General features: G+C 43.4%; 3 protein-coding genes across 8 annotated transcripts in view; 1 reads left to right on the top strand and 2 right to left on the bottom strand.

Moving 5' to 3' along the window:
* The first annotated feature begins 43,237 nt into the window (after window positions 1-43,237).
* LOC147428157 (calmodulin-binding transcription activator 2-like) lies at window positions 43,238-154,952 on the top strand. Its single transcript, XM_086497557.1, has 12 exons — window positions 43,238-43,449; window positions 81,359-81,484; window positions 81,735-81,850; window positions 82,280-82,368; window positions 91,871-91,916; window positions 92,012-92,477; window positions 92,619-92,899; window positions 93,042-93,284; window positions 93,367-94,100; window positions 94,369-94,945; window positions 153,785-154,075; window positions 154,473-154,952. Exons 1-12 carry the CDS (start codon window positions 43,398-43,400, stop codon window positions 154,539-154,541), a joined length of 3,090 nt encoding a protein of 1,029 aa, XP_086353683.1. The 5' UTR covers window positions 43,238-43,397; the 3' UTR covers window positions 154,542-154,952.
* Window positions 154,953-175,348: 20,396 nt separating this feature from the next.
* Window positions 175,349-221,914, bottom strand: LOC147428158 (putative mitochondrial adenine nucleotide transporter BTL3). 2 transcript variants are annotated; one of them, XM_086497238.1, is made up of 4 exons: window positions 220,657-221,909; window positions 204,462-204,765; window positions 203,888-204,367; window positions 175,349-175,783 (listed from the first exon to the last, which is right to left on the bottom strand). In XM_086497238.1, exons 1-4 carry the CDS (start codon window positions 221,406-221,408, stop codon window positions 175,715-175,717), a joined length of 1,605 nt encoding a protein of 534 aa, XP_086353364.1. In that variant the 5' UTR covers window positions 221,409-221,909; the 3' UTR covers window positions 175,349-175,714. The 2 variants fall into 2 exon arrangements, with proteins under 2 accessions (XP_086353364.1, XP_086353363.1); XM_086497237.1 differs by lacking the exon at window positions 175,349-175,783 and adding an exon at window positions 179,600-179,754 and having other exon boundaries at window positions 220,657-221,914.
* A 55,676-nt stretch (window positions 221,915-277,590) lies between these two features.
* Window positions 277,591-288,358, bottom strand: part of LOC147428159 (calcium-dependent lipid-binding family protein) — a 176,276-nt gene continuing 165,508 nt past the window's right edge. For 3 of the 5 annotated variants that reach the window (XM_086496602.1, XM_086496601.1, XM_086496599.1), the window contains 15 exons: window positions 287,940-288,358; window positions 287,027-287,857; window positions 286,861-286,937; window positions 285,980-286,439; window positions 285,817-285,903; window positions 285,036-285,191; window positions 284,736-284,920; window positions 284,110-284,655; window positions 280,500-280,677; window positions 280,267-280,415; window positions 279,993-280,119; window positions 279,669-279,890; window positions 279,027-279,545; window positions 278,597-278,911; window positions 277,591-278,519 (listed from right to left, as the gene is read on the bottom strand). The exon at window positions 287,940-288,358 is cut by the window's right edge. In XM_086496602.1, coding sequence (XP_086352728.1) covers window positions 278,388-278,519; window positions 278,597-278,911; window positions 279,027-279,545; window positions 279,669-279,890; window positions 279,993-280,119; window positions 280,267-280,415; window positions 280,500-280,677; window positions 284,110-284,655; window positions 284,736-284,920; window positions 285,036-285,191; window positions 285,817-285,903; window positions 285,980-286,439; window positions 286,861-286,937; window positions 287,027-287,857; window positions 287,940-288,358 — 4,403 coding nt within the window. In that variant the 3' untranslated portion in view covers window positions 277,591-278,387. Of the gene's footprint in view, window positions 278,520-278,596; window positions 278,912-279,026; window positions 279,546-279,668; window positions 279,891-279,992; window positions 280,120-280,266; window positions 280,416-280,499; window positions 280,678-280,810; window positions 281,768-284,109; window positions 284,656-284,735; window positions 284,921-285,035; window positions 285,192-285,816; window positions 285,904-285,979; window positions 286,440-286,860; window positions 286,938-287,026; window positions 287,858-287,939 lie in introns of those variants that run through there. The other 2 variants (XM_086496600.1, XM_086496603.1) reach the window with 2 other exon arrangements.

Consider the following 288,358-nt stretch of genomic DNA (forward strand, 5'->3'; position numbering starts at 1 on the left):
AAATATTATCTGGTGGTGGGTAGTCCTAGCATTGAAATCCCCTAGTATGATAATGTCACCGTCCTTAGAAAACTCCCATATGTCATTATCCAAAATAGCAAAGGGGGATTGTCCTCTAGGTGATGCATATACTGACGTACTAGGAGGAAAGTAATAGATAGCAATGTAGAGGTATCTGCCCATCTTTGCCGTGAGCCTCACCCACATGTACCTAGCATGCTCATCCTTGCGTGCTATATATATCAATGGCTGCAACTCCTCCTTGAATAGAACTGCCACTCCCCCTGAGCCTCGTCCTTGATGCTCCAATCTAGTCTCCTGTCTACAGACTGTCTCCCATCTATATCCGCTCACCTGTGGCATGGATTTCCCAGCGGCTTGATGTGTCTCAGAGTAGAAGATGATGTCTCTCCCTGTGAATCTATCTTCAAAGGCCCCTACATCAAGACGAAGTGATCCGTTACAATTCCAAGTTTCCATCTTTAGTGTGGTCCGATAGGTCTCGCACCGTCATGCGGGACGTCGCTCCAATATCACCACCTTTCCATCCCTGTAAAAAGAAATATTCCCCTTTTTCCTTGCTGCTCTATTTCTGGCATTACTTCTTGCATATGAGCAATCTGCGAGAGGGTGAGGTCATCTCCAAGAAAGATGCCAGTCTTCTTTAGAGTCAGTCTCTTCTTCAGGAAGAGAGAGAGAGAGAGAGAGAGCAGGGGAAAGGGGGGGCGGGGGGGGGGGGGGGGGGGGGGGGGGGGGGGCGCGTGGGAGGAAGGGCAGCAGGGCAGGGATGCGAGAGAGAGAGAGAGAGAGAGAGAGAGAGAGAGAGAGAGAGAGAGAGAGAGAGAGAGAGAGAGTGAACTTAGAGAATCTCGCTGACAATGGAGGAGGCGAGAGAGCACATAGCAACCGTGGAGATGGAGAAGCTTGCACCAAGCAGAAGCAAGATCACATGCAGAGAGAGAGAGAGAGAGAGAGAGAGACAGAGAGAGACAGAGAGATCCAATTGCCATGCTTTTCTTGGCCGCAATAACGTGTGGGTCACATACTAGTTGTATGCAAAGGAACGTAGGTGTTTTCATTGCCACACAGTAGGAAAGAATCTAAAAATGGATCCGCTAGTGCTTCAACTTTTGACCCTACCCCTAAAGTGAATGATATGAGCGTAGTAGAGCAAGAAGTTAAGTAGGAAGGATACTTTCAATGATGACGAACTCATAAAATGTTATGGACATGTTATTGGTCAAGGGTCATTGTGTGTTTTGATTCTAGAAGTTCTTAAGATGTCATTAGTGAGTCTCTTGTGAAACCTTCTCTTATTCCCACCGTTTTGGTGCAGGGGTTTTCTGAAGGCATGGCTGCTTCTATCTTTCAAGAATGTAATGATGTCAGGTTGGTCATTTAACAAAACCAATTCACTCATCATTTTATAGCCTTTAATATCACAGGATGTGAGATCATTTTGGGCATTAGGTAATTTCACAGGTTTAAGCCCGTTGTCGATTGGGAGAAGTTTACTCTTCTTATCAGTGATAATGTGTCGCAACCCGTCCTCATTCAAGGTGAGAGCGGTATTCCCTCCTCCCTCTCATCTCTCACGTCCTGGCAAAAAGAGAGCTATGTTGAGGAGCCCAAGCGGTGATCATCTATGTCAATCCCACATCAAGGAACTTGGGTATTCTTGAAAGGTATGGTGAGTTGTTTGCCAAGTTCGAGCACTTGTTTCTCAAGGATGATCTTTCCCCTACACTTCCTCCCAAGTGACCTGAGGATCATGTAATTAATCTCGTGGACGGAGCACAACCTATAAGTAAGCTTCCATATTGTTTGAACAAGGCTAATGAAGAGGAGCTAGAGCACCAACTAGATGAGTTGTTGGATAGGGGTTTTATACGTCCCAATGTAATTTCTTTTGTTGCTCCAATTTTGTCTGTTTGTAAGAAATATGGCTCATCGCAATTATGTGTAGATTAAAGAGCCCTCTATCACAAAATGATAATGTGGCATGGCCAACTGGTGGATAGAGGGAGGTTCAAACCCTAGTGAAAGATGCATATAAAGTTATAACAATCTACAAAATCAATTCTGAAAGGCCGATGTCCCTGATGGGGCCCAATAGGGACACTTGAACCTTAAAAATAAAACAGGAGACCTAAATTGCATGAGGATGCTGACATGGTAGCCCTGTACGGAACTTCCATGTTTTTTTATGATTGCTGATGTGGCATTGTACGAATTTCCTTGATTTGTGATGGATGCCGTTAGCGCCAGCTTTTAGCCCAGGATGCTTTTGAACTTGCATCTTTTCATGTAACTGCATTTAGAAGGCCATAGGCCTATAAAATAACTGCCAAGGCCTCACTTTGGCCATGTGAAGCTGTGAGAGCTTGGCAAAGTTGAGGACCCTCGGACATTGTACTTTGTGAAGCATCAATGATATAGAAATACAGAAAGGGGCCCCAGTCTTTGGGGTCAATGTCTCTGGGTGCAAAACTTCGTCGTGGCGTCTCTCTCATGTGTGTTGCATCAGAGTCTCAACTTGGGCTGCCCAAGTCTATTACAGTTGTGTCAGAGCTCGATCGATTTTTCCTTCTACGGAGAATCCGATCCCTTTTATTGCAATACACATGGATTCAGTTGTAAGAATCCCGCCAAGAGAAAAGCGTTGCACACCTGACCACTGAGATTTGGGGGAAAACATTGAAGATTCAAACGGATGTCCGCTACCTTCTGTAGACTAGGAAGGGAAGTACGGGCCACTTCCAACTACGAAGTATAAAACAAATAGAGATGCAACGTCAACAGCAGGTATCAGCCTATGCCCATCAGATCCTCAATATGCAAATTCTTTTATCAAGCACTCGATTGACAAAATGCATTTTTGATGGCGTACATCCATTCACCTCTGAAGTCAGCTCTGAAGAAGACACCTATGTCGGCCACACCTACTCAGAGGGTGTACTCGAAGGATGAATTTGGTGAAGCAGTAGAAAGGCGAGTCGGTCCACTCATGAAGACCAAGAAGAAATCGAGGAGACAGAGTCAAGCAACAGACAATCTTGGCTACTTGGGTCGGGAATCTACTTTTGAGAATTCACGAAAGACAAAGAAGAGTGTGCGCTTTGAGAGTGTTTTCAGTTCATCCTCATCCTCTTCTAAGAGCTCAAATAGTTCTTCCTCCTCTGACTGCAGTGATGAGGACAAAAAGTGCAGGAAGAGGAGACAGACTTAGAGGCATAGCAAAATCAAGAAGAAGGCAAGGACTCATCTTCCTCTGATAGTTCGGACAAGGACTCATCTTCCTCTGATAGTTCGGACAAGGATGAGCAAATGTTTTCTACAAAGGAAGTGTTTTTACAGAGCCAATTAATACGATTTTCTTGAGCAATAGTTCGACATAGCCTACTCTGGAGAACGCTACTAAGAGCACTCCAAGGTCAGGCGAGGAGCATCTTATCTTAAGGGAAATGTGCAAACATGGTGATCTAATCTACTATTATGAAGGGAAGCACCAGTGAAGTGGCTACAATTCAAGTAAATGTTTACCTCTTCCTGGTGGGGGGGGGGGGGGGGGGGGCAAAGAAAAAGGGAGATAGAGAGAGAGGGTGGCATAAAGATTTTATTAACACCCCTAAAAGACCAAACTTGGCCTATGAGACAAATCAATGTACATGTGTGGTATATCCTCTCTTACCTCAAAAAAGAAAAAGTTGAACTAAAAATGTAAGATTATAACTAATTGATAAGTTGATGCTATGACTCAATTTGGAGTATACAATCTGTGGGGATTAGTAGTACGGGTAATGACCATGATGGATGAAGGATGGGTCTCTACTACTAGGGGTTCATAATGCAAGACTATGTGCATAGGGTATACAAGCAACATATACAATCTAGCTAGCTTCATCTTGTACTATTCTAGGGGTGTAGTATGGTGTACATCAATGAGGTAGGTGTGAGCATCTCCATGAAGAATATGCCTCATATTGATCTACGATGGGTCATGTGCTTTGCAGTCTCTTGTTGGCACTGGTTTTTGATCTCTATCATATCTCACAGGTTATCCCAAAACCAAATGCTCTTTATCTACTATGAGCCTTGAGTGTCTCTATACTCTAGGGCGGACCATGTAGGGGTTGGAGTTGTTACCATATACACGTGGTAGTGATGTGTGTGAACATACTAGGACCGCTGGGGCATTTTTTCCCTCTGTAGGAGGTTTATTCCCCCGTGCATTGTATATACGCCCATCACCCTAGGGCTATCTATCTTTCCATTGCACACTAAGTAACACTCTCTCTATTGTGTGCCTTGAGTTTCCTTCGTCTTCTCCAAGATGTGTGTGTTTCTCTGCAACCCTAATTCCAACAATTGGTATCAGAGCATGTTGCGTCCTCCCAAGCTTAGTCGCCAGCTGCTCTAGCACACGCCTGCTCACTTTCTCCGATTACAGTGAGGTTTGGCGAGCGTTCGCAGGTCGACAAAGATTTCTAATTCGGGCTCATTTCGGCCTCCGTTTTCACTATAGGTAGGTCTGCACATGCAATTTTGTCATTTTGTACAGAATTTCTGTGAGTGCCATTCTCTGCATAACAGGTGCCTTGCAGTCTTCTACAGTTTGTGCTATATAGCACGTGTTGTTCCCACTCTGTTTCTCCTCTTTTCGAGCAGTTTTTACATGAGGTGCAGCATTTACCATGGCTGACAACAACACAAATGTGTTCAAGATGTTTGCTGCTGAGGACAGGTTGGATGGGGACAATTACCCTATGTGGGCTTATATGATGCAACACGTTCTTGTGTCAAAGGGCGTATGGAATATTGTGCAGGGCATTGATGTATGTCCTGGTTCTGAGGATGTAGGCAATGTTGAGGATGTTCCAGGCCTTGTTGCAAGAATTGCTGCTATTAGAGTTGTTTTGCCTACGACAGAACAAGCTCGTTGGGATGTAAAGGATGCGCAGGCTCATTCATTGATTGCGTTGTCTGTGAAACGCACCATTGTTCCTCACATTTGTTCAGCAAAATCTGCAAAACAGGCTTGGGATATTTTGGTTGGTCTTTATGCAAGTCGCAATGAGGCTAAAATTGCTTTGCTGCGTAAAGAGCTGGAGTTGAAGATTATGCATGAGAAGGATGATATGGACACTTTTCTTGCTGGTGTCAAGGATATCAATAAGCAAATTATTTCTCCAGCTGAAGTCATTTCAGACAGTTTCTTTGTGCAGACTGTTCTTGATGCATTACCAGATTCTTACCAGACTTTTGCTAGTACTTGGAGACTTATGACCCAAAGAAATCCAGAAGTTGTCAAGTTTGATGCATTATGCACATTGCTGTTGCAAGAGTCACTTTCCAGAAAAAACAAAACTAGACAACGTGCAGTTGAACAAGCTTTTATTGATTCTCAAAGAAAGGGTGGTAAGAGCAATGCAACCACTTCTTATGGTTTTGTTGCAAGTGGAAAAACTTCTGTTCCCAATGCTTCTGCTAACAGAACTTCGTCTGGCAATTCTGGTGATAAGGGCAAAAAGAAGATAAGTTGCCATTATTGTAAAGCTAATGATCACTTGATCAAGCCGTGTTCTAAGTTGAAGGCAAAAGAGGCTAAGAAGAAAGAGGGTGGTTCCACTACAAATGCAGCCATTGTTGAGTCTTCTGTAAAAGGAGACTGTAATGCTGATATTGATGCAGAATGGGATTTTAGTGCAGAGTGCACTTACAATCTTGTTGTCCATGATGCATGCATGTCAGTTGCTGCAGATTCACATCTGTGGTATTCCGATAGTGGTACTACAAAGCACATTACCTCACATCATGAATTGTTCACCTCTCTCGAGTCTGTCCCTCATGGGAATTAAGTCACTTGTGCCAACAATGCCTCTTATCCAGTTCAGGGAGTTGGAAAGATTGTGCTCACTGTTGCAAATGGCAGTTTCTTCACACTTTTTGATGCACTGTATGTACCTGGGATCAAGAAGAATCTCTTGTCTGTATCCGCACTTGCTAGACTTGGACTTGTAGTCAAATTTGTGGATGACAAATGTACAGTTCATGATCTTAGTTTTGGTGATGAAATTGTTGCATCTGGCCTTTTGTGTCGTGGACTGTATAATGTCACTTTGTATGATAAGTGTGGACAAAATTTTTCAAATGCAGTTGTAGATTCAAGGGCTATTTCAGATGCAAAACTTTGGCATGCACGTTTTGGTCATCTAAATTTTGTCAGTTTGCTGTGTTTGCAGAAATCTGATATGGTTGCTTCTTTGTTGCCTCTTGAAGCACCTGTCAAACATGTTTGTGAAGGTTGTATTTTGGGTAAAATGCAGCATTCTAAGTTTCCAAAGGATGGTTCAGTTAGGGCCACATGCAGGTTGCAGCTTGTCCATAGTGACGTTTGTGGGCCCATGCAAACTCCGTCCTTGGGCAATTACCTTTACTTCATGACTTTCATTGATGAATACTCCAGGCATGCATGGGTATTTCCGCTTAAAGCGAAGTCCAAAGTTTTTATGTGCTTCAAACAATTTCTGGCTATGGCTGAAAATGTCTCGAAAGGTACTATGGGCACCCTCCATTCCGATCGAGGAGGGGAGTACATGTCTCATGAATTTAATGCATTTCTAGTTAGTCATGGGATAAAACACCGCCTTATACGCCTCAACAAAATGGTGTTACTGAGAGGAAAAACAAGTCAGAAATGGCAGGATGTATGGTCAAAAGTCAAGCTTTGCCGCATTCTTTTTGGCTTGAGGCCATCATGTGTGCCACTTATGTACTAACTCGGTGTCCTACAAAAGCTTTGCAGTCTATCACTCCATATGAAGCATGGCATGATAGAAAGCCTTCTATTGAGCACATGCGTCTTTTTGGTTGTTTGAAATATGCTTTGGTGCCACAAACACAGCGCAGAAAATTGGATGATATGGCTGTCAAATGTATTTTTGTTGGTTATAGTGTTGAAAGCAAAGGTTACAGGTTGTATCATCCGCAAACAAAGCGTATTCTGGTTTCATGGGATGTAATGTTTGTGGAAGATTGTGTTCAGCCCTTGCTGTCGTGTACTAGAGACAGTAATGTAAGCTCACGGGACATTTATGACACTTTATTGCCTCTTTTTACTGGTGGAAATACGAATGTAAATTCCAATGAGGCAAATGTACAGTCTATGGGGGTTTTCAAAAATGTTACAGATCATCCTATCACTGATATAGATGTACATGATGTACTTGATGACAAAAGGGCTGAAAATGAGCAGGCTAGAGGTATGCCAAAATGGCTGGTGCATACATTTCGTGACAGTAAATTAAATGCACCTTTGTCTAGTCGTACTCGTTCAGGCTCTCACCATGCATCTTATGCATCAGATTGTTATGCTTTGGCTGTGTCTAGTTTACATGATGTTGAGGAGCCTCTATCTTTTGATGAAGCACAGAATTATGAAAATTGGATGGCTGCCATGCAATCAGAATATGATGCACTTATAGAAAATGAAACATAGACTTTATGCGATTTTCCTCCTGGCAAAAAGGCCATTGGTACGAAGTGGGTTTACAAGTTGAAACGCAAGCCAGATGGTGAGATCGATCGCCATAAATCTCGACTTGTTGCAAAGGGTTATGCACAGCAAAAAGGTATAGATTATGAAGAGACTTTTGCTCCCACTTGTCGTATGACTGTTGTGCGTTTTCTATGTGCATTGGCAGCTCATTTTGGTTGGGATGTACATCAATCAGACATTGTTACTGCTTTCTTGAATGGTGACATATTTGAGGTAGTTTATGTAACGTAGCCTCGCGGTTTTGTCAAGAAAGGACAAGAGGACAAAGTGTGCAGATGTAAAAAGGCTTTGTATGGGTTGAAGCAATCTCCTCGTGCTTGGTATGAGAAAGCTGACACTCATTTGGTCAAACGAGGCTTTCATAATAGTCCAACAGAAAGCACATTGTATGTAAAGCGTGAGGGTGATGTACTTCTCATTGTAGTTCTTTATGTAGACGATTTGCTAATCACTGGACCAAATGAGAGACATATTGCTGAATTTAAGGCTGATTCGAATGTTGCTTTCAAGATGAAAGATTTGTGGCTGTTGCATCATTACTTGGGTATACAGTTTAAACAATGTGATGGTGGTATTGCCTTGTGTCAGAAAAGTTACATAGAGACATTGCTATGTAAGTTTGGACTTGAGGATTGAAAACCTATTGCCACTTCCATGGAGACAGGTTTGAAATTGAGTCTTCATGACGCTGGTGATCCTGCTGATGTCACTCTTTACCAAATTGTTGTTGGATGCCTCATTTATGTGTAAAGAATGAGGATGCAAGAGAGCTACACAAGACAAGCACAAAGCACACAGAGATGGAAAGCTTCTTCTTCTTCTTCTACACTTAGCAAAGAGAGTACAAAATGACTAAGTGCTAAAGCTGAAAAGTAGCACATATGTACATGCGGTCACTAAGTGTGAACTCACTAGAAGCGTACTAGGCTGGCACTATAAGTGTAGTCTAGCTGTAGAATCACTGGCAGAGATCCTCTATGTCAGTCACCTAACGCGCCAGTGAGTAAATGTCGTAAGCGGCCAAGACCCGTAGTGGATGCCAGCTCAAGATGTAGAGCTCGGCATCTCAACATTATGTATGCAACACGAGGCCAAATATTCAGTTTGCAGTCTCACAAGTCAGTAGATTTATGCATAGCCCAGGGTCTAAGCATTGGCAGGCTGTCAAAAGGATTTTTTGCTACCTTAGTGGCACTTTACATCTTGGCTTGTTTTATCCCAAGGGGGATCATTGCCGCCAAACCTACATGCTTTTTTGGACTCAGATTGGGCTGATTGTTTTGACACACGACTGTCTACAAGTGGTTTTTGTTTCATGTTTGTCAGTTCATATATATTATGGTTGAGCAAGAAGCAACCTACTATGGCCACTTCGAGTTGTGAGGCTAAGTACAGGCAGTCTTCACAGCTATGGTTGAGTGTGTATGGCGCATACGCCTTATGGCTGATTTGGGTGTTGGATAGGACACTGCCAACACTATCTACATTGACAGTCAGAGCACATTGGCAGTTGCGAGAAACCTAGTTTTTCATGCTCGCACAAAGCACATTGAGGTGCATTACCACAATGTCAGGGAGAGGCTCTTAGCAGGAGAGATTAGCTTGGCTTATGTGCCAACACAGGACAACCTTGCAGATCCTTTCACAAAGGCATTGTCTCATGAGAAGCTCAAAGCTTTTCGCAAAGCTTTGGGCTTACTCCCCTTTGTGGACTGATCATGTCCTCAGGGCATGGCACTTCTGTTTACTCATGTGCTAGCTCTCGTTCATCGCATCACTCCAGGGGGGATTTGTTACCATATACATGTGGTAGTGATGTGTGTGAGCACACTAGGACCGCCGAGGCATTTTTTCCCTCTTTAGGAGGTTTTTTCCCCTGTGCATTGTATATATGTTCATCACTCTAGGGCTATCTATCTTTCCATTGCACACTAAGTAACACTCTCTCTATTGTGTGCCTTGAGCTTCCTTCATCTCCTCCAACCTGTGTGCGTTTCTCTGCAACCCTAATTCCAATAGGAGTGGGGTGGTGGATCTCAAAAATAGTTACATGATCTATGCTGACACCCCCCAATTGGTGCTATTGATGCCTATGAAGTGCTCACCATGTCGCTCAATGTCTAGTATAAACGTCCCCAGTGACGTGTTGACTCTAAAAGATATGGAGGGAGTGGTGCTCTCTGAATAGGGTCAGGTATCTATGCCTAATGGAAACGTTGGTCCTGCAACCACACACAAAATGCTCCTCAATATCCACTGCCCTCACCATACACCTCCTCCCTACATCGTCAACATACCCTCCTATCTCTATGGGTTTGAGGTCCTCTCCCAGTCTTTATGTTAAGGTGATGTGATGAAACCTTGAGCTCACCAATATCCACCCTAGCACCATGTCATAAGAATCGATCCATGTATTTGGGTCTCTCTATGAATATCCACCAAAATGTCATGATGTTCTCTCTATAATATACCATCTTTGAAAGTAGTGGTTTCCTGAATGATATCCAAAGTCTCTCATATATAGATATTATCCAAAGGTCCTGAGTCAAGCCTTATCCTCTTGCTATGTGAGAAGTAGATGTGTGGTTCATCTCTATCATACGAGAATGGTTGGAGGTAGTCCATTCCTATTCTGTACAATGATAACCATTCTCTGACTTAGGGTCTACCATCATTCTCTGTTGGCTACCTCAGCCACTTGTCTAGAAGCCTCAAAAGCCTTGTATGATAAATAGCTAAGTGGCATTTTTCTAAATCTTTTAGAAGGCATATGGTTTAAAATAAGGCCTCCACCAACATGGATGGTGCAACAAACTTGGCTTGAACAATATCATGAGGTCTAGCTATCTCTTAAGAGAATCCCCATCCCCCCCAGCCCACAAAAACCCATATTTTTGGTATAGTTTTGGACCCAAATGGGATACAAATCCTAGCATGACAGCAACCAAAGCTCAAAGTCTCATCAAGGGATCCATAAAGAGATTTCAAAGCTACTATATAGGCAAAACCCCCACCAACATTAAGCCAAAAATTCCACAAGGATTTCTTGCGTGGTACCTTTGTTGACAGCTGTAGATTTCACATTGTTGTCTTGGGTGGCCAGCCAGTGGCTCTTGGCCCTTTCCCTTAGGGGGTTTTCTATTGCAATTTTCACAAATCATAATATGATGTTGTGGCTTTGGAATGAAAGTGCCTTTTGGTGTGAATTAGATTGATGAGGGTGGTCAAGCAAGCTCGAGGTTGGCTATAAACAAGAAAATAAATTTTTCTATTTCTGGGATATATTTTTTGACAAAATGGCAATGCATGCAAGAGGAGAATGTAGAGTGAGTGAAGGAAGGAAAAGAGAGTTTTCTTTTTGGCATATGTGTGTGGAGAAGAGAAGGAAGAGGGGAGATATATCTTCATGGTTGGTATCTTCTTATCATTGGCTTCTCTTTAAAGGACATAGAGAAGCTTTTGTGGTATGGGACTGCTCTCTAGAAGGGAAGATTATTGATTTCTTGGATTTTTAATTACTATTAGTCATATCTACATGGAATATCTATCTGCTACTTCTCTTGTGTCTGTTTCAATTTATCTACCTCGATACTTCTCAGAACCAAAAGCTCAGTGCCTTCATGGCCCCTCATCAAGCTATTTTTTTTCCAACAATGTGCCATCACCAATGCCTATTGTAGCTCTATCTATGTTCACTAGTGGGTGTTTAGACATGGTGCTAAAAGGGCGGTGGTAATGCGTGTGCTAGTCTCCACCCAACCGTGCTATCTTATAGCCTCCCCCTAGCGTACACACTGTCCGGTCATGCCCGGTGGCCTTGCCCATAGGACCCATGTCCTTACATTACCCCCCGCCCCCCTTGGAGAATCGTTTTCGTCCTCAAAAATGAACGTAGGAAAACATTTCTTAAGTGCGGAGACATTCTCCCATGTAGAACCTTCTTTAGGTCTATCTAGCCATTTTACCAACACCTGTCGTCTGACATGATATCTGGTGCGAAGCCCATCAGAATCCAAAATCTTTTCGGGCTCATGAGGAATGCTTGGCAGTTCGATAAGGTCAACTAACACACCTGTGTCAATAACATTATCATTCTGTCCTAGATGTTTTCGTAAACGGCTAACATGAAAAACAGGATGAACTCGTGAGTGCTCTGGGAGAGCTAACTTATAGGCCATTTGACCTATACGTTTGAGAATGGTAAATGGTCCACAATAGCGTGGTGAAAATTTAGCAACATTTTCCATCCTCGGACTTTTTAAATGCTTCGAAACTTTGAGGAAAACCTTGTCTCCTTCTTCAAAAGTAGCAAGACGATGATGCTCATCTGCATACTTCGTATATCGATCTTGAGCTTGCTTAACATTCTGTCGAGCAACTCGAAGCATGTCAAAATGGTCTTGGAGAAAATCCTTCGCTTGTTGTATCTTCTCCTTAGCCAACCCCATCGTAATGGGTGATCTAGGTTGAAATCCATATAAAATCATAAATGGACTAAACCCTATAGTCACATGCTTTGAACTATTCTAAGCAAATTCCAATATAGGTAAGTAGTCTTCCCAATTGGTTTGCTTCTTGCTAACGTATGCTCGTAGCATATCCTCTAGCACTTGATTAACTCTTTCGGTTTGACTATCCGTTTTTGGATGATCAGCCGTACTTAGATTAAGTTTAGTTTCCAACTTTTGGAACATAACTCTCCATAAGTGATTATCAAACTTTCGATCTCTGTCACTAATGATATTAGCTGGGAGACCGTAGAGTTTATATATATGCTCTATAAATAGCCGTGCTAATTCCGTTGTCTTAGCCATAGTCTTAGTGGGAATGAATCGACCCATCTTTGTGAGACGGGTCTACAATTACCCAAATGGCATCATGGCCATGATTTGTAGCAGGTAGTCCTACTAAAAAATACATAGAGATACTCTCCCACTTACCTTGTGGAATCTCTAAAGGATGTAAAAGGCCACCTACCTTGAGGCGCTCTGCCTTATTAACTTGGCACTGTTGGCAGTTTAGTACGTACTCTTGAACATCATGATGTAAGCCCGACCAATAAAATTGCCTCAAACTAAGGCATACGTCTTATGAATACCTGGATGACTAGCACTTGGACTATCATGACACTCAAATAAGATTTGGCACCTAGTGTATGAGTCCTTTGGCACACATACTCTACCTTTGTGGAGTAAGTAGCCATCATCAATGGAAAAATTCTTCCATCGCTTAAGCTCTTTCTGAGTAGGGGTGGAGCTCTGTGTGTTGGAGTTTCTATCTGCGCTTGTAGAGACATGTTGATCTGGATGTTCAGAGATATGTAAGTGTGAGGGATCCCTTTTTAAAATTGCACTCCACACTTTAGCATATGATTGATCTTGTGCACACTTTCCATGTAATAACTCTAAAAATCCACTCTTTATTTCCGTGAAAGCAAGTGAATTAATATGAGGCATTTGACTTAGTGCATCCGCTACTACATTATGTCGCCCCTTGTGATATCGTAGCTTACAATCATAATCTTGAAGGATTTTGGCCCATCTAGCTAGCTTTACGGCCCTTCAAGTCCGTTTGAGTAGTAAACCATTTGATACTCTCATGGTCAAAAACTACTTCAAACTCGGCACCATATAAATAGTGTCGCCACTTTCGTAAAGCGTGAATTATGGCATAGAGCTCTCTCTCATAGACATAATAATTCTGTTGAGCTCTATCTAACTTTTTACTTTCAAAGGCTATAGGTCTTCCCTCTTGGAGAAGTTCCGCACCAATTGCTTTATCACTAGCATCAGTCTCTACCACAAACAGCTTAAGTGGGTCGACGGTTGCTAGGATGGGAGCAGTGGCTATAGCTACCTTGAGCTGTTGGAAACTGCGTTTTTGGGCTTCTTCCCAAGAAAAGGTCTTACCTTTTGCTTTAAGTTGATCCGTCATAGGAATAGCAATTTTGGCATAATCACGGATATATTGTCGATAAAATCCAGCCATGCCTAAAAAACTTTGAAGCTCCTCAACCGTGTTGGGATGTGGTCATCGAAGAATGGCAACGACCTTGTCAGTGTCCATTTTGATGCCAGAATAAGAGATCACATGACCAAGGTAATGTATCTCTATTTTAAAGAAATCGCACTTGCTTTGCTTAGCGTACAGCACGTGAGCTCATAGCTGTTCGAATACTAGTCGTAAGTGTTTTATGTGTTTATCTTCAATCTTATTGTAAATGAGAATGTCATCAAGGAAAACCACAACAAATTTTCCCAGATAGGGACGTAAGACACTATCCATGAGTGTCATAAATGTAGTTGGAGAATTGGTTAGACCAAAAGGCATAACCAAAAATTCAAAATGCACGAACCGTGTTCTAAAGGCAATTTTGGAGATATCTTGAAGTAGAATACGCACCTGGTGGTATCCTAAATGAAGACTATCTTTGTATAGTATCTTGTTCCATGGAGTTGATCAAACAACTCATCCACTCGAGGTAGAGGATACTTGTTCTTGATGGTTATCGCATTTAATCCGCGATAATCTACGCACATGCGTATAGTACCATCTTTCTTTTACCAATACAATTGGTGATGCCTAAGGCGAAGTGCTAGGTCTAATGAAACCATGAGCGAGGTAGTCAGCCAATTGACTCTCAACCTCCTTGGCTTCTTAGCACTCATATGATAAGGTGGTTTACTCACTGGTTTAGTGCCTGGCAAGACATCTATGCCATGCTACACATCACGTGTAGGGGGTAAACCTGGTGGTAAATCACTTGAGAACACATCACTATACTCCGTGAGTAAGTGAGTTAGCTTTTGCCGTGCAAAAGGAGAAAGTAAACTAGAGTTATGCTGGATGGAGAATCTTGTAATTCCTGTAATGTTTGTTTTACAATAATTGCACATTGCTCCATAGAATTAAAATTGAGAGAACTTTGCTCTTTAGATTTGTTAACACTTTGTTTATCAGTAGAATTCATTGCACTTTGCATACCATTACTAGAATTCACCGCACTTTGCTCTTGAGAATTCACAAGACTTGGAGACAAGCAGTAACACAAAAAGACTTCATCTATTAAATCTGCTTTCTGCAAAATAGAAAGCTCGGCTCTAATATAAGAGGTGCAGATGGTATATTTTTCTCACCAAGCAAAAGCACATGTTTAACATTGGCCATAAAGGATAAGGAGTTGTGTTCATAACTAGTGTGCAATGTGTTTCCTTAACCATGCAGCCACTCCCCTCCTAACACTACATCAGCACGTTCCATGTTCATAACTTGGAAATCAAGGGTCATCGTACGATCTTGAACAATAAGCCAACCCCTTGAACTACCATGTCCTATACTTCTTTATCATTCCCAGACATCTGCTCCACCACATACTTGTGAGAGCAGGGAGTCTATGTAAGCTTCAATTTCTTGACTAGCTTATAGTTCAAGAAGTTATAAGTTGCATTATCATCAACTAAAATACAAATATGTTGTCTGTTAATAGTGCCATGCATGCGAATCAAATCATGGGGGCCAAAGGTGGGCTGCCACATTGAAGCAGGCACACAACACTTGTGCTTTTCTTCCATATGAAGAACCTCTACAGCACAATATTTAGGAGATGAATCTAATGTGAGGCGTTGCACCGTGTGCATGGCCTTTTCTTTGCCTTGCAAAAGAGGACGATCTTTCTTGTTATGTTCGTCCAAAAGACATCTAAAACACAAATTGTGTTTCTTTGCACACTCAAAATCAGTAGTTTTGAGAGACCCACGTGGAGTATCTCGTGATTGATTAGGCTTCTTAGCCTCTTGTGGGCGTGGAGAGGTAGATTGTCTTTTATTCCTCTTGGAACGTGTAGGAGATCTACCTCGCCATTGGCTCTTAGCCACATTGCTCTTAGAAAAGATATTCTTAGAGTAGGGAACATTTCCTTTCCTCTCTTAGTCATCATCATATCTTTGGGCATGACTGATGGCTTCTTCCAAAGTTTTGGGAATTTGGGTCTTGACATGAAGATGATAGTATTTGTCAAGACCCCTATTAAAACCCCGTATCTTTTGGAATTCATCTAGACCTTCTAGTTTTAATATGATTTCCCGATACTTCGAAAGGTACTGTGTGAGAGAGAGGCCAGACATGCGACATGCATCCCATGGATGCTAACCAATTCTTCTCTTCTTCATTGGATTCCAAAAACTCTTTGGAGAAAGAAGCTTGAACTGCAGCCCAAGATGGAGGACGAGCATCTATTGGAAATGTCATCCACCACTTATAGGCCTTGCCTTTAAGAGATATACTTGTTTCCACAGCCATCTTTATATCCGGGGTGTGTCTCAATCTATGAATATCACTCCATTTGTGTAAGAACGTAATGACAGCATCCTTGTTGAGATCACGCTCTTCCCCATGAAACTCATGAATGATGATATTCTTAAGTAATGCATTGCTACCTTCTGCATCACTTATCTCTTGGACTCCTTGAGTCGTGCGAGATTGGTTCCCTTGAACCGTGCTCAAAATCAAAAGTGTGTGTAGGTAGGATATCCTCACTGTGTAGAAGGAAGTGAAAAGGAAGGGTGAAACTACTTCCTTGAAGTTTGAAACTTTCCCTTTCCTTCTAACTTTACTTTCAACACAAGTATGTTATCTTTCCTTGGCCCACAACAAGGGTCAATAGCTTGATGGTAAAGTGTTGGCTTTTTACCCTCATGGGGTGGGTTCAACCCTCCTTCATGCCTCCCTACGCGCGCTTCCAACGGAAGCCTCGGTGCCGTCGAGTTGCCGGTCGACTTTGCCTTGGTGGAGGACGTAGGTGGAGCGTCCGCAATCAGTTGTCGCTGTCTGTCCGTGACGCTTGGCACAGGAAACTGTGCCTGTCTCTTTTTTGCTGCGCAGTAGAGAGGTCGCTGTCTGTGGAACGTGGGAGAGAAGCAGAACGTCGCACGCACATGCAACCCACTTTTTGCCTCCTCCCAAAATAGCTTTGATACCAGTGAAAGGGTGGTGGTAATGCATGTGCTAGTCTCCACCCAACCGTGCTATCTTATAGCCTCCCCCTAGCGTACACATTGTCTGGCCTTGCCAGTGGCCTTGCCCATAAGACCCATGTCCTTACAGGTGCCCATACTATGGCTCCGTACACATATGAGGTGACTCCAATATACGCATATGAAGTGACCACCTCCACTTGACCTCCTGCAAGAGTAAATGTAGCATGGCTCCTCCCCTTACCGGAGGTGTGAAAAACTACAACCTTGGTCTTTCCAACGTTCACTAAATGGCCTCTCTATGTAGAAAAATGATCTAATGCATACAAGAGTTGGTGTAGACCTTGTGGAAACCTAAAAACCAATATAATATCATCAACATATATCATAAGATGGACTTGAGTACTTGCCAAGTTGACTTCACCTCCACCCTCTTGTGTGTTGGAGTTTGCTACCTCATCTATGTGTAGTGTGGGAGAGAGACAGAGAGTGGAAATCCTTTCTTCACACCAATGTGATAGTAGTGGTCTTGGCATACCTCTTGGGAATTGGACTCTAGCAAATACCTTCTCCTACAAAGTATAGATAGCCCATGTCATGTCAGATGGGACACCAAGGGACCATGTCATGTCAGATAAAACTCACATACCGTTTGGCTAATATACATAATTTTTTGGACTACATAAAGAGTCCTTAGTGAAGGGTGGATTTTTGGTGCAAACCTGGACCATTGGAAAAAGCTTGTCGATTAAAGCCACATGACAAGCTAATGATAATTTTAAATTACTTGTTATAGAGCCTTATGAGAGGGTGTTGACATTTGTGTACCTCTATCTTTAAAGAGGGGCATTGAGTTTTGTGTCAACATTATTTTTTATGCCCTTGGAATATATTGTAATGTAAATAGTTCATTGTCAAAAAAAACGTAATATTATTTTGTGACACATGTGTTTAAAAACAAGGTGAAGACTTCACGATGGCCTCAAGAAGGCATCATTTTTTCCTCTAATAAATAATTATTAGAACACATTTGACATGTTAATGGACCTTGTGTTCATGAAAAATGTGTCTCAGCTTAATATTGTGTCGTTTTCAATTTCAAAAATGTTAATTGAGAGTAAGGGAAAAAGAGAATTTTTGCCCCAAAATAGGGAAAAATAATCTAATTTTTTTAAAATTCCTCTTCGTTAATTCAAGAAAAAGAGTTTTATATGTCTGAAAAATGATATTTCTCGAACACTTTAATGGAGAGAGATTAGAGAGTAGAGAGAGAGAGAGAGAGAGAGAGAGAGAGAGATGCACGTGTACACACACATGCTCATTTTCATAATGAAAATATTCAAATGAATATAGTAAGGCATGAAATGACTTGAAATGTCACCTAGAAAAGTTAATGTGAGGGTGACCATTTGATGGTGAAAGAATTGTCAAGGAAAAGGAGAATTTTTTGCCCCAAAATAGAGAAAAATAATATAAAAACCCAAAAAATAAATCTAATTTTTTCCTCTTAGTAAATTCAAGAAAAAGAGTTTTATATGTCTGAAACAATGATATTTCTCGAACACTTTAATAGAGAGAGAGAGAGAGAGAGAGAGAGAGAGAGAGAGAGAGAGATACACGTGTACACACACACATGCTTATTTTCATAATGAAATATTCAAATAAATATAGTAAGGCATGAAATGACTTGAAATGTCACCTAAAAAAATTAATGTGAAAGTGACCATTTGATGGTGAAAGAATTGCAGGTTTTTCTCTACCACTTCTCTATGGCCTTCTTGGACAATAATAGTGTCACTTTCTATTTTTCTCAAAGAAGCTTTTTATTAGGAAATTCTTATCAATGTAGGCCATAGTGAATTTTCACCTTGTTTTCTACAATTACAAATCAAGAAGCAATTTTGACCTCCAACTAATGCCCTTTCCAACCATGCTAATCTCACTAATGAACACTAACTTTATTTTCTACAAACCTAGCCACACGACTATGTGAAATGGAAGAAACCCTTTTATCACAATAAATAAATATGCAAACCTAGCCACATGCCTTGCTTTACTTCTCTTGACTTGAAACGCCCCTTTGGTACCAATAGGCTTCTTACATCTCTAGCAAGTCCATTCGACAAGATTGATGTTCCTTGTGAATCAAATCATTCTCTTGTTACATACATTCTTTGTAGTGGTCGTAATCGTACATCCCTCTGAAGAATGAATCTCCTTTGCAGTTTTCATGCAAACTTCAAAGTAAACAAAGGTAAGATCCAGTGTTAGGAAAAAATCGGGGTCTAGTGTATTTTAACCGCTTGAAATTATAAAATCCCGATTAGATTTTGAGCTTGCCTTTAAGAAAACTGATAAACTTACACAAGTTTTAGTGTAATTACCGGCAAAAGCTTCAAATTTTGACCTGAAAACCGGGAGAATTTCAAGGTTCCCCTTATTTTGATGGGCTAGGAGCAATGTTTTTTTCTAGCCCTGGTAAGATCCATAGAGATGAAGAGTTTTATTGGGAAAGGAATGCATAGGACGGTCTTATTGCATATCAAGTAATACGGGTAGTTTCTAAACCTTAAAAACTATATAAGGTTATAAGCACACAAAAATTCATAGTGGGTAAAGGTTATTTGTGAGAGCAGTTAAGAGTGTTTTTTATCCATGCGCTTGATCAAAATTTTCAAGCATATTTCACCCGAAGAGGTCGTGGGTGAAGATTTATTATTCCAAGAGTTTTCCCAATACATGACCAGTGTTAGAAAAAAACAGGGGTACAATAACCGGCTAAAATCATAAAATCCCAGTTAGATTTTGAGCTTGCCTTGAAGAAAACAGGCAAATTTACACAAGTTTTAGTGTAGATACTGGCAAAAGCTTCAAATTTTGACCTAAAAACCGATAGAATTTCAAGTTTACCCTTATTTTCTTCAGGTAGAAAAAATGTATTTTTCTCGCCCTGTGTAACATGACCTAAAGTTTTACCCCCCTTCTAGAGTTGTTCATGCCCTCCAAATCTCTTCTAAGCACCGTATCATAAAGCACTTTGCAAATACTTTTGGATTTTTCTACTATGGACAAGGACCTCTCAAAAACCTGCATGTACTAATTTAATCGGTAGCTAGAGTTTCATGCTCTCATATTTTGTAATTTTGTAAAGTAACAATGTTTGTGCATTGAAAAGTTCAATAAATCCCACATTGTGACTTACCTCAACATCATGAGCTTCTATGAGAGAGGCACCGCATACCTAGCTAGGTACAATTGGGGGCAGGGGACCGCAGGCCCGTGCATTGTATGAAAAACATCGAAAAAGACTCCGTTTTCCTACATTAGAAAATTTCTAAATCTTCTTGTGGTGTGTGGAATATAAGGAGGATTAACTTTATCCATTCCCTTGTCAAGGTGTAGCAAACACTCATGGTTGTTGATGCATGTATGTTTGCATGTGAAACAAATTTCAATAAACAAGCAAGGCCAAAGGTGGTTGATATGTCATGAATGATGCATATATGATCGATTTTGCTAGGAATGAGGACATTTCATGTCAATTGACATGAAAAGTCCCCTCTTTTTTTTTTTGGCAAAACTCACAATCAGTGTTAGAAAAAAACCGGAGTGTATTTTAACCGGCTAAAATCATAAAATCTCGATTAGATTTTGAGCTTGCCTTGAAGAAAACCAACAAATTTACACAAGTCTTAGCGTAAGTACCGGCAAAAGATTCAAATTTTGACCTAAAATCGATAGAATTTCAAGTTTGCCCTTATTTTCTTCGGTTAGGAAAAATGTATTTTTCTAGCCCTGCTCACAATTGTGAGTGATTGTATTTGAATGTCACCAAGAAATATACAAATCAGTCTCAAGCTCACGCCAAGCCTTGAGGGTCAGATGGTTACATCACTATTACAATAAGGAGACATAAGAGAAAAGTCTTATATGAGGGAAGTTTTCCTTGGAACAATGCTTTCCAATTTAGTTGACCAAGCAAGGCTTGATAAGCTTGAAATGAGAATCCAAGGTTGTTCGAGATCTCTGTACCAAGCTTGAAATGAGAATCCAAGGTTGTTCGAGATCTCTGTACGTTTATGTTGAACACGGCTAGAAAAATACATTTCCCTAAACAAAGAAAATAAGGGAAAACTTAAAGTTCTCCTCAAAATTTTCAAGCTTTTGCTGGTATTTACACTAAAACTTGTGTAAATTTCCTTGTTTCCTTGAGTGCAAGCTCAAAATCTAATCGGGATTTTATGATTTTAGCCGATTAAAATACATAGGACTCCTGTTTTTTTCTAACATTGATGTTGAATACATACATGATGACATCCATGTGAAGTGTTTTTAGTTTCGATATTTGAGTAAGGCTTGAAAGTGAGTTATAATCTTGGAGATTACCAAAGAAACATATGATGATTTTTTTATGATTTTGCTACTTGTTGCCATGTATATGGTAGAGACGTGTGTAAACACACTTACGCCCGTTGAGGCATTTTTTTCCCTCACTAGGAGAGAACCCACCACCCACCCACCCCCCCCCCCCCCCCCCCCCCCCCTTGCTTTGTTTATACATCCATCACTCTAGGGGGCTAACTTATCTGTATTTGCACACTTAGTAGTACATTCTTTGTTGTGTACCTTGAGCTTTCTCTCCATCTCAAAGTTGTGTGTGCATTTCTACAATCTTAACTCCAATAATCAATATAAGAGCAGGTTGCGTTCCCATGGGTGCCAACGTCGCCATCACCCCCTTGCTCGCTTTCTCTAATTTGGGTGAGGTTTTGTGAGCATTAGCAAGTCGATAACTACTATGGGGCTACTTGTATAGGTAGGTCTGCTTAGAATCTTGATTCGGGCTCATTTTAGCCTCCGTTCTCACTATTGCAAGTACTACACATGCATTTTCATCCTTTCATGCAACATTTCTTCAACTAAATTTTTTTGCATAACAAGTCTTCAACAATCTACTATGATTTTTGCAATACATCACAAACAATTTTTGCTCAGTTTAGGCATTTTATACATCATCTCCACTCTTTCACAATGGCCGAGAGCAATGATGTTTTCAATGACATTCTTCTAGAAGAATTTGTTGTCTGTTTCTATATTAGCAAAACTTGGTCTTGTTTGTAAAGTTTGTGGATGACAAATGCACTATTAATGATCTTACTGCATGTGATATTATTGTGGCATTAGGTACCTTGTCTCGTGGGCTTACCAGCCCAATTCTTATGAAAAGTGTGTGGACAACTTTGCAAATGCAGTTGTAGATTCTATAGCTATTTCAGATGTAAAACTATAGCATGCACATTTTGAGCATCCGATTTTTCAATTTGATGCGTTTGCAAAAATATGATATCGTTGCCTCATTGCCCCCTTTGAAGGCACCGTCTAAGCATGTTTGTGAAGGTTGTATTTTAGGAAAAATGCAACATTCTAAGTTTTTAGAAGATGGTTCGGTGCGGACTACTCACAAGTTTTCAAAAGATGGTTCAGTGCGGATTGCTCACAAGTTTCAGCTTAGTGCATATAGTGATGTTTGCGGCTCAAAGCACGCTCCTTCTTTTAGTAATAATTTGTACTTTGTGACTTTCATTAATGATAACTCAAGGCATACTTGGGTATATGTGCTTAAGGCTAAGTCTGGAGTGTTTATGTGCTTCAGATAGTTTTTGCAGTTGGCTGAAAATGTATCCGGTTGTATTGCGGGTGCCCTTCGTGTTGACCAAGGGGGGTGGTATATGTGAAAAGAATTTGGTGCATTTCTGGCTAGTCGTGGGATAAAACACCAATGTACAGTGTCTTATACACCTCAACAAAATGGTGTTGATGAGAGGAAAAATAGGTCATAGCGATGGCATGATGTATGAATAAAATCCAAGCTTTGCCACATGTTTTTGGTTAGAGACTGTCATGTAAGCTGCCTACATTCTTAACAGGTGTCCCATCAAAGCTTTCTAGTCTATGTACATTTGATGCAGCAAATATGTTCAAAATGTGCCAAGATCCCGAAAATGAATTTGTGGGTAGTGTAAAATGGTGTTTGATCAAAAAAGTTATGAAAAAAAAAGATTTCGTGTTATTGTTCCTTTCAAAAAGCCATTGTGAGCAGCATAATATCTCAAAATTTATGTAGAATTTTAAAAAAAAAGTTTCTTATGCAAAGTTGTAAACTACATCAAAAAGGGCAAGAATTGCAAGAAATTTTTTCAAAAATGTTTTTTCCAGTGAGATATGGCTTCGCAAAAAAAAAGGTTGTGTATGTGTGTGCCTACATACACTTCCCTCTTCTCTCACTCTACACCTATTCTTCCACCTTGAGTTGAAGACATTGCTCTAAGCTCTCAATGCTCAGGTCTTGCCTCCCATCATGAGCTTCTAAATCAAGCTTCAACTCTCAATCACAAAGCCGCAACAATGAAGAGCACCGAAGATGCTGCCAAGATCAAGCCACCATTGGCTCTGATACCACTTGAAAAAGATGCGTGCATAGAGAGAACTAGAAGAGAGCAGGACAGAGAACATGTGATGTAAATGGATATCTATGAGAAATGTTGCAACTCCTTATTCTCTATTTTATGAAATAAAATAATGTAAATGTTAATAAGGTTAGCATGGGTGGCCAATCGTGTCTAGCTAGGGCACATTGGCCCCTTTACCCAACAAGCTAAAGAACAATCAAGAAATATCTCCCTACATATGCTTGGGCTAGTTCTCATGAAGTGTACCTAGTTGGTTATTTCCTCTATATTTAAAAGAAGGTGAAGAGTCACTTTGGTATTTTACAACAAAAGAGGTAAAAAAGAAGGTGTAGGTTGACTATGCAGTAGTATGGCCTACATAAGGCTATTGAAAGGACTCTAGTAATAAGAGGCTCGATCGGAGTCGAGCAGTGTTCGAGAAAAATCATTTTCACAAACATACAAAAATCTCTCCAAGACAAATCTGAACTGGAAATTTTACAATACTAACCAGTATTTTTGCAAAATTACACTATTTTCCATGTATTTTAAGCGGAATTTTCTCCTTCTTACCCTCCCCTCAACCGGCTACTTTGATTTTGCAACCGGCTCAAGGCTAAGCTGAGGCACACTTTTCTCGAACACTGGAGTCGAGAGAGAACAAGAAAGTGACATTAATATGTTAAAACATTTTTTTAGGGACACCCTAGCCTTGTCACATCTATTGAAAAACTTATTCAATTACAAACGTAGGAAGTCATTTCAAGAAGAACAATTTCCACTCAATCAACGCATTCGATCCCACTTGAAGATCTTAAGTAATAGTGGCAAATTGACTAATGAGCAATTGTCCCTTCTGTAGTTTAATACTTGAATGATTGTTGGAGGAGATTTCTAGGTGGAACAAGGTGAGGGATCATGAGGGCCTACCAATGGAAGGATTTGTGGAGGTGCTTTTAAGAAGTAGGAAGAGGGGAGCATTGGAATGTGTTTTTGGAGTTTAGTGGGAGCAACAAGTAAATAATGGAGTGGTCTGACCAGAACGAGAAGTTAGTGTCTGTTGTTATGTTAGTGAAGGAAATTGTAGTCCAAATGTGATCCAAAGTTGAGTCGTAGATTGTTGTGGTTTGGGTTATATGTTGTGTCATGTTGTGTGTGGAGAGAAGGTTAGAAAGTGCAAGGTATTCAGGTGTTTGTTATTTAGCATTGATGTTGAAGTCACCGAGTAAAATGGTAGGGGTGTGTTGGAGGTGAGGTGTGAGTAGTGTGGTCAATGTTTGCAAGAGTAAGGGAAGTGGAGTTGAGGGTCTGCGGTACAGTGTTATCAGGGTTATTGGTGGATTATGTGGTGTGCTGAGGAGTGCTGCAATGCATTCTATTTCATTCGTGGAAATGATGTTGTGGTGTTGTAGATGTATGTTTTTGTTTCATGTGAAGAGGGATACTCCCATAGGGCCATTTGTTTGAGTGTCTGTGTAACCGTTTATGGCCACTGTGTTAGGATGTTGTAGTTTTGTTTCTTGGAGACAAAGAACGTGGGAGGCCATTAAGCTATTATCATGAATGAGGTTGTTGTGGTGTTTCTTTAGAGACACAATAATAAGAGATTGTATTATCAAGTGATTTCCGGGAAAAGAGTGGAGGTCAAGCTGTGTAGGTTGCCAAGTGGCATGTGTTTTGAGGCGGTCTAACTCAGCTAGAACTGTTTGGTCTACTTTAATATGGTTGAGAGTTAATTCTGCCAGGAGGTAAAGGTTGTTGGGATCTCTTACGCGAGAGAGGGCAGTGTACACAAGGCCGTGACTTTGAATGCTGGTTGGATCGAAAGCCAAGGTGTCTAGTGTCAAGCCTTGTACACGGTGTATGGTTCTAGCAGCTGCTGGTTGAATTGGGAATTGTGTTCTAATAATAGTGTTTAGGAAGTTCTTTCCTATTTGAAACTCACGTGTAATTTTTTGGATTGGTGTCCATTGTCTATCTATTGATGCAATGTATAGTTGTTGGTTTTCATACCTAGTTCTTTGGCCTACTTTAGTGGTTTGAAAGTGAATCCAGATTGTTTGTGTCATGGATTTTTGTGTTATCGCTTTGAATATACCGTCGGCTCCATTGACTAGGCCATCTAGAATGTCAATATTTCCAGCACAAAGTTCTACAATTAGGCCTGGTTTTAAGTGAAGTTTTTTGTGAAGACCTGCTGTCAATTTTGGATCTATTGGTATTTGAATAGTTTTGCTGCAATTTTTTGCCCTTGTGTCTTGTGCTTCAATAAATAGTGGTGTCCCTATGGTAGTGTTGAAAATATGTTGGTTGTGTAGGTCTTTATCTTTGTTTGCATAGTAAAGGTGGGAGACGATGGCTGGATGAGGTACTGTGCGCATGTAATGTGTATTGAGGTACAAAATGTCTTCGTTGGTGTGTTTTGAAATGCGTATCCTGTTGAGTATGTCGATGAATGTCTTATTAGTTTGTCTCATGGTGCTTGTTAACTCATAAGACTTTATGTGGTCATACCAAAAAGAGGGTGAGATAGCTTCGAGCAATTGATGTTTCCTGGAGAAAATCCAAGAGTCACGCACAGGACTCGCTTGGCAAAGATCGCCGCACAAGACAACATCAACACCATCAAATGGAAGGTCGTAGTTGTTTTTTATTGCACGCAGGCGAGAGTCTTCCATAGCGAAGACGCTGGTTCCAATCAAGGAGACTTCATCGAAAACAGCTAGTTGCAGGTCGCGATAAAGCAGTCGTAGTTCATTCAGTCTCTCAGGTGATAGGGAAGTGTTAGATGATGTGAGCACTGGCAAGTGGAGGGCTAAGTGGGTAGTGGTTCCACAGATGTTAAAGGCAGCCTTGCCCGTGTATGCCATTAGCAAAGCTTTTGTCAATGTTGGGTTGGAATGTGATCTGTGGTTATAGAAACGTAGAAGTCCTTGGACAATCAAAAGGAGGGTGAAAGTTTTCCATGTGCCAGTGCCTCCAGTCAGGAAAATATGGATTGGTTCTGTAGGAAATATACGTTTTCTTAGCATAATATCATCAAATATTAGCCTTTGTTGTGTGTTAAGTAGTAGAATGCTCTTGTAATATATATCGTTTGGCTGCAGTAGTATTTTTATGGTTGGTATGGTGTGTGTATGCAGCTAGTGGTGTGGATATTTAGGTCTTGTGTGATGTCGACGCGAATATGGGAGGAAATATTAGATAGTGTTGTAGATGTCGAAGGTGTATTGGTGGCTAGTGAGGCAGTGTTAAGGTTGTCGTTTAATATTGTGGTTTTGTTATATTTGGATTCGTTTGTATCGATGGTGGGTTTGTTTTGATTGTATACATCTATCCATGTGAGTCCATCTGTTAGATGTTGAGTTTCATTATTTATCCATGGTAGAAATAAAAGACATTGTTCTCTATAATAATTATCTGGGTTTTTTGCGGCAATACATTTGACATATCGTATAATCTTTGGTTTGGTACGTTTTTTGTATGTGTTGTTTGTTGTATTGTATGTGGAGGCAAATTCTGCCAATGATATGGCATTGAGTTGGGCAGGACGTGTACAGTATTTGTCTATGGTTGTCTCATAGAAGATGTTTGTGCTAGTCGGGTCTATGTTTTGTAGGAGGTGTTTTCGCTTGAGAAGCATTGTTCTCTAGTGGGGAGGGTTTGTGTTTATGAACATAAATTCTCGAGTTGCGTTGTAGAGAGGTAGGGAAAGTGCAATATATATTGCTTGTTGTGAGCTTAATTGTTGTGTGTCTAGTATTGTGTTTCCGATTTTTCGAAGTCTGTCGTATGTAGTTGCATTGTTTTCAATGCAAGAGTCAAATTGTTCTTTGATTGCTTTGATGAGTGTGTTATCAAATTTCGTTATATATGAGGTGCAATAGGTAGCTGCTCCGCGTGCATTTAAAATGTATTGTATATCTGAATTCGCATCCCATAGCTTTGAAATGGTTGGATTGAAGTTATTTATGTAAATATCTTTGATATTTCTTTTCAACAAAAGTGTTGGGCATGAGATTGTGGATGATATAGCTTCGATGTAATCGTCAAATCGAAGGTCCATAGACAGGAGCCAATGTTCGAATGTAATATTTTCTTTATAATCTAGTAGTAGCAGATTATCTTTGATTTGTTTGTGTTTCTTTCTTTTGTATTGGACATTGTTATCTGCAGAACGGCAGGGTTCTAAAATCATAGTAAAAGGCATTGGGTAGCGAGGAAAGTCAAAGCGGCATCCCTTGCGTTTTCTGAAGCAAGTCTTCCTATGCTTGTGTGTTTGAATTTCTTGTAAATCTACAGGAAGGAGCATGGAGTCAATTGTTATGTACTCATCAATGAAATCCACAACATCTTCATTGGGATCTTTCCCATAGATAGGAGCATTTTCTATCCATAGGAGCCCATGATCATGTTGGCTACCTCGGCTCTGAAACTCGGTTACAAAAAAGTAATCTTTGAGTTTTTCCAATATGGTTATATCCTTGGTTAGCAATTTCTTCATCCCGTTAAATCGGTTCAAGTAAAAGCAGGCTGTTGTTTACAGGGTCGGCTCGTACCAAATCTCGTATGTGTGATGCTTCTGTCTGTGTGCTTGCACGCATGATGGGGTTGAGCTTAGTAAGTGCTCTAATAAAGGGCTTCCAACGTTTCTCAGCTGTGCAGAAAATGTGATGAAGAATGTTGGTGGTCCAAATTGTCTAATCATAGCGAAGGCGTTTTTGTTTAGTTTCTCTTTGTAGTCAGGTGATGTTCGCAATGCCTCGAAGTCACGATATCCAAGTTGGGAAGACAAGACCTTCTCAATGTTAGTATCTCCAAGAACCTGTGCGGCCACTAGTGTATTGTGGTTTAGCTTGCCTTTGCGCATACCTATCCAAATGGATCCCATGATTTTTTGAGTCATGGCTTTGACTGTTTTGAAAAAAAGATTCTCTAAATTTAGTGAGAACCTTCTATCACTATGCATAAGCTCCCATTGAGCCACGTGTTGATATTTATGCTTAGCAAGTGTATGGTATTTACGGGGCTCACCATAGAAAATAGTAGGGAAATTAAGTTCTTCACAGTGTTCATCTTTGAAAATACTCAAAGGATTATTTCCCTCGGCAGGAGCCACAAAGAAGATTTTGTCGTTGTGATCTACTACTTGTTGCGATGACTCAATTCCATGGAGCATGACATCTGTAGCTAGATCATCTTCTTCTGGTGGTTGATTGTCGTCGGCAAAATCATCAGGTAAAGGACAATGAATACTATGGAAATGGCTTACCCACTCGTTGTTCAGAGAAATATTTTCGTTCTTGTATAAAGATGTTTGCAATAGTTGAATAGTGGCTTTCATTGTAAGCAATGGTTGAACAACCCCGGAAAGGTAGCAATGATTGTACTGTAGATGACGCTTAATACCCACTATTATCGAGGCTTCATCATGAATAAACCTTGGGAATATTTGTTGTGTTTTCCCCAAGGATGCCAAAACATTAACAACGCTACCTCGCAAGCCAAATTGACCATCGTATGTAAGCTCCCTAATTTTGGCAAAAGGTAGCCTAGGACTTACAAGGCGGCTTTCTAAATGATTTAGCTTCTCTACTGTAGCCAAGGGGAGGTTAAATCCTATGGAATTTGTTTCCTTCTACGACTGCATGAAGTGCAAACATAGTTTTCGTGCATCTCATTGTTTCTAGATCTTCCAAGTGTCGATCTACGTCCTTTTTGAGCTAATTGTGAAAAAAATATTAAACATCCACATTTATAACATCGATATATAGGAACATCGTTTGCTGTTTTTATGTATTGTTGTATAGCTTTGTTTGATGGGGAGGCTTGTTCAATGTTTATGCTAGACGAAGCTGTGGGGTGTATTTTTTTTTAAAGTTTTTTAATTTTTGATGTTATTGCACCTATTTCTCGAATGGTTCCGTCACCTAAGGAAGCAAATTGCCTCGCGATCGATATAGAGAGTTCATTCGGTTGCTGGAGAATCAAAGCTGTCAATGACTCTGTCTCATTTTTGTCCCAGGTACGAGGCTTGCGTTTGTGTGGGGATCGGTTGTCCCCCAAGTAAAAAAATAGGTTACCACTTCTATCAACAATGATGATTTTGTGAAATGTTGTTGGGTCAGCTCCACTATTGAATGTTGTGTTTTTGAGTGAAGTTATTGGCACACCGTAAATATAAACATCACATGCAATACTAAATCTCAAGGAGAACACATGGATAATATCAAGTGCAATACTAATAGATGATGTGTGACTATTTAATACTCGGGTCAAAATGGAGGAATGATGTTCACTGGAAGCCAAATGCGCTAAAGAAGGTGTGATGGTTGGTGTTTGCTCCAATGATACTCTGACTGCCTCTATCATAATGTTGGTGATTTTTTGTAATGACGAGCGCGACTTTATTATTTTATTGAGCACGAGGAAATCATTATTATTCCATGGGTGATCAGTAAGGAAAGCACTATCAATCTGATTTCGAATGAGTTGTTCAAAAGATGGATTATGGTTGGTTGAGGAAGCCATGTACATACAGTTTTTCCTCCCCTTACGCTATGCGGTGGAAGGGAGATAAGTAAATGAAATGCGCACACTAAGAGAGAGAGAGAGAGAGAGAGAGAGAGAGAGAGAGGGAGGGAGAGAGAGAGATGGGAATTTACAAGATGAGCGATGGATGAAAGCAATATAATACAAAGGGTGTTCTTTAGCGTGGAGGTGATAGAGCTTCAATGTTGTAGAGGAGCACTATTTTGTCTCTTTGACAAAAGATGTGATGAGGCCTAATTTGTTGACAGTGAATTTTCTAGTGCGAACAAGGGAGGCTAGTAGCTCATGTGCGTCTAGCACATCAAAAGCATATAATTCAACAAAGTTTGGCAAGGTGTAATACTTTGTCGACTATGCCACTTGTTAACGAAACATCAATTGGGGAAGCTTTGTTGGCCAAATTTTTTTCTTCAAGCTTGGGCACCAAAACAATAGTTGTAGATTTTGAGCAAATAGAGCAAAAGTCCATTTTTTGTTGGTGGTGAAACTTAGTAGATTTGCATTGATCGGGAAAACACTCCCCCAAAATTGAGTTCACATTCACAAAGTGCGGTGTCCCAGCTACCTATGTATAGGCACTTGACGAGTTAGAGGTTTCTTGAGTTATTGCGATGAAATAGGAAAAGCAATATCAATACTTACTTCTTGATTGTGAGCAACATCAAGAATATGGGGCTTATATGGTTCCTTCACGGTGCTTGAGGCGAGGACTTGTGATGTGTGCTAGTATAGTAATAGCTTCAATGTTGTAGAGGAGCACTACTTTGTCTCTTCCAAAAAAGATGTGATGAGGCCTGATTCGTTGATAGTGAATTTGCTAGTGCGAACAAGGGAGGCTAGTAGCTCATGTGTGTCTAGCACATCAGAAGCATATAATTCAACAAAGTTTGCCAAGGTGCAATACTTTGTCGACTATGTCACTCGTTAACGAAACATCAATTGGGGAAGCTTTGTTGGCCAAAATTTTTCCTTCAAGCTTGGGCACCAAAACAATAGTTGTAGATTATGAGCAAATAGATCAAAAGTCCAGGTCTTGTTGGTGGTGAAACTTAGTAGGTTTGCATTGATCGTGAAAACACTCCACCAAATTGAGTTCACATTCACAAAGTATAGTGTGGCAGTTACCTATGAATAGGTAGTTAGAGGTTTCTCAAGTTATTGCGATGAAACAGGAAAAGCAAGATCAATACTTACTTCTTGATTGTGACCAACATCAAGAATATGGGGCTTATATGCTTCCTCCACGGTGCTTGAGGCGAGGACTTGTGATGTGTGCTAGTATAGTAATATCCAAGATTAAGAGTGTATTGCTTTGACCTGTGAAGGAACCTATGTTTTGTGCAACAAACGTAGGATGCACATCGGTTTCTAGAGCATGAAAAAAAGCGTGGTAATCGTCTTTACGTGCATTCACGAAGCTAAGCTGCGATGGCAAGAGAGAGAAAATATTAGGAAGCTGCAAATATGTAGAAGGGCGAAGATAAGTAAGCCTTATAGTGGTACGATCCTCAGCTGTTGGACAATCTACAACAACAAGATCATCTTGGGAAAGACTAGCTTTTGAAGTGTTAGCATGGCCCTGTATAACAACAAAAGCTATAGTTCCAAAGTGTATATGGGTGTCTTGTGTATGCAAGGACTATGTGTCATCCAGAAATTGATGCACTTTGCTCTCTGGGTAGAAACTAAGGCTGACTTCAAAAGGCTTTGTCTTTTCTACAACCGTGGAAGCATTGAAAAATAGTACATAAGGAGATGTGCAAGCGTCTGACTTAGTTTGTGTTAATATCGTGCCGTTTCCAATTTAAAAAGTGCTGATTGAGGGCATGGGAAAAGGAGAAATGCCACTCCAAAATAAACAAAATAGTGTAAAAATTTGGAAAAACAGCGTAATTTTTTGAACTTTTCTCTTGAAATATTGAGATGGAAATTTACAAGATCAGCATGGATGAAAACAATATAATACAAAGGGTGTTCTTCGGCATGGAGGTGATGGAGCTTCAATGTTGTAGAGGAGCACTACTTTGTCTCTTCGACAAAAGATGTGATGAGGCCTAATTTGTTGACAGTGAATTTCCCAGTGCGGCTAATAGCTCACGTGCATCTAGCACATCAGAAGCATATAAGTCAACAAAGTTTTTGTCAAGGTGCAATACTTTGTCGACTATGTCACCCGATAAGGAAACATCAATTGGGGAAGCTTTGTTGGCCAAAATCTTTCCTTCAAGCTTGGGCACCAAAACAATAGTTGTAGATTTTGAGCAAACAGAGCAAAAGTCCACTTCTTGTTGGTGGTGAATCTTAGTAGATTTGCATTGACCGCAGAAACGTTTCACCAAAATTAAGTTCACATTCACAAAGTGCAGTGTGCTAGTTACCTATGTAGAGGCACCTGACGAGTTAGAGCTTTCTTGAGTTATTACGACGAAAAAGGAAAAGCAAGATCAATACTTACTTCTTGGTTGTGACCATCATCAAGAATATGGGCCTTATATGCTTCCTCCAAACGGTGCTTGAGACGAGGACTTTTGACATGCGCTAGGATATTAATATCCAAGACTGAGAGTGTATTGCTTCGACCTGTGAAGGAACCTATGTTTCGTGCAACAAACATAGGATGCACATCGGTCTCCAGAGCACGAAAAATAGCGTGGTAATCATCTTTGCGTGCATTGACGAAGCTAAGTTGTGATAGCAAGAGAGCAAAAATATTAGAAAGGTGCAAATCTATAAGAGGGTGAACATAAGTAAGCCTTACAGTTGCACGGTCCTCAGCTGCTGGCCCATCTGCAACAACAAGATCACCTTGGGAAAGACCAGCTTTTGAAGTGCTAGCATGGCCCTGTATAACAACAAAAGCTATAATTCCAAAGTGTGTACGAGTGCCTTGTGCATGCAAGGACTGTGCCTCATCCAAAAATTGACGCACTTTGCTCTCTTGGTAGAAACTAAGGCTGACTTCAAAAGGCTTTGTTTTTTCAACAACTGTGGAAGCATTGAAAAATAGTACATGAGGAGATGTGCAACCATCTGACTTAGTTTTTTTTTTTTACAGTTACATTCTCAATATGGACAAAGTCTCCTATAGTAAGGGTGTCAATGAATTGCTCAATAAATTGATCGCTAACAGCACAAGTGACGGTGTCAGTGTTGACTGGATCAACTAGGTCTGCCTTAAGGTAACGCATATACTTAGCGACTTCTGGGCTTTGTTTGTAGGTTCCATAACGGTTAAGTATGCACCCCTCGAATGCGAAACGAGGGCAAGTTTCAGTGATGTCAACGGCGCGCAATAGAGGGATCTTAGTGGGAATATAAGGCACAAGAGAAGATGAACCAGCGGGAATTACATTCTCATGGCAACACTCAGTACCAATATGTGCTTCTAGTTTGGCACCCTTCGCAACGCTCTCTTTTTTTGCAACTATAGGCGGTGGTCCCCCCAGTAAAGGTTTGGCTGCCACAACAAAAAATAAAACTCGTAAGGGTTGGATACAACAGTAGAATATCTATGCGGTGCAAGCAAATCTTACTTAGTTCCGTTGTCGCCTCGCATATCTTGGAAAGTGTACATGCTATTGCACCACTTTGCTCCACACGCTTGAGGGATTTGGGCCCAACGCCAAGAGAAGAAGAAACATCAACCTTAGGTAGGCTCCAAGCGCCCCTTGTGCGGAGTGGGGACACACGATCAAGAACGAGGGCACTATCGGGTCCCAAAAAAGATGCAGTTGTATCATTGTGCACTATCTTGTGTAACTCTGTAAAAACAAAAAGGAAAGTCACATTATTGCCAAGCATATATCAATCATTTTCTATAAGTTAGCAAGCTATTGAGTCACCATTTTCAAACTCCATCGAGCGCATCACTAGATTCATCAGACATGGATTCGATGTTGTCATCGTAGCCATCGTAATGTCCATCGAGTGGATTTCGCGAGAAAGAAGAGGCAACCATATTAAGAGAGGATGGTAAATAATATTCACAGAATTATTACTTGATGTGTTCAAAACAAGCAAAGGGTAAAGAACATGCTTTAGCTAAAGGATGAACAAGTTCATAGAAATAATACTTCACACAGTCACAAGCATCTTAGGATCAATAAGGGAGAGGGATGTTTTTGAACTAATTTTTGAAGCAGCAGGACCCCTTATATACTACAATCTCCCTTGCCTTTCTCAACGGTTCACTATGTCTTAAAGCTAAGCTACTATCACATCTATCAAATGGATGTGACACATAAATAGATTTGACACATTTAGACACATGCAACAAGTGACATCAAATTCAAAGGCATTAATGAACTAGTGGACAAGTGTGTGTTGGTGGTCTAGAGTTCCCACCATGCTCATGTGTTGAACACCATAGAAATAGCGAGTGAACGAGCCTAAAATTTTCTCTAGACAAACTCAGCGAAAAGAAATTTGCATGTTCGAGAAAATGATTTTTCCTGAGGACTTGGTGGGAAAACGATATTCCGAAAACCAGTGGTCATCGTAAATAGTGTGTCATTTTAATAGTGTGCTGGTTTTGATTTCAAAAATGCCGCTCGAGGGCACGATAGTGTTTGGCAAAAGGGAGGAACGTTGCCCTAGAATAGGAAAAAAGTAGTGTTGAATTTTTGTAAAGCAGCCTAATTTTTGAAATTCCTCTCTAGTGTTCGGGGAAAATGTGGCTCGTCTTAATATCGTGCCGTTTTCAATGTTAAAAGTTCCGATTGAGGGCATGGAAAAAGGAGAAATGCCACCCCAAAATAGACAAAAATAGTGTAAAAATTTTAAAAAATAGCCTAATTTTCTTAAGTTTCCTCTTGAAATATGTTCGTACCATAGCCTCAATATTGCTGAGCAGTATTCGGGGAAAATGTGCCTCGGCTTAACACCATACCATTTTGAATGTCTAAAATGGCGAGAAATTTTAAAACCCATGCTAATTTTTTGATGGCTTTTTGCACTGTTTTTCTCTGTTTTCGAGTTGAGAGCATTTTCAAAATTGAATACGGTATGCTATTAGGTCGAGGCACATTTCTCCCTGACAAAATTTTTCGAGAGGAAATTTTGGAAAATTAGGTACTTTTTTTGCGTTTTAACACTTTTTTTCTCTCTTTTGAAGTTGACAATATTCTCAAAATAAAAAATGGCATCGTATTCAGTCGGGACACATTTTCTCGTATCACTACCTACAGCGAAACATTTTCTCTCTTTCGAGGTTCACAGCATTTTCGAAATCGAAAACGGTATGCAATGCTCGGGAAAAAACATTTTCCCAAACATGCAAAATGCCTTTCCTTATTTTTGCCAAGAGGAGAATTTAGAAAATTAGCTTACTTTTTTAGGTTTTTGCACTATGTTTCTCTATTTTGGGGCAGAATTTCTCCTTTTCCCCTTGCGCTCAACCGACATTTTGGAAATTATAGAGATTGACAGCATTTTCGAAATCGAAAACAGCATGCAATGTTTAGGAAAAAACATTTTCTCAAACATACAAAATGTCTTTCCTTATTTTTGCCAAGACGAAAACTTAGAAAATTAGGTTACTTTTTTAGCTTTTCTCTATTTTGGGGCGGAGTTTCTCCTTTTCGCCTTGCGCTCAACCGGCATTTTGAAAATTGAAGACGGCACGATATTAAGCTACGACACATTTTCCCGGGATACTGACGGCATGTTATTAAATCGAGAGAAACGAGACCATCCCTATTATTCTTTAATGTTGGAAATGATGGCGACATAATCCATTTCACCTTGAGTTGTGTACTTCACCACGAGCCACTAACACAAAGAGCTCTCAAAGGCCTAAGCCTTAAATAGGCTACAAGCATGATACGTATTCTCTTAAGGCTCTGAGATTGACAGCCTCCTCAAAATTGAAAACGCAATGGTGAGATAACACCTCTGCAATCGTACTCACCACCTCCCTCGCCCTCCGCAACCGCGCAAAGACCACCTCGTGCAGTGCCTCAAGACTATCAAAGCTTCGCCGGCTGCAGTGGATTGCCTTAGGCATGCGGGTGATGGAAACCCATACTGCCTTTAAGGCTCTACAAAGGGCACGTGGGTGATGGAAACTGGCCGTGGCGGGTGGCAGCCCCTGGGTGCTCCTCGCACACAATGAACTCCTATCCTGAAGGCGACCCCTTGACAGGCTTGACCTCCTCGTGCAATGGAATTGTGCTTGGACTGCCTTCGACGCAGTCGTCGCTTGTAAACCTTTAAGGCTCTGCAAAGCCTCACACGTCTCGAATGTCCACGTGGACGCCATACAATGAAGGACGCCCAAATGGGCCCAACACTAAGGCCAATGCTTTAGCAGGCCAAAAATGATGGCTAGTGTTGTAAAATTTCCGGTTCAAATTTCTCTTGGAGGGATTTTTGTATGTTTATGAAAATGAATCTTCTCGAACACTGAAGGGAACTGAACTCCCACTAATTTTGTTAAAATTTTGTAGGTTTTCACACTTTCAATATAAAATTTAGAGGTAAATTGACGCGACAGCAGAGCTATGAAGAGTTCTCTTTGAGATGATCTCTCTCTCTCTCTCTCTCTCTCTCTCTCTCTCTCTCTCTCTCTCTCTCTCTCTCTCACACACACACACACACACACACAGGCATTCTATTGAAGTGCTGTGGACACCCGAACTAGCTATCGCGTACTCTGACTGCATTGGCATTCAAGCGCTGGACATGCAGAAGACGGCTCTAAACGCAGTCAAACTCGCGAGTCACGAGGAGTGAGGGGACAACGGTGGCAACTATGGACAGATGCCTCTTTGAGATGATCTCTCTCTCTCTCTCTCTCTCTCTCTCTCTCTCTCTCTCTCTCTCTCAGGCAACCAAGGCCTAGTCGGTTTCGAGCACTTGGTCATTGACTGTAGCTATTGGAGCACACGTCACCTGTGGACAGCTGCAAAAAACCGATCACGTGGAGCTCGCGAGTCGCAAGACCCTGGACAGTCGCAACGTGCTCAAACTTGAAGCTTGGACGCACGTGAAGGCTCGCATCTAAGGACAGCTGCAATTGCAGGAGTTGCGTGCGAAACTTTTAGAGCTTTAAAAGCTTGTACTTCACTATGCTCCACGTGGAGTCCATACACAGTAACACGCCCAAGCCAACCCAACACTAAGGCCATTGCTTTCGCAGGCCAAAAATGAATGAGGTTTAAGCAATTTTCTAAATAGAAAAATGACCATGTTAGGCAATTCTCCTTCTTGTCTTTCAATACTTGAATGCTTGCTGTATCAAGTACCCTTCTCTTAAGGTACCCTCCATATGAGCAAAAAGATGGCACTGTGGCACTCAACTTGTTCTTCCTAAAAGAAAGGGGGACGTAAAAGATGTATAACAAGCTAAAGGTTTGAGTTGGCGTTCTAAAACAATAAAAATGAAAAGGAATCATATGAAGTTCTTTTTTGGCTTTTTAAAAGAAACCCTTAGTGTTGTGCTGGGTTAGGGAGACTTTCATTGATTCCAATGCATAATAGAGACTTACCTTTGATTTCATATCTCACATGTCTTTACTTTTTGCTTTCTAAAAGAAAGCTTAGTGTTGTGTTGGGTTAGGGAGACTTTCATTGTTTTCAGTGCATGATGGAAACTTACTTTAAATGTTTATTTCACTTTCATTTCATATCCTGAAATGTCTTGACTTTTTTTTGCATTCTATTGTTTTAGAATGTTAAAATGAAACTTCACTTGTATAAATCTAGTAAATTCTATGGATACACACACACACACATATATATTAATGAGTTTTCTTAATTTTCACATTTCATTTCACAGCCTCACATGGCTTGAGTTTTCTTGCATTCTATAACTTAATTCTAGTCAATATTCAAAAAAGTTTCTTTTATTAAGCGACCGTCGATTGAATTTACTTCCCACAAAAAAGGGAATCGAAAATACTAGCATAAATTTAAAATTTGCAGGATTTTTGAACTATTTTCTCACATATTTCACCGGTTTTTCTTCCCTTTACTATGGTTTGCAACCAGGTAGTCTCCATTTTCAACCGGCTCAAGGTTAATCTGAGGCAATCTTTTTTTGAACATTGATTCTACTTAAACTCGACCTAATGATTTTATCACGTTTTAATTATTTTAGAAAACCACCGTGATTCTTTCACTTGTTTACTTTTGTACTTCTTTTTTTTGCATTCTATTGTTTTAGAATGTTAAAGCTTCAAAGCTTCACCTTGCATTATTTTAATAAATTTTACACACACACACACACACACACACACACTCATATGTTTTTTTTTGCATTCTATTGTTTCAGAATGCTAAAGTGAAGCTTGACCTTCCATAATCCTAATAAATTCTATACACACACACATATTAATTAGCTCTTTTTATTTCACATTTCATTTCACAACTTCACATGGTTTTACATTTCTTGCATTCTATAGCTTGATTCCAGTCAGTGTTAACGTTCAAGAAAGTCTCTTTTATTAAGTGGTTGTTGGCCGAGTTTCCTCCTTACAAAGAAGAAAACCGAAAATATTAGCAGAAATTTTGAGATTTACAGAATTTTTGGACGACTTTCTCACATATTTTATCGGTTTTCTTTTGTTTACCATAGTTTGCAGCTAGCTAGTCTTGATTTTCAATCGGCTCAAGACTAAGCTGAGGCAATCCTTTCCCAAACACTGATACCAGTTTAATTCAACCTAACAATATTATCACTTTCTTATTGTCTTTGAAAGTCGTCGTGACCCTTTCACCTATTGTACTTCATAAGTAGTAGTCTTTAGTAAATGATTAAATTTGGATGCATCTTTGGACTATTGGATAAAGCTTGCTATTAGTGACACACGGCAAACTATTGATAATAAACTTTCTTTTGCCTCTGGAAGGCCATAGGGTTCATTGTGCAAGGTTGTTGCAACACCAAGGCCGTTGGATTCTTTGGTCGGATGAGTGTCACATGAAAAGGGTCCTTGTAAATTAACTTTGTTGTTCCTTCAATTGTTTCATTACATCACCTTTTCATGGACATTATGCAAGTTTATTGTTTCTTTATAGTAATTAGATCTACCTTTTTTAGCTTTTTAAAAGAAACCCTTAGTGTTGTGTTGCATTAGGGAGACTTTCATTGTTTTCAGTGCCACAAAGAAGAAAACCGGAAATATTAGCAATTTTTTTGAGATTTGTAAAATTTTTGAACGACTTTCTCACATATTTCATCGATTTTTCTTCCGTTTACCATGGTTTGTAGCTAGCTAGTCTCGATTTTCAATCGGCTCAAGACTAAGCTGATGCAATCCTTTCCCAAACACTGATACCAGTTTAATTCAACCTAACAATTTTATCACTTTCTTATTGTTTTTGAAAGCCGTCGTGACCCTTTCACTTGTTGTACAAACAATTATAAAATTCTCTTGTTTTTGACCAAGAAGGCCATAGAGGAGTGGTGGAGAAAACGTGCAAACCTCTCACTATCAAAAATTTCACCAACACATTAAAATGTGATATAACTTTTATTTGCACTTTAGTGTTTTTAATCACCATTGGATTAGATACAATATGACATTTTCTTCATTTTAGTGTTTTTAAAAGGTCTCTCCATATTGGTACTAATGTGAGGCATTAAAATCATAAAATGTAGGAAAAGTTGAACCTTTCGGGTAACAATCACATCGTTTTCTATTTTTGTATGATGTTCTCTCTCTCTCTCTCTCTCTCAAGAATGTCTTATAAACGAACTGCATTCTTAAGCACAAGTTATTCCAAAATCTCTCTCTCTCTTTCATAAACACGTGCACACACACACACACACACACAATTTATTACATCTAAATATCATATTTATAAATCTTTTCTCCCCCCTTACCTTCAACAGGCCATCGTGAGTCCTTACCTTGTTTTATTAGTTCTTTTAGGCCCTTGTGAGAGGGTGTTGACATTGTGTGCCTCTCTCTTTAAAGATGGGCATTGAGTATTGTGTTAAACATAATATTTCTCATCCTTTTTCACTTTGTTTTTTTTTAAATTTTTAATAATGCTTTTAAGTGTTTTTTCAATCATTGTTTTTTATACTTTTGAAATTTATTGTAATTTAAATAGTTCATTATTAAACTTTTTTTAAAAAACATAATATTTTATTGTGATACCATATGTTTTAAAAGACTAGTGTCACTTTATATTTTTCTCTCTCACAAAGAACCTCTTATTACGAAATTCTTCTCATCAATAGCCTTATGTAGGCCATGGTGAATTTTCATCTTGTTTTATTGGCAATGCTCACCCAAAAGAGAGGAAGTAGGAATCACATGAGGCTCTTGAAAGAAAGGACCCATTTTCAACAAAATACCACAAGAAGATTTCAAACATTCAAAGATTTGCATGTAAAATTCAAATGTACGTTTAATTCCTTTTTGGCTTTCTAATAACAGCTTAGAGAAGAGTTGGGTTAGTTGGGTTAGGCATACTTTCAATGTTTTTAGTGATGATTGGGACTTGTCTTAGTTGTCTTTTTGAATTTACTATATTAAATTAGTTTTTTTGCTTGCTCAAAAAGACTTTAAAGTACAAAAAATTAAGGAGTGCGTTTGTAGGAGTTTGATCTCATTGAATCTTGATGTTAAGTATCGACTCGATGAATTTTTTTGATATTTTTGTTTGTGAAAAAGTGCATTCATTTAAAGGCCTCATAAAAATCTTTTCCATTAAATTATTTTATTATTTTGTATTCTTGTAGACTTACCTTTTCTTATGCCAATGCCAATGTGCACATTTTTTGTTGTTTAAGTGGGACTCTTCGTAATATATAAGAATTTTATGATTATGTGTATATAATGGACATTATGATTTTATATAAACCATAACAAAAATGACATGTGATTGTAGGCATTGATTTTAATATACTTCCGAATCCCCATAAAACTCTCCTCCCCTCTTAAATTCAACAGCCTTCATGACTCTCATAACCTTGTTATTTTACCTTTCATTTTACAACTTGATATGGCTTACCTTTCTTGCATTCTATTATTTTAGAATGTCAAAGTGAAGCTTCACCTTGTTCACTAAGGTGATGTCCACGGACATTTACAAAAGGGTGCAATTTCATTTCTCAAACATACTAAAATCTCTTTAAGGTAGATTCAAAGAGGAAATATCGCAAAATAATCGGCATTTTTTGTAGTTTAACTCTCTTTTTTTTTCCCAAGCGAATTGTCTCCTTCTCCTTCTCGCTTCAACCGACTGATTTGGTTTGCCAACCGGGCTCAAGGCTAAGTTGAGGCACACTTTTCCCCAACAGTGGTGGGCTTCTTCATGAGGTTTGACACCTTGCCTAACTAGTCATTTGCTGAATTGACCAAAGGCTCTCACTTTTTGAAGTGAAGTGTAAGCTTTAACTGCAAAAGCATCATGCAAGCCTAAAAACACAAATGACCTAATCTTCATGCCAGATTCATAACATAGCAGATTCAAAGGTGAACAATTTTTAACTCTGCAAATGTCTTTCCAAACCTTCCAAATGTGAAAGCTAGTGTTTTTGGCCTACACAAGGCCTTGGTGAAGCATTGTACTCTTGGGACCAATTCTGGACCATTGGATCAAGCTTGTTGATTAGAGCCACATGGCAAGTTAATGATGTCAGAAAAAAATTCTTCCTAATTCTTATAAGAGAGGCATTGAGTAAGCATTGTTTGTTGTATATGGAGATGGTTGACCCGGAAAAAGTTTCAAGTTGGAAGTGTGGGTCTTCACTTTAAGAGCTACCACGAAAGGTTACATTTAACTTTTGGAGCTTTGTGGTCAAATTTTTTTCCCAGCTTTAGCCTCAACCCTTGTGAAATACATTTTCTTTAAACATGCACACTCACCTTTAGGGCTTCATAAAACAAGAATTCCAAATTTCAATCATGCTCTTTGTAACTTTATTCTTTTGACAAAATAATCAAGGAGCATTTTATTCCTATTCTAGGACTCCCTTTCCTCATATCCACAAGTAAAACACATTGGAGGTTTGTAAGTTTTCACATGCTGTGTGATCTTGTAAGATCACCTTGTTTTAATGAGCTTTTGCTACAAGATTTTGTTTCCTTTCATCAATATTCTTTCCCAATTTTGGTCTCAAATGTAGATATCACTCACAAAAGTTTTTGTAGCAACAAACAAATGTTTTTTTTTTCCAAACTCACAATAGTGAGTGTATAAATTGTATTCATCAAGAAAATGTACAAAAGAACCTCAAGCTCGTATCGAGCCTCGAGGGAACACAAATTACATTCAATAGCCCCAGGGTTCCTCAAAGAGGCAACCCACCAACCCTAATAGAACAACTCTATCCTGAAAACACTGAGTTGATGGCCCAATACCATTTGTCCGAGGTCTTTCTCCTACTATTGGCGACATCAGTTCCTTGCTCTCTTGTACCATTTCACAGAAGCTTGCAATTGTCAGAGTCTTCTTAACACCCTACGATTCCTAGCCTTCCAACTTTCTTTAAAGAAAGAAAACCTAACGACTTGCGTGCAAATCAGGAGCGCTTGGTTTCCATCCTCGTCCCTCCAAGGAGGTCATTCTTGAAAAAAACTATCCTCCATGTCCATTGTACCCACTTGCAATTTTTTCTTGTTAGGCCACTAATAGTCAGGCAATCTCTGAATAGGTAAGGAAGGTTTTCACAAGCTATTTTGTAGCCACTACATCTATCCAGGCAAATCCTTCTGGAGTGAATTTTCATACCCGTCGATAATGCCCCCCGTGAAACTTTCCAAATGAACCACTTCATTGCCAAGGGCCATTATGGGGTCCAAATGTCCACCAAAAACAAAATATTTTGTGGGGTACATTTGTGTGCATGCACGCAGGTGCGTGCGTGTGCGCGCACACACACACACATGCAGATTGCAATTCTTTTTTTAATATTGAATAGACACGTTGCTATATGATCAAGCTTGTGGGCATGTTATCATAAAAAGAACTTTAACCGAACAAATAAGAGGGAGGATAGGAAGGCCATAGGTTTTTTGGATTGTTGGAGTCTAGCTTTTGAGTGAGTGATATCAAATACCACACTAAGTTTTTTTGAGTGAGTGATATCAAATACCACACTAAGTTTTCATGCACCCAGAAGGCAAATCCAACAACCTCTTTAAAGCTCTCACGAAGACCGACTTGTCTTTGGATGGTGCCAACGAACACATAGACAAATAGGGAAGCTACCGGATTTCAAGAGCAATACATGTAATCTTTTCACTATAGCAAGCCTTGTCACTAAGGATGGAGATGTAAAAGAGCTTTCGGTAATGATCAAGTGGACATGAAGGTGGATTATGTTCATAAAATTGACCATACAAGGAGAGCTAGTCTAAATGCATGCATGCCACATTTATATCTTCAAATATATGCTCTTAGTCTAATTAATCTTCACTCTACAAAAAGCGACAAGTACATAATCCAAGAGAGCAAGAGACTGGACTATTGGCTCCTCCACCCTATGAGTGCCATTATTCTCGAAATTTCAAGTAGTAAGGAAATATAAGTAGCGAAAGAGCTTAAGTCACCTAAAAAATACTACGATTTTCGTTCAATTTCAACATGTGCTTTACAGATTTCTAGTGGACAATAAATGTGGGAAGCAAAGTGGACCAAACACACTACTTATGATGTTGAGGTGTGTTCAAACCCCACCTTAGCACTTCTTTTTTGGAATGCCTTTTTTGAGTTGTCGAGGCCAGGTTCAAACCCCATCGCAGCACTTTAGAAGGAAAAAAGCTTAAATTTGCTCGCACGTGCCAAATGCGCGACTTGTGCTATCGAGCTGATGCTGTCGATTGACTGCTTCGCTCACCCCATTCCTCGCCTCTCCAACCAACCCACAAACCCCAATTCGCAGAAACGCACCCTCTTTTCTGCACAGCTATGGCAGGCTTTTCCAGAAATGGTGACCAGCGTGGTTCTTCAGCTCCTGCAGGTAGTATGAAAGCTTAATTACGTGTGCAATTTTCAAACAATAAGGCTTAAATCAGGATTTTGAAATATTTTGTAGCTGCCTGCTTTTTTCTTGAGTTCCTAAATTGTCCTCCCAATGAGATTATCCTCAATTGCTGGTAAGAAATGGTAATTACAAGGGTTTGTAAATGCAAATGCTAATGCAACCAGGTCTGGTTCAGCAAGACTGAGTTCTACGCTGTATTCATCATTCTGCAGGCTTGGGTTTCCGTCTGAAGTGTTCACACACACACACACACACACACAGAGAGAGAGAGAGAGAGAGAGAGAGAGAGAGAGAGAGAGAGAGAGAGAGAGAGAGAGAGAGCATTATCGATGGAAGGCATTTATCCACGTTTCATACATTCCATTATGGAAATTGGTAATTTAAATTTTAATCAGCTGAAATTTTGTTTAATCACAAAAGTAGAGAGGGGGTTTTTCATAAAATATCCACACACACACACACACACACACACACACACACACACACACAGAGAGAGAGAGAGAGAGAGAGAGAGAGAGAGAGAGAGAGAGAGAGAGAGAGAGAGAGAGAGAGAGAGAGAGAGAGAGAGAGAGAGAGAGAGAGAGAGCATTATCGATGGAAGGCATTTATCCACGTTTCATACATTCCATTATGGAAATTGGTAATTTAAATTTTAATCAGCTGAAATTTTGTTTAATCACAAAAGTAGAGAGGGGGTTTTTCATAAAATATCCTCCTATGTAGTCCATTGTACTACCCCCTTTGACATTCATGTCAATTTGACTTTGAGAATTGAGATACTTGTTAGTCCTTCTGAGTTGGGCCACTTGGCCATCTTGTTATAAATAACGTAACGGTGCTGCGACCCTAGCCAAAGTAGGTGACGGCTTTCACAACTGAGCAACATGGCATGACTCTATGGGCCAGAAGAGGAAGAGGAAGAGCCTGTTGCACTGGAAGAGTGGAGCCAAACCTGCATCAGAGGGCAGCCCGAAATGCAGCGCAAATCGTGGCATGAAACGCGGCGCAAAGTGTCGGCTGCTGACAAGGCAGGTCGGCACTGGAGCTTTTGGTGACAACAGTTGACTTTTTGGCTTTGGAGTGCCAGCTATGAAAAGCGTTGAGCTTTTGGAAGTCAGTTTTTGAAAGCAGCTGCTTTTGACGGCTGAGGACCTATAAGCTCAAGCCTTGTGTGGGCTTTGGGCTTTCAGTCGTAGATTGGAGCTCACACCAGCAGTGGTAAGTTTTGTAAATTGGAGCTCACACTCAACTCCAATTAGTAAAAAGAAGTGGCTGCAAGGAGTGCCTACATCTTGGGGTTAATGCATCGGAGTTGGGAACTTCGCCTCAATGAGCCTTGTCTCAAGTGTTAAGTTTTCTTTCAGTTCAAGTCATTGAAGTGTTTGCAGCTTTGTTCCGGTTGTATTACCATCTGTTCCCGTCGCCACGTGGTGCCCACCGTACAATTGTATTAGAGGTTACAGTTTTCTTTCCTTGCAAGCAACTCGTCCTGCATACATACCTACAATCGGAAGTATGGGTTTTGAAGATATTACAAGGATCCTCGTCAACAAGTTGCCAGCATCACCGTGAAACGTGTTTCAGCAAGCCTGCAACGTGAAATGGCTGAAATGGCCAAAACGTTTCAACTTGTTGGTGAAACGCCTGAAAAAATAAAATCTCTCCGTAAAAACCAGGCCATTAAAAATTATGTTTTTTCTTTTAATGTTTATGGATTATTAGGTTGAAAAATGGATGTGCCTTTTGTCTACTACAAGCAACAATATGTTCAACCTACTGAGCGACTATCCCCACAAGACCTTGTTGGTCCTCTCTCTTTTCTGCACATCTCAACACCCATTCACTATACATAGAGGGTGAATAAGTACTGTCTCTCATCACTTGTAGGCTATAGATGCTCCTCTTTCTTCTTCTCTCCTTCTTCTTCTTCTTCTCTCTCTCTCTCTCTGGTTCCTGGGACTGAACCTTTGAACACATTCTCTACAAGCCTCCCAAGGCCGCAAAAGCTCTAGTCAGTCTAGTCTCTGTTGCTCTCCCCAAAGAAAACCTCGGACAAAGTTATGGCTCTTTGATACTTTAGTAGCCTTAGCCATGTTGTATGGGGTGCAGATATTGGGACCTTCTGTAGGCCAGGATGGTTGACGTATGGAGAGGACCTTGGTATCTATGATCCCTCGACTGATGAGAGCCAAAGCCTCCGTACCCCACGCTATCATTCGAGCAGAGCTAGCTGCCCCTCCTATGGAGATTGAGGCGCTTACCAGATTAGTCTCCTTTGTGCACAGCTTGTGGGATACTACTAGAGGCAGATATGCTAGACTAGCCCTTGAGTCTTCCAGACAGTCAGCTCTTCAGGGGGACACTTCATGCTGGTATGCACAGGGTGACATCATGGTTTCAAACGCATGGCTTCACCATGGACAGGCTTGCCTGTCTCACAAGACGGGCACCACGTGCCAATAGAAAAGAACAGACTGAACAGACTTTTAGCACTTCTTTAACAATTGAACTGAGAGAGAGAGACGACACGCGACACGGAGTGGCGGAATTCCACCCCAGAGAGTATTGGCCCCAAACCTTGGCGCCCCTTTCGGTATTTCTTTATATTGCATCAACACAGTACAAGCCGGTACTCCAGACTCTGCACCTTCTCCAGGAAGCATCCAAAGAATGAGCCCTAACCTCATATTTAAAGGCCCTTGGCCTGAAAAGCAGTTACAGTGAAAAGCCTTCAAAACTCAAAAGCTTTTGGTCCAAAAAGCAATGCCAAAAGCTGCCAGCGTAAATCACGGAAATCAGTACAGCCTGCCACATCATCAGCCAATGCAAAACGTGGAAATCCGTATAGCATGCCACGTCATCAGCCAGCGCGATTTTCGGAAATTTGCCACATCATCAGTCTTTTTTGTGTGTGTGCGGGTCCTCCTTTATTTTAATCCTTTATGTCACTTGGGGCCCCATCGAACGGGGTCCCCATATAAGTTGGTAGGACTTCTTCTTTTGTTACTTGTTCTTCTTAGGGTTTAGGCCCCTCGGCTGACATTTGCAAGTTGGCCCCCTTCTTCAAGGCTTTGACACGTCAGCAGTTTGTTACATCTCCCCTTCTTGAAAGAGAGTAATCGTCCGCGATTACAGCATATCTGCAAAACAACTCAAGTTAGCTCAAAAATTTCCGAGGGACATTCCGAGGGACAATCAGTTTTCTCTTTTTATTAAGGAGTTAGCTTCTCCTTTCGGCTCTTTTGATCAAGGAGTTATCTTCTCCTTTCGTCCAGATCGGAACTCTTGATATTCCGGCGTCGTAAAATTAGCCATCACACCCAGACCGTATTGATCTTCCACGGGTGTCTTGATGCACTAAAATTACATACCCAGGCAATCTCATCTAATTAGGAATATTCAGTGGTTGGCACATCACAATGCAACACAAATGCTCACATATGCATGTTACAAGACATAGAAACATAAAGCCACCGATGAACACTCCTCCCGCATAACCTAACAAGGTCCGGGTCGGGAGATATTCAACGACTCCCTCATCACTCCTCCCGCATAACCTAAAAAGGTCCGGGCCAGGAGATATAGAGGCCTTTTACAACCAAACGTCCCCCAGATTGTAGCCTGCGTCGTTTGGAGATACTGAGAGTAACCACTGCTCAGACTTCTTAATACTCCTCCCGCATAACCATCCAGGCCCGGGCCGGGAGTCACAACAACAATTATATTACAAGCATACAACCAAACGCTCCCCAGACATCCCGTCTGCGTTGTTCGGAGGTTCAAACAATAGCAAAATGACATTTCTCACTACTCCACCCGGGAGTAAAATCACCAATCATTGAAACCAGTATTAAAACCAGAGTCAAACATCTCAAATCGGCACCAAAACAAGTTCAAAACAGATACTTTCCATTTCAAACAAATTTCAAATAAATTTTCAAACATTACTTTCTAGCTATAGAGAAAAACAAATAGAGAGAGTTCATTCGAGGTTTTGTTCGGACAACCTAACTTTGAAGACGATTGGCTTGTCCTTCTGCATCACGGTGATGGTTTGGTTTCGAACCTGGAGAGTTGCATCATTCTTGTCATGCCAAGGCATGCCCAACAGAACGTCGCAATTGCCCAACTTCATGATGTCGCAATTGCCCAACTTCATGATGTGGAAATCCGCTTTTCCATGATAATCTTGAATAGTCACTGGAAGAGAACCAATGAGCGGTACTACTTTCTGAGTTTGCCCCGTGGCTAGCTCAGCTTCAATTTCTCCACCCTCTGCATCATAATCAAAGTGCGTCTGCTTTAAAAATTATGGATGGATGTTCTCTGTAGCTCCGGGATCAAAGAAAATAAGGGCTTTGTAGCCATTGACTTTGCCATATGCTCGACACAATTCATTTGTACTCTCAAGGCGTATGCCATAAATATCAGGAACTAGTCCAATAGCGGGTCTAGCTCTCTTAGCAGGAGGTGGCGTTGGGGTTCTGTCGACCGTTGGTGCGGGCGTTGGCTCCTCTGGTCTATTAGTGCGTTTGGGACAATTAGAATGATTATGCCCTGTTTGAAAGCATCCAAAGCATCGGCCTTCTTGTAGTAAGGTGCCTCGTTGTTGAGGTGTCAAACGAGGCCTTTGCGGTTCATTTTCATGAGACTCTTGAGAATTTGTTCGTTGTTGCCGAGAATTGTGGTTAGCGGCTGGAGATTCTTCTGTGGTAAACTCTAGCTTTCCCTTCATTAGTTTGTAGCCGACCGCGGCATGGTCCATAAGTTCTTGCATGGTAGAGACTTGCTTGGATAGACAATATTCCTGCAATGGTGATGGTAGTCAAATGGTGTATCGCTCGCACTGGGCCTCCAAGGGAACAGATCTAAAGAAGATTACTCGGAAGGAACACGTTGAGAAACCTTCGGTTATATTCGTCCATGGTTTCGGTGGCAAGCATTTTCAAGTTGCCCCACTTTGCCAAAATCCGGACTTCAAACATTGAAGTCATGTAAGTACGTGCAAAAACTGTCTTGAAAGCTTGCCAGGTCCTTGGAGCATGTTGTTGTGTCGCGATTGAACTCCACCATTGCATAGCATTATCTTTAAGAAATTCTGCTGCTCAACAAATCTTGGATTCTTCTGCATAGTTCCCCAAAGCATAGATGTTGTCGAATTGCTGTAGGAACCGCAATGCTTTCTTGCGATCTTTCACCTCGGAAGAAGTGAAAAATTTGACTGTCGTGCCACCATCTTTGAAATCTTTGGGTTGGTTAGGTGCATATTCCGGGTATGGATAATAAGGGTATCCATATGGGCTCCAACCATTGTAGCGTGGTGGCGGGGGTGGTGGAGGTGGGGGCAATGGCGGTTGCATTTGATCAAGGTCAGATGGCTGCACCATATTCTTGAAGATTCCCCCGATTGGAACAGACGGCTGAGAAGGTTGCCGGTTGGAAGCTCTCGTACTTTCTGGTGCCGGAGGAGGAGGTACCACCTGGGGCATCAGAGGGGGTAACATGTAGTTCAAAAATTGTTGAAAACTTTGCAGCATTGGAAGATTTTGCTGAGGATGCCGCGAAAGAATGTCGTGAAGCTCATTGAGCAGAAAGTGCAAATATTCTGCTGAATCCATGACTTCAAAGTATTGGGTTCTTTATGGCTTATGCCCTGTAAGACACTGTGATGAAGACGGGAGCGCGCCTGATGCGCGATGAAGTAAGGGTGGGAGTGGCTAATAAGTCCGGGGTAATAATATGTCAAGCGTGCGTAGCACTTAAATTTAAGCACAAGGTAAAGGGATTAAGGATGGGGCTAGGTTAAGGGTTGAGAGAGGAACCAAATGCGTTTCGCTCCGTGAGGAGCTCATCAGTGGTAGGAGGTAGTAGTATGATTTAAAAAGAGTTCTAAAGAGGGAGGGGGAGTTTATATAGGAGGTGGGTTGGGGAATAACAAGGAATGGGGGGGGAGGGGGGAGGTTTGTATGGGAAATTGTGCCTAAAGGGGATTGCAATTTTGAAGATTTCAAGAAAGGCTAAGGGGAAGGGGGTGAGGACAGAGGCTAGTTTAAGGGAGAGGTTTCTCCCAAAAAAGAGGGGGGGGGGGGGGGGGGGGGGGGGGGGGTTATCAAGGGGTGTAAAGGGGAAGGAGAGGATTTTTAGACTAAGCTTAGTTAAAGGCAGCCTAGTTTTAAAAGGTTTGAGGATAAATACTGCCTGGTGAAAAGGGGGGGGGGGGGGGGGGGGGGGGGGAGGGAAGGGGAGAAGTTGGCTTGGTGTATTGTAGCGGGTGTGTAGTAACGGGAGCAAGTGTATTGCAACTAGAGCGAGTGAGAGAGAGGGAAACCGCGAGGGTGGGGGTTAGCGTGTGTAATATATGGAGGATGGGGGTTTGCGAGTGAAGTAAAGCGCGCGGGCGAGAGAGAGAGAGAGAGAGAGAGGGAGAGAGGGAGAGGGATAATTTATCCATAACAAATGCTTGGGCAAGAAAAACTTTTAGTGGAATATAGGTAGGTGGTAAGGATATCAACATCAAGAGAGGGTTAGGGGGTTTTTCTTACATCAACAAGTTAAGGCAAAACTTTTTTAATGGTAAACGGTAAAGGGTAGGTGGTAGGGGGGTTTTCTTTACACCATGAGATCCATGCAAAGAAGGGAGTACAATGAGCCGAGCCAAAAAAGGAGAAAAAGAAGGAAGCCAAGGTATGTCGAGGTATCTTGTCAGGGCAGGCGGGTGGCCCTAGTATGTGGAGCTGTGGGCGTATTCTGCAAAACACAAAAATGGGTGTTATGGTAGGGAAAAAAATAAAGGGAAAGAGGTGTCCTTTAATGTGGTTCTAAGGCTCTAGTTAGGATAGAGCTTAAATTAGGGCCATTAGTCCAACAAAGGGTGGGTTTGTCTAGAAGTGCAATGGTGGGGGAAAGGCTGCAAGATAGATGGAGAGGTTTACCAATGGTTAGGGGTAGGATTAAGTTTCCGAGTTTCTGGTGAAAAAGGAAGTTTAAAGATAGTTGGGAGAACGTTTTTGGGTTTTGAAGTTTTGCTTAAAAGAGAAGGTCTCTCCTGGTAAGAGATTGAGCAAAAGATTTTCATTAAAAATCCTGTAAGATATCCCCTGCAAAGGAGCCTTTGGAAGAAGAGGTTTCTTAGGCTCGAAAATCCCATGGAGGTGCTCTCTCTAAGGGTGCGATGAAGTAAGGGTGGGAGTTTCTAATAAGTCCGGGGTCGGAGCACGGAGCTAAAATTTCCAATGAACTTTTGAAAGTGCAATCTTGCTCTGTTTGCTCTTTGGTCTCCTTGGTAGGACCGGTATGCTTTCAGAAAAGCACACGCTTGATGCTTTGATACCACTATCACAAGACGGGCACCACGTGCCAATAGAAAGAACAGACTGAACAGACTTTTAGCACTTTATTAACAATTGAATTGAGAGAGAGAGACGACACACGACACGGAGTGGCGGAATTCCACCCCAGAGAGTATTGGCCCCAAACCTTGGCGCCCCTTTTGGTATTTCTTTATATTGCATCAACACAGTACAAGCCGGTACTTTAGACTCTGCACCTTCTCTAGGAAGCATCCAGAGAATGAGTCCTAACCTCATATTCAAAGGCCCTTGGCCTGAAAAGCAGTTATAGTGAAAAGCCTTCAAAACTCAAAAGCTTCTGGTCCAAAAAGCAATGCCAAAAGCTGCCAGCGTAAATCACGGAAATCCTTACAGCCTGCCACGTCATCAGCCGGCGCAAAACGCGGAAATCCGTATAGCATGCCACGTCATCAGCCAACGTGATTTTCAAAAATCTGCCACGTCATCAGTTTTTTTTTTTTTTTTTGTTTTTTTTTTTGGCTGCTTTATTTTAATCCTTTATGTCACTCGGGGCCCCATCGAACGGGGTCCCTATAAGTTGGTAGGACTTCATCTTCTGTTACTTGTTGGTTTAGGCCCCTTGACCGACATCTGCAAGTTGGCCCCCTTCTTCAGGGCTTTGACACGTTAGCAGTTTGTTACACTGTCCCTATCCAGTACTCTCTTCAGGCACCCTCGATGTCTCTTACACGGGTAGAGATTACTAGACTCATTTGTCAGGACCTGATCCAGCTGGATACCAGAAGGACATGGATAGAGCCACCACAGGAGTTGGGCACGAAGACGGCTTTCTATAGAGAGCATCTTCTCCACCTCACAGGAGGTGGGTTTGTGATTCGACCCAGCTACATGGACACACGTATGTCTCATGGTTTGCGGTGTGCCATTGGTCAGATACGCACATCCTCACATTAGCTGGAGGTAGAGACTGGTAGATTCAGAGGGATACCAATAGACAATAGGATATGCCGCTTATGCCAGCTAGAGCTAGAGCTAGAGCCAGAGCCAGAGCTACATTACATATGTCACTGCACAGTGTACTATGAGATACGGGGCCGTTTCTATTGCTTATTTAGAGAGGGTTTCGGTCCGTTCTCTAGGGCCATGAGTTTTGAGGATCAGAGATGTGTTGGCTATATCTACTTGATTTACATAGATATGGAGATACTTTACTGGGGAGAGATAGTGAGAGACAGTCCCAGAGACAGATTACAAATTTCTTTTCACTAGATATGGGACAGCCAGAGGAGCAGCCATCACTGCAAAGCTCGGCCCACACTCATTCGACCACTATTGGCACTCTCAGCGACCGAGCACTAGAGCTACAGAGATCCAGATGACCACGATTGAGAAGAGGGGCTATACGACGTCGACGGAGACTACAACAGAGGATTCGAGCCATACTCTCTTGACATCCAGAGTGCAGATGAGAATGGAAAGTAGTATCTTTGTTCTAGTTCTTTTGTATCCAGACATGGTATTAGATTCACCATTTTGTAACAGATTGGTCTCATAGGTCATTTTGGCCTTTTGAAGACGTTTTATCTCTCTCTCTCTCTCTCTCTCTCTCTCTCTTCGTACAATATGCAGTAATGGTTGTAGTTCCTCTCTGAATAGCACTGCTACTCCTCCTGAACCTCTACTCCCATGCTCAGATCTCGCATTTGTTCTGTGAGCTGTCTCCCATCTGTATCGCACCACATGTGGCATCGCCTGTCCAGGGGCCGGATGCGTCTCTGAGAAGAATACAAGATCCTTGTCTTTGAAACTGTCCTCAAATGCATCCACGTCCAACCTCATAGACCCATTACAATTCCAGGTAGCCATCTTCAGTGTGCTCCCATAGGTCTCGCACCGTCATGCAGTGCGCCGCTCCAAAATCACCACCCGTCCAACTCTGTAGAAGGCTATCTTTCCTTTCTCCCTTGCCGCTGTAATCTCTGACATTACCTCTTATATGTGTGAGCTGTGAGAGAGTCAGGTCTTCACCGAGGAAAATACTTGTCTTTTTGAGAGTAGGCCTCTTCCTCAAGAATTCCTTCTTCCCTTCCAACGAGGGGAAGCGTAGTATGAGAGCTCTCCCCTTTGAAGACTCTCCCGATGTCGTGTTGTGACACGTACATAGTGGGAACGCATCCTACAAGAGTTATCTTGTAATTTTTTAGATACATAATTATCTTTCCTATAATGTACATATGCATATTTAAGTATAATAATAAGCTTTCTATCTCATCCTATTATTTATCTCAAAGGTAACCTATTCTTACTTTACCATCAGAAAATACTGTGGAAAAAGCGTCAATAGCTCCGCCTCTTTAACTTGGGCAAAAAGCATTGATTCTTTATTTCTACTATCTCATTATCATCTCACATCCTAGCTAGATCTTATATCTAGGGTAAACTCCAATATATATATATTCTATGTATTTTTCATATTTTTCGTATATTTCTTTTTAAATAGCTACTAGGAGAGAATCAAATCCTAGTGGGACACTAGGTGGCATGATTTCAAAGATACACTTATTTTAATGCATTATTGCAAGCATGATTACAAAACTTTGTCAAGGAGCAATGTCATGCTTTCATATGGCATGAGGTGTCCTTTGGAATTAAATGAAAGTCTAAGCTAAGGGGACCACGGGAAGACTTTTGCTGCCAGAAATGGACCTTATTTTGATGAATTTTTTACACAAGGTTTCAATCCGAATTGGAAAATGATTTTAAAATGAAAATCGTAGCTAATGAGCTGAAGTTTCTGCCCATATTTTTACTTTTTTATTTGGAGCCACGGTTGAGGAGATATGATCAAAATACTGGACCCCAGTCTGCCCACATCATGCAGGGACAACTCATTTCCAACTTTTCCAATTCCTATTCACACTGGCTCCTCTCTTCTTGTGTAAACCCTTGGGGGTTCCCTTCACCTATAAAAGGGGACCTCTTCTTCTTTGAAAAAAAACTCAAGCATTCAAGCCATTGACGAGAGGAATTCTTGAGGGAGTGAGTAGTAATGCCTAATTGTACTTAACCATTAACATAAGCCCAAGCCTACACTTTCTCCTAGAGGAAGACTAGCCATTCTTGTACGCTATCCTTGGAAGATCAACTCTAATCAAAGAAGGTCTTGCACTTTGCGTATCAATCAAAGTGGAGTTCTCCCCTCTTCTTCTCTCTCCATCAATAATGGTGTCAAAGGGTTTGTCAAGTAAGATGTGTTCTACATTGATGTTTTCTTGATTTCTTGTTGTTTTCTTTTTCATCTCTAATCCAACATATATATATATATATATATATATATATATATATATATATATATATATATATATATCTAATATTATCTCCTTAACCAAATCTATCTCTCTCACTCTTAGTAATTCATCCTCTCTATAAATTTTAGGTTCTCTTTGCTACAGGTATATCTCTCCCCGCAGTATTCTTATTGCCTACGGGCAAGAATAAGGCTTGGGAGGGAAACTTCTCATCTCTTCACTTCTCTCATATCTACATTTCTCACATACTATCCTAGATGAATAATCCACATGATGATAATTTCTATCGCTTTCACTCTGTACAACCTATTAGAATTAACGTTGGGATTAGCCGTAAAATACACTTTCAACAACGTATATTGTTTCTCTTTGGCCCAGAAAGGCTCAATGAAATACTTCTATCACCGGATCCCATCATACTACCTCTCATAGACTATAATTTTTCTTTTGATGTAAGGGTAGTTATCTTGCTATGAACCAAGAGGATTTGTACACACAATTAATCCCAATCACTAGACAAAATATATATACTACGGTAAGCACAAAGCTACAATTCCAAAGAACAATTCGTAGCCTATTTGGTCAGCCAAGATTGAATGCCATTAACTCATCTATTAACCCTTTAATACTACCCATGATACGATATGACCATAGCCTTGATGTTTTCATCTTTGTGTTGTTTTGACATTCTCTTTTGTGTTCTTTCTTTGTGTGTGTGAGTGCAAGAGAGAAAGAGTGGGTCTTCTTTGATTGCACTTCTTTCCAAACCCTAGTCTTCATGGCATCTATGGTTTAATTCCTTCATATAGTTTTTGTTGAGTTCTCTCACAAACTCTCACAGCCATAAGCCCGGTGCTTCCCCGGCAAGACCGCTAATTTCTCGACATATTTTTGGTGAACCCGACGTGAACAAGCCGGGGTGAGAGTACATAAAGATGGCTAGCAAAGTGGAGCAGCTATATGCTGAAATGAAAGAGCTTGCAGACAGATGCAAATGGCTTGAAGAAGAAGACCGGATTCAAAAAGCGATTGAAAGCGCTATGCAATCCGTATATAATGAGCTTAATATATTCGAAGGCTATGATCCAGAAGGATATCTTGAGTGCTATGTGACAGAGATGAGGCTTCAAGCAATTCCAGAATCTCGGATGATTGCAGCATTTGTTGAACTTGTGAGTGATGATTTCAAGCACCAAGTTCAAGACTATGCAAATGTATATGCAAGCAACTAGGGTAAGTTTTCTACAGCTATAACACAGGTATGCTTGGAACATCAAGACCAAGAGATGGAGCAGAGTGGAAGTGGATGTGACCAGCTAGAGTTGGTGTCTCCTGTAAGCCATGCAAGTGTCAACACATCCATACAGGCTAATTTAGAAGCAGTAATAGATGCATATCTTTTGCAAGATACAAATTTATTGTATGCAGATGAAGCAGACATAGTGGAAGCTATTTATGCACGTTTGGGTCTTGTAACCTTTGTATCTCAAGATAATGACTCTCATGATGCTATCCAAGCGCTTGAAATGGCTCAAAGCGACTTAGAGGATGATGCAAACTCGTCGGCTATGATAGATGATTTGGACGCTCCTTTTGATTTGTTTGAAGATGCACATGAGTGTATATACAAGGATGAGGATGCTATGGTTTTGACAGAGGATGTGAAGGGAAAACAGGTGGAAGACGGCTATATTAGTGATGTGCTACAATCTACTTTTGAGCAGATCCAGGAACTTTTACCAAGTTTAGAAGAGCTGGATGCCTATGCTGAAGACATATACCAGGATGAAGAAGTCATTATCAATGCTTTCCTATGCGAGTTTGATGCATGTGGTACTACCCAAATGGATATGCCTAGCTGCGAAAGTGCTAATTTAGAGGGGGTGACTGAAAATATCTTCCTTTGTGAGTATAGCTCTGCTAGTAGCATTGCGGATTGTGAAGTACCTCAGCTAGACGAGGTGGAAGAAGAGGAGTGCATTGACAGAGTAATATGTATGTCTTGTATATATGGGGTAGCAGATGTGATGCAGATGAATCATGAAATTGTGCCTTATTTAGAGCTAGATGCAGCAAGCTTTCACAATTCCATGGTAGAGGAAGGAATGACAGATGTAGATTCTCTGCATGAGGATTGGGGTTCTGCGGATGAAGCTATGAATCTTCAAGATTCACAAATCAAAGATAGAGAAGTGTTTGGTTATGCTATACAGGTTGACGTGACATCAGAGGATAGAGTAGAAGAGCAAGAAATCTCTTGGGATATAGTCTGTGATTGGGCTGATATCTGACTCACTAGAAGGTATGCAACTACATTTGGATGCACTACGCAGTTTTGCAGAGGATAGTGGATTGTGTGTAAACCTAGGTAAAACCAAGGTTATGGTGTTTAACACCACACCGCAATGGGTCAGGAGATCAGTACCTACTTTCACATTTGGATAGATATTTAAGGTCTGCTGGGATAGTTTCCTACGACGTTAAAATACTCTTCTTCTTCTTCTCTCTCTCTCTCTCTCTCTCTCTCTCTCTCTCTCTCTCTCTTCACATGTGACATGGAGATTGTATCAAGTTGTAACTTTAACATATGAATCCTACAATTCATCTAGAATACACATGTGATGTTTAACATATCATACAACTAGCATATAATGTAAAGTGGCGTTTTAGTTAGAAGCTTCACTAAGGCCTTCATGGAGGCTGAAACATTTGGGGGCGAAACACCCCATTTCGCTCATGAAATGTTTTGGGGCTGAAACGTGCTGTGGTGACGTTGCAAGTTACTAGAGCATCCACAATGCAATCTACCAGAGCCAAATACTTCTTAGGATGGTGGTTGCACTCAAGTTTTTTACTTTCTCTGGATATCAAGACACAAAGAAGTTCGTAGTTTCTACAACAGTTGATAACATCTACTATCTTGGACGTTACACAGTGAAGGCATAGCAACGTGTACACAGAGAGAAGAAAGGGAGGAGAGAAAACTTAGCATTGGGGTGGAGCTACTTGTAGCAATATGTGCAGTGCCTTATTACTCTTGTGGCAATGCAACGAATGTGAGTTAGTAAGGCTAGAAGTGGGTGGCAGGCCATTCCGGCCGGCCCTTTACCCAACAACCTCCCAGTTAAAGACCAATGTGTCCTTCAGCAAGCTATGGACATGTATACAAGGTATGTAGAGTGTGCAGTTCTACCTAATGCCCATAAGCACTTGACAATGTGCAAACTTTTCGAAGGGTAGACCTTTGGTTGGTAGATCAACAGGGATATCATCTATGTGAATTTTGACAAGCTATATACGCTTGTCCTCAAGCACCTCAAGAATGAAGTGATACCTCACATCAATTTGCTTCGTCATCGCATGCAACATTGGATTTCGTGATAGCTGGATAGCACTCTTACTATCGAATTGTAAATGGGAACCTTTGCAATGATGCCTAAATCTCCCACTAGACTACTATGCTGGCATTTGACGGAGCAACATACTCTGTGTCTGTGGTAGAGTGAGACGTACAATCCTGCAAACAAGATCGCCATGAAACTGCAATACTAGTGAATGTAAAGACATAACGTGTTGTAGACCTTCTGTCGTTCACATTCCCTGCATTATTTGCAATTGCGTATCCAACTACACATGCATCTTTGTCTCCACAACACTCTTTTTGTGACAAGTAAAGAGCCTTCTTTGATCTTTTTCGCATTATGCGCATGCCAAGAATATAGTTTGCTTCACCCCAATCCTTCATATCAAAGTTCTCATACAAGTTCGACTTCAATGCATCTACCTCAAGGTCTGTCTTCCGAGCGATGAGTATATTAGCTACCTAAAGGATCAAGATAAGAAGACTACCATCTATAGCTTTCTTCATGTAGAGGTAATGATCAATTTCACTCTAGTATATCTTTGAGACTAGTCTGGCTGTCCCATTTAAATGTCCTCATGAAAATCACCATAGAAAATACTCTCTTAACATCCATTAGTCTCTCACTTCACATTTATTTTAACTACATGTCCTCTTTGGCACCCAAATCAAGTAGTGTCTGCAAGGTAGTCATTTTGACAACTAGCGAATAAACGTGAGAAAATACGCAGCACCACCTAGTGATTTGGTAAGGCATACACCCACACACTTGACTTCACAATCTTTTCTTGTTTGACAGATTAGAACGGAATGATCTAGCATGCTTTTCAACATACAATCGTCACACAATTCAAAGTGTGAAAAGTTTTAAGTAATCCAGATGAGATAGAGCTTTCGTTTCATTATGGCTCAAACGGCTTAATTGGCTATGCCACAAAGAGATATCTGGTTGCTCGGTTATGTTTACAACATTATCGTGGGTTGCAGACACATATAAAGCGCAAAGAGTACCACGCTTGTCTCCTCTTGCCAAGACCAAAGATCCTCTTTGAATCATCCAAGTGCCATTGCTAAAACATGTATGATAGCTACAATCATTTAATTGCCCAATGGAGATCAAACTCTTGGTGAGTGTCTCACATACTTGAGCACAAATGGGGAACCATTGGCAAGCCTAAAGTGGATGTTTTCTGCACCAATGATATCACAAGCAAACTTGTTGGCCGAATGTATGCGTCTATGTGTTCTATCATCATAGGGAGTGAACCATTCTCTATGCAATGAGCGGTTAAAATTCAAGATCCATTCTTGGGTGAATCAGCCATCCTTGCTCATCAAGGAACATGTAGATAGAGACGAGGCAAATAGATTATATTCCTTATCAACTAGTGACATCATTCATTTGCTCTATCTTGGCCTTGCTCTTATCCTCTCTCTTGCCACCCTCATGCTTTTCTTCCTCCTCTTCTTTCCACTTACAGCAGTTCTTCTTGATGCGACCCTTTTTCTTACAGTTAAGCATTCAATATCCTTCTTAGCCGGAGACTCACTACGGTGTCTACGACATTTAGTGTGCTCATGGGATTGCCCCATGAACTGCTTTCTCTCCCTATCAACATCGAGGGCGGCACTTTACTTGCCTTGATCCATAGACTTCTGTCTAATCTCTTCCGAAAGAAAGGTGCCAACAACGTCATGAAACCTTAGGGTACCATTAGCTGGTGTAGAATTACTGACAGTAGTAACATATGTGCCCCGTGCAGATGGTAATGAGCATAATAGAAATATAGCTTTCACTTCCTCATGCAAGTTCAACTTTTGAGCTTGTACCTGGTTGAAAATGATATTGATTTCATTCAATTGAGAAGCAACCATGCCACCTTCTTTCATCCTCGAGTGAAAGACTTTTTCATAAGATAGACCTTATTCGTAGGAGTATCCTTCTCATAGGTGCTACGGAGCTTTGTCCATAAGGATGGAGTGGTCTTTTCATTAATCACAGTTGAATAAAGAGATTTTTCCAAATGGAGTCGAATGGTAGACTTCGCCAATGCATCTAAGCGAGTCCTCGCTAGACTTAGTAGCAAGCTTAGATGACGAGTCAAACAACCTAACTGCTTCATTTGGACAAGAACATTTTGGATTTTCTCTTTCCACAAAGGAAAATTGTTACCGTCGATCTTACGTTATTGTAAAGCTCTTTATCTGATGCAAATGTTGTCATATTCAAGCATGAGATTATGGCGAACACACGAAAAAATTTGATGGAGTGTCGGTAGTAGATGAACAATCTCTTAACCAAAAATTGCTAGAGAAAACCTAGAAATCAATAGTTTAAATTATGGCACAATTTCAGTAGAGTTTTGACACTACATAGATATTGTGTCAAATCAAAAAGTTGCGATAGAGAGGCGCATAAACCAGCTAGGGGGGGCCTAATCTTTTTTAATGCTTTAGTACAGAGAATTCTGGGAGATGCTTTCTTTAAAAATGAAGGTTGAGTAGCTTTGTGAGTGCCTATGAGGGCGGCGAAGGAGGGCCGTAGAATGCAATCGTTTTGTTTTGGCAAATAATATCTTATGCGTATTTGTCATGCCTGAAGGAGAGGAAGTGCTTGTCTGAAAGACCAGAAAGGGAAGTTGGCTATGGACTTAGCCACACCCACACCTTCAATCCTAGGAGATTTTCTTGCTCTGTCCTTAGGTCTATGTATGTGTGTGCTCATCTTGTGCATGCAGTCCTTGCGTACTCATCTCTACGCAGGGTGATGAGATGCAAACTGGAGGAGGGAGAAAAGGGTGAGGAGAGGAGGAGGTAGGAGGATCAGGGTAGGAGGGGGACATATGGCGGGCTGAGGGCGTGACCAGGTTTATATGCCACAACTATGAGCTCCTTGAGTTTAGTGCTGTGCTACTGAATGCATGAGCGTATAGGGTGTCGTGAACGGGCAACAAGGGAGATGGTGGCACTCAAAGAGGAAGCACTCACACACGGTGGGTAAGCAACATTGTGGGCTAAGCAAAAGCTCTAGGGTGTGAAGGTAGGTAGATGCCCGCGCAAGTTGTGTACGAAGGCTAGGTAGGAGGCTTTCAACAAGATGATAGTGTAGAACCCCAATTCTATAGAAGCCCTCCACATCGGGCTATAGGGGAATCTCGAAACTATTAGAAGTATTTGTTTTAAAGTTGAGCTAATAGGTAGTAGCATTTGTTTTAACAAGTAGAAAACGATGGCAAAGATTTTACCAAATTTTGGCAGTATTTCGGTATAAAACTCAAACTATAACAGCCATAAATAGTGACTTGACAATGCATCAAAATCTGAGCATAAATTGAATCAACCGACTCAAGATAGTGCCTAGCCATCTCGGCTATCGAGCCCATCTATATATTTCATATGGAAAAGCTATGACAAGGGGAGGTCTAGCGACTTACTCCACCTCACATTAGGTAACCGGTCCCTTGTGCTTGACTTCAAAACCAGACCACTATCCTCACAAAAGGCTATGCAGACACGACTCAAGACAACTGCCATAAAATGCCAAAAAAACGGCATTACACGAGCGTATTGTCACAAGTTTGTGATGTGGCAATGTGCAGATATGGCCTCTCGGGTTAGGGGTTATTGAATCCCTTTAATACCCTAACCCCTATCAACTTGTGGAGTACAGCCGAGGGATAGGTCCGCAAATCGCGGAATTTTGGTGATGTAGTAGCAGTGCAAGGACAGCCAGCTTTGGGCACCAACTTTTGGGGTTAGAGCTTTTGAGTATGGGTGCTTTTAGATGTGATGTTTTTGGGGCATCCCTTGTATTGTTTATAAGGACCCTTGGGCCATTCTTTGAGAGAGCATCTGGATGGAGAGTTGGACCCTCGGAAGTTGTATTTTTGTGATAGTCAAGTTTGGATCTTCGTACTTCTTTGGTTATTTTCAGCCTCTTTTTCGCAAGTTTGTAGTAGTATTCATTTCTAGTATTTAGCTTACATTAGAACTTAGGAATTTGTTCCTTTAGAAGTTGTTGTGTGGAGTCTTATTTCTAGGATTAAGTCTTTGAAATGTCTTATCTTTTTAGTTTAAAGTTGAGTACTTGTTTCAACTTTAGCCAAGTAAGCTGCTTCAACTTATTTTGCATATGCCTTTTTAAAAAATATTCTCAAGTAAATAATGGTTTGTTTTATCTAGTTTTGTTTAGTAGCAAATAAAGTGATTTTCTTTTTTCTTTTTTGTTTTGTTTTGTTTTGTGTTTTGTTTTGTTTTTTTTTTTGTTTTCTTGTGTTCCTTGCTTTTGTAGTTTTATGAGTGTTTTATCCCCTCTTATAATTCATATATATATATTCAAGTTCAGTTCAGTTATTTACAGTTTTTGTTCGTGTGTTACTATTGATTTCTCGCTTGGAATGTCCAAGCCTGAAACATGTACAAGACAACATCCCCAAACTTCTTATAGAAAATGGAAGAGAGAGACCAAAATTTGCTAACGTAGCAGACTCTGCGCTCAAATAGGCACCAAATCAAGCAAGCAATTCGAAATCTGTCGATCTCCCACCTCCACAAAAACCCACCTCAATCACACATGAGCAATCAAGAGAAAGACTCTTGCCTAAAGTGTGTAAGATCTGCTGTATAAAGACCATGAGCAAAATTTGTCTTAGAATGACATCGGCATCATGCCAAGCAATGCATAAACTAGGAAGCATAGTTTGTATATATAAACTAGCACCTCACGTGTCACCAGCGTGTGACTACTATCTATCCTTTTTGTTGATTTCTTTCTTATTATTTATTTACTTTCACTTTTTGGAAACACCCCTCGGGAAATCTAACTGCCATGCATTGCATAGCTAGTGTGGAACTGTCCAGAGAGTCCAGGCTTGAGGGCAAGAGAGCACTGAGGTTGGACAAGGACTATGGTTAGCCAAAGTGGGGTCATTGACTAGCCAAAGTGGAATCCTTTGCTACAGAGGCTATATTTCAGTTCTGGGTGTGGCTGCAGTGTACAAAGGGGTCAGATGACCTAGAAAGATACAATGGCAGCATCTCCTAAAATTTAGGGAACTGCTATTTTGGGACCCGAAAATGTGTTTGTGTCATTACCTCCGGAATGACAAGGGAAACATTTTCTTACTCTGCCGTGAAATCAACTGGGCAATCGGTTGGGAGATTTTAGGCGGCAACCCCGAAACAGGAAATAGGGCGGAAATGTGCCAAGTGGCATATTTTCGTGCACTTTCCTCATGCATGAAGAAGTGGAGCTGAATTTGAAGGGAGGAGGAGCTCATTTGCAAATTTTTGTCACAGGTTAAGAGCTATGGAGTGCTTCCTTTCCCTCCTATGTACAGTGCGGTGCCAGGAGTGATGCCCTGCACGCTACGCCACTGCCCTGTCTCTCCCTTATGGCAGTATGTTATGCCCCTCTAGTGGGCTTTTCAATTGACCAATGTACAGTTGTGTGGGTTCATGCGCGATTGCCGAGGCAAGAGCCGCTTACACAGGTACTGGATTAGCTAGCAGCTAATCCCCTGTAGGTACAGGTGATTCGGAGAGGTTTCACGTCCGAAATCTCGTCCGATTCAAAGGGCAAGTAGCCCTACAGGTGCGGGAGCTCGAGGACTTGCTACAGATGCGACCGGCACGCGAAACGGAGCCCGAAACAGTAAATTACAGCCTGCTGTGTATTTTTGCAGGTTTAGGGTTTTGCCCCTAAACGGTCCCTAATACCCCTAGGACGTTCGGGGACGCGAGGGGACCGCTGTACAGGTGATCTGGCGCATTTTCGGGGCTGAAAACAGAGAATTCAGCGTGCTGCAGATTCTCGCCAGGTTTTGCAAAGTGCCCGTATGCGTCGGGAAAGTCATTCAATGCGTGGGAATACTGACTGTGAAGGGTCCTAGTACAGTTATGCTGCCGAAATCGGGCCGGAACAGTTGAAATTCAGCCAAGCTTGTGCGGGGTAGCTTGTAGGGAACCACAACGTTTATTCCCTCTTTTAAACAATAAAGAAATACCGAAAGGGGCGCCTAAGTTAGGGGCCAATTTGGTGTCGGTCTACTCATACAGGTGCAATCTAGCAGCGTGTATCCCTCTCCCCTTTGTTGTGTCTTGAAAGTACAGGTAAAGTGGGCGACAAATTAAATGGGTGAAAGCAAATAAGGTTGAAGTCCAAGGTCTACCGCCCTTTTTGAAGTTAACAGGCCGGTTTCATCACGAGCATAACCCTTGGTTTCCTATCTAGATCTAGTGAGAGCGCGCTTCTTGTGGCTATGCCTAGCCTTGTGAGGTTCACTTGTTCCTAGACATGGCTGTGCCCAGCCTTGTAAGGTTCTACTAGTTCCTAGGCATGAGGGGTATTCCCCATATTTGGTCCAGTTCAGACACTTGTGGGCCTTTCTTGTGGGCGCCCTAGTTTTTTGCATTGTACTCTTTATTTTCCCACATTTATGGGTCTTGTGGTATTTGAAGGAGAGCTGGGCACCCCTATACAGGGCATAATAACCCGAATATTCATTTCGTGCCCTTTAGACGAAGCAAAACTCGTAACAGCTATTTAAGGTTTTATAGGAAATCTTAGGTCTAGTTTTAAAATGTCATATTTGCCCATGTTTCTAGCAACAAGCAAGTGTTTCTTCTCCGTTCACATGTGAGAGCTACAACACAAAGGCATCAAGCCTCTCTCTCTCTCTCTGCCTGCATACATGTATACACACTTATCTCATGGGATAAGATGCGTTATTGGACAGATACGCACATCCTCACATCAGCTCCAGATCGAGACCGGCCGATTTCGAGGGGTGCCGTTAGGAGCCAGGATATGTCACCTATGTAACTTAGAGCCAGAGACAGAGCTGCACTACACGTCACTGTCCGACATACTATGAGATACGCGGCCACTTTCACTGCTTGTTCAGAGAAGGGTTCGGACCTTTTTCTAGAGTCATGAGATACAAGGATCAGAGGTGTCTCGGATTGTTTCTGCTAGAGTTGCGTAGACTTAGGGAGAGCTTGCTGAGGACATCAGGGGAAAGACAGCCTCAGAGACGAATCACAGATTTCTTTACACTAGCCAGAGGAGAGCCAACGGAGCAGTCATTATAACCGGCTTGTACAACGTAGAGGGCGGTACTATTTCAATTTCCTGTTAACTTTACACAGAGCACTGAGAAGGGAAGAGAACACAGTTGCGTCCAGCGACTAGAATGTCACTGCGCACACGAGACCGACACCGTGTAGGCCCCAAAGACTGGCGCCCCTTTCGGTATTTCTTTATTCAAGTTAAGGTAGACGATCCGACCACTTAGCACAAGCTTTCACAAAGCTGTCCAAACCTGGTGAGGGCTGAAAACGCAGGTTTTCGACCTGATTTTGGCAGCATAACGGCGCAAAAACTCCAGTAGGTCAAAAGCACCTGTTTAGGACGGATTCCCTCACTATCTGGAAGCTTTCTGGTGAGCTGTCACATAAATTCAGCGGGCTGTAATTCCCTGTTTTTCACTGCTGGGTGCTCAAAAGCCTGTACACGCATCCCAAGGCTCTCACGAGGCTCCCCCGGGGTTCCCTTGCAGTTTAGGTGCGAAACCCTAAACCTGCAGAAAAACACAGCAGGCTGTCATTCGCTGTTTCGGATCGTTTTTAGCGGAGCGAACACGCCTACGCGTGCCCCAAGGGCTCCCGCACGCAATGGGACAGTTCCCCTGTGAATTGGACGAGTTTTCACGTGAGAAAACTCTCCGAATTCACAATCTTTCGCGATGGAACTGTGCGTACCTGTGGGGGATTAGCAATTAGCTAATCCTGTTCCTGTTCAAAAGGCTCTTGCCTTGGCAAACACGCATAAACCCCCAGAACTGCACATGTTCATCTGAGTAGCCCATCTAGTGGGGCATTACCATATGTGCCAAAGGGGAGAGAGAGATGCACGAGAGCAAGTCATCGCGCTACATGAGACAGAGGAGAAGGCAAGCTTTCCATTAAAGCTGTAGACCTACACCCACTACTCACACACACACTGTAGGTCACTTGTGTTCAAAAATAAGCCTCCTCTCTCAAATTGGGCGCCCCCTCTTCATGCTCGAAGTGGCAAAACTGCTCGGAGCCGCCATGTGTCCAGTTTGCCCCTTTTGAGTTAATTCTCTAGTTCCCACTGACTTATAAAGTTATAAGTGACTTTTCGAGTGGCCCAGACTTCATTTGGCGCACACAGGCTTCCATACTCATCAGAATTCAGTGCTAACTAGCTCGACCAGTCCCAGACTGACCTACCCAGACTCCCGCTGTGAGAAACCTATTCGGCCGCAGCCGTTTCACACTGGCCATGCAATGTCCACTTGCACCTTTTCAAGGGTTCCGGGGAAAACAAGTAAAAATACAAATAAATAAAAATTTCTAGTTCTTATTTACGAAAGGCAACAGGAAAAATACACCTCCTGGTGACACACCCCACCCTTGAAATACTGCAAGCGACCTCGCTTGCATGCCCATAATACATGCGGTATCTGTTGATATCACACATATTCTATGATGGGAATCCAAGATATACATGCTTCCGAAATTGTAGCGTTGGACGATTAAACAATCCCACCAACGTGGCTACGACACATATATCAATCATAGAAGCCTTCTAGTGTACTCTGAAGCACAAACTTCTCTAGCTAAATTCTGTATGGAAAGAGTAGATACAATTGCTTAACTACTCTCTTGAGCATCATGAACCATGCTCTTGCCTTGCTCCAAAAAGGCCACATCAAGTCACTGTGGGTTCCATCTGAAAGGCTTCAAGATACAATTGCAATAGCTGAGGTGAATCAAGCAATTCAGACTCTTCCATCCATTTGGCATCCAACGATGGATAGTTCTTGAACTTCACCAAATAGCGTCTTGCAACCTTTCCTCTAACCTTTCTTTCTTTATGTGCCAATATTTGTTCAGGAACAAGGATTTCATTCAATTCTTCCACTTCGGGTTGTTCCTCATTAAGCATATTCTTTGGCACATCACCAACAAAGGGTCTTAGAAGGCTGACATGAAAAGCATTATGTATTTTCCAGCCTTCTGGTAGCTTTAACCTGTAAGCTACATCGCTGATCTTTTTTGAAATCTGAAAAGAACCATAATATCGCATACTGAGCTTAGGAAACAAGAGTTCCTTGCCTTTCCTTTTCCTTAACCTGGCCTTTTCAAAGCGCAAAAGCACCCAATCACCAAGTGAAAATACAAGTTCACGACGGTGACGATCAACAGCTTTCTTTTGTTTAGCCTGAGTCTTCTCAAGAGCAATCTTTATCTTCCTGTATGTTTCATCCATATCTTGCACATACTTGTCTGCCTCAAAAATCTTGTCCTTAGTCTGCAAAATGGGCGGGACTTTCTTCCCTCCTTCCACTATCTCAAATGGTGCCTTACCTGTTGACGTATGCACAGTGTTATTGTAAGCATATTCAACCAATGGAAGATGGTGTTCCCAAGTTGCCTTGTGCTCTGACACATAACATTTGAGTAGGTCCAGAACAGTAGAATTTGCCTCTTCTGACTGTCCATTAGTTTGCTGATGAAACGAAGAAGAGAACTTTAGCGTAGTGCCCATGTTCTCAAACAATGCCTTCCAGAAAAGACTCGTCATACGTGGATCCCTGTCACTGACAATTGACTGAGGCATCCCGTGATATTTAAAGATATTGCTCATGAATATCTTGACCATGTGTGCTGGCTTTATCCTCTTCCTCACAGGAATGAAATGGGCCTGCTTACTAAACCTACAAATGATAGTCCAAATCCCATCATTGCCTGTTTGCGTCCTTGGAAGATCAAAGATAAAGTCCATTGCTATGCTTTCCCATGGCCTATCTGGGATCGGCAATGGTTGCAACAATCCCGGTTACTTTTGTCTGTCAAATTTGACTTTTTGGCATACTAAGCATGATCTTACAAATGTGTCAACATCTTGACGCAAAGCTGGCCAATAGAAGAATGCCTCAACCCCTTTCACTGTCGCATCAATTCCACGATGCCCAGCATAAGGTGGAGCATGACTTTCCATCAAAATCTTTGGCCGTAACTGTTTAGTAACGCATAACTTTCCATGCATCATGAGAAAGTCATTCTTATAGTGCTCATGATGTTGCCCATCCACAAGCTGGTCATAGATCCTTGCAAAATCTGAATCTTCAGCATATTGTGTCTTCATTTCGTCTAGTTCACAATGGTACGGAATGGACACTGCTGAAATTTGGGGCTTTCTGACAACGCATCAGCCACCACGTTCTTTTTCCCTTGCACATGCACAATCTGAAAATGGAATATTGACAACATGTTTGCCCATCGCATGTGCTTCTCAGACAACTTCGTCTGTGTGAGAAAATATCGCAAGGTTTGATGATCCGTTTGGACAACAAAATCAGCCCCTAGCAAATAGTGTTTCCAACTAGTGAGAGCATGAATTACTGCCAGCAATTCTTTGTCATAGACTTGCAAGTTCCTTTCAGTCTTCAAAAGAATTATGCTCTCATATGCGACTACTCGGCCATTCTGCATTAGAACTGCACCAAGACTATGGCCACACGCATCACACTGAACGACAAAAGGTTTCGAAAGATCTGGCAAAATGATTACCGGATTTGAAGTCAGCTTCTCTTTCAAGTGTTTGAACGCTAAAATTTCCTTGGCTGTCCACTTGAAAGTAACTCCTTTTCCTTGTAGTGCATGGAGTGGAGAAGCAATCTCAGCAAAATTTCGGATGAACCTCTTGTAGTAGGAACATAAGCCTAGAAAGCTTCGAATGTCATGTACGGACTTCAAGTCTGGCCATGACCTAATTGCTTCCACTTTAGCGAGATCCATGCGTACCCCATCCTTTGAAACAATGTGCCTAAGGAAGTGAATCTCTTGCAAAAAGAATTCACTCTTCTTCGCATTAGTGAGTAGCCTGTTTGTACGTAACTCATTGAAAACTGCAGTCAAGTGATCCCTATGCTCCTCTTCAGACTTCGAATAGACAATCATGTCATCAAAGAAGGTACCCGCGAAGTTTCTATGTGGTCTAAAAATTCTGTCCATCATTCTATTAAACGTGGCAGGAGCATTTGTGAGACCAAATGGCATAACAAGAAACTCATAGAGACCAAATGTTGTCCTAAACGCAGTCTTATGGACATCTTCTGGCCTAATGCGTATCTGATGATACCCACTCTTTAGGTCTATTCTTGTAAACAATGATGCTCCCTCAAGCCGATCAAGAATGTCATCTATCCTTGGTATGGGGAACATGTTCTTGATGGTATTCTTATTCAAGGCGTGATAGTCAATGCACATGCGCCATGAACCATCCTTCTTCTGCACTAAGAGTACAGGTGAACAAAAAGGGGATGAACTGGGCTGAATCAGCCCCTTCTCTAAAAGCTCGTTGACCTGACTCATAATCTCTTTCTGCTGGGCTACACTAACCCTGTATGGTGGTCTATTCGGTGGACTAGAACCTAGCACAAGATCTATGGTATGATCCTCAGGTCTCTCAGGAGGTAACTCCCCTGGCAAAGAGTCCGAAAAACAATCACTGAAACCACTCAAAAAAGTTGACCTGTCTTTATCTAAGGTAGACAAATTAGATACAACTTGAGGTACTTCTTTTGCAAAGATCAAGTACGCAAAAAGATGATTCTTTATTACAGATGAAATAGCAGAAGCAGAAACAACTGGAACAGACTCGCCTTTAAGCTTTACATCAAGGACATGAGTCTTTCCTCTATGTACAAGGGTAATCTTTTTGTTGTAAGTATCCACCGTAGCATGCAACCTGTAACACACCATGGGATACCTAGTAACACATCACAACCCTCAAGTGGCATAATATGAAACTCTTCCGCATCCACATAACTCTGAATGTGCAGACGAAGCTTCCCCAAAATGGGAGTAACAGGCTCTGAATGACCTGGGCGCGCCAAGTCTGCTTCCCCTGTCATACCCATCTCCTCTGCACGAATGCCCAACTTTGATGATGCCAATTCTGGTGATATGAAATTTGCACGGGCTCCTGGATCAAAGAAAACCAGCACTGTTTGGTCTCTAACTTTGCCCCAAGCTCTGCACAGCTCCGTGGCATCTGTGTTTGGCTGGTCTCCAACCAAATCTGGAACAAGTCCTGCACTTGGCTTTGGCTTCTTCCCTTTATGGTCTGACTTGTCATCCTTATCCTGTGACTTCTTCTGTGGGCATTCATTTGCAAAATGTCCTTCCTGTTCACAAATGTAGCATTTCTTGGCCTCCCTAAGAGCTTTCCGTTCTTCAAAAGTTTTGCCAGAAAAATGCCTCTTTTGTCCTTGTCCTCGTCCTGAAGAAGACTTAGATTGCTTCTTGGATGTATCACCTTCTTCAGTGGAGGGCTTCTTTGTGGGAGGCTTAGAAGGCTTTACTGCAACATTGCCCTTGGCTGAAAACTGTTTGCCCTGGGACCCTTTCTTGTGGCTATTAAATCCATCGGAATCTCCCTTCGACAGATTGCTGGCCACTCTTGCATTCTCTATCAACTGAAACATATTCATGACAGTAGTCTTTGTGCAGTAGTCCCTGATTTTCTTGGGCAATCCGCAACAGTACTTCTCAATCTGTTCTGACAATGGCACAAACCTGTAAGAGGTGACTGGCAACAGTGCGGCCCAAAACTGTTTATTGTACTCTTCCAAGTTCGCACACTTTTGAAGTGGATGTGATGACAGAATGGCACGAGTTGAATGCTAAACAGTGTGCGAACTTGGAAGAGTACAATAAACAGTTTTGGGCCGCACTGTTGCCAGTCACCTCTTACAGGTTTGTGCCATTGTCAGAACAGATTGAGAAGTACTGTTGCGGATTGTGTTTGTCAACCATGCAGGCGCAAAAAGCTGCTTGAATTGGACCCACGTTGTTGGGGCTTGACCCTGGTTCAACAATGCGGTCCACCATTGAAGCGCATTCCCTTTCAAGAAAGTGGCATCCTTACGTATCTTTGAAGATTCCGTGAAGTTTCCTCCAGCATAAGCTGCATCGAATTGCTGTATGAAGGTCAAAGCCTTCAATTGATCCTCAGTTCCTCTGAAAGTTTCAAACTTCACTCCCTACCCACCTTCCTTGTAATCCTTCAGCTGACTCAAAGGAGCCACATTATCATAAACAGGTGCCTATAACACTGGTGCTCCATGATTGTTCATTCCAGCACTCGCATCAATAGTTTTACCTATCATATCAGCATTTTGTACGTATGGCTGCGAAAAACCAGCCATACCAAATTGTGTTCTAGGCACTCGAAACTGGCCATACGCCTGAAAACCTGGTTGGACACCCATGTTCGCGTACATAGGGTTACCCATGTCTGTTTGCATTGTCCCAAACACAATCCCTGGCATATAACCTGTGGAAGGTCCAGCCATAGCTTGAAACACTGAACCACCTCCAAAATAACCAGGATGAGTGTTAGGTAATGGAAGGGTCTGACGCATAGCATGTTCATTACTCCCTTGACCATTCACAAACGGTTCTTGTCCAGCTAAAGCAAGTTGCTTTGGATCATTGGACACCGCTAGTTGCTCAACCACATGGGCTTTCCCTCGAGCATCATGAGTCCTCTGCGCATTGGAAATCTCCTTTTCCTGCAACGGCTCAGTCATGCCCTGTGTAGGAGGCTGAAAACCCTGTGTCGGAGCCTGTAAGAACTCCTGCATCCTTGGGTTGTTAGCCAACTGCTGAAACATGTCCATGCAGCAACGCAGTTGAGTTCTAAACAATCTGTCCTCTTCTTGAAGAGTTGAAGGAACTTTCTCCGTGCCATGTGAGGAAGATCCCTCTTCAGGTACTTGATCTCTCTTCTCTGCCATAACGACAAGCTCTGTGTTGCTTTCACCCACAACAATCCACGCTGCACTTTTTGAAGAAAAAGTGACTATCCCGTCGATGGAACCATATAACCGGCCTGTACAACGTAGAGGGCGGTACTATTTCAATTTCCTGTTAACTTTACACAGAGCACTGAGAAGGGAAGAGAACACAGTTGCATCCAGCGACTAGAATGTCACTGCGCACACGAGACTGACACCCTGTAGGCCCCAAAGACTGGCGCCCCTTTCGGTATTTCTTTATTCAAATTAAGGTAGACGATCCGACCACTAAGCACAAGCTTTCACAAAGCTGTCCAAACCTGGCGAGGGCTGAAAACGCAGGTTTTCGACCTGATTTTGGCAGCATAACGGCGCAAAAATCCTTGTAGGTCAAAAGCACCTGTCTAGGACGGATTCCCTCGCTATCTGGAAGCTTTCTGGTGAGCTGTCACATAAATTCAGCGGGCTGTAATTCCCTGTTTTTCACTGTCGGGTGCCCAAAAGCCTGTGCACGCATCCCAAGGCTCTCACGAGGCTCCCCCGGGGTTCCCTTGCAGTTTAGGTGCGAAACCCTAAACCTGCAGAAAAACACAGCAGGCTGTAATTCGCTGTTTCGGATCGTTTTTAGCGGAGCGAACATGCCTACACGTGTCCCGAGGGCTCCCGCACGCAATGGGACAGTTCCCCTGTGAATTGGACGAGTTTTCACGTGAGAAAACTCTCCGAATTCGCAATCTTTCGCGATGGAACTGTGCGTACCTGTGGGGGATTAGCAATTAGCTAATCCGGTTCCTGTTCAGAAGGCTCTTGCCTTGGCAAACGCGCATAAACCCCGAGAACTGTACATGTTCATCTGAGTAGCCCAACTAGTGGGGCATTACCATATGTGCCAAAGGGGAGAGAGATGCACGAGAGCAAGTCATCGCGCTACATGAGACAGAGGAGAAGGCAAGCTTTCCATTAAAGCTGTAGACCTGCACCCACTACTCACACACACACTGTAGGTCACTTGTGTTCAAAAATCAGCCTCCTCTCTCAAATTGGGCGCCCCCTCTTCATGCTGGAAGTGGCAAAACTGCCCGGAGCCGCCATGTGTCCAGTTTGCCCCTTTTGAGCTAATTCTCTAGTTCCCACTGACTTATAAAGTTATAAGTGACTTTTCGAGTGGCCCAGACTTCATTTGGCGCACACAGGCTTCCATACTCATCAGAATTCAGTGCTAACTAGCTCGACCAGTCCCAGACTGACCGACCCAGACTCCCGCTGTGAGAAACCTATTCGGCCGCAGCCGTTTCACACTGTCCATGCAATGTCCACTTGCACCTTTTCAAGGGTTCCGGGGAAAACAAGTAAAAATAAAAATAAATAAAAATTTATAGTACTTATTTACGGAAGGCAACAGGAAAAATACACCTCCTGGTGACAGTCATTACAGCAGATCTCAGAGCCTACTCATACTAGAGGTACACTGCTTGACCGAGCCACTGAGCTTGGCAGATCCAGACGTTCACGACCTCAGGGGGTCTCCCACTACCGACGAAGGCTGCAACAGAAGATACAGATCACTCTAGCTCGACATGCAAGACGCCCAACCAGAGTAGTGACCATGGAGGAGGTCGATGAGATCCGACAACAACCGATGAGAGATTTCATCTAAACCCATAACAACCCCCCTCCCCATTTCCTTTCTCCTTAGTGCTTTAGTGTCTTAGTGATAGTTCTTTGTAACTTTATAATTTCCGTACTCAGACATGGTATCAGATTCACCAATTGTAACTTTTTGGTCTCATAGGTCATTTTGGCCTCTTGAAGATGTTAATATAACATTTCATTTCTCTCTCTTTCATTTCACTTTCTACACCGGTTCACTCCACTATTGGGGTGAAGCAGGGCTGCCCGCTCTCTCCCACTCTTTTCGGTATGTATGTGGATGAGGTCTCTGACTACATTGACAGCGATGGGGATAAAGGTGCTTAGTTGGCAGGGACATGGATTCCACTTTTGTTATATGTTGATGACATAGTGTTGATCTCCGAATCCCCAGAAGGAATGCAACGTCAATTGGATGCTTTGCATACGTTTGCCCACGAAAGTGGTTTGTCTGTCAACCTGAGTAAAACCAAGGTTATGGTGTTTAATACCACCCCACAGTGGATCAGGAGGTCAACACCTACATTCACATACGGCCAGGAGACTGTGGAGTACACAGACACTTACACTTACCTTGGAGTGGTTTTTAGCGGACCTGCATTCTCACTCAGAAGAGCAGCAGAGACTAGACTTACTAGAGCCCACGCAGCATTGGGTAGATTGGAGAGGATGTGTTCGCAGGTTCAGTTTCAGGAGCCCCGGACAAAGCTCTGGCTCTTTGACACCTTGGTGGCTCTTCAGCATTGCTCTATGGGGCTGAGATATGGGGACCTTCACTGGATCACCACGGGAGGCCGGGTCGCTCAGACGGATGGGGGAACATGGAGAAACCTCTCGTCTCTATGATCTCGCGGCTCATTAGAGCCAAGGCATCAGTACAACGGGCCATTATCGGAGCAGAGCTAGCGGCCCCCTCACTAGTGATAGAGGCGCTCACCAGATCAGTCTCCTTCATAAACCGCACATGGGAACTTCCCAAAGACAGATATGCCTGCATAGCACTTGAGTCCTCCCAACAATTACCCATACAAGGAGATATAACATGCTGGTATGGGGAGATGACATCATAGTTTCAGGCGCATGGGTTCAGCATAGACAAGTTGCCACCATTCCAGTACTCATTGGATGCACCATCTCTCATTCTTACACAGTCGGAGATCACCAAGCTCATCCGCCAAGACCTGACCCAGCTAGACACCAAGAGGACATGGATACAACCAGCACAAGAACTGGGCACGAAGATGGCTTTCTACAGAGACCACCTTCTCCAGCTTATGGAAGATGGTTTTGTGATGAGACCCAGATACATGGATACCCACCTGTCTCATGGGATACGGTGTGCTATTGGCCAGTTACGCACATCGTCTCACCAGCTACGGATTGAAACTGGGAGATATAGCGGAGTACCAGCAGAGGCCAGGACATGCCCCTTGTGTGACATGGAACCTGAGACAGAGCTGCATTATACATGCTGCTGCCCCATCTACTACGAGATACGAGGCCGCTTCCATTGCTTGTTCAGAGAGGGTTTTGGACCACTCTCAAGAGTAATGGGATATGAAGATCAAAGATGCCTGGGTTCGTTCTTGCTCGAGCTGCGCAGGCACAAAGAGAGCCTGATGAATGGCTAGGCTAACCAGTCTCAAAGACGGATTACAGACTTCTTCAGAGCAGACACGGGACATCCGCAAGAGCCACTCCCACAGCAGAGCTCCCCCCCGTCTCACACCAGAGGCACACTGATTGACCGAGCGATTGAACTGGGGAAATCCAGGCGCCCACGACTGTGCAGGACTACACAGCATCGACGGAGGCTACGTCAAAAGATTCAGAGCACACTGGCCATGTATGCACGACGCCCGGTCAAACTACTAACCATGGAGGAAATTGATGAGATTCGCCAACGACCGATGCTAGATCTTTTGTGATTCGGCTATCTCAACTAGCCGCCCTTTTTTGCTTAGTTATCGGCTTAGCTCACATCGACCAATCTAGAATCCCATAATATATATCTTTGTTTTGTATTGTTGTTAGGTTATTTTGTTACTCTGACTTTGTATCAGATCCACCACCTTGTAACTTTCTGGTCTCATAGGTCACTATGGCCTTTTGAAGACGTTAATATAACATTTCATTTCATTTCATTTCACTCTCTCTCTCTCTCTCTCTAAATTTTATGGGCTAGAAAGGACCTATGACAAGTTACCTATTGCTTGCTATTGACCTTGATGGTTCAAAGTTGAGCATTATTTATAATGCAGTGCCCTTGAATGCAAAAATAAAGTGCTCAACTCTCGGTATTATGTATCCTTTAGCCCCCTAAACCAATTTGTTTCTTCTTGGCAACTTTGAAACGAAAAAACATTGAAATACCCTAAACGTTGCTTGTTACTAGGAGGGGGGCCCGCCCCCATTTTTGACAGAATGTGGAGAGCACTTTTACTCTTGTGTTTGCAAAGTTGTCCCATAGGGCTTGAGCCCCCCCCCCCCCCCCGTCTCTCTCTCTCTCTCTCTCTCTCTCTCTCTCTTCCCCCCATCTTCTCTTTTATTTCTCTCCTCCTTTGATACAGTGCCCAGAGCTAGATTGATGTGCAGATTGCAAGAGATGGGGGTGCCCAAAGAGTTGATTTGGGGGATCAGGGCTCTATACAAAGTCAGTAGTGGGGCATGTACGTAGTCCAAAGGGGATTTCTGATTTGGTTTACTTCATGGCGAGACGATGCAAGGATACATGCTCAAGGACAATTGATGCACAATACCAAGTTGTGTGTGACACTGACTTTGCGGCTGAATGCATTGAGGGAGTGTCATAATCCACCTTACCTTGGGCATCTAGGCATTGATGCGGCCCTCAAGTCAGTAGAGACCTACTTTAAATTGGCCTTAGCGCAAGTCAGAAGTTGCATGTGTGCGATCTTACATGGTATGCTTGAGATGAAGCATGACAAGCACAAAGTCCTAGGACTCCTACAACCTTTATCTATTCTAGGTTGACCGAGGGAGAGTATTGCTATGGATTTTGTCTCTGACCTCCTTTCGAAGATTCAAAGTGGCCATGATAGCATCTGGATTATCGTGGAAAGTATGCTCAGTTTGTTCGAGTGAAGGAAACAATAAAAGCCAATCATATTGCTAGGTTGTTCATTGCACATATCTTGAAATATCATGGGAGACGAGAGTCTACTGTGTCAGACCCAGACCTTAGGATGACTAGTTTGTTTTGGAAGGAGTGAAGGAAACAATCAAAGCCGACCATATTGCTAGGTTGTTCATTGCACATATCTTAAAATATCATGGGATACGAGAGTCTACTGTGTCATAGAGAGACCTTAGGATGACTAGTTTGTTTTGGCAGGCATTGTGTGAGAATTTGGGTAGAAAACTAGTCAGAGATTACCAAATGAGTGGTTTGGACTTATTGAAGTGCTATGTCTTTGCATTAGAGTTTACACACCAGGACATGGTTCCCTTCTCTTCTGGAAAGGCATCTTTTGAGATTGTCCAGGGTGACAAGAAGGTTCTGCCTATCTTGTGCACCAAGGACGAGAACGTCTAGTCAGATCATTTTGTTGAGGATCTTGCCACATCTTTTGCCAAGGTCAAGTAGGCTTAGAAGCTTCGGGACACACATAAGGGAGTAGCGGATATGCATAAACGTGACTTGTGGATAGTTTGAGAAGGGCAAACTTTGAAAGATAAAGGGAAAGGAGAGGCTTTATTCAAAGCTTATTATGCTATACTATTCACCTTCCTGGATGTATCCTTCGGAGAAGGACATGAAGTTGCTAGATCATGGGAGGATTCACAATGAATTTCATGTGTTTTCTATGACCTTTCAAGGGACAAGTGCCAAAGAATACGGTGCTTGAGGAGCAAACAAAGGTAGCAGAGAGAGTAAATCCGTTAATTTGAGAAGATCTTGGCACATAGGAATGAAAAGTAAAGGGAAAGTGGTCCAGATATACTTGGTCAAGTTTTGGAGTCATCCAGCCTTGAATGCCAAGTAAACGGAGGAGGATGACTTGGAAGATACGACTTAGTTGTTAGAGCTATACCTTGAGGCTTTTCGCACCTACCGTGCCAAAGGTAAGGTGGGTCATCTGTTGAGTTTGGTACAATGCTGACTGCCTACTCTATTCCCTCTCTTCAAGTTCGGTTCAAGGTCATGCCACGTCCGAATTGTGGCAACAAGAGTGCAATCGCTCTCCCCAATGCAGTAAGGGGCGCCTTATTAGGGGCGAGTGCATCTGGAAGTGGAACTCTGCCACTCCGTGTCGAAGTGTGAAGTTCTCTTTCCGTCCATAAGTGTGAAGTGTTCACAGGTTTGTTCCAATTGTGTTAAAGTTTGGTTCCACTTGTTATTTTTGGATGGTGCCCTTGTGGTTATAGTAGTATCAGAGAGTCAACTGTTTGCTTTTCCGACAAGAAAACCGGTCCTATAACATCTATCAATTGGAACCACCTACAAAGCAACCTAGAAGGCTATGACTTCGGTTGGATTAGTTTCAAATGTTTGTGCTTTAACTTTTCTAGACTCTCCAAGAGTTAAGTTGGGGCATTGCTCATCGGGCATGCATGGCATCATCAAACCGATGCTAAGATTTCCATTTGATAACATTGTAGTAGGAGGGATGTTCAATAGCCCTTAGAGTTAGTTTGAAGGAGGACTCATCTGAATATTTTAATTGTAGACCCTGTTTGGGTATTGTTTGAATTTGTTTGATCTTGTTTGTTCCTATTTGAACCTTGCTTTGGTGCTTTTTGATATTTGTTTTGATATGATTGATATTTGTTTGAACCTTTTTGACTTATTTGAACTTGTTTGGATTCGAAATCTTTAAGATCCCTACGGGTGGTTTAGACCTGGTGCAACGGCTCGACAAAGTTGAGGATTGGTGTTTAGTGGGAATGGTCATCAGCATGTATGAATGAAGTCGGTGTGTGCTCAAGAATCGGATTTATTTTCGCAGGTGTAATGGGGGGGCGATTACCTTTATTAAGGGGGGGGGGTATATCACAAGTCGATGATGTGGCATGATCCCATACGGGAGAAGGAATAGAGTCGACCCGAACAGGCACAAGATCAAGGGACCAAAAACTAATGTGGAAGCCACATAAAAGGCGGCAGAATTTGTGTCATGAATTGTGGTGGAAATAGCTTTTTCTTTGGTTTTCGAGAGCATTGACTTCTGAGCTGTAGGCTTTTACAATTTTTGTAAAGAAGCAGGCTATGGGCCGTTAAATAGAAGCCTAAGGGGAGTCACTTGCACTTGAAGAGTTTGAGTGAGTGCTCCTTTCGGCTGTTGTATCTGTGAAGAGCAGTTAATAAGTAAATACTGTCAGGGGCTGGTGCATCAAATTCTAATGTGTGATTGAGTGCATGTGAGGTAGCATGTCTGTGGCATTTTATCCCTGCTCACCATCCTGATGGTGATGATGATTTTAGTGCATTGAAGACATCTGCGCAGAAGTTAGTGCGGCCATGGATGTGATGATCGGATAGATCTAGCGCAGATCAATGAGACATTTGAAGTGCAATGTGAACAAGGATGTGAATTTGATTAATGAATGTTAAGACATATGAAATCTAATGCAAGCAAGGACGTGAATGTAATTAATGAATGTTAACTGAAATCCAATGTGGACTAAAATATGGTTAAGTGCATATTTAGGGGTGGAAATGCCATGCGTGTATTGACTTGTGTGGATGGTCGTGAACATGGCTGTATGAAGTCAGTGTCTACGGTTCTTTGGTGCTATGTCGGTTTTGACAGGTGTAATCTAGGGCAATTACTCTTCTTTCACGGGGGGATATGTCACTGATTGCCGAGACCAGAGAGAGTAAACAGCCAGAAGAGAGTGCGCAGGACTATTGATGTGGCATCTGTATGGCCCCTGCAATTTGCAGCACAGATTGCGACAGTCTGTACAGCTGACATGGCATGTGTATGGTTGCTAACATGGCAGGTCGTATGGATTGCTGATGCAGCATTTTTTTCTTGTGCAACTTTTATTTGCAGGTCCTCTACGTGGGTCAATAGCCCGCTTTTTGGTCAGTTGTAAATAGCAGATGCTTTAAATTGGTAGTTTACGTATAAGGCCAGGGTTGCCAATTGTTGCAGATTGATGTGAGTGGGCTCACAAAGTATTTTTGTAACTGCGATTGTTCACCAATATAGAAAGAAATACTGCAAGGAGAGCCTCTTAAGGGGCCAATAACTACGAGAGTGGAATTTGCCTTTGTGCGTGTCTTGACTCTAGTGCTATTTCAAGTTCAGTCTTTTGTTTTCAGTCCAGTTGTGGTGTTGTTCCGGTGACTCTATGCAAGGTCAATGACCAACTTTTGGGTCAGTTGTAAATAGCACATGCTTATGGGTAGCTTTTGGGCTGTGTGCCTATAAGTATGAGGCCAGGGGTGCCAGTTGCTGGCAGATTGATGTCAGTAAATTGGCTCATGCTAGGATTCAAATAATTCGAGCATAACATTTGTATATAAGAGAAAAACTTCATGAAACTTCTTGAGCATGCATGGACTTGAGATGTGAAGAAGAAATTGAGTGTCAGTTTTGAGTTCAAAAGTCCAAAAATAAAAAATTCACTTTTTGTAAGAATAAAACTGCAATTACTACTTAACTTAAATGAGTATCAAGTATTGTTAGTCTTTATGTAGGTATCATAGAAGCTTGATAGCTTTATTACATACATATAGAGGGATTTTTCAAAGGATTTTGAGCCTGCTCAAGAATTATTTGATCTTTGACATAACTCAATAGAATTGTGTGTCTTGACAAATTAGTCCTTGAAGTAGGTAATCGAAAGACATCTTCAACCGTTGATTTGTATCCTTTCTATTTTTATCAACTCATACTGTGTGTTGGGTGTATTTTTTAAAAAAGAAGTTTTGTCTAGACGTCATGAGAAAGATCGGCATATTTTTTACAAAAGTCCCTTTAAAGCTGCAAAAGTGGTCTTTTTTTTTACAGGACTAGTGTTAAGGCGTTTATGAAGTCCTACCGCTTGTGGCAGAAATTGGGGCACTAGCAGCACCTTCCAGTATGTGGGAAACTAGAGCCCCATTTAGGCGGTGACAAACTCTAACACCCCTTTGGCTTCTCTCTGAGTCTTCTTTGTGGCTTCTTCTTTGTCACCTTTGCAAAGGTTGCATAGTTACGTTTCCCTTGGCAAGGAATCGTTTTGCTGATCCTAGAGTGGGTCTTCTTTGGGTAGATTTTCTTTGGCTTCTCTCCAAGTCTTCTAGGTGGCTTCTTCTTTGTCACCTTAGCAACGGTGTCGAATAGTCACGTTTCCCGTGGCTGGCATTGTTTTGCTGATCTTGGAGTGGGTCTTCTTGGAGTCGGTTCATGTTTGCTGCAATGGCACATTTGTTTGTGATCATCTTACTGATCGCTTATGATTGGTGGCGAGTGCCCTACGCTGCCATCCTTTGTGATACCTCCCATGCTCTATATGTGATCTGAGCCATGGATCCATTTCCCTAATTGTTCAAAAAGGACCTTAATCTCCATAGCTATAAACTTTGCCTTCAAGATGTCATGGGGGACAGATCACTTGCAATTGATCGTTTGTGACAGTACCACATAAGGGTTCTCTACCTATCTCCAATCATCCATAGTAACCCCGACTCTGATGCCCACATTGCTACTGAGTGCATCAAGGCTATAGTAGCCGATGTCAAATTATTTGGTTCACTGGAGCATAGTTTTTCCATACAACTAACATACGGCAAATGCATACAAGTATAAAAATATGATTTAAGTATGTTTCGGAGAGATTATCCCAAACATACATGAACTTTTTTTCACATATGAAAATAAAGTATTTTCGTAGTCAAAGATGATAGAGGCATATATGATATCACAATGAGCTTGAAAAATGCACTCAAAAAAATGTACGAGGTGATATATTATGTAAGTTTTCTAAGCCAAATCTAACTTATTCCACACAATGAATGGGTCTAAATATGTTTAAAGTTTACATATGCTATCCCAACTATACTTGCATACGATTATGAAAAGATAATTTTTCGAAACATACGAGTATTTAATTTTTTTGCATCGGAGTGTGGACCTAGGTAACAACGAATTCTGAAAGTGTCAATAATAGCCACTAGGGGCATATAAAAACGAAAGCTTATCCTGTATGCTCAGAGATATTGGTGTGCTTGGGCCTGCTAGGCAACCTTAGGGTGTAGGCAGATGCATGAGATAGCTATTGACAACCGAACATAGGCAAATTCGTGAGCTAGCAAGTAGAGAACCGCGCCCCCCCCCCCCCCTCTTGCCTCTTTTCTTTTCCATAGATGTTTTCCTTTTCCAGTCATTTATTGCTGCATTATTTTGTTCTTTAGGACAAGAATGTAGCTTGAACTCCTAAAACTTATGCATTCCTTTTCTTTTGTAGAGTACAATCTAAAGCAGTTGCTACTTGATGCATCGACAAGATGGTTGAAGCCTGCTGAAATTTGTGAAATCCTGAACAATCATCACCAGCTTACCCTTTCAGAAGCTTCACCAGTAAAGCCTTCAAGTGAGGAAGCCCATATTTCTGAGGACTACTTGTGCTTGTGTTCATAGCATCTTGATTTTATCCCCATTGTCAGGCAGTATTCATACCTTCCATTGTTCATGTGTTTTTTAAGAGGAAATTTCATGTCTATGTTCCACCTCTTCCCCCCTTGATCTGCTCTTCCGATCACTCAATCAGAAGGAGAGCATTCTGGAGGGAGTAAGAATTTTGTAGATGTAAGGCTAAACTAAAATTTGTGTACATTTGGAAGGTGGTTCGCTGTTCTTGTTTGATCGCAACAAGCTTCGTTACTTCCGAAAGGATGGCCACAATTGGAGGAAAAAGAGGGATGGAAGAACAGTTCGTGAAGCTCATGAGAAATTGAAAGTGAGTAACCAAGGACATTTTTTAATTCCTCCTCTGCAGTCAGTGAGTGGCGGGCCCTACACGTAATCTTGTAGTGAGTTTAGTCCAGGTTTTTAGAGCCCCTTATTGTATGCATTTGTGTTTATCTTTTCTGAATAAAGATCAGGGAAAATGAACAGGCTGAGAATTAAGGTTACATTGTTGTTTTGTGAAAATTAAAAAATAAAAGCAAGGGCTGCGTTTTCGTTTTCTCAAAAGTTTGAGTTAGGATTCTATGCACTATAATGTTAAAAGTCGCGAATTTGATTTTCTTCTACACTTACCATTTTAACGGGAAATACAGCGACGTCTGTTTCCTTTTGCAAAGTTCTTGTGGATAAGCAAGTGTGTGTTAGTGGTGCTGTGTAGTGAATATTGAACTCATCTTCCGTTTTTGCTTCTATTTTCAAGGCTGGAAACAAGGATGCTATCCATTGTTATTACGCACATGGGGAGGATAATCCAAGTTTTCAGCGTCGAAGCTATTGGCTGCTTGAGGGGTATAAATTTTGGATTCTCCAGAACCTTAAAACTAAGATTTGAGTATGTGCTTAGAGGTTGGGAATAAATTTAGAGTTGTGTATTTGTTCAAGAACATAGATTTTACACAACTGAGGCAAAATACCAGGCATTTGTGAGTAAAATATGGAGTTTTTTTAACGCGGAGAACCTGTGGATTGGACGAGCTCGCTGCTGCTGTACTCTCCCGCTGCGCCATCGCCATCGCCTCCTCCCCCCCCCCCCCCCCCCCCCCCCCCCCCTCCCTCCCTGCCCCCCCCCGTGCTGCCCCAGCCCCCGCTGCCCCCCGCCTGCTGTCCCTCCCGCTGCCCTCTGCCCCCGCTGCCCCCCCCCGCTGCCCCCCGCCTGCCCGCCTGTTCTGCCCGCCCTGCAGCCGCCCTCAGCCCCCTGCTGCCGCCACCCGCCCTCAGCCTCATCCCATGCTGCCGCCTCACGCCCTCATCCCTTAGCCCAAACCCGCTTTATCCCCCCCCCCCCCCGTCTCGGCCCGTTCACCCATCAGTTTGGGCCCCCCGCCTCGGTTGCTCCCTGCAGTTTCGGCACTCTCGGCATCTGTTCCAACTCCTTGGAGCAGTGTTTGCGCGCCCTTCTGCAGCATCCTCCCGTCGTCCTCTTCTTATGCCACAGCAGTAGACACAGATGGAGGCTCCAGCTTCGCCACAGAGGGACTCGCCTGAAGCCCCCTCGCCCGACCCCGCTGAGCCCACCATTCGACTTGCTCTTTCGCCGACAGAGCAAGCGAGCCTTGCCGCAGAGGTAAAGCGCTTGCAGGCGACTTCGGTCATCTGCAAGGTTCTCGGCACTCGACCTAGCAGAGGAGAGCTGCGAGACCTTCTCCAGGCCCGCCTTCTCGCAGAGGTGGGCAAGATCTTGGATGTCCAGATTCTCGGACGGGGGTACTACCAGATTGAGTTCGAGACTTCCGAGATGGCCTCCAAGGTCATTGCTATGAGTCCACTGGCCATCCGAGCATCACGCGCCCACTTTCGACAGTGGCGACATGGTTTTGACCCGACTTCGGATGTGCTAGTAGAGGAGGCAGACATTCCCATCTCAGTCTGCTTTCCGGGTTTACGGAGGGAGTACCTTCCACTTCTCTCCAGGATTGGCTCCGCCATCGGGACAGTCCTGGAGACACCTCGTACGGCAGCATCAGTAGCTGCCAAGGCGGCTGGCATCCCTTTAGTTCGAGTTTTGGTCAGAGATACCCACACGCTCCCGAAGGTCATCCTTCTGCCTCGGGTGAGTGGGGGTTGGTTTCGACAGAGTGTGGAGTACTCGGGTCTCCCGAACCAGTGCTTCATTTGCAGACAGATGGGCCACCTAGCGAAGGCCTGTCCACGGAGGAGACCACGACCCGCACCCCAGCCTCAGTCCCAACCTGCCAAGGCTGGGCCGCAGCCACAGCGAGCGACACAGAGCACAGATTCAGCGCCACCCTCCGAGCCTGGGGCTCCAGCGGAGGAGGGGTGGCAGCAGGCCCGTGGCCGTCGACGTCAGGGGCCACAGCGACAGCCTGGCACTCAGAGTGGCCCCCAGGTGCCTACTCAGCAGCAGTGGGTTCCCACGGGGAACCGCTTTGGGCCTCTTGAGCAGGAGGAGCCTCCTTTGCCAGCCTCCACCTCCGCTTCACCCTCGCCAGCCGCTCCGCCTTCCGATCTCCCCTCCTCATCCTCATGCCCTCCCCCGCCCTCTGCTACCGCTCACCCCCCACCTCGCCCCCCCCCATGTCTCTACCGCCCCACCCCTCTTCTCCTCTCCCCCCCCCCCCCCCCCCCCCCCCCCCCCCCCCCCCCCCCCCCCCCCTCGCTTCAGGTCGGCTCAGGAGATCTCTTGGCAGCGCCTTTGCCACGAGTCGCCTAGCGAGAGAGGGTCAGCCCTACATGCGGCCCCCTGTGCAGATTCAAACATCTTCTCTTACAGCTATCCCGCGTGGTTTGACGAGCATTGACCTCCGACGCCGCTGGGATTTCTTCGATTACGGGTTTACTCGTTTTCTTGGCGACTCCGCAGCAGACCACGAGGCAGCCTGCTTCAGAGTCCACGCTTTGTTCCTCGCCGCTACTCAGCAGTTGGTTTCTCCTTCCCCCTCTGTGGCAGGACTGAGACAGAGTGGTCCCTCGACTCAGTGGTGGGATGGTTGCATACACAGGTTCTCGAGTTCTCTCACCACATGGGAGAACTTGGCGTTACAGATTTGCTGCAGACGTTGTGGCCACTGGCCAAGTTTGCGGTGACACCCCCAGACGCAGCAGGATGTAGACACATTGTGGTGTACTTTTTTGCTGATACGCAGTGTTTGCCTTGTTATGTATTCATTCATGAGGACTCCTGGATAGAGGAGGTTGCTTTACGCACGGCTCGCTCTGCTTGGGCTTGGACCAGGCACTCACTGCAGTCTCGCCTATCTAGAGGACGCTCGGATGCGGATTACTCCCCATCCAAGCCTGCTACGAAGATAGCTCGTCTTGCTGTTGCGGCAGCATCTGTTCTCTCTCGCTCCCCATGAGGATCGTCTCGTGGAACGTGCAGGGACTAGGTGGGCCCCAGTTTCAGCGACAGCGGGGCCGATTGCGTCAGGAGCTTCAGCGTTGCCTTGTGGGAGGAGAGATTGATCTCCTTATGCTTCAGGAGCACCATTTGTCTGAGAGCCGCATTCGGCGATGTGGTCAGATTTTGCGTGGACGCTATGATACCTTTTGGTCAGCTGCTTTTGGACCTGGAGGCATCCAGGGTGGGGTATGCATGACGATTGCGGACTCACTACAGCAGGCCATTGTGGGCAGAGGGATTATTGTACCAGGCAGGGCTCAGTGGATTACTATGCAGGTTCAGGGTAGCCTTGTGGGTTTCCTGAACATCTATGCGTCCAATGTGGCGAGTGCTCGTGCAGAGTTTTGGTCACAGATTGTTGAGTCTTTGCCACAGGTTGACCAGTGGTGTGTAGGAGGGGACTTCAACATGTTGGAGGACCCTTCTGACAGGATCGGAGGCAGCCATGCTACTGTGCATGGAGTCGAGTTAGCAGCTTGGGAGAGGTTTTGTATGACGCTGAGGGTCTCGGATACATGGCAGCATTCTGGCTTTGTGAGGCCTCCAGAGAGTCTTGCCTTCTCTAGATCGGACCGCAGAGTGGGAGGAGTGAATCTATCGCGCATAGATCGCTTCTACACTAGTGACCACTTCAGTGACTTGGGGGATCAGTGGGCATCCTGGCAGGGACATCCTTCTCGGACCATGCACCAGTGATTCTCACAGTGGCAGATAGGCAGAGGAGTGGGAGCACGATGCTTCGCATCCCAGAGCGGGTCTTGTTGGACTCAGCACTCAGAGAGAGGGTCGAGGCTCTATGGACAGAGGGCATGGACAGAGGGCATGGACAGCCAGGCTCCACCTGCAGACAGAGTGGCCTCAGGCCTAGCTCAGCTTAGCCACTTCTTTCTCCAGGAGTCTCTGGCTCGACGGACTGCAGCGAGAGAGGAGGAGCAGCGTCTCAGACGAGGCATTGCTTCACTACAGAGGATGCAGGAGCAGCATCCAGACAGTCCATGGTTGGAGGAGCAGTTACAACAGGCTCGACAGGAGCTTGCTTGCACAGAGGAGAGGCGCCATGAGTTTGCCTTTCATCGACAGGCATCTCAGTGGACTCAGGTGGGTGACAGGGTGACAGGTGGTTTTTTTGAGACAGTGGGACCTCGGCACTCGCATGCCAAGGTCAATCAGTTGAGGAGACCCGATGGGTCAGTTGTTTGTGAGCCTGAGGATATGCGTGCAGTCGCTACTGACTTTTACCGTGAGCTACTGTCGGCTGAGCCCGAGTCAGAGAGACAGGATGCATGCAGGGAGCAGGTTTGGGCACAGATGCCCTGTCTTGTGACTAAGGAGATGCGGCAGAGGCTTGAGTTACCTCTTCAGCTTGAGGAGCTGCACATGGCTCTTAGGGCCCTCCCTCGTGGTAGCTGTCCAGGTGAGGATGGGCTGACTCCCAGCTTCTTCTTGGAGTACTGGGACCTGCTTGGCCTAGATCTTTGTAGTGCCTTTCAGTACATTCTGCACACAGAAGTGATGCCGGATAGCATGAGTGAGGGCCTGATTTACCTCATTCCAAAGGAGGGTGGCTCCTTGGATGAGATTCGACAGTGGCGTCCCATCACCATTCTCAACTCAGCCTACAAAATTCTTGCCAAGGCTTTGAGTTTGAGGATTCAGCCACTTTTGGAGAGCCTTATACATGGGACTCAGACAGGTTTTGTCAAGGAACGCAGTATCCTTGACAACATCTTCACTTTTTGGGAGGCTTATACATGGGACTCAGACAGGTTTTGTCAAGGAACGCAGTATCCTTGACAACATCTTCACTTTTTGGGAGGCTTCTGCCCTTGCACGGCTCCGTGGGGAGGACCTTGTGATTCTTCTTCTCGATTTTGAGAAGGCATACGACAGAGTCGATTGGGACTTTCTAGAGGGCACGCTACGCAGGATGGGCTTCTCAGAGGCTTGGATCAGAGGGGTGTCAGCTTTGTACAGACAGGCTCACAGTCAGGTGCTTTTGGCAGGAGGTAGAGGTGAGCGCTTCATGCTCACACGATCGGTCAGACAGGGTTGTCCTCTTGCCCCCTTTCTCTTTCTGTTCTATGCGGAGGCGATGAGCAGATTTTTGGTGTCACAGCAGGTTGGTTTGAGGGGCTTAGCACTCCCTCTACGGGGAGATGAGCTTCTGGACGCTGAGTTTGCCGACGACTCAGCCTTGTACTTAGAGGGCCATGAGGCCAATTTACACAGATGTGGGCAGGCTTTGGAGACCTTCTGCTGTGCATCGGGCGCATTGATCAACTGGAGAAAGACAGTAGCTTTCTCGGTTGGTAGTGCTCCTGTGCCAGATTGGATGCCAGGAGAGGGTTTCAGGTGGATTCCTCCAGGGACTGCAGTTCGGTACTTGGGTTGTCAGGTTGGTTTGGATTTGTCCCCCGAGCAGCAGATTGCTCCTCTTCTCCTGTCCATCAGGAGAAAGCTGTTACATTGGAGCTCAGCCCGACTTTCGCTGGCTGGTAGAGTAGTAGTTGCCAACCAGGTGTTGTTGGCGACTATGTGGTACATCACTTCTTGCTGGATCTTCTCGAGTTCTTGCATCAGCCAGGTAGAGAGGCTGATCAGGAACTTCCTTTGGTCAGGTCGCGACACTCAGATTGCCCGAGCCAAGGTGGCTTGGTCGGTCATCACACTTCCTTGTTCTCAGGGAGGGCTTGGGATCATTGATCCAGCACAGCAGAGCAGAGCCCTTCTTGGGAAGTTTGTCGTCAGAGGACTTCTTCCAGGCGAGGAGCCCTGGAAGGAGTTCTTGTTGCAGAGGCTTCGTGCCAGGGTGCCTCAGTCAGGAGGCCCTTGGCAACCTTCGACCAGATGGATCTTTACAGAGTTGCGTCGAGTTGGTTTGAGCAGGAGACTGGAGGACCGATTCGCTATGAGTCTGCTTCGTTCTTGGGAGCTATTACGGCGTGGCCTAGAGCAGAGACAGCCGACGTGCACGGAGGAGCGCCTACGGCAGCCCCTCGTCTGGAACCCCATGGTTAGCACTCAGCGAGGCCACTTGGTTGGGAGTAGGCCTCATGTTTCTTGGGGTCCCATGCCAGCAGGTCCAGCGCACTCTCTAGGTGACTGGCTAGAGTTCACAGGTTTGTCAGAGGAGGTGCAGGTTGTCCAGCTACAGGGCATGAGAGGGGTTCAGAGCATGTGTCAGGACATCTCAGAGTCAGTTCCAGCTGACTGGCTCACGCCTCTCGAGCCAGTAGCACCCCGGTGGATGGGAGCCTCCACACGACTGGAGGTTCTCATTTCAGTCAGGGCTTGCTCAGAGACTGTCCCAGCCCTATTCTTCGAGCTTCAGGGTGAGGGACGACTACAGAGAGTTGCAGTAGAGGCCCCGCAGGTAGCAGAGTGTTGTTTCCAGAGGATCCGAGTTGTGGGCATCTGTGGGAGGACTTGCGTCATAGACCCTGACCCAGCAGCTCTTGAGACAGGACACTGGAGGCTATGGACTTGGGAGTGCTGTCCACTGGCACGAGTACAGTGGGATCCTGGTGAGTGGCTATGGAGGGACCCATTCTCTTCTGCAGACCGCCCAGGAGTCCCTTTCTTTCAGTACACTGTTCGGCTTGGACGTCATATACTTGCAGCACAGAGTGAGGCCCGCCCCGCTGCAGCACGTCATTGGCAGGAGGAGGGTCTCACAGTTGAGTTCTTGGCAGCTTTTTGGCAGAGGCTGTGGGACTCCAGACAGCCGAGGCGCGTCACCTTGTTCCAGTGGTTGGTTGCACACAGAGCCACAGTAGTAGGGAGCTGGCTTGTACATAGTGGTCTCTCGGCCGCATGTACAGCCTGTGACCAGTTGGTGGAGAGTCAGCGTCACTGTCTTTGGGACTGTCCCTCGGCCCAGCAGGTGTGGCTACGAGTTCTTCGGCTGATGCCTGCCCTCTCCACGGCTCGACAGTACACTTGGGGGGCAGCGGCTTGGTCCACCCTCACGGGCCCGGCACTTCAGTTTGAGCTATCTTCCACCAGCAGGATGATAGTGATACAGGGGGGTCGACCTACACTCCAGCCTGCTACGGACCTTATTCCACAGGAGTGGAGCAGTGAGAGAGCGGAGTGTTGGGAGCTCATCAGCGGCCTAGCTCTCTGGTTCATCTGGCGGGCCCGTTGTTTCCGCATCTTTGAGGCTCGCCTTGTACCACCAGCAGAGACTGTTCGTGACTTTTGGCTAGAGCTGATCCATACTCTCAGAGGACAGCTTGAGGGACTACAGGGCAGCTCCGACCGCATGCGGGAGCGCCGCGAGGCTTTCCTTCGACTCTGGCGCCCTGGGCTGTTCTACTCCATGGTCCAGGGGGTGCTTAGATGGCACTACTGTCCACCTGTGTGGCTTTTCCCTCCTCCCATCTCTTGATTTAGCCCCATTGTACATATGCTGTTTTCTCATTGGGAGAGTCTCCCCACCATGCTTGTTGTAGCCCTCTCTTGCAGAGGTGGATGTAGTAGCCCAATGGGCAGTTTTCATTAACTAATAGAAGGATCTTTTTCTCAAAAAAAAAAAATAAAAAAAAAATATGGAGTTTTGTTTTCCCTTGATTGTGTTTGGAAATTGTGCACCTTTTAAATCATAAAATGCTTAAAGTGAGAAATTCATGCAAGCCGGGCAGCTAACTTTTGCTGTTTTGCAATGCTGTCAATCCCTAGCAGGAACAGTTGAACAATAATTATAGTGATAAACCATAAAGCATACATAGTGTGTATGTAAGATTGATAGCTAAAGACAAAATGATTGCCATATCACTAGCAGAGTCTAAATCATACATAGGCTGCAAAAGGAAACTGCAATATGTCCAGCAAAGATGACAATCTATGGCTCGAAGATGCAGGAATTTTTAGGGTTTCAGACTGAACCTTGACAATGAACCTTGACAATGTAGTAAGAAGTCCTGGTCATGGGATGTGCTCCGACCGTGAAGCCGGGGTGAGCGCAACCGTCGTAACAATCTGGGTACTCCATCCAATCGTTACAACAGGTTTGGTGTGCAGATCCTGCACATAAGACAACTCTAGTCCATCAAACACATCTTTAGAAAGGCCAGTGCGTCCTTGGATGTGATGACTAGATAGGTGTTGTGCAAGTCAAGACGCACATCTGAGATCACATGGGGATAACGATATTGATGATTCATGAATGTTATCCAAAATCTACTGTGGACTAGGATATGTGCTATTGCATCATAATCATTCCATCTGTGAATATTCATGGGCATGATTGCATGCTAACAGTGTCTAATGAGATTTAGCGCTTTGTTAGTTTCATAGGTGTACTTGAGGGCGATTATTCTTTTTTATGGTTGCATCCTTTTGCTTGCCTAACCCCTTGTTTCCATACCATATGTACGGGACGCACAAGACGTATTCTACTGATCGGTTTGTCTCACAAATGACATTTTCAATTAGCATAGATGTGGTAGTCGAGCGATACTTCGTGCTTTCAAGTTCTTTCTTATATTTTGATAGCATCATTGTAGACTCACTTGAAATTTCAGTTTTATATGTGTAAGTTATATGAACTTTTATCTTTGATCAACAATGCTAGTAATAAAATAAGTTTCTGTATTCTTTTAAGACATTGCGTACCTTACATATCTTATCCAAGGGGACAAACAATGCGCGTATCGTATACGTACCTAACGTATGGGTCCTAATGTACCTAACTACCTGGCTCTTTTTTTTTTGGGGGGGGGGGGGGGGGGGGGGGGCACGGGGTTCACAAAATGATGACATCTCATAGCCGTGGCCAACTAGAGCAAAGTAGGTATCGAATCTGATAGCAATAAAAGACCCACTGAAGCAACAATATGGACATCCATGATTTTTGCGATTGAGTTCACCACAATTAAGGGTATGGCTTTCTTCCTGTCTACTCTCAAAGCTACCATCATCATGGGGAACATTCATGGACATAATCACTTTGCAGAAGGTTTCATCCTTTGTTTGATCCATCGGTGACTCTCATATTTGACTAGGGTGATTGGGAAGCCTCGGAAGGATAGAGATTCCGGAGGAGTGTCTGTCCAAAGGTGAACATGCAAAGGAGGAGGACAAGGGATCCTCTATTGCTTCTTCTGCCACCACACACTCTTCAAGTGAGAAGTCTGAATCCTGTGCAATGCTAATCTTGTCATTATCATGCAGGAAGGAGCATATAGCTCCTAAAGGCCTCAAGAAGAAGAGGAACTTGCAACACGAGTGTGGGCAAAGGTAGGGCTTTCACTGTGGGGAAAATTGTGTTTCCAGCAAAGGTGCATGTATCCCTCCCCCTCAGTGGAGTGGATATGTGGACAATGGACTCAGAACTAACTATATACGAGCATGCACCTATTCTTGAGCCCAAACAACGTGACTAGGGATGTTGTAGGTATTATCCAAGCTATGCATAATAAAGATAATGATCTGTCAATTTTTGTGTGGATATGCAGCCTAGTTAAGGCCGCATGCTGTCAAGTTTTTAAGATAATGTTTAAATTGGTTGTGTATCGCTTCATTAAAGGTCTGTTTGCTGTAGAAATACGTCCCAGTTTGTATCTTATTTACCAAAGAAGAATGTGCTCTATTGTTTAATATATCTGTGTTATATTCTGAGTGTGACATTAAGGAATCAAGTCTTTGCACTCTATTGTACTTGATGTAAAGGACTTTCAAGTGGTGTTTCTGTTGTAAATTCAAGTATTAAATTTTATATAATCTTGTTTCAACCTCTCTTTTCTGTTAAGTTTTGTTGTGTCTTGATTGTGTGTTGCATAAATTCACAATTTTGGAATCTACGGTTTTTACGCTCTGTTGGTATTTTGGGCATTAGGCATGCCTTTTTCTATAATGTGGACATTCTAGTCAAGCACAAAAATATTCATATCTAATTTCGTACTGCTGTTTTTTGTGCTTCCTCTTCAGCGGCTATGAGAACATAGTTCTGGTGCATTACCGCGAAGTAACTGAGGTTGTGCTTCTTACAATCTTGTGTTAGTTTTTTTAGATTGCTTCTTAGCTAGATCTGGTTCTAGGTACTAAAAGATTTGTCGTTTCTCATAACAGGGAAGCAGACTTGAGGCTTCGCCCCCTACATTCGAAGAAAACTTTGGGCAAGCTTATTCACAGATACAATCCCCAAACATGATGTATGGAAATACAAATTATTTAACATCAAGCTTCATTTCAAGCCCATCTGAGGTGGTCAGTTCAAGTCACAACTCACAAGAGGGCCTTCTTGACGTAGATTCCGGAGATGAATTTGGAGAAAATCAGAGGCTCAGAGAGACAATATCTCCAGAATCTGTGCTTGAAAATTCAATGGGTTTGGATTCATCAGCTTGCACTGATTATGCTCCAAGTTCAGTAGCTCCAGGTGCATTTACCATGGCGCATGCTTCAAGACCCATAGGTTCCACATTATCAAATCCAGTAGTCAATAATATTTCCCAATGTCGACATGAGCTTCAGTTTCAAACAGCAACTAGCCGAGACCCATATGGACAAGGGGCTTTAAATAAGGATTTGGAAGGTAGGTGCAACATAATTTTATAGGTGCTTGGTTTTTTGGGTTAGCTGTTGAACCATCACTATCTGTGCACATTAAATTAAAGCGTAGTTAAGTCAGCACAAGTTTGTCTCCTGACTCTTTATTTATGTCTATGCTATGCAGATAGTTTAGCAGCCATACAGTGGTCTAATATACTTGAGAGCCCTTTCTCAGCTGGGGACAACTCTGGTGGTAACTGGAGAGGGTTTCAACCATCTCAACAGTCAGCAGTTGTGAAGAATCCTGATTTTGCAGCAGGCTCTTATAATGACCAACTGGCCTTGAGAGACTCGGAAGTATATTTGGGGCAAGGTGTGGCCTCTAATGAGGCCTGGTCATTGGACCTAGAAAACAAATCAGATGCAGAGTATCCAACAGCTGTGAGACAACAGTCAAAACCTGGGGTAAATATTTGTCATGATCCGTTTTGAGTGCTCTATGAATCTCTGAAATTTGGGATGTGTTTTATACTGCTCTCTCCAGTTTTCAAATCAAACTTCCAATAGTTGCTAAGCTTTAATAACTGACCACAGTTCTTCTGGCCAGGAAATACAAGCAACAAACGATGGTCTTTTGTCACCAACGGTTTCTCTTTTTATGCAATCTATCTCTACAGACTTAACAATTCCCACTGTGGGGACTTCTTGGGGAAACATCTCAAAAATACAGTATGCAGTTCCCAATGCCTCAAGCTTGCCACAGCAAACTCGTTTTCACACTGCCCCAGAAATATTGCTGGACATTGTAGATTTTGCACCAGAATGGTCGTATGCTTTTGGAAAGACAAAGGTTTTTTTTCTATTATGTTTTTCTTGAAATCTAAAGGAAGTGCTGAGGCATATCATCTTTAAGTTGGCCTTGATATTTTCAGGTTCTGGTAATTGGTGTTTTCTTGGATTCTACAAGGAACTATTCAGGTGCAAGGTGGTCTTGTAAGTTTGGGGATGTTGAAGTACCGGCAGATGTTTTACAACCTGGCATCTTGCGATGTACAACTCCTCCTCTTGAACCAGGAAGATTCTCATTTTGTGTAACATGTGGTGATGGAGTTTCCTGTAGTAATGTGAAGGAGTTTGAATTTCGAGTCAAGTCCTTTGTTGAGTCTTCAGAAAAGCCGCTGATTAGTGACAGAAAGTTAGAGACAGACAAACAAGTAAGACAAAAAGAACAAGCTATGCTTCATCAAACAAGACTTGCCAAATATCTTCTAACAACAGAAGACAAAGCATCTACTCAAGAACAAGAACAATCCAGCAATACTGCTCCTACTCAGCAACGGAATGAAAAACTAGACCTTTTGTTGGTTGATGACATTAGTTGGAGTCAGATTGAGTCTCTGATTAGAAGGGACCAACACCCCTACGAGGATGCGAAGGTAATGCTGGGACAAACATTTTTCAAATATGCACTTCATCAATGGCTACAGAGAAAGTCCAATGGAGAAAGTATTACTGCGCTTGATGAGCATGGTCTCGGGGTTTTACACATGGTAGCTGCATTGGGGTATGAGTGGGCCATTCCTCCTCTGTTAGCAGCTGGTGTCGGAGTCAATTCTCGTGATGAACGTGGATGGACGGCTTTACACTGGGCTGCTTTTTGTGGCAGGTAAGATCTATCTACCATCTGATTGGTGTGCATGCACTACAGGACATCCACTGCTGGTTGCGGATATTTCTTCAGCTTCACTAGTCATTCTAGTTATTCTGCTTTTAGCTAGGAATCTAACACATAGTACCTTTATAGGGAGAAGGTTATTGCATGCCTACTTGGACTACATGACATCCACTGCTGGTTGCGGATTTTTCTTCAGTTTCAGTAGTCATTCTAGTTATCCTGCTTTTAGCTAGGAGTCTAACACATATTACCTTTGTAGGGAGAAGGTTATTGCACTATTACTTGCTGCAGGTGCTTCTGCTGGTGCTCTTACTGATCCTACGCCTAGTGATCCAACTGGAAGAACTGCATCTGATTTGGCAGCAAGTCATGGGCATGATGGAATAGCTGCTTATCTGGGCGAGGCAATTGTAACGAGTCATTTTACATCTTTAAATTTAAGTGAAATGAGTAAGCTATCAGTGGCAGTGGCATGTGACCAAGCTATTGGAGTCATGTCAGAGAGAAGTACAGTAGTGGGTGCAAATTTGGGTGTTGATGACCTTTCTTTAAGTCTTGCTGCAGTTCGAAATGCATCTCAAGCAGAAGCATGCATAACAGCAACTTTTCGTGCATATTCATTTCAAAGAAAGAAAGAAAAGGAAGAGTCTGTTCTGGATGAGTATGGAATGCTAGAGGAGGAGGCTCGAGCCTTTGCTGCTGCACAGTCAACCTCTCGGGGTTATTTGCCCCTCGAGAAGTCAAACCTGGCAGCGACACAAATACAATGCAAATATCGAGGGTGGAAAGTTCGAAGCGATTTCCTATCTTTGAAGAAACATGTTGTGAGAATTCAGGTAATCGTCACAACCCACCCCAACAAACCCCCCCCCCCCCCCCCAACACCACAAACCCCCTGCCCCCGCTTGCCCACTCAAACAAAAAAAAAGGATCATCAACTCACACAAGCATGAAAACAAAGCAAAGCGCACGGAGGTGTATGCGCAAGCACGTGTGCACACACAAGTAACTGAAGATGGAAAAGATTCTCCTGGTAGGAGATATTATTTAGATATTATTTTGACGGCAGGAAGCATTGTGGTATTGTTTTTACTTTGGAGGTGGATGCCGGTTCCCTTTGGGCATGCTCTCCTCTGGATCTTGGTGAGAGATTGATCTTCCTAGCTCCGCAGGAAGAAGACGATAATAATGCTAGCTCAGAAAACAGATTTCTTTTTCGGGGCTTCCGACGCAGTTCACGTGGCCATAGTACTACAGCCTTTTGTATCTATTTAATTATCTCTGTCAAGCTTGAGTCAAAAGTCCCATCTATCAGAGTGGCAATGGCTCCCTCCATGGATTTTCCTTAGTGTGCCTTTCAAATGAAAGGGGGCTATTCGCTTCGCAAAGATCACAGGAGAAAATTGCGATCATGGTTGTGTCATTCAATTTGTGAATCCATGGCTGGAGTCTCAGAAGATTCCACTGGTATACCAAATCAATGTTTGAGATGCAATATGATGGAACATCTTGTGAAAGATTGTAACAAGGAGCTACAGAGATAACCCCATTTAAGGGCAGCCAGATTTTCGAGACATCAGTCACACAATATATCTATAGAAAGAAAGAAAGCCTATAAAAAGTTTCAAAGAGGCCAATGTGGCCTATGACACCAAAACAGAAAATCAGAAATGTATCTTTCATCTAATGGAATAGAAAACCCAGCCTAAAGCTAGAAAGGCTGAAAAACTGCCTTAAAAAAGTACATCTTTCGTCCAAAAAAACTTGATATCATTAAGAATCTCTCTCTCAGGGCATGGAGAATTGTATATCTGCACGATTGAGATGCCTTGGCTTCTTCCTCTTGTAATGCTCACTAATAGCTCTGATCTACCGTCTATAGAGAGCCCAAATAGTGTAGGTGAAAGTGGGCATTCCCTATTTTACACTTATGGTACTACTATCTGCACCTGACATACCTGCAGGGGCTTGCACTTCGTCTGTCACTCTCTCATATAGGGCAAAAACACTCCATCGTATCTCCACAGGAACTCAAATTTCATGTGGTCTCCTCATGAGTCTCCGATGTGAAACCATATCAAATGCTTTCCAGGTATCTACGAAACAGCAATAGATCTTTTTTTGACCTCGACCTACCCTCAATGATTGTTCTCAATGTGAAATAGCGATCTAGAGTAGTGCATCCTTATCAGAACCCAGCTGTCTGCCCAGCTGCTCAAGGCCTGCTCTACAATATATCCTAGATCTTGGCCAACTATAATGCTATTAAGTAGGTGAGCTGATGCTGGTGCGAGTATTTCACAAGCATGTGTATACTGTTTTGCTGCCAAACCATCATGATCATGGGTTTAATCTCAATATAGCATGTTTCACCTTCTTTTTTTTTCCGAGAAAAAGATCCTTCTATTAGTTAATGAAACTGCCCACAGGGCTACAGCCACCTCTTCGAGAGAGGGCTACAACAACCATGAAGGGGAGACTCTCCCAATGAAAAAACAGCATATGTACAATGGGGCTAAATCAAGAAATGGGAGGAGGGAAAAGCCACACAGGTGGACGGTAGTGCGATATGAGTACCCCCTGGACCATGGTGAAAAAAGGCCCAGGACGCTAGAGTCGAAGGAAGGCCTCTCTACGCTCCCGCATGCGGTCGGAGCTGCCCTGGAGTCTCTCTATCTGTCCTCTAAGAGTGTGGATCAGCTGTAGCCAAAGATCGCGAAAAGTCTCTACTGGTGGTACAGGGCGAGCCTCAAAGATGCGGAAACAGCGGGCCCGCCAGATGAACCAGAGTGTCAGGCCACTGATGAGCTCCCAACACTCCTCTCTCTCACTGCACCACTCCTGTGGAGTAAGCTCTGTGGCAGGCTGGAGTGTAGGCCGCCCCTGCATCACTATCATCCTGCTGGTGGAAGATAGCTCAAACTGAAGTGCCGGGCCCGTGAGAGTGGACCAAGCTGCTGGCCCCCAAGTGTACTGCCGAGCCGTGGAAAGAGCAGGCATTAGCCAAAGAACACGAAGCCACACCTGCTGTGCCAAAGGGCAGTCCCAAAGACAATGACGCTGACTCTCTACAAGGTGGCCACAAGCTGTACATGCGGCCGAGAGACCACTATGCACCAGCCAACTCCCAACTGCTGTAGCTCTGTGTGCGACCAGCCACTGAAACAAAGTGACTCGCCTTGGCTGTCTGGAGTCCCACAACCTCTCCCAAAAAGCTGCCAAAAACTCAGCTGTGAGACCCTCCTCCTGCCAATGAGGTGCTGCAACGGGGCGAGCCTCTCTCTGTGCTGCCAGTATGTGACGTCCCAGTCGAACAGTGTACTGAAAGAAAGGGACACCTGGGTGGTCTGCAGAAGAGCAAGGGTCCCTCCAGAGCCACTCTCCAGGGTCCCACTGTACTCGTGCCAGTGGACAACACTCCCAAGCCCACAGCCTCCAATGTCCAGTCTCAAGAGCTACTGGGTCAGGATCGATGACACAAGTCCTCCCACAAATGCCCATCACTCAGATCCTCTGAAAGCAGCACTCTGCCACCTGGGGGGCCTCTACTGCAACTCCCTGTAAGCATCCCTCTCCCTGTAGCTCGAAAAACAGGGAGGGAACAATCTCTGAGCAAGCTCGAACATAGATGAGAACCTCCGGTCGCGTGAAGGCTCCCATCCATCTGGGCGCTGTTGACTCGAGAGGCGTGAGCCACTCAGCTGGTACTGCCTCTGAAATGTCCTGACACATGCTCTGCACCCCTCTCATGCCCTGTAGCTGAAAGCCCTACAGCTCCTCTGACAAGCCTGAAAACTGTAACGAGTCACCTAAAGAGCGTGCTGGACCCGTTGCCATGGAAGCCAGGGAAACATGAGGTCGACTACCAACCAAGTGCCCTCTTTGAGTGCTAACCATGGGGTTCCAAACAAGTGGCTGTCTCGCAGGCGCTCCTCCGTGCAAGTAGGCTGGCGCTGCTCCAGGCCTCGCTGCAAGTGCTCCCAAGATCGAAGCAACCCCACAGCAAAGCGATCCTCGAGTCTCCTGCTCAAACCAACTCTACGCATCTCTGTGAAGATCCATCTGGTCGAAGGTTGCCAGGGGCCTCCTGGCTGAGGCACCCTAGCACGAAGCCGGTGTAATAAGAACTCCTTCCAGGGCTCCTCACCTGGCATCCAGTTGGGCACAGAAGACCTCGGACGATGAACTTCCCAAGAAGGGCTCTGCTCTGCTGTGCTGGGTCAATGATCCCAAGCCCTCCCTGAGAACAAGGAAGAATGATGACCTGCCAAGCCACTTTGGCTCAGGTAGTCAAAGTGTCTCGCCCTGACCAAAGGAAATTCCTGATCAGCCGCTCTACCTGGCTGATATAAGAACTCGAGAAGATCCAGCAAGAAGTGATGTACCACATAGTAGCCAACAGCACCTGGTTGGCCACTACAACTTTGCCAGCCAAAGAAAGTCGTGCGGAGCTCCAATGTAACAACTTCCTCCTGATGGACAGGAGGAGGGGAGCAATCTGCTGCTCGAGAGACAAGTCCAAACCAACCTGACAGCCCAAGTATCGATTTGCAGTCCCCGGGGGAATCCACCTGAAACCCTCACCTGGCATCCAGTTGGGCACAGAAGCACTACCAACCGAGAAAGCCACAGTCTTTCTCCAGTTGATCAGTGCGCCAGATGCACAACAAAAGGTCTCAAGAGCCTGCTCACACCTGTGAAGGTTGGCCTCCTGGCCATCTAAGTACAAGGCTGAGTCGTCAGCAAACTCAGCGTCCAATAGCTCTATCTCCCCGAATAGGGAGTGCTAAGCCCTGTAGACCAACCTGCTGCGACACCAAAAACCTGCTCATCGCCTTAGCATAGAGCCCGAGCGTGTGAGCATGAAACGATCACCTCTACTTCCTGCCAAAAGAACCTGTTTGTGTGCCTGTCTGTACAAAGCGGACACCCCTCTGATCCAAGCATCTGAGAAGCCCATCCTGCATAGAGTGCCCTCTAGAAAGTTCCAGTCAACTCTGTCGTAAGCCTCTCAAAATCGAGAAGAAGAATCACCAGGTCCTCACCACGGAGCCGCGCTAGGGCAGAAGCCTCCCAAAAAGTAAAGATGTTGTCAAGGATACTGCGCTCCTTGACAAAAACTGTCTAAGTCCCATGTATAAGGCTCTCTAGAAGTGGCTGGATCCTCAAACTTAGAGCCTTGGCAAGAATTTTGTAGGCTGAGTTGAGGATGGTGATGGGGCGCCACTGTCGAATCTCATCCAAGGAGCCACCCTCCTTGGGAATGAGGTAGATCAGACCCTCACTCATGCTGTCAGGCATCACTTCAGTGTGCAAGATGTACTGAAAAGCACTACAGAGATTTGGGCCAAGCAAGTCCCAGTACTCCAAGAAAAAACTGGGAGTCAATCCATCCTCACCTGGACAGCTACCACGGGGGAGTGCACTAAGAGCCGTGTGCACCTCCTCAAGCTGAAGTGGCAGCTTAAGCCTCTGACGCATCTCCTCAGTCACAAGGCAAGGCATCTGTGCCCACACCTGCTCCCTGCATGCATCCTGACGCTCTGACTAAGGCTCTGCAGACAGTAACTCACGGTCAAAGTCAGTAGCAACTGCACGCATATCCTCTGGCTCAAAAGCAACTGACCCGTCGGGCCTCCTCAACTGACTGACCTTGGCATGCAAGTGCTGAGGTTCCACTGCCTTGAAGAAAGCACCAGTCACTCTTTCGCCCTCTTGTGTCCACTGAGATGCCTGTCGATGGAAAGCAAACTTATGTCGCCGCTCCTCTGTGCTAACAAGCTCCTGGCGAGCCTGCTGTAGCTGCTCTTCCAACCAAGGACTCTCTGGATGCTGCTCCTGCATCCTCTGCAACGAAGCAATGCCCTGTCTGAGACGTTGCTCCTCCTCTCTCGCTGCAGCCAGGCGAGCCAAAGACTCCTGGAGAAAGAAACGACTAATCTGAGCTAGTCCTGAGGCCACTCTGTCAGCAGGAGAATCCTGCATGGCCAAGCTCTCTGTCCAGAGAGCCTCAACTCTCTCTCTGAGTGCAAAGTCCAGCAAGACCCTCTCTGGGATGCGAAGCATCGTGCTCCCCCTCCTCTGCCTGTCTGCCACCCATTGTGAGGATCACTGGTGCCTGGTCCAAGAAGGGAGTCCCTGCCAGAATGCCAACTGTCCCACCCAAGTCACTGAAATGGTCACTAGTGTAGAAGCGATCTATCCGCGATAGATTCACTCCTACCACTGTCACGAGGACATGGCAATTGCTAACCTTAATTATTGGTTTCTTTCCAATGATTTTTGTTTTAATTTTTGAGACACTCTTTTTGAAGTTGCAAATGGTCGGACATTGTATGGCCAATGTGAACTGTAGTTTCACCCGCAGACGGGAAGTTGGTCGGCATTGGAATTCGTAAAGTAAAAGGATGTCTAGGCTCAGTTGAAGGTCATGTAGGTCCCCCCGTCGCACTTAGCAAGTTGGTGGATACGAGGATGTGAACTCAATAAAGGCATAAAGTCAAGGTGGGACTACCAGCAGAAAGTATCCTACAGTTGGGCCACATTGCAGTTTTGGATGCGGTCCCAATGAGGATAGATGGTTAGATGACGAGTGGGAGCCTAACGGAAGCATCTTCTAAAATTTAGGGAACTGATATTTTAGGCCATGAAATCTGCTCACGTCATTAGCTTCAGAATGACAAGGGGAACATTTTATTACTCTGCTGCAAAGTCAACTAATGCACCATTTGAGAGATTTTTAAGCAGGAAGCCCAATGCGGGAAATTGCATGTATGAGTGCCAAGTGGCACTTTTTGGCCAATTTACGAAGTTTGAGACAACAGAACTCGTAACTGACTTTTTGGAGCAGTTTTGGAGGTTGATAACTGTGATTTTCAGCCATTTCTCTCCTTTTTTGAGCTTCCCATGACTTTACCTTGGGCCAAGGAGCTCATTTTTAGCATTGGAAGGCATCAAATGTGTGTTTACAAGGCTGTTTTGCTGTGTTTTCAGCGATACGCAAGTTTTGGCAGCCATGGAAAACTTCCCCTTTTCTCATCTATTTGTTCACAGATGCATTACAGGTCAAGGGCAGCAGAGGGGGCACTCGATTTATGTTGGGGGATGCTTCATTGAGAACCTGTCACAGGTTAAGAGCTATGGAGTGCTTTCTTTCCCTCTCATGTACAGTGCGGTGCTAGGAGTGATGCCCTGCACACTACACACTGCTCTCTCTCTCTCTCCCCTACGTGCAGTTATGTGATGCCCCACAAGAGGGCTTTTCATTTGATTGATGTACAATTGTGTGGTTTCATGCTTTTGTGTTGAGGCAAGAGCCTCCTTGAGCAGGAACAAGAATAGCTTACTACTACTCCAAAGCAGACACCGGTGAGGGTCATAACCTCACCTTACAGGTGCGTTTTCAGTGTTGTGTATGCGCAGAAAATTGACTGTTTTTCAGCTATATGGACACCAAGACCATTGGAAATCGTGCCCACCGGATGATGAACAGGATTTTTCGAGAGTACAGACTATTTGTTGGCACTTTCTTTGACGACATCATTGTTTTCTCCAAGGATGAGGCAGAACATAGAGAACATCTGCTTCAGGTCTTTCAGGCATTACGAGATCACAAGTTGGTGATTAATGCGAAGAAAAGTGAATTTTTCCCACCAAAGATACACTTTTTGGGACACATTGTCTCAGCAGTCTCAGCAGGAGTGCAGATGGACCCTGCCAAGATAGAGACTATCCGTGATTGGCCTGATTTGAAGAATGTCCATGAAGTTAAAAGCTTCTTGGGCTTGTGTTCGTACTACAGGCGGTTCATTAGAAAGTTTGCAGAGGTTGCTTCCCCTTTGCATATCTTGACACAGAAAGGAGTCCCTTTCTCGTGGGGACCCACAGAGGTGACTTCCATTCAGACACTGAAAGAGAAATTGACTACAGGACCAGTTTTGACTTTGTCGGACTTGCAGAAGTCATTTGAAGTATATTGTGATGCTTGTGGTCGTAGTCTGGGTGCGGTCTTAATGCAAGAAGGCTATGTCATTGCCTACGAGAGCCGACTGTTCTCAAGGCCGGAATTGACAGCACAGATTTATGAGAAAGAGCTTTTGGCGGTTATCCATGCTCTTACTCAGTGGCGACATTACCTACTCGGAGCGGATTTTACTGTCTTCACAGACCATCAGAGTTTACGTTACTTCTTGTCACAGAAGCAGCTATCGGAAAAGCAGATGCGGTGGACGAATATCTTGTCAGAATTTCACTTCTAGATTTTCCATGTGCAGGGACAAAAGAATTTGCTGGCAGATGCTTTGTCTCCGAAGACGTTGGTTCTGGCTATTTCCACGATACATCATAGGAGCTTCGAGGATATGGTCGATCAGTATGCCACAGATACAGATTTTGCAGATATTTTCACACGGATACGAGATGGGGAGACAATAGCGGGATATTCCTTCGGGATGGCTACTTGATGAGGAAAACCATGTTGTGCGTTACACAGCCGTTGAGGGAAAAGGTTATGACCGAATGCCACTGTCCACCTTTTACGGGTCACCGCGGCATTGCTACCACGTTGAAAGGGGTAGAGAGATACTTTTTTTGGCCGAGACTCAAGAAGGATGTAGATGAGTTTATGCGTAGTTGCTTGGTATGCCAGAAGGTTAAGTTTGACAGACATAAAGCACATGGATTGTTACAGCCTTTGCCCATACCCACCCGCCCCTGGGAAAGTATTGCAATGGATTTCATTTTTGATCTCCCGGAAACACAGAGTGGTCACGATGGTATCTGGACTGTTATTGACAGATTTAGCAAGCAAGCTCATTTCATTCCAGTGAAGAAAACAATCAATCCGGATCACTTAGCGAGACTGTTTGTGGCCCAGATCTTCAGATTACATGGCATGCCCGAGACGATTGTCTCTGACAGGGACCCAGATTCACGAGTTTGTTTTGGAAGGCTATTTGGGAGAACATTGGCCGCGGTTGCAGTTCTCGTCATCTTTCCACCCGCAGACTGACGGGCAATTTGAGATTGCCAATTCAGTGGTACTAGATTTATTGAAGTCTTACATCTTGGATCAGAAGACTCAATGGGAAAAGCACTTACCTTTGGTGGAATTTGCCTACAACAACACGATACACTCTTTGACGGGGAAGGTGCCATTTGAGATTATTGAAGGTGCTACGAAGGGTCCGCCTTTCCTAAGCACGAAAGATAAGATTTTTGAAGCCGATGAGTACACGCGAGACTTGGACACAACTTTTGCCAAGGTCCGCGAGGCTTTGCAGAAATCTCAAGAAAGACAGAAAAAGGCAGCAGATCGCCATCGTCGCGATTTGAAATTGAAGGAGAACGATTGGGTGCTCTTACGTTTTGAGAAGGCACGCCTAAGAAAGAAAAAGGAAAAGGAGAGGCTTTTTCCAAAGCTTAGTATGCGATACTACGGACCTTTCAGAATCTCCGAAAAGATAAATGATGTCTCCTTTAGATTGAAGCTGCCCGATACTTGGAGGATTCACAATCCTTTTCATGTGAGTCTCATGAAGGCTTTTTAAAGGCGACGCACCCAATGATGGGGAGCTTGATGAGCAACCCGAAGTGGAAGAAACCGAGGAGATCCTTGTTCCAGAACAAATATTGGCACATAAGGACAGAAAGATTAAGGGTAAAGTGAGAAGGTGGTTCTTGGTTAAATTCAAGAACTCCTGCATTGGATGCGAAGTGGATGGAGGAGGAGGACCTAGCAGATACTCCTCAGATTGTGAAACTTTACCTTGAAGCTTTTGGTTTAACATAGTCTATTCCAAATGGAACCCTGAATTCAGCTTGGCCGGATATCTGGTGCAGTGGGTATGCACAAGAGGGGAGTTACTCCGCTCCTTTGTTAACAGATGCCTCGATTTTTGATACTAGAGTCACTGATGTCTCTTTGAGCTTCAGGGATACTGAGAGCTGACAATATTCTGTTGTATGACTTTATGAAATGGAATTCCCGATAATATGATACTGATTTGTTCTTGACTTGTTTAAGTGCAGGAATTGATAGACGAAATGACTGCAGCATTTTGGTCTAAATGATCTCGATAGACATGGTTGCAATAGGGATTAGTCAATCGGGCATCTTTCAGGTCCTAAGTGGATCTAGATGCGATTGCTAATTGCATTGCCGATAAATCACGGTCTGAGATCCGAATGAATGTTGAATGTGATTTGTCATGTGATGTCCTGTGATGTGACTGTCGATTGGTACATGTGCTAGATGTGTGTTCCTAGTGAGTCGGTACTAACAATCAGTGTCTGTTAAGACAGTTTATGGCTTCTGTCTGTTTTTGCAGGCGTAATTGAGGGCTATTACAATGCTTTCAAGAGGGGTGTATGTCACAAATTGGTGACGTGGTTGCTGGCTGCCCAATACACACACACACACACACACACACACTCCTTCTGGCAGCAGTCCGCGTGGCGAGTTCGGACAGAATTGATGACGTGGTTGCAGCGTACGGACAGGCCTGCAAAAAGCGGTGCGTTTTGTGGCGGGAAAAACGGACAGGCAGCCACGTGGCAGGGTGCTGTTTACGGCAGCCTTTGGCCTACTTTTGGATACGCAACCTTGCCTTGCTTTATTCTACAAAAGAGAATGAGAGAGAGAGAGAGAGAGAGAGAGAGAGAGAGAGAGAGAGAGAGAGAGAGAGAGAGAGAGAGATAAATGATATATTAACGTCTACAAAAGGCCAAAATGACCTATGAGACCAACTGATTACAATGATGAGTCTAGTACCAAGTCTGGGTACAAACAAAGAAAACTACAAACTAAAAACTGAGATAGGGGTGCTACCGACTCCTATGGGTGGCTGGTAGGCTGAGCAACGGTATTATGCCACAAAGGTACAAAGTGGGGATAAGTGTCACCATGATACAATATAGCAGTAGCATGAAGCCTATCCTGATGGACACTCTGGGTGTCGTGCTAGAATCCTGTGGATCCTCTTCCGCAATCTCCGCCGGTGCTGCATGGTTCCCCTCCTCAGTCGCGGTCATCTCGATCTCCCCAACTTTATAGCTCGGTCAATTAGAGTACCGCTGGTGTGTGTATGGGTGGGAACGAGCTCTGTGATGGTGGTGTCCCCTCTGCCTCTGTGGTACTCGGACTGAAGAAATCTGAGATGCGTCTCTGGGACTGTCTCTATCTATGCCCTCTCAATAGAGTCTCTATGTCTTTGTATCTCAAGTAGAAATAATCCGAGACATCTCTGATCTTGATATCTCATGTATCTATCTAACGAGTCAAACTATCCCACATGACACGGTTGAATAACCGTGCATGAATCTCTGCCAACAAGTCCCCAGCATGTATAATGTGCTCTGCTACCAAACCCTCATGATCCTGTGCCTGTCTGGTCTTCATCCTGTCAATGGCCTCCTTTACCATCTGAGTGGTAAAGAAGGTGCTCGTAGCTGGACATGGCTGTGGTGGAGCTGGTAATGGTGGCTGTCCAGGTACAGTGTATAAAGATGCTGCATACTGTCCCCATATCTCTGTAGAAGTAATCACTGGTGGGGGAGATTGCTTATGGAATAGACGCCAAGCCTCTCCTGAATCTCTACTAAGGAAGAGCTGATATAAATCCTGCTCCATCTGGACCAAGAAAGCTCGCTTCTTCCGTTGCACTAGTCGTCGTGTAGCAATACGAGACTGTCCATAGGTGATCACTCCCAATGCAAGCTCCCGCTGTATCTGAGCTCTCCTCTGTCGACACTCCTCATCATACCAGTTGTTCCGAGGCATGTGCCCAGAACGACATCTCTGACTAGGCTGAGTGTGTGGGTATGCCTCTGTCGCTGCCCCATGTAATGTCACTATCAGCATAGATGTGATCTCCTCCACTGTGTATACTGGCTCTGATGTGCATAAAAGCCTACGTATCTCCTCTGCATAGACTGAGTCAGTCTCTGGTGTAAAAGTATAGCGTGGATGTCTACCACCCCGTGAGGCCTGAGATGTACTGTACTCAAAGGAGACTGATCTCCTTTGACTCTAGCTCTCTGAGCATCTCCTCTGAGGTGTCATAGAAAACCGTCTGTGAACTGCCTGTACGGGCATTGAAATCTCCCAAAAGTATGATGTCTCCATCCGTGGAGAACTCCTAGATATCTTCATCAAGTACAGAATAAGGAGACTGTCCTCTTGGTGAAGCATATACTAAAGTGTTGGGAGGAAAAAAGCATATGGCGATGTACAAGAAACGTCCAGTCTCTGCCCTCAGCCTCACCCACAAGTATCTAGCCTGATCATCTCTCCGAAATAATATGTGCAATAGTGGCCGGAGCTCCTCTTTGAAAAGAACTGCTACACCTCCTGATCCTCTAGTCCCATGCTCAGATCTGGTGCATGTCCGGCAAGCTGTCTCCCATCTGTATCCCGATATATGCAGCATCAACTGTCTTGGAGCTTGATGAGTCTCTGAGTAGAAAACAATGTCTCTGTCTCTGAAGTTGTCCTCAAAGGTCTATACGAACCAATACAGTTCCAAACCGCCATCCTGAGAGTGGTCCCATAGGTCTTGCACCATCATGTAGAGCAGTGTTCTGCAATCATTACTCGCCCATTTCTGTAGAAGGCTAACTTTCCCTTCTCCCTTGCTGCTATAATCTCCGGCATGACCCCTCTCATATGTGCAAGCTGTGAGAGTGAGAGGGTAAGGTCGTCTCCTAAAAAGATACCTGTTTTCTTGAGGGTTGGCCTCTTCTTTAAAAAGTCTTTCTTTTCTTCCATGGAGGGAAAGCACAAAATGAGAGCTCGTTCTTTTGAATTCTCCCCATTACCTTCATTCTTCTTGCCCACTCTCCAAGCTTGTGTGTGCAAGGGGTTCTCCACCCCCATCATTGACATGAGGCTCTTCACCTCTTGGTCCACCTTATTTGAATCTTTTAGGCCGGTCACTCTTACGTGTAGAGCGCGTACCCTTCTTCGTTGTTCCTCTGCAAGTGTCTTGTTGATGATGTTAGGTGTAGCCGGAATGTCCCTGCCCTTCCCCTTCTTGACAACCTCAATCCACTTTTCAGCCTCTTCCACCTTCTTTTGCGTTTTGGAGAGAACCTCCACCCATGAGGTCTTCTTTCCTCCTTCTTCCTTTATTTCTTTGACTTGTGCTCATATACTATTCAGCTCACCTATCATTGATGGCTGAATTTCTCCATCTTCAAGGCGTCCTCTCTCTTTAGTTTCAACGAGTTCCTTCCGAAGGGCTGAGATGCTACCTTTTAGAGCTTGAATTTCAGCCCGGAACTCCTTGCGCTCTAGTTCCCTAGCCTGTTCCTCCCTCTTTTTCCATTCAAGAGAGACCTCTTTTGCTTTATTTTCAAAAAGGTCTTTTGATTTTGAAGCTTTTGGACTCTGCTTTTAGCATCCCTTGTAAATCTATTTAATAGTAGCCTGGGCTCTCACTTCTTAGAGCATCTGGACGCACAATCTGAGAGTGAGTCCCGACCACTCACTTGTACTTTGAGTTGCAGATCAATACAAAAAGAAATACCAGTCTTTTGGGGCCAATATCTCTAGGCACGGAACTCCGCCGGGGACCAGTGTCGAATCAATTGTGAACTGTGAACTGTTTGAAGTGAATTCTTGTGGTGTCGCGGTAGAATCTCGACTTGCAGTGTCCAAGTCTGCTACAACAGCTTAGAGACTTCTCCTAGAGGACCACAACCAGAGAGGGTTCACCCTACAGCAGGCCGAGACGGTCATAGCTAGGAGATGCCCCCTAGCTCCAAGATACAGAGCTCCGAGACTCCATCACATACAGATTCAGACTCGCCACCACCAGGTAGCCCATGAGAGATTTATTCATATGCTGGCAGACCCAGCTGCGATCATACGTGTAGCCCTTACACCACATCCACTGAAACCGGCCTGTACTTTCAAAAAGGGCGGTAGACCTTAGACTTAAACCTTATTTGCTTTCACCCATTTAATTTGTCGCCCACTTTACCTGTACTTTCAAGACACAACAAAGGGGAAAGGGATACAAGCTGCTAGATTGCACCTGTATGAGAAGACCGACACCAAACTGGCCCCTAAATTAGGCACCCCTTTCGGTATTTCTTTATTCTTTAACAGAGGGAATAAAAGCTATGGTTCCCTACAAACTGCCCTGCACAATCTTGGCTGAATTTCAACTGTTCTGGCTTGATTTCGGTAGCATAACCGTACTAGGACCCTTCACAGTCAGTATTCCCACACATTGGATAACTTTCCTGACGCATACGGACACTTTGCAAAACCTGACGAGAATCTGCAGCACGCTGAATTCTCTGTTTTCTGCCCCGAAAATGCGCCAGATCACTTGTACAGCGGTTTCCTCGCGTCCCTGAACCTCCTGGGGGTATTAGGGTCCGTTTAGGGCCAAAACCCTAAACCTGCAAAAATACACAGCAGGCTGTAATTCATGTTTCGGGCTCCGTTTTGCATGCCGGTCGCATCCGTAGCAAGTCCTTCAGCTCCCACACCTATAGGGCTACTTGCCCTTTGAATTGGACAAGATTTCACATGTGAAACCTCTCCGAGTCACCTGTACCTGCGGGAGATTAGCCGCTAGCTAATCCAGTACCTGTGCAAGAGGCTCTTGCCTCGGCAATCGCGCATGAACCCACACAACTGTACATTGGTCAATTGAAAAGCCCACTAGAGGGGCATAACATACTGCCATAGGGGAGAGAGAGGGCAGTGCGTAGCGTGCACGGCATCACTCTTGGCACCGCACTATACATAAGAGGGAAAGGAAGCACTCCATAGCTCTCAACTTGTGACAAAAACTGAAAATGAGCCTCCCTTCTCCTAAAATCAGCACCACTTCTTCCTGCATGAGGAAAGTGCACAATAATGTGCCACTTGACACATTTACAGGCTATTTCCCGTTTCGGGGTTTCTGCCTAAAAATCTCCCGACCGGTTGCCCAGTTGACTTCACGGCAGAGTAATAAAATGTTCCCCTTGTCATTCCGGAGGTAATGACGCTAACACATTTTCAGGTCCCAAAATAGCAGTTGCCTAAATTTTAGGAGATGCTGCCATCGTATCTTTCTAGGTCATCTGACCCTCTTTGTACACTGCGGCCACACCAAGAACTGAAATGTAGCCTCTGTAGCAAAGGATTCCACTTTGGCTAGTCAATGACCCCACTTTGGCTAACCATAGTCCTTGTCCAACCTTAGTGCTCTCTTGCCCTCAGGCCTGGACTCCCTCTGAACAGTTGCACCCTAGCTATGCAATGCAGGGCAGTTAGATTTCCCGAGGGGTGTTTCCAAAAAGTGAAAATGAATAAATAATAAGAAAGAAATCAACAAAAAGGATAGATAGTAGTCACACGTTGGTGACATACCCCCCTCTTGAAATCTCAAACGTCCTCGTTTGCATCTATGTTGTACATGCTCACAGTCAACACTGGTGTATTCGACACCTGTCGACGCATGTACGACACATACATGCTCATTGTCAACCCTGGTGTATTCAACACCTCATCGACACATGTATTGCCTGCGTGTGAAGCCTGTCCCAATGACATAGTGGTAGCTTCGCACTCTGCCATTGCTTTGAGTCATTAACTTTCCAATGACAAAATGGTAGCTATGCATTTTGCCAGTGTCTTTTAGTACACGTTGGATCCTGTAACACTTTTGAGCATATCCAAACCGAAAGTTTAAGAATGCAGTTACACATGTACTCTTTAATAGAAGCAATTACAGTATTCTTGACAAACTGACAAGAAATACTCACTTCTATAGCACTAACCAAACTTTTGGACATTCCATAAGAGCAATTGCCAAACTGACAATCTGTACAGCTCTAGCATTCATGTAAGATGTATTTCATTTGAGCTCACTTTAAATACCATGTACATCATTTCTTTCAGAAGCCATTGTCACACTGACAATCCATGTAGCTTTGAAACTCAAGGGGTCAAGGTAGGTTGCAAATCGAAGGCTTCAAGGTAAAGTGATAACACAGTTGGTGACTCTGCAAGTTCACCTTCTTCCATCCACTTAGCATCCATTGGTGGATAGTTTCTGAACTTCACCAAGTAAGGCCTAGCAACCTTGCCTTTCACTTTTCTTTCTTTATGTGCCAAGATCTGTTCCGGGACCAAGATCTCGTCAAGTTCCTCAACTTCCGACTGATCTTCAGCTGGCATATTCTCTGGCACATCACCCACATAGGGTCTGAGAAGACTCACATGAAACGCATTGTGAATCTTCCAACTGTCAGGCAATTTCAGCCTATATGCAACATCATTGATTATGTCGCATACTTGAAAAGGCCCATAGTAACTCATGCTGAGCTTTGGAAACAGTCTTTCCTTGCCCTTCATCTTCTTTAACCTTGCCTTTTCAAAGCGTAGAAGCACCCAATCACCAAGTGAAAATACCACTTCACGACGGTGATGATCAGCTGCTTTCTTTTGCTTTGCCTGAGTCTTTTCTAAGGCCACTTTGACCTTCTTGTACATTTCATCCATGTCCTGAACATACTTGTCTGCTTCAAATATCTTGTCCTTTGTATGCAGTATGGGAGGAACTTTCTTGCCACCTTCAACCATCTCAAAAGGTGCCTTGCCAGTTGATGAATGCACTGTATTATTGTATGCATACTCCACCAATGGCAAATACTGCTCCCACTTTCCTTTATGTTGTGACACATAGCACTTCTGCAGATCTAGGAGAGTAGAATTTGCCTCTTCTGACTGCCCATCTGTTTGAGGATGAAATGACGAAGAGAATTTGAGCGTGGTGTCCATATTCTCAAACAAGCCTCTCCAGAACAAACTTGTCATGCGTGGATCACGGTCGCTAACAATCGACTGTGGCATGCCATGATACTTGAAAATATTGCTCATAAACAAGCATGCCATCTGATCTGGCTTTATCTTCTTCCTGACAGGAATAAAATGAGCCTGCTTGCTGAATCTGCAAATGATGGTCCAAATACCATCGTTTCCTGTCTGCGTTCTCGGAAGATCAAAGATAAAATCCATAGCTATACTTTCCCATGGTTTATCTGGAATAGGTAGTGGTTGCAATAACCGTGGTGCCTTTTGCCTGTCAAACTTGACCTTCTGGCATATTAGGCATTCTCGCACAAAGGCATCCACATCTCTTCTCAATGTAGGCCAGTAGAAGAATGTTTTAACCGCTTTAACTGTAGCATCGATACCACGATGCCCTGCATACGGTGGGACATGACTCTCTTCCATAACTTTACGTCGCAATGGCTTTGTGACACAATCTGCCATGCATCATCATGAACCCATCTCTGAGAAGATAGTGTTCATGACGTTGTCCATCCATTAGCTGCTCGAAGACTCTTGCAAAATCTTCTCATTTGCATACTGTTCCCTCATATCATCAAGTTCATGATGATAAGCAATTGACACAGCTGAAATTTGTGGCTTCCTTGACAAGGCATCAGCCACAACGTTCTTCTTGCCTTCCACATGCACAATTTGAAAATGAAACATGGACAAGATATTTGCCCATCGCATATGCTTCTCAGATAACTTTGCCTGTGTCAAGAAGTATCGCAAGGTCTGATGATCCATTTGGACAACGAAATCTGCACCTAGCAGGTAGTGTTTCCAACTTAAGAGCACATGAATCACGGCGTGCAGTTCTTTTTCATAGACTTGCATAGTCTTTTCTGGCCCTTGCAAGATTCTACTCTCATAGGCTACTACCCTGCCATCTTGCATTAGCACTGCACCAATGCTACTACCGAAGGCGTCGCACTGGACCACAAATGACTGCCTAAGATCTGGCAACACAATGACTGGATCTGAAGGCATCTTTTCCTTTAAGAGACTAAAAGCTGAAATCTCTTTCTGTGTCCATCTAAAGGTGACTGCCTTCTTTTGAAGAGCATGTAAAGGTGAAGCAATCTCAACGAAATTTTAGATAAACCTTCTGTAATAGGAGCATAGTCCCAAGAAGCTTCGGACATCGTGCACCGTCTTCAAATCTGGCCATGACTTGATCGCTTCAACTTTAGCAGGATCCATTCTGACACCATCCAATGTGTCCGAGAAAGTGAATCTCTTCCAGAAAAAATTCACTTTTCTTTGCCTTGATGAGCAACCTATGGCTGCGTAGCTCTTTGAATACAATGGCCAAGTGATGCCTATGCTCCTCTTCATTCTTTGAGTAGACTATCATGTCGTCAAAGAATGTACGAACAAACTGCTGGTGTGGACAGAAAATTCTATCCATCATCCTATTGAACATAGCAGGAGCATTTGTGAGACCAAAGGGCATCACTAAAAATTCGTAAAGGCCAAACGTCGTTCTAAAAGCAGTCTTGTGCACATCCTCTGATCTAATGCGGATCTGATGGTACCCACTCTTTAGATCTATCCTGCTAAACATAGCTGCTCCTTCTAATTTGTCCAGAATATCCAGAATATCATCAATTCTAGGTATAGGGAACCTATTCTTAATGGTATTCTTGTTCAGTGCACGGTAGTCGATGCACATACGCCATGAGCCATCCTTTTTCTGCACCAACAGCACTGGAGAACAGAATGGAGATGAAGTGGGCTGAATCAGCCCCTTTTCTAACAGCTCCTGTACTTGGCTCATTATCTCTTTTTGCTGTGCCGCACTAACCCTGTACGGAGGCTTATTTGGTGGGCTACTGCCTGGTACTAAATCTATCATATGGTCCTCGGGTCTCTGTGGCGGTAATTGAGACGGTAATGAATCGGAAAAACAGTCACTATACTGTTGTAAAAACATTGACCTTTCTTTATCTAACATAGATTGATTCATCACAATTCAACACTTCACGTGCAAAAACCAAGTATGCAGAAAGATGCTTTTTCATTAGAGAAGTAATAGCAGAAGCTGATACAGTGGGAATAGACTCCCCTTTAAGCTTTACATCCAGAATGTGAGTCTTTCCCCTGCTTTGTACAGTGATCTTGCATCCATGATTCCCTGTACATGAAACAACCAAGGAATACCTAGCAACACATCACATCCGTCCAGTGGCATGATGTAAAATTCTTCAGCATCTACATAGGACTGGATATGTAGGCGCAACTTTCCGATGATAGGTGTCACAGCCTCTGTATGGCCAGGACATGCCAAACCTGCCTCTGCTGTATACCCCATCTCTTCAGGTCTGATTCCCAACTTTGAAGCCAATTCTGGGGAAATGAAGTTGGCTTTGGCACCTGGATCAAAGAAGATAAGCACTGTTTGATCCCTGACCTTTCCCCATGCTTTGCAAAGCTCACTTGCATCTGAATTTGGCTTGTCGCCCACCATATCTGGCACTAGACTAGCCATGGGCCTCTTTTCTTTCTTGTCCTCCTTGTCTTCAGAATCAACTGGCCTTTTCTTTTGAGGACAATTGTAAGCAATGTGGCCAGGCTGCTCACAGATAAAGCATTTGTTCTCTGACCTCAGGACCTTCTTTTGCTCTTCCGACTTGCGAGAAAACGTCTTTTCCATTTCTTTGCTGGTCCCTTTTCTGATTCAGCCGTAGCTTTGCCTTTCCTTGCGTTGGCTGGCTCCTGAGTCCCTTTAGGAACCTCATTCGGAACGTACTTCTTCGCTGAATTTTTCTTGGCTGATCCTTCCTTGACGCAAGTATTAAATTCACAATCTTCTTCCTTGAGCAAACCATTGCCAGTGTTTTCTACCTCAATGAGCTGCGTCAAAGTAGTGACTTTGGTCTTCGTGCAGTACTTTCTCAATCCTTTGGGTAGGCCACAACAGTATTTTTCAATTTGTTTTGTCAATGGCACAAACCTATAGGAAGTTACTAGAAGTAGAGCTTTCCAAAACTTCCGATTGTAGTCATCCAAATTCTTGCAAGTGGCAGCATTAAGCTGGTGCCATTCTTTCATGACATCTGCTTCAAAGTCATCAGATAACCATGCTGCTGCAAAAATCTGCTTGAAGTAAATCCATGTGGACGGAGCTTGCCCTTGAAGCAATAAAGTTGTCCACCATTGTCCCGCATTCCCTGTCAAGAAAGTGGCTGCTTTGCGGACCTTTGAAGCCTCTGTAAAGTTTCCCCCTGCATAGGCCTTGTCAAACTGCTGGAGGAATGAGAGAGCCTTCTTCCTATCATCAAACCCTGTAAAGGTTGTGAATGCCACACCTTTGCCACCTTCTTTGTATGGAGTTGGCTTCTCCAGCGGGGCTAAGTTGTCATATGGAAGTGACTGAAACATGGGAACACTGTTAGGGTTCATCTGTGTTCCTTGGCCGCTATTAAGTTGACCTGGAAATGCCATATTTGGCTGTTGATTTGTAATTCCAGCCATACCAAAATTTGCCTGTGGCATCCCAAATTGGCCCTGAGTGCTTTGAAACCCTGAGCATGCCCGTGACACCATACATGGGGTTAGGCATCATTGTTTGAGCACCCGGGAACACTGTTCCTGGCGTGTAAAACTGATTTCCAGGTGCATGACCAGCCATGCTCTGGAATACCGATCCACCTCCAAAATAGCCAGGATGTACTGAAGATGGTGGGAAGACTTGTTGCATAGCCTGAAGGTTGCTTCCCTGCCTACTAGAACAAGCTATAGGCTGCTGAAAGGTGGCTGGCTGAACTGGTACAGCTTGAAAGACTCGCATTTCAGCCACCTCTTCTTGCACCTTAGGCACAGGTTGTGGAGACTGCATATTCTCCGTCAAGTGTACAAGTGTTTCCATTGACTCTGCAGTATGAATCACCTGTGCTTGAGCCTTAACAGGCTTTTGAATATGATCCAGTGACCCAACTTGCTGAGACGGAAGAGAAGGTTGCAGAAAGGCTAAAAACCTCGGGTTCTGCATTACTTGTGTGAACATAGCCACAGCAGTAGCCAACTGGGTCCTGAACATATCATCATCCGTCTGTGGTGGTCTTGAAGACTCACCCACTTCATGTGTCTGTTGACGCTGCGAAGAGGAAACCTCTTCAGTCACATCATCTGGTCTGTCAGCCATAATTGCAATTCCCTGTGTCTGGTCTATGATCCTTTGTGTCTTCAAGCCCAAACTGACCAAGGCTCACTTCTATAGGAAAAAGTGATTTAATCCCGGCGATGGAACCATGAAACTGGTCTGTACTTTCAAAAAGGGCTGTAGACCTTAGACTTAAACCTTATTTGCTTTCACCCATTTAATTTGTCGCCCACTTTACCTATACTTTCAAGACACAACAAAGGGGAAAGGGATACAGGCTGCTAGATTGCACCTGTATGAGAAGACCGACACCAGACTGGCCCCTAAATTAGGCGCCCCTTTCGGTATTTCTTTATTCTTTAACAGAGGGAATAAAAGCTGTGGTTCCCTACAAGCTGCCCCGCACAATCTTGGCTGAATTTCAACTGCTCTGGCCTGATTTCGGCAGCATAATTGTACTAGGACCCTTCACAGTCAGTATTCCCACGCATTGGATAACTTTCCCGACGCATACGGACACTTTGCAAAACCTGGCGAGAATCTGCAGCACGCTGAATTCTCTGTTTTCTGCCCCGAAAATGCGCCAGCGGTCCCCTCGCGTCCCCGAACCTCTTGGGGGTATTAGGGTCCGTTTAGGGCCAAAACCCTAAACCTGCAAAAATACACAGCAGGCTGTAATTCACTGTTTCGGGCTCCGTTTTGCGTGCCGGTCGAGTCCGTAGCAAGTCCTCGAGCTCCCACACTTGTAGGGCTACTTGCCCTTTGAATTGGACGAGATTTCACACGTGAAACCTCTCCGAGTCACATGTACCTGCGGGAGATTAGCCGCTAGCTAATCCAATACTTGTGCATGAGGCTCTTGCCTCGGCAATCGCGCATGAACCCACACAACTGTACATTGGTCGATTGAAAAGCCCACTAGAGGGGCATAACATACTGCCATAGGGGAGAGAGAGGGCAGTGCGTAGCGTGCAGGGCATCACTCCTGGCACCGCACTGTACATAAGAGGGAAAGGAAGCACTCCATAGCTCTCAACCTGTGACAAAAACTGAAAATGAGCCTCCCTTCTCCTAAAATCAGCGCCACTTCTTCCTGCATGAGGAAAGTGCACAATAATGTGCCACTGGGCACATTTACAGGCTATTTCCCGTTTCGGGGTTTCCGCCTAAAAATCTCCCGACCGGTTGCCCAGTTGACTTCACGGCAAAGTAATAAAATGTTCCCCTTGTCATTCCGGAGGTAATGACGCTAATACATTTTCAGGTCCCAAAATAGCAGTTCCCTAAATTTTAGGAGATGCTGCCATTGTATCTTTTTAGGTCATCTGACCCTCTTTGTACACTGCAGCCACACAAAGAACTGAAATGTAGCCTCTGTAGCAAAGGATTCCACTTTGGCTAGTCAATGACCCCACTTTGGCTAACCATAGTCCTTGTCCAACCTTAGTGCTCTCTTGCCCTCGGGCCTGGACTCCCTCTGAACAGTTCCACCCTAGCTATGCAATGCAGGGCAGTTAGATTTCCCGAGGGGTGTTTCCAAAAAGTGAAAATGAATAAATAATAAGAAAGAAATCAACAAAAAGGATAGATAGTTGTCACACGCTGGTGACATCCATCCATTTACAAGATCTTACACTCCCAGTTTGACATAGGATGGAGCTAGTCAGCTTGATGCACTTGATGATTCTACTTTCCTGAGTATATAGATGTGCACCTAGAGATAGAGTTCCATCCCCACTCCCCCAAATATATCTTGTATCTTATATCCTAGCCTTGCATGAATCACACCCTCCCCCCCTACCAGAGGACCACATTTTGTTACTTTGTACTTTGTCCTTTCCTGATAGATGGAGAGCACACATGTCTATTTTGATTTGTCTCATAGGTTGGCTTTGGCCTTTAATAGATGTAAAAAGATCTCTCTATGACGTTAAAAATTCTCTTCTTCACATGAGTTGGGCACGAAGATGGCTTTCTACAGAGAGCATCTTCTCCAGCTTATGGAGGACGGTTTTGTGACAAGACCCAGATACATGGACACCCACATGTCTCATGGGATACGATGTGCTATTGGCCAGATACACACATCTTCACACCAGCTGCAGATTGAGATTGGGGGACACAGCGGAGTGCCAGCAGAGGCCACGACATACCCCGTGTGTGACATGGAGCCTGAGACAGAGTTGCACTACACATGCTGGTGCCCCGTCTACTACGAGATACGAGGTCGCTTCCATTGCTTGTTCAGAGAGGGTTTTGGACCACTCTTCAGTGTCATGGGGTACGAAGATTAGAGATACCTGGGTTTGTTTTGGTTGGAGCTGCGCAGACACAGGGAGAGCCTGATGAGAGGAGAGGCTAGCCACTCTCAGAGACGGATCATAGATTTCTTTAGAACAAATATCAGACAGCCAAAGGAGTTACTACCACAACAGAGCTCACATTTGTCTCACACCAGAGGCACACTGATCAACCGAGCGTTTGAGCTGGGGAGATCCAGACGCCCACGACTGCGGAGGACCACACAACATCGACGGAGGTTGCATCAGAAGATTCGAATCACTTTGGCCAGGCATGCACAACGCCCAGTCAGACTAGTGACCATGGAGGAGATTGATGAGATCCACCAGCGACCGATGCTGGATCTCCTGTGATTTAGCTATTTAGCTATTGCAGCCGGCTGCTTAGTTCACATCAAGTGGCCTAGGTTTCCATAGTATTTTTAGCTTGTTTTGTTTTGTTGTTATTGTTGTTATTTTTGTTACTCTAACTTTGTATCAGATCCACCACATTGTAACTTTCTGGTCTCATAGGTCACTTTGGCCTTTTGAAGACGTTAATATAACATTTCATTTCTCTCTCTCTCTCTCTCTTCTCTCTCTCTCTCTCTCTCTCTCTCTCTCCACTCATATCCTGCACAATCTCAGCTAGCTGCTTAGTTCACTTCTAGCAACTTAGGATACCATAGTATTTTTATTTTGTTACTCAGACTTTGTATCAGATCCACCACATTGTAACTTTCTGGTCTCATAGGTCACTATGGCCTTTTGAAGACGTTAATATAACATTTCCTCTCTCTCTCTCTCTCTCTCTCCCTCTCTCTCTCTCTCTCTCTCTCTCTCTCTCTCTCTGTGTGTGTGTGTGTGTGTGTGTGTGTGGTGTGTGTGTGTGGTGTGTGTGTGTGTGTGCGCGTGCGCGCCCTTGCTTGCTGCCCCCGCTTGCACTGCTGCGCCCTCTCCCTGGTCGCCCCTGCTCACTGCTCCCGCTCCCTGCTCACCCCTGCTCACCCCTGCTCTCTCCCGCTCATGCTCCCCTACTGCTCCCGCGCCCCTGCTCCCTCTCTCTCTATTGCTCCCGCCCGTTGCCCCTGCTCCCGCCGCTGCCCTTGCCTTCGCACCCCCTGCCCTAGCCCCCCCCCCCCCCCCCCCCCCCCCCGGGCCCCCCCCCCCCCCCCGCCCCCCCCCGCCCCCCCTGCTCCCCGCCCCCCCTTGCCTTCGCACCCCTTGCCTGCCGCCCCCCCCCCCCCGGCCCCCCCGCGCTCCCTGCTCCCTCCCGCTGCCCCTAATACTCCCTCGTGATCTCCCTGCAACCCCCCCAACCTAGTGCGTAGAAAGAGAAAGAGGGGGGAAGAAATTGCGTAGAGAGAGAAAGAGGGAAAAAAGAAACTGCGTAGAGAGAGAAAGAGGGGGAAAAAATCGCGTAGAGAGAAAAATAAAAAGAGATGAATAGCGTAGAGAGAGAAAGGGTAGAGAGAGAGAGAGAGAGAGAGAGAGAGAGAGAGAGAGAGAGAGAGAGAGAGAGAGAGAGAGAGAGAGAGAGAGAGAGAGAGAGAGGGGAAAAAAAGAAAAAAAAAGAGAAAAGGAAGTTGGTGCGCATAGTGTGGGTCCCTTTGGCGGCAACTAAGCATGAGGAGCCGACCCCTTAGAGGATGCCATTCAAAAGTGCAAAGAAGAGATGACGGAAACCATTACCAAGATGAACCGCAACGTGCTGGGCACAATAAAAATGCTCGAAGGATGCATGTTGATCCAAGAAAGTAAAATAAATGCATTGGAAGATCGTGTGACGGCCCAAGATGAAGAGATTGCGTCACTCAAGAAAAATCTCGCTGAAGCACGATCAAGAAACACACTTGAAGAAGGAGAATTGCAACCCTCAGTGATAGAAGAACTAAACACAATCAAGGAGCAAGTACAGGCCATCAAAGAAGGAGAAGAGAAGCACAAAGAAATGACGACCTCTTGGGTGGATGTTATTACCAAGACTCAACAGAAGGCTGATGAAGCCGCTACAGAGATTTCCCGTTGCGGGAGGCTTCACATGCTTTCCACACAGACATGGAGCGAGCACAATGGATTATGTCATGGCACAACCAAGCCTCATCTCTAGTATCCAAGATCTCATAGTTGGGCCCAGACCTGTTGGGGTGGCAGTGGATCATGCTATTGTGTCGTTGACCCATAGTCACAAGGGACGCATTCCGAGACGGGGGACGGGGCTCAAATCGATTTTTAGTGTAAAAAAGAGGACGGGACGGCAAGTGGGGACGGGAAGCCCGAAAAAGGGCGTTCCCTGTGATTAAGAGTTGGTCTTCTCTTTCCAGTTCAGTGTAGCACACAGTCCACGGGTGGCAGCTCCTACTCGCTATACCTTCACGCAGGAGACGGATTTTGTATACGTAGACGGGATCTACAGACGCCTAAGCACTGAGGAGCCAGGGCGACCTCTAGTGGAGCTTACTACTATACTGACACATACATTACATGATGCAGCAGCAGAGGCGTACCCACACACCCAGCCCGAGCATAGACGCCGTTCTGGGAGTATGCCTCAAAACAGCTGGTATGATGAGGAATGCCGCGAAACCGAGCTAGACTTCAGAGTGAAGTGCTTTTGGGGGACACCACTCACAGATAGTCATAGATTGACTTCCGACGCCTGGTGCGGCGGGAAAAAAGGGCATTTTTGGCTCAACTAGAGCAAGATCTCTACTAGCTATTCTTGAGTCAGGACTCACGTGAGGCATGGTGGCTCTTTCATGAGCTGTCCCCCCCCCCCCCCCCCCCCCGCGCCATTACCTCTACAAAGACTTGGGGTCAGTACGCATCAGCTCTGTACACAGTTTCTGGACAGCCACCCCTTCCCGACCCATGCCCACACACATGTGCTTTTTTCACCGCCGAGATGGTGAAGAAGTCTATTGACAGGATGAGTACTGGGAGAGCATATGATCATGATGGCTTGGTGGTTGAGCATTTCATGCATGCCAAAGATCTACTAGCGGAGCTTCTAGCAATCATGTTTAACCGTGCCATGTGCGAGGGCTAGCCTCATACCTGGAGCCTATCTATGATTGTACCTATTTTCAAATCAAGAGACCCTATGGAGCCTAGGAATTATCGCACTATCATGATTGAACACACATTGGCACAATTGTACGCATCCATTCTTATGCAGCAGCTGAGTAGATGGGCAGAGAGAGGGAATGCGTGCAACTGGACAGGCAGGGTTTAGAAGAGGTTTTTCTACCCTTGACCATATCTTGACACTCAAGACCATCATCGAGGAGGGCAGATCCCGTGGGAGACGGATCTATTGTAGCTTTGTGGATTTCCACAAAGCATTTGACACAGTACCCAGAGCTAGATACGCAGATTACAGGAGATGGGAGTACCCACAAAGCTAATTTAGGGGATCATGGCATTATATAGATCAGTAGTAGGGCATGTACGCACTTTAGAGGGTCTTTCTACACCGGTTCACTCCACTATTGGGGTGAAGCAGGCCTGCCCGCTCTCTCCTACTCTATTTGGTATGTATGTGGATGAGGTTTCTAACTACATTGAGAGAGATGGGGATAGAGGTGCACCGCTGGCGGGGACATGGATCCCGCTATTGTTATACGCTAATGATATTGCGTTGATCTCCGACTCTCCGGAAGGGATGCAACGTCATTTGGATGCTTTACATAGGTTTGCCTATGAAAGTGGTTTGTCTATCAACCTTGGAAAAACCAAGGTCATGATATTTAATACCACCCCACAGTGGATCAGGAGGTCAGCGCCCGCATTCACATACGGCCAAGAGAAGGTGGAGTATACAGATGCTTACACTTACCTTGGAGTGGTTTTTAGTGGACCAACATTCTCGTTAAGGAGAGCAGCAGAGACTAGATTGATCAGAGCCCATTCAGCATTGGGTAGATTGGAGAGGATGTGTTCATTGGCTCAGTTTCAGGAGCCTCGGACGAAGCTCTGGCTCTTTGACACGCTAGTGGCTTCTGCATTGCTCTATGGAGCTGAGATATGGGGGCCTTCATTGGATCGTCACGGGAGGACAGGTCGCACTGATGGATGGGGGGACATGGAGAAGCCCCTGTTCTCTATGATCTCGCGGCTCATTCGAGCCAAGGCCTCAGTACCACGTGCCATTATCCGAGCAGAGCTAGCTGCCCCCCCACTAGTAGTTGCGGCGATCACTAGATCTGTCTCCTTCATACACCGCATGTGGGAACTTCCCAAAGATAGATACTCCCCCCGCCTTGCACTTGAGTCCTCTCGACAGTTAGCCATGTGGCATGCAGGGAGATACCCATGTTTGGATGGGCAGATGAACCCACTAGTAGTTGCGGCGATCACTAGATCTGTCTCCTTCATACACCGCATGTGGGAACTTCCCAAAGATAGATACGCCCGCCTTGCACTTGAGTCCTCTCGACAGTTAGCCATGTGGCATGCAGGGAGATACGCCATGTTGGTATGGGCAGATGACATCATGGTTCCAGGCGCAGGACCTGATTCATCTAGGGAGACATGGATACAGCTAACATATTGTGGCTTACGCAAATATGAGGAGAATCTGTCGTGGATGGTTTTGTGACGAGGCCCAGATACATGGACACCTATTTGTCTCATGGGATACGGTGCGCTATTGGCCAGATACACACATCTTCACACCAGCTGCGGATCGAGACTCGGAGATACAACGGAGTACTAGCAGAGGCCAGGACATGCCCCCTGTGTGACATGGAGCGTGAGACAGAGTTACACTACACATGCCAGTGCCCCGTCTACTACGAGATACGAGGCCGCTTCCACTACTTGTTCAGAGAGGGCTTTGGACCACTCTCCAAAGTCATGAGGTGCGAGGATCAGAGATGCCTAGGTTTGTTTCTGCTCGAGCTGCGTAGACACAGAGAGAGCTTGCTGAGAGGAGAGGTCAGCCAGTCCCAGAGACACATCACAGACTTCTTGAGAGCAGACACTGGACACCTGGAGGAGCTACTACCACAGCAGATCTTGTTGCCTCACACCGAAGGCACACTAATCGACCGAGCGACTGAATTGGGGAGATCCAGACGCCCACAAATGTGGAAGACTCACAGCATCGACGGAAGCTACATCAGAGGATCTGGATCACTTTCGCTCGACATGCATGACGCCCGGTCATACTGCTGACCATGGAAGAGATTAATGAGATCCGCCAGCAACCAATGTTGGATCTCTTATGACTTGTGGTTTAGCTATCCCGGCTAGCTGCTTATTTCACACCTACAAGCTTAGGATTTCATAGTATTTATATCTCATCCTTTTGTCATTTCATTTTGCTACTTTGACTTTGTATCAGATCCACCACATTGTAACGCTCTGGTCTCATAGGTCATTTTGGCCTTTTGAAGACGTTAATATAACGTTTCATTTCATTTCATTTCATCTCTCTCTCTCTCTCTCTCTCTCTCTCTCTCTCTCTCTCTCTCTCTCTCTCTCTCTCTCTCTCTCTCTCTCTCTCTCTCTCTCTCTCTCTCTCTCTCGGCAGCGAGACACTCCCACAGAGGGGGCCGCGTTCAGGTTGCAGTCAGCGCCCTGAGAGGGCCTATCAGAACCACATGCCGATCCCGTTGGGGGCTGCCTGTGTTCGTTCCATTACAGGAGCTGAATCGGGAGCAGACCCCCGCTGGGGCTACATCTCAGGTCTTTGGCGTGGCATATGCCCTGCACCCTGCGGGGTAGCCTTTTTGTTGCAAGCTTCCCCAATCCAGGGGCTGCGGGTTGTACACTGGACAGTTTTGGGCAGGTTCACATTCAGGACAGCGGGCGCAAGGCCCTCCATCACTTCTTGTTCTATTGTTGATGCCCACAATGGGCTGAGGTTGTGTATTTACCCGCATCGGGTTGTGGGTGTTCCATTGCCGCCTGGTCTCTCAGCTCTGTTTAGTGTGGACGTCTTGTGGTGGAGGTCATGAGCGCAAACCCAACACTTCCCGAGAGCTCTAGCCCCTCCCCCTTGAGTGGTTTGCATGCAATGGCATCACCAGCAATGAAGAAATCCGCTTTTATGACTACCAGCAGGAGGTTAGCAAACATGGAAAAGGAGATGAAGGCGTACAAGACAAAGATGGAAGAGTGGAAGATGGAGAAGGCGGTCTTTCTTCAGTAGAAAATCAACGAGGCCAAGCTTCGAACTGTGGTGAAAATGGAGCATCGGGCCGAAATTGAAGACCTCAAGGAGAGACCTAGCCGAGGCAAGAGCCAATGGTGGACTAGAAGAGGGAGAAATCCAACCCTCAGTGATAGAACTTCTTAAGGTAATCAAAGAGCAAATGCAAGCCATTAAGGAAGAGGAGAAATAACAGGAAGCAGAAACGTCTTCATGGACAGATATGATTACCAAAACCCATAAGAAAGTGGAGGAAGCGGAGAAGTGGATTTCGGTCGCAAAGAAGGGCAAAGGCAAGGAGGTATCAATCCTCACTCCCACCATCATCAACATGACACTTGAGGAGGAACAACGAAGACGTATGAGGGCCTTGCATGTGAGGGTTACCGGCCTCAACGATCGGGACAAAATTGATGAGGAAGTACAGGAGCTCATGGTACTAATGGGGATGCAAAAAGAAACACACACAAGAGCATGGAGAGTTGGTAAGAAAAGTGGAGGGACGGTGGAAAGATCAAGAGGAAGAGCTCTCATACTGCGCTTCCCCTCTATTGAGGAGAAGAAGGAATTTTCGAGGAGGCCCACTCTCAAAAAGACCGGTATCTTTCTTGGTGACGATCTCACCCTCTCATAGATTGCCCACATGCAGGAAGTCATGCCAGAGATTAGGGCCGCAAGAGAAAAAGGGAAGACAGCTTTTTACAGAGAAGGAAGAGTGGTCATTATGGAGAGACGCCCTACATGATGGTGCGAGACCTATCGGACACACTTAGGATGGCGGTTTGGAACTGTAATGGTTCGTATAGACTTGATGTGGGGGATCTTTGAGGACAGCTTCAGAGACAGAGATATTGTTTTCTACTCAGAGACTCATCAGGCTCCAGGATAGTTGATGCCGTATATATCAGGATACATATGGGAGACAGCTTGCCGGACATGCACCAAATCTGAGCATGGGACCAGAGTATTAGGAGGTGTAGCAGTTCTTTTCAGAGAGGAGCTCCAGCCACTACTGCACATAGTTCGGAGAGATGATCATACCAGATAGATGTGGATGAGGCTGAGGGCAGAGAGTGGACGTTTCTTGTACATCGCCATATGTTGTTTTCCTCCCAGCACTTCAGTATATGCTTCACCCAGAGGACAGTCTCCTTACTCTGTACTTGATGATGATATTTGGGAGTTCTCCAAGGATGGAGACATCATACTATTGGGGGATTTCAATGCCCGTACAGGCAGTTCACAGACGGTTTTCTATGACACCTCAGAGGAGATGCTCAGAGAGCTAGAGCCAGAGGAGATGGGGCTTGAGAGATGCTCACACGACAGAGAGCATACAGAGTATGGGAGATACCTCAGGGAGATGACGACTACTCACAGTTTAGCCATACTGAATGGCTTACCGACATTCCCATCATCTACAGGTTTTACTTGTTTTCCACACAGACATGGGGCCAGTACTATAGACTATGTTCTGATACATCCGAGCTTTATCTCACATTCAGGACTTTACAGTGGGGCCCAGGCCTATTGGGATAGGAGTAGATCATGCACTTTTGACATTATCAATCTCCTTTGAGTACAATACATCTCAGGCCTCACGGGGTGGTAGACATCCACGCTATACTTTTACACCAGAGACTGACTCAGTCTATGCAGAGGAGATACATAGACTTTTATGCACATCAGAGCCAGTATACACAGTGGAGGAGATCCCATCTATGTTGACAGTGACATTACATAGGGCAGGAACAGAGGCATACCCACACACTCAGCCTGGTCAGAGACGTCGTTCTGGGCACATGCCTCAGAACAGCTGGTATGATGAGGAGTGCCGACAGAGGAGAGCTCAGATCCAGCGGGAGCTTGCATTGGGAGTGATCACCTATAGACAGTCTCGTATTGCTACACGACGACTAGTATGACGGAAGAAGCGAGCTTTCTTGGTCCAGATGGAGCAGGATATATATCAGCTCTTCCTTAGTAGAGATTCAGGAGAGGCTTGGCATCTATTCCATGAGCAGTCTCCCCCACCAGTGATTACTTCTACGGAGATATGGGGGCAATATGCAACATCATTATACACTGTAACTGGATAGCCACGACTACCAGATCCACCACAGCTATGTCCGGCTACGAGCACCTTCTTTACCACTGAGATGGTAAAGGAGGCCATTGACAGGATGAGGACCAGATGGGCACAGGATCATGAGGGTTTGGTAGCAGAGAACATTATACATGCTGGGGACTTGTTGGCAGAGATGCTTGCACGGTTGTTCAACCGTGTCATGTGCGAGGGCTTTCCTGAGTCTTGGAGATTGTCTACTATTGTACCTATCTTCAAGACAGGAGACGCCACAGTGCCGGGTAATTACCGTAGTATCATGGTAGGACACACATTGGCACGGTTGTATGCATCCATCCTTGAGCATAGGCTGAGCAGTTGGGTAGAGATTATGGGCATACGGGCACCTAGACAGGCTGGTTTCAGGAGGGGTTTCTCCACACTGGATCATGTCTTTACACTCAGAGCTATCATTGAGGAGGGTCGAGCACATGGTAGACGGACTTCTGCAAAGCTTTTTACACAGTACCGAGGGCCAGATTGATGAGCCGATTTATGGAATTGGGGGTACCCACAGAATTGATATGGGGGATTATTGCATTGTACAGTTCAGTGATGGGTCATGTACGCACACCAGAGGGGATATCTGACATAGTTCACTCCATTATCGAATTGAAACAGGGATGCCCATTGTCCTCTACTTTATTTGGTATGTATGTTGATGAGGTCTCTGATTATATTGACAGAGGAGGAGATAGAGGTGCTCAACTTGCAAGGACATGGATCCCTCTTTTATTGTATGCTGACGATATTGTGTTGATATCAGACTCACCAGAGGGTATGCAGAGACATTTGGACGCATTGCATAGTTTTGCAGGGGATAGTGGATTGTCTGTCAACCTTGGTAAAACCAAGGTCATGGTATTTAATACCACGCCACAGTGGGTCAGGAGATCAGCACCTACATTCACATATGGTCAGGACAGTATCGAGTACACTGATGCATACACATATCTTGGGGTGGTCTTTAGTGGACCGAGGTTTACACTGAAAGTGGCAACAGACACTAGATTGACTCGTGCCTATGCAGCCCTAGGCGGTTTAGAGAGGATTTGTTCGCAGGCTCAGTTCCAAGAACCTCGAACAAAGCTCTGGCTCTTCAACACTTTGGTCGCTTCAGTTATGCACTATGGAGTTCAGGTTTGGGGACCATCTGTTGACAGTGCTGGATGGAGTAATATGGAGAGGCCCTTGGTATCTATGATTTCTAGGCTCATTAGAGCCAAGACCTCAGTTCCACATGACATCGTACGAGCGGAGCTGGCTGCCCCACCTATGGATATTGAGGCACTTACCAGATCAGTATCATTTGTACACAGCTTATGGGACACCACCAGGGACAGATATGCTAGGCTTACTCTTGAGTCATCCAGACAGCTGGTGTTACAGGGAGATACATCATGTTGGTATGCACAAATGAGCTCATGGTTTCAGAGGCATGGTTTTAGCATGGACAAGCTGCCCCCTTTCCAGTATTCTCTTGATGCACCATCTTTGGCTCTTACGCGGATGGAGATTACTAGACTCATTCGGCAGGATCTTATCCAGCTTGATACCAGGAGGACATGGATAGAACCATCACGGGAGTTGGGTACGAAGAGGGCTTTCTATAGAGAGCATCTTCTCCAACTCACGACAGACGGTTTTGTCACACGGCCCAGCTACATGGACACACATCTATCTCATGGGTTACGATGTGCCATAGGCCAGATACGCACATCTTCACACCAGCTTGGGATTGAGACAGGTAGATTTAGAGGCATACCAGCAGACAAGAGGATATGTCAGTTATGCCATGCAGAACCAGAGACAAAGTTTCACTTCATATGTCAATGCACAGTCTACTATGAGATTCGGGGACACTTTCACTGTTTATTCTGAGATGGTTTTGACTCATTAGATAGAGTCATGAGATATCAGGATCAGAGATGTCTCTGATTATTTCTACTTGAGATACAGAGACATAGAGACTCTCTATTGAGAGTGCATAGATAGAGACAGTTCTCAAATTTCTTCAGTCCGAGTACCACAGAGGCAGAGGGGCCACCACCACCACCGAGCTCGGTTGCCACCCATACACACACTAGTGGCACTCTCATTGACCAAGCTATAGAGTTGGGGAGATCGAGACGACCACGACTGAGGGGAGCCACGCAACACCGACGGAGATTGCAGTAGAGGATCCACAGGATTCTAGCACGACACCCAGAGTGTCGATCAGGATAGGCTTCATGCTACTGCTACATTGTATCATGGTGACACTTATCCCCACTTTGTACCTTTGTGGCATTATACCATTGCTCAGCTTACCAGCCACTCATAGGAGTCGGTAGCTCTCCTATCTCAGTTTCTAGTTTGTAGTTTTCTTTGTTTGTACCCAGACTTGTTACTAGACTCACCATTGTAATCGTTTTGGTCTCATAGGTCATTTTGGCCTTTTGTAGACGTTAATATTTCGTTTCATTTCATCTCTGTGTGTGTGTGTGTGTGTGTGTGTGTGTGTGTGTGTCTGTGCCCTGCACCCATTTGCCTGTCTCTCCCTTTGCCCGTCTGCCTACGCCCGTCTCTTTCTCTCTCCCTTTGCCCGTCTGCCTACGCCCGTCTCTTTCTCTCTCCCTACGCGCGTCTCTCCCTGCTCCCATTTGCCCTACGCTCGTCTTCCCATCCTGGCGCGCGAGATCTCCTTCTCTGTTGTGTCCGTCTGCCCTGCCTGTGCACTTCATGCTACTTGCTAGTGCTGACCCTGCGCATAGTTGACTCCACAGCAAAACCCTAATCCCCCCCCCCCCCCAAAAAAAAAAAAAAAACAAAACAAAACAACACAAAATTACGAACATTTCTAAAAACGCGAAGGAGGAGGTGGCCAAGCCCGAAGATAAGGCGACATCCTACTTGGCGGACACCCTCAACGTCCTCACCAACCGACCACACAAGTTGGAGAAAGAGGTCGAAGGTTTGACCAAGGAAAAGGAAGCATGGAAGAAGGAGAAGGTGAAGTAGGAGGAGAAGAGAGAGAAAGAGAAATAGGAATGGAAGAAAGAAAAGGAAGAGCTGAAGAAGGAAGTCGAACTTCTCCACGCTTCTTTTGAATTTTTCACCCCCGAAGAAGGAGAGACCAAAGCAGAAGCCAAGGAATCCCTCAAGGAGGAGATAACCAAAGCTACACGGCGAGCATCGACGACAAATTGGAGGCCACCAAGGAAGGATGGGTCGAAGTAGTCAAGAAGAATATAAAAAAAGAGGCGAGAGTGGAAGCCCAAATAGATGAGGCGCTCAACATTTACACAACCATTGAGGAAGAGATGCGACAAGCCCGCCGCCTCAATGTACGAGTGACAGACATCAAAGAAGGGGAGGGGTGCACACCCGAGAGCGATGGGAAAGCTCTATGTATGAAGGTCTGTTACAAGGAAGACGAGGAACTACCCTTATCCAAAGCTTGGAGAGCTCGCAAAGACCTACAGAAAAGAGCCCTCATCCTCCAATTCTTTTCCGAGGAGTCCCGAACCTCATTCATCCGAAAGAGGACCATCTTGAGAGGGCTAGAAGGCCCACCTATCTACCTTGACGACGACCTCACCAAGATGCAACAAGACCACTGCCGTGCATGCATGCCTAGAGACAAAAAGGCTCGCAAAGAAGGGAAGAAGGCGGTATACCGAGGTGGTCGGGTGACGGGTCATCATCGATGGCAAGACCATTGCATAGGGACTCGCGGCCTATGAGACACATGAGGAGATCCACATTCTGGTTTGGAACTGCAACGGGGATCTATGGACACACCCAGAGAGGCTTGAGGAGATGATAAAAGGACGGGATTTTATTCTCTTGACAGAGACATGAGAGTCCAAAGCGGAGTCTACCAAGGATCCACGACTTTCAGTTGGAGTCCTCACATGGAGAGAATAATTGCCAACACGCTACAAGAGGGTCGGGCGGGGTGGCTATACTCTTTAGACAAGCACTCCAGAGCAGGATACGGATTGTTTCATGGGACCTTCAGGCCGCTACCTTTGGATTCCCTTTGAACTTTCACGGGAGAGGGTCATTTACATTGCCCTCTGCTACTTCCCTCCCTCTGGCTCTAGATTTGCTACTACATAGATGGAGAGGCATGGGAAGGACAGACCATCCCCATACGCATGCCTATCATATGAGATCATGGAGTACTCTACATTGGTGGAAGTTTTCCTTATGGTGCCAAGATAGGTTGCAACCAATGCGAGAAATACGACAGAGGACCCGGTGGCACTACCCGCCGCACAAGAGGAGACTACCATGAGAGATTCAGCAGACGCTACCCGTATCACAGAGTACGGCCACCATTTGCTCAGATTAGGCTCTCAACTGTCTCATTATTTATAACAGGATGGCCCAGTGGCCCACTTCAGCAGGGTTGACATGTATACCACATGGTGCTATAGCCGGGGGGGAGGGGGGGGGGGGGGGGAGGGGGGTACCATGGATTACATCATCGGATCCAGAGAGGCCACTGTAACAAACTTGGACACCCCAAGTCAAGATTCTACCGTGACACAACAGAGATTCACTTCAAAACACTTCACAAATCAAAAGAGAGTCGACACGGTCCAACGTAGTTCCGTGCCAAGAGATACTGGCCCCAAGAGTGGCGCCCCCTTCGGTATTTCTTTTATATTAATCTTTGAGCAAAGTACAAACTGACCCTTGGGTGCTCACTCTCAGACTCTACGTCTAGATGCCCTGCAGAGTGAGCCCTTTGGGTCACTTATAAAGATTTACAAGGGTTGCTAAAAGCAGAGCCCCAAAAGCATTAAACTTAAAAGCAATGGCTTCAAAAAGCCTCTTTGCCCACAAAAGCAATCAGCGTAAGCTGTGGAAATCCGTACTACTAGCCAGATTAAAAAGTGACAATCCGTACACACTGCCACACTAGCAGCCAGTTAGCACTTTTTCCTATCGTCTGTATTGTTAGCGCGAATTACGGGATTCCGTACAGCTGCCATGTCAACCCACGTCAATGTGTGTGTGTGTGTGTCCGGGCATTGCCACGTCATCAATTTGTGACAAAACCCCTCTTGAAAGAATTGTAACCATTCTCGATTACGCCTGCAAAGCAGACAGAGGCCATAAGCTATCTTAGTAGACATTGATTGTTAGTACCGACGCACTAGACAGGACACATCTAGCACTTGTACAAATCTACAGTCACATCCCAGGACATCACAGGAAAATTCATTCCAAATCTCAGACCATGACTGCCAGCAACGTATTTAGTAATCGCAATCTCACTGATCGGCGATTAACTAATCCTTATTGCGATAATGTCTATAGAGATTTATGAGACCGAAATGCTGCAGTCATTTCGTCTTTCAGTTCCTGCACTCAAACAAGTCAAATGAGAGTACAAATCAATCATATTCAATTTCGGGAATTCCGTGTTATGAAGTCATACAAGAGAATATTGGTCAGCCCATTAGTATTCCTGAAAACCAAAGGGGACATCAGTGACCTTATTCAAAAATCGGGGTAATCTGATGACAAAGGAGCGGAGTAACTCTTCTCTTGTGCAAACCCGCTGCACTAGATTCACCCTTGTTGAATTCGGGGTTCCATCAGAGTAGACTATGCTAAACCGAATGCTTCAAGGTAAAATTCCAAATTCTGAGGAGTATCTGCTAGGTCCTCCTCTATCCACTTCGCATCCAATGCAGGATAGTTCTTGAATTTAACCAAGAACCGCCGAATCACTTTACCTTTCGTCTTTCTTTCCTTGTGTCCAAAATCTGTTCTGGAACGAGTAATGAGTATATCTTCTCACTTTCGTCCACTTTGGGTTGCTCGCCAGGCTCCCCATCAACTGGCACATCACCTTTAAAAGGCTTCAATTGTAAGTTGCAGCGGATGTGAATGTTGAACTTTGCTCAAGATGAGTGCTCCGAACTGTGCTCAAAGGTTCCTTTTACTTGCAGAAGGGAGAGCCTTTCGTTCCTTTAGTGAGAGAGTGCAATGGACACAAACAAAGTGATGAACACTGTGAATGAAGGCATTGAGACTGAGAGATAGAGAGAGAAGAGAATACGACACCAGAATGTTGTTAGAACCCTCCTCCGAAGGCCCCACTCTCTATGGCGAGAGTGGTCTACTATTGATTGCACAAAACACTACAATGCTTTAGACTTGCCGACGATGTTGACGACAATGAGGACGACGCCGAGACGGGCTGAAATCTGAAAACGCTAATGGCTGAAATCTGCAAATCGTTATCTGCTGAATTCTCACTCTATGTCGTTGACGATGTCTATGACGACGATGCGATGACGACGCGCTGAAAACGCAGATGCTGAAATCTGCGTTTTCCGGGCTGAAACTACAAACTACGCAGGATCTGACCGTGCGGCGAGGATCTGCTACGGGAAGGTGAGATCTGCGAGGTTTGGGACTTCTTCTGCGGTGTCTAGGTGCTGAAAACTGAAAACGCTGGTGCCCTTCTGGGATCTGTCGCGGTGAATCTGCAAAATGCTGGTTTATTAGGCTGATGCAAAAACGCTAGGGCTGATTTGGGCTCTGCTGCAAAGGCGCTATGGATCTGGTGCTTCCGCTAATACCGGGGCTGATCTGCAATGCAAAACGCCAAGGCTGGTTCTGCAATGCAAAACTCCAAGGCTGGTTCTGCCATCCAAAAACGCTAGCATCAACTAAATCATTATCCTTGTGAACAATCACATCTTTTTCCTACAAATCATCATGCTCGTGAATAATCACATCTTGATCATGCAAATCATCATGCTTATCATTATCATGCAAATCATGTGTGTTGTGCTTTGGGAAAGAAGAGACTGAGAGAGTCTCTGTTTCCGGTTTCTTTGCAATCTTCGCCTGCACATTAGAAACGAGAGATGAAGAATGAACGACTTGCTCTCCACGAATGACAATGGGAGAGTCACTTTTGGCATTGAAAGTGAAGGTATTGTCCGCCCGATCAATGAGAGGGTTATGCTCAGAAAACCATCGAATGCCCAAAAGCATATCACATCCTGAAAGAGGAGAGACTACAAATTTTCTGCAGAAGGACACTTGTTGAACAGTGAACAAAACATCAAGGCACTCTTGCGTGATGAGAGAGTCCATACCGTGAGAGAAGCCTAACACCTCGAAAGAAGATGTCTTGCGAACTTCCAAGCGGGCTCTTTCAACAAGAGAGTCACTAATCAAATCATGCATACTACCTGGGTCAAATAATATGACAAAATGTTGACCCTTCACATGACCATAATACTTAATGAGAGACTCATCAATGGGAGGATCATGAGAGACTTGGGTCACACTCGTGTTCTCATTTATTGCATTGACAGAGGAAGTGGGTTCTGTGGGTTCTTTCGAGTCATTAGATTCAAGCTTAGGACATGTTCTTTTTATGTGACCGTTGATGTGACAATGAAAAGAACGACCTTCCTTAGAATAAATGCTTTGTTCTTCCGACGTGATGTATCCTCCTAAAATACCTTGTTCTGCTTTTTCATCTGGAGTGAGCTTAGGTTTAGCAATTGTGTTAGCTTTACCCTTAGGTTCGTTTGGAGAGTTCTTTTCTGAGAGACTATTGAAAGATTGGTTAGAAGAGTTACCGTTCTTACCATTCTTACCGTTCTGAGGGTTCTCAGAAGTCTGAGAGGTACTTGTGGACGTCTTGTTTTTCTTAGGCTTTCCCTTGTTGTGCTTCATCTCCTGTGGGAGAGCAATCACTACCGACTTGTTGAGATCGATTGGGTCGAGGACTTCGACATCAAACCTGATATAGTCGTCCAACCCAAAAAATGAAAGCCTCCTTCCACTCATCATCCGATTTGCGTAATTGGGTGCCGAGCTACAAAACACGATTAGAGAAAAATATAATTGGCATACCATTTTGCTTGAGACTGCGCCAATCGTCTTTCAACCGTGCTAGGTACTCTGGGGGCATAAACCGCGCCTTGAGCTTGTCTTGGAAGTCGACCCAATTGAAGGAAAGGGGCGTGCCTTCCTCGGCTTCCTCTAGGTGCGCGGTCAATTGTGCCTCTTGCCCAGCGTGGTACCAATCAATGGCATCACCGGCAAGGTACATAGCTGCCGTCAAAACCTTGCTATTTCCTGTCTTCTTAGTTGTCGCAAAATAAGCATTAAATTGATGCAACCAAGAATGAATAATCGTAGCATCCATCTTACCATCATACTTATTGAACTGGATCTAATCTGTGACGGGGTTGTTAGAGTCCGAATCTCGGCTTGTGCGACTTGATGAACTATCAATATCTTTGGCCGGCTCGTACTTCGAGGTGAGAACCTGTCGGACCAACTCTTCCATGCGTATGTCTCTCTGTATCTCACGCTCGGCCTCCAAGGCCACTCGTCTTTCTTCGGCCGCCAAGCACGCTTGCTCACGCTCACGATCAATAGTTGCCTGGCCGCCAAGCGCGCTTGATCGCGCTCACGCCCAAAGCTGCCTTTCTTTCTACTTTTCTTTCTTTTCGTTCCTTGTCCGCCAAGCGCGCTTCTTCACACTCGCGAACCATCCGTTCCTCTGAGGATGCCTGTCTTTCTTGGCGCTCACGCTCCAAGGTAACGCATTACGCTTCTTGGCATGCCATCTTGTCCATCATCGACTTGACCGAAGCCTCCATAGGATTTGGTGCAATCCTTGGCGTAGATGGGGAAGGGGGAGGGTCAGAAAAACCTCTTGGTGCGGAAAATTTTTCTTCGCCACTACCCTGCTCATCACCTCCATGCGAAGTATCCATTCTGTTTCGGGTAATGACCATACATTGAAGTCTTGGGTTCTTAAGTTCACGAGGAACTTGGATTCTCGTGGTTCTGGGTTCTTGGGTTCTTGAGGGTCTTGAGGTTCTTGAGTTCTTTGAGGTTCTTGAGGTTCTTCTTTTGCTTGCAATCTGTGTTAGAGAAGGATCTTCTCTTCACCCGAGCTCTACTCTTTTCCACGGGCGCACCCCTTGGCGGCCTTGCGCTCACACCAAGGTTGCTTTTTCCCACCTCACGTCGATTGGCCGGCCGCTAAGTGCACAGTCCGCTCATAATGAGTGAAAAGAGAGACAAGGGGAGGCTGGACAAGCCCTTCTTTCTTGGGTTTTCTGTCACTCTTCAAAAACACGATTAGGAACCGACACGCCCAAGAGGTCTTGGGTTACGTGTGACCGCAACAAGCAAAAAAAATTATGTGGTTCTTTCCTTGAGTGATACAGAACACTGCCAAAGCCCTGATACCAGTGTAAGTTGCAGCGTATGTGAATGTTGAACTTTGCTCAAGATGAGTGCTCCAAATTGTGCTCAAGGGTTCCTTTTACTTGTGGAAGGGAGAGCCTTTCGTTCCTTTAGTGAGAGAGTGCAATGGACACAAACAAAGTAATGAACACTGTGAATGAAGGTATTGAGACTGAGACATAGAGAGAGAAGAGAATACGACACCAGAATGTTGTCAGAACCCTCCTCCGAAGGCCCCACTCTCTATGGCGAGAGCGGTCTACTATTGATTGCACAAAACTCTACAATGCTTTGGACTTGCCGATGATGTCGACGACAATGAGACGGGCTGAAATCTGAAGACGCTAATGGCTGAAATCTGCAAATCTTTATTTGCTGAATTCTGACTCTATGTCGGTGGACGATGTCGATGACGACGAGGCGATGATGACGCGCTGAAAACGCAGATGCTGAAATCTGCGTTTTCCGGGCTGAAACTGCAAACTACGTGGGATTTGACTGTGCGACGAGGATCTGCTGCGGGAAGGTAAGATATGCGAGGTTTGGGACTTCTTCTATAGTGTCTAGGTGCTGAAAACTGAAAACGCTGGTGCTCTTCTGGGATCTGTCGCGGTGAATCTGCAAAACGCTGGTTTATCAGGCTGATGCAAAAACGCTAGGGCTAATTTGGGCTCTGTTGCAAAAACGCTATGGATCTGCTGCTTCTGCTAATGCCGGGGCTGATCTGCAATGCAAAACGCCAAGGCTGGTTCTGCCATGCAAAATCGCTAGGCTTGGTTGCTGATGAAAACGCTAGGGGAGTCTGTGGGGGAGTCTTGCTGAGAGAAGGTGCCTGTTGGATGTCTGGTCCCTGCTGCCTCTTCTGCCAGAAATGCTAGCTCTAGGTTTTCTTTTATATATGCTTGTCAAATGTGCCCTACGTAGTTCCCAACAAAAGTCGCTTAAAAATAATAAGTGAAAATTGGCTAAAATAGGGAAAATAGGTCTATGCACTGTAAAAATGCTCCTGACGGGTTCTGATGGAAATCTGATGGTCATGCTGTGTGCAACCAGAGGATATGCATCTACTCTAAGTGTCTGGACATGCACGGTCTGCGAACAGACTCACATAAGTGCCAGAACACTTCCTTATCTATCCTAATCTAACTGAACTGAATTGAACTCATGTCATGAAGTAGCTTATCCACGTACACATAGGGTTAGATGTGTACGTGACATCAATAGACTCACATGGAATGCATTGTGAATCTTCCAAGTATCGGGCAGCTTGAGTCGAAAGCAGACATCATTTATCTTTTCTTTTATTTGGAAAGGGCCATAATACCTCATGCTAAGCTTTGGAAAAAGCCGCTCCTTTCCCTTTCGTTTTCTTAGGCGTGCCTTTTCGAAACGTAAGAGCACCCAATCGTCTTCCTTTAATTTCAAATCTCGTCGATGTCGATCTCCTACCTTTTTATATTGTTCTTGAGATTTCGCTAAAGCCTCCCGGACCTTGGCAAAAGCAGTGTCCAAGTCCCTCGTGTACCAGTCGGCTTCAAACATCTTATCTTTAGTGCTAAGGAAGGGTGGAACCTTCGGAGCACCTTTAATCATCTCAAATGGCACCTTCCCCGTCGAGGAATGAACCTTGTTGTTGTATGCAAATTCCACGAAAGGCAAAAAAAATTCTCATCGAGTCTACTTATCAGAGATGGAAGACTTCAATAAATCCAGAACAACTGAATTTGCAATCTCAGATTGCCCATCTGTCTGCGGGTGGAATGATGACGAGAATTGGAACCGTGTGCCAATGTTCTCGGGTATCTCTATCGGAGACTATTGTCTCAGGCATGCCATGTAATCGAAATATCTGTGCAATGAACAGTGTCGCTAGATGATCCGGCTTGACTGTTTTCTTCGATGGAATGAAGTGAGCTTGCTTGCTAAATCTGTCGATGACAGTCCAAATGCCATCGTGCTCACTTTGTGTCTTCGGGAGATCAAAAATGAAATCCATTGCAATACTTTGCCAGGGGCGGGTGGGAATGGGTAAAGGCTGTAGTAATCCCTGTGCCTTATGCCTGTCAAACTTGACCTTCTGGCATACTAAACAACTGCGAACAAAGTCGTCTACATCCTTCTTGAGTCTTGGCCAAAAGAAATAACGCTCCACTCCTTTCAAAGTGGTGTCGATGCCGCGATGACCGGTAAAAGGTGGACAATGGCATTCAGTCAAAACCTTTTCGCTCAACTGCTGTGTGACCCACAACATCGTTTTCTTCATCAAGTAGCCATCCCGTATGGAATATCCCGCTACTACCTCCCCATTCTGTATTCGATTGAATACATCGGAAAAATCCGGATCGACGGCGTACTGATCAACCATATCCTTGAAGCTTCTATGATGAATCGCGGAAATAGCCAAGACTAGGGGCTTCCGAGACAATGCATTTGCCACCAAGTTTTTTTGTCCCTGAACATGGACAATCTGGAAGTGAAACTGTGACAAGTTGATACAAAGGGGGATACAAGGGGGGGTGGGCTGATACAATGGAGCTCTCTGACAGTAGAGACATCAGTATCCAAAAGGCTGTAGAGGTTCAATGTCCTCCACGGTAACAACTGTGTCGTGATGGCTTCTATGTCGCGCCAGTATGGTATGGATCCTTGTCGCAATGTGTGTCGATGTCGAGAGAGCCCCTCATCCATGGGCGACGGGACCGCCCCAACTCTATTGCCCAATCAAGCAGTATGCCTCAGGTGTTGCTATGTTGTGGGGACTGCTCGAACTCCTCTGTCTGTGACTGAAAGAAATCTGTAATCTGCCGATATCGTTGGTTCTCTCTCATTGTGCCCCTCTTCAAGAGGTCCTCTCTGTGTCTGCGAATCTCCACTAAGTATAATCCGAGGCACTTGTGTTTTGGTATCTCATGACTCTAGAAAGTGGTCCAAAACCCCCTCTGAATAGACAGTGAAAGCGGCCTCGGATCTCATAGTATACTGGGCGGTGACATATGTAATGTAGCTTTGTCTCGGGCTCTATCTGGCACACCTGACAAATCCTGGACTCGGCGGGTACTCCTCGAAATCTACCTGTCTCTATCTCTAGCTGATGTGAGGATGTACGTATATGACCGATAGCACATCGTATCCGTATCCACACACAGAGAGAGAGAGAGAGAGAGAGAGAGAGAGAGAGAGAGAGAGAGAGAGAGAGAGAGAGAAAGAGAGAGAGAGAGAGAGAGAACCACTACTTATATTTGTTCGTTTCTTTCCTTTGATTTTTTATTTAATTTTTGGGACCCTCTTTTTGAATTCACAAATGTCCGGACATTGCATGGCTAGTGTGAAACGGCCGTTGGCCGAGAGTTTCACCCACAAGAGTCAAGGCTAGGCAACCACGAGATGGTTGGGCCGATGGGCATTGGAATCCGACTAGTAAAGAAGTGGCTAGGCTTAGTTCAAGTCATTTAGACCCCACAACAGGACTTTATAAGTTGGTGGGTACTAGGAATTAACCAAAAGGAGCAAACTCGACACATGGCAGTAGGAGATCTACTTGCAGGCCAACACACACTGCCAGAAGAGCTCATCCCAAGAGGCGGTGCCCAAAACTGAGAGAGGAAGCTGATTTTTGCATAAGTGAACACGGTGTGTGTATGAGTAGTGGGTGCAGGTGATCACAGCTTTAATGGAAAGCTTGCCTTCTCCCTTGTTTCATGTGGTGCAATGATTTGCTCTCGTGCATCTCTCTCCCCCTGAAACCGGCCCAAGGGGCGGTGGACTTTGGCTTTCACCCGAAATTCTTTACTTTAGACTTTACAACACAAAGGAACTTCACGAATAAGCCTGTGACTGGAATTCAACACTTCAAGACAAACCACGGCCTGGCAGCTAGAGCGCTACCAAGCAGACAACGACACCCTGTTGGCCCCAAAGACTGGCGCTCCTTTCGGTATTTCTTTATTCTTATTATACTTGAGAAAAACCTGTAAACTTCCACAAGATGTCCCACTTTTATTGGGCTGAATTCCTCTACTCCAACCCGATTTCGGCAACATAACCACAGTAGAAGTCTCTACGGACAAAATCCCAAGCAAACACAGACTTTCCACGCACTTTAGAGCTCTTTGCAAAACCTGGCGAGAAATTGCAGCTCGCTGAATTCTCTGTTTTTGCGCTCCATTCTGCGTGCCAATCACTTTTTTGGGTAGCCCTCGAGCTCTCGCACCTGTAGGGTCACTTGCCCCTTGAATTAGACGAGATTCCTCGTGGGAAATCTCTCCAAAATGGCCTGTACAAGCACCCAATTCTTTCCCGAGACTCCCCTGACAAATAAATGATCCGAATCCTTGCATCTAGCCCTCACCAAGCTGTCCAAACCTGTCCATGGCTGTAATTGCAGGTTTTTGATCCAATTTCGCAAGCATAACGGCGCAAATATCCCTGAAGGTCAAAAGTACACGTCAAGGACACTTTCCCTTGCGGTATGGAAGCTTTCCAGTGAGCTGCAGGTCAATTTCAGCATGCTATAATTTTTTGTTTTGCCACTTTTAGGTACCTACTGCCCTGTACACGCATCCCAAGGCCTTTCCGAGGCTCCCTTGGCGATTCCTTGCAGTTTAGGTGCGAAACCCTAAACCTGCAGAAAAACACAGCAAGTTGTAATTCTCTGTTTTGGACCGTTTCGAGCGGAGCGAGCACGTCTACGCGTGTCTCAGGTGCTCCCGCACGCAATGGGACAGTTCCCTTTCAAATCGAACGAGTTTTCACGCAAGAAAACTCTCCGTTTTCGCATTCCTTTGCGATGGAACTGTGCGTACCTGAAGGGGATTAGCAATTAGCTAATCCGGTTCCTATACAAAAGGCTCTTGCCTTGGCAAACGTGCATAAAACCCCCATAGCTGTACATGGTCATCTGAGAAGCCCAACTAGTGGGGCATTACCATATGTGGAAAGGGGAGAGAGAGATGCACGGGAGCAAATCATCGCGCTACATAGAGCAAGGGAGAAGGCAAGCTTTCCATTAAAGCTGTGATCACCTGCACCCACTACTCACACACACTGTCTTAATGGGCTGAAATCAGCCCCCTCTCTCAAATTGGGCGCCCCCTCTTCATGCAGATCTAGCAAATCAGCTTGGAGCCGCCATGTGTCCAGTTTGCCTCTTTTGAGTTAATTCCCTAGTACCCACCAACTTATAAGTGTCGCAAGGGGCCTAAATGACTTTGAACTGAGCCTAGACACCCTTTTATTGCTCGGATTCCGGTGCCGATTAGCCCGACCAACTCGTGGTGACCTGCCCTTCCTGACTGCGGGTGAAACTCTTAGCCGTCGACCGTTTCACACTGGCCTCGCAATGTCCGGTCATTTTCAACTTCAAAAAGAGGGTTCCAAAAATTAAATAAGAATCATCGGAAAGAAACCAACAACTCAAGTTAGCAATTGCCACGTCCTTGTGACACCCCCCTTTGCACGTATGGTACTGCCCCACTAGTTGGGCTTCTCAGATGACCATGTACAATTTTGGGGGTTTTATCCGTGTTTGCCAAGGCAAGAGCCTTTTGAAAAGACCGGATTAGCTAATTGCTAATCCCCCATATGTATGCACAGTTCCATCTCGAAGAATTGCGAAAACAGAGAGTTTTCTTGCGTGAAAACTCGTCCAAACTAAAGGGGAACTGTCCCATTGAACGTTGGAGCTTTTGAGTCACACTTAGACGTGTTTTCTCCGCTCAAAATGATGCAAAACAGAGAATTACAGTCTGCTGCGTTTATTTACAGGTTTAGGGTTTGGCATCTAAACTGCAAGGTAACGCCAGGGGACCCTCAGGAAAGCCTTGGGTGCTTATACAGGACGAATTAGAGAGATTTCTCATGAGAACTCTCGTCTAAATCAAAGGGCAAGTAACCCTACAGGTGCAGGAGCTCGTGGGTTGCCCACAGAAGTAATCGGCACGCGAATCAGAGCGCAAAACAGAGAATTACATCTTGCTGTAATTTTTTGCAGGTTAAGGGTTTTGACAAGTTGTGATGTTTACAGGTCGAGGAGCTTCGGGGAAGCTAGGGAATCACCAAACAGGTGTTTTGGTACAAATTGGAGGCCCAAAATAGAGAATTCAGCGTACTGTAATTTCTCACCAGGTTTTGTTAAGTGCTCTGAAGTTTGTGGGAAAGCACCATTTACTTGGGATTTTGTCCATGGAGACTTTTACTGCGGTTATGCTACCAAAATTGGGCAAGAGTATGGGAATTTGAGCCCGATAAAAGTGGGACATCTTGTAGGAGTTTACAAGTTTTTCTCAAGTGCAATAAGAATAAAGAAACACTGAAAGGGGCGCCAACCTTTGGGGCCAACAGGGTGTCCTTGTCTACTTGGGAGCGCTCTAGCTACCAAGTCGTGCTTTGTTTTGAAGTGTCGAATCCAAGTACCAGGTTTATCTGTGAAGTTACTTTGTGTCGTATAGGTATAGTTAACCAACGTATAGATCTGGTGAAAGCCAAAGTTACCATCCTTTAGTGAGGCTACAGGCTGGTTTCATGGTTCCATTGCCGGGATAGCATCACTTTTTCCTCAAGGACAAAGGTGGTTCCAAACTTATTGTATGTGGCGGATCTGTACGTATTGTACGTTGTCCCGTACGAAAATACGTAAAAATACGTACTCTTGTAAAAAAACCTTAATTCACTAAACTTTCTAGGATATATCCAATAAAAAACAAGAGAAAAGGCAACAACTTCTAGAGACATTTAAAGACATGTTTTACAAGATATCTACATGCTGTGTAACTACTGCAAGAGACTTCAAATGACATTGATGATGGAATAGGCATGTCAAAGCTCAAATGAGATCTAAAATAACACACCAATACGAAAAACACCAATTTGCTCTTTGGTTGTGTGCCCAAAAGTGTACGGAATGGTTCAAAAACCATCACGCTACAATTCAGTGGCCTTATCTCCCAAAAAAAAAAAATAAAAAAAATTGTCGTGTACAGATCAACCTGTACCGTACGGATCCGTACAATACAACCATATGGTACGGATCAGGTCCGTACGTACGTGTTGAAACAACCTTGCTCAAGAAGTGAACCTTGGTATGTTTTGGGCGAAGATAAAAGCATAGGTATTTGGAATTCCACTATGGCTGACAGTACGAATGACACAAGAGAAGAGGGTTCCTCTCCAGAGGACAAACAGGCTGTTCCTCTAGTTTATGAGGTTGGGGAGAGTTCACGGCCACCATTGTGTGTACCTTTTATTGATGAGTTCAAGGGTTAATGACTGGGCAACTAGACGAGGATGCGTTCAAGACACAATTTGTAGCAAGGTTGCATCCGTACGTACGTACGTATTCTATCCGTACAGTACGGTTATACAGTACTGATCCGTACATACAGATAGGATCCGTACGGATGTTTTCTTATGATAAAAAGTATGTCTGCCCTATTTCATTCGATTAGGCCTCTTTTCGAAAACCGCCTTGCTGCGGCTGAGAGCGACTGGTATTAGCAAAGAAACAGGTACTGTGCAGTGTGTGCTCCTCTCTTGTAGGTGCCAGGTAAAATGACTCAAACCCAACCCAGTGTGGGACACGCACACCCACGTGGCAGTGCAAGGATTGTGGGGAAAGCAAGACGAGTACTATTACTCGTGTTCTCAAGCATCTTATAGGGATAGGTACTACAAATCATTGCGATGGTTGTGAGAAGATCCCACCTAAATTAGGGAAAACCTTATTTGAGAGCATTTCTCTACAGCATCTAGTGCACCTCCGAGGGGGTCATCGATTTCACAGAATGCCTTGCAAGATGCATTACGTGGGGACCTTGGTGACATTCCAGGAGATGGAGGGATGGGTTTTGGCTCTCAGACTACTGTGCCCTCCAGTGCCGACACTAGTAGGAAAGGGCTTGTGTAGCTGGACATGATGAGGAGGAGAGTGGGGATGACTGGTCTACAGCTCCCACCGGTGCACCGAGGTAGGCCATGTTGCCTTCACGCGTGAACTCTTAGTCTTGGGCAGGGTAGTTTTCGTACGACGTACGGAACGTCTCGTTCCGTACTGCGGGTCACGTACCGTCCCGTACGTTTCGTACGTTTTGTACGTTTTTTTTATTTATTTAATAAATAAAAGCAAAATTCACAATTGTGAATGGATTACATTGAGCAGCCCAACTCTCTCTCTCTCATGCTCTAGCCTCTTCCTATTTAAGCAATGCCTCTCCATCTTGTTCTCCAACACTTCCAAGCTCTCAATGCTCATTGCTCTCAAGCTCTCAATGCTCTCAATGTTCTCACTGCTCAATGCTCCCATGTTCTAGCTCTCAAGTGACAAGCTCTAGAGACTAGAGTCTTGCCTCTCCATCTTCTCTCCATTGGGTCTCTCCCTCTCAAGCTCCCATTGAAGATCTCATAACGTCAAGTTTCTTTAAGTGTAAAGTTTAAACCCAAGGGCCTGAGCCTTAGACGTAAGAATTCTTTGTTTTTTTATTTTGAACGCACGTAACGTCATCGTACATCTTAATATTTTTTAGTTCGTTTAGTACCGCACATCATTGTACGTGTACAAAACGTACGGGACCGTACGAGACCACTATGGTCTTGGGTGAGAGAGAAATAGAAGATAGCAGAGACGGAGATAGCTCGCACTCTTGTAGAGTGCAATATTGCGTTCAATGTGCTTCGAACAGATCAATGGAAGAGGATGGTCAGAGCCATTTCTCAGGTTGGCCTCACGGAGTGGTGGACTAGCTTGGATTACATAGTAACAGGGAACGGGTAGAACGGACCCTAAATGGTCCAAAACGGAGTCGGGAACGGAACACCATTCTGGAACGGAGTGTAACCGGAACGGTGACCCGGAACCGAGGGGGACGGGACGGAACGGCACCCGGAATGGGAATCCGGAACAGACATGCAAAAAAGTCAAGTTTTTTTTACTAGCCATTTGGGGGCATGTTTAGGGCTGTTTGGGGGCTATTTGGGGACAGGTTTGGGGCTATTTGGGGCTGTTTGGGGGCTATTTGGAGGGCTGATTTGGCGCTATTTGGAGGCTCGTCTCACCTCCTTCTCAAGCTCTCAACATCTCTACTGAGCAACTCTCCTTGCTAAAGCTTTAAGCTTGGACATGGAGCTCTAGCTTCTACCTGTTCTTTTTTGGCGGAAAGCACAACACCCTCAAAGAACAAATGTGGCTTCTACCTCTCTTTCTCAAGCTCCATTCCCCCCCCCCCCCCCCCCCCCCCCCTCTCTCTCTCTCTCTCTCTCTCTCTCTCAATCTCAAGAGTCAAACACCATCCTTGTCTCAAGCTCCGTCATCGTAAAACATGTCTAAATATGGCTCTAATTAGGATGGTTGAATTCAAAAGCTTAGCTTATAGATTTTCACTAACATATGGGCCTATAATACATATAATATATATAGTTTCTTTGGTCTACCGTTCCCGTTCCCGTTCTGGCCCCCCTCCTCCCTCCCGTTCCGGTCCCGTTCCCGTTCCAAGTAACTATGTTTGGATTACAACAAGATGCGTAGTAGTATGCTAAATGAGTAGAAAGCAGTCTTTATTTGAAGTCTTGGTGAATGCATATTTAAATGTATGAAGTACTCTCAGTTTCATGCTTTGTTAAAAAAAGTACGAATTTTTACGTACCTAAAAACTCAATCCATTCTGTACTACGTATCTTACGAACCGAATTTGTACCGAACACTACGTACCTAACTACCTTGGAACTTGGTAGCTGCTGTGAATGTGTTTACTTGGCTGGTGTAGAATCCCAAGTTTATGGAGTTTCTGCAAGCTCCACGAGTGTCACAGGAGGCAAGGCAACTTTCTCATCCAATAGAGCCCGCTGAGGCTCAAGCTCAGGTCCCAAATGCAATCTAGCAGGAGAGGGAGCATTCGCATGTTGTGGAGTCAATTGGGGCTCTAAGGCAAACCTTTTCTGGCCATGAACGGGTGGCTAGGATGCCGATTCTTGAGGCTATTCCAGTTCAGCCAGCCACCTTTGAGCGTCTCTAAATGGACAAGGAACTACTTTCCAGGCTATGCATCAGATATTTCCACCACCCATAGTACAATCCTGGAGGTGGATATGTGTTTCAGAGCATGGCTAATTATGTGCGTGGAAATCAGCAGTACATGCCAGGAACAGCCTTTGGGGGTATGCAAGGCATGATGCCAAACCCCATGTATAATAATATCGACTTACAGCCAGAGTTTCAGAGTACTCAGGGCCAGTTTGGGATGCCACAGGACAATTTTGGTATGGCTGGTTTTCCCAATCAGCAGGCAAATATGGCATTAGGAAGCCGGAATGCTATTGGCCAAGGAGCACGAATCATCCCTATCATTGTACCCATGTTGCAGACACTTCCCTATGCCAATTTGACAGTGCTTGAGAAGCCAAAACCATATAAAGAAGGTGGTGCAGTTGCGAAGTTTGATACTTTCAGTGGTTTCAAAGACAAGACGAAGACTATTACTTCCATCCAACAGTTTGATACTGCTTATGTAGGGGGGAATTTTATAGAGGCTTTGAAGGTTTGGTAAGCTGCCACTTTTGTAAAAGGAAATGCGCGTTTATGGTAGACGACATTAGTGATGCAAGGACAGACACCCGCCACATGGACATACTTCAAACAAATGTTTACATCTGTTGTCACGTGACACATGCAACCCTATGTGTTCGTGGACAAAAGCTACAGCATGACCAGGGTTCAGTTCAGTCAAGTCAGTCTAGAATAGGAAGTGATCTGGCACTTTTGTGAGTCTGTTCGCAGACTATGCATGTCCAGACACTTAGATTAGATGCATATCCTCCGGTTGCACACATCATGATCATCAGCATTCCCATCAGAATCTATCAAGGGAATTTTACAGTGCATTAAACCTATTTTCCCTATTTTTGACATTTTTCACTTATTATTTTTAAGTGACTTTTGTTGGGAACTAGGTAGGGCAATTTTGCTAAGATAATATATAAGCAAACCAAAGCTAGCACTTTTTGGCAGAAGAGGCAGCAGGAACCAGTGTGTTCAACAGGCACCTTCTCAGCAAGACCCCCCACATCAGCAAGGCTAGTGTTTTTGCATCTGCAAGGACCTAGCGTTTTCATCCACAGGCAGCCTGGCGTTTTGTGCACAACAGATCAGCCCCGGCAGCAGCAAGACAGAACAAGAAGCCTAGCGTTTTGCATTTGCAAGACATCCGGCAGCAGTACGATGATTTTCAGCCCTAGCGTTTTTGCATTTGCAAGGCCCTTCAGCGTTTTTGCAGATCTTCGCGACGGAATCTCCAGAAGCACCAGTGTTTTCAGTTTTCAGCAGTCAGACTCCGCAGTAGAAGTCCCGAACCTCGCAGATCTCACCTTCCCGTAGCAGATCCTCGCCACACGGTCAGATCCCGCGAAGTTTGCAGTTTCAGCCCGGAAAACACAGATTTCAGCATCTGCGTTTTCAGCGCATCGTCGTCGCATCGTCGCCATCAACATCGTCACCGACATAGAGTCAGAATTCAGCAAATAAAGATTTGCAGATCTCAGCCCTTAGCATTTTCAGATTTCAGCCCATCTCGTCGTCGTCCTCATTGTCGGCAAGTCCAAGCATTGTAGAGATTTGTGCAATCAATAGTAGACTACTCTCTCCATAGAGAGTGGGGCCCTTGGAGGAGGGTTTGACAACATCTCTGGTGTCGTATTCTCTTCTCTCTCTATCTCTCAGTCTCATGCACCTTCATTCACAGTGTCCACCACTTTGTTTGTGTCCATTGCACTCTCTCACTAAAGGAACGGAAGGCTCTCCCTTCCGTAAGTAAAAGGAACCTTGAGCACAGTTCGGAGCACTCATCTTGAGCAAAGTTCAACATTCACTTCCGTTGCACCTTACATTGGTATCAGAGCTTTGGCAGTGTTCCCTATCACTCAAGGAAAGAACCACAAGAACCATATAATTTTTTTTTGCTTGTTGAGGTCGCACGAACCCAAGTTCACTTGGGCGTGTCGATTTCTAATCGTGTTTTTGAAGAGTGACAGGAAACCCAAGAAAGAAGGGCTTGTCCAACCTCCCCTTGTGCCTCTTTTCACTCATTGAGAGCGGATCATGCACTTAGCGGCCGGCCAATCGACGTGAGGTGGGAAAAAGCAACCTTGGTGTGAGCGCAAGGCCGCCAAGGGGTGCGCCCGCAGGAAAGAGAAGAACTCAGGTGAAGAGAAGATCCTTCTCTAACACACATTGCAAGCGAAAGAAGAACCTCAAGACCCTCAAGAACCCAAGAACCACAAGAACCCAAGTTCCTCGTGAACTTAAGAGAACCAAAGCTCACAGTGGATGGTCATCACTCGAAATGGAATGGATACTTCGCTTGGAGGTGATGAGCATGAGAGAGGCGAAGAAGAATTTTCCCCACTAAGACATTTTTCCGACCCTCCCCTTTCCCATCTACGCCAAGGATTGCACTAACTCCTATGGAGGCTTTGGACCAGATGTTTATGGAAAGGAAGTTAGAACGCGAAGCAAGACAAGCAGAAAGAATGGCAGAATTTGATCGTGAATGCAAAGAAAGAAAAGCAGAAATGGATCGCAGACACGCAGAAAGAAAAGCAGAAAGAAAGGCAACCATAGAGCGTGAGCATGAGCAAGCCCGACACATGCAAGAGTTGTTGGGACTCTTTTCTCAAGTGTAGGCACAGATGCAAGAGATTCGGGAAAAGGAGACTCTCTCAGTCTCTTCTTCTCCAAAGCATGACACACAGGATTTGCATGATGAATCGCATGATAATGATGAGCATGATGATTTGAATGATAATGATAAGCATGATGATTTGGATGACAATGACAAGCATGATGATTTGCATGATGATCAAGATGTGATTTCTCACAAGCATGATGATTTGCATGAAGATGATGTGATTGTTCACAAGGATGATGTGTTAGTTGATACTTTCTCTAGTGAAGCTAACCTCATTGCAGATTCAATCAATCACGACAAATAGATCTTGGCTCTCGAGCCTAGGTCCAAAGAACCCCCTCAGAAAGAACCAATCTTGGCTCTCGAGCCTAGGTCCAATGAACCCTTACAGGAAGTACTATGTGTTCGAATGATTACTCAGCACGCATTGCTCGAGTGTTTCATTCGTGACCGTTTCCTGTATTTTAGTCAGCGTCTCTATGTGATCCCTTTTCCTAGGCATGACATATTGTACGTTGAGCACGTTTCACTCATGAATGAGCACGGATGTATGCGGATTATTCATGAAAAGCTGAAAAGTATGCATTCAAGAAAGTCACATTTCATGTCTCTTCCTTGGCACGACACAGTGGTAGAAACAGCACATGAAAGTATGAGCACCAAGCATAGGCATTTCCGTTGTGAATTGCCACAGTTGATTGATTTAGATAAGAAAAACAAGATTCGATCTCATTGTTTGCGTGTGTGTGGTGAACGGTTTGGCAGTCTGTCTATTTGTTCATCTATGTTGCATACAGTCTTTAGCGAAGATGAGATTTTTTCCAGTCACTTTACATAAAATGGATATGTTCATGTTTTTGTGTTGGAATTGGTTTCAAGAATTTTTGGCCTCGGAGATTCTTGAAGAAGATGGGACCTACGTCCATGGACAACGTTGACGCATTGAAGGAGACTCAGAAGACTTTGTGTCGCTTTCGGCGCGTTTCAAAGAAGCAAGCATTGCATACCTTTATGAAGTTCGAGTATCGCACGACCCACATATCAGAGTGGCGAAGAGTCCTTTCAAGGATTCCGGATGTTGTTGCCGATCTCCCTCGACGCCATACAGTTCGGTACCAGTACCTCACTTTGAAAAGGAGGGGATGTCACGTGACACATCCAACCCTATGTGTCCGTGGACAAACTACAGCATGACCAGGGTTTAGTTCAGTCAAGTCAGTATAGAATAGGAAGTGATCTGGCACTTTTGTGAGTCTGTTCGCAGACCATGCATGTCCTGACACTTAGATTAGATGCATATCCTCCGGTTGCACACATCATTCCCATTAGAATACATCAAGGGAATTTTATAGTGCATTAAACCTATTTTCCCTATTTTTGACATTTTTCACTTATTATTTTTAAGTGACTTTTGTTGGGAACTAGGTAGGGCAATTTTGCTAAGATAATATATAAGCAAACCAAAGCTAGTACTTTTTGGCAGAAGAGGCAGGAGGAACCAGTGTGTTCAACAGGCACCTTCTCAACAAGACCCCCCACATCAGCAGGGCTAGCGTTTTTGCATCTGCAAGGACCTACCGTTTTCATCCACAGGCAGCCTGGCGTTTTGTGCACAGCAGATCAGCCCCGGCAGCCGCAAGACAGAACAAGAAGCCTAGCGTTTTGCATTTGCAGGACATCCGGCAGCAGTAGGAGGATTTTCAGCCCTAGCGTTTTTGCATTTGCAAGGCACTTCAGCGTTTTTGCAAATCTTCGCAATGGAATCTCCAGAAGCACCAGTGTTTTCAGTTTTCAGCAGTCAGACTCCGCAGTAGAAGTCCCGAACCTCGCAGATCTCACCTTCCCGCAGCAGATCCTCGCCGCACGGTCAGATCCCGCGAAGTTTGCAGTTTCAGCCCGGAAAACGCAGATTTCAGCATCTGCGTTTTCAGCACATCGTCGTCGTATCGTCGCCATCGACATCGTCACCGACATGGAGTCAGAATTCAGCAAATAAAGATTTGCAGATTTCAACCCTTAGCATTTTCAGATTTCAGCCCGTCTCGTCGTCCTCCTCATTGTCGGCAAGTGCAAGCATTGTAGAGATTTGTGCAATCAATAGTAGACTGCTCTCGCCATAGAGAGTGGGGCCCTTGGAGGAGGGTTTGACAACATCTCTGGTGTCATATTCTCTTCTTTCTCTATCTCTCAGTCTCATGCACCTTCATTCACAGTGTTCATCACTTTGTTTGTGTCCATTGCACTCTCTCACTAAAGGAACGGAAGGTTCTCCCTTCCGTAAGTAAAAGGAACCTTGAGCATAGTTCGGAGCACTCATCTTGAGCAAAGTTCAACATTCACTTCCGCTGCACCTTACATCTATATGGCTGTCAAATGAGTTTGAAGTTGATGTCATGACAGATTGGCACCAACTCAATGCGGCTACCTGCAAAAACTTAGAGGAGTACAATCGGAAGTTTTATAAAGCGTTGCTTTCAGTATTTTCCTTTAGATTTGTGCCATTGACAGAGCAGATTGAGAAGTATTGTTGTGGTTTGCCTAAAGGGCTCAAGAATCATCGTATAAAGAACAGAGTGGCCACCCTTACTCAACTAATGGAGGTTGCCAACATTGGTCATGCCTTCTTGAAAGGAGAAGAGAGTGGATTCTAGGACAACATGAAAGGGGGTCAGTCAAAGGAAAATTCAACAAAGAGGTCCTTTGCAAAAGTGACTCCTGAAGTTCCCATGGGTTAGGAAAGACAGAGAAAGCTAAAGACTCATCCGAGTCTTCTGGAGGATAAGCCAAAAGAAAGAAAAGTTAAGGGAAAAGTTGCAAGACGTTATTTGGTGAAGTTCAAGAACTATCCACCTATGGATGTAAAGTGGATGGAAGAAAGTTAACTGATAGAGTCACCAAAGGTATTGCAGCTCCACCTTGAAGCCTCGTATTCCCCAACTCAGATCACTTCATTAGAGCAAAGGTGAAAGATTTTGACGCATGCTTAAAAGAGGGGTACATAAGGATTCAGTGCAATAGAAGTGTACATTGCTTGACAAAAGTATGAAGGTTTCATTAAGTCGTTTGATTTTTGACAATCTTTCTTGCGAATACATATAATGATAAAAGGATGCGAATTACACTAAACATCTGTGGCATGTATAGGATGCACACAATTGCGGACATTTGCGATTTAAGAGGGGGGTATGTCACAAGACTATGACAATCACTATCTATATTTGTTGGTTTCTTTCCCTTAATTTTTAATTTAATTTTTGGGACCCTCTTTTTGAAATCACAAATGCTCGGACATTGCATGACTAGTGTGAAATGGCCGTTGGCCGAGAGTTTCACCCGCAGGAGTCAAGGCTAGGCAACCATCTCGATCGACCAGTAAAGAACTGGCGAGGCTCAGTTCAAGTCATTTAGGCCCCGCAGCAAGACTTTATAAGTTGGTGGATACTAGAAATTAAACCAAAAGAAGCAAACTCGACACATGGTAGTAGGAGAGCAACGTGCAAGCCAACACACACTTCCAGAAGAGCTCATCCCAAGAGGGGGGCGCCCAAAACTGAGAGGGGGCCGATTTTTGCATAAGTGAACACTGTGTGTGTATGTGAGAGTAGTGGGTGCTGGTGATCACAGCTTTAATGAAAAGCTTGCCTTCTCCCTTGTCTCATGTAGTGCAATGATTCGCTCTTGTGCATCTCTCTCTCTCCTTTGCACATATGGTAATGCCCCACTAGTTGGGCTTCTCATATGGCCATGTACAATTTTGGGGGTTTTATCCGCGTTTGCCAAGGCAACAACCTTTTGTACAGAAAGCGGATTAGCTAATTGCTAATCCCCCATAGGTCTACACAGTTCCATCACGAAGAATTGCGAAAACGGAGAGTTTTCTTTCATGAAAGCTCATCCAAACCAAAGGGGAACTATCCCATTGCGTGCGGGAGCTTTTGAGACGCGCAGACGTGTTTGCTCAGCTCAAAAGGATGCAAAACAGGGAATTTCAGCCTGCTCGTTTATTTGCAGGTTCAGGGTTTCGCACCTAAACTGCAAGGTAACGCTACAACACGATTGAGAGAGATTTCTCGCAAGAAATCTCGTCTAAATCAAAGGGCAAGTAACCCTACATGTGCAGGAGCTCAAGAGCTACCCATAGAAGTGATCGACACACGAATCGAAGCGTAAAACAGAGAATTACAGCTTGCTGTATTTGCAGGTTTAGGGTTTTGGCCAGTTTTGATGCCTATAGGTCCCAAGAGCTTCGGGATGTGATTTCTCGCCAGGTTTTGTAAAGTGCTCTAAAGTACATGGGAAATCACCGTTTACTTTGGATTTTGTCCGTGGAGACTTCTATTGCGGTTATGATGCCGAAATTGGGCGAGAGTAGGGGAATTTGAGCCGGATAAAAGTGGGACAACTTGTAGAAATTCATAGTTTTTTCTCAAGTGCAATAAGAAAAAAAAAAACAGAAAGGGGCGCCAACCTTTGGGGCCAATAGGGTGTCGTTGTCTACTTGGGAGCGCTCTAGCTACCAAGTTGTGAGTTGTTTTGAAGTGTCAAATCCAGCACTAGGTTTATCTGTGAAGTTACTTTGTGTTGTAAAGTACAAGTAAAGTTAAGCAACGTACAGATTGAGTGAAAGCTAAAGTTACCGCCCTTTAGTGAGGCTAAAGTATGTGTGTGTGTGTGTGTGTGTGTGTGTGTGTGTGTGTACATATATATATATATATATATATATATATATATATATATATATATATATATATATATATATATATATATATATATATATATAGAGAGAGAGAGAGAGAGAGAGAGAGAGAGAGAGAGAGAGATATGAAATGAAATGAAATGTTATATTAATGTCTTCAAAAGGCCAAATGACCTATGAGACAAATCTGTTACAAAATGGTGAATCTAATACCATGTTTGGGTACAAAAGAACTAGAACAAAGATACTACTATTAGAGAGAGAGAGAGAGAGAGAGAGAGAGAGAGAGAGAGAGAGAAATGAAATGTTATATTCACGTCTTCAAAAGGCCAAAATGACCTATGAGACAAATCTGTTACAAAATGGTGAATCTAATACCATGTTTGGGTACAAAAGAACTAGAACAAAGATACTACTACTAGAATCCATCCTCATCTGCACTCTGGATGTCAAGAGAGTATGGCTGGAATCCTTTGCTGTAGTCTCCGTCAATGTTGTGTAGCCCCTCTCCTCAATCGTGGCCGTCTGGATCTCCGTAGCTTCAGTGCTCGGTCGATGAGAGTGCCGGTAGTGGTCGAATGAGTGTGGGTCGAGCTCTGCAGTGATGGCTGCTGCTCTGGCTGTCCCATATCTAGTGAAAAGAAATCTGTAATCTGTCTCTGGGACTCTCTCTATCTCTCCCCAGTAAAGTGTCTCTATATCTGTGTAACTCAAGTAGATATAGCCCAAGACATCTCTGATCCTCATAACTCATGACCCTAGAGAAAGGACCGAAACCCTCTCTAAATAAGCAGTGGAGAGAGAGAGAGAGAGAGAGAGAGAGAGAGAGAGAGAGAGAGTCTTTACCACTTCTTGATTCGAGTATCTCATCCCTTTATGTATCTTGTGGTTTGTATGGGCTTTTCCCCTATGATAAGGTTTTTCCGATATTTCTTGTATACAGATCTGTGGTCAATTTTATGTTATGTGAAGGGTCACAAGCCCCACTTTCTGTGTTTGAAGTGTCGAATCCAGTACCAGGTTTATCTGTGAAGTTACTTTGTGTCGTAAAGTACAGGTAAGTTAAGCAACGTACAGGTCCCGCAGGTGAAAGCCAAAGTTACTGCCCTTTAGTGACGCTACAGTACACACACACACACACACACACGGTATCTCATCCCTTGATGTATCCTGTGGTTTGTATGGGCTTTTCCCCTATGATTGCATTGTATATTTTTCAAGGTTTTTCCGATATTTCTTGTATACAGTCTGTGGTCAATTTTATGTTATGTGAAGGGTCACAAGCCCCACTTTCTGTGTGTGTGTGTGTGTGTGTGTGTGTGTGTGAAATGAAATGTTATATTAACGTCTTCAAAAGGCCAAAATGACCTATGAGACCAATCTGTAACAAAATAGTGAATCTAATACCATGTCTGGGTACAAAAGAACTAGAACAAAGATACTACTACTAGAATCTATCCTCATCTGCACTCTGGATGTCGAGAGAGTATGGCTCGAATCCTCTGCCGTAGTCTCCGTTGATGCTCTGAGAGAGAGAGAGAGAGAGAGAGAGAGAGAGAGTTTTAACTTTTCCACAGGCTCATGTACGAGGTCATCAAGCTCGCAAAAAGTACAAGAAGATACTGTGGACTGTGAGTGTCTTGGATAAAGTAATTTTGAGATGGCGTCGTAAAGGATCAGGGCTACGCGGATATAAAGCTGACGGAATAGAGGATGAGGACAGCGATTATGATACTTGTTTGAAAGACTTCAGAGATAAAAAGGAGGCAGCCTTTGGAGAGGCAGTTGGCCGTGTAAAACAGATGATACAGAATCCGGAGGCACGCAGTCAATACAGACGAATGCTGGAGATGTACCAGAAAGAGAAGGTCAGTTTCATTTACCTTGTGGTATAACTAAAGTTTTCATTTCCTTGGTTTTTAGAATGGTTTCTGGTTGATACATATCAAGAAGAAAAACTATTTGTTAAATGTCTCTTGATTTTTCGTGACCCACAGACCTCTGTATGTGTCACTCTTGCACGCATGCACGGACGTGTGTGTGTGTGTGTGTGTGTGTGTGTGTGTGTGTGTGTGTGTGTGTGTGTTTTTTCCATCAAATAGTAAAATAAATATTTACTAAAATAGAGTAAAAAGTGTGTGTGTGTGTGTGTGTGTGTCCCCATCAATAGTAAAGTACGTTTTTACTCAAATTTAAAATAAAGAGTGTGTACGCGCACGCATGTTTTCTCGTTTCTCCTTGGCCAAATCGTTCAAGTTTGTGTAGGGAGCTCAACTGGATGAAGAAGATTTGGTCATTTTTGATGATGATGAATTGATGGGTCTTCTGGGGTAATAGTTACCCCAGTCACAAAGGATGCCAACCATTAAGTATAATAATTGCTCTTGAGATAGCAATCCGTCATGTTATTGTAGTGAAAGGATGATCGTACCTAACAAGCCTTGTGTATGTATATGAAGAAGCCTCCATTCTATTAGGTTACCCGGTCAGTGTACATTATTTTGTATGCCTCACGGCATAGTTGCGAGTTGGGAGCACCGCTGCTTGCAATCATGCTCTTTGTACTTATTTTACCTATGGTGTCTACACTTGAACAAAGCTAACATTCTGCTGACACAGAGAACCACACTTAAGAAGTATGCTAATTCATTAGTCTTTAGTAGCCTGTAGCCAGAGAAATAGCTAACCATAATGTACAAACATTCCTCAAAAATTGAATGAATCGAGGTATGTTAGTCTCAAAAAGTATATACTCGACGTGTTTATTGATAAGTCTCACTTTTGGCTCCTAAGCCACTCTGATACATGTTTTGGCTGTCATCGTTTTGCTAATAATTGATTTTCGTAAGTCCAATGCCAACAAGAAAGATTTGTATTGGAGTCCGATTGCGACGAAACTTTGTAGAGGCAGGGTGAATGGTGCATTCCAAGGAAAGGCAATAGCCTGGTTATAGCATGGAAATGACATTAAGCATTAAGGATAAGATTGCCCTGTTAGAGCATAACGCAAAACTACTGAATCATTTCAGTTTGATGCAAACTCTTTGTATGCTCATTACTGGAGGCTCCATCGATTGCAAGAATTCACTCTTTAAGAGTTGGTACCTGACTGACTAAGTTCTTCAATTGAATGCTTGTTCTACAGTTTTTCACACACATATTGCTTATGCATGCAAGTAGGAAAGTATGATTTAGACATGTAGTAAATACCATACGTCGAATTTCATGCACCATAAAGAAAATAGGGGGAAATATGACAAGATATGCATGAATACATTATCTTCAAACAAGAACACTTCTGAACATAAAAATACTACACCTTAGAAGGTAGAGGTTAGCAACTTAAAGGCTAGAGCACATGTGCATGCTGCGAAATTGCCAGACATTTTGGGGCAAAAAAAAACTGGTGCCCCAATTTTCAAGCCTGAAGTACGAATATAATTACACTCCAGTAATACTCCCATGGTTGCCAATGCATGATTGGTCAATCTACATCTTCAATTTTTCAAGTTTGAAGTACGAAATATAATCACACCAATAATGCTCCCATGGTTGCCAACGCATGATTGGTCAATCATACATGTAAGAGAAAAAACTATGGCCAGTATTATGTTGTGGATGGTAAAAGCTCATAGCAGAACATTTAATGGGTTTGATCATTATTATTATGATGTGTGGCATGCATGCTACATGTAAGTGCATAACTTCTATAAATTGTAGTGATGTGCCGCAATGTGTGTAAAATTATAGATTGCCCAAGATAGGTATTTGACTCAATTACACCGTCTGACGGATGGTGCCGAGGCTGATGGTCCCATGAATGAGTTTTTGAAGCTCTAAAAGATCATTGTTGCATCAAAGATTCAACGATGCAAAGAATGCAAGTCTAAAAAATGCTATGAAATTTTCTTTCAACAAGGCAACATTGGATTGCCAATCTTTTTGCAACTCTCTCTCTCTCTCTCTCTCTCTCTTTGCATTATGAGGGCCAAAACACTCTTAGGCATGCCTTCTTGTTGGCTCACCTAATCTAGGCATCATTCATGACTAGGCAAGATTGTGAACAAGAGAAATGAAATGAAATGAAATGTAATATTAACGTCTTCAAAAGGCCAAAAGGTTACATGTGGTGAATCTAATACGAGGTCTGGGTTCAAGAAGTATAAAGAATTGAAAAGAAAATAGTGGGTAGGGGTGGGGTGAAAGTTGATACAAAGGGTGAGCTGGTACAATGGAGCTCTCTGACAGTCGAGGCATCATATACATGTACATCAATATCCAAAAGGCTATAGAGGTTCAATGTCCTCCAAGGTAGGCACTCTATCGGGACGGCTCCTATGTCGTGCCAGTATGGTATGGATCCTCTTTCGCAATCTACGTTGATGTCGAGAGGGCCCCCTCATCCATGGGGGACGGGACCGCCCCAACTCTATCGCCTGATCAAGCAGTATGCCTCTAGTGTTGTTATGTTGTGGAGGCTGCTCAAACTCCTCTGTCTGTGACTAAAAGAAATCTGTAATCTTCCGCTATCGCTGGATCTCTCTCATTGTGCCCCTCTTCAAGAGATCCTCTCTGTGTTTGCGAATCTCCAATAAGTATAATCCAAAGCATCTCTGATCCTGGTATCTCATGACTCTAGAAAGTGGCCCAAAACTCTCTTTGAATAGACAATGAAAGCGGCCTCGTATCTCATAGTATATTGGGGAGTGACATATGTAATGTAGCTTTGTCTGTGGCTCTATCTGGCACACCTGACAAATCTTGGACTTGGGTACTCCTCTAAATCTGCTTGTCTCGTAGGTAGTGATGTGAGGATGTGTGTATCTGACCAATAGCACATTGTATCCCGTGAGATAGATGAGTATCCATGTATCTTGGTCTGATCACAAAACCATCCTCTGTGAGTTGGAGAAGATGCTCTCTATAGAAATTCACCTCATACCTAGCTCATGTGAAGGTTGTATCCATGTCCTCTTCGTATCCAACTGAATCAAGTCCTGTCTGATGAGCCTGGTAATCTCTGCCCTAGTGAGGGAGATGGAGGGTGCATCTAGAGAGTACTGAAATGGGGGTAGTTGATCCATACTAAAGCCATGTAACTGAAACCAAGATGCCATCTCTGCATACCAACATGATCTATCTCCTTGCAATGTCAGCTGTCGCGAAGACACCAATTGAGGAGCAGCAAGCTCCGCTCTAACAATGTCATGTGGTACTGAGGCCTTGGCCCTAATCATCCAAGAAATCATAGACACCAAGGGCTTCTCCATACATCTCTATCCATCAATATTGCCAGCTCCGTTACGATGATCAACTGAGGGGCCCCATATCTCCACTCTGTACAGCATGGAACTAAACCTCCGAACATATCCTCTCAAGTTTCCCCAATGCTGCATAGGCTTTGGTCAATCGCGTATTTGTTGCACGCCTCTGGGAAAATAATGGACCACTGAAAACCGCCCCAAGATAAGTGTATGTATCTGCATACTCCACAGTCTCTCGACCATATGTAAAAGTGGGGGCGGACCTCCTTACCCACTGCGCCGTGGTGTTAAACACCATTACCTTGGTTTTACCAAGGTTCACGGACAATCCATTGTCCCGTGCAAATACATGCAATGCATCCAAATGACGCTACATCCCCTCTGGAGAATTTGAGATCAATATCATCAACATATAATAGCAACGGAATCCATGTCCCTACGGAATCCATGTCCCTGCAAGCTGAGCACCTCTATCACCCTCTGTCTGTACATAATCTGAAAACTCATCTACATATATCCCAAAGAGAGTCGGAGATAGGGGACAACCATGCTTCACCCCAATGGCGGAGTGAACCATGTCGGACATGCCTTGAGTAGTGCGTACTTGTCCTACCACTGTCTTGTATAAAGCTAAGATCCCCCAGATCGGCTCTGTGGGCACCCCCATGTCTTGCAATCTGCGTATGAGTCTGGCTCGTGGCACTGTATCAAAGGCTTTGCGGAAATCCACAAAGCTACAATATATCCTCCTGCCATGGTGTCTACCCTCCTCAATAATGGCTCTAAATGTCAAAATCTGGTCAAGGGTGGAGAAACCTCTCCTGTACCCTGCCTGTCCTGCTGCCCGTATACCCTCTCTCTCTGCCCATCCACTCAACTCATGCTCAAGAATTGATGCATATAGCCTAGCAAGAGTGTGACCAACCATGATGGTTCGGTAATTCCCAAGAAGCATAGGATCTCCCGACTTGAAGATAGGCACAATAGTGGACATACTCCAAGTCTCAGGGAAACCCTCATACATGGCTCTATTAAACATCATAGCATGAGGCTCTGCAAGCATATCTCTGGTCAATCGTGTATCTGTTGCACGCCTCAGGGAAAATACTGGACCACTGAAAACAGCCCCAGTATAAGTGTATGTATCTGCATACTCCACAGTCTCTCGACCATATGTAAAAGTGGGGGCGGACCTCCTTACCCACTGCACCGTGGTGTTAAACACCATGACCTTGGTCTTACCAAGGTTCAAATACATGCAATGCATCCAAATGACACTGCATATCCTCTGGAGAATCTGAGATCAGCACAATATCATCAGCATATAATAGCAACGGAATCCATGTCGCTGCAAGCTGAGCACCCCTATCACGCTCTGTTTGTACATAATCCGAAAACTCATCTACATATATCCCAAAGAGAGTCGGAGATAGGAGTCAACCCTGCTTCACCCCAATCGTGGAGTGAACCATGTCGGACATACCTTGAGTAGTGCGTACATGTCCTACCACTGTCTTGTATAAAGCTAAGATCCCCCAGATCAGCTCTGTGGGCACCCCCATGTCTTGCAATCTGCGTATGAGTCTCGCTCGTGGCACTGTATCAAAGACTTTGCGGAAATCCACAAAGCTACAATATATCCTCCTGCTATGGTGTCTACCCTCCTCAATAATGGCTCTAAATATCAAAATCTGGTCAAGAGTGGAGAAACCTCTCCTGAGCCCTGCCTGTCCTGCTGCCCGTATGCCCTCTCTCTCTGCCCATCCACTCAACTCATGCTCAAGAATTGATGCATATAGCCTAGCCAAAGTGTGACCAACCATGAAGGTTCGGTAATTCCTAGGAAGCATAGGATCTCTCGACTTGAAGATAGGCACAATAGTGGACATACTCCAAGTCTCAGGGAAACTCTGATACATGGCTCTATTAAACATCATAGCAAGAGGCTCTGCAAGCATATCTCTGGTCAATTGTGTATCTGTTGCACACCTCAGGGAAAATACTGGACCACTGAAAATAACCCCAATATAAGTATATGTATCTGCATACTCCACAGTCTCTCGACCATATGTAAAAGTGGGGGTAGACCTCCTTTGTGGATTTCCGCAAAGCCTTTGATACAGTGCCACGAGCCAGACTCATACGCAGATTGTAAGACATGGGGGTGCCCACAGAGCTGATCTGGGGGATCTTAGCTTTATACAAGACAGTGGTAGGACATGTACGCACTACTCAAGGCATGTTCGACACGGTTCACTCCACCATTGGGATGAAGCAGGGTTGTCCCCTATCTCCGACTCTCTTTGGGATATATGTAGATGAGTTTTCAGATTATGTACAGACAGAGGGTGATAGAGGTTCTCAGCTTGCACGGACATGGATTCCGTTGCTATTATATGTTGATGATATTGTGCTAATCTCATATTCTCCAAAGGGTATGCAACGTCATTTGGATGCATTGCATGTATTTGCACGGGACAATGGATTGTCTGTGAACCTTGGTAAGACCAAGGTCATGGTGCTTAACACCACGCTACAATATATCCTCCTGCCATGGTGTCTACCCTCCTCAATAATGGCTCTGAATGTCAAAATCTGGTCAAGAGTGGAGAAACCTCTCCTGAACCCTACCTGTCTTGCTGCCCGTATGCCCTCTCTCTCTGCCCATCCACTCAACTCATGCTCAAGAATTGATGCATATAGCCTAGCCAGAGTGTGACCAACCATGATGGTTCGGTAATTCCCAGGAAGCATAGGATTTCCCGACTTGAAGATAGGTACAATAGTGGACATACTCCAAGTCTCAGGGAAACCCTCATACATGGCTCTATTAAACATCATAGCAAGAGTCTCTGCAAGCATATCTCTGGCATGGATAAAGTGCTCTGCTACCATACCATCATGATCCTGTGCTCTTCCTGTCTTCATCTTGTCAATGGATTTCCTTACCCTCTCAGCAGTAAAGAAAGTACATGTTTCTGGGCATGCCTCTGGAGGGTCAGGCAAAGGTGGTTGTCCCAATTCCGTATAGAGAGATGTAGCATATTTCCCCCATGTCTCTGTGGAAGTGATGGCTGGCGATGGAGAGTGCTCATTGAAAAGCCTCCATGCCTCACTAGAGTCCTGACTCATAAACAATTGATACAGATCACGCTCTAATTGAGATAGGTAAGCCCTTTTCTTTCGCCGCACTAGGCGGCGAAAGATAATCCGTGATTGTCTATGTGTAGTAGTACCAATGAGCACCTCTCTCTATAATCTGATCCTCGTCTCTCTACACTCCTCATCATACCAACTGTTCTAAGGCATGCTCCCAGATCGTCTGCGTGTAGGCTGGCTGTGGGGATATGCCTCTGATGTTGCATCATGGAGTGTCTCTACCAGAATCTAGGTGAGCTCATCTAGTGGTCGTCCTGGCTCTTGAGTGCATAGCTGCCTGTATATCTCATCAGTGTACACGGGATCCGTCTCCCTCGTGAAGGTATATCGAGTATGTGGAGGCCTCTCCTTATGGAGTTGTGTTGAACTGGAACAATAGAGTGAAAGACAAGATAGCATGATCAATTGCTACCCCAACCGGCCTAGTTCCCACCATGAAATCTTGAAAGGAAGGATTGAGTCCTGGCGGAGCCATAACATAATCCATTGTATTAGCGCCATGTCGATGTGGAAAGCATGTAAAACCACCTGCTCTACAGGGAATCTCTATAGGCCATTCAAAATGGCCAATCCATGTGCAGTCCCCATATCAATCAAGTATCTGCCATACTCAGTGCGCTCCTCATCCCGTGATAATCTAGACGGGACCATTTCTATAATATCGAGAGAGAGAGAGAGAGAGAGAGAGAGAGAGAGTTTTTTGGCACTGCCTTTAAGGAGAGGTTTGATGTGGAGGTTCTCTCTCTCTCTCTCTCTCTCTCTCTCTCTCTCTCTCTCTCTCTCTCTCTCTCTCTCTCTCTCTCTCTCTCTCTCTCTCTCTCTCATGCATCGAATTTCGAAAGGTAGTGCCATAGTTTGTAGAGGTAGATGACTTGCTCCTATATAAATGCAAAATCCTTACAGCTTATTAGTTGATAGTGCAATGTTTTTTAAATCATTTTGAATCATAAGTTTTCTTTTGGCATCATCTATCAAAATTATGAAATGATAACACAATTCTTTAAATATGTCATTGTCAGTCTTAAAAAAACGCTTCAAGAAAAGACACGTCTAGATTTATATTTGCATTGGATAGAAAATTACCCTCAAAATTACTTAATTCGTGTTACACATCCTTAGACCGGTAATATTAGTTCTAGAAGTGTAGATATTTATAAGAAAAGAAAAAGATTTTGGTGTGCATTTAACAATCTATTAAAGATTAGTCATCATAAATATGTGGTTTGATGCTCGAGGAAAGATAAGGTTTGAAGGTTAGGACAAAATGGCCAATTCAATATTCGATGAGATCAAACTAGTTTTATTTCCAGGTCTTTGCTCCTTACTCATCTTGTTGAATTAGCACTTTGTGATGAAAACAACAAATTGCCAACCCGTGGAGTTCTAATGTGGTTATGGCATGCAAACAAAGTATTGGCATGTTGTGGAAAAAACAATAAATCACCACCCCGTGGAGCTCTAGTGTGGCTAGGGCATACTTCAATATGGGCATGCGCACACATGTGGTACATATAATAGCTAATACAAAAAGAACATTTAGGCTCGAAATACCTCTTCATGGTCTCACATTCAGCAAAATACACAACCTATGATGTTATTATCAACTCGAGTGCACTATTAGCAGCATGTGTATAGAAGTGAAGCAAAGTTAAGGACATTCTCACACTATTGTGTGCATACTTGTCACTCATACAAGATTGTGCTTACTAATTTATTGTCATTCAAACATTCGACGAGTGTATACATCCCTAGAGAGAGAGAGAGAGAGAGAGAGAGAGAGAGAGAGAGAGAGAGCGCTTGTGCTTTTGTTCCCACAAAGCATGTTACCTTGTTTTGACTTGGTATGCCTAGAAGAAGGGGAGTCCCATTACCATTGACAAAACATGGTGCAAGAGGTTGGCAATTTGTTGTTTTCATCATTACACTAAGCGGTATATGTGGTCTCTAGCGAGGCTAATTGAGGGCATGTTCCAGTACCTAATCCACCTTACCAAGGTACCAAAGCTTCCAAGGCATTCACTTGACCCTTACAAAAGTGGTTGTTTTGCAAAATACACAAGTCGCATAACCTCACATAAACCAAAAAAAAACCAAATATGGCAATGAGACCAAATATGTAAAACACATAAGTCGCATAACCTCACATAAGTCTACCTTACATTGGTGACTGTCCATAAAGACCCACAATCACCCTCAAGACATACTTTGTGAGTGCAATGAACATCATATAAGAGACATGTGCTGCTCTATAAAGCTTATGTAAGATTTCAAAAACTCCATGTGTAAAAAACCTGATGTTGATGCCTCTTAGTGTTTGAGCGTACAGAAATAAGATGTCATAGAGTATTTGTAGCAATAGAAAAAGAAACACACATAATTTGCAAAATCTACACTTGTATGCCTTGACAAGCTATCTAAGCGCTACAAAAACTTCTTGGTGCAGGTAAATTTGTTAGCATTAATGCGTTTGAAATTTCAAGAAAACCCACAAAATGATTGCTTGGTTGTATTTTGGTATAGTTGGTATGCTTAAAAGATCAAGGTACACACACGTACACACACACACACACACACACACACACACACACACACAGAGCCCCCTTGGAGAAGCGCTTTCGTCCTCATGAACTTCTTAAGAATGCCAATGTTTTCCCAAGTGGCACCTTGTGTAAGTCATTTAATCAAGGTACACACACACACACACACACACACACACACAGAGCCCCCTTGGAGAAGCGCTTTCGTCCTCATGAACTTCTTAAGAATGCCAATGTTTTCCCAAGTGGCACCTTGTGTAAGTCATTTAACCAATGCTTGGCGACGTTTATCATGAAGAGTACATAAGTCATGATAGTCAAGAATGCGATAGGGTTCATGCGGCCACGTGGGAGGTTCAATGAAATTGATCAAAAGCTATTGATCAACTACATTGTCATCCCTATGCAAGCATTCACGTAAGCATCCTTATGCACATTGGAGATATGGCCCACAAACTTTCTTTACCTGCGAGCTTTCGTATGTTCGTAGAATATCCCTTAGCAGCTCTAGTTAAGTCATTCAGTTTGACCATCCATCTTTGGATGATCTATAGTATTAAGATTAAATTATGTTCGTGGCCATTTAAAGATAGCCCTCTACAAGTGATTGTTAAACTTGGGATCATGAATCACTAACAATATTGCTAAGCAATCTATATAGTCTATAAAGATGATCAACAAATAACATAGCAGTTTAAATGGTGGACTTAATTGGAATAAACTTACAAAGTTTAGTCAACCTATTTACAATCATATATACCAAGTCATTACCTTGTACATTGATTGATTAACCCACAATAAAATCCATAGAGATACTTTTCCATTTACCATTAGGAATCTCCAAAGGATGCAAGAGATATCTTGACTTCGAGTGCTCTGCTTTTTCAACTTAATATTTTTGAAAGTGTAAGACATAGTTGAGAACATGCTCAGGTAAACATGACAAGTTAAACTGTTCTTGTAGGAATGCATAAGTCTTCTTTATGTTGGAGTGTCCTGCACTTGGATTGGCATGACATTCATAAAGAATTTGACGCCCAATGTCTCGGCACCCCATGGAAACACAAACTCTCCCCTTGTGGAGGGACCCATCATCAATGGAAAAGGTTTTTCATTTAATCAGCAGTTCATCATTCAAAAGAGAAGAAGCATGTTTGGAGGAAATAGATATACTACTAGGCTTGGAGTGAGAAGGATACTTCTTTTTGACATGACTCCACACCTTGAAGTACACATCATTACAATCATACTTTTCCATAAGATATTCCAAAAACTCACTTTTTTCGTGAGTAGAAGAGAGTTTATCACAGGCATACTACTAAGAGCATTAGCTACCACAGTGTATTGTTCTTTACGATACCTGAGCTTTGCATCATAATCTTGACAAATCTCATTCCACTTGACCTTTTGACCCTTGAAATCAAAATGTTGTGTAAACCATTTTATACTTTCATGGTCAAAAACTATTTCAAATTGAGCACCATATAAATAATGTTGTTACTTTTTTTAAGCGTAGACTATTGCATATAGCTCCCTTTCATAAGAAAAATAATTATGTTGTGTGAATCGAGTTTTTTGCTTTTAAAAGAAATTGACCTTTCTTTTTGCAGGAGAACTGCTTCAATAGTTTGATTTGTCTCCAGCACAAAACATTTAATTGGATCCACAATAGCTAATATGGGTGCAGTAGCTAGAGTGACCTTAAGTGCTTCAAAACTTTGATGTTGCTCCTCACCTCAATGAAATGATTTGCCCTTGGCTTTTGATTGGTCCATCATACAAACAACTTCACATAGTTTTTAACAAACTTGGGATAAAAATCTACAAATCCTAAGCATTTCAACTCTTCAAATCTTAAGGAGGCCCTTTATTGATGATTTTCACTTTGCATTGATCCAAATGAAGATTGTAGCCAAAATTATATATCTCAAATAGTGAATTTTTGTCTTCAAAAAATCAGAGTTGGAGTCTTTGGCATATAATTTGTGTTCCTTGAGGAGATCAAACACCTCTTTCAGATATTGTAAGTGCTCTTCCTTAAATATCTAATAAACTAAAATTTCATTGAGGAAAAAAATGATCAATTTTTTCATATATGGTTTTAAAACACTTTCCATGAGCGTCATGAAAGTAATTAAAGCATTGGTTAAACCAAAAGGCATAACCAAAAAAACATAATATTCAAAATTTTGTTCGATAATAGGAGAATCCCATGGTGAGCAGGTAAGTTGAATAAAACCACAAATGAGGTAGTTAACAAGCTAAGGTTTCATCTTAATAGTCTCAAAATGACTTAATTTGTAAGGCGATCTACTAAAGAGCTTACTACCTACAACCACATATATGCCGTGTTGCAAAAAATGTGTTGGTGGTAACCCAGGTTGTAAGTTTGTGAAAAAAAACATCATTGTATTCCATTAAGAGTTCAATTTATTTGCAACATTTGTTGGTTGTGGTGATTGAAACATAGTAAGAGAAGTGGAAGAGAAAAGAGAAGCATGCAGCATTGAGGAATTCTGAGATATAATAGCATTATTATCAACATTTGATAACAAATGACACAAAGAGTAACACAAAAAGAGTTTCATTTTCAGAGGGCTTCATAATTCAACTACAAAATTAGTTCTGAGAGAGTTACTAAAAAGAGAAGCGTATGGCATTGATGAATTCTCAGATACATCAAAATCATTATCAACGTTTCATAGCAAATGACACAAATCATTATCAACATTTGATAGCAAATGACACAAACAATAACATAAAAAGAGATTTGTTGGAAGAGAGCTTTCACAAGCTCGATTGCAAATTACTGGTGAGGGAGGTACATCTTTTTTTCCTAGCAACAACACATGTATACCATTGGATTCAAATATAATATTGTTATGTTCATTACTACGATGTAATGATGAATCTAATCCACGCAACCACTCTTGAATGAACACCACATCTTCTCCATTCATGTTCATCACCAAAAGTTTAATACCCTTGGATCTCAAGAGGTACACCTTTGACCGTAGTATCCCACTGTTCAGCGTCATGGCCATTCATTGTAGCTACTGTGTAGCGTGGGAACTAGGTGTCCAAGCAAATTGAAATGTTTCACTAACGGATAGTTAATGAATTGTGAGAAGCTCCATCATTTACAAAGATTCTCACCTTGTGACTTTAAATGTAGATTTACATTCTCACAAGCTCATGTGGATCAAATGTCCATTGTTTGTACCATGTGCACCATTTTCTTACCTTGGACAACTGACTTTTTCTTGGGACAATCTTTTTTGCCTTGACCATTTTCCATACAATTAACACACAATTTTTCTTTCTTGGTCTTTTTAAATTCCTCAGTTGATAGATGACCTCTTGGGTTTCATGGATGCATAAGAGCAAATTTTCTTTTTTTATTTGCTTGATTGTTACTTTGAGATGCACATGTATGTGAACTATCAAGCATATTTGTGTTATGCAATTATTTAACATCAGGATAATCATGAATATGTGCTTGCACTATAGCTTCCTCAAATGTTTTGGGGTCCTGGGTTTTAACATGCTTTTTAAGATTAGGGTTTAACCCACGGATAAACCCTAGTATATGTTGTTGGAAGTCATCTTAACACTCCAATTTAAGGATAACATTTTTGTAATGCGAGCTATATTTAAAAAGTATCCCATGTTGTTTAATTCATATCCTTCTCATTAGTAGGAAGAAATTCCTTATGGAGCATATTTTTGAAAGCATCCCATGTGTGCAATACCATGCCCTTCTGTTTGAGAGACATCCATCCTTTATACGCTTTGCCTTCCAGTGTCAAGCTAGTTTGGAGTACCTTGACCGCATCCGAAGTACAACGAAGTTGATGAATACATTCCATTTAGTAAGAAAAATATTTATCGTGTTTTTGTTGCTTTTTTTCTCCTCACCCCAAAAGACTGGTGGTTTTATGTTTCTCAACAACTCATCCACCTCTTTTTGAGTAAGATTGCCTTGCTCTATCGTACCATGGTTAGAATTTTTATGTCCTAAACTGAAAATATCCTTGGATGGCTCATTTGTAGTGCCCTTAGCTTGCTGGTTCATGAAATGCACTACAACTAGATAATTTGGTGACATTCTCATTCAGATGCACACTTTCAAAGAACTTACACGTGATTGCAATGCCCTAAATTCTTGAATATCAAGAAACTCAATTTGGTCATCCATGCCAATTGCCATGTGAGTATTCTCTATCTTGATGTAGAGAAAAACTAGGCCAATTTGGTAATATATGCTCAAAATCAAAAGTATGATGCATATTAGCATTTGAATCCATTGCGCAAGTGCCACTATTAATGAAAAAGAATTACCTCGTAAAAGTAATTTGATGATTCACCAATCAAGATAGCCCTTGGTAGAATAATCTCTCAAAGAGTACGCCTTGCAAAACAATAAGCTCCTTGTTGAAGGTTTATGAATCCGCTACCACTTCATCTTGTTTTCTTTGAATGTCCGAATTGGTGAGTTCGCTTGCAACCAAAGCCTTGGAATGCTTCTGAATTTTGAGCTTTGGAATTCCTTGAGAGTTTGAGGCTTTAGCTTATAACCATTTGAGCATTAAAGGCTCCAATCAAGAATCTTTGCACTTGCATGCACTTCTTTGAGCGAAAGGGCCTTGGCCACACTTGCTTTCAATCGTTGAAGCTCATTACATTAGTAGTGCATCCCGATATCAGATGCAACACCAGCCACCCATAGCAAGAAAATGACACATATAGTACGTCAATTCCCTACACTTAGAAAACCCAAAGTATATGTGATTGACGGCTTTTGTGCCAAGAGTATCCAAAGATGCCTATACAGTAGTTTAGGCTCGCAAAAAACAAGGGTCTAACCAAACACTCCTCTCTTACCAACTCAGACAACATGTTTTTTAACCCAAGCCAAATTCTATGTCGTAACTACTTATCATATCGAGCCAACACTTGTCAAAAAACGGCTTATTTATAGAGTTTTAAGATAGTAATTTTGCAAGAGCCCCAAAAGCTAACCAGAGGCTTTTTACCCCATCTAAATAGCCAAGCCCATTGTCTGGCGTACGGCTCAGTATATTGAAGTCATTTAATACAATAAAAAGTCAGAGAGAACGAAAATAACGTGAGTTGAACGGGTTGGTCTATTGTTTGTAGCCAATAAAAACCCCAAACCAAGGACCTGAGAAGTATCCCCATGTTCCACCAATTCCGTAGCTATACAGCAGTTAGTCGAGCAAAGGAAGCCCTAAAAAAAACTCCCTTTCACATACACACACAGTACACAAAGGACAAGGCTAAGTGAGGGGCATAGAGCATCCCTCACCTTGTTTAAATAGTGGAGCACCTTCGATGGATGCACTCAGTAGCGCCAGTAGCAAGGAGAATTTCTTCCACGTTCGTTCATCAGCACACCAAAATCCAGAGGTATTATGATACAGGCAGCAGTCACCATGGTAACCTCAATGGGAGAGAGGAGGAGCACTGCACTCAGTCGGTGCGCATGTATAGCAGAGAAAAAGTTTCTTGAGAGCGAGGCAGGGAGTGGGACATGAAGAGTGCACACACGCCAGTAATGATGTGTCACATAAATGAGCCAGGCTCCCCATTTGGGGAAATGTTTTACTATAGATTTTACCAGGGGAGGCCAAGCGCTTAGTGAAGGGCCCCATCATATGGGGATTTAGAGTTTAAGCTCTTCAAGTGAAGGGGTTTATCCCACCAAGATTAAGCGGATGCCTTTTAAAGGGTCGTGGATTGCTATGCATGAATAGTAATTGCACATTCTTTTTTTTTTGGGGGGGGGGGGGGGGGGGGGGGGGTTGGAAAAAATCCTCGATTTTGTTAGGCAGTGAGACTTAGTTTGTAAGCTGGTCTTGGTCCAATATAGAGCTACAACAATATCATTACTTAAAAAAAGTGTGTTTGTGTGTGTGTGTGTGTGTGTGTGTGTGTGTGTGTGTGTGTGTGTGTGTGTGTGTGTGTGTGTGTGTGTGTGTGTGTGTGTTAGGGAGCTTGCCCACACAGCATGTCGAGCTTCTTCTTCTTCGCCATCACCTCCACAACTTTGTATGAGCACTCGTCGAGGGAAAAGAGAAGAGAGGGGGCCGGGGGCCCGGGGGGGGGGCTTGGAAGAATTTGAACTCTTGACAAGAAACATCCATATCTCAGAAAAATGACCAACCAAAGGCAGCAAATTCTCTTTGCACAAACCCCTCTATGAACCCATAATCTCAACATATATTCCTATGTTTGATCATTGAAACTTGATAAGAGAACTTTGAGGCACAACCATTCATAGATGTTACCCATGTATATTGAAAGACATTAACCCTGATAAACATGGTCCGGTCCTCAGTGACCCAACAATCAAGGAAGGAACTTTAGAGCAATAGGGTCAATACATAATGTTTAGATCCAAGTTACAAATTTGACTTGCCAATTGATTTGCAGTCTACTTTCTAGACCAAAAAATGTGAAAAGTCATCATAAGGCCTACATAAGAAAAGAGTGTGATTGATCCACCACTCAATGGTCCTATTTATAGAAATAGGAAAACAAATGTCAACTATCTCTCACAATGGCCTCTCTTACAAGAAATAGGATATTAAAAAGTTTATCATCATTAACTTGCCATACGTCGACTGCTCCCTAAGAGTTCAATGTTTTGTTAAGGCCCTATGTAGGTCAAAAATACCATTTTTCTATGCTATTTCAAGACAGTTGAGTGCGTACAATCCACAAGGATCTATAATCTTGACTGGGAAAAAGAAACCAAACCCTGAGGCAGCTCAAATTGCTTTAAAGACACTAGGTATACTACACAATATGAGACATGTTATTTCCATTGATATTTCCATCAAAATGATGTTTGCTTACATGCAAACTTCAAGATTAAGTGGAACCTCTTGCTAAATTTGCTTTCATTTTTTATTTCTAAAGAAAATGGATCAACCATAAAAGCATTGTTTATTTTTATTGAAAAAAACCACAAATTATGCAAGAAAATGCCCAGAGCTATGTTTTTAAATCCAAGGACATTACATTATATTGTGTTGTTAACAACCCTCCACCTCCATAGCAATCTTCTGAGCACAATTAGTGAAAAGAGAAATTTACTAGTAGCACAACATCAAAAAGACACACCAAAACGAGGGAGTTTTCATCTTTTCTATGGTGGCAAATGTGCAACCATATAAGAATTTTTGAGAGAAAATCATTTAAGGCTTCAAACTTCAAGGAAAATCATCTCTTTCTTTGATTATCATCCACCACACTTGACACTTTTCAGTGTATGTAGTTTACTTTTGTGATAGAGGATTAGACACTACCCCTACATCCATGTAAGACCTTTCCCTCACTCACATAGGGGTGCACAATTGTGGGGGAAGACAAAGGAAATTTATAAAGATACTAGCCAAGGATTCCATACTCGGCAAAGAAAATTCAATGGGTACCTTATGATGAAGAAATTGTGGGCAAGACATTGAAGTAATGTGAGAGAACAGAAACTAGGGCCACTCGAGCACATTTCCAAGCCAAAGATAAGCAAACTCTTGGAGTCCTACTCACCTCATTGGATAACTACATCTTACTGCTTAAACAATTGTACCACACCCTATAAACTTTGATGACACTTTATAGCCATACCGAAACATAGATTGCATTAAAGAATACAAATTTAGGGATTGACTAGGATCCAAGAGAGAGTGTATCCTCTCTTTTCAATAGGCTCAAAAGCACATGCACACAATCTAAAGCCTTGTACAGAATGAAGACCATGTTGCTACGTCACTCAAGGCTACACCTGCTAAAGATTCTAGGCAAATTGTGACAATTCTCAAGAAAAAGACCCAATACCACATCTAGAGGATATGACCAACTCTTTGCAAGACCTCAAGAAGAATCTTAAAGGAAACATCAAAGAAATGTGAGGAGCTTTAGTCATGAAAACTAATCGCTACAATAGCAACAAAAAGAACTTGAAGTTCATACCCAAAGCTTGCTATGAAGTGAACCCATGTAGAATTTTTGGTAAGAATAATTATGCTACAAAATATTAATAGACTCAAAGACAACCACCACACAGGTTAAAAAATCACAAAGAAGACCACAAAGATAATGGGAAAGCCAAAATCAACTTAGCCATTGAAGATTCTAGTGATGAAGAAAACATTGTTGGCTTAGTCTATGACAACGATGTATTGGGAAAAAAGGTACTCTATTGGGTACCTACCCTCTATGTTTAGGAGAGGAGTGTGCCCATTACACCATATATGTTCAAAGGGAGGCTTGTGTATTATGTGCCATACCCCTAGTGTGTTTTGAAGGGACGATTATGTGAGTGCAACAAAACCCACAAGGGGAGCGTTGTTGGATGTAGGATTTATTCCACCTTACATATATGAACACCCTTTCCACTTCATCAATCTATGTGGAAAAAGGCCATGTGGCTATCACATGTATAGCTTTGTGTGGCACACTTAGTCATTAGTCCTAGTTAGCTATCAAGCTTTACCCCATGTCTATCTAGTCACCTTCCCTGTGATGTCACCCATTCAATGTGCCCTAATGCTTAGATCAATGTTATAAAGGAGATTGTGTGCACAATTCTCGATAAGCCAATAAACTTGTGTGCATGTCAAGTTTGTACCTCTCTTGCATTGAGTCATTAGTGAGCAATTAGTCTCTCTAATACGTTATTTGCATACATATTATGAATGGTATAATGGCTTATCCACCATAGACATTGATACCAATAAAAGGGTCTTATGTGACCAAGCCACCTAACCTAAGAGACATTGATACCACCATAGACATTAATCCCAATAAAAGGGTCTTATGTGCCCAAGCCACCTAACCTAAGAGACATTGATACCACCATAGACATTAATCCCAAAACAAAAGGGTCTTATGTGCCCAAGCCACCTAACCTAAGAGACATTGATACCACCATAGACATTAATACCAGCAAAAGGGTCTTATGTGCCCAAGCCACCTAACCTCCATAGACATTGATACCATTGAAAGGGTCTTATGCGCCCAAGACACCCTAACCTAAGAGCATCAGAATATGAAGTCTTGTTGTTCCCTCGTCTTATGAGAACACTGGTGGGAAACCTCCCCCCATTGATGGAAGTGGAGAAGACACAGTGTGCACAAAATACCCTGTTAAAAAGGCATACCTCCTACGATGGTTCAAAGTTATCGATTACGAGCATACGTGTTTTTTCACAACACCGGCATGTAGATACAATTGAGGTCCGAACACGGCTATGTTTTCACCATCAAGAGCTTTAAAGTGGCACTAATTGTCAGAGGCATTTCCGAACAAAGTTGTTTGTGCGTGCATGTGAAAACAATATGTGCACCCGTGATCGACAGCTTTAAGGTGTAGCAGAGGAATGCCCTTTAATTGTGTCTTTGTGCCCCCACCTATCGGCTTCTGCACTGCCATTGTTAGGCGGGAGCTTGCTGTCAACTGGTAGCAAGCCTTCACATCCTAGCACGTTAAGGTTGGGAGACCCTCTTTGTCTTGTAACCAATGGGCAGATCTTATAGTGCACACTAGAAGTTTTGGACAAATTCTCACATTATGACTTACCTCAACATCATGAGCTTCTGTGAGGAATGCCTAGCTAGGTACGATTCGGGGGCAGGGGACCGCCGGCCCCCCCACCGGGCCGGCGGTCCCCTGCCCCCGAATCGTACCTAGCTAGGTATGTGGTGCCTCTCGAGCAGAAGCTCAAGATGTTATGCATTGTATGAAAAACACTGAAAAAGACTCCAATTTCCTACATGAGAAAATTTATAAATCTTCTTGTGGTGAACTAGGTGAGCTAGTAGGGTAAAACACCCAAGTGTGCCACTTAAGAGAGGCAACCAATTGCCGCCACTGTGCTGCACAATTTTGAGTGTGGGAGGGCGCATTCAAGAGATGAGCGCAAGGGCTATCACGGATAGAAGCAGCATCGCAAGACGACTAGGTACACACGACGCACGACGTTGAACAAAATTCTACGCGTAGCAAAATTGACCATGACTAGGAAGACAACGAGAGGTGTAAGTGGAGCCACAGAGCCAACGAGGCTTGAACACAAGATCCAACGGCTAGAAGCGAATCGTCGTCTGCGTTATACACGCTTCTATGTCCCAATTTCGGAGCCTAACGGCTTTACTTTAGGGGGGCGACAAGTCCCAAGACAAGGACCCTGTATTTTATTGGGTGTTTTACCCTAGATCAAATTTGCACGCATATTGTCCATTTGGACGGATACAAATCAATCTTCTTTTCCAAGACGACACCCCACATTAGTGGCGTGCATCACAATCTCAACTCTAGTCTTGTCCTCGCCAAAGGCCAACCTCCTCACTAGCAACTAGTCTCTCCAAGCGTTCTTTTACTTACGGAGCTTCACATTGATTTGTCTTTACAAAATTTTGCTTTTATGTAGACAAATAGGATCAAAGACCAAAGGCAGTCTGACATATGAAGCAAGCCCAAGCAACTCAATGAGTGAACTCCTTCATCAGCAGTTTTGCAATACTCAAGTGATGACATTGGCATGCAACCTTCTGATTTTGATATTGAAGAGACACCCAAAGACGCAAAACCACACGACATAAACTATTGAAGGTGATCCCAAAAACTTGAGCTAGAAAATATGTCCACCATGATCACCCATGTACATTGTAAGAGACATGGACATGAATCTTGCTAAACATGGTCCTCAATTACCCAACTCAGGGCGATCAGTCATTACATAACCTTAATTTCCACGCTACAATCACTTGTTAATTGAGTTGCATCAAGGTTTGGCCTCTTTTGCCCAACCAGGTCTATTTGGATTGTATGCATGCGGTCGTCTTGAAGGAGTGCAAGAAATCTAGTTTTGGTTTGAAAGTAAACAATTTAAAATCACTGCTTTGAAGACACTATGTATACTAAATGATATGAGAGATATAACTGGCATGAGTAGTTTTTAAACTACAAGGTTCTTGAAGCTTTGGATGACAAAAGGCCATGTCTTCCAAAAGTACAAATGTTTGTATTTCGATGTCAGCGATTGATTAAGTTGATGAGCAACAGCGAATGGGCAGATGTGTTGGCTTTGATAGCATGTTTGAGAGCTAATAGTCACCTACTTCACAATCATAATCTTGTTGGAACGTGCTGGCACATCATGGGGCTTTATTGAATGGATAGGTGATTGCATCCTTGTACACACTAAGGAGGCTAAACATAGATATCAACTCACCCAACATTGATATTGACTCCCCAACAAATCCGTTAAACAATTAGAATATGTTTAATATCTAACAGTTTCCCTCTCAACCATTAGTGCAATATCTTCGGTTCACATGCTTCCCCCTTGCTTGAGCAATGGGCATTGTGGGCTAAATGCTAGATACGATTGACTTCAACCCACAGAGATGTGGCACAAGGGCCCCATGTTTGCATGAACCATGGAAGCCTTGTAGACTTTCAACCTTGCTTCCATAATTTCAACATCTTTGACGCAGTTTGTGCAAGCCTTAATAATTTTTCTCGTCTTTTGCAAAATACATTTTTATGTTGGGCTCAGATAGCTATTAGTTGTACAACACATACTACTTTGCTAGCTTACAGATGCCTAAAGGCATGCCCACAAATAATTGGTATGCGAGAGAGAGAGAGAGAGAGAGAGAGAGAGAGAGAGAGAGAGAGAGAGAGAGAGACTTCACGACCAAAGTCCCGATTGCACAAACCTCTACAGACCCACAATCAACACTTACACCTATGTTTAGCCCTGAAACTTGACAAGAGAATTACGAGGCACAACCATTCAAAGGATCATGAACCTTACTAAATATGATATGAGACATTACTGACATCGACTTAATTTGAGCCATATTACTGCCATCGATATGATGTCCACTTACATGCAGACTTCAAGAATCAGCTTCCATTCTTTTTCACAAACAAAAAGGATCAACCAGAAAGAAAAAAAAAATCCTTCTTCGATTAACTACAAAAATTATGCAAAGCTATGCCCATGGCTATGTCTCTAGTCCTATTTGTATTGTTTACAACCCTCCAACCACATAACCATTTCTAAGCACAACTAGTGAAAAAGGTAATTCACAACTCAAAAGCACAACGTTGTCAAGACCACATCAAAACAAGGGAGTTCACAGCTTTTCGGAGTGCATAATTTTCTACTGTGATCACATAAATGAGACTTTGTTAACTGTCACATCATTGAATGAACTAGTGCTTTACATCTTTGGGAACAGCCTATCCACTGAAAAAAGGCCTCCGCACGTCTATGACAAAACATTACAGCAACAATCTCAGCCATATGAACCCAACCGTCAATACCTGGTGAGCACACTGGTAGACAACTCACCATCTGAAGAGATCTTCTCTGTACATAACTGGGAAGGAGAAGTGCGTGTATACACGGAGATGACAATACCGTTGTATGAGACAAGGCAATTCTTGGCATGAAAAGAGCCTTGCACCCCCAAGTCAATTCGGTTTTGCGGAGGAACGCTGCAATATCTAGGATATTTTCAGCGCGGATTTCATAAATTCATAAACGAGGTAGCTCAAAGCAGCTGATGGTAGAACCTGCATAAAAATAAACCCCACATTGCAACCCTCTCTAAATCAATAAAAACATGTGAACATCTGCAGAATTCAAGTCCAGAAATGCCAATTACGCACGCACGCATGCACACACACTTTTTTTTGTAAATCTGCTTTGATTAATTTACAAGTGGGAAACCTCAAAGCGAGGAAAACCCACGAAAAGAAAGGGATACAGCCAAGCACTATGAGGCTCTGAAGGCTAGAAACAGTCAAAGTAAATCCTGTAGGTATCAATAGTGATGTCTCCAACGTCATAGGCAAAATGCAGCGCTTGACCAAAAGATAATTTGAAATAGGAAAAGGGGTCAACAAAAGTGCCCCTTGGAACGTTAAGGAGTTCCTATGGTGCCAGATGGCCCACAGAGTCCAAAATCTGACCCAAGTGAAGAACACCGCAAACTGAGATTGCGGCAAACTGAGATTGCGGTGACTGTAGCACCCTAAAAAGCCAAAGCATCTATGAAAAGAGCCGGAAGGAAAACGCAGCCGAAGAGCAGTCGACACTTGCCGAATGAAGGCTCTGGAGTGACGACAACGCCACAATAAGTGTGGTACAGTCTCCTCAGCTTCAAGGCATCTGGGGCAGCGGGAAGGCGCAATATGCCGAGCATGTAACACACTGCCAACAGGTAGAGCTCCCACCAAGCAGCAAGAAAACACGTTCCTTCAAAGGCAGATGACTCTGCCAAATGCGAGACAATGTGTGTTGCCACCACAAGAATGCCTCAGAAAGCGACCACAGCTGATTACCCTCATACCTAATCCATACATCAGACTGAAGGACGGCACTGCCAGCTGAGATGCAGTCCAATCTAGCAGTAGCCAGATTCCAATCAGAGAAGCGAGAGTCCACATCCAATGGACTCGGGAGGAATGGGTGAGTGAGCAGCAAGCATCCTTTGAATCTCCCGCCAGAAAGGAGAATAGTGAAGACCCAACCGAAAGCAGGACATTGCATCAGCGAACAAAAGAACATAACCCGAGTCATCAACGACCTGATGCACCTGACAAATTCCTTTTTGGGAAAGAAAATACGCTTGGCCAGGAGACTGTTGAACCAAAGTCGAAGCGAAGGCCCTGCTCCAATGCAGACTCTCCAAGCGAAGAGAGTTACCCACAGAGGATTGTCGACCATTCCAAGCCAAATGCGAAGTGACAACCTTCCAATCAACAACTAGAGAAGAAGTAAAGGGACATCCAAGAATGTGTCCTTCAAGCTTCCCAAAAACAACATCCCAATAAGTCCGTTCCCAATGACCAAAATATGGGGTGACAATGTGCGTACACAAATGCGTGACCATGAGAGCCCAGGGTTGCTGCTGCTCCACCAGGGTGGTCTCGTACGGTCACGTACGTTTTGTCCACGTACGAAGACGTACGGTACTCATCGAACTAGAAAATTTTATGTCGTACGACATGGTTACGTACGTTCAAAAATAAAAACACGCAATTCTTAACCCTAGATTTTACACTTAGGACAAATAGACAATTGATTATCACATTGGACAAGAATGCAACTTGCAAATGCCAAGTGCCAACACTCAAGAGTTGAGAATCAAGACAATGAGACACAATGGGTATGAACTGCGATTCGCATTACATATGTCATAAATCAAAAAGCTAAGTTGAGATTTGATAATCGAGATGATACAAAGAAGTAAGCCTTTTAAGCCTCAATCGTGCAAAAAGTAAAAGTAGGGTCAAAAAAGATATGAGAGAGCGGGAGCGGGAGAGAGAGGAGCTAATGGAATCCAAAGCAATGTGAGAGGGAGAGGGAGAGAGAGGAGCTAATGGAATCCAAAGCAATGCTCAAGGCATGTGGGAGGTGAGAGGGGGGATCCTAGGAGGGATCCTATGCCAAAAAGTCACGTAAATTCCTTGCAGTCAACAGCGCAGTCAACGTTTTTTAAGCCGGTTTAACGGACTATTCAAAAAAAAAAAAAGGCCGGACGGAACGGACGGGACGACACCGGACGGGACGGGACGGGACGGGACGGGACGAGCCGTACGACGGACGAGAGCAACCCTGTGCAGCTCCACCAAAATGGGCAACAGCATAGTTTTCCGAGCCAGAAGATGTCGTCTCAAGTCCAAAATATTTAACCCTCCAAGCTGCTTGGGAGAACACAGCTTGTCCATAGATAGAAGCCGAAGACCCTTCTTGCTAGACGAGGTGCACCAAAAATGTTCTAAAATATTGGACATGAGGGATTGCAAGCGCAACCGAGGCCAAGATAACAAAGGTAGTAAAACTGCACATAAGCCACAAGGATGCATTGGACAATCCTGAGACGCACATGAAGTGGCCACGTGGACAGTTTCCAATAATTCAACTTGGAATGCAGACGTTGGAGCACCCAATCCAGTTTTTGCATAGCCGATACATTCCAACCAAGCGGATAACCCAAATGGCGAACTAGAACATGTGGAGGAACAATCTCCCTAGGCCACAATATCTTATGACTGTCACAGTCTTTCAGAGGCAATAGCTTGGATTTACAAAAGTTAACTTTGAGACCTGCTGCCAATCCAAACAAGTGAAGAGTATGCATAATACTTGAAGAGTATACCTAGATGAATCCAAGATAAGCCCAGATTCACCCTTGAAGGAAAGTGCCAAGTATAGACCCATGGTAGTCACCCACAAGACGATATAACCATCAGCTCCATCATGCATAGTATTGACTAAATACCACGACATCCCCACTAAATACTTGAAGAGTATGCATAATTTGTTGTACATCATCATAGTTATTGTGAGGCATGAACAAAGAGTCATCCGCATAAGCCTGACCAGCAAACTGCCGTCCAGAAGGTAAAGTCAGGCCATGTAGCCTACCAGTGGAAGTCAAGAAATCCAAATACATAAACAAGGGGTGAGTAGCGATTGCATAAAGCAAAGCACTCAGAGGGCAGCCTTGCCTTACCGATCGTCCAAAAGGCCAAGATTTTGTGAGAGATCCATCCAACAAGCATGCAGAAGTGTTGTGTGCATACAAGAAAAGCACGACATGGGATAGCCTAGGCCCAAAGCCCAAGTGTTGCATGGTATCCGCAATATAATCCCAAAGAACGGTATCAAATGCCTTTTCAATGTCGACCTGCATCACCAAGACATCTTGCCGAGTATATTTTGCATATTCCATTCCAATGATGACATTCACGAGGTTATCAATAATTTGAATGGAATGAAGACGTATTGAGATTGATGCAAGCCTTCATGCAAAAAGCACTTGAGTCAGTTAGCAAGCATTTTTGCCATTAATTTATACACCACATGCATGAATGTAGTAGGCCGCCAATGAGAGAATTCTTCACACAATGCACCACGGGCATGAGTGTAATAGGCTGCCAATGAGAGAATTCTTCACACAATGCACCACAAGCATGAGTGTAATAGACCGCCAATGAGAAAATTCTTCACACAATGCATGCTTAGGTATCAGCTTGAGCAAACCTTCTTTCGAAAAGGAGGGCAATTCCTACTGTTCCCAAGCTGTATTCATCATGAACAATAGAGGCAACTTCAAATAATCACAAAAAGACGAGAAGAATTCCACAGATAGACCATCCCAACCAAGAGCTCTCCATCAACCCAAATCAAGCAAGCTGGCATACAATTCCGACTCAGTAAAAATGGCTTCCAAGTCTTGAGCCTGCCGCATCGAAAGAATGGGAGTAACATGCGATAGAAACATGTGACCCGCTTGGCGAGCTTCTCTCGTGGGAGAAGAAGGGGCCTCAAAAATCTTGCCATAATGAGAGTGTAGGGCGAGCTCTCGTAAAGAGAAGGTCCACTCCCCTGACGGTAATTTAACTCTCCGTATAGCTTGAGACTACCTGGAGTGATGCAAATGCTGGAAAAAAAATTTAGAAGCACATCCTTTATCTGCAAAAGCCTGTTGACGAGCTCGAGTCTGCCATTTGGCCAATTTCCTCTCATCATTGTGCTGTAACATAATGCGAGCAAAAAGCAATTTAATCATTTGAGTGGCAGTACGAGAAGAATGATTAGCCAAGTGTATTAATCTGCTACAAGCATCCTTTGCCTAATTAACATGTTCCCTTAATTGTGACAAATAATCCCTGCCATAATCATGGATAACACATTTGAACACGCATAACAAAGCGGAACCAGACTATGTCCATATCAACATACATCTAGGAGATCAAAGGTGGGATAATATCCACAATCATAGCGCGAAAAGGCTCGTGCTTGAGATAAGCATTATTGAGATGCAAAAGTCTCTTCTTGGGTAGGCGGTCATTGACATCAAAAGAGCCAAAACGAAGTTTCAAGCATACGAGAAAGTGATCCGAGAGACACATAGCATAATCAATCCTCATCTCGCATACAAAGCCATCATATTATTGCATGCGAAAAAGATACCATCCAACCGAGCACGATACATAGATTGAGCATTATGTTGAAAAGTGAATCGTGGATCAGTCGATGCAAAAAGGATCACAAATCAAGCCCATTACATGTCGACATAAATTGGTCCCATGATTGCCGTTCCATATGAAGCATGTGAGAATGGCCAGTAGTATTATCCGCAAGGTTTGGTGCATTATTAAAATCGCCGCAAAGAAAGGCATTGAAACGCCAAGAATAAGAGGAGATAGTACTCCACAACCGTGCGCTATCTGCAGAAGCTATGTATGCATATAATCCTCCAAATTCGAAAATTTCCCCATTAAAAATACATTGGATGACCATCCCTCTTCCAGCCGGGTCATTGAAAACCAAGGTCGGGAAGAGTTCATGTCGAACAAGTATAAGCACTCCAGAATAGCCAGTTGATCCTGCATAAGCTATCCAGTAGCCCGCAAAGTAAGAAGTTTGTCCTGCAAATTGATGTTGGTTATACTCTTGAAGAACACCAATGTCCGCTTTACATGTATGCACATAGTGCCAGGTAAGCCGCCACTCGCATAACCCACGCACATTATAGGAGATGCAAATCAAAGAACTATGCATTCTATATGGTATATACAGTGGGCGAGGAAGTGGGAAAAAGGGGAGAAAACTCAAGTACCACTGCCCATCGACACATCCTCCCCAACTGTAGGTACCTTAGGAGGTGGGTCAAGACCTGGACCCGGATGATTGAAAATAAAGGCACCTTGCGATGAAGAGGCTTCTCTTGTAACAACTTCCTTGTAAGAGCGAACAACCTTGTCCAAAGCTTCAGCCAAAGAAGTGTTGTCATTACAAGGGAGTTTTTTCTGAGCAACATTCTTCAAAGGGGGCACATAATTACGAGAAGATGCTGGAACACGGACTGTAGCAGCTTTAGTGGGTTTCTTGGACATTATCCAAGTTTGAGAGATCGAAACCTGTTCTTTTCCTTTGTCTTTAATATTTGGAGAAGCAGGAAGTGCAGACAATTGTAATTGTTTTCCTTTGCCTTTATTCGCCCCAGCTGTCTGGGAGGAGGTTGAAGCACCTTTGGTTTGAACCTCAGTAGAAGATTTCGGAGGTGAGCGAGGTTGAGTAGGGACGGCTGAAGGAGGTGGTTGCAGATTTGGTTCCGGACATTCAGACTGCATATGACCAAATTTGCCACAACGCAAGCAAGAATTTGCAAACTTGCCCCATTTAAGCTTAAATGGACGCTTTCCAACCATTGCATCCCCAAAATCGAATCAAAATACCCACTGGTGTGGGGATATCTGTGTCCCTCAAAATACAGAAACAGTTTGTGTTTGCGTCCAGCTTAGGAGGGCAAACCACTTTGCCCAACTGAGCAGCCAACAAAGGAAGAAAGTGACGCCAAGTGCGAGGAAAATCGACCACCACAACCTAGATGGGACACTTGTGACGAAAGAGACTCTGATAGCCCTTGTTGAGAGCCCAAGGCAGTACATGAGTCATCTACGTATTGAAAAAAAGAGGAGACATTTCAAGCAGAGCATCCCGAGCATCCATGTTGGCCAGCAAAACTTCGTAGAGCCCTCGCGCGCCAAAGTAAACCCCTCGGATTGCTTGCCGTTTGAGTAGGAAATCAACCCATTGGCCTACATCCTGAGCCATATGCATTCTACTAGGGACAAAAAGAAACACCGCGTTAAGTGCATATTGAGCAACAGGATCCATAAGCTCCTCTATAGGGATACGCACTTCCATGACAAGAGCGGATCCTTCGCAGGCTTGACGTGCATCTTCGAAGTCCTCATGCAAACATTATTTGATAAGGCTTAAAGTATCCATATCCAAAGATTCCATGGCTTTCCGGCGCTTGTATATACATCGATTAGTCGAATCCATGTGAGCTCACACACACACACACACACACACACACACACACTCTTTTTTTTGAGGTTTTTGATATTTGACTGCTATTGACACAGATAGACACACACATGCTGGCTGTACAAAAACCTGTTGATGCACGCACACACACGTACGTACGTACGTATGTATGTACGTACATAAAAAAACAATCACTGGGGAGGCAGCTTGGGATTCTCTTTCAAGAGTGAGACTGATGCTACCGATTTTTCCAATTAGAAAAATGCATTAAACATGTTAAATACATCTTAACAGCCTTGCAAACCCTGATATGCAAACACATATGTACGTACGTATGTATGTACGTACATTAAAAAAACAACCACTGGGGGGCAGCTTGGGATTCTCTTTCAAGAGTGAGACTGATGCTACCGATTAGAAAAATGCATTAAACATGTTAAATACATCTTAGCAGCCTTGCAAACCCTGATATGCAGAGAAGATATGTGTTGGCTAGTACTTCTTGGCTAATGCATTTGATGTGCTAGATCTGCGTTGCTCTTTAGAAAAGACAATTGCAACTCCCACGACATTTGATTGACTCTTTGCTTTCTTCCACCCATCCAGAAGCATGAAACTACATAGTCGGATTCTCTAAAGAGTAAAACTCTGCAGTGCACACGTGCGTGTAGTATTGTGAGGGTCTCTCTCTCCCCCCTGCCTCCTCTTCCGCCCATGTTTTCCCCCCTCCTCTCATCGTTCCTTGTTGTTTTTGTTGTTTGTTCTTTCCTGTTTTTTTTTGTGTTTGTTTGTGGCTGCTTGCTTGTGGGTGTGGGGCTCCTCTTTGCTCTATGCCAAGTTCCCCTCACAGCTTCTCCACTCGAGTCGACTTTGGATCTGTTGCTAAATGGACTATTTTCTTATTTTTCTGAGTAATTTCTTTTTATTGAAATTAGGATATTTAATTGTCTGCACTTAAACCGTAAGGTTAAAAACTATAGTTCTATTAGAATTATTAAAAGCCATCGGGAACAGAAAACTCTGATGTGTCATATAATGGGTGACATGAAGCATCGTGAAGAGGTTGTACCGTCACTTCGGTAGGAGAGACCGGGAAACGGATATTCTCGATGCGTCACGTGATGGGTGATGGGAGTATCGAAAGAGGAATATTCCATTGATCTGGCAAGAAACCCAAACTGGAAAAAGGAATGCGCGTAAAGACGCAAGCACAAGAATAAAGATGGGTTCTGAAAAGCTTTTTCTAGAAAAAGGAATTTTGAAGTGTTTTCCAGGAAAAGTAGATGCTTTCCCGCGAAGAATCTGTGTTTGCATTGCATCAGTGCCTAAGAACTGCATCCGGGGACGCTTGGAATGTGATTGTATAGCATCAATTTTCAACTCACTCAGTTTTATTGAGTTTTTGTCCAGATTGACATTTATTTTAAAAGTGATCAGCCCCTATAGTCACATGGGGACGAGGACGGGTCTCGGGGACATGACAAGTCCCAAGAACGAGGACGTGGCAAAACAGGGGACAGGGGGCGGGCTAGGGGACGTGTGTGAAAAACACTTGTTCTATCCTAGACAACCCAAAGAGCACAAGATTGCAAAGAGAAAGTGTGTTTTGCACTCATAGATACAAAATATGACATGCGGTAAGAACGCGGTGAGAGCACGCCCCGCACACGTTGACATCATACTCAAAGGTGAAAAAGTAAGGATGTACAAGTGAAGAGTGGATTAGTAGAGTCTAGTGCGCAACATTGGCATATAGCTCAAGACTCTGAAAAGCCTAGAGAAAAGGTGTAAGGTCCCCTGTTTACGTCCCGCCTGCGTGTGTCACCAGGCACCTGCGTCTTGGGATGTGTCCCCTCTGCGTCCCATGTCAGGGACCCCTCTGCGTCGCGTCCCCTCGTCCCGCATCCCCCGTTCCATCCCTGCCAAAAAGGGCCACGTCCTTGGTCCCTTGTTTCTATGCATGCCACCCACTCATGAAGTGAGCAGCCCACTTAAAATAAACCATGCTTTAAATTAAAAAAACCAGCGTTGGCTGAAATATAGAAAAGCATGCGATGCCTCTCTCTCTATCACCAAGTGTAGTAGATTGGTTATGCCATTTCCCTCTTCAATAACACGTCTTGAGTTCAACTCTCCTCGTCAGATAGATCTTTAAGGTCTCTAGGGATAGTTTCCTATGACGTTAAAACTCTCTTCTTCTTCTTCTTCTCTCTCTCTCTCTCTCTCTCTCTCTCTCTCTCTCTCTCTCTCTCTCTCTCTCTCTCTCTCTCTCTCTCTCTCTCTCTCTCTCTCTCTCTCTCTCTCTCTCTCTCTCTCTCTCTCTCTCTCTCTCTCTCCTCTCGTCGATTCTGCCGCCAACCCCTCCCCCATTCTAGTGCTACCAATTGCCCCTATTCCGGCCAGCTCGCCGGCATTTTCTTGCTAGGAGCGGGAGCCTACAAAAGCAACCCACGCTCTCTCATTCTCCCAAAAGCACAAGTGCTAGCAGCAAGGAACACCTCCAAATGACTCTGCAAGTGATCAAGGGAAGCCAATACTCGGTGTTCGCTTTCCCGCACTCAGAGCAACAGGTACCAATTGTGAATTTGCAATACGAGTTGTTGTCGCGTTTGTGTTCTTGCAGAAACTCCATCCCAAAGAAGGGGCAAAGAGCCCTCGACCTATGCTCGAGGATTCTGAGAACGGTCTGTAGGGCTTCACGCTCTAGGTACAAACAGAAACAGAATTGAGAGCTCGTTTCTCGGGAATTTCCCGCCAGAAACGGAATTGACCATCGAGTCTTATGATTTAGAACAAAGGTGTCACTCCGGTTCTTGTGCTTGTAAGAAGATTCTCCCTAATAAAGATTCTCTTTTAGGGGGGGGGGGGGGGGGGCCGGGGCCATCTTCTGGTCCCAAATATTGTGTCGAACTTCTCTCTCATCTCTTTTTATCTAGCTGCCAGCTGTCCAAAAAGTTTTGGACAGAATCAAAAAGCCGCAAGGAACAAATGCCGATGGGCATCAGAAAAATCCTACCAGTGGTAGCAACCCGCAGGAGGAAGATGCGGAAAGAGTGCCAAAGCGCACAAGGGATCTCTGGATCGTGACAACGGCCTTCTAAGAGCAAGGGCTTAACGAAAGCAAGGATATCTCTATCTCTTCTCCATCATACTCTCCTAATTATACTACTACATCAACTTCTCATATAGTATCTAAATCTTCTCCAAAGAAGAAAACTCCTACTACTTCCCTACGTAGTACTGAAGAGAAGCCAAGTTCAAGAGGGATAATTGCAAGCATCACCGCAAGATGCGGATTTTCAAATCCAGTGACAAGGACATCAAGTTTGACCACTACACAAGACGGAAAGACATCTCCAAGGCATCGTCTTTCATCATGCAGTTTGAAGTTGCTTTTGCAAGCGCGAACTTCACCGAAAAATCCAAGTTGCGTCATGTTGGGACACATCTCAAAGAGACAGCAAGCAACTGGTTAGCCAAGATTCTAGAAGGTACACAAGCGAATCTTGGTTAGCCAAGATTCTAGAAGGTACACAAGCGAGAACATGGGCTCAATTCAAACTGAATTTTATGAACAATTTCTTGCGCCCGACTTCGAAAAGAATATTTGGAAGAAATGGGACTCGCTTGCCCAAAAGGAGCGTCAGAAAGTCACGGCTTATGTTGACAAGTATTGGTCGGTTCTTTTGAAAGTTACGCCTTTCATGAAGATTTCCGACGAGGAAAAGCTACGGAAGTTCAAGGCAGGCCTTCAACCACCAATTCGGAAGAGCATGAAGGTTACCCCGCACCGTTCAGCAGATGATAGAGTCGGCAATCATTGCCAAAGATCTACATTCCATTTGGTTCCCCCAAACGGATGTAACATAGCACATATTGTGCAAGGCAAAGAGCAGTTTATGATGACCATGGTGACCAAGGCAAAAAGTGTCTCCAGGGGACCCAAATCAGCCCAAGAACCCATAGGGTACCAGCCAACGGCCCGAGTATCTCCCGCCAAATCAAGTTCAAACCTTCAAAGAGCAAGGAAGGTGCTTCTACTGTGGTGAGAAAGAACACATGAAGACCGAATACCCTATTTGGTAGCAACGGCAGGAACAAGCATCTTCGAAGAAGGAACCCGCTCCACCGAGTTCGAATTCCATTCCTGATGTACAGGGGAATACAGAAACAGAAAAAGGAAAGTGTCAGCTACTTAAAGGCTTGGAATCCGTGAATAATTAGCGGGTATTGATCCTATATAGATGCTTGGTCCTCACACTGGCTCTCCACTCACTTCCGGATCGGCATTCGAGGGGTTGACCACCAGCGCAACTCCCGTGTGGCGAGCACAAGGACCGCGAATTCTTTTTTATGGCACCCATCGAGGGATGTGATATCATCTTGGGTATGCCATGGCACTTACAAGAGTATTCTTTGATGACATACTCGTCTTTTTGAAGACTCAGGAGGGACATCGAAAGCACTTGGACATAGTGTTTCAAGAATTGCGAAAGCATGAGTTACATGTAAATGCAAAGAGAAGTGAGTTCTTTCTTATTGCTATATACTATCTCGGCCATATAGTCTCACACAACCAAATGAGTATGGATCCCACAAAGATCCAGGAGATAAAAGATTGGCCAACTTCCACTACGGTACATGATGTACATAGCTTTTTGGGATTGTATTCCTATTATCGGAGGTTTAGTAAGTACCAAGACCACTCCATGACCTAACAAGGAAGAAGATACCTTTCAAATGGGAATCGAGACAAGAAGGTGCCTTTGACAGGCTGAAGTATTTATTAACCCATGGACCTATTTTGATAGTGTCAAACTTAAGGAAACCATTCGAGGTTCACTGTGATGCTTCAGGTGATTGCATCAATGCAATCCTTAACTAAGAAGCCCATGCAATGGCTTTTGAAAGTAGACAGCTTAAGGATGCAGAATTGCATGCCTGGATCTACAAGCAGGAACTTACGGCTATGATTCACGCCTTGTCTACCTAGGGGCACTATCTTCTAGGAGCAGATTTTGTGATAAAAAACGATCATCAAAGTTTGCGGTATTTTCTTACACAACGGAAACTATTTGAGAAGCAAATAAGATGGACCACCTTTTTGTCCATGTTTCACTTTTAGATCCCTCATACAATTGGGAGTAAGAATGTGGCTGCGGATGCATTGTCCAGACGGCCTAGGGTGAATGCAATTACTTCTTTACATCACCAAGAACTGGAATCAGTTCCAGATTTGTATGCAAACGGCCCAGACTTCTCCTCCATTGGGAGCAAAGTTACACAACGGAGAGAATGAATATCCCTATTCCATTCGGGATGGTTACCTCTACCACCACCAAGCAATTTGAATGGCGGTACCTCTGACGAAGAATATCATGGAAGAAGCACATGCTTCGCCTTAGGTGGGTCATCGAGGTATCCTCCCTACGACTTTAGCACTGGAAAGATATTTCTTTTGGCCAAGCCTTAAAGTAGACATTGACCAATATGTCAGAGAATGTTTGGTTTGCCAATAGGTAAAGTACGATCGGCATAAGACGCCTCGGTTACTCCAACCTTTGCCTGTGCCTGATCAACCTTGGGAGAATATTGCTATGAATTTTATTGTGGATCTCCCAAAGACTCAAATTGGAAATGATGCGATCTGGACCATTGTCAACAGATTTGGCAAGCAAGCTCACTTTATTCCAATCAAAAAAAACGATCAAAGCAGATCATATGGCTAGGATTTTTCTAGCACAGATCTTTAAGCATTATGGAAAGCCCAAATCTATTGTGAGTGATCGAGATTCATTTGAATTTTTCTTCTGCATATCATTCTCAAACGGAAGGGCAGAGTGAGATCGCCAATTCTATAATAGTGGATATGTTGAAATCCTACGTGCCAGGCAGACAGTCTGATTGGGAGAAGTATTTGCCCCTTGTCAAGTACGCGTATAACAATACCATACATTCATCTATGAAGAAAGCACCCTTTGAGATTCTTTATTGTAAGCCTTTGCTTCCACCTATCCTTGTAACTAAGGATAAGATTTTTGCAATAGATGAGTTTGTTCGGAATTTGGACACGGCCTACGAGCAAGTTCGCGCTCTTAGGAAAAACATAAGAAAGATGCGGACAAGCACAAAAGGAATATGGACTTCACAATCAGTCAATTGGTCTTACTCAAGTTTGAGAAGGCAACTGCGGGAAGGTGAGATCTGCGAGGTTCGGGACTTGTTCTACGATGTCTAAGTGCTGAAAACTGAAAACACTGGTGCTTGTGTGGGTTCCGTCGCGGTAGATCTGCAAAACGCTGAAATGCTTGGCAGATGCAAAAAACGCTAGGCTGAAAATGGTCCTGTTGCAGTGAATTTGCTAACGCTAGGGCTCCTGCTTCTTGCTATCGCCAAGAATCTGCAAGTCCAAAAACGCTAGCTGATCTAGTCCAAAAACGCTAGGTTTATGCTATGGAGCACAAACGCTAGGCCTCTTGGGGGTTCTGCTGAGAAGTTGTCTATTGAGCGTGTGCTCCTGCTGCCTCTTCTGGAAGAAAGTGCTAGCGCTAGGTTTGTTTATATACAAACTTAGCAAAATTGCCCTACTTAGTTCCCAACAAAAGTCACTTAATAAATAAGTGAAAAATGTCAAAAATAGTCTAATGCACTTGGAGACCATCGCTCTTGAGCTAGCAAGGGCAATTTGGAATCTCTCTCTCTCTCTCTCTCTCTCTCTCTCTCTCTCTCTCTCTCTCTCTCTCTCTCTCTCTCTCTCTCTCTCTCTCTCTCTCTCTCTCTCTCTCTCTCTCTCTTTTTTGAAAAATCAGGGCTGTATATTAATGAGTACAATATAATCCCCAATGGATGCCAAAATAGCCTATCACGTGGGGTGTACAAGCTGAATGTAAGGTTGAGAGCCACTATAGTGACAACTTGACTAGAACAATGTCATGGTGGTCTGTATGATGAGTGGAGGAGAAACCACTGAGGAGGTGCATAATGCCATGTAGAGTGGAGATAAGGCCCAACGTCGAAGAAAGGCAAATCGACGAGCCTCAGCTGCTCTAGATGTACCTGAGGAAGAATCCCACTGCCAAATGAGGGTGTGAATGATGTCCAGCCAAATGGCAGTGAGGGTATCCGGTAGGAGCTGTGGAGCCGCACTGAGAATGTGAAGACAACGAGCTCTCCAAACATTCCATAGTGCAATGCTAGTGATGACTGAGAAGATTTCATCACATGTCTGAGGATCCCCCTGCCAAGCAATCTGTGGTAACATAGCCAAAGTCCCTCGCCGATAACCAGTCGAGGTAAGCATAAGAGTTGGATCGGTGTCTGAGCCCTCGTAGAAAAGATGCGGTCCGGGCATCGGCATCAACCAGGAGACAGATCCCCAAGTGAGAAATCCATGCTGAACACCAGCTCTGCTAAGTAAAAAGTAAACTGCAAGCCACACTACCTGAGAAGACGAGCATGACCAAAGACAGTGTGCAGGTAACTCAGGTAGGTGCAAAGAACAGCGAGTACATAACGGGTCATGACCCATAGAAGCTAACCAAGTCCCAACTGGAAGTCCTGCATGTGCAATCATCCACAGGAAAAAGGAAATATGACGAGCCACATGTAGATCCCAGATAGCTGACCAAAACTGCTGTAGATAGGCATGGGAGAGACCTGAATGTAACCAAAAACGCATACGAGTGGGCTGCTCTGGGTGCTGTCTCATCAATGCAAATCGTCCAATTCTGACTGTGTACTCAAAGAATGATACATGTGCACCGGTGGGGTTAGAGTGAGGCCAATGCCACTCTCCTGGGTCCCAATAAAGCTGAGATAGGGCACGACCCTCCCACACCCAAAGCCTCCAAAGTGCAGCATCAGTGGAAGCGAAACGGGGGTCAACACAACGACGCTTCCCGCGGGAGCCAACTACGCGTATGGCCTCCCATCGAGCGCCGGGGTAGACAAGATGCGAAGAGGTGGTAGCATATGTCAATCTAGCATGCATCCCCGGAGAGTAGTCAGGATCAACTGTGAACAGCATGGTGTCTAAACGAACTACTAAGAGAGTGCTCTGAGCAAAGAGTCCTTCCCAGCCACAATGTGGAGGCATCTGAACCGTGCCTCGCATGACTGCGTCCCAGTGTGAAGGAATGGCAAAGTCAATCTCAAGCGGTCTGTCTGTTACCCCGCGACCAATGTCATAATGTTCTGCCACAAAATCTGCATCCAGCATACGTGTCTCATGAAACAACCGCATAGAGGCAGCAGGGCCAGTGTCCCAAGCAGCCCAATCAATGTGAGTCCTCTCTCCAAGCTGACGAGGTGGATTAACCGAAGAATCAAGGACTGCATCATTCCAAATGAGTGGCTGTCGCTCACGGCATGAGGGAGGTGAGTGTATGATAGCTCGTCGCATGGATACCAAAATCTGAAGGAGCGATCGGATGAAGGGTGAGAGAGTGTTGGTGCACAAGGGGGCATCCGTAAAGAGAAAACGATGCCCTGTTTGCCAAGTATGGCCATCTCTAGTGCCGAGGCGTGGAGTCGTTGTGGAAAGAGTGGCTTGAAGAAGCATTTTCCAAGGTTCTTGGCCGCGAAAAAGACCCCGAACAATAAGCTTGGTAAGAAGGGCGCGGCTCTATAATTCTGGATCAATAATGCCAAGTCCACCTGTTGACCTAGGACGAATAATCGTGGACCAACGAACTCGAGCACGAGTATCAGTAGTCCCATCTGTGCCACTCCATAAAAAGTTCCGCACGAGTCTGCGGAGCTGAGCTATCACACCAGCATGTAGCATCCAACAAGAGGCCGTATACCATACTGTAGCCAGAATGACCTGGTTTGCGACCAATGCACGGCCAGCCAACGACAGATGACGAGAAGACCAATGGCATAGCTTCCTGCGAATAGACTGTAGTACGGGTGCAAACTGCTGCTGTGAGGAAACGTCAAATCCAACCTGAAAGCCCAGATATCTGCATGTATGACCTGGCTGCAGCCATGTGAAACCATCAGTTACCCCCCAAGTAGGTATGTCATCACTGCCAACCAGTAACCCATAGGATTTATGCCAGTTAATGCGTGCACCACTGGCAATGCAAAAAACCTCCAAGGCCTCCCGCATGGCATCAAGAGCTGCAAGCAAATAACGCAAGATCAGCATAGTGTCATCAGCAAACTCCTGATCGATAAGGTCCGGAGCTGAAGGTACTGGCATGGTCAAGCCACGAAATGCATGACTCTGAGCACGAAGAAAGTCGGACATAGTCTCTCCTACAAACAGATACACATATGCTGCTAAAGGACATCCTTGACGGACACATCGAGAGACCTCAAAACTGCGACTGACACGACCACCAATAGTAATAGCACTACTGGCAGTCCTGAAGAGAGCGGAAATGCCTGAGATCCATCTCGAAGGGAAACCCATCCTGGCTAATGATCCTTCGAGAAACTCCCACGCAACACGATCGTATGCTTTCTCGAAGTCAAGGATGAAAAACGCGAGAGGTTCAGAAGATGATCTGGCCCACTCTACTGCCTCATAAAAAGTGAAGATATTATCCAGTATGCATCGATCCATGACAAAGCCTGTCTGGTAAGAACGGTCGCAAGCGATGGCTGATCAGTAACGCTAATATCTTATAGACCGAAGGGAGTAGGGTAATAGGTCTCCACTGGCGGAGCTAAGTGGTGTCACCCCCTTTCGGAATAAGAGATATGAGACCTGAACAAAGATCCGGATGCATATATCCTGATGCAAAATATCCTGACAACCACGAAGCATTGGTATATGCAATACATCCCAATAGGTCAAAAAGAAAGCTCTAGTGAGGCCATCCTCGCCTGGACAGGAAGATGGATCTAGACTCTCAATAGCAACATAAAGCTCTTCAAGTGTGAATGGAGCCAACAAGATCTCTGCCATAGTGTCTGTACAACGACGTCGGGTGTGATGCCAGATCTGCTCACGTGCAAGTAAAACCTCAGTAGTGCATACATCAGCAGTGAACAATGCCTCAAAATAATCTGCAGACATATCAAGGATAACATTAGGATGCATATGAAGTGTTCCCTGAGCATCGCACAAAGTCCGGAGGGTGGTGCCAGGAGGGCGCTCTTTATGCGCAGCGAAGAAGTCCTTATTCATTCGATCAGCTTTAGCTATCCAATGAGATACTGAAGCATGATGAGTGAACTCAGACCTAGCCTCCTGTACGCGACGAATTTCCTCTGTAAGCTCTGTCTGTCTAGCAGCGAAATAAGCATCCTGAGGCCACTCCTCAAGCAAGCATTGTGTTGAACCAAGAGGAATGTGGAGGTCAGACTCACGTACTCTCAACTGACGATGAATATTAGCAGTCTGATCATGGCAGTAAATACTAGACTGAGTAATGCAATGGGCAAGGAACTCTCCAGGGGGACCACAATAAGAAGCACCCGTGGACCACAAGTCACGAAAATGCTGCTGCAAAACTTCAGTGGTGAGAACACTGTCGGGGATCCGGCAGCCTCGTCTCTATGCAGAGGATCTAGTGAAAGAGATAAACAATGAGATGGGTAAATGATCTAAGAGGCTGGTCCCTCGCCAAATAGTAGTAAATCCACCTAGAGCTGCTGCCCAAGGGCCAATGTAAAAACGATCAAGTCGCTCTAATAATCTTCCCTGCTGTCGCTGAAACCCCCACGAGTAATGAAGTGTAGCAGGGTGGTGACCAAAAGAGGGTATGTGCCAGGCGTCAACACCTTGAATAGCTAGAAGAAATCGATCCCAAGCTGGCTGCTCATCGGGAGAAATGGATGATAGAGCTGGAGGAGTGATCGAGCGCCAGTCAGAGTCGCTCTTGACGTTGTTGAAGTCGCCTCCAACAACCCAAGAGTCTACAGTAGCTCTCTCCCGAGGAGTAGTGGGTGCATATACTGACATAAAACCAATGATAGAGTCCCGAATCCGGATAGAAACATAGACTGCTCTGCCAGTGACAAGGGTGCCATGCTGCTGAACTGATGCCAAGTATCGTGGCCCCACTGAAATGCATACACCGCAACTCTGTCCATGAATGCCCAGCGCATGCTCCCAAAAAGTGTGAGCGCCCGAGGGCATGAGATTACCAAAGAGAGTGGCAATCTTATGCTCCTGTACTAGTAATATATCCACAGTGCCTACTACATGAGCGTGTAAATCTCTGCGAAGTAAAAGCTTACGTGAACCTCTTACCCGAGAAGTCTGTAAACCATTAGCATTCCAAGAAACTACATGTAAATCCATAGTCTGCATGAAAGAATTGGTAAAGCATCTGACTAACTGTGCATCTTCTTGGAGGCAGCTGGGCCATCCAAGGGATGAGTTTCGGGCGGGAGGAAAGCAACCCGCAAGCCCTCTCTAAAATATGGTGTCTCATTGCACCAACTGCGAACCTCAGCTTGTTTACATTGCATTACCGATGCTGCAGCTTTGACACCCCAAATGCGCATAGACATAGGAAGCACCACATCTGAGGATACATGAATGATCATAGGCAATGAATAGCAAGCATAAACATCACTCCATTCCATAGCACCAATACATGAAGGGAAGTGTGGAGACAATACATCTGGAGCGGAAGTAGACAACCATAAATGAAGCTGAGCCATAGTTTGTGCATGCACAAAATGCAGAACCTGATCCTCTGACCATTCCTGAGCTGCATAGAATGGAAGGAAAAAGGAATGGGTAGGCTGAGAGCGACTGCCTATTAAAGAGGGAACACAACCTGGCTTGTGATGCATAAGGTAGAGCTGCACCCGCAATGGTCCTTCTGAGTCACCGCACATTTCAGCCCGATGAGTGCCCCAGGAAAGAGGGCAAGAGCTGAGAAAACTGCATGGGACGTAAGTATGAGCGGTTGAGGGAGGGGGTGGACCAGAAGGTGGAGGGGGGGGAGTAACAGCGAGAGGGAGAGGAGGAAAAGGGAGAGGTAGTAGCGGTGAATGATCCATCTGCATGGAAATAGGGACCTCGGGAAGAGGGGAAGGAGCGTGCATGGGAATGGCAAGTGAAAGAGGAGCTGGTAGCAGAGGTAAGTGATCCTGGGCTGAAGAAGAAGAATGGCGAGGAGAAGCTGGGAATAAGGGAGTGGCAGAAACTTGGGAGGGAGCAGGAGAGTTAACACTAGGGGCTGCATGTGGGATGGGTTGCTGACAAGGACGGAAGGAATGGTTACGACCTACTGTGTGCCAAGCAGTCTCAGTAGGAACTGAAGCAGAGGGAGGAACTTGGAGGGTTGAAGCTCTGGGAACACCCGTAGGCTGCTGAGGTGCTTGAGTAGTAGTAGTAGGGACCGGCTGTGGTCGCTGACCACGTGGCTGAGCATGGGTGCCACAAGCCGACTGTTGTTGTCGCCGATGGCGTGGCTGAGTGGGACAATCGCGTGCCAAGTGTCCCATCTCGTGACAACGTAAACACTGTCCTGGGCGACCAGTGACTACCATTCGGCAAGAGTAGTCTCGATCACGCACAGCCACAGTAACTGTATCTGGTAATGAGGTATCCCCAAACACCAGGACCTGAATGCAAGGTGGACCAGATGAGAAGATGCACGATCCTGGAACCACTGTGCCAAAATGAGCAACAATCATCTGAAGGAGATGCTCATCAATAAAATGGAGACGCATATCCGGGAAGGAGAGCATCAGAGGGAATCTGGGAATAAGATGTCGACTATCAAACTCCTCAGTGGTAAACTCGGGATACCACCTCGTCAAGTAAATCATTCTGCATCAGAGAGTATCGAAGAGCGAGCCAGGAGAGCTGAGGCAGTGGCGGGATCTGAAAGACGTACCATGAATATACCTCTGCCAAGGAATGAAAGCTCCGAGACCCGTCCCTGAGTAGTGCCCAATGCAGTCTGACACCAATCACGGATAGAAGAGCAAGGTGGAGACTGTCCAATCATCCAGCCAACCAAGGCATGCTGTGCCAAGTGTTGAATTTTGGAGTCAATGCGTGTCAACACGTCACCAGTACAATCCACGCGAAAGACAAGTGGTGATGGAGCGCCATGTGTAGCACTCAAGACCGGCAAAGCCACCATGAAGAATGGGCAAGACTGGCAAACGGGAATAGCACGACCCGAAGTGAAGCTGGAGCTCTTTCTCTCTCTCGCTCTTTCTCTCTTTCTTTCCTTCCCTTGCAAGCAGTAGAAATATGCTCACAAGGAAGGTTTGCGGGCTATTAGGGTTTCGGGGAATTGGGGAATCAGAGTTCCACGGGATTAGGGTTTTGCGAAATTAGGGTTTGCAGGTGGGGGGCTGTTAGGGTAAGGATTTCGCGGTAGAGGCTGTGACGCGCAGGTGCTCGAAGGCTGTGAGGGCTGTGACGCGCAGGGCAGGCAGACTGCAGGCTGTGGCGCGCAGGGTCGGCAGGCTGCAGGCAGTAGATCGCGCGGCGCCAGGCAGGCTGCAGGCAAGAACGCCGCGGCAGACTGCAGGCCAGGCAAGAGGGTACGCGAGCGGCAGCAGGTTGCAGGCCAAGCAGGAGGGAACGGCGCGACAGGCTACAGCTAGGGCTCTCTCTCTCTCTCTCTCTCTCTCTCTCTCTCTCTCTCTCTCTCTCTCTCTCTCTCTCTCTCTCTCTCTCTCTCTCTCTCTCTCTCTCTCTCTCTCTCTCTCTCTCTCTCTCTCTCTCTCTCTCTCTCTCTCTCTCTCTCTCTCTCTCTCTCCTCTCTCTCTCTCTCTCTCTCTCTCTCTCTCTCTCTCTCTCTCTCGCTCGCTCTCATACACCGCATCTGGGAGCTTCCCAGAAACAAATATGCACGCCTTGCTCTTGAGTCCTCGCGACAGTTAGCCACGCAGAGAGATAAAGCATGCTGGTATGGGGAGATGACATTATGGTTTCAAGCGCATGGGTTCAGCATAGACAGACTACCACCCTTCCAATACTCACTGGATGCACCCTCTCTAACTCTCACACAGTCCGAGATTACCAGGCTCATACGCCAGGACCTGACTCAGCTAGACATCAGGAGGACATGGATACAACCAGCACAGGAGCTGGGCACGAAGATGGCTTTCTACAGAGAGCATCTTCTCCAGCTTACGGAGGACGGTTTTGTGACGAGACCTAGATACATGGACACCCACTTGTCTCATGGGATACAATGTGCTATTGGCTAGATACGCACATCTTCACACCAGCTGCGCATTGAGACTGGGAGATACAACAGAGTACCAACAGAGGCCAGAACATGTCTCCTATGTGACCTGGAGCCTGAGACAGAGTTGTACTACGCATGCCACTGCCCCGTCTACTACGAGATACGCGGCCGCTTCCACTACTTGTTCAGAGAGGGCTTCGGACCACTCTCCAGAGTCATGCGGTACGAGGATCACAGATGCTTGGGTTTGTTTTTGCTCGAGCTACGCAGACACATAGAGAGCCTGATGGGAGGAGAGGTCAGCCAGTCTCAGAGACGGATCACAGACAGAGCAGCTGAGGAGCTACTACCACAGGAGAGCTCGCCGCCTCACACTGGAGGCACATTGATCGACCGAGCGACTAAGCTAGGGAGATCCAAACGCCCACGACTACGGGGGACCACACAGCATCGACGGAGGTTGCATCAGAGGATTCGGATCTCTTTGGCCCAGCATGCACGACGCCCGGTCAGGCTATTGACCATGGAGGAGATTGCTGAGATCCGCCAGCGACCAATGTTGGATCTTTTGTGATATGTGATTTAGCTATCCCACCTATCTGCTTAGATCACACCTAGCTGTTTCAGATTCCATAGCATTTTATTCTGTCATTTTTGTTACTCTGACTTTGTATCAGATCCACCACATTGTAACTGTCTGGTCTCATAGGTCATTTTGGCCTTCTGAAGACGTTAATATAACATTTCATTTTCATTCTCTCTCTCTCTCTCTCTCTCTCTCTCTCTCTCTCTCTCTCTCTCTCTCTCTCTCTCTCTCTCTCTCTCTCTCTCTCTCTCTCTCTCTCTCTCTCTCTCTCTCTCTCTCTCTCTCTCTCTCTCTCTCTCTCTCTCTCTCTCTCTCTCTCTCTCTCTCTCTCTCTCTCTCTCTCTCTCTCTCTCTCTCTCTCTCTCTCTCTCTCTCTCTCTCTCTCTCTCTCTCTCTCTCTCTCTCTCCGCAAAGGTGGACGATGCGAATCAGTCCAGCAGTCGGCCGGTGCAAGGTTGTGTAGACACAAGGAAGCACAAGTTGCACAAGGCTAAAGGGGCGTAGAGGCCCGCAAGTGCACATGATAGCACAAGTCACGCAGGTGCAAAAGTCCATCTTTCATGTGAGAAGATAGAAGCAAAAGGTAATGGCTTCTCCACACAATAAAAGACCCCCCAGGACGTTGAAGGCGACTTTCATGATCACACACAAACGGCTCATAGAGATGGAAAAAGAGATGGAGTGGAAAGAGGAGATGGAAGGTTGGAGGGAGGAAAAGGCAGTTTTCCTCCAAAAGCAAGCTAGCAAAGAGGAACAATGGAAAGCGGAGAAAGAGGACATGCGGTGATGGCTTCTCCACACAATAAAACACCCCCCACGACGTTGAAGGCGACTTTCATGATCACACACAAACGGCTCATAGAGATGGAAAAAGAGATGAAGGAGTGGAAAGCGGAGATGGAAGGTTGGAGGAAGGAAAAGGCAGTTTTCCTCCAAAAGCAAGCTAGCAAAGAGGAACAATGGAAAGCAGAGAAAGAGGACATGCGGGCTGAAATCGACGCGCTCAAAGGGGAGGTATCGGCCCTTAAAAAAGAGATGGCTGAAGTTAAGACAAAAGGGGAACTCGAAGAAAGAGAAATTCAGCCCTCAGTGATCCAAGAGCTCAAAGTCATCAAGGAGCAAGTGTAGGCGATCAAGGAGGATGAGAAGCAACATGAAGCAAAGACGTCTACATGGGTGGAGGTGATCACCAAGACGCAGAAGAAGATAGATGAAGTAGAGAAGTGGATAGAGGTCACCAAGAAAGGAAAAGGGAAGGAGACATCAACCCCTACACCAACCATCATCAACATGACACTAGAGGAGGAACAACGGAGACGCTGACCCGGACACACAACCCCCCCCCCCCCCCCCCCCCCCCCCCCCCAAGTGATGACGTGGCTGCTTGTACGGAATCCTGCAATACACGTTGATTGGCTGACGTGGCAGCTGTACGGAATCTCGTAATTCACGCTGACTGTACGGACTGCCGGCTAATTTTGGGAGAATTTGCTTTTGAAGTTTAATGCTTTTGGGGCTCTGCTTTTAACATCCCTTGTAACCGTTATATTGAACCCAAGGGGCTCACTTCTCAGGGCATCTGGACGCAGAGTCTGAGAGCGAGCACCCGCGGGTGGTTGTACTTTGCTCAAAGATTAATATAAAAAGAAATACCGAGAGGGGCGCCAGTCTTTGGGGCCAATCTCTCTTGGCACGGAACTACGCCGGGCCGTGTCGACTGTTAAATTTGTGAAGTATTTTGAAGTGAATCTCTACTGTGTCGCGACAGAATCTTGACTTGGGGTGTCCTAGTTTGTTAGAGTGGTATAAGAGACGGCCGATTTCTCCTCTACCGGGAAATCCGATCCCTTTTCTCGCGACACTTGTGGATTCCGAAAAGAATCAATCGACCTCTTTTGCAACGCAAAAAATTCGAACGACTTAACAGAAGATGAGTATGGGTCACCTCGACCTACACATTATGAACTTTTAAAAATGCAACGTCGACAACAAGTTGACGAGCGCACAAAGCAGATGCTTTAGTTTGCTAAAGATCCCCAATTTGCAAAATTTTTGACTTAGCACTTCATGGCTAAAGTGCATACTTAGTGGCAGAAAGCCACCGAACCACCAATCAAACCGGCAATCAAGAAACCTCCTATTCCGAAGATGTTTACAGAAGAACTTCAAGAGGTGACTCAGACCCAGATCAGTGAGCTTTTGGACACGAAAAATCAATCGAAAAAACAATTGAAGAAGCACAAGAAGGAGACTGACTACCCTCATTACTTGGGCCATCAATCTTCTTTTGCATCTGCAACAAAGCAGAAGAAGCATGTGCGTTTTGAAGGACTCTTATTCTGACAATTCTTCTAGCTCTTCCGACTCAAGTGAGGAGGACAGAAAGGGCAAGAAGCGAAGCAAAAAGCAAAGCTTCGGAAAGAACAAGAAAAAGGCAAAGAAACTCAGATTCGGACTAGTTTCTGATAGCTCTTTGGAGGAGTAATCCTCTAATAGTTCGGATTTCGATGACGACATCGACTTCCTCAAAGACAAGAGCAAGAAGACAAAGGAACTAAAAGAAGGTGGACAATCGATAAAATTTGAATCCTTTTTTGGATTTTGAGATGCTCCGAGGACTTTGGCCTTCATCTAGCAATTTGACATAGCCTTCTCTAGAGAGCATTACTCAGAGCACTCCCAGATCAGGAGGGCTACATCTTTTCTAAAAGGAAATGCTCGAACAAGGTGGTCCACTCTTCTTCTGAGGAAAGAAGCTCCGGTCAAGTGGTTGAAATTCAAACGGCTCTTTATTTCTTCTTGGCTGATCCGGGAGTACAAATTGTAAGAATAGCTTGGAACCATCTTCGGATGACCAAGGGAGATTCTTTAAACGCATATTGCGAGAGGTTTTGGGACTCTTTTCTACCGACCTCTTCATTTAGGAAGGTCACTTTAAGGAACAGATTGAGCGGTTTTGCTGCGGACTCCCTACAGAGATACGAGACTACTGCCTTGAACAAAAGTCGGACTCTATTCAAGAATTAATGGGTCATGCAAGAAAGGGTTTTATCGATACATTCGGGGAATTTGACTTACCCCACTGATGAAATCTTGACTCAAAGGACCAGACAGACCTCCAACAATGGAAGTAGAAAGAAAAAGAGTCCCCAAGAAAAGAAGGATACACGACCCCAACTGACTCTTAGAGAAAGGGCTAACTATCTCAACGAGGGGAAGTTCGCAAAGTGTCCCAAAAAGGCACAACAAGGACAGACTGAAGACACGCCAAAGAGTTCTAGAGCAGCAGAGAAACATGGCAAAAAGGCAAGATGAAAGCAGGACTGGTACCGGATTGCATGGGAACCGGCCCAAGCCAGATAGATATAAGTACATAACTTTGTCGAGCTTGCGGCAAAGTGAAAGATCAGTTTTTGATGGAGGAGCCAAGGCCAACTTCATTTCAGCTGAATTGGCGGCGCGGCTCGAGATTACGCTCGACACGATGGGGCCATCGGTGGAGGCAGTTCTAGAGGCGCCCGGACGGGATGTAGCCATTAAGTATGCCATTGGCAAACTTCCTTTGCGTTGTCAGGGGTATTTAGGACACGAGGACTTTTACATCATGCCTTTGGAAGGGTGTGACATCCTCCTAGGAGTCCCTTGGTACCATAAGAACAACGCCGTGGTCGTCTGTCGGGCCAAGAAAGCGACTTAAAAAAACGAGAAGGATAGAAAAATTGTACTAGATGTAAAATTGAAGGGCGAGTCCGTCCCTACTATATCGGCTTCGACCATTTCAAAATTAATGAAACCCAATCTTTTTGTTTACTCGATCTATTTGAAAGAGTTGAATAATGAACATCGAACAAACATGTATGAACTAGACAAAGAACGCCAAGATTTTCTCCCGACACGTTGATTGTTTTTATGAAGACCTGCCAGGCAAGTTACCCCCATCTCGTCCTGAGGATCATACGATTGATTTGATTCCTGGAAGCACACCACCGACTCGGCCACCTTACCGAGTTAGCCGAGCCCAGAATGAAGAAATCATGAACCAAGTGAAGGACCTTCTTGAAAAGGGTCTTATCCAACCGAGTACTTCACCCTACTACTCCGGTTTTGTTGGTATTAAAGAAAGACGGATCTCGAAGAATGTGCATTGATTATAGAGCTCTCAATAAAATCAATATCAAGAACAAATTTCCGATTCCAAGGATCAATGATATTCTTGACCAACTTCAGGGATCCTCTTTTTTCAGCAGGATTGATTTGAAAAGCGGATATCACCAGATCAGAATCGCTCCGGGAAATGTCTACAAGACAGCCTTTCAATCAAGCTTTGGTTTATACGAATTTTTGGTGATGCCTTTTGGACTTACCAATGCTCCAACAACTTTCAACCGAATGATGGATAGAATCCTCCAAGAGCATCGATCTTTTGTGGGCACTTTCTTTGATGATATTATAGTTTTCTCCAAGGATGAAGCAGAACATCGACACCATCTGCTACCGGTCTTTCACATGTTGCGTGATCACAAGTTAGTTATCAATGTCAAAAAGAGTGAATTTTTCTTCACGTAGATACACTTTCTAGGACACATCGTCTCAGCAGCAGCACGAGTACAAATGGTCCCAGCCAAGATTGAGACTATCCGAAATTGGCCAGATTTGAAGAATGTTTATGAAATTAGAAGCTTCTTGGGCTTGTGTTCTTACTATCGACGGCTCATTCGGAAGTTAGCTTCCCCTTTGCATATATTGACTCAGAAAGGAGTCCCTTTCTCCTGGGGACCGACAGAGGTGACTGCCTTTCAGACACTTGAGAGAAAACTCACTACGAGACCAATGTTGGCTTTGCCAGACTTGCAAAAGCCATTCGAAGTTTATTGTGATGCTTGTGGTTGTAGTCTGGGAGCGGTCTTAATGCAAGAAGGCCATATGATTGCTTATGAAAGCAGATTGTTTTCAAGACCCGAATTGATAGCACAAATTTATGAGAAAGAGCTATCGCAAGTGATCCATGCTCTTACTCAATGGCGACATTACCTACTCGGAGCCGATTTCACGGTCCTTACTGATCATCAGAGTTTACGCTACTTCTTGTCGCAGAAGCAGCTTTCAGGATAGCAGACCCTTGTCACAGTTTCACTTCAAGATTGTTCATGTTCAAGGACAGAAAAACTTGATGGCAGATGCATTGTCTCGAAAGGCCCTGGCCTTGGCTATTTCCACGATTCACCATAAAAGCTTCAAGGGTATGGTTGATCAATACGCCACCAATCCGGATTTGTTCGATTTTTTTACTCGATACAGAATGGGTGGGTGGGTGTGGGTGTGTGTGTGTGTGTGTGTGTGTGTGTGTGTGTGTGTGTGAGAGAGAGAGAGAGAGAGAGAGAGAGAGAGAGAAATGAAATGTTATATTAACGCCTTCAAAAGGCCATAATGACCTATGAGACCCGAAAGTTACAAAGTGGTGGATCTGATACGAAGTCAGAGTAACAAAATAACCTAACAAGAGTACAAAACAAAGATATATACTATGGGGTCCTAAGTTTATCGATGTGAGCCAAGAAAAAAAAAAACTAAGCAAAAAATGGGCGGCTTGTTGGGATAGCTGAATCACAAGAGATCTAGCATCGATCGTTGGCGAATCTCATCAATTTCCTCCATGGTTAGTAGTCTGACCAGGCGTCGTGCATGCCTGGCCAGCGTGCTCCGAATTTTCTATCGTAGCCTCCCTCGATGCTGTGTAGTTCTTCGCAGTCGCGGGCGCTTGGATTTCCCCAGTTCAATCGCTCGGTCAATCAGTGTGCCTCTGGTGAGACGAGGGGGAGCTCTGCTGTGGGAGTGGCTCTTGCGACTGCCCCGTGTCTGCTCTGAAGAAGTCTGTGTGTGTGTGTGTGTGTGTGTGTGTGTGTGTGTGAGAGAGAGAGAGAGAGAGAGAGAGAGAGAACAAACGCTAGAGATGGTGAAGAGGGGGTGATCAGCCCCCCATGACTACTAGAGCAGAAGACCTTGTTAATACATCAAATGTGTGATCTCTGTGAGATGAGATATGGAAGTGGGTACCCCCTAGGCCTATAAATAGGTGCCCAAGGGGAGGTAGGGCAAGGCCTGATGAAAATCCCCACGACCCAACAAAAAAATGATATATGGAAATATATGTGGGCACCCGGACGACTGCAAGTCATGGGGGGACGATTACGGCTCTATACAGATCAGTTGCGGGGCAGGTACACACTCCCGTGGGGATTTCTACCTTGGTTCACTCTACTATTGGCGTGAAGCAGGGAGGCCCGCTATCTCCTACTTTGTTTGGTATGTATGTAGATGAGGCCTCTGATTACAATACGAGACTAGGGGATAGAGGAGCACAACTAGCAGCGACATGGATCCCACTTTTGTTATATGCTGATGATATTGTGCTGATTTCTGACTCCCCAGAGGGAATGCAGCACCATTTGGATGCCTTGCATGTGTTTGCGGAGGATAGTGAATTGTCTATCAACCTTGGTAAAACCAACGTTATGGTGTTTTACACCACACAACAGTGGGTCAGGAGGTCAGCTCCCACATTTACCTATGGGCAGGAGATTGTGGAGTATACAGATGCATATACTTATCTGGGGGTAGTTTTCAGTGGGCCAGTTTTTTCGCTGAGAAGAGCAGCAGAGACTAGATTGACCAGAGATGGATAGACACCTGTTACACACAATTGCTATTGCTACTGCTATTGCCATCTGCTCCTACACAAGACCTTTGACTCGGTCTCCCCATTGGCAACAATCCCAAGATGAACTGAGAAGACGACAGACCGCACCTCCACCCGGTAACAAGAAGGATCTAGAGAGAGAGGGTACATCGGCAACAACCCCAAGAATACCTAGGAGCACAACAAACTGCACCTCCACCTGACAACAAGATGGATCTGGAGAGAGGAGATACACGTTCCCACCCAGGGCATTCAACAGATTGGTCTTCCTAATAAAAACAGATACGTTTGCTTCGTTCCCGCAAGAACCAACACAACGCATTTGTGTACTGTGTTGGTCACAAGGCAGTCAAACGCTGCCTTCATAAAACAATCATCAAGGAAAGACAAAAAAACCAAAAAAAGGGCCTCAAAAGTGTACCTGAACAGTGCTGGGCACAACACCAGAGAAAAGTGCGCCAAAACCATCACGCTCGATGATTGTTTGAAATGCTGTTATCAAACCCATCTTTGCAGCTGTTTGCTGAAGTTGAAGCTGTCTTCTCACGACCTCTAGAGGGTAGGTGACAGTCTCTGCACATGCTCCTGCAATTGCACCATAAATCAAAGTTCTCATAGGTCCCAACTCCGGCTGTACAGCAGCATCTTTTGCAGAAGACCCCTGTCCATTACTTCCAATTCGATTAAGAAGATCTTGCTGTGCTTTTGGAGACTGCAGATACGCAGCTTTTAGAATGTCATAAACCCCATAGAAAACTGCACCAGCTGGAACCATGCTCAAAAGGGCTGGTAACAAGCCTTTGTATAAAGAAAGGAAACCCTCCTTTTGAATCATTTGATGAAAGCAGCCAAGCATCCCTCCCAGCGCATCACCCCCAGGTGCAATTAGCCGGGTCCTTACCTGCAAGGCTACTGGAAGACAATAAATTTGCCTGAACCAAGTATCATGAGCTCATGAAGCCTACCACAATCTACAAAAGTGAAAAAACCTGTACCGTGTCAAGAGGGATACACAATAATGTTGCTGCAGCACCCGAAGCTGCTCCTGCCAATAGCCTTTCAGAGTTTGTAACCTCTGATTTTTCTTGTCTTTCCAAAAGCTCTTTACAAAACATGTCATACGTCAAAAAATTGATTGACTTGAAGGGAACCATCCTCAAAAGGTTCACCGTGTTTCCTTTCCAAAAACCTGCTATCCCCTCAGCAATCCAAATTCCTTGCATCACTTTAATCCAGTTGTGTTTGGCTCCCCCAACAATATACTCAAGTTTTAGCCTCTCTAGCGGCGCAACAAAAGTTCTGCAACAACATAACAGCCAGCAGGGCCCAAAACACTTCATAAGTTTTTTGCTGAGGACTGTTTACATATAAGATATGAACACTTGTTCAATACAACACCTCTGTAAGGAACTTTATCTATTTAACCATTTCAGCATATTTCTTTAAAGCCCATACTGGAGGCCAAACTGCTGAAAAAAAAAACTGCAAGAAAAAGATCCTTCCATTAGTTAAGAAAACTGCCCAATGGCCTACAACCTGCCCCTGCTAGAGAGGGCTGCATCAAAAGGTGGGGAGACTCTCCCAATGAAGGGGTAAGATATATACAATGACGGCTAAATCAAGATATGGGAGGAGGAAACAACCACACTGGTGGGTGGTACTGCCATCTAGGCGCTCCATGAACCATGGTGAAGAAGGGCCTTGGTCCCCAGAGTCGGAGGAAGGCCTCGTGGCACTCCTGCATGCAGTCGGAGCTGCCCTGAAGTCTCTCAAACTGTCCCCTGAGCGTCTAGATCAGCTCCAGCCAGATGTCATATAAAGTCTCCGCCAGTGGGACCGGTCGAGCCTCGAAGATGCGGCAGCATCAGGCTCTCTGGATGAGCCAACGTGTCACGTTGCAAAATGAGCTCCCAACCACTCTCTTTACCTCACCACTCCCAAGGTACAAGCTATGTGGCGGGCTAGACTGTAGGGCGCCCCTCATGTATCACAATCATCCTGCTCATTGAAGCCATCTCAAAACGAAGTGGTGGGCCTATGAGGGTGGACCAGGCCACGGCACCCCAAGTGTATTGGCTAGTTGTTGAAAGTGCAGGCATCAGCCAAAGAATCCGAAGCCAAACCTGTTGTGCCATGGGGCAATGCCATAGACAATGTTGCGATGTGTCTCAAGTGGATGGTCGCAAGCCGTACATATCGCAAAGTGACCATTGTGCGCCAATCAGCTCTCAATTCCAGAAGCTTGATGGGCCACTAGCCACTAACACATAGTGATTCCTCAGCTGTTTTCTTTCCCACATGCGTCCCCACAAATCTGCCAAGAACTCGATCATGAGACCCTACTCTTGCCAATGGTCCGCACCGGTAGGACAAGCCTCTCTCCGCACTGTCAGTATGTGGCGTCCCAGTCGTGCTCAGTAGTGAAAAAAAGGGGGTCCTCAAATGATCGACTAGAGTAAAAGGACCTCCCGAAACCACTCCCCCAGGTTCCACTACACTCGCACGAGAGGGTAGCACTCCCAAGCCCATAACCACCAATGTCTAGACTCAAGAGATGACCGGTCATGGTCTATCTCACAAGTCCTCCCATTGATGCCCCACAAGTCAGATCCGTTGAAAGTAGCACTTGGTGACCTCTTGTACCTTGGCAGTGACTATGTGGAGGTGGCCCTCTCTCTGAACCTCAAAGAATATACAGAAACCTGTCTCTCAGCAAGCCCTAACTGCAGTGAGGACATCCAGTCGAGTGACGGCCCAATCCAGCAGGGAGCCGCAGCCCGCAGGCTCAAGCTATACCAGCAGAGTGGCACACCCCTCATATCTAGCAGCTGAAGCATTTGAATCTCCTCACGAAGTGTTGTAAACTGCAGCCAATCCCCAAAAGTGCAGGTTGAACCCTCTGCCTTGAGACTCCAAGAGAGATGAGGTCAGCTAACAACCAGGTGACCTCACTGAAGTGTCTGTCCAACCCATGCCCAAGATGAGTGTGCACTCCATAGAGCTACATCCTATCCTCATGTACAAATACATAGCAAGGCACGCTCTGGGTGTCTGCAAAAAAGTATACCACAATGTGCCTACAACCTGCTACATCATGTGAGATCACTGAGAACTTGGCCAATGGCCATAGGGTCCCCCATGTGATGAGAGAACTCGAAAGCCTAGACATGGAGCCAATCCAATACGATATGCATAGTCCACTCTGCGTGATCCCTGCCACCTAACACAAAAGAGAAACCAACCGATGTGTCTGAGGCATATGCACCCCTAGCAGCCAGACAAAGAACATGCACTGAGCACTCTGAAGCAAGCTGCTTCAGGGTGTCAGTCATAGTTGAGAAAATAAAGACAGAGAAAGACAGAGAAAGAAATCGATCGGAACAGAACGATGTACATTGTACACGAGTGTGTACTACTTTGGCTATCTAGAAAAGAGCACAAAGGTCCAAAATAAAAATTGCTACGCACTGGCTGAAACTAGAAAGACTACATGGGTAGGGAAGGAGCTCTAACCTTTGGGGGGCAAAACTATACGCTCAAGGAGCACAACCATGATATGCATGTGTATATCTATCTAGCTCCTGACAAGGTGCTATGGGGGTTCTCACTTGCAAGACTATACAACTCTGTTGCATACACTCCATCTCTTCTCTGCCCGATGTGTTGCACGATGAAAGCCACCTGTCACAAGACTGGCACCACGTGCCAATAAAAAAGAACAGACTGAACAGACTTTTAGCACTTCAATAACAACTATTCAATAACAATTGAACTGAGAGAGAGAGAGAGAGAGACGACACGCGACACGGAGTGGCAGAATTCCACCCCAGAGAGTATTGGCCCCAAACCTTGGCGCCCCTTCCAATATTTCTTTATATTACTGCTGATTCGCAAAGTACAACAGTCCGGGAGCACCTCCTCTGCAATCTGTGCGCTGGAGAGTGCCAAAGAGGGCCCCCAAGGCTCATATTTAAAGGCCCAAAGCTTAAAGGCATCAAATATGAAAATCTAACCCCAAAAAATCACTTTCCTAAATTTTTGGGATTTCCCTAAAAATCCATCGCGAATTCCGGAACATCCGTACAGGTGCCACATCATCATATTTTGATGTGAAAAGTCTTTTGAGTGTGTTCTGCTTTAATTTTAATGCCTTTATGTCACTTGGGCCCCATCGGACGGGGTTCCATAAGTTGGTGGGAACTCTTCTTTAAAAATAGGCCCCTCATCAAGACTTTGTAAGTCTGTAAAACTTCTTCTTCTTTCTTATGCGACTTCTTCGTAGGGTTTTTGATTTTAGGGTTAGGGTTTTGGGCAAAATTAGGGTTTCGACACGTCAGCTGTTTGTTACATCTCCCCTTCTTGAACGAGAGTAATCGTCCATGATTGCAGCATATCTGCAAAACAGCTCAAGTTAGCTCAAAAATTTCCGAGGGACAATTAGTTTGCTCTTTTTATTAAGGAGTTAGCTTCTCCTTTCTGCTCTTTTGATCAAGGAGTTAGCTTCTCTTTTCGGCTGTTTTGATCAAGGAGTTAGCTTCTCCTTTCTGCTCTTTTGATCAAGGGGCTTCTCCTTTTGTCCAGATCGGAACTCTTGATATTTCGACGTAATAAAATTAGCCATCACACCCAGACCGTACTGATCTTCCACGGGTGTCTTGATGCACTAAAATTACATATCCAGGCAATCTCATCCAATTAGGAATATTCAGTAATTGGCACATCACAATGCAACACAAATGCTTACATATGCATGTTACAAGACACAACAAACAACGTTGTTGAGCACTCCCCCGAGACAAACGGTCTGCGGTATGAAGCTACTCAACGACTACCTCGTCACTCCCCCCACAATAAACTAAAAAGGTCCAGGCCATGAGCTCAGAGGACTGTACAACCAAACGCTCCCCAGACCGCAGTCTGCATCGCTTGGAGGTTCAAGCATACAACCAAACGCTCCCCAAGCATCGGCCTGCGTCGTTCGGAGGTTTTCTAGCATACAACGGAACGCTCTCCAGGCATCGGCCTGCGTCAAGGTTCAAACAATACCAAAACAATATTTCTCACTTCTCCACCTGGGAGTAAAATCACCAATCATTGAAACCAGTATCAAACCATATTCAAAAAATTCAAATTGGCACCAAAACAGGTTCAAAATGATACCATCCATTTCAAACAAATTCCAAACAGTATCACCAAGCAAGATCAAACAGAACTCAAACTTAAAAAGCAATCTCAACATCAGTCGAGCTCGAAAAGTCAATTGACTTTCCATCTTGAAACCTGCACCAAAAATTAGGGTTAGGTTCCTTCCATGAGGTCGTAGCCAAGCACAGCATGGTCCATCAACTCTTGGACAGACAATGTTTCTTTAGCGGCGATGGTAGTCCCAAGAGATAGCAATCAAACCGAACCTCCAAGGTCATCTGCTCGTGAAGAGACATCTACTGAGAGATGTCGAGAAATTTCAAGTTATAATCTACTATGGCAAGCATTTCAGGATACATCCCTCTGCCAGAAGTTGCACTTCGAAGGAAGATGTTAGAAACATATAACTTCGGGCAAAAATTTTCTTGAAAGCTTGCCAAGTCCTTGGAAGTGTGCGGCTTGGTAGCTGTAGACATCAACATCTGCATGGCACTGTCTCTGAGAAAAAACAGTGACTCCAAATAAATCTTGGATCCTTCTTTTGCAAGTGATCTTAATGGCTTATGCCTTGTAAGACATGAGCGGTGAAGACGGGAGCGCGCCCGATGCGCGATGAAGTAAGGGTAACAGTGGCTGGTAGGTCCGGGTTGGAGCACGAAGATACCTCAAATAAAATTCCAATAGCTCTATCTACTTTTTTGTAGGACCGGTATGCTTTTAGAAAAGCACACCCGTGATGCTATGATATCACTTTCACAAGACGCGCACCACGTGCCAATAGAAAAGAGCAGACTGAACAAACTTTTAGCACTTCAATAACAACTGAACTGAGAGAGAGAGAGAGAGAGAGACGACACGCGACACGGAGTGGCAGAATTCCACCCCAGAGAGTATTGGCCCCAAACCTTGGCGCCCCTTTCAGTATTTCTTTATATTACTGCTGATTCGCAAAGTACAACAATCCGGGAGCACCTCCTCTACAATCTGCGCGCTGAAGAGTGCCAGAGAGGGCCCCCAAGGCTCATATTTAAAGGCCCAAAGCTTAAAAGCATCAAATATGAAAATCTAACCCCAAAAAATCACTTTCCTAAAATTTTGGGATTTCCCTAAAACTCCGCCGCGAAATCCGGAACGTCCGTACAGGTGCCACATCATCATATTTTGATGTGCAAAGTCTTTTGAGTGTGTTTTGCTTTATTTTTAATGCCTTTATGTCACTTGGGCCCCATCGGACGGGGTTCCATAAGTTGGTGGGAACTCTTCTTTAAAAATAGGCCACTCGTCAAGACTTTGTAAGTCTGTAAAACTTCTTCTTCTGCTGCTGCTTCTTCGTAGGGTTTCTGATTTTAGGGTTAGGGTTTCGGGCAAAATTAGGGTTTCGACACGTCAACAGTTTGTTACACCACCAATAGTGTAAGTAAAATCTACTGCAAAAGAAATATGAGCTTGATCTACAACCACTTCAACGCGTCTTTGCAAGACAGTAAGTCCTCAATGCATGGTATAAGACATAATCCACACTGCTAGGACCATGTCTATGAGGGAAGCAATTGAAGTTTCTTGAAGAGGAGCATATGTTCAAAATGTGTGTTATGCCCTATTAACTCGGGTATCTTCCATACTCCGTACACTCCTTAGCATCCTCTAAGGTCCTGGAGAACCCCATTTCTTTGGAGTCACTCTCTCAGCGTCTCCTCAGAAGTGTCACAAAGAGAGAGAGAGAAATAGATGAGAGATCTGGGAAAGGCTCTCCATGTTGATAACAAGCTACATATGCAATTGCCCGAGGGTGGTCCTGTATAAATATGACATGCCCTCAATAGTTAGATGCCACTGAAGACCCAGCGGGTTGGGGTTTCCCAAACCCAACCTAGCTGACCTGCACATCTCGGCCAACCCTAAGAAGAAGAAGCAAAAGAAGTAGAAGTAGTAGAAGAAGTTTTACCAACTTACTAAGTCTTGCCGAGTGGCCTGATCCTTAAAGAAGAGTTCCCACCAGCTGATGGGACCTCGTTCGATGAGCCCAAGTTATTAGGGTTAAAGTAAAGTAATTTGCGCTATTGGCCTGATGACATGGCAATTGTACGGACGCCCGTGATTTGCGCAACACTCTACTAATGTGGCAATAGTGTATGGAAATACCCTGATTTTACGCTGCCAGCTTTTGGAACTAACTACTTTTAGGTCTAGGGCCTTTAAATATGTCGCAAGGGCTCACTATCTAGCATGATGTTGCAAATACGTGACGCCACCATTATACTGAATTAAGCAATATAAAGAAATACCAGAAGGGGCGCCTGTAATAAACTGCTGACATGTCAAAGCCCTAAAAAAGGGAGCCAACTTCCAGATGTCAGCCAAGGGGCCTAAACCCTAAGAAGAACAAGTAACAGAAGAAGTGTCACAAAGTGATGACGTGGTTGCCCGAGAGCAGAAACCCTAACCCTAATTTTTACCAAAAACCCTAACTGTTGAAACCCTAATTTTGGAAACCCTAACCCTAAAACCTGCAAACCCTAATTTTGCTGCCATAAACCCTAAAACTGTAAAAACCCTAACCCTAACCCTAAGGGCAACAGGGAGATTTCCGCGTTTTGCGCTGGCTGATGATATGGTAGGCTATACGGATTGCCGTAAATTACGCTCACAGCTTTTGGCAAGAAGCTTTGAGTTTTGAAGGCTTTTCACTATAACTGCTTTTTAGGCCAAGGGCCTTTAAATATGAGGTTAGGGCTCATTCTCTGGCATGCTTCTTGGCGGAGGTGCAGAGTCTGGAGTACCGGCTTGTACTGTGTTGATGCAATATAAAGAAATACCGAAAGGGGCGCGAAGGTTTGGGGCCAATACTCTCTGGTCTGGAGTACCGGCTTGTACTGTGTTGATGCAATATAAAGAAATACCGAAAGGGGCGCCAAGGTTTGGGGCCAATACTCTCTAGTCTGGAGTACCGGCTTGTACCGTGTTGATGCAATATAAAGAAATACTGAAAGGGGCACCAAGGTTTGGGGCCAATACTCTCTAGGGTGGAATTTCACCACTCCGTGTCGCGTGTCGTCTCTCTTTCAGTTCAGTTGTTATTGAAGTGCTAAAAGTCTGTTCAGGCTACTCTTTTCTATTGGCACGTGGTGCTCGTCTTGTGACAGCGCCAGAATCTGGGTGTCACAAATTGCTGACGTGTCAAAGCCCTACAAGATGGAGCCAACTTGCAGATGCCGGCCGAGGGGCCTAAACCCTAAGAAGAACAAGTAACAAAAGAAGAAGTCCTACCAACTTATGGGGACCCCGTCCAATGGGGCCCCAAGTGACATAAAGGATTAGAATAAAGTTGGACCCTCACACACACACAGCGTTGAACTGATGACGTGGCAGATTTTTGAAAATTACATTGACAGTGCTGACATGGCATGCTGTACGGATTTTCGCATTTTGCGTTGACTGCTGACAAGGCAGTTGTACGGAATTCCGTGATTTACGCTAGCAGCTTTTTGGCATTGTTTTTGGACAAGAAGCTTTTGAGTTTGAAGGCTTTTCATGTAAACTGCTTTTCATAGGCCAAGGGCCTTTAAAGGTGTGCTAAGGTAAGGGCTCATTCTCTTGCATGCTTCCTGGAGAAGGTGCAGAGTCTGGAGTACCGGCTTGTACTATGTTGATGCAATATAAAGAAATACCGAAAGGGGCCAATACTCTCTAGGGTGGAATTCCGCTGCTCCGTGTCGCGTGTCATCTCTCTCTCTCTCAGTTCAATTGTTATTGAAGTGCTAAAAGTTTGTTCAGTCAGTTCTTTTCTATTGGCACGTGGTGCACGTCTTGTGACACTGGGGCCAACGCTCTCTTGTGGTAGAACTCCGCCACTTCGCGTCTCGTATGTCGTGCATCGCTTTCAGTTCCGTTGTTATTTGAAATGCTTAAAGTTGTTCAGTTTGTTCTTTTTCGTTGGCATGTGGTGCCCTCCTGTTACATTAGACCCCTGGCATAAAAAATTGTTGCTACTACTACCATTTGCTCCTACTCAAGAGACCTCGGACTCGCCTCAACATAAGTACCATCCCTAACATGCTCAGGGAGCACAGCTTTGGAAATTGGTACATCTCAACGAATACACATGGAGAGAGACATGACTCAAGGCTAGCATGTGGCTCCCTCTAGAGGTCATAGGATAACTTCTTTCCGTGGCATGCACCTTGTGTGAGCTACTCGTCAGAGCAGGCAACGGAAGAAACACGCAAGACACACACTCACCTCCAATCCGATGGACACATCAACTCCAATCTGGCTCGAGTACAATAGGATCCTCAAACACTAGATAGAACACCTACAATGCCATATACATATACAGGGTACTTATGGAGCGAAGAGATCACCAAGGAAGACAAAATAGCTCGGAATAAGAGAGAGAGAGAGAGAGAGAGAGAGAGAGAGAGATCTATCATAGGGGTACGGCTCTCCATGCTGATAACAAACTACATTTTCAAGTACGCAAGGGTAGTCTAGCATAGATATGACACATGTCCTCGATGGATAGACCCCTGGTACACACAACTGCTATTGCTACTGCCACTAGCTCCTGCGCACGAGACCTCTGACACGGCTTCAACATTGGCACCAACCCTAAGATGAACTGGTCACAAGACAAACCTCCCGAATTCTCCGCAGGGTTCTCCTTGATGAAGAGAGGTCAAGCTAAACCAGGGTAGAAAATGGGAAGGTCATGGATGAGGGTCCAAAGCCTCCACATACCCAAGTCAGCCCAAACACGCTTCTTGTCCCTCGAACAAGTAACACTTATAACGCCACATACATATACAAGATAACAATGGAGAAGAGAGGGCATAGAGGTAGAAAGATGAGAATGAAAGAGAGAGAGAGAGAGAGAGAGAGAGAGAGAGAGATCTTATTATTGTCCTCGAAGGTCAAATATGACCCATAGGACCAAAGATACTTGTAATGTAGTAAGGGTAAAAAATGGGAAAGTCATGGACGAGAGTCCACAGCCTCCACATACCCAAATCAGCCCAAACTTGAGAAAACGCATGCTTCTTGTCCCTTGAACGAGTAACACCTACAATGCCGCATACATATACAAGATAACGGTGGAGAAGAGAGATCACAGAGGTAGAAAGATGAGAATGAGTGGGAGAGAGAGAGAGAGAGATAGATAGATCTTATTATCGTCCTTGAAGGTCAAATATGACCTACGAGACCAAAGGTACCTGTGATGTAGTTTGTATGGACTGATAATGATTCTTGATGCTCCAGAATTGTGGAGAGCCCACACTCGGGCTCGAAAAGAAAAGGGTGTAGGTCTACATAATGGCTGAGAATGTGAGGGAAGCAAGTTCTGAGCACTCTTGTAGTGTAGGTACTCAAACTCTCGAACTTGCAACGAGCATGATGAGTAGTGTCAATTTGATTCTTCTCCATTGCCCGAGCGCTTTGTCTCGCATCAAAGGGGGTGTGGGAGGTAAGATGAGTGGTTGCAATGGTGTGTATCGTTGAAGAGTGGATAGGCTCAACCATATAAGGGTGAGTACAGTTTCCTCTCTCAGCGAAGTAGACTTTGAGATGCTCTCGCCCCACACTTCAACTCCATAAAGACAAACCGGTATCACCAATGTGTCAAAAAAGTACTTCTTGAGAACCCAACATTTGACATCCCCCACATTACACGTTCTCAACTACATCGTATGCTGCCTTCCCAACTTCCAAACGACGCATAGCACATTCACGCCACTTGTGATTGGTTGGAACTTCAAGGCCAAGGTACTTGATGCTCTCAACAACTTCAAGTGTCTCATTGTTGCACACAATGCATGGCTTCTCCTTATGGTTGGTTTCATAAGATAACCTTTGTTTGGATTCATTCACAATCAACCCACTATGCAAACAAAAGTTCTCAAGGACAACCATAAGTTTTTTGTGCATCCTTTAGAGTGTGCGCTAGAAGCACTACATCATCCGCATACAACAAAAGTATAATCACCGCATTGCAAATAGTAACCTCTTCAATGCCTTCTTGCTGCATAAACTCAATAGCCATTTGTTTAGCAAGGATACAGCATGCCCTCAATGGATAGACCCCTGGCACAAAAAAGTGATATTGCTATCGCCATCACTCCTGCACACAAGACATCTGACTCGACCTCAATATAGGTACCATCCCTAACATGGTTTGGGAGTATAACTCCGGTCTCTCCCGGCAAAAGAACAAATATGGAGGGGGAGATGTGACTCAAGGCTATCCTAGATCTTACCAAGAGGAAGCATCCTCATCCACCTTCACATTCAAAGAAACAATCCGCCCCTCTACACACAGAGTGATAACTATCTTTCAAGGATCCAAAATAGTAAAATGCCCAAAAGAACATCAGACTGAGGTAGCTTCATGACGTGGAAGTAAACAAGGCCAAAGTAGTCTTGCACTTGAACATGGAGAGAACGAATCAGAGTCACACGTAGCATATCGCCCGAAGCCAATTCAGCTTGCGTATTATTACCAGCTAAGCATAATCAATGCCAAGGGTTTCCGCGAATTATTCAACAAGTAAATTCTTTGTAGCTCCACAGTCAAAGAAAATCAACGCTTTCTCCTTTTACTTGTCCCCAAGTTCTGCAAAGTTTTTGAAATTCAACAATGGTGCCAATACCAATCTTATCAACAATCAAGCCATGGAGGTTATGACATGTTTGAGACATCGACAATTGCAAGGCAAGTTTGGTTTCCATAGAAAATGGCACATACGAAAAGCATGTTCCATTGATAGCACTCATTAATTATTCCTTATCAAAACTTCTCTTTGCAAGGGACTCAAGTATAGAGTTTGAAAGGCTTGTCGATTAGTTCGAGAAGGTAGGGTAGATGCAAGAACATGGACAGGAGTAGGTATAGGAAGAAGAGACTATTTAAGTGCAGTAGAAAGTGTAATGATAAGGGAACACGCGTGGGGAAGGGGGAGGGGGGGAGATGCTATGGAGAGAAGATGAAGAGAAAGAGCAGACAAGCCTGCAAGGACAAACTCTGCTACAACAAGAGTACAATGCTCTACACAACTATCAAAATGGAGGCGCCCCCTTCTCCTTGTATAGGAGGCCTACAGATATCCCAATCCACATCAATACCCCACCACCCATGAATGGAGATATGATTGGATAAACTGGTTAAAACAAGGCGGCCAACCAAATGGCCAACAAGTGACCAACCAAACAAAAACTTGAAAAAACCCCCAAACTGTCTAAAATCTGGAAAAGCCTCACAAGGTCAGGCATAGCCACAAAGAAGCCCTCACTCACTCGAGCTAGACGGAAGGAAACCCACGGGATGACCTCTAAAGTGCTATCACCGTCTCTCAAGCAAGACCACGGATATCGAGCCTCCAAGAGTGAAGAAGGAATCTCCAAAGTTCAGTTCGACAATACATCAAGCACCCCTCTCTACACAAGACTGCAGGGCCCACAGTAGACAACCTTGTCCACTAATAGAATCGAGTGTGCACAACTGTCATCACTGTTCGCCAAGTCGCTAGAGCTCCATGTCGTGTGGGCATGTCATCACTAGCAATGGGTTATGGAAAAAGTTATAGATCAACCACACATCCTCCAAGACTAGTCGAGCCATCTTGCTCCAAAATCCCGCTCACAATGCCACAAGCGAACATACAAGTGTCCCGTATCTGAGTATCACAAAGATGAACAACCTTTGACACGTCTAGTGCTAAGAAAGAAAGGTGACAAGAGTGATATCCATCCGCAAGTCTTTGAGAGTCCCTAAAAAGCAGAGCAAAGTTCCCAGAGTTGTAACCAATTGAAGCAATATAAAGAAATACTGAAAGGGGCACCGAGCTTGAGGCCATTACAATCTGGGAGTGAAATTCCACCACTCCGTGTCTCTGTGGATTCTCTATTTCAGTTCGGTTGTTTTGAAGTCTAAAAGTCTAATCCAATTTGTTCTTTGCTGCTGGCACGTGGTGCTATCCCATTACATTCCCCTCTCTGTCTCCGGATCTCTCTCTCTCTCCCTTTAATCTCAAAGGTTCCCCATAAATGTATGAGAAGCTTGCCCCTTGCTTGAGAAGCTGGCCCTCTCCTTGAGAAGTTGGCCCCATGCTTGAGGCTGCCCCTTTGCTTGAACCAACCCCTATGCTTCTGAGAGAACACACTTTGGGTTACAATTTTATTGAATCATATGTTGCTTATTGAGTGCGAGGACTCCTAACGCAAAGGCGATTTGCGAAGGGGGCTCTCCTTGCGAGGTGCACTTGCCACGCATAAGCTTCCTGCCCACAAGTTAGTGAGTCGATGCACTATGCTGAGACACCACGATCAAGTTGTAGCTCGTTAGAGAGAGAGAGAGAGAGAGAGAGAGAGAGAGAGAGAGAGAAATGAAATGAAATGAAATGTTATATTAACGTCTTCAAAAGGCCAAATTGACCTATGAGACCAGAAAGTTACAATGTGGTGGATCTGATACAAAGTCATAGTAAAATAAAATAAAATACTATGGAATCCTAAACTGGTAGGTGTGAGCTAAGCAGCTAAGTGAGATAGCTAAATCACAAAAGATCCAGCATCGATCGCTACCGGATCTCATCAATCTCCTCCATGGTCAATAGTCGGACCGGGAGGCGTGCATGTCGGGCCGAATTGATCCGAATCCTCTGATGCAACCTCCGTCGATGCTGTGTAGTCCTCCGTAGTCGTGGGCGTCTGGATCTCCCTAGCTCGATCACTCGATCGATCAGTGTGCCTCTGGTGTGAGGCGACGAGCTCTTCTATGGTTGTAGCTCCTTCGTGTGTCCAATGTCTACTCTAAAGAAGTCTACCATCCGTCTCTGAGACTGGCTAGCCTCTCCTCTCATCAAGCTCTCTCTGTGTCTGCGCAGCTCAGCAAAAACAGACCCAAGCATCTCTGATCCTCGTACCACATGATCTGGAGAGTGATTCAAAGCCCTCTCTGAACAAGCAGTGGAAGCGGCCACGTATCTCGTAGTAGACAGGGCAGTGGCATGTGTAGTGCAACTCTGTCTCAGGCTCCATATCACACACGAGGCATGTCCTGGCCTCTGTCGATACTACACTGTATCTCCCAGTCTCGATCCGCAGTTGGTGTGAAGATGTGCATATCTTGCCAATAGCACATCATATCCCATGAGACAAGTGGGTGTCCATTTATCTGGGACTCGTCACAAAACCGTCCTCCCTAAGGTGGAGAAGATGCTCTCTGTAGAAAGCCATCTTCGTGCCCAACTCCTGTGCTAGCTGTATCCATGTCCTCCTTGTGTCTAGTTGAGTCCTAGCTAAGTCAGGTCCTGGCGGATGAGCCTGGTGATCTCGGACTGTGTAACGGTCAGAGAGGGTGCATCCAATGAGTACTGGAAGGGGGGCAATCTACCTAAGATGAACCCATGCGCCTCAAACCATGATGTCATCTCCCCATACCAACATGTTGTATCTCCCTGCATGGCTAACTGTCGAGAGGACTCGAGTGCAAGGCCGGCATATCTCTCTGGGAAGTTCCCACATGCGGTGTATGAAGGAGACAGATCTGGTGAGCGCCTCCACCACTAGTGGGGGGCCAAGCTAGCTCTGCCCGGATAATGGCACGTGGTACTGAAGCCTTGGCTCTAATGAGCCACGAGATCATAGAGACTAGTGGCCTCTCCATGTCCCCCCATCCATCAGTGCAACCTGTTCTCCCGTGATGGTCCAATGAAGGTTCCCACCTCAAGTGCTCTAAGGAGCCATCCAATAGACCAACAACAATGTCATCTGCATGAAAACTCTCCGCTTTGGTACCGTGATCAAAAAGCTCCAAGTCACAAGAGGATCCTCATATCAGGGACAACAGGGTTCAGGGTTGCAAGCAACCTCCCATGTAAAGATCTCCAACCTCCTCTGCAAGGGATCAGGCTGAAGTTCGGTCCAAAATTAGCCCCCACACGGACAAAGCACTCTTGCTGGCTGGCTGAAAACCAGCAAAACTACCGGGCCGGAAACAAAGCACAAACCACCGCACACAAGCACCCTCTTGCCTCCAAAACCCAGCCACGAACTCATCCAACTCTACGCTGAAGATGCAGCAACTTCCGTCGTCTACAGGCTGAAAACGCCAAGTTTTAAAGGGTAGTTCGGGACAAAATCGAAGCAGAGCACTAGCAGCCCCCCTAGATGCAAAAAGCCAAGAAGAAAAGACAACTCCGAAACGGAAACGCAGCCACAAGTTGCCCTCCTGCTGGCTGACAAATAGCAATCCGATCAACACTTCTTCACGCTACTGATTCCAAGCAGGGATGGCGACACAGAAGCACAGGACAGAGAGGCGTATAGAGAGAGAAGGGGAAGGGGGGAGGCAGGAACGATGCAAGAGAGAGGAGACAGAGAGATGGGAGAAGCCCGGCAAGCAACCTCTATGCTGAGTGCTCATAAGATGGTCCAATTTTCCAATGAGGGTGCCCCATCTTCCTTCCCCCACATAGGGGTTCTACATAGCACCACCTATCCCAGCGCATGCCAGCTAGCATCTAGAAGGGAAGAGACATTATGTTTGATCTTTACATAAGGGTGAGCCAACAATCAACTACAAGGGAAATTGCAAGTTATGGACTCATGGTGGTCATCCACACTAGAGACTAACTACCAGTACAATTATGCATAACTTACATCCACACTAGCATCATTTGTTCCTATAGTGGGTGATATCCATATATGCTCCCTAGGACCACACACACACACATACACAGAAAGAATTGCATTGAATTTTTGTCATGACTCCAATTATGTAGGGCTCCATACAACCCACCTAATCCCCCACAATACATCTCCATCATACATCACCCAGCCAATCATAAAGAACAATAAGAGAATTAGGCTAAAATATGCACCAAGATAAAGGCAGTAAGATTAAAGAAATCAGACAGCCAGGACACCTTGAACATTTTCAGCATTTCGCGGTAAAGACAGTAAGATTATAAAAAATTCTAGAAGTCAGACAGCCAGCACATTATTGAAGTCAGACAGCCAGGACCCCTTGAATCTTTTCAGAAATTTCCAATTCGTATGTAAAATATATCAAACTCCCCAAGAAACCTTAACTAAGCAACACTAAAAGAAAGTCTGCAGCCTTGTCCCCAATATTGAAAGGGGGCAAAAAGGGAACGGGTACATAGCACCAAAAGAACAAATAAAAAACACAAAATCCTTGCTCATGGAAAAAAGTGAGTGCACAAAATCCCTAGTTCCAAGAAAGTTTACATTAACGACTTAAACAATAAACTGACTCTGAAGGGATCTTCATTATTCCTTAATGCAGCTGCTCAAGAGCTTCAAATGAAATGAGGATAAAAGCTAATTCCACGAAGTATACATGAGGGCCTGCCAGCACTAAGTGCAACACAAAGTATATTTGCCTGCTCACTTAAGAGACAAGAATATATCCTTTGATGTGAAAACATGGACATGAAACGTATCAATAAAGAGATAACAAAGGATCTACATACATATAATCTGGTTTGTCAATGGGATCTTCTTGAAAGATTGCAACTTTTTACAACAGAATTATTACAGAAAGTTTCCAATTCATTCATTAGACACTGGCCTTAGTGGCCTTTTTGGACTGGCTAAGGCGGCAAGGCAGTAATTGTGCATTCTCCAATGCACCCTCCCCTTTGAATACATTTTTTAGCCTTGGCATAAGCAAAGGGATACTTGTTGCCTTACCCGAATTTATATGAGAAACAACGAGAACATGCAAGCCCATGCACAAGTAAAATGGCAGTTCCCCAGATGAAAATAGAAGTTTCGTTTAAGTGCTGAACCGCAGCAAATTATTGAAATGAACTCATCATCAAAAAAGCAAAGTAGCTTCCCCACTTTGTAGCCAGAATTTGGCATGGACACTGCTCACATGAGGACCATAAAATACCTCCGGGTTCAGCATGCATGTCTTCAGTATGGCAAGCAAAACTACGTACATTGCAGAAAGCAAACACAGTACACAGTATACATTGACAGTACTTTGGATGCTGGATTAGTGAACTGAGAGAGCTGACCCACCTGGCAACAATGGTTGAAACTGCTCCAGCGACCAGGTACTTGCTCACACTTTGAATCTTTGATGCTCTTTTTTCTGCTCTTAACTCACTTGTGCTCTTCTCCATGCTACCTGTGTCCACACCATCTCTTACGTCTGACACACTCTGCTTAAAACAATCTTGAGATCTGGAACTATCCAGAGTACCACTTCCAGGTGAGTGGAGACCAGCAGTCTCTGGCAGAAGCTCCGCTCTGCTCACTGTTGGGCTGCCCAGCACAGGTCTTTCATCTCTGTTCAATTGTTTTGAAGCCAACCGAAACACACCCTTCGATTTTTTCAGATTTTTCTCGTTCCACTTCCCAGAAGGCTGAAAAGATCGCAAGGCTGTAGCTATGGTAGCCATCAAAGAGCTAGCTGGATTGACAGGGTTTGATTCATCGAGGCTAGCAGATACATTTCTTGCCTTCATGCTGACAGAGATGGAGAGGAAGGCTAGTGTTGACAAGGAGGAAAAGGCAGTGGAAGGTGGGGACTGGTTTGACGCTGGCATGGCAAGAAGGAAAGAGCAGAGAGAAGCCTTAGTGAAAGGCGAAGAAAAAACAGAAGGGAAGCTGCAACTGCCCTCGTCTAGAATGCTGTACTGAGAATCCTCGGGAGAAGGCATCAAAACTAGCCCCTTCGATGAAAGATTTCTGCACTTCATTTCGCTTGTGTGATTATCCACAAGTGAAGAATTTGCTTGCTTACAGAAAGTACTCCTTGATGGAAACATAGAAAAAAATGGAAGCTTGAGACTTGAGCTAGGCACACTCTCTGTGTAAGTCCTCCGGAGGAAACCTGCGAGAAGAAGATCGCCTGAATTGTGAAAATAACAATGTAGGTAGAAAGGCTAAGAATTTGCTCCGAGAAGCCTGTTAAAATGATGAGCTGGTAAGCGATCCGTATGGTTTGCGGAGAAACGCGAAAGCTTCAGAAGGCCTCTCGAAGTGCTCATAAGGCCCCCATGCCCGAGCTGCAGCTGAGAGGCCCAGATTCTTGCAGTTATGAGAGGGAGGCGCAGCTGACGAGCGATGGCTGCCTAGCAGCTATCTGATGAGAAGCGCAATTGGGCGCGCGCGCGCGTGTGTGTGTGTGTGTTGTGTGAAGCGCGAGCTGAAACGGAACTGCGCCTACGTGTGGTGTCTGCATCTGCGCGCCCGCGCGCGCGCGTGTGAGAGAAAGAGGGGTCTGAGGGGGAGCTAGTAAGCTTCCATGATGACTAGGCTAGGGCAGACCGTTTAAGAGAGGAAGGATTCCGACGGGAAGAGCATGTGTGTACGTTCCTGGTTGCATTTGCTGCTTCTTCATGTTGCTCTACTTTACGGTTGTCAATACGCAAGTACAAACATGTAGGGCCACTCTTTGGACACACAAAATTTTGTGAGAGTAATTTTCACAAACTGATGCCCACATTTAGGACTTAATGGAATGGATAGAGAGGGGAATCGGGATATACGACGTGTCGGCACAATATCGTGTTCGCAAAGTCTTCGATGGGAATGGACTATACGATGTATCGGCACAGTACATTGTTCGCAAAGTCTTCGATGGGAACGGATCGAGAGAGGATATACGATGTATTAGCACAATATCGAGTTTGCAAAGTCTTCGATGATGACAAACGAAGACCCGTGCATTTTTTTGATGGACTCAAATTCAAGCTCGCACGATCGACCGCAAAGCCAAACCCATTGAAAATGCTCCGAAAGATTATGAGCGAAGAAGAAATATCGTGATGTACCGGCATTAGTAAATTATAGCAGTGGGACACTCTACCAAATCCAATGGGAAATCTAGTGGAGATACATTGATACCAGCCTTGTGCAATACCACAACATTTGGACAAAGCGTACTCCAACACAATAAACACACTTGCTATATTGGCTACGCTTGGTACAATGTGTGGACTACATTCTCTTTGGCCCCCCAACCCTCATGCTTCTCCACACCTCGGATGCCCCACCGTGGCACCATTCTCCCCCCCTTTGTCTTTTATTTTTTTGTCGACCTTAACTATCAGTGGGCTTTTGTCCAAAGGAGCTAGCTTGGTTGGTTGAGTCTTTGTTCTTTCGGGACCCAAGTCATGGGCAAAGGTGGCCAAACGACCCGTGCGCTCAAAAGAACGTTTGTGTCGATTCGCACGAGATGTGTGAAATTTGCTACAAAAGTAAATATCATGGGCTTTTGGCCCTCTCTCATTAAACTCCCAAGTCAATGAAGCCTTTCTACACAATGCCAAGTACCGCATGGGAGGTATCCACTCGGTCGCATATTGCCCCCCAACTACAAAACCATGTGTTTGCCAAAAGAGGAAACCCTACTTACCCTTATATGGTTGAGCCTATCAACGATACACATTATCGTAGCTTTTCGGCTTATCTCCCACTCCCTTCAATACAAGACAGAGTGTTGGGGCAATGGAGAAGAGTCATATCGATTATGCACAGTATGCTCATTGCGAGTTTGAGAGTCCGAGTACCACATACGACTAGAGTGTTCAACTTTTGCTAACATCCGAAGTGGCTCCCCTCACATTTTCACCTATGACTTAGATCTACACACTTTCCTCTCCTAGCCACACTATGGACTCTCCACAATACTGGAGCATCGAGAATCACTTATCAACCTCATATATAGTATATCATATGTATCTTTGGTCCCATAGGTCATAGTTGATCTCCGAGGAGGATAATAAAATCTCTCTCTCTCTCTCTCTCTCTCTCTCTCTCTCTCTCTCTCTCTCTCTCTCTCTCTCACACACACACACACACACACACACACACACACACATTGCCTTGCATCTTCACAAGTAGCAAATAAATCACACCCTTGGAGGTTGTGTTCTAGGTGGAAAACAAAGCATATTCTAACTCTCGCTAGTTGAGCTCATCTTATTCATTGCCAAAGCTAAGAGCACTGCCTCTACAAAGGGGCCATTAAAGTAAGGGGGTCGATTACTTGAAAAGGATACCTATTGCATGGGTTCAACAGAAGAAGATCCTTGGGATATCATTTAAAGAACTTAAAAGAAAGATTTACAGATTGAATAAAAGAAGGGTGTGCTATAATCACGCAAATTCACAGGTATGGGATTTTAATAATACCCCTTGAATGCTCGTGATAAGAGGACAATTACATAGAGTGAATGTCCCCAGTCTAGCTATTCTATCTTATGCACTCCCAAATGCAAGGCTACGTGAACTAGATGGAGCTAATTACGGATAGTATCATTAGCACGTGTTGATATGGTTCCAAATGTAATGAAATGGCCTTTCTTCCTTTCCCTTCACCTCGGCAGTGGAAAAGGGCAAAGTGAACCCACTGTGACATGACATTACATAGCAAGGGACCCTACCTTACTTATAATGCAATGGGTGTATGTAGGCCAGCTACCTATTTCTTTTATTAAGGACTTGGACAGGTAAAAAGGATGCTATGTTATCCATACCCTACAATGACTGTCTTGGTCATTGTTTTTCTTGGTCCCTATAGCATTGCAAGTCCCTAGTCAGCACCAATTTTTTATTAAAGAGGTGCTTGAGAGCTCGGGAGGATGGCTAGATCACCTTCCAAACCCCCTCCAATGCAAAGATGACAACGCTTGCTAGTTTTTGGCAATGGTGATTCTAGTTATGTCTGAGCTAGTATTTCACCCTTGCAAGGTCCTCCAAAACTACATCCATCTAATTTCCTTTGTTGTAAGCCTAGTTGCCTTGATAATGAGTTATGCATTTTTTAATTCCCATGAAAAGCGGACTATAGGCACTCAAAGGAACATTGCCTGTATTGAGAAAACACAATTAGCTTAAGTTTGTTTATCACAGACTCTTTAAGTTTCTTTTTAAGCAAGGTAATTAAAAGAGAGCAAAGTCATACCTACAATAGGAGCATGGCTTTCATTGTAACTTTTGTGTTGTTGTAATATATATACACACTCACCAGTGTGAGTTCGGGGAAAAAAAAAGAGAGCAAAGTCATCCGATCTTTGTCCACTTAGTTATGAGGGGGTATTTGTTTGCCCCAAGGTTGTGGGCTCAGCCCCTCGCTAGTGTAGCATAGAACGACATATTCTTGTAAATCTCTACTTGTGCATTGCAATTTTTCCACACTCTTATAGTGAATAGGTGGGCTCCTCATGAATCAAACACATTTCTTAGTAATTGGACACAACTTAACCCATACAAATTGAATGACCTTTTACCCAAGAAGTGATGCATCCCATTCCCTTCAAATGCAGATAAAAAATTCATTGTACCTACCACCACTAACTCTCAAAGGTTTACTAATCTGGAGGCACCTCTTTGGTTTGGCAAGTGGTACAACCGCACTCTACATCAGAGGCGTAGTGAATAGGGCAAGTTTTAGTCTAAAATGCCTTTTTAGGGCCTATGGCCTAGCCCTCTTATGCCCCTGAAACAAGTGTGTCAATGTTTATAAATATTAATGAACTATGTATATCAAAGAAATGGGAAACGGGGATATTTAAATGACTGTGACTCAAATGGTTCCTATGACTATCATCCAAATACGTATTTGTATCAAGAAAGTTGCTCACGATTCTAGTTGTATTGTCTATCACAAAGTGCATACTTGAGAATTAGAGTTTTCAATTAGATGCAAATCATCTTGTGTGAGTGATGTGCATTGAGAATACCAAAAAATTGTTCAAAAAGGAGTTGGGGCTATGAAAACAAATATTCTTATTGTTATAAGTGCAACATCTTTTGGACCCTTCCTCTTATATGTTAGGTCAAGGGTGGCTACGGCCTTTCTAAGTCTATTCGCAAGAAGCATGGCATGGACCATGTAAGAAACTCTCTCTTTCTCTCCCTCTCTCTCTCTCTCTCTCTCCCCCCCCCCCCCCCCCCCCCCCCCACCCCAATATAGTCAGCAGAAGATGCAATGAAGACATAGGCTAGCTTTTGATCCAATGGACACCTTGACACGAATTTGAAAAGATCCTCTAACGCTAGAGAACACTTGCAATGCCACATACATATACAAGGCAATTGTGGAAAAGAGAGATCATTGAGGTAGAAAGGGATAGGACATATGAGAATGAGAGAGAGAGAGAGAGAGAGAGAGAGAGAGAGAGAGAGAGAGAGAGATCTAGGAAAGGCTCTCCATGCTAATAACACTAGAAGTGGCCAAGGGTTGTTTGACATGCCATGGATAGATAGACCTATGGCACACATAATTTCTTTTACTATTGTCATTTGGTAGACCACTGAACCGGCCTCGACAAAGGCATCCAACCTTAAGATGATCCTCCTCCTAACACCAATCCAGATTTGGAGAGAGAGAGAGAGAGAGAGTTATAAACCTAAAGGCTAGCCATGTATGGCTACCCTCCAAAGGGTTGAATAGGTCTCCTCTCCTAGGCCTACACTATCAAAGATCTACCTCTACCTAAGATCAACTACACAAGGCTATCTTGAAGCAAATACAAAAGGGTGTATGTATTGCCTCTATCCATGTAGAATAGACAATTGCCCCTGACACCACTAGTGGCACCTAAGGATTCACATGCTAAATAGAGGCGTAGTGAATAGGGCAAGTTTTAGTCTAAAATGTCTTTTAAGGGCCTATGGCCTAGCCCTCTTATGCCCCTGAAACAAGTGTGTCAATGTTTATAAATATTAATGAACTATGTATATCAAAGACATGGGAAAAGGAGATATTTAAATGACTGTGACTCAAATGGTTCCTATGACTATCATCCAAATACTTATTTGTATCAAGAACGTTGCTCACAATTCTAGTTGTATTGTCTATCACAAAGAGCATAGTTGAGAATTAGAGTTTTCAATTAGATGCAAACCATCTTGTGTGAGTGATGTGCATTGAGAATACCAAAAATTTGTTCAAAAAGGAGTTGGGGCTATGAAAACAAATATTCTTATTGTTGTAAGTGCAACATCTTTTGGAGCCTTCCTCTTATATGTTAGGTCAAGGGTGGCTATGGCCTTTCTAAGTCTATTCCCAAGAAGCATGGCATGAACCATGTAAGAATCTCTCTCTCTCTCTCTCTCTCTCTCTCTCCAGTATAGGCAGCACAAGATGCAATGAAGACATAGGCTAGCTTCCAATCCAATGGAGACCTTGACACTATGTGACTCGACTTTGAAAAGATCCTCTAACACTAGAGAACACTTGCAATGCCACATACATATACTAGGCAATTGTGGAAAAGAGAGATCATTGATATAGAAAGGGATAGGACATGAGAGAGAGAGAGAGAGAAAGAGAGAGAGAGAGAGAGATCTAGGAAAGGCTCTCCATGTTAGCACTAGAAGTGGCCCAAGGGTTGTTTGACATACCATGGATAGATAGACCCATGGCACACAAAATTTCTTTTACTATTGTCATTTGCTCTTGAACATGAGACCACTGAACCTGCCTCGACAAAGGCATCCAACCTTAAGATGATCCTCCTCCTAACACCAATCCAGATTTGGGGGGGGAGAGAGAGAGAGAGAGAGAGAGAGAGAGAGTTATAAACCTAAAGGCTAGCGCTACCCTCCAAAGGGTTGAATAGGTCTCCTCTGCTAGGCCTCCACCATCAAAGATCTACCTCTACCTAAGATCAACTACACAAGGCTATCTTGAAGCAAATACAAAAGGGTGGATGTATTGCCTCTGTCCATGTAGAATAGACAATTGCCCCTGACACCACTAGTGGCACCTAAGGATGCACATGCTATTGTCTTGCAAGAATGCGGGACTTTGAAAATGCAAGGAGACGAATATTGAAAAACGTAGATCTACCCTCCCCTCCACAAAGTTGCATCCTCACCTCGAAGGGATCCCCATAAGGGCACCCTAATGAGCTACCCTCTCGCTGCTCTACAATCACATCACATGCCCTACCCATGCATATATCACCCCAAAGGGGCTGATTGGTCAGCTATAAGGCTACCCCACGACCTAGGAAAAAGGAAAGAATGCATGATCAAAGTCTAAATAGCCTATAGGGTATTGGAAGCTATCTATGAAAAGTAGGGAGCAATACCTAAAGCCTCTAAAAATTTAAACAACCACAGAAAGAGCCAAAGACACTGAGCTAGCATGGCCAAACCTATCCCAACATGAAAAAACTACCTCACTCTAGCTAGGAACAGCCAAGAAAATCCCTCACTCTCTATCCCCTATCCCTAGGAGATATCAAGATCAAGTGGACGAATCCAGATAGATGCAATAACTCTAACATCCCCTCTTTCTTAGCTCTTGGAAGGAAGACGGTACACGGAGCTGGAGTGAGCAATCTACAACAATAAGGTGAGCGTTGTGTTAATTACAATACTTATAATAAAATTTCACAATGGAAAAGTATCTTGCAATGTACCATCCAATTGTTACTCCCAAAAGATGTCCCCCCAGAAGTAAAATTTTGTCCGCTAGAAGTAGACCTAGCTCTAACAAGAGTCTCTTCAACTCAACCTATTCATGAGGCACACAACCAACATCTATGAAAGATACTATTGTTGACCGCTCCAAGTGATAGCATCAAAAGTGAGGATAAAACCATAAACAATGGGTATCATGATCAATTACCAACTCACAAATACTCCAACCTCCGAGAAAGAGTCTAAATTATGAACATCTAGTCACATACCACATGATAGAATCTCCAGTCGTTACGATAATTTTGTAAAAGCAAAAAATTGGACAGCCAAAGCTACTATCAATTTTCCAACGACAAAGTATTAAAGAGAACTACAACTACCAACATATATCATGCATGGATTACAAATTGAGAGGAAATCCATTGGAATTGAGAGTGAAAACTAATGTTGACCTTCGTGTGTCTAGAACATTTTTCGAGAGATTGCCACCCCACGCTCATAGTGAATCGAGAACATACATTCGATAGAAAAGTACACATATCAATATTGAGATTGTAGCTAATACGGAAAGATCTAGAGATCATGCTCCCAAGCTTTGTAAGAGAATAATGAAGAGTTTAATAAAACCACCAAATAGATGGTCAATCTTGGCCACTACACAGAAACTAACTCCTGAGATGACTCCACGTCCCCCTTCAAAAGGGAGAACATCTAGATCATGGATACGTCCCACAAATCTCCAACAATCTCTACTTCTGCAACCGAATCGCCCAAATATATGTTAGTTTGACAAAAATTATACCCGTAGAACCTAGAACCAAAACTAGAGAGATTCGAAAAAATTGTCTCCCCACTGTAAAGAAAATGCCATGGCTAACTGTAACTCACTCAAAGTCCACAAAGGACTACTATCCACCTGTACAAAAAATCCATGCCACTATATGATTAAGGTATAGGTATGTCCTCATAGGTACATCACATCATCCAAAAGCTATAAAGAGCAGGCAAGAAAACCAAGGACTAGAAGATTGCAAGCATGGTACTCTGTTGAATGGAACATCAGAGGCCCCCTTTGAAAGATAAATATCCTCAAAATTATGCTCTAAGGTAGCAACTGACTTGACCCCTCATCATAATAGAGTAACCACTAGCATTGGAAGCTCTAAAAGCTCAAGTTGGGAGCCCCCCTGTGAAGATAGGAAGCCCCACCTTTCTACTCCATCCTGGGAGAAGAGAATAAGTATCATGAGAAAGAAATATGAGACAACCTGGACTAAAACTAATACCTCTATAACTAAATAAATTCAAATTGCTAAGAGCCAAAAGATCTCAAAGGTCATCACCTAAGGATCATGTTTGCCAAAGAAGCCATCAGGACCCCACAAGGCCTAGCTACTCAAGAAAACTCCTTGAAATAGAACCATGGATCCAACACTCCTCGGCATCTATCAAGATTAAATATATGGGACAAATCCAGTACAATATTCCAAACTCCATACATACTCAAAAAAGCACAAGTACTACCACTATTGCACTTGCCTCCTTAAAATCTTCGTCAAAATTTAGTCCTTTACCCTTGTGCTTAAGAGAATATACCAGCATAGAGTGCTTGCAACATGCCCGCAAAGATGAAAATGGGCTGCCCCAAGGTTGGAACTCTCTAAAGGGATGTATGGGAGAAGCCTACAAATGTTGCTTATTACGGAAGTGGGAGCTAAATGTCCCTAGCAATTGCTAATAGTATGTGCAAACCTATCATCCAAAGGATCTCAACAAAACTCAAGTCGTGGACATTAAGAATTACCCCCATAAGAAATTGCAAAGTTGTCCCTCAATGAGTACTGATAATCTCCTTAAAGAAAATAGAAATGCTCACATATGTAGGGCCATACTACCATCCGTGAGCAGAGAACGTGCATAAAGAAGTTGCCCACAATCCAGAAAAACCTCCTTGAACTGTCATCATAGTCAGCTAAGCATCTAGCACCACATGCTCCACCTCTAAGTCTCATCCTCTGAAGTAGGATGATCATACAAGAAATATTGAAGATAGAAAACTCCCCTTATGCCTCTCAAAACCAACTCCAACACAAGCACAAAAACATGCACCTGGTCTACTACACACTGGATGAATAAGAGTCCATTGAAGCCAGACTTGAGACTTCTATCCTTTGATGGAAAATAAAAAAATCATAGAACATCCTCTACTTCTATGAGAAAATTAATCCCCCTCTGTCGTCCATAATCCATACTCTGGTACAAAGGTGCAACCAAATCATCAACCTGCTACCCCTCTTTGAAGATAGGTCAAAATTCCACATCTGCTTGTACAAGACAAGGCTAGGACACCATATCAGCCTCCACAAAATCGTTCAATCGATAAAGCTATCCACAACTTTTTTAAAAACGTGTAAATGCAAAAGGCACATCAAATCATTCAATCCCTTTCCTCCAAGAACAACATTCCCATGAAAAATTGCTCCAAAAGTGTTGAAGAAGATTTCCTTGATGTTCAAACACTTCTCTTTGAAGAAGAATGGTGGAAAAACTAGCTCCCCCTATGGATCCAAAAAGCTGCATGCTTGCTCCACTTGCAAGAAGGCACAAGAATACAAGTCCATCTAAGAAAATTGGAGCAATCTAGCAATGCTCCACATCTGTAATCCTTCACAGGCTTCCCCTAGGTGAAGCAAGGTTAGGGTAAACAAATGTAGAAGAAGAGGAAGTGGTAGATGAGGGTACAAAGCCTCCTAATACCCACATTAGCCCCAAAATAGAGCCACAAGGAAATAGTAAGGTTTGTCTCTCTTTATCAAGTCCAATACGGCACCAAATTAGCCTACAACGAGCATCCAAGGTGGTTGAGATGCCAAGGCTATGACGCCATGTCAAAATAGGCAATAAAAAATGCAATGAAGACATTGGCTTGACTCCAAAAAGATCCTCTAACACCTGAGAACACTTGCAATGCCACATATATATATATATAAGGCCACTATGGAGAAGCGGGATTATTGAGGAAGAAAGAAATAGGACATCTGAGAGAGAGAGAGAGAGAGAGAGAGAGAGAGAGAGAGAGAGAGAGAGAGAGAGAGAGAGAGAGAGAGAGAGAGAGAGAGAGAGAGAGAGAGAGAGGGAAGGCTCCCCATGATGATAACAAACTACATAAACTAGTGGCTATGAGTGGTCCGCATGCCCTCGTTGGATAGACCCTTGGTACTCACAACTACTATTGTTACTACCATTTTCTTTTGCACATGAGACCACTAAACTAGCCTCAACAAAGGCAATTAAATCTGAGATTCTCCTCCTCCTGACACCTATATAGATCTAGAGAGAGAGATGTACATGCCTCAAAGCTAGCCATGTATGGCTGCCCTCTAAAGGGTTGGATATCTCTCCTCTTCTGGGCATGCACCATCAAAGAGTTGTTTTGCCTTTACATGAGATCAACTCCACAAGGCTATCTTAAGGACACAAGGGTATACCTGCTGCCTCTGTTCATTTTCTATAGGGGATCGCCTCGGACACCACCAGGTGGTGCCCAAGGATGCAATGCCCGCTACATTGCATGCTACCCTACAAAAATGTTGGAGGGGACTCTAAAAATGCAGTGAGAGGGAAACTATAAAAACGTAGATCTGCCCTCCCCTCCACAGAGTTGCACGTCCACCTCAAGAAGTGCCCAGCTATAGGGCTACCCACAACCCGAGAAAAAGAAAAAAATGTAGGATCAAAGGCTAAATGGCCTACAAGGTATTAAAAGTTACCTATGAAAGATAGGGAACTATTTCGCAAGTCTCTAGAAGACTAGACAGCCAAGCCAAAAACTCCAAGCTAACATGGCTAGACTTTTCCCAACATGAAAAAAACTACCTCATACTAGTCAGGCACCCACAAAATATTCCTCAGTGCCTATCATCTACCCTTGGGAGATATCAAAACCAACTGGACAAATCCACAGAGATGCCATAACTCCAACATCCCTCTCTCTCTCTCTCTCTTTCTCTACATACATACATACATATAGATGTACATGCACACACCCGTGTATGCACACCTCTCTACATACATACATACATACATACATACATGTAGATGTACATGCACACACCCATGTATGCACACAAAGAGAGAGAGAGAGAGAGAGAGAGAGAGAGAGAGAGAGAGAGAGAGATTTGTGTTTGTATATTAAGACATGCCCATTCAAAGCAAATCCAAAAAGAGAAATTTAATAGAAAAAGTGTCCCTTATAGCATACAACTCCATATTTGTAAGCCCTCACGTTCTCTAGTAGAGGAGACCTATGTCCTCTTTTCTATATGGTGATGTCTTTAGGCTAAACTGGACATGCATCCTAGACCTCCCAACTACTAATATTATGAACTACCTTGAAGAATGATTTTACCTTGCATGTATACAAATTAGAAAGGGTGAAACATGCTACTAATAAACTACAATTTACATGCCATGGAACTAGAGGCTAGATAGTCATGATGCAGCACCAACTACTTTCAAAGAACTACAATAGGGGAGATGACCTTCTGAGATGTGTATACCATGAAGAGGAGTAATAAGTAGGACATGTGATAGCAAGCCAAACACATAAAAACGTTGCCTTGAATTAAAATTGTAACACATGCCTTAAGATATTAGCTTTCATAAAAGTTGGTTATACTTTTAACATTCCTAAGAATATCTTTTGGGGGATTCATGCTTCTATCAGGGGCAACAACCATAAAAAATCACATTGATTGATTAAGTCTCTCCAATCTCAGAAAAGCAAGTGAAAGGGTCACGGTGGCTTTCTAAAACAATAAGAAAGTTATAAAATTATTAGGTTAAGCTCAATTGGAAATTTAGTGTTTGAAAAACGATTGCCTCAACATAGCCTTGAGCCAGTTGAAATCGAGAATAGCCGGTTGCAAACCATGGTAAAGGGAAGAAAAACTGGTGAAATATATGAAAAAATAGTTCAACAATCATGCAAATTTTAAATTTTTGCTAGTATTTCCGGTTTGCTTCTTTGTGAGGAGGAAACTTGCCAGCAACCACTTAATAAAAGGGACTTTCCCAGATATTGATTAGATTTAAGGTATAGAAAAGTCACGCCATGTGAGGCTATGAAATGAAAAGTGAAATAAAAAGAACTCATCAATATATATATATATATGTGTGTGCGCGTGTGTGTGTGTGTATTTTATCTATAGAATTTACTAGAATTATGCAAGGTGAAGCTTCACTTTAACATTCTAAAACAACAAAATGCAAGAAAACTCGAGACATGTCAGATGTGAAATGAAAGGTGAAATAAGAAGATCCATTTACTATTTTAAAACTGAAATAACATTTAAGGTAAGTCTCAATCATCACTGAAAACATTGAAAGTATGCCTGGCCCAACCTCCACACTATCTCACACTGGAGGCTTCAAATGGGATCGACGATTGAGGTGATTCGAACCGTCATATGCACATTTGTAAATTTGGGACATTTGGTAAATTCGAAGAGAAAAGTAAATTTGGGTAGGCTTGTAAATTTGGGATAGTCCGCACCCCATGAATGAACCCGCGACCTCCCCACTATGAGCCATGTGCATTAACCACTACGCCCGCATGCATTCGATGAAATATTGATGATTTGAGTATGTCATATTGTAAATGTGGGCCGATTAATAAATTCGAGCAAACTAGTAAATTCGGGGTGACTATCGAATATGACGGTCCACGATTGGCGTGCCTCACGTTTTCCTCCTCCACCATCGATCCCAGTTGAGCACGCCCGTTGATTTAGTGATGAAGCTAACCCAACTTCCCTTTAAGGCTTCGTTTAGAAAGCCAATTAAAAGCCTTTCAAAACATGAAAAGGGAATAAGTGAAGGCCTAGTTTAGAAAATGAAAAGACCCATGGAGGTCAAAAGTCAATCTCAAAAAAATTAAATGCCTTTCAAAACATGAAAAGGGAATAAGTGAAGGGAGAGTTTAGGATATGAAAAGACCCAAGGAAATGGAAAGTCAAAATACTTTTTTATTTATGTAAAAGAGATGGTCAGTGGGCATTTATACTACATTTGTGTTTTTCTTTGTTTAATTCCCCTTTAGCGTTTTCTTCTCTTTAGAGTGTCTTTGCACTATTTAAGTAGTGAATATATTTATTTTGAAGCCATTAGGTATACCGTTTGAGTTGCTGGTTCAAATACTTTTGGCGTGTTAAAGGCCTTAGTACCCAAATGGTGAAGGTAGTTCAAATTTCTTTGCAAGACAAGTGTCCCTAGGGTCTCAAAAGTCTTGAGAATAGAAAGTAGTTAGAAAGCTATTGTCCAAAATTGCATTTACTTTTTTTGCATGCTTGAAAAAGACTTCAAAGATCAAAAGATTAAACAATATATTCATAGGAGTATGATCCTATGATGTGAAGACTAGTGTTCGAGAAAGGTGTGCCTGAACTTAGCCCTGAGCCGGTTGTAAATCAAGACTAGCCAGTTGCAAAGGGTGGTAAAGGGAAAAAAAAGCCCAATAAAATATAATAGAAAACAGTTCAAACATCTTGCAAAATTTCGAATGGTATTTTGAGTTTTTATTTGTATAAGCAAGAAACTTGAGCCTTGAGAAACTTTAGAAAGACCCAATCATTTTCCTTAAAGGTTAAGGCTCTTCTGTGCTTATTAGCAAGACCAATGAGAATTTAGATGCATAAAAATAAATAATTAAGTTCTTTCTCTCAAAGAGAAAAAAAGAGGACACATGTCCAAATGAAATAATAAAATAATACGAGAGAGAGAGAGAGAGAGAGAGAGAGAGAGAGAGAGAGAGAGAGGTGGGGACCAAGCATGAGAGGGGGGGTATACTCTTCCACACACACACACACACACACACACACACACAATCTCTCATTGTGTGGAGTGCAAAATGCAAGAGCTCCATCTCCTTCTCCAAGCTTGTTGAGAAGTGGAGAGCCTACACCAACACTCTTAGCTATGGAATGCAAATCCAACCAAGAGCCATGCTTCAATGCTTAAGCTTGCCGTCTTCTTCATCTTCATTACTATGCTATTATGATAAGCTAAACAAGAAGAGTGATGATAAGTGAGGAACTATTTTTTTCTCCTATGGATGATTCTTCTTCCTCTTCCCTACCCTCATTCCTCGCTAGCTCTCTCCACCTTCGAAGGTTTTTGAGGCCTTGGGACTGAGGCTTGGGATAGTTAATTCGTTTTGCAAAGTTTATGTTAAGCTCTTGATGCATGAAGCTTTCCATCTACATAGCATCACCAAGGTCACAAGGAACATAAAGATTGTATTGTAACAAGTCTCTCTTGATGGGAGAATTTATAATACAAACGCCTTTTGGAGGGGGGACCGGCTCCATGTATATCCGGTCCTCAACTATTTTCATGTTCTCTAATACTCAACTACTGTCATGTTCTCTAATACTCTCTCTCTTGCAAAAGTATTGTTCATGCCAAGTTAATTACGTACTATGTTTATGTTGCTACCATCAATTAAGTTTACTCTCCATGTTCTCAAAGTAATCTCACAAAAATGCTCACTTAATTCTCTTAATTCCGCTATTCTCAAAGTTCATAGGCCATTTCCATTACATTGGTATCAGAGCATTTGGTTTCTCTTTTCTTGCTTAAGAAGAGAGGTCCTTAAGTAGCCTATTAATGGTTGCTTTTGTTAATTATATTAGGGTAAGTGGGATTTGGATCTATTATTGGTTTTGTTGAGCCCACTATGCGGGATATGGTACACACCTCGGGAGCTTTGGTTTTAATAATGGGGTCTTTTTAGACTTGCCTATGGCTTTACCATCATTGAGCCATAAGAAGTCCGAAAGGAGCTATCTTTCGGCAATTCTGCTATGTTAGACCCACCCCACTACTCTCTTTAATTAACCAATTTGAGCCGTGGGTGTAGATACTTAAGTGCTTATTTTCAAAGGCTAAGAGGAGTAGCAACTAAGGTTTTGAGTTGCCAAAGAATACACTAAGTAAACACATAAGTATAATTAGCATGGCTGACAATAACCAAGAGAGTAGATTGAACATTGATAACTTTGATTTTGCACATGAAGGTGCTAATGATGATGCCCCCATGTTTATCAATTATCTTGTTACTAGGTTGCATCAACCTTGGGCAACCCTACTTTGCAAGCCGAAGTTACTCAACAACTTCGTGCTTATGGGATTTCCCTTTCTCTCCAAGAGGAGAGAGAGCTTAGGAGGCCTCTTGATGAGACCCCCAAAAGAAGACTCTCTCACATACGAGAGGAGGAATCCAAAGAACAAGAAAGTAATGAATCCCTAAGTTCCTTTAAAGACGTGGCTCCACGAAGACGGCTGTCTAGAAGATCGCCAACTCCTCCCAAGAGGAAACGGTCAACACACAGTCCTTCTCCTCGTCACTCCAAAAGGGAAGAGAGGAAACAAAGGAAAAAAAGGTCAAGAAAGAGGTCACCCTCTTCTCCTTCTTCTTCACCTTCCTCCTCTCTTGACGAAAGCTATGGCTATTCTCCTAGAGAATACAAGAGGGGAGGACATCGCAAATTATACCCTGCATGGCGAAGATCACAAAAGCTCAAGAAGTTCAAAGACGGAGGAAAGAGTATCTCTTTTCTCACCTATGATGGCACCACCAACAAAGTATTGGCCTTCATCCAACAATTTGATGCGGCCTTTGGAGACAAGGGCTTCACGGAGTCCTCCAAGCTACACCATGTAGCTTTGCACTTCCAAAAATCGGCTTGTCAATGGTGGTGGCAACGATGAAGCCCCAAAGACATGGAGAACTCTACGAGTTTCTATCTTGAAGCAATTCCTTACAAGCGATGCAAAGGACAAAGTACTTACCGAATGGCACACTTTGAAGCTTCTCTCACATGAGTCTATTCACAAATATGTGGACAAGTTTTGGGATTTACATCTCAAGGCTACTATCTTCCAAAAGATAGACTTTGCCAAGCAAAAGCAACAATTTTGTGCGGGATTATCCGAAGAAATGGCCGAGTATGTCAACTCCCAACGGCCTGGTTCTATCACTGAAGTAATCCACCACACCATGGTTGCTTCCCGTATCAATTGCCAACAAGGGGCTAGACGAAATGTCAAACCCATGGAAAACAAAGACGAAAAATGATGCAAAGGGGAAAACTAATGCCCAAAATTCTTCCAAAGGCACTTCCTACAACAACAACAATAGGTCCAAGGAGAATGGAGTTTACAAAGGTAAAAACAAACTCTCTCATGAAGAGGTTGAACCTTTTCACAAGGACCATAAGTGTTTTAAGTGTGGGAAGCAAGGACATGGCTATCGTTCTTGCCCCAAGAAAAATGCTCGCAATGAGACTCCTAGGGCTTCCACCATCGAAGCTCCAAAAGAGAATTCTCATTGAAAAGGATCATCTCTCTCCTATGCTTGGGGAAAGGTAAGGGAGCATGATGCCTTCATCTTGTTTGACTCTAGCTCTACTCACAGCTTCATATCAACGGAGTTGGCCACCAAGTTGGGCATTCAAGCTTTCAAGATGGGAGATATTGTAACAGCTGACACAGCTTTCAAGAGACAGCAAGCCTCTATTACTCCCTTGTGATTGGGAAGTTGAGGCTTCATGTCCAAAGCTATGTCAACAAAGAAGACTTTTTCATCTCTCCTCTCCAACATGAGGATGCTATCCTAGGGGCACCATGGTTTGACGCATGGCTGCCACCATGAAGTCTGAAAGGAGAATCTACTTTACCTACAGGGGAAAGAACATGTATATAGATGCTAATAAGTCTGGTCGTGCTATACCACTTGTAAATTCACCAGCTTTTGATAAGTCAATGAAAAGCTCGATTTGTATGTACATGATTTTTGTCAAAGAATCCATTAATGACGCTAATGAATTATCAAATGAAAATGGTAGGAATCAAGAAGAGTTAGACTTCTCTAACTTTATAAAAGGATTCCAAGATGTGTTCATCGATGATATCCCTATGGACTTACGTCCAAAACAAGGGGATGATGACCATCGAATTGAGCTCCTATCAGGAAGCTCACTGCCTAACAAGCCTCCTTATCGAGTTTCCCAAGCTCAACAAGAGGAGATTATGAGTCAAGTACAAGAATTGGTAGACAAAGGGATGGTGAGGCCTAGCTCCTCTCCCTTTTGTTCTCCAGTCCTTTTAGTGCAAAAGAAAAATGGTACATACCGCATGTGTGTGGACTATCGCGCACTAAACCATATCACTATCAAAAACAGATTTTTTGTACCTCGGGTAGAAGATCTGTTTGATAAGCTACAAGGCTCTACTACTTTAGTAGGATTGACCTTAAAAGTGGCTATCATCAAATAAGGATAGTGGAGAAAGAGATCCTAAAGACTGCATTTTGTACAACGTTTGGTCGTTTTGAATATCTAGTCATGCCTTTTGGCTTGACCAATGCACCTGCCACATTCAATCATTTGATGGAGAAAATATTTAGACCCTACCGCAAGTTCACTAGAGTGTTCTTTGAAAATATCATCATCTACTCCAAGTCCTTGGAGGAACACTAGCAACATCTCCAAGTGATTTTTCAAGCATTGAGGGAGAACAAGCTTTTTCTCAACCAAAAGAAAGCGAATTTTTCCTTCAAGAGATTCAATACTTAGGTCATATTATCTCTCAAGATGGTATCCGTATGGATCCATAGAAGTTAGAGATAATAAAAGCATGGCCTAATCCAAGGAATCTACATGAGCTAAGAAGCTTTATTGATATGCGTGCATACTATAGACGCTTCATAGCAAAATTTTCTCAAATAGCAGAACCATTACATGACTTAACAAAGAATAACGTTAAGTATTCATGGAATGCTAAGGAGCAAAAAGCTTTTGACAAGCTCCAAGAGAAGCTTGCCTCTCAACCAGTCGTCATGCTTCCGAATCTCTCAAAGCCATTTGAGGTCCAATGTGATGCTTGTGGTGATTGCCTTGGAGCAGTCTTGCTTCAAGAAGGGCATGCCATAGCATATGAGGGCCGAAGGCTCAATACGGATGAGTAGCTCTTGGGCATTTATGAGAAAGAGATTTTACCTGTTCTACATGCCCTAGACACATGGAAGCACTATTTATTGGGACTCCATCCATTTTACGAACATACCATCAAAGTCTCAAGTATTTCATGATGCAAACAAAGCTTTCCGACAAACAAATGAGGTGGGAAAATTTTCTTTCACAATTTAATTTTCATATTGCTCACATTGCTGGTAAGCACAATCAAGTGGCCGATGCACTATCACGACGACCAAAAGTTAATGTTGTGTCTATAGCAACTCACAATGATCTATCTTCTATGATAGATGAGTATGCTATTGACCCTGACTTTAAAGACATAATGTCAGCCCTTGCTTTGGGGAAGAAAGAGGAACTATTCACCTTGCAGGATGGTTATCTTCTCCATGGAAATAGGCTATGTGTTACCCACTCCCTTCGTGAGAAAGTCATGTATGAATCCCATGCTCCTCCCTATGTGGGGCATAGAGGCATTCAACCTACTCTTCGAGGAGTAGAGACGTATTTCTATTGGCCTACTATAAAAGTGGACATATAAGAGTATGTTTCAAAATGTGTGGTATGCCAAAAGACTAAGTATGATAGAGGGAAGAAACCTGGATTACTCTAGCCATTGCCCATCCCTAATTCACCATGGGAGAGTATATCCATGGATTTTATCTTTGGATTACCCAAGTCTATCCATAGGAGTACGGGAATATGGACAATAGTCAACAGGTTTAGCAAGCAAGCACACTTTATTCCTGTCAAATAGACTATTGAGGCATACCAAATGGCAACCATCTTCATATCTCAGATTTTCAAACACCATGGATTACCAACATCCATAGTGTCAAACAGAGATCCTAGAATGACTAATAATTTTTGGAAAGGTCTCTTTGAAAATGTAGGTACAAGATTGAATTTGTCTTCGGCCTACCACCCACAAATGGATGGCCAAAGTGAGATAGCCAATCTTACGATACTCGATCTACTAAAGACTTATGTTACAGAAATAGATCAATGATCACAATGGGAGAAGTACTTACCTCTTGTAGAGTATGCATACAATAATACTGTCCATACTACTACAGGAGAAGCACCTTTTGAGATCATATAGGGAAGACCTAAAAGTCCCTTGCTACTTAAAGTACATGGGAAGATCTACGCTGCTGATGAGTATAGCCATGACCTACAATAATCTTTTCAAAAGGTTAAGGAGGCTATATCCATCTCTCAACAAAGACAAAAATCTACTGTTGACAAGCACAGAAGGGCCTTAACATTCAAAGAAAATGATTGGGTCTTACTTAAGTTTCCCAAGGCTCGATTGAGGCAAGCGACGAGAAAAAATCCTACGGGCCATCAAAAGTATTATGCTAAATTAGCAAAAAGATACTATGGTCCTTTTCAAATCTTGAAGCCAATCAATGACATGGCTTATCAACTCAAGTTGCCCAACCATTGGCTCATACACAATGCTTTTCATGTGAGCCTACTTAAGCCCTACAAAGGAGAGCCACCAATAGAACCAATTATTGAAGACCCTCCATAAATCGAAGACCAACAAGAGGTGCTACAACCCGAAGCTATCCTTTGGCATGAAGATAAGGTACTACGGCATGGTAAGATTGTCCGACGGTATCTTATTAAATTCAAAAATTTCCCAATTGAAGATTCTAGATGGATGCAAGGAATATAGCTTAAGGATCGTATGAACTTTGTCAATGCTTACAATGTTGCACTAGAGTAAGCAAATGTAAATGCTTTCTTAATGAACAATGTTTTGTCTTATAAGACTAATCCTCTTTTGTGCACAAATTTAAATAGTATGCATGCTTACAATCATGTTTGTGATGACGGCGTCACTCAAACACCAAGTAGAATTTGTCACTCTACTTTGGGAGTATGATATGGACTAAAGAGCATACATGCTTGCGGCAGCTACGTCTCCCAAGCACCAAATGGACTAGTCATCCATTCTAGAATGATGTCACAGGGTAAAAAAGGAACTCTTCTTCCTCTTCCCTACCCTCATTCCTTGCTAGCTCTCTCCACCTTCGAAGGTGTTTGAGGCCTTGGGACTGAGGCTTGGGATAGTTAATGCTTTTTGCAAAGTTTATGTTAAGATCATGATACATAAAGCTTTCCATTTTCATAGCATCACCAAGGTCACAAGGAACACAAAGATTGTACTGTAACAAGTCTCTCTTGATGGGAGAATCTATAATACAAACACCTTTTGCAGGGGGGACTGGCTCCAACTAAATCCAGTCCTCAACTATTGTCATGTTCTCTAATACTCTGTCTCTTGCAAAAGTATTGTTCATGCCAAGTTAATTACGTACTATGTTTATGTTGCTACCATCAATAAAGTTCACCCTCCATGTTCTCAAAGTAATCTCACAAAAATGCTCACTCTAATTCTCTTAATTCCGCTATTCTCAAAGGTCATAGGCCATTTCCATTACACCACAAACATGATCCAGAGAAAGTCTTATGAGACAAAAACATTGTTTATTTAAAAGGGAATTTACATTTTCTCACTCTACTGTAGCATTGTAAGCATTGACAAGATTTATATTATCCTATAGTTGTGTTCCTTGCATCCATCTAGCATCTTCAAAAATGATAATTCTTGAATTTAATAAGATACCATCGGATAACCTTACTATGTCTTAGCACCTTGTCTTCATGTCGAAAAGGACCATAGTATCTTTTTGCTAACTTAGCATAACACTTATGGTGGCCCCTAGGATTCTTGCCTGTAGTTTGGCTTAGACAAGCCTTGGGGAACTTTAGCAAGACCCAATCATCTTCCTTAAAAGCTAAGGCTCTTCTGTGCTTGTTAGTAGCAACCTTTTGCCTTTGCTATGAGATGGATATAGCCTCTTTAATCTTTTGAAAAGATTCTTGTAGATCTCAATTATACTCATCAACAACGAAGATTTTCCCATGTACCTTAAGTAGTAAGGGACTTTTAGATCTTCCCTCTATGACCTCGAAAGGTGCCTTTCCTGTAGAAGTATGTACAGTGTTATTGTATGCATACTCTACAAGGGGTAAGTACTTCTCTTATTGTGACAGTTGATCTACTTTCGTGACATAGGCTTTTAGTAAATCTAGAATTGTAAGGTTAGCTATCTCACTTTGGCCATCCTTTTGTAGGTGATAGGCAGAAGAGAAATTTAACCTTGTACCTAGATTCTCAAAGAGACCCTTCCAAAAATTACAAGTCATTCTAGCATCTCTATCCAACACTATGGATGTTGGCAGGCCATGGTACTTTAAAATCTAAGATATGAAGAGGGTTGCTATTTGATGTGCCTTAATAGTCCATATTCCTATATTCCCATGGATAGACTTGGGCAATCCAAAGATAAAATCTATGGATATGCTCTCCCCTTGTTTTGGAGGAAGAAAGGGACAGCATTTGGAGACTTTAGGTACCATGTCCACCAAAAATGTGGACTCACTAAGAGAGCATAAATCTTGTTGAAAGTCCTTAATAGCTTTTAGTATTGCAAGATTACGACTAAAAATACTAATTAAGACATTGATAGAGGGAGCTATGGGTGTATTAATGAAGGCAAGGCTAAGTCCATATAGCTTCTTTAGAAAATTTGTTAGGTCTGCACCTAAGGAGGAGAAGGTGGCTAGTGATTGTGTGTGAACTTTTCAGAGACGAGGAATTTTCTTCTTCTCATCATCCAAAAGTTTGAGTCCTTCTTTCGTATTCTTTACAAGAGCTGCTAAGACCTTGATATAGTCATTGAATGAAATAAGTTGGAGTAGTGAACCTTGAGGGAGTCGCATCTTCAATGCAACATAAGACATAGAGCTTGCCTTTTTATAATGATCCCCTTGTGTGAGGAGACGGTTGGTGGTGGCACCTTCCTGGCTTTGATATATTTGCAATGTCTATCGGTTGTAAAACTTCCATGTAATAAGCATGACTTCTCAATCTTTGGATTTCGTGATTAAATTATGTGAATGTTTGAACTTTTGATGCTCATGGCAGAGTCTTTGCATTGGCTTGTGCTGTAATCTATTTGGATCTCTTTTAATATAAGATAGCTCATTCAAGTGAGCATTCCAAAATATAAATTAAACAATTGTAGAAAGCCAAAAATTTCCGCCTTTAGAGTCCACGTAGTCCTTCAGTTGGAAGTTCAAAATCGACCAGTAAAGAGGGTAGACTCTATGGTAGTGTGGCATTCGTTTTTGGCCTAAAATTCTATGGCCTTCAAAAGCCTTAGTATCATTTTCAAAAGAAGATGATTTTTTTTTTGAATGTCTCTTTTTCAAGTGAGTAATGCTACATTGGAAGTTGTGAGATGCAGTGAGCTATGTTTTAAATTGTCTCTCTCGTCTAAGCAATGTTCACAAGCTACTAAAGGAGAAAGTATTTCTAGACAATTAATATATTCTATGTGGCCCCAAACTTGGGAGCTAACACGTTAGTACCTTAAGCAAGCTTGTGTATGAAGAGCATAGTAGATATCTTCAAAGGCCAGAAGCTATTCAGAGTCAATATATGCAAGCACAATATGAGCAAACTAAAGGAAAGAAATTGGAAGACTGTGTGGTAGGAAAAGAGCATTGCAAACTAATCAGCATGAATAGATTGGTTCATTAGCTCCTAGATACTCAACAATAATTTGCTTGATCCAATGCATATTTTCAAGAATGTGGGAGACATCCTTTGAAAAATCATTACTAGGAAAAGTGAGTCCAAGGGTCAAAGATATGACTTACAAGATGAAGGATGAGAGCCAAAGTTGTGTGCTTTGGAATTATAGATAGTGGGTTCATCAAAACCTATAGACAAAAATATCCAAAGCCAACGTCTTGATTTTAAGCTTTCTGGGAGAACCTTGTATTTAGGGCGTGTGTGTTGTTGTTTTTAGACTTATACTTGTACACAAAAGAACATAACAGTTCAAAAGACAGTTGTAGTGTTCAATATCAGCAAGTATCCATTCTCAGGAGAGTAAGCCACAGATGAAAGTGACATGTGTGTGTGTGTGTCCATGCGAACAAATACATGCACGCATATGTATGAAATATGTGTATGAGTACAATATTTTCCAAATTTGAGAGGACTTTGCAAGAACCATATGTTTAAAATAGACAATGTGGTAGTGGAGAATTTTAGAATACAATGCCATTTTTAGTCAAATGCACCTTTTTTACATTTCGATTAAAGCTACCAAACTTTGCTTCTGTAAAGTATGAGAAGCATAGCATATATCTTTTTTTTAAACCTAAAATCGGTAACCTAAACCCAACAGAGTCAAAGACTACAATAGGTGTGAGCAGGAATCCGATCTATAGACAAGGAAAGACTACCTAACACCTGTCAACCTAACAAGGAACTATCAACAATGGGCCCATTAAAGCTTATAGACAAAAATCTTCAAGGCCAACATCGTGGTTTCCCAGCTTTTTCGAAGAACCTTGTGTTTAGGACGTGTGTGTTGTTGTTTTGAGACTTATACTTATACACAAAAGAACATAACAGTTCTAAAGACAATTGGCTTTAGACAGACAACGATTAGCACAAAAACAACTCAGTCCTTGATTCATTTTTTTACATCATAGTTAGAGTGGAGTATCATTCTAGTGTTTTGTATATAAGGTAGTCAAGAAAAACCTATTCTGAAGTGAAAGAGGCCAGGTTTGACAGTGATGGACAACAACTAAGCCAAAAAGATCCGAAGTAAAGATAGAGTCCTCACTTGCATCTATATAAACAAGACAACAGATTCATTAGCCTTGAATACATATTACAGGTGTCAACAAACCTATCAGTTGTTATCCATGTTCTACTTAAAACCTTTTTAACTTATACCTACAATCCATGTAGTGTTCAATATCAGCAAGTATCCATTCTTAGAACAGTAGGCCACAGATAAAAGTGACATGTGTGTGTGTATGGCCATGCAAACAAATACATGCATGCATATGTATGCAATATGTGTATGAGTACAATACTTTCCAAGCACCATATGTTTAAAATATACAATGTGGTAGTGGAGAATTTTACAATGCCATTTTTAGTCAAATGCGTCATTTTTACATTTCAAACAAAGCTTCCAACCTTGTTTCTATAAAGTATGAGAAGCATAGCACATATCTTTATAAAACTAGAAACCTAAAAGCGGCAGAGTTAAAGACTACAATAAGTGTGAGCAAGAATCTGATCTATAGACAAGGAAAGACCACCTAACACCTGTCAACCTAACAAGGAATTATAGACAGTGGGTCCATCAAAGCCTATAGACAAAAATATTCAAAGCTAGCATCCTAGTTTCCCAGCTTTTTGGGAGAACCTTGAAGTTTTATCTTTGTGCTCATGTAAGATATAACAATTGTTCTACGAACCACATGTTAGTGGGCTGCTCTGGGGGTGTTGTCCTAGCAGCGGAGGTCGTGGATCATGGGTAAGGCGTTTGATGGTGATGATGTACATTTTCTTAGGTTTTCTACAATTTTGTTTATTGTTTGAGTTTGTTGTTGGGCCTTAGACACCTAGGTGATCTATGGCAAGGACTATCTAGTTGGTGGCAATAGTGACTTTTCTTCTATTGTCGACATTTATGGGTTGTGTATGTTATTGGGTTAGGGATTGGAGATCTCGCTGAGAGAGCTTGCAAAGAGAGTCTAATGTATTCTTAATGAGGGAAAATGGAGCTTGAATGATACACAATACAATGTGTACATGTGTATGCAGAGTGACACTATTTTGTAAATAATATGTATCATTAAGAAATGCATGTTTGAGCATTGTGTTGTTGTGCTCATCTATTCCAATGAGATCATAACATTTTTTTTTCAAAATTTGCAAATTATCTGGGTATTTTGCACAAAATTTAGGTTTTTTCCTTTGCAATCTGCATATATAGAAAGGTAACAAAGCACTATAGGTGTTGAACAAGTTGTGTGAGACATTGTATTTTGCATATGGATATACGAAAAGACCCCCTACTCAAGCATAAATGTATCTCTTGTTAGGAAATAGCACGTAGCTAAGTGGATAATAGAGTAGCTTACTTAATGGAGAGAGACAATTTTTCACACACAAGAGATTATAGAGAGAGAGAGAGAGAGAGAGAGAGAGAGACACATGGTTTACCCAATGTGGGCTACATCCACGGGAAAGCAGCCACTCAATGGCTTAGTAAGGTTTACCCAATGTGGGCTACATCCACAGGAAAGCAGCCACTCAATGGCTTAGTACTTCAAACAAGAGATAGGTTACAAAAGGATTATACTTTTAACAGAGCTCCCACCTTGCTTCACTCTCACCACCTCACACCCACCTTGTTGCATCAACGTCACAATGCACCATAATTTGTTTTGTGTGTAGAAAAGGCCTCCTTTTACAAGCCAAAAGGGTTGCCCTCTCTCATGATAGACAGTCGTGTGTAGCTGCCCTTGTGTAGACAAGTCCAAGTTGGACTCTCCAATGCACCCATGAGAAGACAATTTCGCCTTGAAATTGGCCACCAGCCATTGACTTTCGCCCACTACCCATCGGTCATTGACTTCCGTCCACCGCCCACTGGCCATTGACTACCAGCCACCGCTCGTTTTTCCACCACTTTTTGACCGCCGTTCAGCCATAATATTCTGACAAAAAAGATTATTTTGGCGAGTGATTTTTCTTCACACACGATAGCTTCTCCTCATAAATGGGGGCCTTACGAATGTGCATTTTTTATATAAAAAATTACAAGGGGTAAATCTCCACACTTGGAAACTAATCTCCACACCAAACCTGTGACTGCTTTCCATCCTGGCTTCTTATCCTTGAATGCCGATTGAAGATGAGCAAAAGCTCAACTTCTCCTTGTTGACTACCTTTGTAAACATGTCTGCAGGATTTTCACTTGTGTGCACCTTTCCTAGATTTAGTTGTCTCTCTTCCAAAAGAGTGCATATGAAGTGATATCTCACCTCAACGTGCTATATCCTTGAATGAAAGGCTGAATTCTTCGCAAAAGGGATAGCGCTTTAGCTATCACTATACAAGACACATTTGTCTTGCTTGTATACAAGTTCCTCTAAGAATTTGTGAAGCCACATAATTTCTTTGCTTGCCTCTATCATTGCTACATACTCTGCTTCCGTGGTGGAAAGTGAGACCACTTTCTGCAGCTTTGAAGCCCAGCTTACTGTTGTGCCTCCAGCTGTGAATACTAGCCAGTAGTGCTCCTTTGAGTGTCTTTGTCACATGCCATATCTGCATCAGCATATTCTTGCAAGAAAGTATCAGTTCCTCCAAAATACAAAGCATTTTTTGTTGTCCCTTTTGAATACCTAAGTATCCACTTCACAGCTTGTTAGTGCTCTTTACATGGATTCTCCATGAATCTACTTACAACTCCCACTGCATGTGCAATGTCTGGCCTTGTCCAGACTATATCATACATTAGAGAACCTACCGCTACAATATATGGAACTTTAGATATATAGGCTATCTCCTCTTGTGTCTTTGGACACATATCCTTGGTTAGTTTAAAGTGACTAGCCAAAAGTGTAAAAACAGATTTTGCATCTTGCATTGCAAACCTTTCTAGTACCTTCTTGATGTAATCCTCTTGAGTAGCTTTACTGTCTTTTTCATCCTATCCCTTGATATCTTCATACCGACTATCCTCTTTGCAGCACCTAAATCTTTCATGCAAAAATATTTAGACAACTCCTCTTTTAGGTCTTTGATTTCCTGCATGTTAGCACTTGCAATCAGTATGTCATCAACATACAAGATTAGGATGATAAAGTTCTCATCTTCCAAATTCTTTGTGTAGACACAGTGATCTGAATCTCATATTTGGAATCTGTGATCCAACATCCATCGATCAAACTTCAAGTGCCACTGTCTTGATGCTTGCTTTAGACCATACAAGATTTTCTTTAATTTGAAAACCATTTTCTCCTTACCCTTTACTTCATATCCCTTTGGTTGAAGCATGTAAATTTCCTCCTCTAAGTCACCTTGAGGGAACGTCGTACTTACATCCATTTGCTCAAGATTCAAGTCATGAGCAGCCACAAGGCTTAGGACAAGCTTAATTGAGTTTATTTTTACAACAGGAGAAAATATTTCATTGAAATCAATACCTTTCTTTTGAGAAAACCCTTTTACCACAAGCCTGGTCTTGTACATTTTCTTCCCACCTTCTTCTTCCTTCAGCTTGTACATCCATTTGTTTTGGAGTGCCCGCTTACCTTTAGGCAACTCAACCAAGTCCTATGTTTGGTTGCGATGTAATGAGTCCATCTTTGCTTGCATGCTCTTCATCCATTCTTCTTTGGATTTGTGTTGCATAGCTTCTTCGTATGATTTTGGATCTCCAAAATCTGAGACCAAGAGATGGTTGAAAGAAGGAACGAACCTTTCTGGAGGTCTACTTGCTCTTGTAGATCTTCAAGGAATAGGTCCCAAACATCAGTATGAACCAGTTCAAGTTTTTTATTTTTTCTTTCATTGTTCGCTTTTTGAAATTTTACCCTCTTTTGTTTACCATAAACACAATCTTCACTAAATTCTAAGTCCACTCTTTCAAACCTGGTAGAAGCTTCTTTGATTGAAGGATTTGCATTCCTTTGGCACTCATATGTCCAAGCCGGTAGTGCCACACTGTACTATCAACCTCTGTAATTGCTGCACAAGTTGAAGATTGCGTACTGACAGTACACAAAGTAAAGTGTACCAACCTTTTTTCCTTTGGCAACCACCAAAGATCCCTTTGAGATCCACAAAAGATCCCTTTGAGATCTTCCAACATTTGTTTTTGAATGCAGTGTTGTGACCTTCATCGTCCAATTGTCCTGTAGAGATCAAATTCTTGCGAAACAAGGAACATGCCTAACATCTTTAAGCTTCCATTCATTTCCATTAGTAGTTTTGACACAAACTGTACCTTTGTCGACAATTTCGCAAGCTTCATCATCTCCCAAGTATACATACCAAAAATTACCTATGGTGTAATCTTGGAAATGTTGCTTGTGCAATGTCGCATGGACTGAAGCCCCATAATCTACTATCCAAAAATTAGACACATTGTCTAATGAGAGAATTAGAGCATCTTGCTCTACTTTACCTACCACATTGGCCTCCAATGTTGTCTTATTGTCTTGAGACTCCGACTCCTCCTTATTTCTGGACCAACAATCCTTCTTGATGTGGCTCTTTTTGCCGTGATTCCAACACTCAAGAACTGACTTTGTGCGTGACTTGCTTCGCCTTGAGCGATCATGGCCCTTTTGGTTTTTGAACCTCTCCTTAGTCATTCCTCTTGTTTCGACTGATAGTGCAATACTTGATGATTCACCTGTGCTTCTTCTTTACATTTCCTCGCTTAGGAGAACACCCACAACATCATCATAACTGAAGATTTTTTGTGTAAGAGACAAAGTTACTTACAACCATCTCACGAGGCTGTCCCAACTATCCGGTAGAGACGATAGTATAAGGAGGACTCGCACTTCATCGTCAAAATTGACCTTCACCGATTGAAGTTGACTTATGTTGGTGTTAAAGTTGTTTAGGTGTTTTGCAACTGAACCACTCTCTACCATTTTTAGGTTGAACAAGCACTTCATGAGAAATACGTTATTGGATGTCGATGGTTTCTTGTAGAGGCCGTCAAGTGACTTGATCAAGTCCTCCGTGGTCTTCATCTCCGTAACGTTGAAGGCCATCATTGATGCCAAGCTTAGATGGATTGTTCTTAATGGCTTTCACTCAAAGACAATCCATGCTTCATTTGCTATTGTTGTGGGCTTCTTTGCAAGATCGCCTAGTGGAAAATAAAGGTCCTTCTGGTAGAAATAGTCTTCAATCTGCATCTTCCAATGTTGGTAGTTTTTGCCGTTGAACTTCTCGATCTTGAGCTTCCCTTCCTCCGCCATTACTCCCACTCCATTCAAGAAATCCTTTCCTTGAGATACTTTAGCTACAAACAAACCTTGCTCTGATACCAATTGTTAGGAAAAAGGACGTAGCTAAGTAGATAATAGAGTAGCTTACTTAATGGAGAGAGAAAAATTTTCACACATGAGAGATGAGAGAGAGAGCACATACGATATACGTGGTTCACCCAATGTGAACTACATCCACGGGAAAGCAGCCACTTAGTGGCTTAGTACTACTTCAAACAAGAAGTAGGTTACAAAGGGATTATACCCTTGATAGAACTCCCGGCTTGCTTCATTCTCACCACCTCACACCCACCTTGTTCCATCAACTTCACAATGCACCACAATCCATTTTGTGTGTAGAAGAGGCCTCCTTTTATAGGCCAAAAGGGATGCCCTCTCTCATGAGAGGCAGTCGTATGTAGCTACCCTTGTGTAGACAATTCCAAGTTGGAGTCTCCAATGCACCCATGTGTAGCCGCCCTTGAGAAGACAAGTCCACCTTGAAATCGGCCACCGGCCATTGAATTCGGCCACTGGCCAATGATCGATTGTTTTTCGACCACTTTCCAACCACGATCCAGCCATAATATCCCAGCAAAAAAGAATATTTTGACGAGTGATTTTTTTTCACGCACGATGGCTTCTCCTCATAACAGGGGCTTATAAATGTGTGTTTTTAATACAAAAATTACAAGGCATAAATCAGGCTCCATACTTAACATCTCTTTCATCATATCATTTATGTGTGCTTCTCCACCATAGTGACTATTATGATAGTCATTAGGCATGCTACCTTGCTAGTGTCCTTCCTCTCCTTTCATGAGATTCAATGCACCAAAGAGCTAGCTCTATAGATTGTAGCCCTGATGTGTTCAATGAGACAATCCTTTATTGCAATGGGTCGGTATGAAAAACTTGAGACTTCTCAGGTCATCATCTTGTGTAAAGAAAATCTTGAGACTTCTTAGGTCATCATCTTAAGACTTCTTAGGTCATCTTATGTAAAGGAAATCTTGAGACTTCTTAGGTCATCTTGTGTAAAGGAAATCTTTAAGAAACCCATGCATCTAGTGAAAGTTTTAAACATTGATATAGTTTCCTTCACTTGTTGCTCCTTTGCCTTTCCTAAACCCTTGGGGCTTTTGGGATGCCAAAATTTTCGTGATCTTTCCTTGTCTATAGATCAGATTCCTGCTCACGCCTATTGGATTTAGGTTATTGGGTTTAGGCTATCAAAAAAGATATATGTTATGCTTCTCATACTTTACGGAAACAAAGGTTGGAAGCTCTGTTGAAATGCAAAAATGGTGCATTAGACTAAAAATGGCATTGTATTCTAAAATTCTTCACTACCAAATTGTCTATTTTAAACATATGGTGCTTGCAAAGTCCTCTCAAATTTGGAAAGTATCGTACTCACACACATATTGCATACATATGTATGCATGGATTTGACACACGCATACACAAACATACATAGAGTGCTTTGTGAATTAAACTTTACAAAGCATGATCAAGTTATTTTTCAATATTGCACTACATGTATGGTTCAACGTGCGTGCATTGGTAGTATAGGTAATAATTTGATAAACAAGAGGCACAAATACAAGTAGTTTCTTGTACTAGGAGTTAAAAACATCAAGAGGAGAGATTAAAACTTTAATGTTTCCATATGTGCTTGTCGTATGGAATCATCATAAATTAGTGACAAGTGAGGTGGTTCAATAAGTCTATCAAAAGCTAGCCATTTTCAATAATAGTTAGTTCTTCCTACTAGTTTTGAATTGTTATTGCTAGTGCTTTTAAATAATCATTAGTTATGCCTTTGACATTATTTCTTGTAGGTATAGTAGATAAGGATTTATGATAGCTAAGCGTGCTTAATAAATTCAATACATATCACAAAAGATTCCTTGCATAATGCTCTTGCTTTCCCTTCCCTTCCACATTACCCTTCTCCGACAGCCTCCTCCTACCCTGCATCCCCATCCCTTCCCTTCCATGACACTCTCTTCCAACAGCCCTACCTAACAATCTTGTTGTAGCGTTCCTTGCTTGCCCAACAACCTTGATGAACAATCTTATAGTAGCCACCCACATCCCTTCAACCTCATGCTTGCTGCGTTTTTCTAGCAACCCATCGATCTCATGGTGGCTGCATTTTTCCAACAATAGGTCGAGGCCACCTCGCAACCTCTCAACATGAAAGGCCGTAGTTTTTTTTTGCGAGGAGAGAGAGAGAGAGAGAGAGAGAGAGAGAGAGAGAGAGAGAGAGAGAGAGAGAGAGAGAGAGAGAGAGAGTGGATGCCATGCATAGAAATAGAGGCAGAAAGTCGAGACACACACACACACACACACACACACACAGATGTGGATGCCATGCATAGAAATAGATTGAAAAAAGTTGACACAAACACACATCACTTTGTGGACACAAATTTGATGATGCTTACACGACATTCTTCAACCAAAAAAATAGACAGAAGGCATGGAGTGCTACCATCACTACCACGCATGAGAGAGAAAGAGAGTGAGGAGAATCCCCATAGATTCTCCTCTACAAACTTTTTCCAGAAATGTTCATACAAACTAGTAGCCATTTATGAATTGGGGACTTCAAAACGCCTTTTGAAATCCAAAAAGAACCGATTGGATTTCATTTTTTAAATGTTTAACACCATCAATGTTTCAAACATTGAAATTGTTTGTTCAAAAAGTGCTTTATATCCTTCTTCTTTTTTTACATTGTCCATGCAAAGTTGCCTTGCCATGGGTACAAAAGGACTACAATTACCCTGCTTTTACAAGGAGCTAGCAACCCATACAACCATAAATTGGCTGCTCCGTTTTGACTAGTTTAGTAAACTTGTACACAAACTAGGAACACCTATAAGATGGCTAAGGAGATCGAGAAGTTTCCCTTGAGTGGCTTCAACGATGATGTCATGCATTTGAGTTTCCCCAATCATCAAGATCTCATGCGTGGATCCTTAGCTCCTCCATGTGGCTAAGGAGGTCAATCTTTCACATAGGTGGATCAACCCTTGTGTCAGTATGTTCTTAGGTTTCACTGGCCGACAAGAGCTTTATGCAACGGCTCATAGACTTTGCTCTTTTCCTCTTGTATTTCCTTAGTAGTTGCATAGTTACGCCCAATGACTGTATCCTCAACCACATTCTTGTCACTAACTTCCCCGCTAGCATCATGCTTGAGGTCTTAACCAAGGGCAGCTTGAGATCTCTTTCAACCCGCTTCCACGTAGTTTTGACTATTGGTTCATGAAGAACCCTAGCCATAAGGAAATTTCTAGTACAATTCCCAATCCTGCAACATTTGTAGCATGCCGTGGAGAATGAAGCAAATGCTAGTTCTTGTTAAAAAGCTCCAAAGTATCCCATGTTCAAATCCATAAACTTTGGAATGGGTTTGTCCATGTTCCATAGAATTCACACCTTAATATCCCATCCTCGGCATGAAGAGCACCCGGCCCAATGTTGCAGCAATAGATTGAACATGATCGTGTAGCCAAAGCGAGAGGCTTTTTAACGTGACCCTCACTGGACAAGATCGCATAATCTCTTGATTTGGACAAAACTCTGGAGTTCATGGCATAGCACATGCAAAAGACAATGCGCCCTGGATTCCTCCTCTTATGAGATCATGAACCACCTGCTCCAAGGCACATGCAACCACATAAAACCCCTTGCCCCTTGTTGTAAAGTGACGTACCTCATTCCTACTATTGAACACAACAATTTTGCAATCCCATAGGCCTTGAGTCATCCTTGATCTCCCCATAAAATATAGCAATAGTGATTGTGGACAACATATTGTCTTTCATTTTCCATTTTCCCATAAAATACAACACTACCAATTGTGCACAACCTATCTTCAAACTTTGGAGTGCAATGACAGGGTTAGGGTTAAAGTCAATTTGCACTACAATGCCATTAATGCCCTTATTTTGATTGAACACAATCACACCATGTAGTAACTCTTCTAACATGGTGTGCTCGCCAATTGGAGCCAGCTTTAAGGCTTTCTAATGAATGCTCACATAAGAGCAGTTGTCAGTTCCACGTACTTTAACACAAAAAAAAGTCAGGTTTGGAAGATTTGATGCATCCAAATCCATATGATGGAGAACTTTAAGTAGTAAGGGACTTTTGGATCTTTCCTCTTTGTCCTTGAAAGATACTTTCCCCATAGAAATATGTACAATGTCATTGTATGTATACTCTATAAGAGGTAGGTACTTCTGTCATTGAGAACTTTGATCTACTTTTATGACATAGGCTTTTAGTAGATCAAGAATCGTTAGATTAGTTATTTCACTTTGTTCATCCGGTTGTGGATAGCCGGTTGTGGATAGGCCAAAAGAGGAATTTAATGTAATTCCTAGATTCTCAAAGAGACCCTTCCATAAATTACTGGTCATGCTAGGATCTTTGTTCGGCACTATGGATGTTGGCAAGCCATGATACTTGAAAATTTGGATCTAAAGAGGGTTGCCATTTGATGTGTCTTAATAGTCTTTTTGATAGACATAGAGTGTGTTTTCTTGCTAAGCCTGTCGACTGAAACAATCCAAGTTGCTTCCCTCGATAAAATTTCAATGTTGGTATACCACGCATTTTGAAACATACTCTTGTATGTTTCCTGTTCATGGTAGACCAATAGAAATACATTTCCACTCCTCAAAGTGTAGATTATGGAATCCCTCTTTTCCCCGCATAATGAGAATCATGGAATTCATACATGAATTTCTTATTGAATGGTTGAGTAACACCCCCCCCCCCCCCCCCCCCCCGCCCTCTCTCTCTCTCTCTCTCTCTCTCTCTCTCTCTCTCTCTCTCTCTCTCTCTCTCTCTCTCTCTCTCTCTCTCTCTCTCTCTCTCTCTATTTTTCCCGCATAAGGAGAAGCATGAAATTCATACATGACTTTCTTATTGTATGGGTGAGTAACACCTCCCCCCCCCCCCCCCCCCCCCCCTCTCTCTCTATTGTAGCTCACGAGCCCCACACACACACACACACACACACACACACACACACACACACACACACTTTTGTGCAATGTAAATCAAGTGTCCATATCAAGGGAGAGCAATGGAGAAGCCTACACCAATAACTCTTGACCATGGAATGCAAATCCAAGCAAGAGACGAGATTCAAGCATGCTTATCATCTTCTTCATCTTCATTACTATGCTAAGCTATGCTCTAAGAGTGATGATATTTGAAGAGAATACTTCTTTCTCGTATGTTATATCTTCTTCCTCTTCACTTCCCTCACTCCCTACTAGCTCTCTCCACCTTTGAAGGTGTTTGAGGTCTTGGGATTGAGGTTGGGGAGAAATTATTGTCTACTGCAAGTAAGTCAATAGTTGTTTTGGGCATAATATTGGTGCGTGAAGCTTTCCATCTTCATGGCATCAAAAAGGTCTCAAGGAACATAAATATTGTATTGTACCAAGTCTCTCTTTATGAGAGAACATATAATACAAAAGCCTTCTGGAGGGGGCCCCCGGCTCCAATTAAATCTGGTCCTCAATTGTTCTCAGTTTCTCTATCTCTCTCTCTCTCTCTCTCTCTCTTTTACAAGTATTTTTCATGCCAAGCTAACTATGTGTAATGTTTGTGTTGGTATCTTCAATCAAGCTCTCTCTCTCTCTCTCTCTCTCTTCATTAGGAATTCTCTTAATGAAATTCTCACTACTATCACTTTAATTCCGTTACAATCAATGTTATTAGCCTAATTCCGTTACACAATGAAAGCGGCCTCATATCTCATAGTAAACTGGGCAATGGCATGTGTAGTGCAACTCTGTCTCACGCTCCATGCGACATAAGGGACATGTTGTCACCTCTGCTAGTACTCTGATGTATCTACTAGTCTCGACCCAAAGCTGGTGTGAAGATGTGTGTATCTGGTCAATAGCACATTGTATCCCAGGAGATAAGTGGGTGTCCATGTATCTAGGTCTTGTCACAAAACCATCCTCAGTAAGCTGGAGAAGATGCTCTCTATAGAAAGCCATCTTCGTGCCCAGCTCCTGTGTTAAAAAGCCAGAGCTTCGTCCGAGGATCTTCAAACTAAATTTGTGAACACATCCACTCCAATCCAGCCAATGATGCATAGGCTCTGGTCAGTCTAGTCTCTGGTACTCTCCTTAATAAAAAGCTGGTCCACTAAAGACCACCCCAAGGTAGGATTAAGCATCTATATACTCCACTGTCTCATGGATGTATGTGAATGCGGGTGATGATCTCTTGATCCACTGTGGGGTGGTGTTAAATACCATAACCTTGGTTTTACCAAGGTTGACAGACAGACCATTGTTGTGGGGAAAACCTATGCAAAGCATTCAAGTGACGTTGCATCCCGTTCAGAGAGTCGGAGATCAACACAATATCATCAACATATAACCATAGTGAAATCCATGTCCCTACCAGCTGTGCACCTATATCACCATCTCTCTCAATATAGTTAGAAACGTCATCCACATACATACCAAATAGAGTAGGAGAGAGCGGGCAGCCCTGCTTCACCCCAATAGTCCAGTGAACTAATGTAGATAGCCCCTCTAAAGTGCGTACATGCCCCACTACTGACCTGTATAATTCCATGATCCCCCAAATCAGCTCCGCGGGTACTCCCATCTCCTGTAGACTACACATCAATCTAGCTCGAGCATTGTGTCAAATGCGTTGCAGAAGTCCACAAAGCTACAGTAGATCCGTCTCCCATGTGATCTACCCTCCTCAATAATGGCTCTGAGTGTCAGGATGTAGTCAAGAATAGAAAAACCTCTCCTGAACCCTGCTTGCCTGGTTGCACATATATCCTCCCTTGCTGCCCATGTACTCAGCTTCTGTTCAAGAATGGATGCGTAAAACTGTGTCAATGTGTGTCCAATCATGATCATACAATAATTCCCAAGATTTATAGGGTCTCCTGACTTGAAGATAGGTAAAATAGTAGATAAGCTCCAAGTATCAGGCAAGCCCTCACACATGGCACGATTGAACATAACGGCTAGAAGCTTTGTGAGCAGATCCCTGGCATGTATAAAATGCTCCACTACTACGCCATCATGATCATATGCTCTCCCAGTCCTCATCCTATCAATGGCCTTCTTCACCATCTCAACGATGAAAAAAGCACATGTGTGTGGGCATGGCTCAGACGGGTCGAAAAGAGGCGGATGTCTAGGAACTATGTACAAAGATGATGCGTACTGGCCCCATGCCTTTGTAGAAGTAATGACATGAGCAAGGGAATGCTCATGAAAGATTCACCATGCCTCACCTGCGTCCTGGCTCAAGAATAGCTGATATAGATCTTGCTCTAGTCGAGCCAAAAATACCCTCTTCTTCCATCGTACTAGGTGTCAGAAGGCAATGTGTGACTGTCTGTGAGTGGTGTCTCCCAAAAGCACCTCCCTCTGAAGTCTGGCTCTCATCTCGCGGCACTCCTCATCATACCAGTTGTTTTGGGCATACTCCCAGAACGTTGTCTCTGCTCAGAATGGGTGTGTGGGGTATGCCTCTACTGCTGGTCATGCAATGTCTATGTCAGTATAGAATTAAGCTCCTCCAGAGGTTGCCTTGGCTCCTCACTGCATAGACGTCTGTAGATCCCATCTATTTAGACAGATTCTATCTCTTGTGTGAAGGTGTAGCGAGTAGGGGCTGCTACCCGTGGCCTCTGTGCTACACTAAACCAACTGTGAGGTTGTGGATCTAGAGATAAAGCTTGGATGTGCCATGACATAATCCACTGTGCTGGCTCCATGTTTGTGTGGAAAGCATCTAAAACTTCTCGCAATAAGAAATCTCTGTAGGCCATTCAAAATGGCCAATCCATGTGTAGTCCCCATGTCTATCAAGTGTTGTCCATACTCAGTATGCTCCACATCTTGTGATACTCTAGATAGGCCCATCTCTGCAACATCCAACTCCCTCAGCATCTCCTCTGAAGCATCATAAAATATTATCTGGTGATGGACAGTCCTAGCATTAAAGTCCCCTAGGATGATATTGTCACCATCCCTAAAGAACTCCCATATGTTAGCACAATTTTATCAAGGATGTTAGATGCTAATATCAACTCCATTTTTTGCAAGAGAAATATTTTTCAAATAAATGAAAAGATATTCATGCATAAATGTCTATTAGCCTTGTGGGTTCTATTGATGGACCTTACTCAAATGTACTATTTTATCCTTTTCTACTTATTGGGCTACCTTAAACTGTAAGATCTAGATTAACATCATTGTTGTTTTTGTCTGATGCTTTTCTTTTTGGTTGGCTCCCTATGTAGTGCCATTTGATGTCTAATTTTGGAAAGCTAAGTATATGTTTATTTAGGACATTTATATTCATAATGTCTTCAATTTTTTTTTCACTACCTATATATTACAAGGACACGCTCTACATAAAAGAAAACGCTAAAGAGAAAATAAGAAAAAGGAAAACACATATGTATCTATGCTATTATAAAAGGGGGAGGGATTTCGGCTCCCTCCCTTGGGCACATGTTATTCCCTTCTCAGTCTGACTAGTGTGCTCTAAAACTAGCGTGCTCAGCGCAAGAGAGAGAGAGAGAAAGCTTGCGCGAAGACAGAGAAAGAGAGACAGCCTATACTAGTATCTATAAATGTGCAGTTGACCATCTCTTTATATGGACACAAAAAGTCAATTGACTTTCCATTTCCACAAGTCTTTGCATTTCCTAAACTCACCCTTCACTTATACATTTAAGACTAGTATGTGACCCGCGCGTTGCTACGGCCAAGAAAAGCATGGTCATTGAATCTCTCTCTCTCTCTCTCTCATTGAAACTGTAGTCCTTGGAATCACTCTAGAAAGATAACAATGCCTCTCTCTCTCTCTCTCTCTCACACACACACACACACACACACACACACACACACACACACCAATGTCCCTTTTTGGTTTGTTCCTGTGTTGTTTAAAATTATGTTCTCTCTCTCTCTCTCTCTCTCGCGCGCGCACACACACACACACAACCTGTCCAAGTTGTGGCTACAACTACTCCCACCTAAGCCATTAGCTCTTTACTCTCTTGCTACCAGACCAAAAACCTTAGTTGCTCAAGGAAACCCATGCACACCTATTGCCTTGAGGACCCATCTTCCACTACCAAGCACTCCCCACCAATGGACAGCTCTTGTCCCTTGTTCGCATCTACATGATCATTAGTAGCTATCCTGATCAAGGTCTTGGTCTTGGTCCCCCGATGACCCACTTCACTCTTTCTCTTTATTTGTCTACTTGCTAGTGGTAGAGCGTTCTCTCTCTCTCTCTCTCTCTCTCTCTCTCTCTCTCTCTCACACACACACACACACACACACACACACACACACACACACACACACACACACACACACACACACACACACACACACACAAACAATTTTGACTACTACAGTGTGCACATTGTCGAAAAAGGTGATTTTCCTAGTCTACGTGGTCTCTCTCTCTCTCTCTCTCTCTCTCTCTCTCTCTCTCAAGCACACACACACACACACACACACACACACACACACACACACACACACACACACAATTTTGACAACTACAGTGTGCACATTGTCGAAAAAAGGTGATTTGCATAGTCTACGTGGTCTCTCTCTCTCTCTCTCTCACACACACACACACACACACACACACACACACACACACACACACACACACACACACATACACATTTTATCACAGCAGCTGACCATAATATACCTACTCATAGCCTAAAGGATTCCAAAAAGAACTCGGAATTGGTATTGCTAACCTACTTTGTGCATGTTTGATAAAATGCTACCTTATGGGTATTAGCTCTTACCCTAGCTCCTACCAATTTCACTTAATACCCTTTTAAGGCCCTTACCTGGGCTGGGCGTGTGGTGATTTTATTCGATGCATTTATGTATCATTATATCGCGCCGCGCATAACACCTGCTCTGCTAACCGAGCTGGATATTAGGGTTACCTGGCTCGAGGTCTCTACCTACCGCACCTGGAGGGACGTGTAGCTGTTAAGGATGAGTGATTCTTGGCTGATGCAGCACCCCCGCATATGAGTACTTTTTGGCAATCCTCCCTGCCTCCTCTACCATATAAGGTGAGGGGCTCTTCCCCTCACTTAGAGGAGGTTCTGTTCTTTTCATTTGTAGTTGCTGTGTTGCATCGACTGGTTTGGAAGGAATGGTGCTTGTTCTATTGGCTCATCTCTTGAATACATGGTGTTGGACGCCCGGTGCCTCACAGGTTGGGACCATTTTTGAATCTGATGGCTATTTTTACTAGAAGATGACGTCAAATCTTTCATACATATGGTTATTATTTTGGTGTTTTGACACTGATGGTGAATATAAAGGCTACATGCCTGGTGGGGGTGCTGGTTATACATGCTTTTTCTGTTTAATGGAAGGAGAGATACTGGTCATACTGCCATTTTCTGATGGTTGCAGTGGGTTATATTACATTCACAATTAAAAAAAAGGGGGGGAGCTTATACTTGGCCTGGTTTAGCTAGTTATACATAGACTCTACATCTTCAGGTTTAATTTTAGGTGTGATTGAATAGTAGATGGTTCTGGTTCTTCCATTAAACAGAGATGGGCTGATATACATGATCTTCACAAATGGGGCCTTCTTTTTGCATGGTACTGATTACATGCATTCACTCTAGTTGTTTGGTTGCTACTATGCTAGAATATGACATCAAATTTATCATATATATACTATTTAGATTTGTTTTCAATCATATGGTGAGTATAAAGGCTAAAAACCTGGTGGTGGTGCTGGTTATGTATGGATTTTTTGGTTATTGGAATGCTGCCATATTCTGATAGTTATAGTTGTAGCTGTCATTGGATTTTTTACCTATCTTGGCTCCTAGGAGACTATTGTGAGTTTACTACTGCTCACTAGCTCCACATTCCTTCAAAATTTCAGGAGGTCTAGAAATCTATTGCTCTATTGAGAAAGATGACAGGTTTTTTACTTTGGCATAGTGAAAGAATATGATTATTTTTGCTGGCTTCCAGTCTTGCTCACTGAATGTAGAAATTTGTTAAAATTTTGCCCACTGTCTGGTAAACTATACTGCCTGGTTACTGGCCACCAGCTGGTTTTTGGGTCTTGGATTTTTGGTATGACCCTGGTTTTTTCTAAACAAGATCCTACTCTCTTGGGTATGGTTGGGGATAGCCGGATCTGGCTCTGGTGCTGACTTACAATCCTACTTAGATATCTGGCTTAAAACTGGCCTTCTACAATACATCTAGTAAGGATATTACCATGAAATTAATATTGATGTTTTACTATTTGCCTTGTTTTTTTAAAAAAGCTTCTGCTTATTACCTGGTTGCCTGGCTTAATTCTGGTCTTTCTTACACCATCTTGTTCTTGTTGATGTTACTGCCTTTAAAACCTCACTTAAATTTGGGCATAAAAAATGATTATGACCAGTATGAGTATAATGAGGCTCTGGCGGATACTTCTCGGGTTACTTCTCTGGACTAATGATTCAGCTCTTACTAAAGTTTCAAAAGAAACTCATTATAGGAATATAGTAAAAATATGCATTACCTGCTGCATACTATTGATTAACTTATTGACATCAGGTTTAAGTTTCGGATGAATGATAACCCTAGTTAATTTTATGTTGAAAGCTTGCCGTTATGCTACCAAAATGTTATGGGTCACATTCTTGTGGATTCTTTTCTTAGAACCGACACCGAGTTAACCAAGTTACTTTGGGAAATGACTCAAGATAACGATTATATAGTTTCTCTCAACTGATAATGATAGTTGTTTGGTCCTAGCTTGTTTTGCTTTGATAGCATCATATTAAAAGATGATAGTACTGGAAATACTTGGAAAACTAACCCAACTGCTACTGATGATTTGTTAGTTTTTGGATAATCATACGTATTACGGATTCTACCAAGATCTGGCGGGATAAGTGATCTACAGTACACTCTTCTGGTTTTTACCTAGTCTCTGGATATGGCTTGCTTGGTCAAAATATAATCATGGTTATTTTTTGCTTTGAAGGGCTCGACATCGGAACACATTTTTAGGATAAAATTACTTAGCTAAGCTTTGCTTGCAAAAGCTTTTTACTTACAATGATATGGAATAGTTGACATTTTTTACATTAACAGATATTATATAACAAGAAGCTAAATTTATTTGTAATATGATGGAGATTTTTAATATGCAGGACAATAGCTAGTTTAATTTTTTTAAAAGTTTGACATGGATAACAACTGATAGATTCTTTGAAGCCTGCCATACGTAGCCAAGTCTAACATATCTGTTGTCTTGACTATATGGATGCAGGTGAGAATTCTATCTTGGCTTAAAGAGGTTTAGCTTGCTGTAGTCCGACTTTAGAAGCATTTAATGATTCAATTGTGACAGTTTTTGATACCTTTGTACAAATTCATTTGAAATGATACTTTATTCTTATTATGTTGTACAGTTATGATTCAAAGACTGAGTTGTTTCTGTACTTACTTTACATTGACATCTTTAACCAGTCGTCTTTTTGAACTTCTTGTTCATTGGTGTGTTAACTATTTAAGTTAAACAGCTACACACACACACACACACACACACACACACACACACACACACACACACACACACACACACACACACACACACACACACACACAGAGGCACTACTTCACGCAATTTTCAAAGGCTCTTTAATGTGTCTATGGTAAGGAGGACGACCCAACAAGGACTCAACAACTCAATTTTGGCGTTGATCTAACATGCCATGCAAATCAACCAAAAAACAACGTGTGGAGTTCCTCTCCTTCCTCTAATTTTTCAAACTCCATTATAAAGAGTATAGATAATGGACTATAATAGAAAAATATATTGTGTACCCCAGTGCTTAAGAACAACCTAGGTTTAGTATACTCCCACCTACAAATTTTCTCAACCATATCTAATGCACCTTGGAGGCCCTTGCCAAGTGACATAAGGAAAGGGCTTGGAAGGGGGGGAGGAGACCAAGGCAAAGAAAGAAAGAGAGTGGATTGGGTGCCAAGAAAAGGGCCTCTCTCTCTCTCTCTCTCTCTCTCTCTCTCTCTCTCTCTCTCCATCCATAGGAAGGGCCACACACCAGTAAGATTTAATTTGAATGTTAGAACATCCACAACAATTGGAGAAAAAAACTTAGGTTTAGTATAATCCCATCTAATTTTTTTGAGATTTATCTCTAACTACGGATGGCTTTTATTAAGCAGGAGGAAGCGGCTTGCTGAGAAGAAGAACTTGATAGAAATATAGTGTACTTGCAAAAATGTTCGTCTGTTGTATTGGTTGGAGACCTTTGTGCAAAGGATATGCCAATGTCTGCATGTATTCTTTTTTAGTTAACTCAAATCGAGCTCTTAAGAGCATTTTTTTTAATAACAAAAAAACTACAAAGATTAAAGAACATAAATTAAGGTTTAGAGGATCTACAAAGTGCAAAGAAGTTTAGTGCAAAAACCTTCAAATATAGTAAATTTGCCTCTAAAATGTTTGAAAAAAGGTATGGTATAGCCAAATGCTTGAAAAATCCTCAATTTAGTATAATCCAACCTGTAGATTTTGAAATTTATCTCTAAATTATAGATTGAAAGTGAGGAAACCTACAAAGTATAGAGAAATTGCGTGTAAAATCCTTCAAATATAATCAAGTTTCCCCTAAAATTTCTCATATGCAAGTTTTCTTCGTTTTTAAGAGAAAGCACTATGCCTCAACTCGATTAGTGTAACCCCCCTTACAAATTTTTTGAGATTTGCATCAAATATTTTAACTTTCCTTTAAATGCTCGAGAAAACCTATATTTAATGCAATCCCACTTACAAATTTTGAGATTCATCTTTGAATTCCAAGTCAACCCAAAGGCGAGAGCACTGACAAAGCTCAAAGAAATCTAGCATAAAAACCTTCAAAAATAGCCGAGAATTGTCGGAGTTTTCCTCCCGGCATCCACATTTGCCATTTGTTGAGGTCTGCTCCTACCGTGGGCTTGCACATCTTCTGCCTTAGATTTTTGGATTGAACTTTTTAAATTGCGTCAACTCTCAATTTTGTCAATTCTCAATTTCGTAGATGTCGATGTCGATTTTTTTATTTTTGATTCTTGATTGTGGATTTTGTCAATTGTTGCTTTGTCAATTGCTCATTGTAAAACCAATGCTTATTCTCTCTCCCCTCTCTCTCTAGTGCTGGTGTCAGAGCTCTCTCTCTCTCTCTCTCTCTCTCTCTCTCTCTCTCTCTCTCTTCATAGACACACACACACTCACTCACTCACACAAGCTGTAGTGAATGATGCTCTCCCTCTCACTCACTTACACATGCTCTCTCTCTCTCTCTCTCTCTCTCTCTCTCTCTCTCTCTCTCTCTCACACACACACACACACACACACACACACACACACACATAGTGCGTGCAGGACATCCATAACAAAATGTTGGACTCCTATCGCTGAATTGTCGAGCTCAATGTACTTCATTAATGCAATGCAAATGTGGAAAGCCTTCGTGCAATAAGCCAACACCTCACGGAATGACACATCGACTTTGTCTCTTAAATTCACACACATAGAGAGAACGGGTCTCTCTCCCTCTCTCTCTCTCTCTCTCTCTCACACACACACACACACACACACACACACACACACACACACAAAATTGACGTGAAAGATCATTTACAACATAGAAGGTCCATGCAAACCTCCTAAGGGAGGTTCATTGAGCAACACATGAAGAAAAATTATTTATGGCCTTCAAACTGTAAAGCAAAGCCACCCTTCAAATGAGTTTCAAAAATGAAAGTAGTTGTGGTGAGCCTTAAAATTGAGGGCTGGAGTGAAATGGCCTTCCAAAAACTATAAGCTCAAGTATCATAAATTTAGATAGAGTACTAAAATCTTTTTGACTTTCCATTGCCAAGACTCCCTTAGAAGTCTTTTCATTTTCTACCATATAGTACTTCTCGTTTACTTTTGTATTTTCAATTAAATGCTTTTTTAAAGGTTCTCTTTGAAATGAAGCAGAATGTGACACATGGAGGTCTCTCCTTCCTTGAAATTTTGAAGCTGCTTCATATATAGTATAGATATAGATGTTTTGAAAGGCTTGAAAATAAAAATAAAAATGTTTTGAAAGGCTTTTCATTTTTCCCAGTTTGCAGAGACCTAAGGAAAACCATTGAGCATTGTTTTCTTGATCATTTAATAGCAGCGTGATCTCAAATTAGATATAATTTTTTTCAGCTCATCCACCACTTTTGTTCTATGGGTTTTTGATACCCACCCTTGCCTTTCAAACTTCAAAGGTTTGGGCAAGTTTAGTGTATTTTGTGAAGGGTAGCTAACATTTGTATTTGTAAAATACGGGCAAAATACCATTTTTTTTTGGGGCAAAAGTGCTTGTCAAAATCAACCTAAGAGTCTCCTCCTTTAGAATATAGATGACATTATGGGTAATTCTTCATGACATAATGCGTTTTTGTCTAAATTGATGTATTTTGCCTATTTATTGTTGGTTGGATGCATTCAATCTATCTTACTCTTTTCTTATATTTATAAAAGCTCTCATGGGATTCCATATTTTGTACAAAATACAACCATTTTGAGAAATTTTCTTTTCAATGATATTGTACTTTGATAAACAGTGGTAGCTTGTGTCCTTGACACATTCTAAAGATATGGGTGTATGGGTGCATGTGGGTGGGTTTTTCTTATAGCTCATGGGAGAAACAAAGAGATAGAGAGGCAAGTGAGCTTCATGGAAAATCAATGCAAAGGACCTCAATGGTGTTTTCGTGTTCCAAAAAGATAGCACACAGTTAGAAGAGAGTAGATTGCGATGGAGCGTGTATAGATGTGCATGCCTTTGAAATATTTGCTTGTACAATGGTGACAATATTTGCACATTCTAAAAATGGAGCACCGTAATCAATGGCTTTGATTGAGCTATTTCATTGTTTCACGGCAAGGTCATGTGCAAAGATGCTTGTTTCCTTTACAATGCAGACCTATTCCTCCTTGATGGCGGTCCAAATTTATTTTTCATATGCCTTACGACGTATGCTTGTTGTACATCTTTTTTTCTATACTCACAATTGTGAGTAGAGATGTTATACTAATTTCCCAAAGAATGTACAAAGAACCTCAAGCACAACATGTGTCTTGAGGGAGCAAGTTTTTTGATAAGGAGCAGGAAACCCTAAAGGATACTCCGTCGGGCTATGCTTGCTGTACATCTTAAACACTTAATTTTTTGTGCAAAACTCACAATTGTGAGTGGATAGTATTAAGAACAAAAATATACACCAATCCTCAAGTTCAGACCGAGCCTTGAGGGTCAAAGGATTACTAGTTATCTGCTTGGTAGAGAAACCACTCCTACTCCTCGTCTTTACTTATTACAATATGTTATGTATTGTTCTAGACCAGTCCTCTGAGGCTTGTTTGCATCCGATCATGTGGATCATCAATCCGCTCATCTTAAACACTTTTAAGCACTCCATTGCAAAACATAATTTTTATGAATCATACCTACCTTTATGGCCAGCTATAAGGATTTTGTTCCCTTTTAGTGCACAAACTAGTTATTCTTTTATGGCTTTAATGGGCCCAAAAATTAAACAAAGGAAAATTTTTGAGACTTTTTTTGTGTCTTCAAATAAATTCATGGGATGTACGCTTTCCACATAATAACTTTATCAACAATCAATATAAATCCACGGCACATGGATATGATTAAAAATTAAAAGAGACTATTTAACTTAGTTTGTACTTCTTCATGATGCGCTAAGCACATAGAAAATACCATGTGCAACAACAAAGTTTTGGAAAGTTTTGCAAAGGTTTTCTTTTCTATACATTAGCAAGGTCTCATCTCTGTCAAAAGTGATAGACTCGCTAATTTGATCGTTCCGAAAGGCATAGGGCCCTTTTAAAGATCTCGGACATTTTGATTCATGTCTTTACTAGAGATTGTTCTCTGCTCTTTGGCTATTTATCACACCATCAAAAAATGGTGTGACATTAAACAAGAGTATCAGCAGCAAGGCCCATAATCGATGGTGACCCAAACCGACCTTTTATGGTGTGAAGTGTCATGTATTCTTCATTAAACTATATTAAAGAAGTAATTAGATTGGAGTGCTTAAAAGATTTTTGAAGATGATGTCTAGGACGGGGGAAAATCTTGGTTATTAAAAGTTCTCAGAAGAACATGATAATGGACCTTATGTATAAAGGATAAGTTGGTTGGGGTGGCTGCCGATGTAATTTGGGGCCTTGGATGATGTCATGGCTCACGCGAGCATGACAAGACCTTGTAACGATTTGGGTTGATTAATATAATTCACTCACAATTGTGAGTTTTGCTAAAAGAAAAAAAAAGAAAGATGATGTCCATCTTTTCAAGGGCAATAATCCTTTAAAATGTCCCAAAAATGAAACATAGAAAGACTACTACTCCATACTCTGCTAGATAAAAATACCTCCAAAGAGCCAACCTGCAGGGAAAATATGTAAATGGGTCCAAAGAACATGGAAAATTGGTTTTTACAAGACTGATCTCTTTCTTGGAGGGAAGAATTCAGGTGGTCCTGCCATCCTCATCAACACTCAAATCGTCAGGTACTTCTTCTTGCATAATGTATGGCAGACAAGGAACCTCCGTGTGTTTGAAGGAGGTCTTGAGGTGGCAAGCTTCACAAAAATTATACAAGAAAGCAAAATGCTAATTTGGACGCTCGGGCGCAAGCAACACTCAGAGGATTGGTCTAGGACTTCTTGTGCCTTGTTGTCAGCAAAGGGTATGCCTAGGATGGGGGAAAATCTTGGCTATCGATAATTAACAGATCGTAGAAGAACATGATAATGGACCTTTTGTATCAAGGATAAGGGGGCGAGTTGGTTGGGATTGCTGCCGATGTAATTATGGATGATGTCATGGCTCATCACGAGCATGACAAGACATTGTAATTTTTTGGGTTGATTAATATAATTCACTCACAATTGTGAGTTTTGGGAAAAAAAAAAAAACTCCAAAGAGGATTAAAGCCTTGGATAGTGTCTGTGCAAGTTACTCCAAAAAGTATTTAACAAAGACATTGAAGAAGGGTGTAGAAGCAAGCTCCTCAAGATCTTTTAGTGTAAAACCATCGTGTAAAAGTAGCCAATTGAAGGCTCCCTTTTTTTTTGGGGTGTTAGGTGTGCCATGCCTTTCCTAAGGGTCCATTTCTTCATGAGTCTTGAATATAGATTTTATTGTTGGATTCATGAATAAGACTTGTGCCTTTAAAAGCAGAAGGAGAAGCCTTCAACAGCCAACCAATCCTTTTCAAGGGCTTGAAGTGTTTCTTCCATACTCTTCTTCTTCTTCTATGTGATTGCTCTTATTTCACTGCACAACGTGCTCATATGACATACGTCCTAGCGTCTAGCGTAAATTTCAATGCTAAAAGCAAAAACCTACAATTTTATTTTAGCTTGAAACTTTTTTCTTTTTGCGATACTCTCTCAAAAGGTTGTATGGTCTTTTTATGTAGCAGTGGGTTTGGGGGCTTGAAACTTTTTTCTTTTTGCGATACTCTCTCAAAAGGTTGTATGGTCTTTTTATGTAGCAGTGGTCCAGATTTTTGTGTTGTGTCCTCTAGAGGGTGATTGGTGTATGGGGTGGCAGCTCATGCGGGATCAGTGGGAACCTCTTGATGAAGTTTCTGATGTTGTATTGTTGGGGTCTGATGTAGTTTTGGGTATCCGCGGCTCGTTGTGAGCACGGAGTGTCATGTAATTTTTTTTGGTTAATACTATATATCCACCCACATATTGTGGGTTCTGCTAAAAAAGTAAAATTAGAAAATTAGGTTGTTGAATTAATATGCCCTCAAATATAATGCTATTTTTTGGCATGTTAATCATGCCTAAGGGAAATAGAAAGGCGTACAAATTTTTGAATCCAATTTTATAGTTTGTAAATGGGTCTCTCCAATTGAAATGCTTCATGACTTCTTTTTCATCTTATGACTAGTTTTAGTTTGTAAATGATTCTCTCATTTAGAGTAAAGTTTGGGGTGCACCTAACAAAATCCTCTAAATCACGTGCTATCATAGCTTAATAAAAAACCTTCTTTACATATTTTGTGGATGGAAATAAGACTACCCCTCGTCTTTTTTTAATAAAAATATATATATATTTTTAAAAATTGAATTAAAATACTCCTCCTATAAGTGTAAAATCTGTAATTGATATGAACTATAATATACCCTTTCGTCGAGTGCACGTAATACATATATATACCTACAAAGTGGGGGTCCAGAACTTTCTTTTCAATTTTCTATTTTAAAATACCACTATGAGTATTCACTTTGTTTCCTTTAGTATATTCCGTAGTGTGATCCGAAACATGACAATAAAGACCAAGGTCAAACTAACTTCTTCTGTGAAGGACAAGGTCAAGAAATGTATTGGCTTTCTTAGTACAATTTTGGACATACAAATTTAAGAATCCTTTTTGCATTGACAAAAAGGGGCAAGGACCACTACTATTTCTTTGCCCGTTTTAAAATAATTGGGAGCATGTTTGAATCTATCTAAATGGGCCTCAAGGATTTGTCTTGAAGAATTTCACTTCTCTAAAAATAACTCTCCTTTTTCATTGACCTATTTTTGGCCTACATAAGACCCTAGTAAAAATGGATCTCTTGTTAGCAATCGATTAGAGCCATATGGCCAATTAGCAACATAAAAAAATCTTGTAGATTAGAGCCATATGGCCTGTTAGCAACATAAAAAAATATTTTGTTTCTTAAGTAGGGCATTCAATAGGCATCGTGTAGGCCATTGTAATGAATACTTGTTTAAAATTTTTACATTGGTCATTTCTTCAATTGTTCATCCAATTCTTTTCGTGCTACTCCTAACCATAGTTTTTTAGTCGTAATTTTGTGGATTGATGTAGAGTTAATTAAGACCCAATTTTCTTACACACTGCTATAAGGGCTTAGCACAAAAGGGAACAAATCAATAAGCTATTAAGAAGTGAAAAAATATCTCTAAAAATAGGAGAAAAACCAACAAAGAAGGAGATTAAAAGGGATGCTCAAATTTTGAGAGAGAGAGAGAGAGAGAGAGAGAGAGAGAGAGAGAGAGTATTTAAACTTATTCATTTTTTGAGATTGATTTTTTTCTCATGGTATTTAAACTTTATTTAGAGCCCTTTCAATAAGAAATGTGGTAGTTTCTCTACATGAAGGCACTTGGAAGGACTTGCAGTAAAGCAAAGGTTTGACCAAAATAGCTAGTTTGGGCTTGGCTACAAAAAACAAAGGTTTGAGAGGATAGCTCCTCCAAACCAATTTCAACAAAAGGTTTTGTAAAAACTTAAGACACCCTCATATAAAATAATCAAAAGCAAAAAGTGCCTCTAGCCTGGTCAATCAAACATCTCATACTAAAGATTGAATACCTGATCAATAGTATAGGAGGCTCTCTTGAAGCTCGCCCGGCTTGGTGATTTCAAGCCTTACTAATTAGCATATGAACCGAGCTCCTACTCTAGCACTGCACCATAAAATTTGGTCAAGAAATTGCTAGCTATAATAATTTGTAGTTGCTCAGATTGAGCATATCCCTTGCTTTGTGGATTGACACAATGGCGTACATTGTCTACTCAACAACAACAACAAATCCCCTTGCTAGTGCCCTCTTGAACAAATGTGAAATGGAAGGAGCAAGCATATCCACGACATAGACGAGATGCTCTCCTTGTAAATCCATGTGGATGAGAAACCGTCCATGTTGAAGACAATGCATGGTTTTCTTTAGCATAGGCTAGGTAAAGAAGCTCATAGTGGTGGACCAAGACTCTTGTGGCTGCGGTATCGATGGTGGGGGATATGTATAACCCCACGCCGAGTATGTTGGTCAATATTGTGTGTCAATGTACATGTCTATTACTCCACCATGAGATGGAGCTTTCTTTGCTCTAGAAGAAGTGGTACGTCTTCATCTTTGATGCCTCTGCAAAAGTCTACTTTTCACAACAAGCGAGCCTCGGGGCCTCCACCTTTGTGATAGCCCCAAAGGCTCTTTGTATGTAGAGGTGTGAGTATAAGGCTGTAAACTCATCATCATACCACCTATTTTGGGGCCTAGTCCCCGATCTAGCCTTCTCCCTATAATGGGCTTGGTGGTGGAAGCTCTTGTATGTAGCAAGGCTAGCTGTGGTGAGAGTTTCCATGGGTGCCAAGGGATCCATGAGAAGATGCCCATCATATACTCTGCTAGTGTACATCCCCCATATCACATATGAAGTAGTAGTTTTTCTAACAGGTTGAACCCCCCCATAAGAATGACCTCTCTAATGTATAGTAGTACATAATCTTCTTTAATGCTCCCATCTCCTCCTCAAACATATGCTATGATTTCCTCCTCCTTAGGAACCCTTTGTGATAGCATAGGAGGAGCTTGAGGGGAGAAGTAGTAAAGGCTATGTAGATCACTCGGTCCTGTATGAGCTACATGCAGATCCATATGTACCTAGCCTTTTGGTTGTGAACCACAATCTTGAGCCACCACTCTAAGACATCCTTGGAGTGCTCGCTCGAAAAACAATGCCACTCCACCCACTCCTCTCAACGTACCCTAGCGTGTGGACCTCCTTTATGTTGCCTCCCATTGGTAGCCCTTCACTCATGGTTGTCCTCTCTCTAGGCTCTAATATGTTTGCCAATAGTAGTATCCCCCTCACATCCATTACATGCTCCAATCGTCTAGGCTATGCCCATAATAAATTTTTGTAGCTCCAAACCGTGATATTACCGCTATAGGTGGGCTAACTTGTGTCCCATATTCCCCAGATTTCTAATCAATGAGCACACCATCAATCATGACTCGTCCAAGGCATTTTTTCTGTCTCTCCGTGCCTACAACATCTTCAGCATCCAAGAAAAGGGGAGCGCCCTCCAAGCCTCATACTATGACCAGGTTCTTCATGAATGTCATGTAGACTTCCTCATCCTAAGATTGTATGATGAGGGTCCTCTCCTTCATAATGTCCTTCTCAACTCTCCAAGCTTCGAGGAAGGGAAGTGGCCTCTCTTGTTGGGATCCAAGGTGTGTGCATATCACCCTCCCATCCCCTTCAGGTGTAGAGTCAGCATTCTCATGTATGCTCGTGACTCCCACATTGAGTCTACGTGCATGTCTTGCACTTTCCTCAATTATTGTGTTGAAAAATTGGCCCTTATTTTTGTGCATCCTCTTTGACCTTCTTCTTGATGTTCCACTTCACCATTTCCACCTCGTAGCCTCCATCTTGCTCTTGAGGCTCTCGGTTATTGCCTTGGTGAGTTCCTCCTTGACGGTTTCCTTGTTCATCTCCATGATTCTTCCTTTACGTGATTGGAGGTCCCAAAGAGACAACCTTTTTCCTTGAGGGTATTCCTCCAATTCCTTCTCCACCATTTCCAAATTGATGTTGGTGATCTGGCTGTCCATGAACTTCTTCTTGTTTTTTTTCAATCATTTTGATGAACTTACTCTCCATCTTTTCTGGCTCTTCCATCCCCATTCCCTTGGGTGCCATAGTTGGTTGGGGGTTTTGGGGGCGAAGGGGGGATTCAAGCCCTCATTTGGGTTAACATGGGTATTTTGGTTGTATGTGTGAGTGTTTTGGTTATATATGTGAGTGTGTTGGTATGTATGTGGCTGTGCAAATAATGTGAATATGTGTATGTATGTGCGTTGTGGATATGTGTACTATTGTTGGGAAACCCAAACCAAGGAAAACTTATAAAGAACATTGCGTCACGATGGAAGGCTTAAAACTCAAACATAATAAAAGAAAACCTCATAATTATGAATGGAGAGATCATCCAAGTCAAAACTAGAGTGGAGTGGTTGAAGTAGAGAACCCTTGAAGTACCTAAAGAAGTCTTCTACAACCACTTGATGAAATATGCATAGATTACGAGATCTCCAAACTAGCCAAAATATAAAAAAATTGACCAAGGTGAAGAAAGGAATATACGTGACGAGACTTCACCAAACCACCAAAAGTTCTTTTGAAAAACTCCACCAAGAAATGAGTGCAAACACATACAAAAATTCAAAAGACTAAGTCTTGGCTATGTCTACAAAGCTAGAGTAAATGGGGAACAATCTCAAGCGTTGAACATAGGAAGAAGTTGCAATTTTTCAAGCATGGAAGTCGGCAATATGCAAAACGTCAGTAGGGCATCTCCATAGAAAAAGAGACTCTTTAAAAGGGAGCTTATTTTTCCAAAGAGCCAAGGCAACATTCTATGACCGTACATCTCTAACGTCTCTTGATTGTCCTCCTTAATACATCGTAATACCCAATTGTAGTTTTACATACACTTGTTTAGCACTAATGGTAAACATAGAAAAACCATGAAACTCTCACATGTTGCAATATATCCTCACTTGAAAATGGAGGAATTGGGCATAAGGAGACCATCATTTCCAAAATTGCATACCAAGGTTGTCCATACTGCATACCCAAACTATGTGTGAACCCACATTGTAAGTTTTTTGTGTTGTTTGCATGGGGAAACAACACGATTGGCGTGCGAGCATGAGTAGTTTATACGTACATGCTACCACATGTTGAACAAAGTGAAGAGTCACAATGGCCTACATAAGAGGACAAAGAGACTTCACCAAACCACCAAAAGTTCTTTTGAAAAACTCCACCAAGAAACGAGCACAAACACATACAAAAATTCAAAAGACTAAGTCTCGGCTATGTCTACAAAGCTAGAGTAAATGGGGAACAATCTCAAGTGTAATTGAACGTTGAACATAGGAAGAAGTTGCAATTTTTCAGCATGGAAGTCGGCAATATGCAAAACGCCAATAAGGCATCTCCATAGAGAAAGACTCTCTTTAAAAGGGAGCTTATTTTTCCAAATAGCCAAGGCAACATTCTATGACTGGACATCTCTAACGTCTCCTAAGAGTGTTCCTTAATACATCACAATACCCAATTGTAGTTTTACATACACTTTTTTAGCACTAATGGTAAACGTAGAAAAACCATGAAACTCTCACATGTCACAATCTATCCTCACTTGAAAATGGAGGAATTGGGCATAACGAGACTATCATTTCAAAAATTCCATACCAAGATTGTCCATACTGCATACCCAAACTATGTGTGAGCCCACATTGTAGCTTTTCTGCGTTGTTTGCATGGGGAATCAACAGGATTGGCGTGCGAGCATGAGTAGCTTATACGTATAGGCTACCACATGTTGAACAAAGTGAAGAGTCACAATGGCCTACATAAGAAGACAAAGAGACTTCACCAAACCACCAAAAGTTCTTTTGAAAAACTCCACCAAGAAACGAGTGCAAACACAACTTTTTTTCGAAAGACTAAGTCTCGACTATGTCTACAAAGCCAGAGTAAATGGGGAACAATCTCAAGTGTAATTGAATGTTGAACATAGAAAGAAGTTTCAAGTTTTTAAAGCATGGAAGTTGACAATATACAAAACGCCGATAAGGCATCTCCATATAAAAGAATCTCTTTAAAAGGGAGCTTATTTTTCCGAATAGCCAAGGTAACATTCTATGACCGTACATCTTTAACGTCTCTTGCGAGTGTTCCTTACTACATCACAATATCTGATTGTAGTTTTACATACACTTGTTTAGCACTAATGGTAAACATAGAAAAGCCATGAAACTCTCACATGCCGCAATGTATCCTCACTTGAAAATGGAGGAATTGGGCATAAGGAGACCATCAAAATTGCATACTAAAATTGTCCATACTACATACCCAAACTATGTCTGAGCCCACATTGTAGGTTTGTTGTGTTGTTTGCATGGAGAAACAACACGATTGACGTGCGAGCATGAGTGGTTTATATGTACAAGCTACCACATGTTGAACAAAGTGAAGAGTCACAATGGCCTACATAAGAGGACAAAGAGTGTGAACCATCGCTCAATGCCCCTCAATGTAGAAATAGAAAAAAAGTGAAATTTCACAATGGTCTACTACATAATAGGATGAGATAGAGAGTGTGTTACCCCTTACTTAAAGTCTCTCTTTCAAGAAATAGGAAACAAAAGTCAACTCTCTCTCACATTGACCTACATGTATATAAGACAATGCTAAGTTACTATCCCTCTTCCAAAATTCTATTTGCTTGGTTGACTTGAGTAGTTTTTTATTTCTTGATTGTACGTGTTTAGGATCCTCATTTGTAGAGACTAGATCCTTGTAGAGATGGAAAAATTAATTGGACTGCTATAAACACTCCCGATTGTTGATCTACAAAGCTTGTCTTGAATGTAGATAAAGTATTTGTGGCACAAAGGATAAGAGGTCAATAAAAGAAGCATTGCATTGATTGTGCTTGTAGGGTCTATAGTGGATTGCTGAATACTCTAGAATATTTGTCTATGGGATACTTGGGGTGAAAAAAATCAAGTTCAAGAAGCAAGAAATTCTAGAGGGAGGAAAAGTGTTCCTACCAACTTGATTTATAGAACAAAAGTTGGAGGCAATAGACAGATTTAGGAATTTTTGGTCAAATGGTGGATGTGGATTTGTGTAGTCACATGCATTCATATGGACAAAATCTTGATATCTTTTTGAGGGTAAATGAAGTTCTCAATAAATCTGAAAAGATGCAACATGCTTTGATCGCATCTTGACAATAAATCTAACAAGATGCACCATGCTATGATTGCCATTGCATCATATCATTCTTTACATTTGCAATAAACTTGCATTGTATCAACATTTGGTGTATTTGTGGGTGTGTTGATTGTTGGATTTTTGGAGGTACCAAAGCCAAAAATTGGGTTTGGTAGCTCTTTGAAGTAAATCCTAGATTTTGTACGATGATCATAGGTGACACATCAATTGAGCATCCCTCTTTAAGAAGGCTAGTTCATCCTCATTGAGCTCAATTTCAAGCTCCTTTTGAGTGCCTTCATCTTGATACACAACTTACAAGTCTAGATCCGTCAACATCATGATCGAGGTGAAAACATGTTACAAATCCCTTAAGACGCCTTAAGCTATTATCTGCTTAACATTCAGGTGAACTCTCTTTTTAATGGTCACCTAGAAGAGCTATTTTCATCCTCCTCTACAATGATAATCTTAGAAAGCCCACGACACATGCACACCCCCTTCCTTCAATCATGTAAGCCCACAAGCTACACAAAGCAGCCATGATCCATGACACATGAAATCCTACCTCGATAGACATCGAACATCTAAAGTTCCCATGCTACTCTTTTGAAGAGCTAAGGTTTCTATCATCTTAGTCCTTATTGCTCCAGTCTCTACATTCATCATCATCGTCATGGCCAACATATACATTGCATCTATCCTTGTGATTTTCATGCTCTCTATGAGTCCTTCGATCACCATCTCTCGCCTACAAATCCTTCTATATTCATCCTCTCTATCATGGTCTCATACCTTTTGTCACGTCGATCTCATCTACTACAATCTCCATCATCATCTCTTCTGCAACTTCTTCCATTGTGTCCCCTATTGCGTCCACTTCTATTGTCACCACTACTTTTGTCATTCCTCCTGCCAATTCAGCCTCATGCTCAAGCTCCTTTTGCAATCTTTAAATCTCCCTTTGGATGCTTACATTTGCGTTTCTTGTTGTCTAGAGTCTTGCTTTTAGGGGGAAGAACAGCATTCATGCTGGTGAGCAAACACTTGACTAAGTATTCTCTTAGATGCTTTTGGCAAACGTTTACTGCTTCTGACTCTTCTTGTGGGCAAAACGCTGGGTGAGAGTTGATTTTATGCCAGGCTGAGGCCTGTTTTAAAATTAGCCTAGTGTGGTGATAATCATCAAATCATGCAACACACAAAAGGCACTCGATAATGAACAAAAATGATAAAAAAAGCCGACGGTCCCAATTCTAGTGCTTGGCTCACTTTATGGCCTTCATTTGGCAAAACTTACCAACGACCAAGGTGAAAAGCCACAATGGATGCATAAATGGATGAGAAAGAGAGTGTCCTTACAGAAATAGGAAAACAAAAGTCAAGTTGTAAACTATCTCTGATAGTGGCCTGCATATACACGACTATGGGCAAGAAAAATGAAGAAAATAGGTTTTGCCAGAATAAACTTGCCGTGTGACACGAAGAGACGACCTTTGTCCAACGGTCCACAATTTCTCCCGAGAGTTCCATGCTTTACTAGGGCCTTATGTAGGCCAAAAATGTTTTTGTGAAGAGTGCAAGCCTAACCTGGCCCTAAGGTAGTGAGCGTATTAAAAAGCGCTTGTGCACACGGGCCAGGGATCATGTCAGCATAGTTTTGTGCTCTACAGATTTGCGCATGGCAACTATATGCTAATACACATCTCATGTAAATAGGAGACAGAAAGAAAGAAATAAAGCTTCATTAACTTCTTCTAGAGACCGTATTTGGCCTATGAGACAAAATGGCATACATGCATATATCCTCTGGCTATTCAACAAAAAAGGACAAAAGTGCTGAAAGTAAACCTGCTACAAAACAAAAATAGACTGGCATGAGGGGTGTGAAACATTCATTACAAGACAAGAATGAGAGGCCAATAAAATTACAATGATCGTCTAAAATGGCCACCAAAGCAACTTAAGCATGTTGTGAGGCCAATAAAATTAAAATAATTGTTCAAAATGGCCACCAATTTTACAACTATCTATGTTACAGCTTCCGGCCAAACCATTCACATCCTTAGACACTGCAGCTGTGTTGATAAGCTTTGTAGTTGTGAGGATAGTCAGGCCAAGATCAGACTTAATAGTGTTCACAAAGAGGACTCATGATCTGTGTCAACGATGTGGCGATCAATCCTTAAGCATATCTAGACAATGTGTCGTCTTAGCGCCTCGGCAACAATGGAAATGTTGGGTTAGCATCATCTCTCCCTTCCTCAAGTACTTGCCACCTGTGCAGAAATCTTTCATGGGTTGCTTTGTTTTTTACACTTTGAACAATGCTGTATAAGAGGAGCCCTGCAGCTAGTCCCCCCTCTCTTTTTTCATGTACAAAAATCTTTCATGAAGAGTGGGGTGCTCTGCTTGTATCACCCTTGTAGCGACACTTTAGACAATGCTGTATAGGAGCCCTGCAGCTAGTCCCCTCTCTCTTCACATATATAATCTTTCATAAAGAGTGGGGTGCCCTGCTTGTATACGATCCAGACTTTCACAAAAGCAATGTATTCCTGAGCCCACAATATGCCTTGCCATGGCGCATTCCTCCAAACGTCCTGCATATCCGCTTCATACAAGCCCAAGGCATCTGGAAGCACACTGCAATATCCTTTATTAACAATGTAGGTACTTAAACTGGATTTTCCAGTAGGACACTCAATGTAGCAATTGCTGGGACAGTTGAACTGGTTCCAGGCCCTTCAAATGAGGTTGGATCTAGAACCTGGCCCGCATAAGGCCTCTTGACATTCCGTTGTACCCTCTGCAACAATACACATTTGCTGATTAATGAACTCTAGTTAACAAGAGATACCACAAATTTTGTAAATAGAAACATACCCAATCCCTGGGGCTTGGTTTCTCGGGACCATATAAGGATAAGGCCTGTTGTATTGCTGAATAAATAAGACTCGCTTGATCAGTTTCAGGGTCACATTTTATAACACGCACAAGTTCCTTTAAATCCATCCTGTGTGCTTCGACTGCCCCATTTCGCAGATGCAAAATCAACCGAGATGGCCTTCCATTTTGCATATTGTGCTTGCCATGGCTCAGTTCCACGGCTCCCAAATTGCTCCAAGTCACATCCCAAAGCACGGAGCATGGATCTTTCATAAGGTCTGGCTTTTTTTGCACGATAATGCTAGTTGGGTGCTGAGTGTGGCCAAAAATAAAACACTATGGGTTAATATTTCTCATTCCAAACTTTGCAGTGCAAGCTGCTAATGAACACCTATGAAAAAGAAACAAGATGGTGTCAAGATCTTACTTGTAGCAAAATAACCCTGCAATGAGTAATGATCAATGTCCGTCCTTTGGGAAGATTGTAATGGTCTTCATAGGCATCTGTCATTGCAAACTTCCCACGAACCTTGAAAATGTCCATAGGTCCAAACATAGAGCTACCTTCTGCAAGTTGTAATAAGATCTGTCCTTGAGCCTTAAACTCATCATATGGGCGAAGAATCTTGTCTGCCCCAATCACGCGAGGAAGCCGTCGACGCATTAATACTCCTTCTGAAGTAATTACTGCAGCAATCTTTGTCTTGACAGCATTTGCACCTTCGGTTGTTTTAGACAGAAGGTCAAGAACACCACTCACAGGTTGAGCAGCTACTCCAAGAATACCTTTACCAACGCCTTGCACAAAGCCTTCCACCCCTGAAGACCTGGCTCCTTCTAGTGGCTTTGTGAGAATGCCTGTTACACCCCTAAACAATCCTTTTCCAAGCGCTTCTGCACCCTCTCTAAATCCATCTCCAAACCCTTCTACTGATGCTTTTGTGTCCTGCATGTATTAGTTCCCTCACAGCCCACATCAACCAGACTATTGACCATAACATTGCAATAAGCACATTCTTAAAATGTACCATTACCAAGTTAAATTTTGAAAGCCTGAATTCAAATATACCTGTTTTTGTCGACTTTTAATGAATTTCTTGTCCATTGAGAGAGCAGCTACACCTTTGCTCATATGACCGAGAGCACTGCTTGCGTTCCCCAGGATATCAACTCCAGAGAGCAGCAGTAATGGATGGCTAAGAATGTCCTTTCTTATACTTGAAACACAGGCAGCTACAAGAGCACTTTGTCGCATGCAGATCTCTTCATGAACACGAGGTGCAATCCTAATCTGTTAAGATAAAAGAGCTGATATCTCAAATCCTACAAATAGCTAATGCAAAACCTTTTTCACATAAAGGCTTTGCAGAAGAGTGTATACTTATGCACTTACTTGGAGATCATCGGTGTTTCCAAGCGCTGTCATGAGTGACGCCCAAAAACCAAGTGCACTCCGAGGCCTCTGAGAGGGGGACATTACTAGCGACACTTTGAACCGAATTTCAGATGTATTCAGCAATCTGCAAACACGTTAACCAAAGATCACTCCACATAAACATGAAACACATCTGTTTAACTTGTTTTGAGACAAACCACGTCACGAAAATAGAACTATTTAAAACTCTTGCACTAGGTGGACTCTTTTTCCTTGACAAAAATTTTCTTACCCAATACTGACGATTGGATCAACAGAGACATCAGTTGTCTGGCTAGATGTCAGTCTGTTTAACTTGAGATGCTGGAGCATCTGCTGTACGCGCCAGATTATTGGTTCATGCAAGTTAACTAGGAATGTGTTACTGACAGCACTGGGAACCTACGAAGCACCACGTACAACCCTGGTCATTAACATAGGGATAAACGAAGAAATAAATAAATAATACTGCTCCAAAGAAATCACCTGGACACCAATGTAAGGATACACATATCTGTTTGAAGACTGACCATCCTGCAATGTTACTGTGCATTTGAACACAAAATTCAAAGGATCCACTGATCCTTGGTTTCGAAAAAGAACAGGCATGGGAGTGAGTGGCAGCTCATTGTCAAGTTGAAGCCCGTCAATGCGCAATTTTAGCCTTGAAATGAAGATCGAGCAAATTAAGACATGAACTAACTGGGCCTGGTTAAATTGACAAAGAGAATACAAGAGCTAGAAGCAGCAACCAAAGACACACCGACACAAAAAAGAAACTATGGTGATGTCTGCAATGGAGTACATGAAGCAGAGCAGTTTTCCATATACCAAAAACATTTATAGTTGAAAAATTCTTATTTCTAGAGTTTGAAAAAACGCCACCTAGAAAGGTTTATGTAGAGTGTAAGGACACTGACACTTGCTTTTGAGAAAGAGATTCAATTGTGTTTACGAAGTGTATATTACATGCTGACCCTTCATTGAGCCAGTGCTCTTGGTGTCTACTCTCTAGATCTGGGAAGGGAAACTGCCAGTATAACTGGAAAGAGTTACTTTGGCTAATAGAAGAGTCTCAGTCTGATCCCACACACTTAGGACAAGGAAAACTTAACTATAACACTTAAGTTAAAGAGTAAAGCTCACACACATACGGGAGGTCTAGAAAATTTTGAACAAGGCCATGGGACCAGGATAGACTCAACTATTGCCTGTCATGCCTTGACAAACTATAGTTGGCTGGCTCAGACTGGGATGTCGGGAATTTCATCATGTCATATAGACCCATGTGTAGCCTCTTTGACACCTACCATAGAGATGAATCCATAGATTCTTGCAGACCGCCAGATTTAGTACATCAATTAAAATGCTTTCTGCCTACGGTACAATCTCTTCTGCCAATCACGTAAGGATATTTCCTTTAACATTCCATGGGGGATTTGTACACAACTGGACGGAAGTAGAAATCTCAGTAGTCTTGCTATAGAGCAGGATAGAGAAGTGTAGAAGATAGCAAACTGGCTTCTAATGCTGTAGTACCACATGCAGACTGGTCTTGAGACAAAAACATATTCTAACCACAACTAGGACAATCCACTTGAGATCTCATCCACATAAGGGATACATTGAAACCAGAGGAGAAGATATCTATTACCAAATGCCGATATCATCTAGTATAGTTGTCACAAACTGCTGTTGTGTCAAGCCACTGAAGAACGGAGCCAACCTGCAGATCCCGGCTGAGGGGCCTAAACCTGCAGAAGCAAAAGCAATAGAAGAAGAAGAAGAAGTGAAAGAAGTTCCCACCAACTTATGGGACCCCGTCTGATGGGGCCCAAGTGACATAAAGGCATTAAAATAAAGCTGGACCCAGCACACACACACACACACAAGCTTATTTGCGTGGAGCTTGATGACGTGGCAGGCTAGTACGAAATTCCGGATTTTGCGCTGACTTATTGACGTGGCAGCTTGTACAGATTTCCGTGATTTACGTTAGGCAGTTTTCAGCGCTAGCTTTTGGGACTAATTGCTTTTCAAGGCCAATAGCCTTTAAATAAGTGCAAAGGGCTCAGTCTCTAGCACGCTTCAGTGAGAAGGTGCAGGGATTGGAGTATCGGCATTGTACCGAGTTCAAGTAATATAAAGAAATATCAAAAGGGGCACCAAGGTTTGGGGCCAATACTCTCTGGGGTGGAATTCCGCCACTCCGTATCACATGTGCTCTCTCTCTCTCTCTTTCAGTTTCAGTTGTTATTAAAGTGCTAAAAGTCTGTTCGGTCTGTTCTTTTCTATGAGCACGTGGTGCCTGTCTTGTGATAGTGGTATTAGAGCATCAAGCGTGTGCTTTTATGAAAGCATACCGGTCCTACAAAAGAGCAGACATAGCAAACCGGCGCTTCCAAAGTCTATTGGAATCTTATTTGAAGTATCTTTAGGGCCCGATCCTGGACTCCCACCCTTACTTCACCGCACATCGCACGCTCCCGTCTTCATGGCTCATGCCTTATAGGGCATAAGCCATAAAGATCACTTGCAGAGAAGGATCAATTTTTCTTTTCGAGCTGCCGTTTTTCTCAGAGGCATTGCCTTATAGTGGTGGATATTTATAGCTACCAAGCCATACACTCCAAAGACTTGGCAAGCTTTCAAGAAATTTTTTGCCCGAAGTTATATGGTTTTTGACATCTTCTTTCGGAGTGCAACTTCTGGCAGAGTGAGGTATCCTGAAATGCTTGCCATGGAAACCCTAGCAGATTATAACTTGAAATTTCTCGACAGCTCTCATAAGGTGTCTCTTCTCGAGCTGATAACCTTGGAGGTCCAATGTGACTACTATGTCTTGGGACTACCATCACCGCCAGAGGAACATTGTCTGTCCAAAACTGATGGACCATGCTGTGGTCGGCTACGACCTTATGGAAGGAACCTAACCCTAGTTTTGGTGCATGTTTCAGGATGAAAAGTCACTCCACTTTTCGAGCTCGATTGATATCAAGATTGCTTTTTAAGTTTGAGTTGTGTTTGAGAACTTGTTTGGTAATGCTGTTTGGAATTTGTTTGAAATGAATGGTATTTGTTTTGAACCTGTCTTGGTGTCAATTTGAACTGTTTGACTCTAGTTTTAATATTGGTTTCAATGATTGGTGATTTTACTCCCGGGTGTAGTAGTGAGAAATGATGTTTAAGAATGCTTGTTTATACTCATGGCTCGGACCCTTGTGGTTATTTGCAGAGGGGAGTATTGAATGATTGAAAAGTGTTGTTGTTACTCCGGGCCTGGACCTGGATGGTTATACGGGAGGAGTATTAAGAAGTCTAAGCAGTGGTTACTCTCAACACCTCCAAACGATGGAGGCTACCGTTTGGGGGGTGTTTGGTTGTAAAAGGCCTCTATATCTCCTGGCTTGGACCTTTTAGGTTATGCGGGAGGAGTGATGAGGGAGTCGTTGAATATCTCCCGGCTCGGACCTTGTTAGGTTATGCGAGAGAAGTGTTCATCGGCGACTTTAAGTTTCTATGTCTTGTAACATGCATATGTGAGCATTTGTGTTGCATTGTGATGTGCCAACCACTGAATATTCCTAATTGGATGAGATTGCCTGGGTATGTAATCTTAGTGCATCAAGATTTGTGGAAGATCAGTGCGGTCTAGGTGTGATGGCTAATTTTACTACGCCGGAATATCAAGAGTTTCGATCTGGACGAAAGGAGAAGCTAACTCCTTAACAAAAGAGCCGAAAGGAGACGCCAACTCCTTAACAAAAAAAAGCAAACGGATTGTCCCTCGGAATGACCCTCACAAATTTTTGAGCTAACTTGAGTTGTTTTGCAGATATCATGGATGGTTACTTTCAAGTCAAGCCACTGAAGAACGGAGCCAACCTGTAGATCCCCATCGAGGGGCCTAAATCCTAAAAAGCAGAAGCAGTAGAAGAAGAAGCAGCGGGAACTTCCCATAGAGACTTTCATGCTCTTTTGCTTTAAAAAACCATTATTGAGATGCCTCGCATTGTGACCAGAAAAGGCTTTTTCTCATAGCAAACACTCAACCAGAGAAGAGAGCTTAAACTCAAGAAATACATAAAAAACACACCTGCTTATCCCTGAACCCAGTCCAGTGGAATATGCCAGAGTGAAGTTTTGCAATGATAGATACAAAATCTCCTCCGGAGTGTGATCTACAATAGAAACGCCAAGCTCCGCTAGCTCAAGCACCACATGCATTTGATCTTCTATCTCCTGATGACAAGATGGTTGTGTTTCATGGAGTAGAGACTGGTCTTGAGACCCACTCCTCTTAGTGCTCCCATAAGGAATTATAGGCAATTCTTTGTTGCTTGGCATCCAGTCACCCACTTTTACTACTTGTGTGGAGTCTTCTCGCACAGTGTTTACATAAAATGCAGCAACTGGTGTGCCTTCTGTGGTGATGGGTAGGTAACTAGTACACTGATCAATATGATATGTTCTAGAGTTCGACAAATCAGTGCCATCCACTATAATCTCTAGCTTGTGGACTCTTTGAAGATCCTCCCACGCAAAAGGCACTGCCGATCCTGGTGGAAGGGACTGCCACGATTCATGACTGCCACCCGCTTGTCGGACGCAAATGGGAAAGACAAGGGAATGGTTTTCAATCCTGAAAAAAATTAAAAAAATTAAAAATCCAAAAAACATGGACTATTTGATATAATAATACATCAGAAGGAATCTGTCTACCTGTAAGGACTAATGAAAGACACATGACGAAATATAACAAGGTAACGTGATTCTGTTGTTCCATTTCGAATTTCAGCTTTGATGAGCATCTTATCCTCACTGTTTTTGCGTTTGAGTATGACATGTGAAATACCCTCACTGTCCACACTGAAGGGTGTGCTCCATTCGTACCCATCTATGAAAACCTGTAGCAAGATAGTGTAAAATTAAACTCTGATTTACAAATTTGTAGTTAGCTTCAGCTAAGAAAAAGTAAACTACTGAGATAATAATCAATAACACAAAGTGCAGAATATTGACCTTGATTAGTTCAGAACAAGAAGCCGATTGCCAGAGAATCACTTTGGGTGGATCATTCGGATACAATAATTCAGCACAATCAAGATCACCTTGCCTCAAATAAAGCTGCTGGCCCAGCCGATTCACAAACAATGTGTGAGGCTGGAAATTTACCACCTGATCAGCAAGAAGGTCATTTTCAATTCTAAGGTCAGAAGCATCTGCATGAATTTTCCAGAGAAGCTTTAAATTCACAATTGCAACTTTCAGTTTCTCAACAGCCCACCCTGGATGGCCCCAAAAAGCGCTAAAAGACACATGATAGATTTCAGGTAATATATTAGATGTGACAGACAGAATTTCTAACATAAAGCAATAATTTTTAGCTTACACCTAGCAATATTGTAGCTTAAAGATGTAGTGTGAAGGGACTAGAATGGAACTCGAAATGTCACCAGCCTGATGGCTTTGAATTGATTACTTTACAATGCATGTGTAGCTTGGGTTAAAATCCACTTTGGATCAATGCTTCTTATACGTAATTTGAATCTTGGCTTTCTTTCTAACCCTGATGGCTTCGTTAACTGATGGATGTAGTTTTCTGGTAACAAATAAAAGAAGAACAGGCGCCCGACTTGTTAAAAAAGTATGTCATTTGATCTCTGAAATTTTCCTGATGTCTTTCCTTCAAAGACACTTTTAATTTTTTTGTTGCCATAAAAATGTTTGGCATAGAGAAAATAAAATGTGTAAATCACAAAAACACTTGAAAAAAAAACTCAAAAAATCACATGACATTTACCTTGGTTCTTTCTGATGACATAGTCAAGAAGACTGACAACTTATAATAGGCTCCACTCTCATCCATTGCCTTGATGATTATCCGTTCCTGAACAAATGCATTCACATTTCAGTCTAGCTATTTTAAGATCATAAGACTAAAATAATTGCTCTAGGTTGTTTACATTGTCTTCCAGATCTTTGAAAGAGATCCCATCCTTGAAATTGTTGGAGTGTGAAGCACAAGCAGATATTCCCAAGCGTGGTGAGATAAGGCCAGCGCCTGATGTGCGAGGAGAAAATGGCAAAAATCCTGTTTTGATTAGCTGAGCTTGAATAGAGAGCATCGTGGGAATCCCAGCATTGTTTTCCAGCATCTCAAGACATTGTATCACTTTTTGTGTTCTTGGAACCTTGACTTGTTCCAAGTGTGAAGGACGAGAGGATGCATGTTTAGCAGCTTTCACTGCTCTCATGAGCCAAGGGCTATCACCATCAGATCCTTTAGCAGGCTCAATTTCAACAAGACAGTATGATAACGGTAGAGCAGCTCTATTTGATACCCAGTACGGAACAAAAATTCGCACAGTTCTGGAAGCAGCATTAGAGGTCCCAAAATCGCGCTCTAAACTCAAATGTAGCCTCCTGGAGAAAGGTATTCATGTCAATCATCATTCTAATCAGACTAGACTCTAGAAAACCCCACAACCTATTATGGTAGAGCAGACATCATTACTGTTTCTCTACAAAAACTGGTCGTCATACAACCATGCTGTACAAACAAAACCTTAAATCTAGAGTTTAAGACAAATTTTTTTCTTTAGAACATGTCCACTATTTTTGTATATTTCTTCAGACAGCTCTAAGATATACAGAAAACAAGCCTACATCAGTTTTCAAGAGATTCCACTTTGCAATCTACAGGAAGGGAGCAAAAAGCAAGCTAATAATTATAAAATAAATTACATTAGTTCTATAATTGCACAAGTTTTGTTTCAGTGTCTATGTTACAAGATACTACCGTGAAATTTTTTTCTCTGAGCAGTCTGGATTTTACAGCAATTACCTGCCACTTTGCTGATTAACAAGTGCAAACCCCGAAGGTAGTTCCTCTCCCATAGGATCAGATAATAGAACTATGCCCTTCAGTTCAAATACAAATAGCAATTAGCAATAAATATAATTTTCTCTATTGACAATTAGAACAAAATTCTTCTCATTGAGATCGGCACCTTTTCAGATCTCCATCCACCTTGTACGAACCACGTCAAATAAATTTGCTTCCGTATATCTACAGAGAATACATTTATAGTGCTGCCTGCACGTGCAACACCACGGTCCCTCTGTATGGGGTTGCCTTCTCTGAATCTCTCCCAAACAGTGTACTCCGCATCGCATGGCAGAAGATTTTCAAGCTTTAGTGGTGCACTTACAGAGAGTTTCCAATCATAGACTGGTGAATTCACCTCATTATAAATAATATTGGCATCAGATTCCATACATAGCCACCATGCAGTTCTAGAAGCAGAAGGATTTGCTGGAGGGCACATAAGAAGTTCTTCTGCTTTCTGTAATTGATTTAGTACAAAAACAGAGATGGGGCTGCTACCCCTTTCAGGTCGTGAAGCGCGTCGACTCGAAGATTGGCCCTCACTTTTTGAGTTGTCAAGATTTACTTGACTTCCAGTTTTGACTCCCCGTCCCCACAGATAATCTGTCAGTGTTGATCCCAATTGAGGCCGCACTTGAAGGCAAAACTCTGTTGTAGGCAGAATATAGCTCAAGGGAATCGAAACACTTCCTCCAGGCTGTATTACTGAGATCACTTGCCTAGAAATAACTTGATCACTGTTTGAAATTTGCTCACGAACACGACACCACCTTCGACGCCTTATGAAATCAAAAGGTGATTTCTTACAGGACTTCATTGAATTAGGAGGCCACCTCAATGTTTGGAAATCAGGTCCATACGCCCAGCCATCATCATCAACATACCCTGCTTTGTCAATTACCCAGTCTGTGCTCCAAACCCATCCTTGAGACAAATCAGCTTCTAAGTCTTCCTACGCAATGTTAAAGCAAAAAGTTTCACCAAGAGAACTCCTAAAGATTTGAGTTGCATGAAAAAAAATTAAAGGGGCATACCCGTGCCTTTGAGGTTCGTTTGTTGTCACGAGAACTCCATCGACCAGGATCAGTAGGGAGAAAATGTCCAGGCCATTTGCTGCCCCAGCCTGCCAGAGGCTGATACCTTTGATTTTCGAAAATTTCTTCTACCTCCACCACAGGTTCATTACTACGCCTGAGCAAAGCATCATCTGGGCTATTCAAAAGAGAGATGGGACATGCACAAACTTCAAGGGCACTGTCTGTGTCATTAGAAAGAGTCACAAGACTACGCAATGTGGCCATTTTTTTCCCATCCTGCATGGCCACTTCTAGTGCCATATAACCACTAGGAACATGAATAGGGACTGGCCCAAGGGCTAGAAGCGATCGAATACTTGACCAAGGTCCACTCGAACTCAATCCTAACAACAAGGCACTCTCTTCAGGATGATTCA

The sequence above is a fragment of the Adiantum capillus-veneris genome, chromosome 23, assembly GCF_014529385.1.
Source record: "Adiantum capillus-veneris isolate H3 chromosome 23, ASM1452938v2, whole genome shotgun sequence".
Classification (NCBI taxonomy): domain Eukaryota; kingdom Viridiplantae; phylum Streptophyta; class Polypodiopsida; order Polypodiales; family Pteridaceae; genus Adiantum; species Adiantum capillus-veneris.

Coding starts and splice junctions, on each gene's coding strand:
- LOC147428158 (XM_086497237.1), bottom strand. CDS start 221,408: ATGTTTCCATCAAGGAGTACTTTCTGTAAGCAAGCAAATTCTTCACTT. Junction 204,766..220,656: donor GTTTCAACCATTGTTGCCAG/GTGGGTCAGCTC, acceptor ATGTTGTTGCAG/AACTTTTGTTGCGCCGCTAG. Junction 179,755..203,887: donor TTGTGCCCAGCACTGTTCAG/GTACACTTTTGA, acceptor ATTATGTTACAG/CACAATGATGAGAGGAAATT.
- LOC147428157 (XM_086497557.1), top strand. CDS start 43,398: ATGGCAGGCTTTTCCAGAAATGGTGACCAGCGTGGTTCTTCAGCTCCT. Junction 43,450..81,358: donor TGGTTCTTCAGCTCCTGCAG/GTAGTATGAAAG, acceptor TTTCTTTTGTAG/AGTACAATCTAAAGCAGTTG. Junction 94,946..153,784: donor AACATGTTGTGAGAATTCAG/GTAATCGTCACA, acceptor ACTTTTCCACAG/GCTCATGTACGAGGTCATCA.